The sequence below is a fragment of the Acanthochromis polyacanthus genome, chromosome 6 (assembly GCF_021347895.1).
Source record: "Acanthochromis polyacanthus isolate Apoly-LR-REF ecotype Palm Island chromosome 6, KAUST_Apoly_ChrSc, whole genome shotgun sequence".
Taxonomy (NCBI): domain Eukaryota; kingdom Metazoa; phylum Chordata; class Actinopteri; family Pomacentridae; genus Acanthochromis; species Acanthochromis polyacanthus.
Window position 1 is genome coordinate 32,416,885 of NC_067118.1, and position 252,222 is coordinate 32,669,106.

At 40.4% G+C, this 252,222-nt stretch overlaps 8 protein-coding genes across 19 annotated transcripts in view; 5 read left to right on the top strand and 3 right to left on the bottom strand.

Annotated features, from left to right (window-relative positions):
* Positions 1-11,739, top strand: part of slc6a6a (solute carrier family 6 member 6a) — an 18,073-nt gene extending 6,334 nt beyond the window's left edge. For both annotated transcript variants that reach the window (XM_022201594.2, XM_022201593.2), the window contains exons 4-14: positions 481-715; positions 1,315-1,447; positions 2,127-2,261; positions 3,213-3,316; positions 3,458-3,582; positions 5,102-5,214; positions 6,309-6,446; positions 6,874-6,976; positions 8,131-8,231; positions 8,365-8,535; positions 9,955-11,739. In XM_022201594.2, coding sequence (XP_022057286.1) covers positions 481-715; positions 1,315-1,447; positions 2,127-2,261; positions 3,213-3,316; positions 3,458-3,582; positions 5,102-5,214; positions 6,309-6,446; positions 6,874-6,976; positions 8,131-8,231; positions 8,365-8,535; positions 9,955-10,110 — 1,514 coding nt within the window. In that variant the 3' untranslated portion in view covers positions 10,111-11,739. The remainder of the gene's footprint in view (positions 1-480; positions 716-1,314; positions 1,448-2,126; positions 2,262-3,212; positions 3,317-3,457; positions 3,583-5,101; positions 5,215-6,308; positions 6,447-6,873; positions 6,977-8,130; positions 8,232-8,364; positions 8,536-9,954) is intronic.
* Positions 11,740-19,756: 8,017 nt separating this feature from the next.
* grip2a (glutamate receptor interacting protein 2a) lies at positions 19,757-62,950 on the bottom strand. Of its 6 annotated transcripts, none has more exons than XM_022201596.2 (24): positions 62,479-62,949; positions 56,854-56,934; positions 55,999-56,134; positions 53,809-53,954; positions 52,219-52,302; positions 52,020-52,095; positions 50,346-50,491; positions 44,700-44,847; positions 44,437-44,606; positions 38,528-38,656; positions 38,142-38,303; positions 37,389-37,575; positions 33,126-33,271; positions 32,963-33,043; positions 32,568-32,631; positions 31,982-32,127; positions 28,614-28,758; positions 28,188-28,327; positions 26,985-27,164; positions 26,716-26,875; positions 25,210-25,324; positions 24,664-24,888; positions 22,553-22,699; positions 19,757-21,803 (listed from the first exon to the last, which is right to left on the bottom strand). In XM_022201596.2, exons 1-24 carry the CDS (start codon positions 62,654-62,656, stop codon positions 21,606-21,608), a joined length of 3,390 nt encoding a protein of 1,129 aa, XP_022057288.2. In that variant the 5' UTR covers positions 62,657-62,949; the 3' UTR covers positions 19,757-21,605. The 6 variants fall into 6 exon arrangements, with proteins under 6 accessions (XP_022057288.2, XP_022057289.2, XP_022057287.2 ...); XM_022201597.2 differs by having other exon boundaries at positions 38,142-38,267; positions 55,999-56,137; XM_022201595.2 differs by having other exon boundaries at positions 55,999-56,137.
* Positions 62,951-66,242: 3,292 nt separating this feature from the next.
* Positions 66,243-70,260, bottom strand: rpl32 (ribosomal protein L32). Its single transcript, XM_022201607.2, has 4 exons — positions 70,136-70,260; positions 69,333-69,433; positions 69,057-69,238; positions 66,243-66,406 (listed from the first exon to the last, which is right to left on the bottom strand). The coding sequence occupies exons 2-4, from the start codon at positions 69,426-69,428 to the stop codon at positions 66,277-66,279; spliced, it is 408 nt and encodes a 135-aa protein (XP_022057299.1). The 5' UTR covers positions 69,429-69,433; positions 70,136-70,260; the 3' UTR covers positions 66,243-66,276.
* Positions 70,261-70,394: 134 nt separating this feature from the next.
* Positions 70,395-78,330, top strand: ssuh2rs1 (ssu-2 homolog, related sequence 1). 4 transcript variants are annotated; one of them, XM_022201603.2, is made up of 14 exons: positions 70,395-70,635; positions 70,737-70,779; positions 70,864-70,925; positions 71,465-71,566; positions 71,750-71,825; positions 72,328-72,457; positions 72,635-72,695; positions 73,493-73,614; positions 75,632-75,694; positions 75,780-75,862; positions 75,965-76,057; positions 76,241-76,346; positions 77,335-77,442; positions 77,556-78,330. In XM_022201603.2, the coding sequence occupies exons 2-14, from the start codon at positions 70,757-70,759 to the stop codon at positions 77,697-77,699; spliced, it is 1,173 nt and encodes a 390-aa protein (XP_022057295.1). In that variant the 5' UTR covers positions 70,395-70,635; positions 70,737-70,756; the 3' UTR covers positions 77,700-78,330. The 4 variants fall into 4 exon arrangements, with proteins under 4 accessions (XP_022057295.1, XP_022057294.1, XP_022057296.1 ...); XM_022201602.2 differs by having other exon boundaries at positions 70,397-70,635; positions 70,861-70,925; XM_022201604.2 differs by having other exon boundaries at positions 70,400-70,635; positions 70,861-71,226.
* Positions 78,331-78,379: 49 nt separating this feature from the next.
* On the top strand, positions 78,380-94,556 carry LOC110956253 (DDB1- and CUL4-associated factor 1). Its single transcript, XM_022201601.2, has 25 exons — positions 78,380-78,577; positions 79,326-79,446; positions 79,538-79,614; positions 79,708-79,781; positions 79,879-79,992; positions 80,516-80,653; positions 80,837-81,433; positions 82,061-82,162; positions 82,256-82,414; positions 82,712-82,891; positions 83,057-83,266; positions 83,429-83,598; positions 83,724-83,848; positions 84,214-84,449; positions 85,685-86,760; positions 86,846-87,044; positions 87,554-87,636; positions 88,113-88,197; positions 88,300-88,533; positions 89,169-89,262; positions 89,720-89,824; positions 90,027-90,100; positions 90,189-90,284; positions 90,384-90,672; positions 93,130-94,556. Exons 2-25 carry the CDS (start codon positions 79,334-79,336, stop codon positions 93,183-93,185), a joined length of 4,686 nt encoding a protein of 1,561 aa, XP_022057293.1. The 5' UTR covers positions 78,380-78,577; positions 79,326-79,333; the 3' UTR covers positions 93,186-94,556.
* A 5,189-nt stretch (positions 94,557-99,745) lies between these two features.
* dock3 (dedicator of cytokinesis 3) lies at positions 99,746-153,249 on the top strand. 3 transcript variants are annotated; one of them, XM_051950195.1, is made up of 54 exons: positions 99,746-100,453; positions 107,439-107,522; positions 108,264-108,304; positions 110,243-110,298; positions 113,182-113,278; positions 114,827-114,975; positions 116,820-116,904; positions 118,237-118,278; positions 119,482-119,636; positions 119,820-119,901; positions 119,991-120,051; positions 120,143-120,290; positions 121,355-121,443; positions 122,676-122,801; positions 125,087-125,211; positions 125,309-125,471; positions 125,612-125,718; positions 127,605-127,776; positions 127,859-127,956; positions 128,413-128,496; positions 128,577-128,677; positions 128,785-128,866; positions 129,288-129,458; positions 130,187-130,379; positions 130,551-130,678; positions 130,815-130,961; positions 131,080-131,178; positions 131,278-131,372; positions 131,563-131,638; positions 131,783-131,883; positions 131,982-132,040; positions 134,159-134,307; positions 134,422-134,507; positions 134,614-134,640; positions 134,734-134,829; positions 134,912-134,972; positions 135,082-135,175; positions 140,535-140,683; positions 142,724-142,810; positions 143,077-143,181; positions 144,368-144,509; positions 144,837-145,003; positions 146,482-146,568; positions 146,742-146,921; positions 147,023-147,106; positions 147,201-147,317; positions 147,673-147,815; positions 148,300-148,435; positions 148,677-148,758; positions 148,987-149,102; positions 149,288-149,372; positions 149,453-149,575; positions 149,791-149,873; positions 150,290-153,249. In XM_051950195.1, the coding sequence occupies exons 1-54, from the start codon at positions 100,417-100,419 to the stop codon at positions 150,896-150,898; spliced, it is 6,261 nt and encodes a 2,086-aa protein (XP_051806155.1). In that variant the 5' UTR covers positions 99,746-100,416; the 3' UTR covers positions 150,899-153,249. The 3 variants fall into 3 exon arrangements, with proteins under 3 accessions (XP_051806155.1, XP_051806156.1, XP_022057300.2); XM_051950196.1 differs by having other exon boundaries at positions 147,691-147,815; XM_022201608.2 differs by having other exon boundaries at positions 147,694-147,815.
* Positions 153,250-154,651: 1,402 nt separating this feature from the next.
* On the bottom strand, positions 154,652-195,368 carry LOC110956258 (poly(rC)-binding protein 4-like). Its single transcript, XM_022201609.2, has 14 exons — positions 194,902-195,368; positions 180,810-180,999; positions 180,608-180,631; positions 178,706-178,738; positions 175,862-175,978; positions 172,413-172,544; positions 169,390-169,518; positions 168,114-168,188; positions 164,917-164,988; positions 160,961-161,002; positions 160,790-160,865; positions 160,252-160,301; positions 157,281-157,450; positions 154,652-155,607 (listed from the first exon to the last, which is right to left on the bottom strand). The coding sequence occupies exons 2-14, from the start codon at positions 180,915-180,917 to the stop codon at positions 155,262-155,264; spliced, it is 1,374 nt and encodes a 457-aa protein (XP_022057301.1). The 5' UTR covers positions 180,918-180,999; positions 194,902-195,368; the 3' UTR covers positions 154,652-155,261.
* A 20,976-nt stretch (positions 195,369-216,344) lies between these two features.
* LOC110956259 (dystroglycan 1-like) lies at positions 216,345-228,250 on the top strand. The gene is made up of 3 exons (XM_022201610.2): positions 216,345-216,650; positions 222,470-223,036; positions 224,340-228,250. Exons 2-3 carry the CDS (start codon positions 222,614-222,616, stop codon positions 226,647-226,649), a joined length of 2,733 nt encoding a protein of 910 aa, XP_022057302.1. The 5' UTR covers positions 216,345-216,650; positions 222,470-222,613; the 3' UTR covers positions 226,650-228,250.
* Positions 228,251-252,222: the final 23,972 nt, after the last annotated feature.

The window sequence follows — 252,222 nt, forward strand, 5'->3', positions numbered from 1 at the left end:
TATACAAGGAATGAACTCTGCAGTTCATCTCGGCGGTACACAGCTTTATAGCGACTTTCAACTCACTGGTTCCCTCTCACTGCGCTTGTCAGACGTGTTTTCGGTCACAGCAAACAGCATGAAACAGCTGGAAGACACAATAAGCGACTAGCTGTGGAAGAAAGTGGAGCTTTGAGTAGCAGTAGTTGCTGGTGGAGACCAAAAACAGAGCTAAAAGCAGAGCAAATATTGGACTCCCATTCATCATGTGGCCATAAACATGTTTCTGGCAATCTGCTGGATGTCTAACTGATTAAACTGAAAGTGTAAATAAATTGGCCATATAAACTTAGAGGATGATGGCACTGTATGTTAATGTTGCGTTCGAACCTACCTGTGCTCATAAAATCTGTAATTTCACCAGCAAAAGCTAAATTGTAAAAGAAATGTTAATCAGGGTAATATCTTTAAAATCTCCCATTCCTCTTGTTTTCTCTCCAGGTATTGGTTACGCCTCTATCGTGATCGTATCTCTACTGAACATCTACTACATCGTGATTCTGGCCTGGGGACTCTACTACCTGTTTCAGTGCTTTCAGCCTGAGCTCCCCTGGGCAAAGTGCAAGCAGCCCTGGAACACAGAGCACTGTATAGAGGACACAGTCCGCAAGAACAAAACCCTTTGGCTGGCAGCCAACATTACCAACTTTACCTCCCCTGTCACTGAGTTCTGGGAGTGAGTATTCATTGAAAGCATGTCCACTCACACATGTGAACATGCCAAAGCAACACAATTTTTTTTTTTTATCTTGCTTGCGTAAATGTGTTTGAAGAGGTGCAATCCCTACAAAGATACTGTTTACCTTCACAAAGGCGTTCTCCACTATTTTGTATCAAACGTTATTTGTATTGCAGTTTTGGCATGGTAAATGCAGTTCAAAGTCTGACTTAATTAAACTAGAATACCAACCAACTTGAGATGTTTTTTTTTCTTTTCAACATCCGCTTGCCTTGTGAAATGTTAGGATCAACAAATAGTTTTAAATATATAGTGTTTATGCAGTATTCAAAACACTTAGTGGCTCTAGCTTCAACACATTTTTTAAAGAAATTATCTCATCAGTTTAGTATTCAGATTTTTGGCCGGCGAGAGCAGCTGAACAACACAGAAAGGCCAAGTCACTTGCCGCTTTGGAATCTTTATTGTCCTTTTAATTAGTCTCCAGTGTTCACATTGTGTAGTTGGCACATGACCTACATCCTGTCTTGCTTATGAAAGTGTAAAAGATAACCTCGCCTGTTTCACATGCTGCTTTTAACCTGTTTCTTCTGCAGACGCAACGTCCTGAGCATCTCCACCGGGATCGAGGACATAGGGCCCCTGAAGTGGGACTTAGCCCTGTGTCTCCTGGCCGTGTGGGTTATCTGCTTTTTCTGTATCTGGAAGGGAGTCAAGTCCACTGGGAAAGTGAGTGCTGAGGAGTAGACACATCCTGTACTTATTGTGTTGCCTGGATGCTGTTTGGCCTTTACTTTTTTACCCTGACTGGCCAGTGACAAAACACTGTTGCTCAGAGAAAAGCCGCATGCTTGGAAACACGGTCAATATAGTTGATTTAGAGACACAAGTCTCCAAGTTGTCCTGGAAGTTGCTTCTTGGCCAGACTCACTGTCGGCTGTAAACAGTTGACTGCCGCTCCTTAGCCCTGTCTTTGTTTCTCTTAGCAGGACAGAAATTGGGTCAGAGCCACACGAGCAACCCCGAGAGGAAAATGATTAATTCTATTAAGATCTATATGTGGGTTTATTATTTTGTACTTATTGTACAGGTCATTAATGTGGCCGATGTACGTTAATAATAATAATAATCTAATCTTTAATCAGATAGCAATTCAGGAAGTCAAGTTTGGGTATCGTGTAGCTGTGTCCTGCTCCGTTGGACGTGCATCGCAGAGCATCTGCACTTCACTGGAAACACTTTGTGTGGAGGGAAATAAGAACAATGTTTCTTTTGTCGATCAACTGGAAAAATATGTCAGAAATTTGAACTTAAAAGAAAGAAGTGTTTCTCCCATTATACTTCACCAGTGATGATTAGTCAGCCTGCAACTGTTGGACCGTGATGGTAATTCCCTTGTCCTGTCTAGGTGGTGTACATAACAGCGACTTTCCCATTTGTGATGCTCATCGTACTGCTGGTACGTGGTGTGACCCTGCCAGGGGCATCTGAAGGGATTAAATTTTACCTTTATCCTGACCTGACCCGCCTGAAGGATCCGGAGGTAGGATCAGAACCCCGTTCAACTGTTATAGATCCCAGCAGCAACTCCCAACTTATATCTGTAATATTTCTGTCTAAAGAAAAGAACAGTAGGACATTTTTTTGCTGAGAGTTGAATTCAACTCTGAACTTTATATGAAACCACAAACAAGAGCCTTTTAGCTTAGCTTAGCATAAATGATAGCGAGTTGGATCATTCAAAAGAATTATTATTAATATTATTAATATAAGTATTTCTTACACTTAATGACCTCTCAAGTAATTGCTAAAGCTACAGAGGGGCTGGTAAGTGGATTTTGATGCTTCTTTATGCTAAGCTAACCGGCTAACTCAATGGACTACTTAATTCACTGTATTGTCATTGTGTAGTTTTCACTTGTTAATTTCTGTTGTGGAGTTATAGAGAAACAGTTATTGCACTGTAGCCTCCTTGCGATTTTTTTATACCGTATTTGTAGGCTAATGGTTAGCGTAACTGCTTGTATGTGCAAAAGGCCATTTCAAGAGATTAGTGTGATGCTTTATATAACTTTATAGCTTCTTCCAGTTAATTGATTTGGTTTTATGGTCCGTTACATTTCTGTATTAGTGCATTTTCACCTATCTCCGAGTAAATATTAAACTTGCAATCATCTAATGACCAGTAAGGCGTTTCCTTATGATTGCTAATATTGCTTCACAGTTGCTAGGTGTCCAAATAATCAATTATTTGCAAACAAGTCCGTCATGGCAAAGTACAAGGTCAAGGTCATGATAGTTTTATGTTTATAGCACATTTCTGCATCTTTACAGGACACAAAAATATTTATTACAAGTTTAATAACATTTTTACTAAGAAATAACTTGCTTACAGAAAGCTGCTCATGATGAAATCCCAGCACAAAATTAAAACATTTTGACCTCATCCAATTTGGAAAACACTGAACATCAGTGATCACTTTGGTCTCCTCAGGTGTGGATTGACGCAGGAACGCAGATTTTCTTCTCTTATGCCATCTGCTTGGGTGCCATGACGTCACTGGGGAGCTACAACAAATACAGATACAACTGCTACAGGTGAGTTGCGTTCCCGGCAGGGGGCAGTGGGACTGTAGTAGTGACAGCAACTCGTGTCAGAGACGGTTGCGTGAAAAGAAAATGGGAACTTCGGTTCCACCTGTGTTCATTAACACCCTCCATGACATATGTGTGACATAGGGACTGTTTGCTGCTGGGAGGCCTCAACAGCGGTACCAGTTTTGTGTCTGGCTTCGCAATATTTTCCGTCCTGGGCTTCATGGCACAAGAACAAGGGGTGGACATTGCCGATGTGGCAGAGTCAGGTACGAGGGTCCAAGGTGCTGGCTGCAGTGATGGTGGGCGCTGCTGCCAAAAAAAAAAAAGACAATTGGAATCTTAAAGCCAAATTTAAACAAGAAAAAAGTAATTTATCAAAGTCTCGGAAACTATGGTGCTGAAATGTAGCGGTATCGGCAATTGCACACTCCTTGAGTAAAAGCCTCAAAGAAACAGAATTGTAGCTTTTCAGTGCGAAACATGTTCCCAGTTTTTTGAGGACAGATTACAGTGAATTGTGTTTTTTAATGACACAATGAACTGTGGCGTCAAAGAGCTCCTGTATTGGTCCATCATCATTATTACAGGTGTTCACTGGCACCACGTGTCCCACATTCAACCTGCTCCTGTCATTCAGTAGCTTTACACCTTTCCGACCAGGGGGACATTACTAAGAAGATTGGCACGCCACTGTATGTACTTTACTGTATGTGCACTGGCACCCCGAGGTGATATTTCTGACCAGCAGCACTGCACTGTAAACCCAGTTCTGTAAACAAGCTGCGGATCTCCTGAGGTGGACGCCACCGGTTCTGTTTCTGCCTTCCTTTATCTTCTATGTGGACTTTGAAGGAGATGTGTCTTCTTTCAGCATGCTCTTTTCAGTTAAAATTAAACTATCTTGAATATAATCACATGACATAGAACTACTACAGTCATTCTGTTATGGCATGTTATAGTGTACATGAAAATACAACTACATATCATAAATTAAAGCATATTTTTCTTGATTTTTTTGTTTTTATTTTAGAGAAATGTCCTGCATTTCATTCAGCTGTTCAATTGAGGCAGTACTTGTAATGTGATTGCTATATTTCTGTATGTAATGCTCTTATTATATACAAATATTTACTGTTGGTTCATGGCTTTGTTTAATTCCATGTCTGCTTTGTTTGGATTAGGATAGATTAGATTCAGCTTTATTGTTGTAGCACACAGTAAGTACCAACATGCAGTGTAGCACCTTACAGGCAATAAGTACCTATAGAAATATGAAAAGATGAACTAGTTGAGAGTGAATAACAGGCCAATGGAGTTGTAAAGGAAATACCGGGATGTAACTATGATGCTGCTATGATATGTCAGGATAAACAGAACCGATAAATAAATATGCACAGTAGAGTAGTTTGATTATGATGTAAATTGTGTGTAGTTGTGCAATATTTACAGCTTAAAAGCCACAATATGCCCAGTTGGATATAGTTGTTGAAGTTTGTCCTGCACATAAATACAAACAGGACCTTTAATGAAAAACTCCTCTAAGGAGAATTTGAATAATTATGGCCAACAAAGCATAAATAATTATTACGTCCAGTTCGATTTATTACATATCTGTGTGGTTGGCCACATTAGAATATATTTCCTGTCAGACTTTGTTAACTTTCCTAGCTTAGTATTCGCCTTGTTTTTTCTGATCCCCTGTGTGTTGTCCAAGCTGAAACCAGATAGAAATGTTAACTCTGTCCTCCGTCCCTTCTCCCCGTCCCCACTCTGTTCTCATTCCAGGTCCGGGTTTGGCCTTCATCGCCTACCCTAAAGCTGTGTCCATGATGCCGCTGCCAACCCTGTGGGCCATCCTCTTCTTTATCATGCTGCTGCTTCTGGGCCTCGACAGCCAGGTCAGTGTTTTCAGAAGCGTCAAGCTACGTACAGAATAGTTCTTTGGTGTTTCGCCCATTAATTTCAGACAGGGCCCTCCCAGTTTCTTGGCTCCTGCCAGCCCCAATGTGTAAAACACATTTAGTGTCACTCTGATGCGTATCTCCAGGGTATCAGATAACTGACAGACAAGAAAAGCAACCTGTTCCCACAAAGGGATTTTACTACCACACTTGATTGCGCTGTGTAAGGATTATAGCCCCTTTGATGCCCTTTAACACCACAAATTACATTTTTAGAAATTTGTGGATGTTTGTCAAACATTCACTCAGTAGAAACCATTATAGTATCTTGCATTCAAGCCATCTAGCTTTGATGCGAGGCAGAACTTTGATTAAGACAAGATAATCTAAGTAGACAAAACACAAGTGTATGCCCGAGGGATTCTACAGCTATATCACATTTCCTGCCTCCAAGTGTAATTCTACTCCTGTGCTAACTCAGTCCTACACATGGCCGGCTACTTGTATCAGCCAACTGCGAGATCAGGATGAGGCTCTAAATTTGAGTACATTTAAATACTTCTGCAAGTGCAGCTATTTCCATGGGAGAAATGGTGCCAGTCTATGAGTGTGCGTCCGCGTGTGTGGGTGCATTTTGACCATAAACTTCATGCACATTTGTGGCCCTGAATGCTATATATTGTTAACATCGCTCACACATACATGCCACTGTTATGTAAGGGGTTTTTGTTGTGCAACAAAGAAGCATGTTCTTGGTCCTTGAAGACACTGGATTTGATAAATAGGGGTAAAATTCATAATTTTGTTATGACATTATGGACTTTATGAGGCAAAGGGGAGACGCAAAAGAGCTACACAGACAAGAAAACTGAGACACTGATTCACTGTTGTTTTTTTTCCTGTTCTGTCTTGGTAGCTACAAACCAGTGTTGCAGAGAGGAGCCTTGTTTCAATTCTCATTACAGCCCAACAAAGACAGCTCTCATTCTCTAATCACTGGTTTGTAGAGGCAAAACAAGAGCTGCTTGCACACAGAAAGAGAATTTTTTTTTATTGCTCCGAGAAGTTAAAAGTTGCTTTTGTCTCCACAGTTTGTTGAAGTGGAAGGCCAGATCACCTCCATTGTGGATCTGTATCCAGACCTCCTCAGGAAGGGTTACCGGCGTGAGATCTTCATAGCTGTGATGTGTTTCATAAGCTATCTCCTGGGACTCGCCATGGTAACAAAAGTAAGTTCACTGACAAGTCACTTTATCCACCGAGCCTTTAGCTGCTTATCCTGTTTAGAAAAGGAAAAGAGACCCCGTGCATTCGGATCGACAGCAGAGATAACGCCACAGATTTTCCACATGCCTGTCTGCTGCTGCATTGTCACAACCAAATATGGCTTCCTACCACATTCACCACTCACATCCTGCGTGTCTGAATGGAACAATTTGGAATGCTGTTTTCCGTTTAGCAGTTAGCTGTGCTCCAATGACGTCTCAGCACCTGTTGAACTCTGCCTCTATTGGTTGGCTGCCAGCATTCTTGTGTCTTGCTTTCAACATCTCTGCCCACCCTGCTTCAATGCCCTCTTTTTTCTCTGTGACTTTCTTTCTTGCCACACACATCAGAGAGATAATTAATGCCGCTTTCTGTCTTTTCTTTTTCCAGGGTGGCATGTATGTGTTTCAACTCTTCGACTACTATGCAGCCAGTGGTGTGTGCCTTTTGTGGGTTGCATTCTTTGAATGCATTGCTGTAGCCTGGGTTTATGGTAAGTGGACTCTACATGGACTAGGTTTCTGTAAGCAATGATCCAGAAGAGGTGGGCAAAAAGGCCACAAATGGTTGTTGTAACAAAGGCATCCTTGTGGGTTTTTTTACATGGCAGTTGTATATAAGTTTAATTGCTAGGGTGTGTTGAGGTTGAGGGGTGTTGGGGATGGAGTTGGACCAACGCTAGATTCTGATTGGCTACAGAGTTGCCTCCCACCAAATAACACCCTACCTTTATTAATGAAGGAAGAGCCCTGAGACAAATGCAAATGGAATCGATGTGTCACTGCATCGCCCCTCCTAATGCCACCCAAAAACTCTTCTTTATGGCTTTTGCTTGTTGGTCGATAATGGAGGCTCTGTTTCAAAATCCCATTGTAGTTTTTTTTTTTTTCAGTAAAGAGGATTCTTAATATACATGGTAACGCAGCAAAGAAACCAAAACTCAAATGTAAACTCAAATGTAAAACTTTAACTGTGTTCAAGTTTTGTGCTCCATTTTCAATTGGTTTAACCTTGTCATGTTTTGACGTTCATTTTGGAGTAGTGGACCAAACTAAATACTAAAACACTCATTAACCTTTGGCAGTCGTTGGCATGTAGAAGTGGGCAAACTTTCAATATGAACAATATGAGAAAAGAACTTTACTTTTTTCTTATTTTCAGTTTTACATGTTTACTGGTCATAAACATATCAGCCTCTGACAATGGCTGCAGTAGCTGCAAAAAAACAACTAACCCCCATAAAGTTAGTAGAGTACAGCAGCACACGTCATACACAAGTCATTACACACCCCATCAAACAGCTACTATCAACAGTCAGTCAGGTAAGATGACTGATAACCTACTAAGACAGTTACAACAGCCAAAGTCAGGACTGTTTATACTACACATAAACAACCTATTGGAAATGAATGCTTCAGTTTATACTACACATAAACAACCTATTGGAAATGAATGCTTCAGTTTATGACAAACAGTAAAGATAAGGGCTCATAAACCTACTTATTTCCACAGATAAATGAAGGTCATTCTACCATTTGAAACAATGCCATGTGTGCAGTGAAATGGATAGTGCTTTCAGTGCAATATTCATGAATCGAAAATGACTTTATGTACTCACATGATTCTTTATTTCTTTGTGTTGCACAGGAGTTGATAATTTCTATGATGCAGTTGAAGATATGATTGGCTACAGACCAAACCCATGGATGAAATGGAGCTGGACCATAATCACTCCTGTCCTCTGCATGGTGAGAGATCAGTGTCACTTTATTGTCCTGGAGAGTTTGGAGTTACTGTCATTGCTGACATCTGACAACTGCTGATGAACTTTCAAGGTCACAGGAAGTTCAGAACTAAATGCAGCATGTGTTTGTTTTCTAGGGCTGCTTTGTCTTCTCCCTGGTGAAGTACAAGCCCTTGACCTACAATAAAGTGTATGAGTACCCTGACTGGGCCATTGGTCTGGGCTGGTGTTTGGCCCTGGCCTCCATGATCTGCATCCCAATGGTGATGGTCATCAAGATCTTACAGTCTGAGGGACCTCTAATAGAGGTGAGCTAACATTCTGTTTTTATTTGATGCTTTCTTGCTGAGATTTAGTTGAGAAGATCGATACCCTGTACCCTAAATACGACACAGGAGTCCGGAAGAGGTTAGCATAGTTTCGCATTAATACCAGAAACAAGTGGGAAACAGCTCTCCTGGCTTTATGGGTGAGTTCAGGAGTGTTTATTTCTTCCATTGCATATTCTGTTGGTCCATTTATTACTGAAATATAAATTCCTGCAACACTACTTGAGTATTTATTTCACAGAAATTGGAAAAAAAAAAAAGGAAACAACATGTCCATAATTTCCCACACAGCCTGCAGTTCAGCCAAAAAGTCCCTAAATTTTTGCGGTAGAGTCATTAATGACATCTCAGTTACAAGGAAGAGGGTTAAATTTCTTTGTTTTTTACAGACTCTGGTTACTGTAAAAAGTTTGTTTTCAGTAATAAAAAAAGATGCTTAAAAAGGAGTAAAGAGAATTTGGTTAAATATCACAATTTTAAGCTTGGATTTGGTTAAATTTCTCTAAGGAGCTACACATTAGAGAAGAGTAGTTTAAAACAAATGGTTTCATTTTTTTAAATTTTGGGTGCTTTTTTAAAGATCGCATTTCTTTCAAACCCAGTGGTGGGTCTGGGGGTTCAGAGGGTTAATCTGTACAAAAACCAAAGCATAAAAATTAGTCATTCAGTGACTGAGTGAGACAGCTTATGCTAAATTTTGGTACCTTCCTAACTTCTGAACTTTGGTGGAAAGCAAACAGTATTTATTCATAACATAACCATCCTTCGTCAACCTTCTGTGTTATTGAAGGCATTTTATCTTTTGCAAATCATGATTGAACAATACAAAATTTTACATATGTAAAACTTTGGGGTGTATCCAGCTAACCCTACAACAACTTACGGTTATTCAGACACCTGGTTTTCTGTCAAATCTACCAATGTAGGTCTGTGCGTGACCCATTTAAGGCTTCTGCCAAATCTGTTCACAAGGTAAACACTGCAATCTCCTACAACAGTTACTAGTCACTTATCAATTGCTAGTGTCAGTCAACATTAACCTGTCTTGAAAAGCGGCTACGTATCGGTGAAATCATTAATAAATAGACGACCAACAAATGCACTTCTTCCTACTGGAAAAGGTCTATTCTTTTATTTTTTCGCAAATGCAAACTTGCCAAACCCATTTTGGTCAGCTACATAACACTGTAACAGCTCCATTTTTAACCCACAGAAATGTGAGTAGTGTTGATCAGATATACTGGAGAGTCCCTGATGCATCTATTGAAACGTCTCTCTGAGTGTTACATTAACAAGGCTTGAATTTCTGCACATGCACAACTGCTGATGTCATTTTGAGCCTTGAACCGCCTCAGTTTCTGACCATCATTAATGTAAACTCTCGTCTCCTTCCCTCAGAGGATCAAAGCAGTGGCAGCCCCGGCGAAGACAGGCGTGAGCTCTCGCCCGAAAGAGTACAACTTGAAGGGCAGCGAGCTGACACAGCCCCTGGACCCAAACGGGAACAATGGCTTGATTAAGCCCACCCACACCATTGTAGAAACAATGATGTGAGCGCTCTCTGTGAGAGGAATAAGATTGATGTGCTTTCTGTGTTATTATCATATTTGCTAATTTTGATAATGGTAGGTTTACATTGTCCAATATATTCACGTTAGAGATACTCTGGTTTGATTTCTATGAAGAGAGTTATATATTATTGTTGTAATTTTTTTTCTCTTGTTTTCTTTTTTTTTCTTTTTACTATATTGATATTGTTGATGTTACAATTGTTGTTGCTGTAGTTGGCACTGATATCAGTTTAGGCAGTATTTTAAGATAGAATATTTCAATGTTTACTACCTTTCTGTTGATTCCAGAGGGATAAGGAATTTGCATTTATTGGTGATAATAGAAAAAAAAGAGTAAATTCTCATAAACGTCTCATAAATTCAGTAAACTAAATGGGTAATTAACCATGAAAAAGGTAGAAAACGTCTAAAGACCTTCACATGATTGTGGCAGTGTCGTTGCCCCAGCTAATTTCTAATCTCTTGTTTTTCATCCCACAATGAAAATGAATGTACCTCCGCTAGCAGCGGAAGCAAAACCGCCCACATGTCTCTGAGTACATATTCGTAACATGTTAGGTGGCAATATGCAGTGTACAGAGTTAATCTTGCTTAACATCCTTTACGTTACAAGTTGAACAAGGCCTTGGCCAAATACTGTGAGAAATGCATTCATACAAATATCCATCCTGAAAAAACAGTTGAAACAAAATAATTAAAGAGTAAAAAAAAAAAACAGCTACATAAGAAAAAGTGAGGAGAAAAGGGAAGTGGCATTTTTAAAGTATTTGTACACTGCCTGAGTGACTACTATAGTCAGTCCCAGTGCATTTATTGAAACCTCTCTTTGCACTTTATATGTCGTTTCACCTTTATTGTAGTAATTGTTTTTATTGTTGCAAGGTATTGCAGTTACATTTGCAACACATTCAGGAGGAAATATTTTTTGCTTCTAACTTTTTGATATTGTAAACCTTTGATATACAGTATCTAGTTGTCTCTTTGCTAGAAAAAAATGGCAAAATAGAGTAGAACTCTGAAAATCAAATATTCTGATTTATAATTACTTGTCAGATCTGTGAGAACATCACTTACAAAGTAAAAACATCACTGACAGCTCTCTCCATTGTGCTCATTTCAGTAGCAGGCGTGCTCTGCAGAACTACCACTGGATTCTAGCTTCTAATGTTCGGTTATATTTGTATTGTAGAAATTGAAATGTTTGTAAATCACATATGCCTTTTTGTAACAATTTTATACTGTACATCATCTGAACACCGTCACTGATTCTTTACTTTGCTGAAAGCTCACCGATGTGTTTTCTAAATATCAGTTATTGTGAGCCTGGATAACATCTGTCAGTCTGAAATACTCAGTGAAGCAGTGGCATTCTCTGCTCGTTCAAAATGCATGATAACAATGATAATAATGAAGCAACTTGCACAGCTAAATGGAAAAAATCTGAAAGGAGCACGTACAGGAGCCACCACAGTACCGTGTTGCTTTCTCCATGAAAATCTTGTGCTACTCCGAAATTCAACTGTACCAAAGTATATTTGTCTTACAGTTTTCCCCTTTGAGATGCACATTGCATCATTTCTATATAGCTTAAATAAACATCTTTTTCTTTGGATTTACTTGCGTTGTCTTATAATCTTTAAATGGATGCCTCTGAGAAATTTACACACCATAAACCTACCAAGTGGAGAAACTTCCCTTTGTACATCTGACACTATGAACTGTATATGCTTTATTAGTAACACCTGCACAGTTCAATGCAATCCAGTACATATTTTCTGCCATAAAGTCTACTGTACTTGCTATTCACGAGACCTATAATGTGTAAAGATAGATGTTATGACAGGGCGGCTGTATTGGATAGCATTACATAGCTCATATGCACCCAGTAAAGCAGCCACTGACTGTATTTTTTAGCCCTAATATATGCCTGATTGCCAAATTTATGAGGCTGAAATAATCACACGCTTACACACTATTATATTCCTAACCATAAATGATAATTGATACAAATCAAGTACTTATTAAATATTTTGTCTGGATATTTTAAAGTAGCAAACAGTCGTATTTGGTAAGAAATCGCCTCATATGTTATGCTACATTTAATCTACTAAGTTCCATATATGTTTGATGCTCTACACTTCAAAATGGAATATGACATGTATCATTTGATCCCCTTTTGAGATTTCTACTCCATATATTTCACAGTCATTAAGTCCATTTTTTGCACACTTTCTATCCCTTTACCCATAGATATCCGATACCTAATCAAAACACTTAAAGACTCATTGAAACGTTTTCTTCGAACCCTATGTCACGGCTACATATTAAAATTGTTGTTTGCTAAAGGAAGATCTAGCATGTGTGAGATTGCATAGATAATTCAGAGACTGAAATCCAGTGAAATATCAGGTACAGGACATGCACAAATGACACCGAGCTGGACGTCATCGCAGCTCTCATCAATACTATTTTGGATTCTCAGAGTTTGCCACTTGTCCAAATCACAATACATCTCGATCCACTCTGAAAATAGCCAACTATATTTATTCAAACATCCTCTACTGAAGGCCACCAGTGTCACCCTGACTAACACCTCTCCCTGTTCCCTGTGATGGCTCATTGACATCCGTCCTACATTTCTTGCCCTGTCCCTCCCACCATCAATCACCCCCGCCTCCACCTGCACTGACATTTCGCCTCACAAAGATGAGATTGGCTTATTTGGGCATGTCCCTGCGCTGAACGTACGAACGCATCGAGTCCAAAGATGCACATGGGTGTGTGAGGATCTGAGACCTCCAAATGGTTTGTGGAAATAGAACAGCAGCAGATGTGTTTCTGTGAAAAGCAAGCTAGAGACTCATATTTTGTGTTGCATTTATTACAGTTAAGTGATTACTTGCTTGTGCATTAATTTAGCATGAATGTAATCTGGTAAAAAATAATATATTTCTGTCTTCATTTAACAACTATAACACAAAATTGTGTTCCTCTATTTTTTTTAAGATTTGGGATTTGAACACGATCTAGTGATGTGCAAGAAACTATGAATCCTGAAGAATTTCTTCAATGGAAATCTCCTTTTCCTAAAGGCTCAAAAGACCACCAGAGAGCTGACAACTATTTGCTGATTTAACAGATTTCTTGGACCACGGTCAAACAATCCACTAACTACCAGAATATTGCTATGTTCTAAATCCACAGCTCTGTGTCTTGTAGAGGATTTATTTTCAAAGCTACGGTAATAATCCCTGCCAGAGTAGACCTCATTAGCACTTCCGCTAGGTCAGCTAACTTCCGGTCACTCCATGGATGATGTCAGTAATGTAGCCAGAATATGGATTCATTTTTCATTTGGGATTGACTGCACCGATTGGCCCAGTCTGTCGCTCCCCTGGAGCCTGACTTTCCCCCCCTCCCTGAACTGTGTGAGTGCTGGCCATAAGTTAACATTTTAGTTGGTTGGAAATTAGTTTGTGAATAAAAACCTGTTTTGGTTGTCACCTTGACACATGCCTGCTGTGTTGCACTCATTTTGGCTCCATACAACCCCCTCCAAAACTATGACATCAGTAATTCAGTCCTTTGGCTGATTGGACAAATGATGTTAGAGTTTGCGTTCTTCTAAGTTTATCTCCAAGACTTTAAATACTTTCATTTACTGCAAATGAATATCTCCTCCAAATGTCTCACTAATAATCATTATCAGCCTTAAAAACCCACAAAACACCCCTCTATACTTGACCACACTTAGTACAGTCCAGTTCTCCCTTCTATAAACCTGCTTGGAATCTTCCACTTCCTGTTTGTCAAAGTTGCCTTCTACCTGGACAGGTTTTGTTGGAGCTCATGCAGCAAACATTTTGGGTAACTGCACTTTAATATGAATCGATGACACTGAATTAGAGTCTGTTTTAATGAGACTGAGTTCAGATGTGTAGCTCTGTCATTAAATAGTAAATTATTTATCAGAATTCACAGAGAAAAGTAAGAAATGTTTGCTAGGTTAGCATCCCACATGTTCTTTAGCTCAGCTAAAGCTAACTCTCTCTAACTTATGGATCTCTTGAGTTGCTTGTTGTTCAAATATCTTGCTAGAGATGCTGAAGCTCAGAAAGCCTGAGATGTTTGTTCAAAATAAGCTCATTCTCAAGTCTATCTGAACTGTTCTCTCTTGTTTGAACTTTCCCTAAACTTAGGAGTTAATGACAGAGCAGCACATCCAGACTCAGTCTCATTTATGTAGAGTTTAAACTTCAGTGTCATTCATTGATGTTAAAGTGCAGTTTTTCAGATGTTTGTTGCACATGCTCCCGACCAAACCAGTCCAGGTGGAAGACGATGTGAAGAGAAGCTCCAGAGGATGAATAACACACATTTACATTGGAAATAAATGTCCTTTAATTAGACATTGTCATGCAAAAGTTGGATTTCCCTAGCCTAGCCATGCTACACCCATGTTTCTGACGGCACAAGGGTCTAGGGAAGCTCGACAGGGAGGGAGGTGGGCTAAAAGGTTGTCTATCAAATCCCTCTGCAGCAATTGGGTAGTTATACAACCAATCAACGCAACGAATAGGCTGACGTAGTTCCGAGAGCACCAGCGGATTGTGGCTAAGTCCCATTAGCTTCCTAACCAGCGGAGCCAACTGGTATATTAAGGATTTGCCATATCCCGTCGGCATAAGTCCAAATACGTCTTTCTTCTCAATGAAACACTTAAGTGCCGTCCTTTGTTTATCTTTCAAGGTGAATTTTAGCTTCAAATCTTTAAGAGCTGTGGCCAAAGCCGATACTGTTTATTGTGCGCCGGTTGTTTCTGTCAGAATCGTCACGCCTCTGTCGTCACTTAGTTACACCCGCCTTCTGACTCTACACTCCATGGTGATTGGGCCGGCCAGTTTTAGGAGAATCCAGCCTCGAGCCTTATGGACCTTAAGGACTAGACCCACCCTGGCAGAGAATTAAATTCGTTGCCGTGGGTTGTCTAGCGCGGCTAGGCTAGGATTTCCCTTCAATGATGTTCAAATCTTTGAGTGTTTTGTTGATGTTGTTCTTAATGTTTCTTGACACTCGTCCCCAAAGATTAAAACCTTTTACGGCTCACAAGCTGCAACAATTCACACATTATCAACTATCTATAAAAAGTGAAAAACTGCCTGATTCCTGCATCATGAATGTAAATCTTTTTTTCTGACAGTACACTGAATATATTTGGGTTTGACATTTTATAAACCAAAACAAGAAATGAATTACTGGAGAAAACAATCAACAAATTAATGGACAAAGAAAATGTGTTTTCCAACATATGACTGAATTACTCCAACATTACAAGATACATACAATTTAAAATCAATTTTATTCTTACAGGACCTCAACACATGGGTCAAGAAGGTTTCCTTCTCATTTCAACTCTGAAGCTCACCTTCTCAAACTGCTGACAAATCTTTCTGCTGCTCTAAAATCTGTTCTCCTGCTGCAGGTTGCTTTGTAGAACTATTACAGAAAACCTCACTAAACCTCATTGAGGGGCCTCAAGATAGTCGTCCAAATGAAACCGTAAAAAAAAACCCAAACTAGCACAACCCAAACACTAAAGTCTCCTGTAGCCTACCAGAGAAGCTTTTTAAACAGAGAATCAGGACAAGAACTCTTACCTTCTGGACAACCAACGTTGGTTCACAAACAAGAATACAGAATGTGTCTGACCAAAAACCTCTAAAGACTCACTACAGCCAAGATAAAGACACAACTCAGCTGCACCAAATCCACTAATCACTGCACACTTTAGCACCATGTGCTAACTGTGGCTAAGGAGCCACATTTACCAAGACAACTATCCAGGACAAAGCCCTAAAACACACCAAGAAACATATTAAAGAGGATTTTACTGCTGGAAGCTGAAAGCCAGCACCTAAAGAACAAACTAAAGCAATGCAGCCAAACCCGGTCACTGGTGAAGAGAAGCAGAAGAAATGTTTGACTGCAGACATAAAGCAGGAAGACACTGAGCTGCTCAGGTGTTCCTGATAACACCAAGAAGCCACCTGGACAGCCAATAGGAACACAGCTTACTGGAAGTTCAGAGGGCTGGCTTAGTGAAGTAAATTTAGTTTAAAGTTGAAGCAGAAAGTTAACAGAGAAAGTTGAAAATCACATTCTGATACCTGGAATCTCACGACCTGTCAAAAGACAAAGCATACCAGTGCAGGCTGTGGCACTGCACTCACACACAAACACACATGGGCAGGTAGCATACCATACCAGATACCTGAGTTTCACACAAAGAACGCCTGAACATGTCAAACTGGTCCAATAGTAGAACCTTCATTGTAAAAACGTCATAGTATGGTGTGTTGCTCAAAAAACATTATGACCGCCTGTCTTGGGTCGCCGAGGAGCAACACAAAAACAGGACAAACACTGGTTTCCAGGGGGTTAGGTGGCTATTTATTTGAAAGAGTAAGTTTACAACACAACATGTGGGCAGAAAAATCAAAAAGTCTGTCTTTAGTTCAGCTGAAAATATTAGTTTTTGTCTTTTTTTATTGACCAAACTTTTCAGGAAGTAAATAAAGAATAATTAAAGCTGTCATGTAGAAGTCCAACTTATTTTGGATCCTTGTGGAGAGTTTAATCTTAGAGTTTGTAAAGCTGTTGAGTTTTTAGAGTCACATGGATTGTTTTGACATTTAATAACCAAGTCCTGAAATAAAATTACAGTTGTAGATTTCTGTCATTTAGTCTGGACTAAACAAATAACAGCAGAATAAATCTCAAACATCATTATGAGTCTGAATTGAGGTTTCTCACTTGATAATGATCAAAACATGAAATTTAGGTTGGTTTAAAGGAATATTCCACCTTAAATCTTTGAATGTTGATCTAAAAGTTTGGTTTCATAAAGTATTCCACCTACAAGGTCCTCACACATCAACCTTAAAGAAACATTCCACCAAAAATCCCTGTTTCAGTAGCAGCTCCCTTTCTGCTCTTACCATACTCACTAAACTCAAGTGCCATGGAGGACTCGAGTAGTTGATGTTTCCTGCTGTAACCTTCTCTTTTTCAGCTTTCTTCCACGTTTGATCGCTCCCGACCCGGTTTTTGTTGACGTTTTTGACCCTTTTTCCGAGCTTTGACTGATCCGAGAACATGAAGCACATCATTGGTATCGGCGGCGTAACCAATGGAGGGGAAACCGTCCTCACCAACGGCCTGATCAAGAACCTGCCCAACTGCTGTATGGTCCATCAGGATGACTTCTTCAAGCCCCAAGATCAGACTGAAGTTGGTGAAGATGGCTTTAAGCAGTACGATGTCATCACTGCTCTGGACATGAATGCCATGATGCGTATGATCTACGTGCGGCTGGAGAACCTGGTGAAGTTTGAGAAGTCTCATGGCGTAAATAACACCCTGGACACAGATCGTCCTGAAGTCCGATCACAAAGAGGAGGAGGAGACTCACATCCTCATTGTGGAAGGCTTCCTGCTTCACACCTACAGGCCTTTGATGGACGTGCTAAACCAATGTTACTTTATTTCCATCCCATATGAAGGATGCAAAAAGAGGAGGTGCTCTAGGAAGTACATGGTGCCAGACCCCCCTGGCCTGTTCAATGGACCATGGACCTGCACCACAAGAACATCTGTTCACTGTGAAAGATTACTGAGGAACTTTTTGTGATTTTTATGATGTTTGCCGAGCTGTTCAGTATTAAATGACTTTAGAATATGGAATATTGCTGCTGTTTGTTATTGTTCTCAGGTTTATTGTTTAATGTATAGAGTGTTGCTTACTGCATTTTATTGTATTTGATTTAAAAAATAGAGTATTGTTGCTGTTTATTATTGTTCTCAGGCTTACTATTAAATGTAGAGTGCTACTTACTGTATTTTATTGCATTTTAAAATTTACATTACTGCAAAGAACATTTAAGATTTTACCACAGATCAAGGGTACAGATTGTTGTTGTTCACTGTGTATTGAGTCGTTCTCGTTTTGATTTAGACTGATTAGCATACAGAACCCTATGATGTTTATGGTTTACTGCTGAGAACTAGTTGCTAATAGTACAGAATATTATTTCTTATTTTAGGTGTGATATTTGTCAGTAAACATTGTAAGAAGTGGAAATTGACAGGGTTGTATATAATGCTGTTCTTGCACAATATTTGTCACTTAATCGCCCTCAGGATACAGTCGTTGAGCTTACCAGTTTTACATAACAGGCAGATGTTGCAGCTCATGATGTTGAAATTCATACAAACAATGAAACAAGTCCATCATAATTTGAATGTTAACAGTCCAAAATTAAAAGATCATAGACAGCTTTCCTATTGGGTTAAAGAGCCAAAAAAAATACCCCATGAAAAATACTTTGTAAAAGCGAGAGGTCGGTTGCAGCTTTCATTTTTTCTTACAACTTTTTGGTGGCCCCCCAAAATATCAGTTGTACCCCCATGCGCCCCCCCCCCCCCCCCCAAAAAAAAAAAAAAAAAAAAAATTAATCTGAATCCGCCCCTGCTCACTGTGCTTCCAGGTGAGCCTTTCAAGATGAGCACCTAGCTGGCAGCCCACCATGTTTACTTCACAGAGCTGCTTCTGCAAATGTAAAAACGTCTCGGCCATGAACAAAACATACAAAATGTTCTACTGTTGGCTGTAAGAGTGAACGCAAGTCTTTAAGCACTCGTAGCATTTCAGGAGTTTAAAACCCAGTGGATTGCTTTCATACTGTTGGCAATTTCACTACAACAGTAGGAAAATCCTTGCATCAGAGCAACCTAAACTAAGCCGATGATGCCGTCAGTGGGCTTCTTTGAGCTGTCCTTACGTATGTCTTTTAATGCAGTTGAATACTCATTAAAGCTGTTCTCATTTACATTTTTGTTTGTCTTGTCAGACAATAGAACAAGGATGAAACATAGACCAAAATGCAGCCCATTAAGATTACATGTTCAGCAGCAGCCACTTCAAAGTCATTTCCAAGCTGCTGCTCCACACTGTTAAACTACTGATGTCAACCAACGTTGCCGTGGTGTGAATTCAGCGATATGTCCTTGTAAAGCGATCACGCAAAGACAAAGTTAGATGCAAAGACAGCAAGTCCTAGTCTCACACATTCATTCAAGCCCCAAGAGAGTGCTCTTTCTGAAGATGGTGTGAACAGCAACAGCTCAGCTGCATTTAAAGCTATAGACACTGAAAAACCGTCTTCAGAACAGGGGTGCCATTCTTGGCAAAGTAAACCATCTTTACAGTATTTTGAGCTGGAAAATGGAAATGTTCATTCTGGTGACGTGAGATTTTACATAATTTGCTGAAAATTGCATAGTATAGGACCTTTAAATATCTGATGACAGTTTTAAAGCAGAAGGGATCACTACAGTTTTCATGAGTTCTTGGAACATGTGTGCAAGATTTCATGGCAACCCATTTAATATTGTAAATGTTTTACTAATAACCAAAAATGTGAATCTTGTTTGGCACCAGTGGAGATTTCATTGGATGGACAGTCAGCAGGACTCATCCTCTGGAGATCACCAATGCCTTACTTAAACCACCCAACGCTAAATGATGGGCCAAAGTAAAATTAAACAACATCCACCAGGGCTAAACCAACTACTGTCTCATAACTTTATTTCCATAAAAAGAAATACATTTCTTACTTCATAATAAATTAAATAACAAAAATAAAATAATATCCATTAAATCTTTCAAGTTCTTTAGAACGACTCCTGGCATATTCAGGGAGGAGGTGGTGGAAATAAACTAAAAAAAAATAAAATGCAGTCACATTCAGTATCACAACTTAAATGAAGATACTACACTTCATGTGCATGAACAGTAAATAAAATAAAGCACTGCATACCATGACATATTACAGTAAACTAAAAGTGATATGCAATAAATTAATATAAAACCTTAAAAATAGGCCTCTGTATACAACATGACATTAACAGAAGACATCTGAAATCAGAAAGTTGTTGTCCCAAGGATGAATCAGTCTAAGGCTGCTCTATAAGCAGCTATCTCAATGTGTTCACATCAGCCACCACATGAAATGAAAACTTTTTTTCCAGAGGTTCAGATAGATTAGCATCCCACATTTCCTGCACAAAAGCTTTATAAAAACACCAGTTTGTGATTAAAAAAAAAAAAAAAGGTAGCACTCTCACAAAGATCCTGTTGAAGCAAACAGACGCCAATATTTTCTTTTTTTAAATATACAGAAGAGCTACTCGCTGAGGACAAACCCTATGCATGCTTAACATGCTTATACACATTTTTAGGGGAAACAGCTACTGCAGAGAGGAATTAACCAGTCACCAACTGAGTCAGTTGTGAAGTGAAATCATTCACCACTGAAAACTGAAAGGCCTTTCATGTTGTGCTTCAGAAATCTGTGATTCACTTAAGGGAGCACTAGTGACAGACCACAAGTCAATCTGGTGCAAAGCCACATACAAAGAGGGGCTCATTAGTGTGAAAGTGAAAATGTGAAAGGGAGATGTGCAAAATAAAAGAAAACATGCACCAAATGTGAAACTGAAAATGATCTTTGTAAACGTGTGTCAGAACAAAAAGAAAAAAAAAAGCATCATGAACACTGAAGTCTCTCTGGAACTATTCAAACATTATCATTCCATCAGTGGACACCCACTTTAAAACAGAAAGGGTAGAGTGTCTTCAGAAGCATTCGTGGTATTACGATATAAGAGGCTTTAAAATATAATTAATGACACTTGGCAAGTATCGGAGAGCTTTCTGTCTGTTTGGAGGCGCTGTCCCCTCTCTGGGGCAGGCAGTGTGGAGGAGAGACTGGAAACGAAGGCAGTGAGCCAAGTCGTGTCTGAAATTACTCAAATAGGTGCAACGTGCCTTGAACCGCGAGTCCACTAACACCCGGTGCGTCTGTGTGAGTGTTTTATACGCATGTGGGTCCCCTCTGAGCAAGAAAAAGAAAAGTGGGTTAACGTTCCTTTGGCGAGAACACAAAGCCGATTAAAGCAAAAGATAGTAAATTTATGCGGCGAATGTGAGCAGCATTTGATCCTCTCCGGAGCTGAGGCGTGTGTGTGTTGACATCCTGGCCCCATCAGAAGCTATGACTCCCACCGTTATATAACGCCGCATGTGGCTTTGCCTGTGGAGAGGGAAGGGATTGGGGGGGAGGGGGGAGTAGAGGGAGGTCTGCCCCAAAGCCAGAACCTCCCCTGAACTACATCATGTGAACACAGTGACTAAAACTGGCAATGGCGAACACATGCACTTGTAGCTTTTGTGAGTGCAAGATGCTTTCAGGCGGAGAGAGTGCGGCTGTTTCTGTGGATGCTCTGCGTGCTGAACATGAGTGTGAAGGTCTGTCTGAGAGGTACAATGTGACAAACTTAACCATGTGTGACGTGTGTGTGTGTCAGTGTGAGGTCTTCGCGCTGCAGCTTTTCAACAGTTGGCGTCTCTCTTAGTGGTCACAGGGCGATGCTGTTGGTCCTGTGGTTGGAAAAGCAGAACAGTGAGTTTGAGGGGTCGTCACAGTTGTTGGGCAGCTCCGTATCACCGGCTGCCAGTGGATTCCTGCTAATGACCAAGTCCAGGCTGTCTCCGGCCTCCATAATTAGAGGCACTGTTAGACAACAGTCCAAGTCCCTGGTCCTCATGCGGTTCACCTGGAAGATCACAACTAATTTAATTATCATTCAGTGCACTTTGCTTTATTGTAGAGGAATAGTTTCACATTTTGGGAAATTTGCTTATTGGCAAGAGGCTCATATAATTGTTATTTTTAGCAGGAGCAGAACAATGAACAGCATTAAAAGCTCGTGGCCTCAAACTGTCACAGCAGGTTGTCGGAGAAGTAACTAATAAAAAACTTAAAATCGACCTTTGTCGCCTCGTGACTTGATTCAAATCTGTTATGGCTCTGATTTTGTTAATACATTTATTCAAATTTTATATTCCTGCTTGTAGAATCTTTCCCATTATATTTAGTTTTATTTTATTTGTACTTAATTATTCTGATTGCTTTATTGGTTTAATTTTTGTTTTTGTATGTCCTTGAGTCATTTTAACTGTAAAGGGATTCAAATTGCTATTCTGTAGGATATAGGCTTTGTCACCTTGCCTGCTTCTAATTTTAATGCTAAGCACCTGCTACCTTTAGCCTCTCATTTAATGCATAGACATGTTCATAATTAATTAGTAAGCTTATGAGACACTAGCTGTTGAGTTTTGTTATCTTTGAAAAGAGTCAGGTTAGCCGTATCATCTTGTTTATAGCTTAATGCTAAGCTAACAGTGTTATACTGTCAGAGAGGAATCAGTCTTTTGATCCAACTCCTGGATCAAAAAAAGAACATGCATATTTCCCAAAATGCCAGACTATGTATTTAAAAATGTCTTAAAATTCAAACAGTACCTGAAGAATGCGATCAAAAGGTTTTAACCCCGCCCGATCAGCTGGACTCTCTGGTCGGATCATGTTCACATAGACCCCTTTTTCCAGGAGCCCATCTGATACACTGAAACCAAAGTCACGGCTCTCAAGGTCCTTCCTGATAGTCACCTGCAAACACAGGGAAATTAGAGTTGCATAGATTAAACACATAACATTTGGAGTCTCAGTTGACAGTTAGAGCCTAGTCCAGCAATTTAGTGGATAAAAGAATAACGAAAAAAATATCTCCACATTACTAGTTTGTAACAGGTTCTCTACAAAAGGAACAGTAAAGATAACACTCAAGACGTCATGAGAGGTTATTTTCTCAGACCTGACAAAGCTCCTCTAGAGTGATTTTTCAGAACTAAAATGTATTTACTGGTTTAGTGGTGGCTATTTTACATGTGGATTTTTGGATATTTCTATCTAAAAACCTGTTCATTCCAAGAAGGTGCAAAGTACAACAGTCGAATATTTTGGTTCTTGCGATTAAATCCTTAGAAAAGATCAATATCAGTCTCGTGTCTGTACTTGAACCAGATTTCCATTATCCCGGTGTAGAGGGAGATAAATCTCTAGCCTGGTTCTGCACTGTACAGAGGTCTTCTTACTTTGTCTTTTTATTGTGTCCCCTCTCTGTATAAACACTCAACAGTTGCAGTAATAACAGCCACGTGTCTCAGTGTCACTTCTCTCTCTTTGGATTTGTATGTTCCCCATAAAAAAAAAAAAAAAAGCAGGTTTGACCATAACCAAACAGCTTTAAAGGTGGAAAATAGGGATTACTTTCCATGATATCATCTACGTTGTGTCAAGTCAAAACACTGCAGGGCTGCTCTGTTGTCGTCAGTCAGAACCCAGCTGACACAGCTCAGGGAGTATACAGGTGCGGTGTGGGGTCACGGCAGCTCAGGTACTGTTGTATAATGAGTGCAAATCCACTGCAAGTCCTGACTGGCCAGGTATCCACTGGGTCCAGTTACAGTTTACCGACAGGAGCAGCGAGTCAAGCGAAGGAGGCACGCAGGTACAGCTTCACAGCGGGTACATTCCCACAGGACGCTGCTGCTGTTTGTTCTGTGTTCACTGAGTGCAGCTGATCACATTTCTGCTGAAATGTTTGGGCACAGTCTGAGATTACAGCTTGCAAATTACAAGAGACTTGCATAGTAGCTTACCTATAAAATATTTAGTGGGTACGTATGGTATATATATGAGCACAAGGCACAGAAGTAATGAGATTAAGGGAGTAACACTTTGTGCTTAAGGTGGACTTCAGTTACTTTAATTATTGAACGTTTACTTCTCATTGCTAGCAATGGTGCCTGGTAAGAAGAAAAGAAACATAGGCCAAATGTGGCCAATAAACTTACTTTGTGAAATTCTACGGTTATGTTTTAGAACAGAGTTATTTTACTTTCTGTTTAATCGTTAGTCGTAATCATTTTTAATGGCCAAGTAAGCCACTCTGGTTTTGTGCTTACACAACATGCATTTAAACAAGAAATGAATCTTCCACTATGTACAGCTATAGATAAGTGTGTGAAAAGCATGTTTAAAATGAATCAAAGTCTTGTGCAAATTCCGCTGATTTTAATATAGGAAAAAATGAAGTTTTTAACAATAAATACAACTAGTGTACATGAAGGTGGATAATAGTGTGAGGCAGTTCTTGTATTGTAGGTTTTTCTGGTTTTAAACCGTTACTTTAAACAGCGTCATTCTTGTCATTAAGTTGTGAAAAGGGGTGCATCATTTGAAATATGCTATACCTGCATGTTTTTAAAATGATCGGTGCCGTAACACTTTTTTGGGATCCAATAAGGGAAAAAACAGATGAAAGAGGCCAGAGCTGGACAGGGTGAGCAGAAACATTGCCAAAAATGACTAATTTTATCAAAAAATAAAAGCTGTATTAATGTATTAATGTAACCTGCTGACATGTGGTTGAAAGTTCTGGAAAATGCAGCAAGTCAGGACTTTGGGTCATGGTGTTCATCTTCATGTTTATGTCCCTAAACATCAGGTGTGTTGTAAAGCTTGGATTTTATTTATTGATTTTTAAGAAAAATTACATTTCTTAAAATCACCTTGTGCAGTGCCAGGGCTGTAGGGGACAAGATGTCAGAGGGTTCCCCTTTGACCCTGGACGGTACGTCTCTGGCTCCAGTCGACATGTTCAGGCTGCTTTTGCTTTTAGTCTCACTGCGAATTCCCTCCCTCTTAATGGGACTAATTTCAGAGTGAAACATTGAGTCTTCATTGGTCGTGGTCTCCTCTAGGTACAGACTAAGAGCACTACCTGTCATGGATGCCTGCAAGAGGAAAACAAAAGTAGATTATGATGGCATCATGTAATAAAAAAAAAAAAAAAAAAAAAACACTTCCCTTTTGAACACACTAACATTTTCTCACAGCACACAGATTAGAGGCCAAGGCATTGTGCAAAAGCCTTCCTCAGTCAGTGTGGCAGCAGGTGCTCAGGCTCGTCTTGTCAGATTTAATAACAGATTACACACTGGTGATTATCATAATGCTTCATCTGGCATGTTCATTTAGGCTGACACCAGTTTGAGTTTATGAGTAGGACAAAGCAGGAGGAGAAGGAGGGGGATGGAGATGACAGGCGATCCTACCTCCAGCTCCCTGAGAATCTCTGACTGGCCGCAGGTCTCGAGGTCCTGCAGAGCCTGGGACCAGAAGCTGTCTTCCGGGTTCAGGGTGCCATGGCAACGAGGGGGGCTGACGAATCTATGACAATGCAGGAACCAGAACATGAGAGCAGCCCTGCAGTCTGGAGGCCGGTGCTGCGTACAAAAGCAGCATGGGAAATGCAGTTTTTGGGCCGCAAAAGCTGGAGAGTCCCTTTGAAAATCGCTCAGGACCACAATGAGGGTTTTACCATAAATTTTCAGCTCGAACGCTGCGGAGTCCGCTAGATTAAAGCCTTCTAAGAGTTCAGATGTGCGAAAGTAAAGTCGCCATCCCAAAAAAGAAAAAAAAAAGGCAGGAAAATGAAAGCATGTGACACAAAAGTTCAGGAAAAAAGAAGTCAAGTGTGAAGAAGAGACAGATAAGGCTGATGTATCCTTGGGCCCTTTTTCTGGGGAAATCTTTTTTTTTGTATGTGGAAAAGGGGTGACAGAAAAAGATGTGAAACACCAAAGAGCTCGTGGGCATTTAGTAAAGCAGATGAGAGAGAGAATACCTGAGAAAGAAGAGAAAAGGACAGTTTGGAAAAGCACAAAACGTGAAAACACAACACAAAATGACAAGAAAAATAATTTAAAGAGTGCGAGTTGCTTTTGTCAATGAACACAAAGAAGGGGGAACTAAACAAAAATAAATCACAGAAAAATCTGCTGATACATAGAATACTAAATAAAGAAACAGAAATTTAAACATCTTACAGCTGCACTGACATACAGGATGTTTACAAGAAGAAAACTGCAGAAATCTGTTCCAGAAAGCAGATGAAAGAAGCAAAAACTATGATATCATTTCTACAACAGATTGTCAAGCGATGGGACTACTGTATATTACAGATTTAACTTGCTTTTTTAGTGGTATCCTGACCGGTACAAATTGTAGGCGACAAAATTGACAAAAATGGAGAGGAGTTTCATTGGTTGTCCAAAGAATTTTGGTGATTTGATATTGAAAAGGAACCCGAGCATCAACTTTTAAAGGTTCATTTTACATAGAAATCTTGGTTAAACAGCATATTTCAGCTGTAATAAAACACAAACACATTGGGGGAAAAAATCTATACACTGTATTCAAAACCTCCCTTTCAAAGTACACTCAGTCCAGTTTAAAATCTTCAAGGCTGCACTACAATCACTCCCACTCAAATATTCCCACATTCTGCAGTGTAATACAGTAACTATGATAACATTCTAATCACAACATGAGAAGCATGAAATGATTCTTTATTAAAGCCTCATACTGGTTGGTTTTACATGGAGTATCACAACAATGTGCAGTAAACATTTCAGATAACCGACAGCTTTCTGGATGACAGGAAGCTTCACAGTGAAGGAAAACCTGAACAGTGAGCGGACTTTGTTCCGAGTTATGAATGGTTCCACTAGTTGAATGCTAAAGGCTTTCTGGAATAGAGACCAGGCTGTGGCACTTACCCAGGTATTTTGTCCCACTCATCTTCAGTAAATCTCCCGTCATACAGCGTTGCGTGGTGGACGAGGCCTGCAGAACTGGAACTGGTTTGGCTCCGGTGCTTTGGGCGCCGCCATTCATTTGGATTGAGCAGTATATCGGATGCTTTATGAAGATATGCCCCTAAATAAAGTAGTAAAAAAAAAAAAAAAAAGGAAATCCCATTGATTTTACTAAATGAGAGACCGTAAACAAGTGATTCTGCAGGCAGCATGTAAACAGTGGCCTTCACCTTGGCTACCGTAGCCGGCATCAAACCCTGAGCTGTCCCAGGAGCTCATGGCAGAGTCTACACTGGGAACATTGGCAGAGTAAACCTCAGAGTGTTTACTGGTCTTCTGAGAGTCTGTCAGTTCATCCTCCGTGTCACTTAAAAACCCAACCTCTCTGTCCAGATGCCGACCGTCAGACTCTGGGAACAAAAAAAAGTGAGTCAAATTAGCACTAAAGAAGGAAGAAATTGTATTTTATTTTGAAAATAGCCAACATCGCCACACATTCCTTGCACAGGCACTTGGCTTTATTTATAATCGTGTTTTGTCTCTTTTCCTTCCTATGTTGCCTTCTATGCATGGTGATTCTATCTGAAATTATCAGGGGCCTTCTGCTTAACCGTCTAACTGAAACTTTACAATAAACTATAGGTATTCAAAATGGTATCTGAAAATTTAGATCAATACATCAAGTATGTCGCAAGATAATATTTCCCCCCGTCTCAAGAACTATTAAAGCTAAAAGCATGAATTTGTCAGTTTTTTCTAATCATGCTATTGATTACTTGTCCCATATTGCATTCAGAATAATGGCATGATGAGAAATAACTGAAAATTTCAGGCTTTTATCTTTAATAGTTCTTGAGATACTGTCATTCAAAGAGTGCCTCAAATTTCAATGTGCAAAGAAAATAAAAGAAGCTGAAAATGTGTCATCAAACAAACAAAGTCTTGCAACATACTTTAAATACTCAAGCTAAAATTTCAGAAATATTGTTTAGGATATCCATATTTTATGGTATGAAAGTTTCAGGCAAATCACAGAAAGCTGAAGAGAAATTGCTCTTAAATGTGATTTTTTTTTTTTAGATCCGCCCATCCTGTCTTTTTCTCTTTTTTTAAAATCTCAGAATATAATCAGTAAATCTCTGAGGGAATGTAGAACTGGATGTTTACTCTGCAGGAATGTTCCTCCCACGGAGGTAAGGACAAACAAAATAAGTGAATGGAATTACCTACAGCCTGAAACTCTACACAAAAGCATTTGGGGTGAAAACTGCCCTATTTATCACAAACAGAAAAATAAAGGTTAATGTAACTCTCTTACATTTCTATTTCTCTTCTTGTACCTTTTTTGTTTTCTTTTTGCCTCAGTTTTGCATTTAAAAATCAAACGTGCCACTATGAAAAAGATTGGAAAATAGGAAAAACTAAATATGTACGATCAGCTTGTTTCTTGATCTTGAGGGTGACCGACTCCCCGGCCATCTGCAGGAGATGGATGGCTTCGCTCAGTGGCTTTCCCTTCAGGCTGACCCCGTTGATGGCCAGGACTCGGTCTCCTATGTGGATGGCTCCGGTCCTGCAGGGTTAAGGTCAGGGCAGAGGAGACACAGATATCAGAGTATACCAGACAGTACCACCAAGGCAGGCCAGCAAACCTGTCAGGCTGCCAGTGCTGTGACCGAGACAGACACAAAGAGGATTTTTGTTAGAGAAAAAGACGAGACAGCCATTGTTTACTGTCTCTCTCTCTCTCTCATTTTTATGGTTTCCAAAGGGCCACTAGAGACCGTAACTGGGTTCAGCTTTATATGTTGCCAAATAGCTGCCTTAACCCTCGGCCTGACATTCCTCACTTCTCTTACCTCTCAGCCAGACCTTTCTTTGTGAGGCCAGAAATGACGATGGGGTCAAAGGGCTCCTCTGTGCCTGAAATTGTGATGCCCAGCGGCCCGTTGTACCGCTTCAGCTCAACTGTGTAGATTATGGAGCCAGACATCTCCAACTCATCTGCAGCACACACAGAAACAGTGGAAATCAAGATGAGAACAGTTATTATGAAGTCCGTAAAGATCTAAAATAATCTGATAAAAATGTGTAACATTAGATCATTCATACGGATACAACAGCAGCGTTTCACTGCTGTAGCAGGTCAGGGTTGAGATAGTAGGTTAATTTATACACAGTTAGGTTGAGCTGAAACAGAAGGGTAATTTGGTAATAATAAAAAAGTATGAATAAGCTCATCATTCTGATCACAGACTGCTTAGTCGTTTCTCAAGCAAAAAAAAAAAAAAAAAAGCCAAATTTTCACTTGCCATATGAAATGGGAATTCTTTCTTTACTTTTTCTAATACTAAATTTCAAGTCTTTGGAGGTAAGACTGCTGGGTGGCAAAACAAAATATTAAAATATGTCAATATAGATTCTGCAAACCCGTGACAGACATGAGTCACTATTTTCTGACAAGTATACGAGCAGAATCCCAAACCATAGGGCCCTTTCCAAATGGCTACATGATACATTTGAGGTCTGATGAGATGATTAAAGGCCAACTCCAAGTAGTTTGTGAGCATTTTTGCACTTGTGACATTCTTCCTCACTGTAATATAAAGTCCAGCTCCTCTATGGAAACAGGGAAACTATAGCTAGAAGCAGAGAGGACTGGAAAATGCATTCTGTGCAGTATGTCACAATTATGTTGCCATAAATCATAAAAGAGAAAAACAAGTGAACTTCCTTGCTCATTTCACAATAATTAAAAAAAAAAAAAAAGAAAAGTGGAACACTTACACACGTGGACAAAATTGTTGGTACCCCTCAGTTAAAGAAGGAAAAACCCACAATTCTCACTGAAATCACTTGAAACTCACAAAAGTAACAATAAATAAAAATTTATTGAAAATTAAATAATCAAAATCAGCCATCACTTTTGAATTGTTGATTAACATAATTATTTAAAAAAACAAACTAATGAAACAGGCCTGGACAAAAATGATGGTACCCATAACTTAATATTTTGTTGCACAACCTTTTGAGGCAATCACTGCAATTAAACGATTTCTGTATTTGTCAATGAGCGTTCTGCAGCTGTCAACAGGTATTTTGGCCCACTCCTCATGAGCAAACAGCTCCAGTTGTCTCAGGTTTGATGGGTGTCTTCTCCAAATGGCATGTTTCAGCTCCTTCCACATATGTTCAATGGGATTCAGATCTGGGCTCATAGAAGGCCACTTTAGAATAGTCCGACGCTTTTCTCTCAGCCATTCTTGGGTGTTTTTGGCTGTGTGTTTTGGATCGTTGTCCTGTTGGAAGACCCATGACCTGCGACTGAGACCAAGCTTTCTGACACTAGGCAGCACATTTCTCTCCAGAATGCCTTGATAGTCTTCAGATTTCATCGTACCTTGCACACTTTCAAGACACCCTGTGCCAGATGCAGCAAAGCAGCCCCAAAACATTACTGAGCCTCCTCCATGTTTCACCGTAGGGACAGTGTTCTTTTCTTCGTATGCTTGGTTTTTGAGTCTATGAACATAGAGTTGATGTGCCTTACCATAAAGCTCCAGTTTGGTCTCATCTGTCCAAAGGACATTCTCCCAGAAGCTTTGTGGCTTGTCAACATGCATTTTTGCAAATTCCAGTCTGGCTTTTTTATGAGTTTTTTTCAGCAGTGGTGTCCTCCTTGGTCGTCTCCCATGAAGTCCACTTTGGCTCAAACAACGACGAATGGTGCGATCTGACACTGATGTACCTTGGCCTTGGAGTTCACCTTTAATTTCTTTGGAGGTTGCTCTGGGCTCTTTGGATACAATTCGAACGATCCGTCTCTTCAATTTGTCATCAATTTTCCTCTTGCGGCCACGTCCAGGGAGGTTGGCTACTGTCCCGTGGGTCTTGAACTTCTGAATAATATGAGCCACTGTTGTCACAGGAACTTCAAGCTGTTTAGAGATGGTCTTATAGCCTTTACCTTTAAGATGTTTGTCTATAATTTTTTTTCGGATGTCCTGGGACAATTCTCTCCTTCGCTTTCTGTTGTCCATGTTCAGTGTGGTACACACCTTTTCACCAAACAGCAGGGTGACTACCTGTCTCCCTTTAAATAGGCAGACTGGCTGATTATGAGTTTGGAAACACCTGTGATGTCAAATGACACACCTGAATTAATCATGTCACTCTGGTCAAATAGTTTTCAATCTTTTATAGAGGTACCATCATTTTTGTCCAGGCCTGTTTCATTAGTTTGTTTTTTTTAAATAATTATGTTAATCAACAATTCAAAAGTAATGGCTGTTTTTGATTATTTAATTTTCAATAAATTTTTATTTATTGTTACTTTTGTGAGTTTCAAGTGATTTCAGTGAGAATTGTGGGTTTTTCCTTCTTTAACTGAGGGGTACCAACAATTTTGTCCACGTGTGTATCTTCTCCTCTGCATAAGTACAGCTGATGAAATGTCACTGAATTTTTGTAATGTGATTTTTGGGCTCAGCTGAGTCAGGAATGGTGTTTTAGATGTGCCAAAGAACACCGATTTTTCTCTCATTTTTTGACAGAATCTAGTTGGCTAGTTTAATTTATTTTTGGAAAATGATTTTAAAAACCACCATAATTTTACATTTAGTTTGGTTAATTTTTTCAACAGAACGGCATGCATGCAATAGTTTGGAAAGTTGAAAACTTGATGATTCATCCTGTCTCCAGAGTTTAAAGTTTTGGCAACTTTTTAAAAGAAAACTTGAAAAAAAAAAGTCTTTCCCCTTGGGTTTTGAGGTTTAGAGAGTTAACAGAGTAGAAAAGAGTTTAAAAAATAAAGCTATGTCATGCAAAGTGACAGTTTTTGAATCTTTGCTTTGGTTTTAGTAGACTAAAATGGACACTTACCATGTTTTTCCTCTAACAGTTATTTGAATTAAGCCATCTGAGAAGCATAGAGGGGAAATGATTCCCAACAGACCTCTAAAGTTTGATGTCGGGCCTCACTTAGACAGCATTTTTATAAAAAGGTCACAAGTTAAATACTTTTTGGACCCACTGGTTAAATATTTGACAATCTAGCGTATTGTATTAGTTCATCACATGTATTTTATGCAACTTCTTCATCTCTTGGGTAGTAACTGTAGCTGTCAAAAATGATGATTAAAGCACTTCAGTAAATGTATTAGTTTCTTTCAACCACTATTTGTATACTGGCTGTAAGTACGTTTGGTGATTTAACTGATTCATGTACCTATGTTGTCCTCATCCTTCTGGATTCGCAGTTTGACCATGTCCTCAGCCTGCTGCAGGACGTGCATGGCGTCCTCCATGGTGCAGTTCTCCAGTCGCACCGTGTCGATGGCCAGCAGTCTGTCTCCAGGCTCCAGAGTGCCTGTTCTACCGGACACAAGAGCGAGAGGTTCACAAATATTAACTGGGACCAGAGAGCTCCTGACTCACCCTCAGAATCCTATTATCCTCGTGTCTCAGTGGGATCCTTGGGGGTGACCGTAACCTCACCCTCAACCTAATCAACACTGAGCCCTTCTGAAATGTAGCTGCGCTGCCCTACTGATCCAGTTTTGATAGCTCAATCCAATTAGGCTTGTCACACAGTGGACACATCAAATTTTCTTTTGTTCACGAATATTCCCACATAAGCCAAGAAATCCTTTCCCCCCCCTGAATTGTAAAATGGTGACAAGTGTGTTGCTAATGTGACTTCTTCAACCGAAAGCCACTGTTTTACTCATTTATAAGATTATAAAAGTTTGTGGTTGAGAGGAACAAACTGTTCAGCTGTAATAATATCAGCTCTCCATCATCACAAGACATACCTGTGTGCTATGCTTCCTTTTCTGATGTCAGAGATGATGAGAGGTTTGCCAGGTTTCTTACTTGCTGATAAAACAGAAGACAAATTAGAGGTTTCAGTGTGTTTTAGGCAGCAGGATATGAATATTAAACCACATCAGCTCTAACTAAACATTTTCTTTTTCTTGCTCGGCTCATATTTAGCGTACAGATCGTGTTTTTTCAGAGCTAGTTAGAGCAGAAAGAATAATGATGAATGTTTGTGCAGGCCAGTATTATTCTGAGGTAATGAGGTATGTGCCTTCATGCATCTGCAAGCCAGAGTTTTATGGATCACAGCACATCGATTCAAAGGAGATTTACAGGATTATTGAGCAACACTGCCCCCTGCTGAATGTCTCGCTGCCAACTGACTCACCACTGATGGTAATGCCCAGCTCCACTCCTCTCCGCTTGGGTAGTTTAACGTGGAAGGTGCCGCTGCTGGGAACCACTGACTCTAATATGGGATTTGGAATGGAGAGAAATCAGGAAGATGTCCAAGATACCACAAAAAGAAATCAGTTTTTCCTTTGCATTACCTGCGACATCAAACTCAATCTCCACTGTGACCTTATTAGCCAGAGCAGAGTCTCTGAGCAGCTGATGAGCTTCCTCCAAAGTGCCATCTTCAGTCGGGATCCCATTAATGGACAACAGTCTGTCTCCAACCTGCAGCAGCCCACACCTCCACACAGAAACACACACAAAAACAGATCGAGGCCTCATGAAAGTCAGATTTTTTCCCCAAAACTTATTTCTACACCAGTATATATATATATATATATATATATATATATATATATATATAAATAAAGACACATCTGGTTATATTACATGTAATGATTAAAACATAATATTTTCAAAATAAGGGACTCAGATCACATTTTAAAAATGGATGAAAGACAATTATTCAAAAAAAAAAGATTAAAGTAGTATATCAATGTATTGTGGAAATTTTCATTTTTAATGTATTTCATTATGATATGCACTATTTTACTATCTCAGTATAAGTACTGGTATTACTTCTTAGTTTTCTAGTCAATAACCTTATTTTTGCTTAATTATTTTATTCTCTAATAAACTGCTAGTAGAGACTACATTTCATTATGCCATGTAATTTTGGTTTCGGAGCAATATCTGGCAAATTAATTCCCTCCTGGATTAATAAAAGGTGTATCTTATCTCTTATCCTTATATACATTTTTAGCCAATCAAACCTTCAATTGCTTAGTCTGTCAAAAATGTAAAAAAAAGCCATTACAGAAAATTCTCTGAGACCATGATAATAAGAGAGATCTAAGAAGATATCAAATTTTTAGGCAAAACTAACCATCTCCTGCAATAAATCCTCCTCAGATATTATTTTTTGCAGTTTTACAGATGATTAGAGGTTTGAATTCAACTATATGCTCATTTTAAAGCTGGACAGTAGAAGTAGTCTTTATTGAATTGTATCATTGCATGCAGACAGCGGTTTCTAGTATGCCCCCCATGTTCATATCAGTGAGTGTAGGCTGCATAACAGAAACACCATTATGCATCATGCATAAAGTAACATTACAACAAAAAAACATCACACAGAGCAGTCACACACTAATTTAAACAGCTGCAAATGAGAACTGAGAAGAAAGCAGCTTTTGTTTTTGCAGATTATATCAGTTGCTTGGCACATGCATAACACAAAATACGTATTAAATCTATTTTCCTATATTGCTTGTTTTGTCCAATCAATAGTTCAAAACAAAGCTGCCAATTTAAAAATGATTGAAAATTAAAAAAAACAAAACAAAAACAGACCCTTTTATTTGAGAGACCAGAATCAGAAACAAGATTTGTACTTTTTTCTCCTTCAAAAAAAAGACTAATGAAAAAATAATTTATCAAAGTTCTTGATCCAGTTATCAGTGAACCAATTAATTGTGTCTGCATTCAACATCAGTATATATTCTCCTGCTAAAAATCAGAAAGGAAGGTTTTGGATTCATTAGCTGTAACGTCTCATGGAATCAATGTTTAAAACGCCATCTATAAAATGAAATGCAGCCTCCAGGCTCAACATAAACACAATTGAAAAACTGACCTTACTTGGACTTCAAAATTACTCCAAACAAACACACATGCAGGGGGAAAGGGAAAAAAGAAAAAAAAAAAATCACACATATCACACATTTATCAGGCCCCTAATTGTGAGGGCAAACACTGAAGCACTGTCAACTCGTATTAATTCACTAACCACTGCTGCTCATTAACCTTGTGCTGAGGCTGAAGCACCAACAGTCGGATGCTGTACTTGACTCACTCTTGTCCAACTGCTGCAGGACTAATCACGTTACCGGACCCAGAGGAGACGACCCTGCACTGCCGTCACATACCACCATTAATCTTCCAAGTCAAATACTGAGAAGTGGCTTTGTCTGAGCTGTGTGTTAATTAGACTCCAACATGTGCTGCTGATCAATACTGTGCATGCTACTATTGGGTTCTGCTCATTAAAAATTCAGCAGCTGCATCAACATGTAATGGAAAATGCGTGATGAATGTACCACTATTAGACTATAGAAGCAATATGCAACCATTTGTGTCTACCAAGTGTGGCCACTTCAAGAAATCTTTTCTTGTTTTGTCTGAATCATTTTTACAGAAAAGGAAATTCTGGAGTCATGCCGGCAGCCCTGTGAGCCAACATGCTCACATGCAGCGACGGTGTTAACATGTGATGTGCAGCCGCTATGATGTTTAATCTTAGCTCAGGCTGACAGGATTGCCACCAGTTGGTCATAAACCCAAATATTGAAAGTCTGACTAAATCCGTCCGAATCACAAATGTCAGCCTCATGGTGGCGCTAGAGGAAAACTCAGGGGATCATTTACAATCGGCCAAGAGTATCTGCCCCTAATTTTACGGCGATCCATGCAGCCAGTCGTCAGATATTTCAGTGTGCACCAAAGGGGTGGTCTGACTGACCAACTGACCAACATCAGCGTCCCCGGAGCGTCGCTGCTAGAAGTGTGGCTGTTAAAATTAGATCGAAGTCTGAAAAAAGGAAGCGTAACTCGGCCTAGCAGATGTGCGTTTTTCTGCTTTTAATCATCTCGTGTCACTTCAAATTTGTCTTGTGGACCTCGTGGGTCTGACCCCATTTGGGTACCACGGAGTTAGACAAATACAGCTCTGATGCCGCTGTCTGAGGAAGAAATGCTCACTGGCTGTACCCAAAAATCAGCTCCAGTGTTTGCAGCTTGGGAGGCAACACAGAACAAGTAATAAGACAAGCAATGACACAATACAGATACAAAATCTGAAATTAAATTGCAGTTTATATGAATACGATTAATAAATGCTGTGGATTGAATTCATAGAAGGTCAGTTAGTACAGGTGTGCTATTACTTTGCTGTATAAATGAGTTTAATTGCAGCTGATAAAGCATTACAGCTGTTCAGAGTACAAGAAGAGGAGGCTACTTGTTGTATAAATTGCAAAAGCTCAAGAGCAGCAGTGAAGTAGTTTAGGACCAGAGGACTGGGACATGTGGGTTTTAGCAGATCTATAATGTAGGCCACAGCTACACCATTAAAACCATTTTAAAAGTCTACTCTAAATGTCACTTCTAGTGAAGCTAATGCTGGTGTAGAGGAGATAAATTCAGTGGAATGTGACAACCTGTTATTGATAACCTCCCAGCCAGAATTCATGTGTTCTAAAAGCATTCTGACAATGTTCTGCAAAGGTCAAGTAATATTTTTAGTGGCAGGTTCTTTCATAGTTTACAGGATGTTCTTCTAAAAAAGGCAGGATAACTCTCAAAAGTAAATGTTACACTGAGAGCGTTCTTTTGTTATCATATAACATTGTTGGAATGTTTTGTGGATTCTATACTGTGTTCCCTGGACAACATCCCAAAAACGGAATAGAATGCTCTAGTTTTGTTAACATTTAATGTTACAGGATCAAGCTTACAGAGAATGTTCTGCCATCTGAGGCTTGATAACATCTTGAAAATGTGCTTTTGAATGCTGCACCGAGAACATCCTTACCGAAACATCTAGAACCTTCTAAAATGTGTTCCCTCAACAAAAAGCCAAAATGTCCTCTGAGCTCTGAATCATCTGAGGCCTCGATAACGTCTGGAAAACATTTTTTGAATGTTGGTTTCAGAATGTTCTTCCTTTCCTTCCCATCATAGAACATTGTAAGAATGTTTTATAGAGGATGTGTTCCCTCAAGAACACCCCCTGGGTTCTGGATAATTGTTTCATACATTTAAAATAAAAAGAAAAGAAAAACAAGCATTACAGTGATTCATTTTAAATTTGCTGCATCTTTTGGTTTTTTTTGGTGGGAATATTTTTCTTAAACTTACACCCAGACTGGTAACTTCTGCCTTAGTTTTGTTGGCCAGGTGTCCCATTTTGGAGAGCAAAAACTTACTTTTTCAATGTACTGTCCACTATTTAATATGAGAACTGATTTCTGACGATGCAGATGTATTCAAATTGTCCAATGTATAGAATTCCACAATTGAACAAAAATGGAATGTGCATTGCTGTGCATTTTAAAGACGCATCCGAAATCTGAATTTGCACTTGTGAGTAAACCACATTGTGTTTGTTACAGTGGGAGCACAGTGGGCAAACTTGGATGTGATGTCAGAAGCAGCTAATGAGACATCAGGCTAAAATTAGCCGTTTTCTCACATGTGGCGTTTCATTGCCGGACTCAATGATTAGCACCGGGGCACTACAGTCCAAGGTGACTCCCTATATGATATTTGTTTACTCGTTAGGTGTCTCATTGTGTTACCTCTCAGCCGGGCTGTCGGGCTCAATAAAGCGGATGACTGGGGGAGCAGAGAGGGTCTCTGTGGCAAAGACACCCCCCTGCAGCTGGATCCCAAATCCTGTGAGCGGATCCCCCCTCAGGACGATCTCGCTTGTTTCCACATGATAAACCTGCCCCCCTGGGCCGACAGAACTGGACGCCAGAGATACTGACGGACAGAGAAAGGAGGGCGACGCATCAGTGAGAGATATCGGTGGTGAAGTGGCAGATAAATGGAGCAAGAGAGAGATTGCAGGAGACAAAAAAAAAGAAAAGAAAGGAGGGTAAAGGGAAGAGACGTGCGCCCACAGAGACGACATGAAAATGGAAAGGAAATGAGTCGCTTAACCAGAGTGTACGTCAGTCACGTTTACGTCAGTGATCAGTCAAATTTGTTCACACACTGAGAAGAAGGTGCTTCACAGTTTAAAAGACCAGTTCAGTCAAATGGCAAAAGCAATTTTTACATTCAACTGCGAGCTGTGTCTTCAAAATGACCTTACAATGAAATAAGCAGCTCTTTAAAGCAAGATTTACTGCAGGAATGTCATACTAGACGGCATTAATTTAGCCAGACATACCTAATAAACTGCCACAATGTATATCACACACTTAAACTAGAACTAATTGCACGCCTGGATTCAGACGGGTTTAAATGAAGAAGCACTTTGCTTCATAATTTGACTGAGCTGATCCTTTAATGTGGGGTCAAAAGTGGATGTTGTTTTGTCATACATGAGCTCTTGTGATCCTTCTTCCTGTTCCTCCTCTTGCCGGTGGAGTTGCGAGGGCTGGTGGGAGTGATGGGAGCGATGGGGCAGGGCAGAGTGTTGCTGCCCTGGCTGCTGAAGCCTGAGGTGGCTGTGGAGGAAGGGGAGAAGCCACCACTCACCAGAGCTGAAAGGAGACATAAGCACTACAGGTCTCACAAAGGCCGGCATGAGCAAAACTCATCATCCACAGCGGCAGCGATCACTCACAAGGGGAGCAAGAGAGACAAATATGGAAACCAATGTTGGAGTAAACGTTCACGGAAAACACAGATTTAACAATCACGCTGAAGAAAAGGCTCCTGCTATGGTGTCTCGCCAGCAGCAGTGCTGTCACAAGTGATAACTTACATTTGCAGTGGTCCTGCTGGTTGTGTGGGTGGCTTGGGCTGCTCCATGTCTTGCTGTGGCTGGCATGTGGGGGATGGCAGTAGTTGCTGCTTTGGTCCCAGTGATGATGGTTGCTTTTCTGCACTTTCACTGCAGCAGCACGGAGGAAAACACATCCATTAAATCAACCAGATCCTCTCCTCTGTCGTGCACCTTTTATTTTTTTTTTATTTTTTATTTTTTTTTGCTAAATTCTACCCATGAAATCATGCTTTCAGTCCCATGTCTAAATTTGAACCACACCACACAGTGCCTGGAGGAAAATTCAGAGCAGAGTAATTGATATTTAATGTCTTCGTCATGGTACACCAGATTAAATCCTTTTAATGTAGTCTGATAAGCATCTGAGAATCAGTTAGAAACATGGAGCTGTATGGGAAGTCTAAAAAAAAATAAAATAAAAAAATCTTACGTTTACTGATGAGCTTCCAAAAAGCTGAGCGCAAAGTGAAGATCATTTTTATCATTTCATTTTCAGAATGAATGAATGAATGAAAACAAATGAGCTGGCTGCTGGGCATGATGAGGAAACGATACTGACTGTTTGGAGGCGAACAGCTTGACCTTGATTGGGCACAGCTGAAAGCGTGAACAGAGTTAATGCAGAGTGTCTGTCTGTGATTATATCTGATTGGCAGCGTTAATGTGTTGCACTTTAATCCTTTTTTAGTGTTTTTGTTGACTTTTCTCTTCAGAATGAAATAGTGAGATTCACAGATTGTTGTTTATGCTGAGAGGCATCTTATCCTTCATGTCAAAGCGTGTGTGACAGAGCATTCAGTTAAGCAGCATTCATGAAGCATTCAAAAGGACACAGCTGACCCACTGTATGACACACACCTCGATAATTAACTTCCCTTTACAGAGTCATGCGGCTAAATTTGTCACTGAATGTTACATGTGACAGTAATCCTTGGTGCTTCATTTGCAGGGGTCTAATCTCTGACAACTTGCTCACATTGATAGAGGATTTGCTGCAAACATGGATGACTACAGTGGTGTCTGGGATGTTTGCCACACTCAGGGAACCTGATTAAATCCAACCGTATGTAGTCGGAATATATGAAGGAGAACCTCTGGCCCCTTTTGGAAGAACCAGTTTCTATCTGACTCAATCAAACCTGCAAAGCTCTGGTTCTGCCGGCTTATGTTAAGCTCACCTAGGGGAATCTCTCCAAGAAATGGTGCTTTCAGTTCACACGGCTGCGAATAGACGTTAACTCATAATCTCTCAGTGGCCATATCAGTCTCATTAAATCCCTCGAGCAGATTAGACAAATTGCATCTTATAATCGTGCCTTAAACGGGGAGTAAAAATATCGTCTTATCAGAACTGCACAACACCTTATTCAAGAAGTGACTCGTTATTGAATCGCAATTTCAGTAGAAACGCCTGTGGTTTTATAGTGAAGAATGTGCTTGTGTTTCAAAGATTACACCGGAAAGTATTTATTTGTTTGTCTATAGCAGCAGTGGAATGTGACACTGTAAGTACATTTACTGAAATCAAATTGACTATAAAATGAATTCTATGAACAACAGCTACAGTTCTGTTCTGCATCAACCAACTATAAAATATAATGCAGAACAATCTGAATTGCTTTTACTTTTTACATACATTCGCCTGATTATACTGACCTTTTTTAATTTAAGAAACACTTTTGTATAACTGCATATTTTTAGAGTATAGCATGAGTAAGCAAAAGATCTGAATTGTTCCTGTGCTTTAGAGGATTTAACTTGAAAAAAAAAAGTTAAAACATATTAAAAATAACAATGAAGTGAAGCACTGAAGACCAAATTCCAGCTTTGTCATGTTGTGTGATTCCTTCCAGGCCTACATGCTAAGGAGTCCCTGCAGCTGCTGACCCAGAAAGAAGTCCGCAGAACGTGGTAAGAACATGATCTCTGACAGAGAAAGAGTGTGTGAGCATTTCTCTGTGTGTGTGTGTGTGTGTGCCTTGTTGGTATGCATAAGAGGCTGAGTGTGTACCCAAAGCCAGAGGGATTGTGGCCAGCGGTGCACCGTGCACACACAAACACACAACCATTGGCCTGATTCAGAGCGCGGGGAGGAAGGCAGCTGGGAGGCAGCCAGGCTCTTTACAGCTGTAGGTAAAGCAGCTAAGAGCCAAACAGCCACCATACATGTGGTGAGGAAACACGCTGGAACCAGAGTCTCTCTGTAGCATGTTTCCACAATCTAAACACAATGAAATTAAGCATCTGTGAATTCTCCTCACTGTTCTGCATATTGACACTTTTATATTGTTTTACTTACAGATGCAACACTAAATCTCTGCACCATCCACCGACACACCAGACACGTTTTTAATACTAACATTACATCCAGTGATGAAAGATGTACCCAGATCCTTTAGTCAAAATAGTTCACAACACATTACCAATATGTTGCCTCAGTTTTCTGCCTTGAGGTCACATTTACTCCTCTGAGTGTAAAACCAAAGGCAGCAAGACTTTTTCGGTCGCTGCACCCAATCTTGTGTCCCACTTTTCATATCAAACTTAGAAGCTTAACATTTTTTTCCATTGTTTCTTTTTTCCTTCCTGAAGTTGCCACTGATTTCTAAGTCTGATTTCACTCAAATTTATCTTTTCTGTTATGCTGTTCATATGGTGGCTGCACGGTGGAGTGGTGGGTAGCTCTTTCGCCTTGCAGCTGGAAGATCCCCAGGTCGCGTCCTGGCTTCCCTGGATCTTTCTATATGGATTTTCCATATTCTCCCTGTACATGTGTGGGTTTTTCTCCTGGTACTCCGGCTTCCTCCCACAGTCCAAAGATATGCTGAGGTTAAATGATTATTCCAAATTGTCCGCAAGCCTGACAGTTTGTATATGTAACTTTGAGATAGACTGGTGACCTTATCAAGTCAGCTGGGATAGACTTCAGCAACCCTAATGAGGGTCAAGTGGTGTATAGATAATGGATGGATGGATGTTCATATGGCTATCTACACACATATGCAACCTTCTCACTTCCTCCATGCATTCATATGCACTGCTGCATGTTCTCTCTGTCATAGTTTGTGCTTTAGCCTCTCTGCAGGTATTTCTGGCTCTGCAGCTGCAAGTGTCTGATTTGGCAGCTGTGGATCAGGTGGTAGAGCCAGAGTGGTCCAATGATCAAAAGGTCGGCGGTTTGATTCCCACTCTGACCTAGTCATGTGCTGTTGTGTCCTTGGGCAATACACTTTACCCGCCTTGCCTCCAGTGCTGCTCTCACACTGGTGTGTGAATGTTGGTGGTGGTCGGAGGGGCCATAGGCACGGATTGGCAGCCACGCTTCTGTCAATCTGCCCCAGGGCAGCTGTGGCTACAAATGTAGCTTACCACCACCAGAGTGAGAATGTGTGAGTGAATGAATAATGGATCCATTGTGAAGCGCTTTGAGTGCCCAGAAAAGCGCGATATAAATCTAATCCATTATTATTATTATTATTATTATTATTATTATCTGCAGCTACCGGTTCCACCAATCTAGCCGGTGTTTACGCTCTGTTGTTTGTTTGTTTGTTTCTGTTATCCTTTTTTCTCTTCATTTTTGCCCTCACCCCAACTGGTCGAGGCAGATGGCAATCCTCCCCCCCAACCCTGGTTCTGCTGTTAAACAGCAGTCCTTCCTCTCCACTGTCACAAATATGCTTGCTTGTATGGAATCTTTGGCTTTTACATATAGAGAGTCATGCAAATTTCCATAACTAACAATGTTGCGCTGTCTTAACTTTACTATTTTAGTCAGATAAATTTGTATTTTCTATAATTTTGTGAGGCTTTTACCACAATATTGAAATCACCCAGATAAGTTCCCGTAATAAATAACACTGTTGGATCTTAACTTAATATTTAAACTAGCTTTTGTAAATTCATGTTGGCTGTTGTTTAAAAAAAAGCTAAATAAATACAAGTGACTTGCCTAAACTTACCATTACAGCAGTGCAAATGTACTGCATTACAAACAAACATACATGTCCTCCATTAAAATGTCCCGTGGCACTGATATATCATATAAATGCCATTTTTTATATTTGCAGCTTTAGAGTTGCAGCTGGTTGAAACAGAGCTGGTTTTAACTATTTTAGTTAGGCAGTTTAATCCACTGGTTTCCAACTTGGGGATTGAGCCCCTCTGAAAGAACACAAATATCACAGAGTGTTTGATCCATTCTCACCTGGTCATGTGCTCTCATTTCAGTCCAGCTTCTCCCACCTGCCCCTGCTTTCGCACTTGTTGCATCACCTGACCTTTCCTGGCCTTCTGCTCATTAGTTCCTCGACAATTCCCCAGTTACACCCTGCCAGATTATCACTGTGCTTTTGCCGTTGTTTTCCCACCATGCAGAGTCCTGATTATTTTTTGCTTGTTTTCTCAGTGTTGTTGACCCACATGGAGTTTGTTTTTTGGTTCAGTCTGCCAGACTTGTACATTACTTGTTTGCTCAAAAACTTCAAGCTGACATCGTCTGCCTGTCTCAGAGTCGTGACAAGACAGAAAATAAGAAATAGCATCGAACAAACATTTACATTTACAATTTTTTTCACGTCCTCTAGATGAGTTTAAAGGGGAATACATTGCTGTAGAGTCAAAGACATTACATAAAACTCTTTTCTAGTTATTTTTATACACTCATCTCTTAGAGAAGCTTAAAAGTATGCCATCCTGCCAACACATTCTGTTAGTGTGTTTGACAAACAGGAATTCTGTAAGGCACAGAAAAAAATGAACGTTCAGCAGTTGTGAATTGTTTAAAATGTTAAACATTTTCTTAATTCTAAATTGCTGCTTCTGTGTTTTATATTCTAGTAAATTGAATGGGTCAATATATAATTGAGGGACTTTGAAGTCCATGGGATATATCTTTCGTACATTTTTATTAAAAGTCAAAAAAAATTATGTTCATTATGATCATGTCTTTACAAATTCCAGATTTTTTATTATGGAAACAATCACCTAATAATAAAAAATACTGGATATCACTAAAATGTCAACAAAATAACCCTCTGAATTTAATAAAAGCCACCTTCTAATTAGCTAAACAATAATAAAATGAGCTTATTCAAAAATTGTTTTGATTGTGTTCTTTTTGTTGACTTGAGATAATCATGACAGATGTTTCTTTTTTGGCAATATATCAAATTTGAAGTGGAAAATAACAAATTGTATCTGTGCCCAAGAAATCGCTTTCAACTAAGTTACCCATTACAAAAACATCTCTTAAGGAAGTGTGTTAATTCCAAATCACTTGACCTGCTCCACATGATGTCATTTCCTCCTGAAGAAAAGACTGGCAAGACTCCAAGGCTTTCTTAGTTATTTAATATAAAGTAAGTCTAGTGTGGATTTATCACATGTCAACAGGTTTACTACAAAATCTTTATAAATAACTTTCAATTTCAATTTTACTCAATTGTATACATAATATTTTCAAATAATCTTTCTCTAAAAATGCCATGTGGTGTTTCGTTATAGGCGGCCATGTTGATTTTCGGCCTGAAAACAGTAAAAACATCAACAATGTTACAAAAAGTCCCGCAATTATATATTGACCCTAATATTTCTCTTGGTTTGACAGTGGGTAGGACAAAGACATCATTTGAAGACATTATATTGAACTTTGGAAACTTTTTTCTCACCCTTTTTTTCTCCACATTTTATAGCCTAAACAATTGAGTGATTCCCCAGAAAAAATATAATTAATCATCAATGTAAATAATCATCAGATGCAGTCCAAATATGGAAAGCAATCCAAATTATTTCCCTTTCTCTGCTGATTCTTACAACTCTAATTTCTTCTTTCGTCCACAAGGCAGAGTCTTTTACAGTCCGATTTTTGTGTCAGCTGCACTACGTACCTGTGTCTTGAGGCCTGATTGGAAGTCTGCTCTGACTGGCTGGGAGAATCTCTAGTTTGACAATTTCAGAGGTGCTGGCGAGTAGCTGTGTGGCCTCCATCAGTGAGCAGTGCTCAGTGCTGGTCCCGTCTATGGACAGGAGGATGTCGCCTACATGCAGCGCTCCACACCTGAGACAGGACGACAGAGGTGGGTCGTGTCAGGAAGTTTTCTGTCAGGAAACTGTCTGTGGAGTGGTAACAGTTTCAAAGGTTTTATTTCACCTTTCCACCACGCTGGCAGCCTTTATCTTGTCGATAATAATAACTTGTTTGCTCCTGTATATTGTTGTGGTGAGGCTGATCCCCAGGCTGGCCGAGGGACCTTTCACGATCTCCACCAGCAGAGGGCCTGAGGCTTGTTGCACTGCCGCTGAAACAGATAACATGGACAGATACAGGACGATAGTGATCGACAGGTTTACTGAATGCATCTAACACCAGGAACAAAACGCCGGTGACAATGAAAACACCCCAAGACAGTCATAGATGAGCACACGGTGATCAGATTTACATTGTTTATTGATTTCCAGTTATCAGCTGCTTTGGCACACTTGTTGACCCTCCATTCTATACATTTCTTGAAATTGTACCCAGCAATCCACCAACTTTGTCTCTGGTACCAGATTTTAAAAAGGCAGTTTATTAATCATTTATTAGCTGGAATCCATGACTTCATTAATGGTTAATGAATAATTTATGCTGTGTTGATCAGAATCTAGAAAAGGGGTGCAGGACACCTGGACCAAAATCCATTTAGTCTTTTAGCTGCAGTATTATTATAATTTATTAACAATTTGATTAGTTGTTGATATGCATTGAAGCATGAAGTATTACATGTAAACATAATGAGAACATGACAGGAAACGCAGAATGTTCAATGCTGTGTCCTTTGAAAGTGTTGTGAGCAAAGCTAATAGTTATTTTGCAATAAATAAAGCTTTCAACCCCCAGAAAAATATAACAAGCTAAGCCACACGAACATGGCAAAAGTAGTTTTGTACATCAGAGGCGTGTTTTTGTTAGTTTATTTTACATTTAATTTTATGTATTTGCTGTGTACAGACAGTAATAAAGCACATAGTTAGCTGTTGACAAGCTGTTAATTGTTGTCCGATCTTTTTTCAGACCATTAGACCACTTAAAAGTGCTGCTGTGCTCAGAAATGTTCTTGAATCACTGTGCCTCCTTAAATGAAATGGCTTTGGAAATATCATTGCTTTGTGTATCTTTTCAGTAATAATGCAGTCATGAATGCTTATAAACATATAGAACCACTTAATACTTGCAGTTCAGGCTTAAATGCATTAGAGGAAATTTAATTTTCTATGACTTTGAACGTAGCATGCGCATGCGCACATACAACCTCTCCCTCACCCCCCTCTAACCTCCCCCCTCTTAACGTTTACTAAGAAACGCCCCCCTCCAGAAACTATCGTAGGACTCGTAAAGTTGCCTACAGCCGCAGGGAGACGCCAGTGTTTACAAACAGTGACGTCACGAAGTCACGTGATTACCGCGCTGGTTGGCAAGAGGAACCAGAGGAACAATGGCTGATGCGAACTATCCATCCGTGAAATTGTCCGATTATGCTCAATCCTTATCACCCGAGGCCCGACAAATATACGTGAGTAAGCTGAGATATCAGGGAAACGGTAAAACCTTGCCAGATCCCTACAATTTGAAGACTGGGTGGGTTGACGATCCTTCATTGTGACCGGACATTTCCTTCACCGGCATTTATTTTTAATTGATTGACACCGCTGGGCAGTTACCCACCCAAAAATATATAATTATGAATTACAAATAAAATATCTTCTGTTAATCTTCAACAAGATGTCAAAGAAACATCAAGAAGTTGCTGTATTTTTTGTCTGCAGTATGGCTTCTATGTAACAGTAACAGACCCACAGCATTGGTGATCGAAAATAGGACAATTCTAAAAAACGATCGCTAGACGCATACAGAAACAAATATGGTTACAAATAGGAGGCTGCTGGCTTAAGGAGATGTTACTGAATATACTTCATTCGACTTTAGTATACTTTCATCGCCTAAAAAAGCAATCGGTAACACATGACAACACTGAACCAAACCGAAAGTGTAGAGATCGCTTCACGCGAAGGATGCGACACTAAATCAATATCTTTTGGTAAAGAAGCTCAAAGTTGGACATACTAAACATGCTAAACTGTTGAATAGTTTACCTGAAGAAAAGTGGGAGCCACAAACACGATCTCTGCTGCTTACTGGGGTACAATTTTTCCAGTTGATGGCTGAAGCCACCGCCATCTTCTCTCTCCTGACATCGGTATTCGGTGAAATTTCAAGCCTGATCCCTTCTCAAAACGCTTCATACAACCAACAACTACACACGCTATTACCATTGTGGTAAATCCATGTGCAATTTCATTCACGAAAAGCGATAACTTTACGTATTTGTTTCAAACCCGATACCGTTCTCGTAGCAAGCCGTTATGTTAATGCCAGTTCTTGCCAACCAGTAGCAGTCTTGTACCACGTGACCATAGCAAATGACGACATGCTGGCGTATACAATAATACATTTTACCTGTCCAGAAGGAATTTAGCAACCAAGGCATCTGTCTTTAGGTCCATTTGTTGCTTGAGCTGACGCCATCGCCCAAATGACTCGCCAATAATCACTTTTGTTTTTGCATTCTCGCGATCCAGTTGTCTTTTATTTTCTCTGACCTCAAAAAAAAAAATGCCTTTCTTTTACGGCTGGGTCCCCCTGGATCTTTATCTGCCATTATGTAAAAAAAGATGAGCAAAACAAGTCACCAGCTAACTACGAAGCTATACCAAAGCAACACATACAGAAAACACGTAAGTCCAAGGCGTACGTAATCTACGTAACTAGGCCTGAGCCAGAAGATTTTTGATTGACAGGAAAGGGAGCAAACCAAACGCCTCGGTCCGAGCGCTTTGATTGGCTGATGTTTTTCAGGTCCTGCCATGTCCACAGTTTTTTTTTTTTAAATTCTTTTAGAAACCATACATACAAGTCCACTAAAGGTCAGTATATTCATTTTATGTGAATCAGACAAATTTAACAACAAAAACATCCTCCATAATGCTTTTAAGTGTTAGTACAGCCTTCAGAATGGTTCCTGCGGTTGATTTATATCGAGCCAATAGTGACAGTTTGTCAGTCTGCAAATAAAAATGTTAATAACTGCAGTTGTCTTTGTATATAAGCAGTTAATAAATAGATTTTGATCCAGTTATCCTGCTGCTCCCAAATTAATTGAAGAATTTGCCAAAAAAAGACAAAAATGTCATGATGGGAGAAGGAATTTCAAAAACCTGACAACTTAAAACCTTTCCTTATCAATGGCTTATAAAGCATTAGCAATGATGAAGTATTAACCATTAATACAATCATTAATGAAGCTGTTATAAACCAGATAGGCAGGAATGTTTGAATATCCAGTGAGGAGTTAAAGGTGAGCTCATTTTTTAACTTTGAAAAATCTGCTTGTTTTTAACTTTCATTTGAGTGATTTTGTTTCACATTATGGTTTCACAAAACTGTGAGGATGTCTGTCTTTCTTGCTGAGTAACTGCCTGCACTCTAGGCCCCAGTGAGAAGTGACATGACGAAACACAATTCATTGTCCTCTGTCATTTTGACACAGTTCCTTTTGACATTTAACTGTCTTGACTAACGCAAAGACAAAGGGACATGTCATTTTGGATACATCTATGTAGAAGAAGTTAAGTATCTTGAGTGAATACTGGTCTTTTGCAGGACAAATCAAGTGTTGTTCTGCTCAGCATAAAATCATGCAATGCCGCAGTGTTTCAGAGAAGACGCTTACACGATTAAGAATAACTGCAACCAGCATAAATTTAAAAGTTCTTGTTCTGACTTATCCAGATATTCAGCTCTAAAATATCTTTTCTTAAAACTTTGAACCCTCTGACTGGTTATTCGTTGAGGCAGGAGGTTTAAATCCTGAATTCCCACACACAGAACGATAATGTGTGTCAACTGTCCTCGGTGACCTGCCCTATTTTTGCACAGACCAGTGCAAAGTGTGCAATCTTGAGAATTAGTCACCACGGCCAAATTGAGGTTATAATTAGGCTTTTAGCCATGTACTAAGTGCCTGTGTTTAGTGGCATATTGTACCACTTTTTAACCCAATGCTGAGGATATTTGGATTCGGTCTGTGTCCTCAAACTGACTTGTGTTGGTGTTTTGTCTCTTTTCAACAACATTAGTGCATCAAAATGACTGGAACAAAACTGAAATGAAGAAACTATATAAAAACTAGAAGACTAGAGCTTGAAATAATGCGGATATATGATGGTTGTTGCACTGTGTTCCATCTATCACTTAAAGGTACATTTTGTAGACGTAACACATTAAATAGAACTAATTTAATTAGATAATATGTAGGATGATGTCTTTTGTGGCTGTGGAGGAGTTTATATCTGAAGGTCTGTGGGAAATAACCCTCATGGTGGTTTTCTCAGGTTGAGCATTAACTGAAACTCTGTATTACAAATTAGGGATGTGAAAGATAGGGGAGTTTATCTGTCTTGGACAATAAAGATACTTTGGGAAATATAGGTTTTATTGGTCCAAAGCACAGGCCCAAATCAGTTTTGGAGCTTGACTTATATTCCGCACTAACCATCACAATATCTTGGTCCTCTGCCGATATCAAACCTTTATTTATTTACACAAATAAATAGTATGGGCAGTAAGAACTTGAAAAAAAAATACTATAATGAACATTTCACAGAAGAGATTGGAAGCCAAGAATGGCTTATGAAGATAGTTCCCCTGTAAAAATATCCACAAACAAAAAATAAAAATAAAGATGGAATAATTCCTCAAAGTTTTAAGCCAATGCAGTATTTTTAGAACCCTTTCCAGATGGTTTTTGAATGAAAAGAATGCACTTATTGCTTGTAATGATGGAGGCCATTTGAGAGAGATAATTGAAACAAGAGTGCCTCTTTAACTTCATAACAAACCACTTCAAAAACAAAAATAGACCCAAAGGTACCATTTGATGGCAAGTTCCTAAATAAAGACACACAATCTTGGGTTTGAATTTGACATTTCATAAAATTGCGTATGTTCCTAACGGAGAATTTGGGCTCAAGTGTAATAAAATGACCTTCCATAAATACCTTGTGTCTGAGTAATCATCGTATAGATTTACTTAAAAGCTGGAACAGGCTAATACGAAGAGCGATGTGAGGGCTAAGATGATTTGAAGCTACTTATCGTCAAATAAGGCAGGTTGAAGGGTTAATGCATGGCTATGAAAGTCTGTCATCCTGCCTCGTGAAATACATGTAGCATCATCAGGGCTTCTGGACATGTGATGTTTAAATGTCTGCCTATTGCTCATGTACAGCATTTTTTCACTGAAGGTCAAATTAAAATACAAAATACACTGTTAATACTGCCCCTCAATGTTGTATCCAGTTGTTACATATATTTTTAGATGCCATTAAATTCGAGATTAGACCCACATGTTTTGATAAAGCACCATATATCCCCCGTCTACCCTTTCACTGCTGCTCTTGGGCTCGTGTGACTCCCCCGTTGGTGTCTCCAGCACCGACACTCACTTACATCCACGCTGCCAAACGGCCACATTATTTACCCTCAGAGCAACACTGCCCTACAATGCCTCCACATATTCTGTGTGTGGCTGTGTGCTTGTGTCTGTGTCTGTGTGTGTGTGTGTGTGTGTGTGTGTGTCTGTGTGTGTGTGTGTGTGTGTGTGTGTGTCTGTGTGTGTGTGTGTGTGTGTGTGTGTGTGTGTGTGTGTGTGTGTGTGTGTGTGTGTGTGTGTGTGTGCGCGCGTGCGTGTGTGCTCACCCATGACAGAGACGTCATACTCAATCAGGAACAGAGCTTCCTGGCCGCTCTGCATCAGCATGGTCAAAGCGTCAGCGTGCCTCTCTCTGTTCAAAGGCATCCCGTCTATGCTCAATACTCTGTCTCCGGCCTTCAACGTGCCCTCTCTGGAGAAACACAGAAGGAGAAAGTAGATAAATAAATAAAACACAGGCGACCAGAGCAAGATGCTCATACAAGCGTTTGAACACCAGTCACAGTGCATGATTACACTGTTCCACATGAGCGTTTCCTCCCAGGTGAGATGAAGGATAAACAAGATAAATGGCCGTAAAGTCTTTGATGGTTGAATTATGTTTGCTCCAGCATTTTGGTGCTCTCGCTCGGTTTTTCATGGGGAAAAGTGCAATGTTGCTTTAGCCTCAGGACGAGCAGTGCCCTTTCTGCTTTGGAGATAACATACTCTATATGTGTCACAGCCACACTTTCATGCAGTGGCCTGGGCATACACTGATGCAAAAGAGGAAAGCAATGCGCACACAAAAATACTGTGGTTTTAACCTCACTTAGATGTATTAATATTAAAAATGAAATGCTGCACAGAAAAAAAAATGGAGGTTTTAATGGTGGAGAAAAACAACACAATTAGTAAAAGACATTCATGAGGCTGTACATCTACATATACATAATGCAGAAACACACGTACAGTAATCTGAAAAGACTCATTCATGCAAGGTCAAGACATGCAAAGCATAAAAGCCACATAGATCGCCACAGTTGTATATCAGTGTGCGCCAATGACGTCGGACCATCGGTCAAATTCGATTTGTGTACCAAAAGTCCGGTAAAACTTACTACACTATCGGTCTCATGTCCGGTGTAATTTTTTTTTTTCCTGTAAATCACCCTAAAGTCGCCGAGAATCACCAAGGGATAATGCAACATCGGGGGACAGCAATTTTGTATGATGACGTTATGTCACATGATCACGTCATGATTCCCGGCGCGCACAGAGTGATTTCCGGTTACAAGTACACAGGGATGGGATCAGCAAGTTCTGATTCCAGCGGAAAGTCGTTGACGGGGGGCGGCGGCGGCGGCGGCGCAGCGACTTCCAATTGCTGGGCCGTTTACAATCGAACGACAGCTTGTTAACGTCGTTAGCAAGCTATCGTTAACGTCTTTACCATCTCGCGGGAGTATCAGCGACAATAAAGTGTTCAAACTTAAAATGAAATCCGCGGAAAATTCCCATCCCTGAGTACAAATTCAAGTTTCTGCAGGAGCGTGTGAAAGTAGCGCCAAAACGAAGCTGAGAGCTGTTTTTCTGGTCAAATTGGACAAATTGGTAGTGATGGTGACAGTGCATGTAGATGGTAATTTGCCAGGTGTATAATGAGAGAGGGTGGATGCTGAGTTAGATTTGGCTGTTGCTATGAGAGTACGGTAGGTTATTTCATGGATTATGGTATGTAATACCATAATCATACCATAATCATACATACCATAACCGAATATTATGGTATGCATAAAATATTCGGTCCAGTAAAAACTGTTTCGGTCCAGTAAAAAATTACTGTTTACTGGTCCACGGTCCAGTAATAAATTGTGCCCATTCGCGCAGACTGGTATATACATACACAAACATGACATTCAGCGCACACTTGTCCACGTCTGTTTTGTCCATATTCTTACCTGTCAGCGGGACCACCAGGTCTGACGTAGGTAACCACCAAAGGACGAGACCTGCGCCAGTCTTCATGGAAGCCTCCTGAAAACAAACGCCAAAAAATCAATAAAACAAAAAAAACAAAACCCAAACACAGACACAAATCAGTGCAAAAAGTGAAAACCTGTTATTATATTGGAACCAAAAATCATCCCATCCACTTACCTCTCATGACAAACCCAAAACTGTTTCCCTCCTTGTGTAAACACACCTCGATGGTTTTGGTTAGGACTCCTGAGGGGGTCTGAACTAAGAGCAGAAAGGAAAAGACAGAATCATAAAATTGTTACTATAATCTTATGCAGCCACAGACAAGGAAAACTACTGACAAAGAAAGCTTTCCCAAAAATTAGATTTTAGTGACATCTGAGATGTGCTGAATTAAGAGAATGAAGTAATTGTGCAAATATGATTTATTTAATCTCAGAGTGTAACTTTATACTGTTTGTTGACCTGTTCTAATGATTTACAGCCTCAGTGCAGCAATCAGGGACCAACTGTGTTTCTGAGACCATCCATTGATCAGTTAAACCCAATAATCATTGATTTAGTGATTGCCAGGTTGAAAGACGTCTAGCTGTTGAAATTAAAATTTATTTTGGCCAACATTTTTTTGGTTCTAACTACCCTTTCAACACAGCTGCAATGGATTTGTTTCAAAGTGAAGCAGTTGTGCTTCACAGCTAAATAAACAATAAACTGTAACTTTTTCCTGTTGATTTTACATACTTTTTAAACATTTTTTAGAATATATAACAAGATCGGTAGAATAAAAATGGTCTGTTACTGGTACAGGTTTATTTTAAAAATAACATCTATCTATCTATCTATCTATCTATCTATCTATCTATCTATCTATCTATCTATCTATCTATCTATCTATCTATCTATCTATCTATCTATCTATCTATCATTAAATACACTATATTATGGGCAAGTAAAAAATTTTTAACATGTGAAATTATCCTTTGGGATAATCCTTTGGAAATTCAGAGGTCCCCCTGAAAAGAAAAAATCTCAATTTCAAAAATAAAATACAAAAATTCACGTGAAATGGACTTATTTAAGTTTAATTTTGTTATCTTAGAGGCAAATCAAATTTCCTGGTAATTAAGTTTGGTGGTCAGACTGATTATTCAGCACATGCTAATTGTACCATTCTCAACTAAGGTGTTTCCCTCAGTGCAATTACTGATGTGTGTGTGTGATCTAGCAGCTTTGTTTGTCCTCAACTTTCAGTCTCTGAGCTCTTGTTTTTTAATCAATCTTTTTGGCTGCAGGCCAAACAACAGAGTAATATTCAAGGTGTGACGTGCAGGCTTCCTGTAGGTAGTTCAAAGTAAAACTCAACAGCCTGTTTTCTGTAACTTGTTGCAGGAGGACAGCCTGTAATGACAGCTTTCATGCGTACTATTCCTACATATTATACCTCCACTATGTGATATTTTGAGACCAGAAAGCAGACAGAATATTCATAGATAGCACAACTTGATTCATAGCTGGTTGTTTGAATTTCTGTCACAACAATAAAAATCATTCATTTTAAGTGCCCCTGCAGTAAAATGAGCATATATGTGCCATTGATCAGTGGAGGTTAAATGCTTTACAAGTCATAAGTCAGGGTTCTTCATGGTCTACAGTCTCAGCTAATAAGCTCATCTATCAACCATCTTTGTGTATTATCCTAAAATATATGAGCATTTTTACTACCTGGTGAAACTAAATCAGACTATTCATCTCTCAGGCTTCACCTACCAAATGGAGGCAGCTCGTACTCCACCTCCAGCACGACTCGCTCCCCGATGTTCTTCAGCAGGCTGATAATCTCATCATGCCGAAGCTTTGACAGGTTGATGCCGTTCACTGACTTGATGTAGTCTCCTACATTCAGTTGGTCACTCCTGTGGAAAGTCACGGAAAGACCATTAAGGTCAACATTCAGTTTACTGACTGGGGGAAGCAGGCGGCTGCCCCGAGGCCTCCAGAAGCTCCAGATTTACAGCACATTTGATACCGAAGTTGCAAATTTGCACCACTAATGCACAACAACTCAGCTCTACATCACTGTAGCACCTGATGCTGTGACCACGGCTTAATGAGGGGCCGAGTTTTAACACCTTAAAACTGCAAACATCTGTAATGTGAGAGAGAAATGTGGCTCACAGTGATGGACTATCAACAACTGTGCTGTCTGTGGAGCTTTACAGATATGTTCAGCTTATTGCCGTCAGCAACTCGTAATTAGTGAGTTGATCTGGCAATCAAAATGAGACGCAAACATCTAATCTGACTGCTTGTTCTGATTTTGTTCTGGATTTTAGTGCATCATCTCTGTGTTTGACAGTCAGAAAGGATATTTAACGCAAATCATATGAATGTTTACATAAATATTCATAGCTGGTTGTTTGAATTTCTGTCACAACAATAAAAATCATTCATTTTAAGTGCCCCTGCAGTAAAATGAGCATATATGTGCCAATTGATCAGTTTTTCAAAGGGATTTCCCTTTAGTGCAATCTGATATTTTTGCAAAATATGTATTTCCACAATTACAGCTCCAGTGCAAAATAATGTATCAATCTTACCTTTATCCCTGTGATATATATTGCAATTACAGCTCTGTCTGCATCATTTGGACGTCCAAGTCTAAAGCCACAGTTCACGTCCTTGTTTTTACCATCTGGAGTCTCAGCTAATCATCGCACCTTTGTGGATTTTGAACATTCAAACTGTATTTGCTGTTTATTGTCAAGAGAAACCCAGTTTGATTAATTTGTTTTGGGTCTTGGGAATCATGTTTGACCCTAGCTGATATGCTTTTGGGTAATGTATTTACCAAAGAAGATGGTTTTCGAGAAGAAAAACAGGATACTTAGATAAAGTCAGCCAAGACAATCTGAAATACATTTTAAGAATTCCAGTGTGATCTAGCAGCTTTATTGTTCTCCCTCTCCCAAACTGGGAAGACAGTAAAGATACATTGATTTTAGGTGTCCTTGTAGTACGAAAACGAACATGACGAGCCACCTGTGTAGAAAGTGAATAGGACCCTGGAGCAGGATGGCTTAGAGCCATGATGATTGTACATGGTGTCTCACATTTGACATTTTGAGTCAACACATTGCTCATTGGAGAGCTAATTAATTAAATAGATGTTCTGCCATTGCTTGCCCTTCTAACCTTTGGGCTACTGCCAATCAGCACTGACAGCAGACAGAGAGAGACGGCCTGTCATCGTGGTCCATTCTCATCACACTGTGTCACTGCCAGTCGCTCTCCTGTAAATTAGCTAGCACTTCCATACAAGCATGGACTCAGCTGTGGGAAGACAAGCTGCTTGGAAGAATTAGCACAGTGTCTGTCTTTAAACCTCCTTGGACTTGACAAGCGATGGCATATTTGGCCAAGACATTTTCAGGGGGGCTGTATCATTCTTACAAAACTGTTTGCGTGTGTGTGTGTGTGTGTGTGTGTGTGTGTGTGTGTGTGTGTGTGTGTGTGTGTGTGTGTGTGTGTGTGTGTGTGTTTCATTTCAGTCACGTGCTGCTAAATCATCATGAAATGTGCGTCTCCCACCACATTTTCTTTTCATGTGGTTGATGTTGGGGAAAATTAGTTTCATCTTAATTAAGCAATCTCACGAAACACTCAGATTGAACAATTATCACTGGACAGTAAATTAGTCCTGAATATGACAATAGAAAATGGCCTTGACCTTTCAGTTTATCGACACATCTATGCAGTTTCTTGGGCACTTGCGAAAAAAAGTCCAGGTGACGCTTTACTTTGGTTTGACAGCAAGCTGATTTAACGCCTACAGTCTTTCAGTTAGGGCGAGCTGGTGTAACTTTGCAACACGTGTATGTTTGCGGGGGCAGAATAACAAGTCCGGACAGCTTGGTGTGGTTGCCAGCTTTTAAGTGCATCACAGAGCAGAGATCTCACCTGGCAGCTAGCCCACCTGGCCGTAGGTTTGACACTTTGGGCTTGCCATCCTTATCAGACCCTCCGGAGATTGTGAGGCCAAGGCTGCTGCCTTCCCTTTTCATCAGATCCACAGTGGTCACTCCTCGATACTCCTCTGCTGACAGATACAGACACAGGCACAGATCCACAGTCAGCATTAGCATCTGGTTGACAGAATCACCCTTTCTGAGAGGCAATGTAAGACCCTTTTCCTGAATCTTTCACTAAAAATGCTCTCTGACACGCGACCTCATACTTTATTTTCTCACTTTCCTGTCTTTTTCTACTTCCTCCACATCTTTCAACCTTAGTGAATCTTTGTGGCGAGTTCAGACGGAGGACAATGAAGATGGAATCAATTTTATTAATACCACGCTAAATGCTAATACTGGAAAGAAAGACAATGCATTATTGCAAAAAGACACTTAATGGGGATGATGTTGAACTCAATCAGGCCACAAATTGAAATCCAATTGTATTCATTGTGGGTGACTGAAAATGAGTTTGGCATCAATTGATGAATATGTGGTTCTAAAACATCATCACAGAACTCATTCTGTCTTGTGATCCACATTGTGCTGTGCTGTTAAATTGCTCTATGTGAAGTCTACTAAGTGTGGTTTAGTACCAATGACAGGTTTGCCGTGCAAGCATTATTTTTCACCTTATCTAAGCATTTAAAACAGTGCAACATCAAGGAAAACACAACACACGCATGGCTCACCACGCACACACAGATCTCAGTCAGAGATGGCATGACTCCTCCTCTCTTTGAGGTGAATCAGACAGCAGACAAAACCAAAAGATGTGAAGTCACGTTTGACTGTATTGTACCTGAAAGGCTGCGCCTCCGGGACGAATGGGATTGGTCAGTTGCCCCGGACTCTTTGCTCCCCTTTGAGTATGGCCCTTCATCTGAGGAGACAGCAGCAAGGTAAGATGTGTAGGGAAACTCTGCAGCAGAAGGCTAAATGAACATGACCGCTCATTGCACATCATGACATCAGCTCACACTTTAATGCTTTGAACATCACCCTGGGTAATGTGAGGGCTTCTGGCATGGAAACAGCACTAAGCCAACAGCCACATCCGTCAAGCGTTAACTGAACCACAATGATCAGCCTGAACGCATGACCCTGAAAGGTCACCACACTCTGTTTCCACGACACTCCTATAAAAGGGTCAAGGGTTTCAGAAAGCTCCTCTGTCTGCAGCAAAGACCCTTGAAAACCATTTAACACAAGAATACGTTTGCAGCAGGCGCGACGTGCGCGACTACCAAAGCATGGGAATTTTCTTGAAGGAACAGCATGCGGTTAATGGAGTGTTCTTGCATGGAGAGGAAATCATCATTTTCATGTCATTTGCAGCAGCTGCTACAAAAAGCAGGGAAATGTTCAATCTGTTCTGCAGAAAAACTGATTTTTTTATTTTTTATTTTTATCCACAGTGGGACCCTTTTCTGACACAGCACAGGGCTGTCCTCAGATTAGCCGAGCCACTGCCCAGCCTTCTGAACCTGAATGCAGCCGTACAAACCATGTCAGCAGCCACATTGAAGAGGAAACTGACTTTGCACTTCTCTAATCCTGTCCACTGCAGATTACCTTTTCAGCTGTCTGGTGCAGTGATTGAACATCATATTGCAAACTTGAAAAAGAGCTGTGCCAGGTTCTCCTTTTAGGAGTGGACTGGGGCATGGTACTGCCTTTCAACACGGGCATCAAACTAAAGCCGTTCACAAGCAAAAGTCTCCAACAACTGCTTTATTACAGCACTGTGGAGAAACTGGATTAAAATCTTACTTTTACTATCGGCCCTTATTCATTAACTACATGACATTTGTTGAAACGTTGGACAGGTTGAAGAGGGGACACAATGAGAACAACACAGAGAGGCTGCTGCTTCTAGTGGTGTTCTAAAAACAGCAGTTAACTACTGTAATTTCGTTCAGCACAGAAAACACTGAGGAAATAATTTCCTATCCAATGTGATTTATATTTAGTGATTGTCTTATTACCTCCAATATCCATCTGAATCAGTCTAAAGATCACAGCAAACCACAAACCTTGTAACTCCAGAGATGCCTGAGAATCATCACAATTTAAAGTTTTCTTTAGTAGAAAAATAATGAAGTCACAGCTGTCTTTATATCCATAGACATACTGCAAACAGCTGAACTGCCAATAGCTAATTCAGCATGCTATTAATGGTGCCAATTTATCAAAATGTTAACAAATGCAGGGGATTCAAGATTCTGCATGACTCACAACAAGCACAACTGCAACATTGTACTGTGTGCATCCCCCAAAAACTCAATTAACTACGAAATTGAGGTAAGAAAAAGAAAAAAAGAGACAGTCCTGTTAAACTATATTGTGTATGGAGGTGCAACAAACCAATAGAGGTCAACACATTACCCAGTGCTCCAGAGGTCAGAAATATTAAACCTGTTATCAAGAAGCAGCAACATCTCAGGTCTAGGTAGAGAGAGCTTATCAGATCGACAAAAAAAATGTCAGTTTAGTTAATCTGATATCTTCCTCTGTTGCTCTGTAGAGGCTGAACGGGGGAAAACAAGTGCTCTGCGGACATCAAACCCACTGCTTTATCACTGTCCACATGGAGCCCACACATCTGAAGATGAAGCCTTTAGACAGCTGAAAGGCAAAGATCGTCTGTCATTCCTTCACTGACCTGAAACCTTTAGTGAGCCCCGGGATGCAAGGAGGGAAGCAGAAAATTCAGCCTCCGAGTGCACACAGATGCATGAGTCAGACCCCAACTACAAAAATATCTCTATTGGACTTGCATGTTATGGTGATGTACAGAAAACACACAAGCATAAAATGGTATTTCACACAAATTTACCCACATCCTTGCACAAATACCATGACCAGTGGCTTTGAGGCTACACACACACACACAAATACACAAAATGAGTGACACATCACAAACACATAATAGGCAAAATCCTCGTAGCCATGCGGGCTCCTGGGGGCCCTGACAGTCCAGCAGCTGTCATTGCAGTCAAAAGGCAACATTAGCTCTGGGTTACACAGACCCAAAGAACTGCACGTGACTGAACACTACTGTACCGCCAAGCCTTCCTCCGCTAGCTTAAAATAACCATCACTCGCCCTCAGAGTCAAAATTAAGATCAGGATGAGGCTGACAAAAAATTATATTGCTAAACCAAAAAAATAAAATAGAAACAATAAATAAAATAAATCTGGGCTCTGATTGCTTAGTGGAGGAAGTCCGCTGTTGTCTCATGGATATGATTTGCTTGAGAAGCTGCGGCTGAAGTACCTGGTGAGTGAAAATTAAATTCCTCCCTCCTGCATAAATATGCGGTGAGTTAATTAACTCCTGATTTAATTCAGGGCACTGTACGCCACCCAATCCAAATGTAGGTTAAATATGGGGGCGGCGCTGACAATGACAATGAAATCATAATGCTATTTTCAGATGTAAAACTTTATTTATACACTGTGGCCCACACAGACCCAGTTTATGTTGCTATATCTGCCCCAGTTACACATGGCAGGACGCTAGGCAGAGCGACATCTCTTGCAATCTGTGATTCCACAATCAAAAACATTTGCAAATAAATGGATGTGAGACTACAATCAGGAGCTAGAGGAACAACTCAGCTGCCTTTCACACATGTGAGAAATGAGCAGCTCTTTACAGGTGATCAGTGACCTCCTGCTGTCTCAAATACAAGTTGACTCTAAAGATCAAAGTGTGGTTCTCTTACCAATGCTGTTCTTGGTGTCTCTCCTCAGACCACACAGCATGGTTGTGGTTTATTCAGCGCAGCCACCCTCTGGAAGTAACCTAGCTGATCTTTAGGAGTAGGCTGAGAGCTGAGGTTCCACCTGATGTAAAAGTAGGCGACCCGAGAGTCCAGGTCTCAGCCGCTCACATCAAACAAGAAGAACATCTTCGTTTTGTCATTCCTTCATTCCAAGTCCAACAATTCCTTTAACCATGTCCTTGTTTTGTACGTCTGGAGCTCCAGAGGGCAAATTCTGATCCCTCAGATGCTCTCTCGTCCTCCCCCTGTTTGAACTCAATGGATGGTTCCTCTCAATCCTCACAAATATACTATCAGCTCAGCTCTGTTCTACTATAAAATCCAAAGCAGGGAGAGAGATGGTTCAAGTCCTTTTCTTGCCATGTCGCCGTGGTCCTGTTTTCTGAGCTATTCTAACTAATCATCTGTCTGTTTTCCAGAGGACTTACCATGCCCCGTTCATACACTCACATGAGCTCACACACAGCCCTTCTCTCTCGTATGAGCTGGAGTGTGTTTGCATGCTCTCTCTCACTCTCTCTCTTTCTGCCAGAGGGGCGCAGTGAGGCAGGCACACACGATAGTCACTCCCTCCCCCCTGCGCATGCACCCCCCCACACCCCCACCCCCACACACACTCTTTACACATTCCCCACCAAGTCAAACACATCTTCATACCCACCCACTCACACACATATATACATCCAGTACACACACACACACACACACACACACACACACACACACACACACACACACACACTGTGAGGTTAGGCACGACAAATCCGCACACACCCCACACAGTCAACTCTCAGCACAATTAACACCACCTGCACATTCATTGTCAGCCCTGCACAGTGTCACATTTTTCTCACATAGTCTGCACACGTTTTGCACAGCTTGTATTTGCACTGTGCCTTTCTCTCTCTGTCACACACACACACACACACACACACACACACACACACACACACACACACACACACACACACACACACACACACACACACACACACACACACACACACACACACATACAAACACTCACACAGGCACATTGCAGCAAATCCATATGCAAAATTCCTGTGCAGAACAGCTGCATGCATGTCTAGTCACTAAATCTGATCCCGACACTGTGCGGGTGTCAAGCACAAGTGACACATTCTGATTGTGATTGTGTGAAAATAAATAAATGCTTCACGAATAGATAGAAAACCAGGAACAGTTCGAACCTGAGCAACTTAGCCAAAATCAGATGTGCTTTCTTGGAGGCCCAACTTGTCACATTTCCCCCCTTGGGAGAGTTTAAGGGCCCTTTGATAATCCTCGACCCGTGGCGGTGCCTCCACCCAAACACTGTGGACCCGTGGCTGCACCTGTCTGACCATTTGTCATGCATACAAGCCTCAACGCCGGCCACTTCCTGACCCCCAGAGCCCCCACCACCAACAAACCCCTCCTCCAGCCTCACTGGCAGCTCCTCTGAACCTCATCTGCCCGTTTTTTTGGCTCACTGTGAAAAAACTGTTGTCATCACCAAGACTTTGAGGTGCCAAAGCAACAAAACCACACAGCACGACCAAAACACATTCAATTCTGGCTTCCACAATGAAACTATACCCTCGATTCTACAACGGCCTCATGTACAGATGCGTTAAGTGATTGCAAACAAACATTTCCATGTTTTCACCCGCTGTTGCATGGAGCCTAATTAGTCAGCTGTTCCAGTGGACACAGTACTCTTTGGTGTAGATAATTTCCTCAGAGACTTTTGTCCTTAATACCCCATTTACAATGTGAGCGAGCGTAGTCTTTCAGAGCGAGACTAATTAATTTCCAACAGAATAAAGAGAATTGGGAGATGGAGAAGACTGATAAAAACCTCTGGGAACAAGGCAGGTTTGGTTATAATAAAAAAATGGACTCTTTTGCACTTCTTCGAAACTGGAAATCAACATTATTGATGTCGTGTGAAAGATAAGGCATTGATTAGATTAGGAACACAGAACTGCAGCGGTGACCTTGGCCCACAAACAGATGCTGTGAATGCTCAATTTAAATGAAAACAAAGGAATGTAAATAGAAAAGTGAATTTCAAGAATGGTATGACTGCATTCTCTGTAGAGTACTGATTTTCTAATTTTCCTGTTGTGTCATTGCAAACTAACCCTTAAAATAGCCTACATTTGACTTTATATTGACCGTGTGGTCATTCTAAGCAGGAGGACCTGAAGCTCAACCTCGCCATCGACCAAACTGACCACACTGCCATCTTATGGCGATCGACTCCAGCTGCAAGTGAAAGTCTGAGGAGCAAAATTCATTTGTCACCCAGCACAGATCAGTTAGTGAGAAAAAAACGAATCAGAGGAAACACATGTCTCACATGCTTTCCGGTTCACCACTAAGGTTAAAAAAAACTCACACAGTAAAGCAAATGTTCATTTTAACAGGCCCACCGCGCACATGCAATCAGTTTGACCCCTTTTAAAAATGAGTTTACATAATTTACTTAAGTTGGAGGCTGCTGGGAGATTATTTGACTTACCAAAGTGAAGCAATTTTGAGTACAGCCATAAAACTCGAGACAAACTGTAAAAGTTGTACATGTCTTGAATTTTAATATTAAATAATAAAGGTTCCCTGTGGGTTTTTACCTTTGGTTCTCCCTCTGATGATGCCCAGTCTACATCTGAGAGAAAAAGAGAACATCCTCCTCTTTCCTCCTGCTGACCGGCTGCCTTTCCTCAGGGAATCTGTCTGAGGGAAGGCGAAGGAGAGCTGTTTGGGGGTGAGGCGCCCTTTTCCAAACACTACCCTTGCTGACATGTTCATTTTCTGACCAGTGAAAAGGAAAAAACAGACTCTGTCCTCTTCCTGACGCTCTCACTATCTCTCAGACATTGCAGTCTCTGCCTGCCCTGCTGTTCTCATGTTCTCCTCCCTCTCTGGAGAACATCCAGTCCTTCCAGGTGAGTCTTCCAGGCCGCTCCACAAACAGGTGCAGGGTTTTTTTTCTTAAAAAAACACTCAGATCCAACACTGTGTCTATTTGTTTCCAACCATCATTGGTAAGTTACTTCCACATCCAGGCAGCCACAAGCTGACTGGCTAAATAAATGTTATGTTTTTGCATCTCTGGCAATGTCAGTTTTACAGGAGCAGATGGCAGAGGGCTCAGGGCTGTGGGGCACAGCTTGCCTGCCAGAATGCAATGGAAACTTTCTCTGCAGGGAACCGGCTCTGAACATCGTAAAAACAGTATACAACCTGAGCAGGCCAATTCAGGACAGTGATTTTGATTTTGACAACATTCTCTTTAATCTGTTAATTGTATTTTATGAGCGTGATGGCAGAGGATTTGTATATGTTCATCCATAATTCAGATTTACTAAATGCTCATATTGCAAACCTCCAAACCACAATTAAACACTGTTAATACTGCTCAGTATGCAAAAAACAAAAGATCTATGATGTCCTCTGCTGCGTTGAAGGGAGATTTAAGTTCAGATTAAGCATCTCACTTTAAATCTTCAACAGGAAGCGTTTATTATAACCTGCCGCATTTTTCAAATGAGCATTACTTCTCTTTCCTTAGTAAAAGTAAAAATTCCAATCTGTAAAATCCACTCTGTTACGAAGGAAAAGGTCCCAATGGAATGGGACACAAAATCTCCTTAAATTTTCTTAAACTTCACTGACAGAATGTTGCTCCTTCTACCCAAAATTTCCATTTAATTACACAGAAAATTCAAATGTCCTATTTTCCGCTGCTGCAGTTCGCCTTAAGCACATTTCTCCAGTATTAATGCATGTGTAAGATCACATTTGTGATTTTTAATGCAGTTTATTTGGCCTGGGCTGTTAGAATGATTTTGTTTTTTTAAAAAAGCTTGAATCAAATCCAGAATGTTCTTTGAGAGCAAAAAGGCCTCAAACAGTAGAAGTACTCTATCAAAAGCTTGCCTAGATCACATCTTGGAAGGAGAATAGTGTTTATACAAAATTATGTGGCCTTCTCCATTTATAATATGGGTCAACACTCTTCTTGGGGCATTTTGCCCCTTTTGTTCTGTTCCAGTGTCCAGTCATCTGGAAGGAGGTGAGGAATATTGCCATTAACCCGAGGAAGAATACAACCAGCTCTGAAGCTATTGGTTTGCATGCCAACTCACATGTGAGCGTTTCTTTACTATTTTGGCGCCTATGCAACATACGAAAAAAGGTCCCACCTGTGAAGAATTACTGCCCAAATTACCTAAAAATATCATGTGTCTACTATTTTGTAAATTGATATCCCACTGCCACTGATAGACGTTTACATGAGTTTCAGAAACAAATTTGTTGTAATATTAGAAGTGAACTTGACTAAACAAAAACTGACTATTACTTTTAAAATTAGTCTGGTAAAATTCCATAATTCATTGTCATGTAGTGTGTAAACCTGACTCTTTAATTTAGTGAGGGAAATTTGTATTTAACATTTTTTTGTAGGGTTTAACTTACTACATACATTTCTTGCATAAATTGATTGTACATAATACTGTAGGGTATTAACCCTACTATCTAAACATCCATCTATCTATTATCTATACACTACTTAATCCTCATTAGGGCCGCCGTGGGGCTGCAGTCTTCTCCCAGCTGAGGGCAAAGGCAGGGGACAGTCTGGACAGGTCACCAGTCTATCACAGGACTATACATAGAGACAAACAACCAAGCACACTCACGTTCATACTTACGGACAATTTAGAATCATCACTTAACCTCAGCATGTTTTGGACTGTGGGAGGCCAGGCATATGTGTTCTGTAAAGCGTCTTGAGACAATCCCACTGTAATTGGTGGTATATAAATACAATTGAACTGAATTGAGGAAGCTGGAGTACTTGTTGAAACTCCACACAGAAAAATCCCAGGCCAAGACACGAATCAGAGATCTTCTAGCTATGAGGCGACAGTGCTAACCACTGCTGCACTGTGCAGCCCATATCAAAACATGCTAGATAAATTTGCAATCCCACTTTTATTTCTTCAGTGAAAAGCATCTTGGCTCAACAGATGTTGTTTTAAACATAAGTAACGGTGACTTGATTTGACAAAATGACATTGGAGGTATTATTAATATTGCTGCGGTTGTATTTTGTTGTGTAACCGGTCTGTTGTCTTTCCTCAAAATGGAAAGTATGAATGATGTGTGCCAGGTGTGGTTGCCTGTGTGTATCATAATTTGGGTGTGCAGGGACGAGTCATTGACTGGTGGAACAATGGAAGATGATTGGCTCCTGACTGACAACAGCACAACTCCATTGAGCCAAGAAACTCATCTCATTCCGCTGTTTAAAGCCTCCTTGGTCCTCCTTCCTATGAGTACATGAGTACAGTCCTGCTCCACTGACAAACGAGTACTACGTCACATTGTGAATTGAATAAGCAAATATATACAAATACATGGACATTGTGTCTCAGATAGAGATCAGCAAATGTGGCACAACAGTGGAAACGATAAAACTGCCTTGACATGTCCCTCCTTGTGTCTCTTCCTAGTCTTTTCTACAACAAAGCAGATTTTCATAGCAGATTGGGCTTGTAGATTTAGTTGGGGTGGGCTCCCTTTTTTTTTTTAAGAGAAAGAAGCAAAACATTATATTCTAGTTTGAGCCATTTTCATCATGCTTCTTTAAATGGACCTGGGCTAAAAGCTCTGCTTCCCACCTGAGACTGCATCTACCAACCTGCAACTGCAGGCCTACAGGCAGGCCATCAAGGACCTCTCCAGAGCTGCTGAAAAGGGATGTCAGCAGCTGTGGATAAAGAGAAAGGACTCCATCTGAGCCTTCAAGGGGAGTAGATGGCATCTAGGTGGTGAACCTGGGGTTCACTGCTGAACCCTCTGGAGGTGTCATGGGCCTATCAGAGAAACACCGATGGATGGCGCCCACTTGATAACTCAGAGGATGCCCTCACTCACTGAACCATCCCAGAGTCTTTAGAGTCTCATGCATGTAAGAAGGGATTTCAAAATCTAGTCCTACACAACAGATCAGATTGTTATTTTGACCTGGGTTTACCCTTAAGCTAAATCCAACTCCTCAGATCTATAAATATCTCGAGTTAACATCAAATCTTAATCTGTAACGACTTGTGACCTCGGTAAGATGGGTCACTTCATGTTGTTTCTCAGCCACCCCTCCACATGGCAAAACGCTCCATTATTGGTTCTTGAACAATCAACAAATTTAACTGTGTAGCAAATACAATCAACATCTGAGCCAATAAATTTTACTACGTGGACTTTCTCCTTGATAAAAGCAGTTCAAGGTTCAGATTTGAAACTAGTTTCACACATGTAAGATTTTCCTGACCTGTGCAATAATCATGTCAACAAGCAACACAGTGTAGAAAAATTATCCACCAGCCAGTTTCCTTTTTGAGCATTTATTATTAATAAGCAGTTTATTCGTTCTCCTCACTCCTGAGCCTGGCGTTGGGGTTGGTGACCTTGATTGCCAGCTGAGCTGCCCTCTCCACGATCAGCTTCCTGTTCTTGGAGGAGACGTTGTGGGCGATCTCAGCACAGTGAGTCCTACAAAAGCAAAAAGGTTTAGTTAATGACAAACTGCTTTCACTGAAATGATTTCAATTGGAAATTTCAGGGCAAAAGCATCACCAATAAAACCACACTTGTAATATAGTAAAACCATTGTAAACTAATAATTGTATCCAAGTTATTTAACAAACAAACTACTTGATATGTTGCATCAGATTGGATTTCATGCTTTTGCTGTACTTGTATTTACATACACAGCACATGAAAAACCAGTTCTGAGCTTCCTCATTGAATTCTCAGCATTTCTAAAACATGCCAGCATAAGCAGGTCATAAGACCACATAAAGCTATAAATTATTCATTTGCATTTTATTCATCTCACTGTGCAGACTTCTCATCAAAATGATTAAAAAGGTGGGAAAATGGCACTATGCCATTCATATGAAAGTATTCACTTTGAAGAAAAAAATTAAATGACACAAAGCTGGTTTAACGATGGAGGTTTGTTCACAAAGTGACTAGTGACCTAAATTTCAGCTCAAGCTTGGCTTTGCTTGATTAGATTTAACTCATGTTGAGCTTGTAAAACATATCCTTAATGATCAAAGTAGAATTTCAATGGATTTATGAGCACAATAATATGAACATGCTGCTCAAACTAAGCTGCTGCCTCAGAAAGTGGATGGGAAGAATCACACAACTCATTTAGAAAAGACAAAATTTGCCCTCAAGAGATCAAACACAGTTCATTTCACATTTAAGGAGAATCTTTTTCATTATTGCAAATGGCTTCCTTAAAATATCACAATTCAAAGAAGGTTATCCATCCATAGTCTACTTGATCCTGTGATAACTGACAAAGTAAGAAGTGTGAACAAGGTTTTTTGCAGAAGCAGCTGTGTCAGCTTGGCTGGCCAACCAACACCGCGCAAGTTAAAATTGATGCACTTTTAATCAAACTACCTGCCTTTGCACAAACTGCCAGACATTCAGTATCACTTTCTAATCCACAGTGAAATCTATCAGCATTCAGCAACTAACAAATATCCAACAGATCAATTCAAATCTCTGTCTGAAATTGCCAGGTTGCTGTGTTGTTGGTCAAGTTAAGTCACACTAAATTGCTTCTCACATTAAGAAACTAGTCAAATAGTCTTAAGGATTAATTTTCCTCCCAAAAATACACGTTCATTTCATTTTGACAAATGGTATATCACTGTAAAAATATTAACTACAAACAAATCTTTACATATAAGTTTAAAACTGTAGGGTTAAACTGCAAGATGATCAAAATTCAAAAGGGATGGGCTAATAATTAAGTCAGCAGTGATGTTCCACAACTGTATATTAAACAAACATTTTACAACATGAATTTTTTCCCTTATCGTGCAATTGTTCTCTGAATTTGGTAGTAACACTGAAATCTATGTAAATACAACACAAATTCAGAGCACAGCCAGTATTTTTGTGTGTATGGTGACTTTACCCATCATAAAAATCAGGATTTTAGTTCAGTCACTATTCTACACTATTCCATTGTGAACAGAAAAATATGTAACTGATAGCAGCTTCACTAGGAAGTCAGCTGTATTAGGGGGAAGCTAGTAGAACCTGTATGCTTCCTCAACCTTCAGGTATTCATACATGTGTGCTGCTGTAGCATGCCAACCAAACTGCAGCATACAAACCACCTTTCTGTTTTGAGTGAAGTGCTCCCATACCCTCTAAGCCTCGACTCTTTGGCTTGTACAATGAACCAAAATGATTTTGCTGTAGCAATGGTGCAACTATGTTGTGTTTACTGCTGCTGACTGTAGCCAACAATGACTGATGTGATTAAACAAAGATGACAGTGATAGAGAAAAAAAATATTGGCTACAACAAATTGAAGATTTTAAACAAAGGTCAGTTAAAAATCTGGATAAACACACTAGAGTGAACACTGATTATGTCAACTAATCGTGGCAACTTTACATCAGGCTCACCTGACAGGTGCCAAGAGGCAGATCTGGACTTAAATCTTTTCTTCTCGATATACTGATGCAACAATGCATTACAAAAAGATGCTCCCATCTAGGTGTTTGGCTGTTAAAAACCTTACTCTTAACAGAATGAGATTTCCATAATTAGGTTGTTGCAAAATCAAAGGCTGATGAGATAAAACTAAGATGGACTTACTCACATTAGTTCCTGTTTTATAAGATCCCACTTTATGAATATTCAAATCAAAGTGTCTAGCTATTGCAAAACACTGGTAGAGAAACTACATTTGTAAAAAGGGACGCAGATACGCAAGACTGAGAATGCAAACTTTCCTCAAAATTTTACTGTTAAATTGATTCAAGGCTTATAAAATGTGCAATAAGCTTTTTATGTTAATACTGTAGTTAGAACAGGCTATGGACAATTTCACAATGGCATCAAGCTCAACTAACATTATACAGACTTATCAAATATTAACAAATGAAATGTCAAAACTAAATCAAAAGATTTATTTTTGTGTCAATACGACAGTCTAATCACCTGCAATTCTTATTGCTAAGAATACGAAAATATTGCAACAGAGAAACATAACGAGTCAAAAATGATTTACAATTCTATAATAATGAAAGTAATTAGCCGCATTACTTTTCAACATTTTTTGCTTATCTACATTACTTCCTACGTTTAGGAATTTTCGACTTACTTGTTGCTCATCATCAGGACCTCAAGCTCCTTGACGTTGTGCACCAGGAACTTCTTGAAGCCAGTTGGCAGCATGAATTTGGTCTTCTTGTTGCTACCATAACCAATGTTGGGCATGAGCATCTGACCCTTGAACCTCCTGCGGACCCTGTTGTCAATACCTCTGGGCTTACGCCAGTTTTTCTGTTGGAAGATGAACAGAACATGTTATGGAATTACTCACTTACATACTATCCCTTGCAGGTAAAAGCGGTGGCATCTTTTAATTCACACTTACCGCAATCTTGACATATCGGTCAGATTGATGGCGAATGAACTTCTTGGTTCGCTTTTTGACAATCTTGGGCTTCGTGAGGGGTCTGAGGGCTGCCATGGTGACTGAGGACAAAGAGAAAACAAGATTACCACAAATTCTACATGTGTCAGGCTGAATTTTGCTGCATAACTTCACAACGTGCCCAATTCTGGTAAGACTTGATTAGCTTGAATTGCTAAGAGTACTACCGTATGAAAACAAGTTTAGCATCGGGCTGGGGTAACTACCATTAATTTACTGTCACGTTCATAGACAGTACCTTCCCTCGCTGCTAAAACGAGTCACTGAAATAACAACTAAGCGCAATAAATTGCTCTGGAGTTAGCCTCACGGTAAACGTGTTGGCCAACGTTAACTCGCTAGCTACACACCGTCGGTGTCAGTGTAGCTAGCTTAGTGTTTCGCAAGCTAGCTTGCTACACACGCTACTCTGCTACATGCACTCCGTCGTAGCAATTTGTCTGAAGTATTAATACAAATGTGGGTTTTTAAATGCTGTGTCTTCTTATTATAGTTAATTTACAATTTTAACTGTAAGCCACGCTGTTAAGAATTTTAAGTAGTAGGCCTTCACGGAGTAGCCGGTCAGCCGCTACAGCAGTAGCATTTTGCTCTACAGCTAATCTCTTTAACTGTATACAATAATAAAATGAGTTAATTTTAGTCAGGACATGTAAATTAAATATAAATGATTGATAAACCATATCGGGATTGTGAAATAATGACCTAAATGTCGCGGATGAAGATAGATTCTATCAACTCACCCGCCGATGTAAACCCAAAAGGGACTTCAACGACGGCGGAAAGAAAGAAAAGGACTTCCGGAAGTATGGCGGTGCCTTATGGGTACTGCCGTTTATTAGTACTACAAATCACTAGTTTATGGTGCAAGCGGTCTATGGGAATTTGAGACTTGTGTCTGAGCGATTATTGGGTGAAATGTTTTGAATTTTGTTGAATTTGTCGTTCAAAGACTATTTGATTATATTCTTCATTACATTTTAAGTTTCACACGCACATCTGTACGCCCACCGTTCACATCTGTATATAAAATGGTTGGTGCGCACTTCCTGCTTAGTTTTGCTTTTGGGTGGGCTCTGAACTTCTCTAAACCAAGGCATTGATCAATCACTACATACTCCTTGTCCGCAGCAACGACTAAATGTAACATATGTGAAAGGGGTTTTTGTTACTGTTTAGCTGTCAGGAGCTGAGAGTAGCTGGTTGCAAATCAACTGAAAAGATACGTGTGGTGTGATAACAGGTAAATGATCTGCTTTTTTAGTCACATGATGATTTTATACTGCATGTGCGTGATTTGAGGTCACATATAAAGATTCGCACGGTGTGTGTTTTCTCATTTAGCTGCTGCCAAACGCTTTGAGATGGAGCATCAGCCCATCTATAGGTAATTTTCTGTGTTTTACTGCAAACATCGCGCAGCTCGTGTTGTTTTCCACCTATAATTTCAGTTTTCCGTTACTTACAGCAGCCAGGGTGGACATTACGGGATTTCCAACCCCGGCTATGTCCCAACAGCAGGCGGTGCCCCTGGTAAGACTCACCATTTATTTGTGTAATTCGACTGTCGCAGTGAGTGCTAAGCTATATTTTGTGAAATGTTTAAAGATATTTTTAAAGTTGCGTTAAAACTGGTCCGCTTCCTGGGTGCAGCAGTGACGTCACTGTGGACGTACAGGTTGTCTTTGGTCGCTGAATCCGCGCTGTGTAGAATGGGAGTGTGTGTTTGCTGTGTGACCCACAGTTGTGTTTACTGAGCGGTCATCCACTGCCTTGAACTGCTTAGTGTGGCTGTAAAAACAACTCGGGATGTATCCTAACGCGGAGGCTCAAGGTAAGTGGCTCCCTGCACAGTTTTAGGAGCTTGTCAGGTCGAAACATGTGCTATCAACTTGGGAGTGTTCCAAAAAAAGTCAGCTGAATTTTTCTGATTAGACTGAATGATGCGCAGTTTAGCGTCCATAAGGTTGTAGTTTGTGAAATGCGTGAAAAGTTTATGGATGGGAGAAGATTTATAGGATTTTGAAAGTCTATCTGTATAAGACGAAACTGGTTCTTCTGGTTTGTTTCAGCAATGTTCACCCCACCCGTGGCTGATTCCCAGGGCCCCAGCGCTCCTCCGGCCAGCATGTTTGACAGCATGCCTGGTTATGAAGGAACTGTGGCAGGAGGAGGTACAGTATGCTGCACGTACTCCTTGGTAGTCCTGTTTACCTGGCTGACAGTACCAATGTTTTCAACGCCACCGAAAACTCATATACTAAAGATAAATGAATGTGTCTCAGTTAAAACATTATAATCTTTTGTTTGATAAAGAAAGAAACAGCAACACAGAAATCTTTAAATATCTGTTGTAGGTGGATTTCTGCCACCTCCAATGCCTGCTGTGCCAACCCCCCAGCCTCAACCAGGACCTGAACAACCGCACTGGAAGTAGGGAGATTTCTTTTCCTTTAACATGATTCATAAGGATATTGAGTTCTTTTTGCACGATGTTGTTTAAGAAGTTACACAATTTATTCAAATTTCCTATATAAGGATTACACTGCTATTTCATAGCCCATGTTATTTCATAATGTGAAATATTTGGTCACAAAAATGAGAAGAAAGTTTTTTTTTGTTGTCGAACTTATTCATCAAGTAAGATGTAGGTTCAACAACAAATATATTTAAACCAAAGTAGAACAGACTTGGGGAATTTAAAAATGGTTCTGGAAATTAACCAAAAAATTACATTTACATAATATTTTGCTTTGGATGAGTACTTACTTTTGTATTTGTACTACTTACCTGTTATTAGTTTGATTTTACACTTGAGCGTTATCTTTTTTTTTCAGTCAACACGTAAATATACTTTATGTGTAATATAATACAATACTTTATGATTTTCCAAGTTATTATCTGTAATTTAACAAAGCTTCTTCACTGCTTGTAGTATTCCATCTATATCCGAAGACACTGCCCGGGAAGCCTTTGCCCTGTTTGCATCTAGCAAATGCTGCTACAGTTCTGCACCAGCAAAGGAAGGTGTGATCACTAGCATGGAGGCATTCAATACGTACAGGGTAAGAGAAAGTAGGCGATGTGTTTGTGTGTGTGTGTGTTTGAGAAACCAGCTAGAAATGAGTGACAATCAATAGAAGTGTCATTTTTGTTGTTCAGTGCATGAATAACTATGCAGCTTCCTGTATACAGCAAGGACATTACTGGTGTTTACTTTTTTCACTTTTGCTTTTTTTTAGTACCGCCTGGAAACTTTTACTGAATCAAGATCAACAGAGTGGAGTCACGAGCCATACAGCGGTACATTATTGTTACTTTTCTTTACTTTGTGTTGGGGCTCTGTCTCTGACACTGATTTTACTATAATATATATCAGGAAAAAGTACATTTCAACGACCCCAAAGTGGCATCTTTAAATTGCGTTTTGTGTCAGACCAACAGTCTAAAACACAAAGTCATACATTTGCTTATCAGCATGTTAGTCATTAACCCTATGAACCCCAAAATTTACCAAACACAAGCTTAAAATTGCGATATAGTCATCAAAATGATTTTATTCTACTGGTCTCTTTAAATTTTTGTTGAACAAAATTGTTTCCAGTAAGAATTTCCTGTAAACCCCCAAAATTCTCTATATATCTATAGTATATAGAGCTACATTGCTTTCTTATTTATTTATTTTTACTCGTATTGGTAACACCTGTTGGCCCACAGGAAAAATGTTATTGACATTGATCTAGATTTTTGAGGATTTTTGTAAAATGAATACTCAAAGAATATCAACTTTGATCATTTGGTTTTTTATAATAATTTATGACAAAACTTTGTTACAGTGCACAAAAGACAATTTAGAGTTTTCTGTACTTCTAGTCATGGTTGTGTTATTTCCATAGATGTGTAGGACTTTAAATTGCAGGATAAAATTAGCCCAAAATGTGACAGGGCCAACAAAGGACCAGAATCAGCCTGGGGTTTTTGCAGGGTTAATGCTCTGTTGATATACTGGTCAATGAACTGTTTCAACATGACTTCTGCTTTTAGTCAGCTATTTCAACAGAATCTCCTGTAAGTGCAATATGTTCATTTATTTGCATCAGGCCAGGCAGTGGATGCCTATGCTCAGCCACCTCCGGGGCCGTGGGATATTCCTGCTCAACCCCCCAACTTTTTTCTGAATGGGAAAAAGACTATCAAGGTCCCCTATACATCATCTGTGAAGGTAAATGATATACAAAAAAATGTTAGACCACTCTTGTAAGTAGTACATGCAGTACTTGTTTTCTTCAATTTCTTGTTCATTTGCCTGGTGCCACTAAAGGTACAGTACCTGAAGAACACAATGAACATGACAAAAAAATGCAGCTGATTACATAATAATCTATGTCCCATTTGACATGCTTCAGCGATATTGTATTCCCAGGGTATATAAGAGGCCATTTCATGTCATAAGCAGCTGCACATGCAAAACCCGAGAGTGGTTTCCTGCTTACATTCAGACCGTAGCACAACTCAGAAGCTGTCAGCTCTCACATCATGCCTTAAACAAAAAAATTATGTGAAGCCACAAAGGCAGCTGCTGGAAATTGGCATGGGTAGTGTCTACGGATACGGACCCGTACGGCACTTTCCATTTGCCAGACAGATACGGACCCGTACGCGAGTCTCGCGAGTCAAGAAGCTGTTAACCACTGCAAACTGTTGAAAGGTAAGCAAAGGTTAAGGTTAGGGTTAGTGTTAGGGTCAGGTTTAGGGTCCGTACCTGTCGTACCGATGCTACGGGTCCGTACAGCTAGCGTCTACCGGGAGTCACGTGACCAGATCTCGCGTATCTGATTGGCAAATGGCAAGTGCCGTATCCGTAGTCCACAGGCTACGGGTACGGGTCCGTACCTCTAGCAACAACCATTGGCATGAGTGAGAGACAGGTAGCCAAAAAACTGAAGATCTCGAACACAGCCGTTCATTACACCAAGAAAAAACAAGCCCAATGTGGTACTACCAAATTGCTAGCTTGTTGCAACAGGAAACATCTTTCTACCCCACGAGATGACCGTGCACTCATCCATTCCTGTGTCAGGAATCGTCATCAGGCCTCCATGGACTTTAAAAATGAGTGCACACTGTGGAGAAATGTGACCTGTTTGGCAAGGACTGTTTGAAACCGACTTCTTGAAGCTGGTCTGAAGTCACACGGGGTACAGAAGAAGCCCTTCATCAACGAAAGGCAGAGGAAAGCCCAGTTATTCTTTGCTGGGATCACAAGGATTGGACTGATGATTATTGGATTAAGGTTCTCTTCAGTGATGAATCCAATTTTCAGTTGATGCCCACTCCAGCCAACTTGCTGGTTAGGAGGAAGCCTGGAGAAGCTACAAACCAGATTGTTGGCCTCCATAGTAAAACATGGGGGTGGATCAGTGACGATCTGAGGTTGTTTCAGTATGGGTGGAGCAGGGCAAATGCAACTGTGTGAAGGGTGAATGAAGCAGGTCATGTACAGGGCTACTCTTGAAAACAGTCTTCTTCTATCAGCTGGGAAGCTCTTTCCTGCCTCGAATGACTGGATTTTCCAACAAGACAATGCCCCGTGTCACATGACAAGGTCTGTTAAAGCCTGGATGGAGAACCAGAACATTCAAACCATGCCTTTAACTGCTCAGTCACCAGAAATCCAATTGAAAACCTGTGGAAAATCATCAGATGCAAAATGGAGAACCATAAGCCCAAAGCAAAGCAAATTTGTTTGAATTTCTGTAACAGGAATGGGCTGCTGTGACAGCAGAACAATGTCTGAAGCTGATGCCAAGACACATGGCTGCAGTCATCAAAAACAATCGTTATGCAATCAAGTACTAACTCCTGTGTGCATCATGTGACTAAAACAGACAGAAAAGAAAACATGGAATGCTCAAAAGCACTGTTTTTAGCAGAACAATGCGATAGTTATTGATGAAGAACTAAAATGATTTTGGTTATTATCGAGAAAACCATAGAAAATGTCTTGATATAAGCTGTTAAATTAAACTCTTATGAGCTACTTTTGTTGTTATTACATTTATCCAAACAAATGTACCTTTAGTTGTATCAGGCATTAAAATGAACAGGAAATTGAGGAAAACAAGGGTGTTCTAATATTTTTTTTGCATGACTGCAAAACATGTTTTAAAGAAGTAAAAGAAAAATCTCGGATAATTGTTTTAAGAGATTTTTCCTGATGGGAAATATTTCATCCACAGAGCTGTCACAGCTGTGTGGGAATGGGGCGAAAACCTTGCAAAGACTGTGCCGGCGCTGGTAATGTAAGTATTTTCCACTGAGAAGGCTACTCAAAGGCTTTTAAAAAGATAATCTCATCAAGTAGTTTCTTTTTTCTTATTCTGACAGAAAGTTTGTTGGGTGTGCAATGGATCCGGTTACCGTCATGGAGACGATCGTTGCCACCACTGCAGTGGCAGAGGAAGGGAAAAGTAAGAGATTGGGTTTCTGAAGCAAAAGGATCAGATAAAGCAATTTAGAAACAGTTGAGTGTGTGCTTTTTCTAAAATAAAATACAAATTATTATGTTACAGTTGCAGCCGCTGTCATGGGCAAGGATCAAGGCAATGTGATGTTTGTCATGGAAAACAGCAGCTTCTGGTCTACATCAACCTCACTGTGAAATGGTGCATTTTCTTTCAAAATTGTTTATCTCTGAAGAATTTTCTAACACAATCATCAAATGAATAATCTTTTTTTGATGATCTGAAAGTTAACAACATTTATGATTAGTTTTTATTGTTAAATTCTGCTCAAAGGCTTAAAACGGAACTGGATTTGATTTGCCTTCTCTGTGTGTGTGTTTGCAGGACAAACAACAGTGATGACTATGTTGTGGAGCAGTCGAGTGGACTTCAGGTGGACAACCTGAGCAAGGTGTCTGGCAAAGAGCTTTTCAGAGACTCTCAATACATGGTAAACGACTGTTTCTTTAATATAAAACTGGAGGTTTAGTAATGTTTGACAATATATTGCTTAGGAATTGTTACCTGACTTACTGAACAGCTGGTTCACTGTAGCACATCCACAGATATAATCCTGTGCCTTCAGGAGAGGGTGTGGCTAGGGTCTGCCTACCCTGACTGCATGTCACTGGTGTGCACACAAACTTTTATGGCCATCTATATCTACGGTAGTGCTACCCATACCTTTTCCAGAAGAAGGCTGCTCCATGATCCATACAAACGAAATCCTTTGGCATCCTCCGGCATCCTCCGCACTGCTCACACCAAAAAAACAAAACACCCAAATGAATGGCTCTTTACCTGGCTCCAACCGGTTCTCTCCTCCCCCTTGTACTCTCCGGCAGGTGAGCAAACAACGTGCCGGAGAGTACAGAGAGAGGGCTGTCTGTAAATGGAAAGATAAATTTGGATATATTTGCGATGCTGTGACAGAGGGTAAGACAGCAAAGAACAAAATGTGATTGAATCAAGAAATCTGGTAGACTACAAAAAGTAGAGGTCTGGCAGATGGTTGCAAATAGCAAAAGATAAGAGAATTGTCAATAACGATGTGGAATGAAATGAAGGAGTGACACTAGAAGGCAACTGTAGCAAAAGGTGTGCGATTTTTTTTTTTCTTCATCACTATCAACACAGAATCTATTTAAACCGTGTCCTAAAAAATAGAATGGTCTACACAAATCACACAAGTATCTTAGTGCACTGAGCTCTGACTACTGGAAAAATATTGCTGACCGCAAAGCGTCACTGAGGTTCAACACTGCCTGACCGAAGGTGCCCTGCTGCTTTCACTATGCAGCCAGCGCAAGTGAGGTTACTGTATGTCTTTACATCATTCACAAAAAATGAACACTAAAACCTTTGTTATCCAGCATGAGACATCTGCCTTTAATTGAACACAATATAAACACTGTCTCAACACTGATAATTTTTTGCAGGTATACCCAGTGATGGGCTTCCCAGACCCTTCAGTGGTTAATGCTGCACAGCGCCTTATCAATGACCACCAGGCCAGGTTCTCCCAGACCTCACGCATTCTACAACAGGTGTTTATATTATTTTTATAAATTAATGAAAAAAATGTTAGCTTGAATCAATACTTGATTCATCCATGCCTAATTGTGTGTCTAATGTAACATGTTTACTGTTTCGTCTACAGCGTCAAACAATAGAGCTGATCCCGGTCACCAAGGTTACCTACACATGGAAAGGAAACTCCCACCTCTATTTTGTTTATGGAAATGAGTTCAAAGTTAGTGCAGATAACTATCCTGCCACCTGTTGCTGTTGTACTTTATTGTAATGAAAATTGTCGAGTACGACGTTATTTCCTTTCGAAGCCGGTAAATGTATCAACAAATTGGATTTACTTACTAACAAATCAGTTCTGATGACTGCTCTGGGGCTGACATGGGGTAAATAGGACTTTATTATAGTTTGATGTTCGGAAGTGTTGAATAGAGGCATTTAACTGATGAACACCTCTCAATTAAGGGGAACTGATGAAACCTCTTGAATAAGTGATGTTCAAGGCGAAACAGTTTATCTTTAATTAACCACAAGTACAAATAATTTTGCATGCTATTTGAATGCATACACCACAAGAAAATTATGCTTACTAACACAATATAGACCGTAATCACATTGTTTGCTGAATCTTGAGTTATTTTGCTCTTATATGGCAGCAATATATATATATTTTTATCATCATTAAAACCAACTATTTGATATTGAATATTATATTTTTTGCAGCAGTTCCAATTAAATGTAAGCATTATGTATTTGTACCTAATCTGTTTGCTGTTTTGGCAATATTATTTTATTTTTATGTCAATGTGCATCTCTTTTTCTAATGTGTGTGATTTTGTAAGACAAATGTTAGTATTCTGGCCTTGCAACAATTCGTCCATTTGATTAAATGTTATTTCGCAATGTTTTGCTGTGGAGTTGTCGTCATTAACAGGCGACGGTCGCTCGCGACATGACGTAAGGAACGTGTTCGCCATAATGATAATAAACCGTGAACACAAAGCTAAAAAAAAAGCAAATGAGGCTTTGGCTGTGAAACGGTGGTCGATGTGTTGATACTCGCCCAACGGCAATCAAGTTTGGACTGATATCGGTGGATACAAGCCTTTGTAATTTTGACAAAATCAAGCAAGAACTGAGTGGAGCAACGAGGTAAAGTTAGCATGCTAGCTATCTAGCCAGGTTTACCTGTGATGCTTCGAGCTAGTACCTAGGCGGAATGTTACATGTGCAGACAGGTTCGCGTAGTTCGAGTATGATTAGAATCTGACACAATAAGCTGTACGTGTCTGTACAGCACGGGCATAATGTAAACTTTAGCAGTGGAATTCAAAACTGAAGACTTTAAGAGTGTTGCTAGCAAGCTAAGTCGATTAGCTTCCTCGTTTAGCCCCGGTTTAGCCACAGTCTGACTAGCCAAACACCGCAACAGGCAGTGTGTGAGTTTGCTCCTGCCTAGTGCAGTTATGTACCAGCTATAATAGGAGGTGAATGTATAAAAACACACACAACGTGTTTGAAGTGAGATTGCTTGCCTTGAACAAATCAGAAAGTATGCTTAAATAATTTTTTAACCGACACAACTTTGACAGTTGCAGTCCCTGGAGGACAGCTGCACCTGCGCGCTCAGTCGGCTGTGAAGCGGTGGAGCCAAACCGCTTTTTGGCTCTTTATTCTCCCAACCTCATCCAAACACAACTTATGACAGTTTCAACCGACAGTCATGCTGCTCTGTGATAGTATCTCACTGGTGTTTTTATTACTTTTCATGAGAAGAAGTCACGGCACCTGCACGCGCTGTTCCAGGCCTCTTAAATAGCAGACGAGTGTGGACTGACTTATGAAGAATTTTGCATTAATAGTGAAATAAATGCACATTATGTGCATGTCTTTGTGACAGGCTGCGCTATGGCGTCGGCATCTGCCAGTGTGGACTCGAAGGCAGAGCTGACTGCTCTACTGGAACAGTGGGAGAAGGACCAGCAAGGCAGCACACAGGAGCTGGTTACCCTCCTCACCAAGTAAGTGGTCGAAAAGGTTGAAATGATGTGATCAGGACGAGCCGAGGGTGGCTTCATGAGGTTTAATGTGTTAATGTTCTGTGACTTTTAGAATCTCTGAGCTTGTTGAGAAGGAGACAGAGGAGTATCACAAAGCAGACCCTGATCCTTTTGATGATCGTCATCCAGGTATGAAAGATGGAAAATCAGACCACATAGTTGCAAGTTAACCCCGATTCACATGATTGTGTATATTTTTGACATTTTCCATTTGGCCACTAGGGAGGGCTGATCCAGAGTGTATGTTAGGGCACCTCCTCAAGATCCTGTTCAAGAATGATGACTTCATGAACACAGTAAGAATGGATGGACACATTTGAGTCCGTTTCCTGTTTTTTTAAAAGAGGATTTTTATGATGATTAAAACATTTCATACATTTCTTCCCTCTGCAGCTGGTGAACAGCTATGTGATGACCAGCAGAGAATTTTCCCTTAATGCAGCAGCCTGTCGCCTGCTTCAGAACATCATGCCTGGATTAGAGACAGCTGTGGTCTTTCAAGAAAAGGTGCATTATTTCTAACTTCATTTGAGAGATTGCAATGTTGTTTCTGTGTTTCATATTGTGTGACCTATATCTTAACTACTATGCATGAAGTAATACACGTGCGAACATCCACTGCTGGCAACATACCATGCATTTTTGTTCAGTCTGTTGAGATAAATGATAAAGTCAGGCTTCACACACAACAGAAAGCTGCATAAAAAGAGAAAAGGTCTTAGTTTTCCTTTAGGGAAAGATTTCTGTTGCAATTGGAGCTGGTCCACAGGGCCAAATAGACCTTTTGGGGGTCACTCTGCCCTGGAGTAAGAATGATCAGTCTGTGTTATCTTGTCTGACAGAAATCTGTGTATATACAAAGTATAGATACAGATATTTGACCCATTTTGTTAAAATGCATTGGAAATCATCATTCATTCTTATTTCAATATATTATGTCAGACATGCTCTCCACATTTTTGTCTTCTTTTTCTTCCTTATTAAGAATCTGGTTATAATCTTCATTCGTCTGTGTTTTTCCTCTCCTCAGGAGGGCATAGTTGAAAGGCTTTTTAAGTGGGCTCAGGAGGCTGAGCAGCCCCTCAGAATTTATGCCACTGGCCTGTTGGCAGGTGCAATGGAGAACCAGGACATTGCTGCCAACTATCGAGAGGAGAACTCTGTTTTGGTCAGTCTGGTTTTCTACTGTCTCCCATATCAATAATATTATAAATTATAATCAGAAAGCATATAATGACAGACAGTGTGTAACAAGAATTGATGATAATGTTATCCTACAATTTGGTCTTGAAGTAGGTGGTGTGAAGTAGCAACTGTCTATCAACTTGTCTTTCATGCTTTACTTTGACAGGTGCCTTTGATGCTCCATCGGTTGCGTGAGCTTCAGAATAAGGATGCTGAGAACAAAAGGGAAATCAAACGGCCCAGCCCCAGGAAGACTCTGAGTGAGCCTCTGTTGCCTTTGGACGAGGAGACTGTTGATGGAGGCTTTGAAGAGAAGCCCTTCACGCCGGGTAGAAATGGGGCTGAAAAGGAGGGGATGGGGCCACCGGAAGATGGCGAAATTCCCTTCTCAACCATCGAGCCTGAAAACGAGGTTTCGTTCCGTTTCAACTCTCCTCACAAGACCAGCAGCCGTGCCAACTCAGCTGTTAAAACCAAGATGAAGCCAATGTCTGCCCCAGGTTTGCTGATGCACCCAGGCATGTCTGATGGCAGCATTTACCTAAAAAGGAAAGCAGAGAGGGAGAGTGGCAGGACCTCAAAACAGAAGCTGAATTTCTCTTTGCCAGAGCCAGAGAGAAACTTCAGTGAGCTTTCCAACAGCAGCTGGTCTGAGATGAGCCCCTGGGTGATTGGCAACAATTATCATCTGTACCCTTTGACCCCAGAGATCGAGCAGAGGCTCATCTTGCAGTATCTCACACCTCTGGGGGAGTATCAGGAGGTTGGTCCAGTTTAATTAGCCTATACAGTATGCAGAGGTACAACGATTGGCCAATTATAGATAAACATAAAATGAATGGCTGACTATTTTGATAATCAGTTTATTCGAGCTGGAAGATTTAATGGCTTACGCTTCTCAAATGAAAGGATTTGATGCATTTTTAAAAACATGTGTAATAGTAAACTGAGTCTTGAACTGATGGTCTCCTTGGGCTGTGGGAAATTATACTTGGCCATTTTCAAAGCAATGACAACAGTAATAAAAATAGCCTTTTGTTGCAGCCCTAGTTAGATGGCTTTATACAGCATGTGGCTGAGCAGCATGTGAAGCTGCTTTACTGCTTGAGGCAGTCAGTGTGTGTCCCTTGTCTTGCCACAAATGTGCCAGCAGATGTCAGTCTTCCATAACTGTGATTAAAGAAATTATTTTCTGACTCCATTAAATGTTAGCTTTTAGGTGCGACCTCATGTGTTTTTCATTTGCACATAAAATGCTAAAGATTAGCGGCATTGTTTTGGATCTTGAACGGTAAATTCAAGCAGCTAGTCATTTAGAGCTTTTAATAGTAAATAAGACCTTTGTGATTTATGTATTCTCGGTGTCCATCCCTCCTCCTTCTGTCTACAGCTGCTGGCAGTGTTCATGCAGATGGGAGCTCGTGAGCTACTCATGCATTATATGGATCTGAAGCAGACCAATGATGTGCAGCTGACCTTCGAGGCTCTCAAGGTAAATGCGCTCACCTGTAGTTGACCTTTCAAGACCCTGAAACGCAACAACAGGCTCCTCAGGCTTCTTTTTTTTACTTTTTCATCATTGCAGTATTTGGCTTCGCTGCTGTTGCACAAGAAGTTTGCCGCAGAGTTTGTCGCTCATGGAGGAGTTCAGAAGTTGCTGGAAATCCCCAGACCATCAATGGCTGCTACTGGAGTGTCACTGTGCCTCTACTACCTTGCCTATAACCAGGATGCCATGGAAAGGGTACAAAACAAACACAAAAACATGCAAATACTATTGGCATATTTTTGCTTCCTGCCAGTGTCAACATGAATATGTAACAACAGCATGTAGTAGTTACAGCTTGATGATAAATTTGGATATTTACTGTGTGTATGTAGGTGTTGTGGAAAACCAAATAACATAATAATGTATATTTATTCACCTATTCATCTTATTAATATTGAGGCTTATAAGAAAATTGTACTTATTTTTAACAGTGTTACCCACCTCTTCTACCAGTGCTCATTTGCATTCATGGCTGTATCTTTTCCTCTCAAGGTGTGCATGTTGCCCCACTCGATCCTGTCAGATGTGGTTGGCTACACGCTGTGGCTGTTGGAATGCTCACATGCATCCGGCTGCTGCCACGCCACCATGTTCTTCTCCATCTCCTTTTCTTTCCGTGCTGTCCTGGAGCTTTTTGACAGGCAGGATGGGCTCCGACGCCTCGTCAATCTGGTAAGACAAACCAGCAGTCCTCCCTGTAACCATGTAAGCTTAACCATGTGTGTCACTCGAAGGAAATCTGCTTTTTGGAAACTGGTCACCTGAGCAGTCAGAACAGTATCAAATTGTAATATCAGACGCTGGCTCTGTAGTAATATATGATATGCCTGCTTTCAGATTAGCACACTGGAGATCCTGAACCCTGAGGACCAGGGAGCGCTTCTGAGTGATGATGAGATTTTCTCCAGCAGGCAGACAGCCAAGCACACCTGCATGGCCCTTCGCAGGTACTTTGAGGCCCATCTGGCAATCAAGGTGGAGCAGGTGAAGCAATCGCTGCAGCGCACGGAGGGGGGTGCCCCCATTCACTCGCAGCCGCACTACAAGGTAATGCATATTACTGGAGGATTTATTTATTAAAATAAAGGCAACAGCACAAATGTACGATGCAAATATTTTCCGTAGTTTCTCTGTTTGTGCTTCGGTTGTTGTAAATGAAATGCATGTGGGTCTTCCTGTTGTGATCTTTTATATCATCTCATTCGGCAGGCGGTCAGCTATAGCCGCGAGCAAGTGGTGGAAATGATGGAGTTTCTGATAGAGTACGGGCCACTCCGGCTATACTGGGAACCAGCGGAGGTCTTTCACAAGCTGTCATGTGTCCAGCTCCTCCTGCAGCTCATTTCTATTGCCTGTGATTGGAGGACCTACTATGGCAGGTATTCACAAAGCAGTTATTCTTTTAATTGTCTAATGCCTTTTCCATTTTCCGTATTTTATCTGTTTTCATCTCTAGCTGTTGAGTATTTAGTAGTATGGTGATATTATTTTTCCTTCTCTGTAGGAGTGATACCGTGCGCTATGCCCTTGACATCCTGAGTATCCTCACAGTTGTTCCAAAGACCCAGCTGTTGCTGTCTGAGGCTGTTGCTGTGCTTGACGAGGGAGGATCAACTGTGTCCACTGTTGGTAGGTTTTATCACACTGTGACAACATTTCATTTCATCTTTTAAAATTGTACTTTAAGTTATGAATTGGATAGTATTAGTCTTTTTTTAAAGTAAATTTTAACTGTCATTCATACATTCAAAGCAGCTTTTATTGTAAATGTGCATTTAATCACTGTATTTTCAGCAAATTTCTTGCATAATGTGAGCATTGAGCAAATCAAATGATTATCACTCTCCACAGGACGTGAAACGTGCAGTAACTCTGTATTTTATTTTTCTGTTTATTTCATTAAGACTGTGTCCACTTCTGCTGAGAGATGGCACGTCGCCAAAGTATTTTCTTCTTCAAGGTTTTTCATTTAACTGTTGGATTTTTCTTTGCAGGAATGAGTATTGTCCTGGCAGTAGCAGAGGGAGAGGTGTTTGTGAATGATGCAGACATTCAGAAGTCGGCTCTGCAGGTTGTCATCAACTGCGTCTGTGCTCCAGACAAGCGCATGTCCAGCATTGGCAAGTTCATTGCAGGCACCCCCCGTCGCCGCCTGCCACAGCAGACCAAAGCCAGCGAGAGTGTGCTCACTAAGATGTGGAATGTGGTGCAGTCCAACAATGGCATCAAGGTAGAGTCAGCATATACCATCAATTTAGACCTGTGTGATTTTCATATGTTTTAAAATGTTTTTTGACATTTTGACTCATTGACAAAAAGAGGCCTTGTTGTGTTTCTGATCATTTTACAACCAATGGTGTGCAAAGCTGTGTGAGTGGGCCATATTTTGTGACCATGTGAGGCAGCTAGCATCCTGTGTGGTTGTGAGAATCCATCTCTGTCTGCCTGACCAATCAGTGCACTGTGAGGAAACTTACTCACAGCTACAGGCATGTTTTAGGTGTGAGTTAGCCTTTGTTAGATGTGATAGATGTTCTATCCAATTACCTGCTTGCCTTTTTCAAAACAGTTTTCAAGGGCAACTTATAAGATGGTTCTGCATAACAAACTATCTGGTGCATCAGGTTGCATAGTTTTGGTATATTTGTGCACAGTGACTGGTGCTGTGGTGGTAAATAGACTGGTTTTATATGTTGCTGTTATCATGGGGAACAGTGCACACCTTTAAAATGCCTTAAAGTCTCATGTTGGTCCATAAACGCACATGTGTGTGGCAGAGCTGCCCTCCAAGCTACTAAACTGCACTTCAGGAGATTTGGGATATAGTGTAGTGTCTGTCCACTTACCCATGCAGTTTTGACATGGCAGAAGGAAAACTGAACAGGCTCCAAATATTATGACAGCTGATAAACAGGGAGCTAGAAAAATAAGTGGTCAGGGCCTAAACTTACTTTGACTTACCAATCACTTATTTGAGATGTATTAAATTTGTTTATGTGCATGTCGTGTATGACAGTGTGTTAAATAGGCAATGTAAACATGCCAAGTGAGACCAGCAAAATCAAATTGTAAAGAATTAAATTTGCACAGACATGTTTTATTATCGGAGTCAAATGACCAAAATTTGATTTTACAGATTTGTGACACAATTTAAAAGTTTTGAAATTTCAGCAGGGCCAGGTGTTCCCAAGTAAGAAGCAAAGAATAGTTGGACAGAAGCTTCTTTCTTGTTCCTCTTCAAAGTTGACCTTGTCTTACTTATGGTGAAGGATAGATCAAAGGAAGCACTGAAGCATCTACCTTAGCATTCACTGAATTAGTAAACCTTTTATCATGGCTGCTTTTTGGACACCACTCGTTCAGTTCAGTCAGGGACGAGCTTCTAATCAAAACTCACTTTTCACACAGTTGCCCAGAGTTCTGACAACCTTTGTTTATAACTTACATTCTGTGTCTGTCCTGTAGGTGCTGCTGTCCCTGCTGATGGTAAAGATGCCCATTACAGATGCAGATCAGATCCGAGCTCTGGCATGTAAAGCTCTGGTGGGTCTGTGTCGCTCCAGCTCTGTCAGGCAGATCATCAGCAAACTCCCTTTGTTCAGCAGCGGACACATCCAACAGCTCATGAAGGAGCCTGTGCTCCAGGACAAACGCAGCGAACATGTCAAGTTCTGTAAGTTTGCGGCAGAGCTGATCGAAAGGATTTCTGGGAAACCTTTGCTGATCGGCACCGATGTGTCTCTGGCATGGCTGCAGAGGGCCAGTGTGGTCGCTCAGTCCAGGATCACCTTCCCTGAGAAAGAGCTGCTGCTGCTTATTAGGAACCACCTTGTAGCCAAAGGCCTTCATGACACAGCCACCGCACTCACCAAGGAGGCAGATCTCCCGATGGCATGTCTGTCTCACTCTTCACATTCATCGTCTGCTTTCCCTCCTGTCGCTCCTCCCCCACCTGCCTCCCCTGTTGCTACTCTGCCCCGCACCCCACGGCTGGCCAATGGGGTCGGATCGAGACTCGGAAACCATCCCTCTCATTCATCCACCCCAGGATCCAGCCATATGCAAACTCGTCCCTCTACATCACAACCCGCTGGCTGCTGTTCTACGTCTTTCCCGTCAACATCTATCCCTCACTGTAACAACGGCTCTCCGCTGATTGGCCGAATCGTTTTCTCTCGTGAACGGCAAACAGGATGCAGCACAGTTAGCTGTAAGAAACCTCGGGTGCTGAGGCAGAAGTCTGACCATGGGGCTTTCAGCCAGAGTCCGGCCATGAAGAAGCAGCTTGACAGGCACCTGCCCTCCCCCCCCGCATTAGATAGCATTATCACGGAGTACCTGAGGGAACAGCACGCACGTTGTAAAAACCCTGTCGCGACTTGCCCTCCTTTCTCCCTCTTCACCCCTCATCAATGTCCCGAACCCAAACAGAGACGCCAAGCACCCATCAACTTTACATCCCGACACACAAGGAGGGTCATATATCCGAAATATGGAGGTGTAGATGGGGGATGCTTTGACAGACATCTCATCTTCAGCCGGTAGGTTGCTTTGTAACATTCATGTCTCCTTGCTCCTCAGCATCTACAACCATCAGTCTACATTATTTATGTCCTTTTTGTCCAGGTTCCGTCCTATCTCTGTGTTCAGGGAGGCAGACGAGGATGAGAGTGGATTCATGTGTTGTGCCTTCTCAGCTCGTGAGCGATTCCTGATGCTCGGGACGTGTACAGGGCAGCTGAAACTCTACAATGTGTTTACAGGCCAGGAAGAAGCCAGTTACAGCTGTCACAGTTCAGCCATCACGCATCTGGAGCCGTCACGGGTCAGTAGAGCAAGCCGCTAATATATCAACAGCAGTAGATTGTTGGGCTTTTTTTGGTTTCATTTTGCATGTTTGTCTGTCACTGTGCAGAATGACTTTGACACTCGAAAGTTGTTTTCACATTCGTCTGGTTAATGAGGAAAGTTTGTCTGCGCCCACCCTTAATCTGAGTTTAACACGTTTACCGAACAGCTTCATTTTGTTGCATCACAATTAGTACGGTTGGTTCAATGTGCATCTTAAACAAGTGTTATGAAGAAACTTAAAGCCTCCAGCACACAAACCCTGAAAGAGGATTTTTCAGAAGTCATCGTACATCTAGCAGCTAATCTTTTGAAATGAAACACATTTGCATATTCATAAATTCTGGATTTTTGGAGGAAAAAAGTGGATGCAAAAGAAAAAAACATCAGTCTCAAATTGTTATTCCAAGAAGAGTGATTTAGTTCCTTAACACTCACTTGAAAGGGTATTTTTAATCATCATGTTTTCATATTTTACATTTTTAGGATGGTTCTCTTCTCTTAACGTCAGCCTCTTGGAGTTACCCTCTGTCTGCGCTGTGGGGCATGAAATCCGTGTTTATCATGAAGTAAGTGACGTTTTCGCAAAACGCTGAACTTGTATTTTTACCAGCTCCGTTATTAATGATTTAAACTGTATTCCTGTAACTGAAAATCCTAAATATTGAAAAATTTGGAGTCTCAAATAATAAGTTTGAAACTACCATCACATGACTGTCTGACCATACCCTGTCAATCAGCAAAGTTGACTTCAGGTCTTAGCTTGTATGTGATTCTACTGCATCTTTGAATGTGATTTTCTTGGCCCAATGGTATAACAACTTTATTCTGTTAAAGAGATGACATATGTGATTATACACACTAACAGACTGCTGCCCTGCAATCTTCAGTAAATGGAACAGAATGACCTGACTTGAATTATCTGCACAGTTTAACCAAGGCAATACTTGGACCCTGATGATTGATTCAGAACATCTTTATGTCGCGTAATCGATGGCTTTGTGTTTTTAATCAAATGTTACATTGTTGCTCTCATTGTCTTCAGGCATTCTTTCCTGGGCGACCATTATGTGGAATTCAGTAAGCTTTCACAGGATCGCGTCATAGGGACAAAGGAACACATAGCACGTGTACGTAAGCCAGCGTTTTCTGAATTTCACAGTCTTAGTTAATGCAGACAAATTAATGAAGAAAAATGGTGAATGCTCACTGTCATTGTTCCTGGTCCTCAGATTTATGACATCCAGACGGGTCAGGTTACTCTGACTCTGAACAATCCAGACCTGGCTAACAACTACAAGAGGAACTGTGCCACCTTCAACCCAACAGACGATCTGGTTCTGAATGACGGCGTGCTGTGGGATGTGCGTACTGCTCAGGCCATTCACAAGTTTGACAAGTTCAACATGAACATCAGTGGTGTGTTTCATCCCAATGGCCTGGAAGTCATCATAAACACAGAAATTGTATCCTTTTATCGCTGGCATGGTGTAGAGGAAAGTTTTGTAACTTTTGAGTGAATTTCTGTGTGTGTCTATAAATACACCTAAAAATGGATGTATGAATCCCTACTGAGTGGGAATACACACAAAACATGTATATTATTAAAATGAAAACAGTAAGGCTGAGGCTTAAGTAGTTTTTTAAAACAATGAAACGGGCTATATGGATTATAGATGTGTGTGCATCACTGCCACAAAAAATGTTCAAGAAGCCTTGATTAATTAAAACTTGTAGCAGAATTTGTTGGAGCAAATGAAAAAGAAGGTCGTGATCGTTAGCTGGAGTCTTTTAAATTAACTGCTAAAACTGACAGATGAAAATGATTGCATTATATACACTCAAGTGTAGCCTGTTTAGCACTGAACAGGCACTGCACATTTCATATATGTGGCCAGGACAAAAAAATGATTATATAATTCACTGAATTAGATGGTGATGGGATGACTATTGAGGTTCCATTGCACCGCTAAACATTAAATATTTATTCCACTAAAAATCGATCTTACTGCATGAGGTATGGTTTTAATTGTCATTTCGTGTAATTAAGATTTCGTTGAAGCAAATGAAAAAGAATGTCGTGGTCCTTAGCTGGAGTCAGTGGGACCTGCGGACCTTCCACCTCCTTCACACGGTTCCCGCTCTGGACCAGTGCAGAATAGTTTTCAACAACAACGGCACCGTCATCTATGGAGGTAAATATAGAAGCCCCCTGCGTGATGGGAAATGTCGCGTATTTGGCATCAAGCCTACAACTCGCTTCACAGTCAGTGCAAGTGTGTGAAAGGTGTGCCTGAATGGTGAGGCTGGTAATTATGAAGCAAAGTGAACATGTGTGTATTTGGAGGGAGGTGTGAATAGAGGCTGTAGAAGTAGGTGTGTTTGTGATTATGTGTGTGTGTGTGTGCGCACACGCTTGATACCACAGAGTCAGTCAGTGCCATATGAGCAGAAGGCTCGATGTTGAATTGGCAACAGAAAGATCCAGCTGGTTCACGCCACCTCACAGGAAGAGCCATCGGCGTGCCGTAATGGCTCGGCCCGTACAACAACCGTTTGCACCACTCTGGAGCCAGAACCACAGCTAACCAGCTCGCTGGGCTCGGTTTTTGTTTACTCTCCCTGTCCCTCTGTGACTGTTTGTTTTTGTAGCAATGCTGCAAGCCGATGATGAAGATGACATGATGGAAATGCAAATGAAGAGTCCGTTTGGTTCATCGTTCAGGACCTTCAATGCCACGGACTATAAACCAATAGGTAATGTGTCGCGCCTTCAGATATTTCCCCAGAGTTTTCATTATAATTAAATGTTTAGCTTGGGGACATACTTTTGTCTATACTATACACTGACAATCATTTTTAACTACTGTTCAATTTTTTTCAGATTATGTCTTATTAATCTTAATTAATCCTTGTATTATTTTTACAAATTGACTCCTGTTCTTTCCTCTTTTCTCAGCCACTATCGATGTCAAAAGGAACATATTTGACCTTTGCACGGATACTAAAGACTGCTACCTTGCAGTGATTGAGGTAAATTGTTGTTGTTCATGTTTGGAACTTTACTGAAGCTTGTATGATTTGTCTTAAATGACATGAGAGTGCTGTGTCTGTCCCATAGAACCAAGATTCCGTCAACACTGACACAGTGTGCCGGCTGTATGAAGTTGGGCGGCAGAGACTTGCAGAGGAAGAGGAGGAAGATGAGGAGGATCAGGTTCTAACTTTTGACTTGAATAAAGAAGCTTCTGTTTGGTTCCTTCAGGCAGAACTATAAATTCCTTTTAACTGACTTTTTGTCTTGTTTGAACTCCAGGAGGACGACGATCAGGAGGAAGATGATGATGATGACGAGGACTCCGATGACGACGTTGATACGGATCCCCTTATTGCCGAGCTGGAGAACGAGAACGGAGGCGAAGACGAAGATGACGAAGAGGACGATGGGAACGATGAATTCTCTCCGTCTGATGATGAGGTAGCACGACTTCTTGAAGATGATGTCGACGTCGGGGATGATGACGATGATGATGAGGAGGAAGATGATGATGACAACGATGAAGATGACTCAGATAATGACGATATTGATCTGGACGGTGACAATGGTGAGTAGCGCTTTGATTGTATGGTGTTCGATTATAAGATTCTTACAAATATTGCTGCGTTTTTTTAATCAGTTGTTTTCTGTATGGTTTATTTTCTTAATTTTTAATTGTTTTGTGTAGTTTAGTTGTACATGAAATCTGGTTATTGAATTTCTTTAACTGTTTGCTTGAAATGTATCCACAGAGCGAAAACATCTTCAGCCCAAATCTGCGAAAATACAGTTAGTGGGCTCATAACCAGCTAACTGTTTAGCTAGGTTTTTCACATGTAATAGCCCAATATGATGCAAAAACACACTTAAAATGAGGGCATAAATGTGTTGTCCGAATGCATGCTGTGCAGCATCCCAACACAACAGCTTCAATCAGGTGCAACCACATGATTGACACTCTCTAGATTATGGTTTCAACTGTTGCTTTTATTTTGAAATGCGACTGACGACTGTTAGTGAAGAGAACTTTGTTCAAGAAAAATGAATGAAACAACCCACTTACACACGTGGACAAAATTGTTGGTACCCCTCAGTTAAAGAAGGAAAAACCCACAATTCTCACTGAAATCACTTGAAACTCACAAAAGTAACAATAAATAAAAATTTATTGAAAATTAAATAATCAAAATCAGCCATCACTTTTGAATTGTTGATTAACATAATTATTTAAAAAAAACAAACTAATGAAACAGGCCTGGACAAAAATGATGGTACCTCTATAAAAGATTGAAAATTATTTGACCAGAGTGACATGATTAACTCAGGTGTGTCATTTAATTGACATCACAGGTGTTTCCAAACTCATAATCAATCAGTCTGCCTATTTAAAGGGAGACAAGTAGTCACCCTGCTGTTTGGTGAAAAGGTGTGTACCACACTGAACATGGACAACAGAAAGCGAAGGAGAGAATTGTCCCAGGACATCCGAAAAAAAATTATAGACAAACATCTTAAAGGTAAAGGCTATAAGACCATCTCTAAACAGCTTGAAGTTCCTGTGACAACAGTGGCTCATATTATTCAGAAGTTCAAGACCCACGGGACAGTAGCCAACCTCCCTGGACGTGGCCGCAAGAGGAAAATTGATGACAAATTGAAGAGACGGATCGTTGGAATTGTATCCAAAGAGCCCAGAGCAACCTCCAAAGAAATTAAAGGTGAACTCCAAGGCCAAGGTACATCAGTGTCAGATCGCACCATTCGTCGTTGTTTGAGCCAAAGTGGACTTCATGGGAGACGACCAAGGAGGACACCACTGCTGAAAAAAACTCATAAAAAAGCCAGACTGGAATTTGCAAAAATGCATGTTGACAAGCCACAAAGCTTCTGGGAGAATGTCCTTTGGACAGATGAGACCAAACTGGAGCTTTTTGGTAAGGCACATCAACTCTATGTTCATAGACTCAAAAACCAAGCATACGAAGAAAAGAACACTGTCCCTACGGTGAAACATGGAGGAGGCTCAGTAATGTTTTGGGGCTGCTTTGCTGCATCTGGCACAGAGTGTCTTGAAAGTGTGCAAGGTACGATGAAATCTGAAGACTATCAAGGCATTCTGGAGAGAAATGTGCTGCCTAGTGTCAGAAAGCTTGGTCTCAGTCGCAGGTCATGGGTCTTCCAACAGGACAACGATCCAAAACACACAGCCAAAAACACCCAAGAATGGCTGAGAGAAAAGCGTTGGACTATTCTAAAGTGGCCTTCTATGAGCCCAGATCTGAATCCCATTGAACATATGTGGAAGGAGCTGAAACATGCCATTTGGAGAAGACACCCATCAAACCTGAGACAACTGGAGCTGTTTGCTCATGAGGAGTGGGCCAAAATACCTGTTGACAGCTGCAGAACGCTCATTGACAAATACAGAAATCGTTTAATTGCAGTGATTGCCTCAAAAGGTTGTGCAACAAAATATTAAGTTATGGGTACCATCATTTTTGTCCAGCCCTATTTCATTAGTTTGTTTTTTAAATAATTATGTTGATCAACAATTCAAAAGTGATGGCTGATTTTGATTATTTAATTTTCAATAAATTTTTATTTATTGTTACTTTTGTGAGTTTCAAGTGATTTCAGTGAGAATTGTGGGTTTTTCCTTCTTTAACTGAGGGGTACCAACAATTTTGTCCACGTGTGTAGCTAGATAAGAATTGCAGGATTATTTGAACAGGATTATTTTAGCCCGTGTAGTTCAGCTGTATTTGAAGAAGGAGGTTCTGATCTCATGTAAATAGTGCAGCAACATTCATGTTTGGTCCAGTTTCTATGTTTTCAGGCCTTCTTTCCCAGTGGAATTTTAAAACTGCTGTCTTCAGGCATTTTAGAAGAAATTTGTGAGGGGGGGGGAAAGAGTGGATGTTGAGGTACTTCGACTGTGCCAAAGCTGCGTTGTTTTTGCAATTTTAGCAGTATTCAGCATAAAATCTCTGTATACTAAATCTGTATTTGTCTATCGCGCAAACAGACAGCTCCGACAACTCTGACCTTGAGGATGACATCATCTTGTCCCTGAATGAGTGAGGAACCGTCGGCATCTAAGGTTGAGGAATCAGTCGACATGTCAAGACTTCTGCCTCAGACATTTGAGCTACAGAACAACAAGCACGAAAAGAGGAGGATATCAGCAGATGATGTGTGAGATAACTTGGAGCACTGCCAGTTTGAAACAGTAGGTGTCTGCACACTTAGAGTGACAAGACTAAGGAAGAACAAGCTCACAGAGATCGCAGGGGGAAAACAAATGCACACAAATTGACTTGGTGTTTGGCAAAAATGATTGTATATGATATAGTTTTCTAAAACAAAAGTGAGCTTGATGAAGAGTGAAGCAGCGAGTGTGTAGATGCAGTGAAAGCAAAGTTTTATATTTTATCACATTAGTGGGACTTTAAATGAGCCTCTTCATTTGATATTGATTCACTCACTTTGTAAGCCTCTGTTTGGCCACAGATTAGTCTTTGTAGGAGAAACGGCTTACATTACAGGGCTGTATGTCTGCAGTTGTGTGGCTGAGGATACAATACTCCCTCAAGCTTGCACTTTGCCAGACTGCCTGGAGTAATCACCCAAACGTACCGTAGTATTGAATCTGGCAGCTAATTTCATGCACAAACATGTTGCCGAAGGTTCATCAAGCATCAAAATCCACCTTCAGGTTTGACTCTCACCTTAAATTGATGACCAAAACGCCACAAACAGCAGTGCCATTCGTGAACCCCGCCTGTTGATTTCATTATGTAAATAGAGAAATTAAATCAGCTTGGTGCTTTAACTCGTGTGGACACCGTAACAAAACCATTGTAACACCTGCTCGCTGTCAGCACGAGAGACATAGAGACGCCTCTACAGCTCTCTACCGATACACCCCCTCACTATTCCACAAGGATTTGAGTTCAGTGGATGCTTCTCAAAATTTTGTAGGGCTTAGAGCTGTTTACAGCAGCACAGATGCCACCGTCTAATGAAAATTTAGCATTAATTTATTTTACAAAATGGACCGTTTGTCCAAATGAATTTGGTTTTGTTAGAAGGCTGATGTGGCGGAGAAGTAAAATTCATTTGTTGGAATTAAATCAGTCTTGCTAATTCTTTAAATAGTAAAATTATAAAACAGTGCTGAAACTCAGCTAACTATTTCAAATACGTGTTTCTTCTGAAACGACGACAGGAAGCTTCAGACTGTCAACATTGTGAAAACAGATGCCTAGCACATGCACATTTTGAACGCAGTGCAAACATTTCATAATTTTTTCCTCATGATTTGCCTTGTATCTATTCATTTTACTTGTTTTTTTTTTCCATGAGAAAACTTTGATGTTGAGTTTTCTTGAGACAGTTTATGTACAGCTTGTATGTATCTAAAGTATTTTTACTATAAATGAAGCAACAGAATTTCTTTTGTGTGCCTAATTAATGAAGTGTGAATGAGGTGTCTCAAACAAGAATGAAAAAGACGTGATGCTGGAAAAGGAAGGATGCAGGATTGAGTGGGGACATCATTATTGAAGCATAGTCAACACAGGACTGTGAAAAGAGCCTTTGAGTAAATCTTTTGAACTGTATGAAACTTGCCTTTGGTTTGTGAGAACACGGGTGATCTGATCTCACTTTGAAGCCGGTATGGCTAGGTTCTGTGCTCACTTTATTATTATTTACAGCCAATAGACAACATATCAGTTTTCCAGCATACAGGAATAAAACTCAGTTGTTAACATTTCTTTAATGTTTTTAGATCTTCAAAACATGAAACATCAACTGAATATAAAATTGTTCAATCTTATCTAACTATCTGAGAGTTATCTTAGACAGTAGTCGTACAGTTACGCTACATGTGGAACAACTGTGTTAAAGTCTAAAGGGGGAAAAAGTGGATTTCTTTTATCAGAATATTTTTATGGCGCAACTGAGCATCAGGTCTTCTTGATTATGGAGATATTGTGTACCCTCATGTTGCTCGTTCCACCTCACCAGCAACAAGAGAACTGCACACTACCGCTATTGTTGATACATGTCTTCTACTAAATCTGACTCAATCTCTTCTCAAATTCAAAATTATGCCGCGCCTGAGCGGATACCAAACAGTCCTGGCCAGCCAGTAATACCACATGAGTACGTACTGAACTGGAACTGCCTTTCAGTACTTGGCGCCACATAAACGGAATAAATCAGGACTTTAACTTTGAAAGTTTCACACCACAGGATTAATTTAAGCATTTAATTATGTCTGTAATTGTTTCTGACACTATCGATCGGCGTGCGACTGACCGTGTTTCATTGCACGTCTTCTCCTTGTTTTATTTATATTCCTCCTGCTGCACCCAGGTTTATTTTGTGAAAGCGATCTTAATCTCAGTGAGATGATCAAATCAGGGTTATAATGATGTGTTCATTTCAGCAACAGTCTGCCTCAGCAGTGAGTTTTGGTAATTTGATTTCCAGTGAGAGGAGGCTTTCAATACTGCTTTCGTGGGGGAATAACAATGACGGCAAGCCATATTTATTTGCAATAAATATAGAAAATTAGCTGAGTTTATTAGCGGTATTAGTTACGTTGCACATTAGTTGCATGTGAATAATCACATCTTTATAACCGTCGTATTCCTTGAAGTGTTTTCCCGTAAAGCGACTTTCCTCAACACTCTTGTGCATGCTGGAATTTGCCACTAAATTTCCCCGTGGCCTCCCCCGCAGTTAATAATAGCACACATTAAAATAGTAAGCAGAAACACATTAAGACTGAACAAATGGGTCTTCTAAACTGTGTGTGCGCACGCCTATGAAGGCACGTGTGTGTCCATGTGTACAAGAACGGATTATTTATACAGAGAGCATGGAGTGTGTGAAATGTGAGATCCCGAAGAGTGATGGATGAGACGGTGGGATGTGCTTCTTATTACCTCCTGTGCTGCCTCTTATTGTCCACTGGCTTTGGGAGTGTTGAAACGGATAGCAGCTCTCACTGTATCAGGCAGCCAGTGTCTCATCCTCACAGTGCTGCTGCTGCATCAGAGAAGGAGCTAAATGTAGCCACGGCACTTAAAAAGTAAGATGTTGCCAGAGGAATGATAAGTATCTGGAGCGTTTCTCAAATCTGTCTTGCTTTGTGCCACGTTTTTTTTTTTTTACCATTTGAACACACTGGTTGTGAAGCTGTGATGGAAGCTTGTAATTTGTCATGTTTAATTCTTTCTTAAATGTTTATTAGCTGGGATGCATATTTAGCCGATAAAACGCCCCACACTCCTCGGGCTTTATGTATGTGATTGGAACACCGCCCACAGTGTTCCACTTGAAGTAATAGACAGATGGGAGTCAGTCACAGCGTCGCTATGATGGAGAGAAATTACCCTGCTCAATACTGCCCTCCCTCCCACACTACATCAAACTCACTGGACGCTCAATATTCACCAAATCACCATTTCTCCAGTCATGACTGCCTTGTCTATAGGACAAGACAGCTTAATGCACTGAAATGACCAGGCGTGCGTTAAGCAGTGGGTGAGATACTGTTTGACAGATTTTTGGGCTGGATCTGGTTGAAAACGTCAACTCTTTCAAATGTTTTGTCCTCCCACACACGCTCGTGCTTGGCGAAGGAACTCTTTCAAAGCAAAACATAGTTCATAGTGTTCCTCAAATATTTATTTACAAGTATTAGTCTGTGCTTATGGATTTTGTTCTGTGTCACAATGCGATTTAAATGCTTCTTACCTTCATCCCTTTTGAAATATTTAACAGGTCAGTCATCTAATTCTGACTCCACAAGGTTGAAGTTTCACAAAAAGCCGGTGGTGGAAAGTACATTTACTCAGGTACTTGAGTATTTTCATTTTATTCTACTTTATACTTCTACTCTTTGACATTTCCAAGGGCAACACTGGAACTTCTGCTCCACTACATTTATTTGAGATTTAGCTACTACTAGGAGGAAGATTTTATGACGACAAGCTTTAAAAATAAAGCACCTTGTTAAAGAGTAAGAGTTTTCCAACCTTTTGGGCTTCTGATGTCTTACAAAAAGCAGTTTGTCGTCTGCGTCAAACTAGCGATTTTTTTCCCCCCTCCAAACTCCAAAATAACCTTTCAAATGATCAAATATCTCACCAGCGATGAGAGAAATAGTCAAAAATCTGAATATTTCTGGATCTGAACTTTGTTTTTCTTCTTTTCTCCCCCTTTAATCATATTTATCTGATGTCTGAATATAAAACTGTATACAAAAACTAGCTCCACTACAACAGTAGCATGGTGCTGACACATTGATGCCTAAATATTATTAATTTATTGATGTCATACGTGATATATCAGCCAGAGGGACGAAACCAGTGCTTTTACTTTATTCTGTTCGCTACATTTTGTTGCTAATACCCATGTACTTTTACTTAAGAAGCATTTTTCAGCTCATCTTTACTGTGTTGGTGTTTTAACTTAAAAAAACCCCATCTGAAATCTTCTCTTCCCCCACTGACGAAAGCTGATGTTTATAGTGTTAGTCATTACCCCACACTATTTTATTAGCAGTGACTCACTTTATGGCACCATGTTATCAGTCACCACGGTGATATTTAGTGCACAAGTCTCAGCTACAACTCACTGCATCACGAAGACGTCATTGCAGTCCAGAACAATCAGCTTACAGTCGAACTGTTTGCTCTAAAAGAAGGTAAAAATCTGCAGTCTGGGCACGTTTATTGAAACTTCCACTGGGAACATTGATGTCACGTCTTTATTTTTCTCCCAATTACTGTTTTAGGGCAATTTACTCTCTTTATATATCAGAAATTACTACATGTAGGTGTTTGATTTTTACCTTATATTGGTTTATTTGAATAAATTGGCTTATATTTTCAGGTCGTGAGAACATTAAAAAGTAAATAGTTGTGTTCCCAGTAGAGTGGAGGATTTGAAACGGTATCTAAACCTTCATATCTGGACATTAATTGCACGTGTTGCAGTGCTGTTTACGGGACAGTTCCATGGCCTCATTTCACTGTTTATTTTTTACTGTAGCATATACAGTGGGGCAAAAAAGTATTTAGTCAGCCACCAGTTGTGCAAGTTTTCTCACTTAAAATGATGACAGAGGTCTGTAATTTTCATCATAGGTACACTTCAACTGTGAGACAGAATATGGAGGGGAAAAAATCCAGGGAATCCCATTGTAGGATTTTTAAAGAATTTATTTGTAAATTATGGTGGAAAATAAGTATTTGGTGACCTACAAACAAGCAAGATCTCTGGCTCTCACAGACCTGTAACTTCTTTAAGAAGCTCTTCTGTTCTCCACTCGTTAGCTGTATTGATGGCACCTGTTTGAACTCGTTATCTGTATAACAGACACCTGTCCATAGCCTCTAACAGTCAGACACCAAACTCCACCATGACCAAGACCAAGGAGCTGTAGAAGGACACCAGGAACAAAATTGTAGACCTGCACCAGGCTGGGAAGAGTGAATCTACAATAGACAAGCAGCTTGGGGTGAATAAATCAGCTGTGGGAGCAATTATTAGAAAATGAAAGACGTACAAAACCACTGATAATCTCCCTCGATCTGGGGCTCCACACACGATCTCATCCCGTGGGGTCAAAATGATCATGAAAACGGTGAGCGAAAATCCCAGAACTACACGGGGGGACCTGGTGAATGACCTGCAGAGAGCTGGGACCAAAGTACCAAAAGCTACCATCAGTAACTCTACGCTGACAGGGAATCACATCCTGCAGTGCCAGATGTGTCCCCCCTGCTTAAGCCAGTACATGTTCGTTTACAGGGTTAGCAATTCATTTTTCACTTTAGTACTGATTTTTCACTCATTTTATAGTTTGTGCTTTCCTTTTCACTTTAGTATATTTTTCTTACCGGATATTTCTGCTCATTTATTGAAATTTGTGGTTTTGATCACTTTGCTTCCTAGTGTAACAGAATTCTTTGAGAATCAAAAAGTATATGTATTCTAGTCTATTCTGTCTGTATAGAAAAACTTAAAGGCTGCACCGAACAATTTCTACAAGCCTGAAGTCAAGTCCAAAGTGTCCAGCTCCTAATCTCCAACTTGAAGCTGCTGTTCACAATAAACAACCAGTGAACACGTAACTACAACTTAAAGAAGAATTCTGATTCCATCATTTGTTTTCTGTGAGTGCGTCTATAAATGAAGCAGCGGTGGTGTGATGGAGGTCCAACGGGAAATCCAGTTTGCCAAAGCTATATCCATCAAAGTGAAAAGGTGGGGAAATTGGCCGTTAGAAATTAGTTGCATCTCATCTGTGTGTGTGCGTGCGTGGGAGCATGACTGCACTATGACAAAGCACTGCTGGTGGAGGGTCCGTTTCTTTGAAATGACTCAAACCGGGGGAGAGGTGCTTCCCCACATGGTTCTGGCCCGATGTTGAGCTACTTTATGGCCCGGCATCTTCCCTCAATCATGAAAAAGATAAATAAATAAATAAAAATAGCGAGGAGGCAGGCAGGATGCTAGCAGGAGAAGATGCAGTTTGTGTTTGTGTTGATGGATGAAAGTGCCTTGGAGAGAGAGAGAGAGAGAGCGCGCACATATTTGCTTGACACATCAATGTTGACAAAACAAGTCATGTGACGACCGCGAAGATGGCGCAGCTTATGGTATATTGCAGTTTTGTCCCCCTTCTCTCTTCCCTTCAGCATTTTATTTATTTCTTCTTGCGCCAGCTCGACACTTGGGACCGGTAAACAATATTGCGACCCCACTAATGAACCGAGTGCGTCCAGCCTTTTGTGGATGATTTGCGCGCAATTGGATAAAGGGAAGAAAGAAATAAGCTTCGAGGAATTTTTTTTTTTTTAAATAAGCATATAAAAGAAACGTCTTCCTCATGAAATGCGGCTGTAATGACAATACCTTTTGTGAAGAGAGCAAAGAAGAAGAAAAAAGCGTGCGTGCGTGCTGCCGTGCGTGCGTCCCTGCGTGTGCGTTACATTAGGTTGGACACGGAGACTGCATCAGACTGGAGACACACGCGGGGACATAATAGAGCAGAGATATCGAGGCTTTTGGTGTTCCTTCCTCCCCTCTTCTCTTCTTCTACACACAGCACTACGTCAGGACACCGATTCCGGTCGAGACATGTAGTCCCAGTGTAGGAGCAGCCAGGAGAAATTTGTAGCCTTCAGCTCCCATTTTTCTTTTTTTCCCCCCAGCAGCAGCAGCAGCAGCATCATCTCACGATATCGACATAATGTGGCTCGCTCTCTCGGAGGGAAAATAACCAAATATGTGGATACCTACAGAAGAGGAGAAAATCGGAGTTGGTGAGTCCAATTCACCTTTGTTTTTATTGCTAATTTACGCTTTTGATTGTATGTATTTTGAAACTGTGATCGCACGACAAACACCCAGTTTGATCCATTCCGCATTGCCTCCTTAAAAAAAACTATTATTAAACCTATTACACCCCAACTGAAAACACATACACTTCTAATGGCTGATATCCACGGCCAGTGACTGCATAGAAAGGGAAATTGCGTGGGATGCTACAGCTCCACAAACCCCTCCACCTTAAAGATGCCATCGCAGTTTATCCACAACCGCAGGCGGAGCGTGGACATGGCGCTCTTTTGCGCTTAGTTTTGTGATTTTGTAAGACAGAAATAGCAACAACAACAACAAAAAAGAATGCGTCAGTGTTGGATTTTTATTTTTTAGATTTTTTCTTTCTTAGGAGCGTATGGGGGGGGGGGGGGGGGGGGTTGGCGATTCGTGTTGAATCCACAAGGGGGCATCGTGACTGCGTCCCTCCAACAGGTGTAGGCTGGAGTGAAGCTGGAGTCTACCTGTAGACAGAAAAAAAACTGCTGCAACGAACAGGAGCTGCACTGTACCAACCACACTGTCCTCCTCATGCATGCGTGTGACGTGCATGTGACCCCCGTAGAGAAAGAGGAAGGGTGCCAGATCAGCTTTTTTACGAGCGATCTGTCGAACAGCCCCAAGAGGAGCAATTTGGAAAAGGGTGATTTATAAATCCACTGCTGAGTCCCACAGTCACGGCAAAAGTGTCTATAGCGTATGATTACATTATAGTGGGTGTTCATTAGGGGGAATGAGTCATGTCCAGATGCTCTACAGCTTGTTATACTTGCAGGGCTACTCATGCTGGCTCGCACATGATACCCCCCCCCCCCCCCCCCCCCCCATCCTCCTCCTCCTCCTCCTCCTCCTGACTACATGCACACTCCCACACATATACACTTTGTTTGGAGGTATTACATTCGTCATTATTGTTTCATAAAGACTGCAGGCTGCAGAGAGGAGAGAGCTCCCCTCCCCACCGCCTCCTAATGATGGCAGTCCACCTTAATATCGCCACTTCATGTGTAGTAATCCCCATCGCCTCTTGTGTTCATCTCATCGTAGAATCACTGCAGTTCTCTCCCCCCCACCCCCACCCCCTACTATAAAGCGCAGATCCATGGAGAGAGAGGGGAGGCAGCAGTCAGGAAGGCAAGAGGAGGGAGGGTTTTTTTTGGTTGTTTTTTTTTTTTTGCGGGGAAGCAACAGTTCAGCCTCCGCATCAGTCGGAGTGACCTGGCGCTGTCCGCGGTGCTGAAATGTGGAGAATGACGCTGTCCGCGGTGCTGAAATCTTTTTTTAATATTTTTTTTTTCCGGGGAAATGAGCAGAGAAGCCTCCGTCCACAGAACATACTGTACCTTGTACAAAGCGGCTCAAATCACTTGTTCTTTGCCTTGATCTGCAGCGTTTCGTTGTAGATGAAGCCCACGCTGCTGTGTTAACCGGTGGTTCAGACCCACAGATTCTGTTCTCAGCCCCTCCTCCCGCCTCATCCCTGCTATTAATGTCTCCATTTTGTATGTTTTTTCTATCTTCCTTGATTAATTTCTCATCCATTTATCATCCAGTGTGAAACAGAGCTGTGGTGTGTCAGCAAGCAGCCAGGCCTTTCTTTTTCCTCACCTGTTTTATCTGATCAGGCTCTAACAGCTGAAGACCACCTGCTAATGGCTTTCTTAGAATCACTACCTGGTCATTATTTTGTTCTTATTTTTGTTTGAGCAGAAAATATTAGTTTGCAAATAACTTGTAGAGTTGCAACAAAAAACCTGGATTGAATGCTGGCCAGCTCCACTCTACAAAGAAGAATATCACCAGTTAATCTAGTAATCACTTCATAGTTAATAATTAGTCTGTAAAATGGAAAAAAACAACAAAATATGAGCGAACTGTGACACTTTAGCTTGAAATATTAGATTAAAAATGATCAAAATGATAACTAGCTCACTCTTCAATCCTCAGTAATGTGCTGTTAAAATGGTTGTTATCCTACAAGTTTAACTTTTTTTCATTGACTTATTTGCTAATGAATCACTGATGCTTTTTCTCATCTAAGCAGCAACATTTTTTACACTTTCATTGGAAAGAGTGCTGACTGTAAGTCAGTACCTGCCCACATGAGACCGAGAGTGAAATGAATCACAAGGCTTCATCTGTGGCCACATGGACGCGACTCAGACACAAACTGCAGCAGCAGATGAAATAATCAAGCAGACTGGGGCCCCATTATCTGGAATAGACAGTCCTTGGATCAAATGTGTTCACAACGGAACAAATGATATGTTCAACTGATAGTGGGATTAGAGAGATTTGCCCCAAAGCAGCATTTCTCTGCAGTTTTAGCCATGATTTTAACCCATCTGCACCAGGGAGTTTAATGTTAAGTGTTCATTACTGCTATAGTTTGTTGTGCCTAAATGAACTTTTAAACCATTACAATAATAATAAGTAGTGTTATATGTATGACAGTTGTGTGCTCGATCATTTAAAAGACCTTTCTGATAAGGTCATCATTTACTTGCACACACACACCCCTGCAGTTGAGTGGTAGCTCAGATTTCTGGGTAACTGATTTGGAATCAAACATGCTCCTCTGCCTCTGTGGAAGAAATCCCCTGGTGAGCAAGCCTTCGTGCAGTAATGTGTCTCAGTAAGCGAGTCGTGCTGAACTATATGACTCAGTGGGCGAAGTCCAAAGACCATTGTGTAAGTTTCAACTCCGCTCGATCTGGGATGGGGCTGCTCAGGACCTTCATGGTCGGAATACTCACATTGCATTACTGGAATGGTTTTAAAGATGCCCTCACTAAGCAATTCTGCTTCAGTTGTAGGAGTTATAATTGAGAGTGAAACTAAAAGGAAACCCAAGAAAATAAGCTCATCTTAGGAGTTGCAGTTTAGAAGAGCACAGTGTCCTCTTTGATAAAAGGTTTCTCGATACAGTGCTGCCATTAGCACTCAGTTGTTTTAAAAATATAGCAAGCAATTTATAAGCCGTAATAGTGTTTACTGTTGTGCTGGCAGGTTTTTGATGATGGCATCTCCCTCACCTCCACTGAATATTTCTCCCCTGTGAGCTGTTGTACTGTTAGGTATTCTATGCGTCTATCATTAATTTTCAAGCAAGGTCATCAGGCCATACATGCTCTGTTTTAAGCTTCACCATAAAACATATAGCTGTAAAACATTTCTCAAGACATGACAGTATGTGATAGTGAGGATTTACACTGGGAGGCACTACAAATTTTTCCTCCTATTGTACACAAGAAAAAAGATTTTATTACAGCAATAGAACATAGACACGTCTGTCTTGACAATTCTCATTTCACCTGAGCAGGTGAACAGAGTGACAGTAAAGTGAGAGGTAGATAAGGGAAGCAGGTCAAAAGTTAGACTCAAACAAAAGTAGACTGACGTTCTAAAGAAAACAAAGTAAAATATTTCTCCCTGCACTGCATATGTTGTCAATGGTTACAATTTTAGTTCATGCAGTTTTGACAATAACAAATGCACAGTAAATGTGACTTGAACACTTTCAAAACTCTCCTTAGCATCGCTGTTTGCTAATTTGATGAGAGTGTGTTGTTGCAATACACGACCATGATCTTGACACAGACACGATGTTTGTGCCGCTACCATTCTCTCCTTTAACACTGTGGAGGGCTCTGGATTGCCACATTTATCTGCAATCATCACATAAAAGCCTCTTGTAAACTGTATCACTGCAGGATTCAACCAACAAGGATTTTAGTGTTCACTCATAGGCTCCCTATTTCATAAAACCTGCACTGAGTCTGTTCCCACATGACATGACCGCTCTGGTTAGGCTATATTAGGCTTTTTTTTCCTACACACCATGGGTGGCAGCACTGCTGGTGAGGAGCAGTGAGTTAGAAAATAAAGGCACAACAGAGGAAGAGCGTTATTGATTCTCACGCAGGCTGACTAAATGATTTTAAGTCTTATTTTACATTTCAGCACCACTTTATCTATCTCTGTCCAGTGCTTATTTTGAACTGTCATGGCTAGTACTTACGGACATTCTCTGTAATGGACGACCAGTGTGATGCCTTAGATGGAGTTAACTAATATCGGTACTTTTTGTATAACATAACTGAAGAATAATGCTACTTTTTTCCCCCCACACACGAGCAACCCCAGCTTGTGTTCTCACTTCACGCCAACACAAAAAACTGGATGCTTAAACAATTGTTGTCATGCTGTTGATACTTTTGGTAGATTTGAAGAACAAATTAGTGCAGCCACTAGAGGATGTGGTGTGCTTTGAGTTTATAATGCACAGTAAATATCTAGTTTGTCTAATAGTACTGCTTGGTTGTCTGTCTAAAACTCAATTACTTGGATTATTTTTTTGCATCTTTACTTTGCTTTACCTGCAACTGAACATCACCTAAATTTTTGTCCTTTACATCACATTGCTGTAAGTTGGGCTCTTCATATCAGTCTGGGATTTCACCGTTTAAGAATATAAGTTCTGACAATCCAGGACCCCAAATTGAATGAGTCTCTGAAGGAGTCTGGACTGAAGTGTGTTTTGTGATCTTCATATTGAGTTTTCACTTGAGCTTCATGCTAAATGTTTTGAAACAGGGGCTGGATTGAACTTACAAACCCCCAAACAGCTCTTAAAATAGTATACTTCACCAGTTTACCTGTGTGAGACCAGCCAGAAGAGTAAAACATGCCAATTTGCAGATGAAAACTTAATTGCCCTAAAAAATCCTAATTGCTAAGGGGAAAAATAGATATAGATCAGTCAGACACCACATTAAAACCACCTTCCTAATAGTGCAAAGGTCCATTTTTTTGCTGCCAAAATGATTTTGACCCTTCATGCCACGGACACTGCATCTCAGCAGGTGTCTTCCTGTGTCTGGCACTAGGACCTTGGCCTTTGGGTCCTGTGGCTTGTGGCGGGAAACCTCCGTGGATCAGGCTTGTCCCGGTGCACCTCACAGATGCTTGATCAGATTGGGGATACGTGGAATTTGGATGTTGGGTAAAATCGAGAGGTTTTTGTCATGTTCCTCAAGACCACAAGCCATTTTTTGCAGTGTGTCAGGGTATATTGTCCTGCTGAGGAAAGCCTCTGCTGTTGAGGAATACCATTGCCATGTGGTGTACTTTGGAACAAAGTAAAGGTGGGTGGTACATGTCAAAGTAACAGGTTTCTCAGCAGCACATTGAATTGTAACACGGTTGTTGTTATGCACTTAACCCGTCACTGGTTTTAATGTTGTGGCTGATCGGTGTACATGTGTGTGTCATACATGGAAGAATAGAAGTAAGAGAAAAGTGGAGGACAGCAGGAGTCTCCTCCTGTGCTCAATCCCCATAATTCCTCCCAGCGAGGTACTGGTTGCACAATAGCAAACCTTCCGATGCCATGTGGATCATGAATTCAACTGAATAGAGGGACAGTCTGGACTGATATATTGTTGCTGAGTAGAAATGTTTGCTTTTGCCAACATTTTCCACTCCCTGTCCCGTCAGTCCTTCCAACATCCTACGTTCAACATGTTGAAGTCTAAAGATGATTTTTGCTGGTTATGTTTTGAGGATATGCTAATGCGGTGCAGCTTTTAGGCACAATGAAACGAGTGTGTGACTGCGTGTTTACACAGCTTGGAGGTTTTTTTGTGAGGGAGGACTATGAAAATATGAGCCTGTGCGGTGTGCCCAGCTCTCTCAAACATGACAGCCTCATCTTGTTCTGACGTGGCCTCTGCTGAAGAGTTTTCAAATGGTGTGAGTGCAGGTTTTGCAATTCAAATGAAATAGAGGCCATTAAAGAATAGGACTTTCAAATAGGAAATACTTAGCCCTGGCTGGAAAAGGGCCCGAGGCAGACTGAAAAAGGTGACAAGGAGGCTCTTTAAGTCCATCCATCTCTCTTCTTTTAATATATGCCCAGTGCGCTTGATTTGAACTCCGGTGCAATGCAGCATCCAAAAGCTTGCCATTTTAAAATGCCCAGATCCCCGCAGCAGTTACAGTGAAGAAAGCCCTCCAGTTTGTGGATGATCTGTTGCCATAGTTACCCGAGCACAGGAACTGAGCACTCGTTACCCTCAAACAGGCAGCAGAGCCGAGCCGAAGCCCCTCCTTCTCTTCCTCCCCCTCACTGGGTCCCCTGGCTAGTTCATTAGCATAATGATTCACACCAAAACTCTCCTTGAAGGGCCAACATTTGTAGGTTTTTAAAATCGTCAGTGGAGCGCCGTCGTTATTAAACAAGTTTGTCTTCACTGAGGCCTGTGTCCTGTTTGGCTCATGTTGTCAAGCTGCAGCGCTGCACAGATAAAAACAGGCTCCGGAGGCGATGCAATTGTTAAGGCCTTTACTGTGGCGTCCATCCCCTAAAGAATAATCATGTCATCGGCGTTTGAGTCACAGGATGTTACTGTGTGTGGTCAAAGACTGAATGTTGCTGCAAGAGCAGGTGGCACAAAAGATTTACACTAAGACCGACTTATGATAAATCAGCGTTTAGCCACATTACTTAGCAGTTTATGTGGGCTCTATTTTGGGAGATAGTTCAATTAACTTAACATTGTACAAAATCAGGTCGCTTAAGAATTAATTGCTTATTAAAATGACTACCCACTTCAGGGTGGGAGCTTGTTTACAGTTGGCTAAGCAGTGGTTCCTGTGTGACATTGTGTTTAGATGTTTGCATTAAATAGCTTATGAAAAACTGCTGTAGCTGCCCTGCTACGACCCTGAAACACGTGGTGCATGGAGACACAACAGTGACAGGGGAGGCACCTTGTTTAATCAGAGGGCACAAAGATGAGGCAAAGCACTGATCTTAATCGGCCATAATTTCTGTTGCAAGTTCAGACTCTCATAACATTGCTGTATAGTCAAATATTTTTTCATCACTTTTGTACTTTGTTTTTTCTTTTTCTTACATCACAGTGATCTGCAACTTCCGATCATCAATATGCCAGGCGCTGGTGCTGGAGATTGGGGAAACTGTGCAGATTCTGGAGAAGAGTGAAGGTAAAAGCAGTGAGAGCTTTTATTCTGTGGCAATGCAGACTTTAAAATGGAAGTCATTTTTAACTCAGAGCCTCAGTGTCCTGCTCAGTATGCTGTCTGTGAATTTTGGGATTTTAGCCACTTGGGTTGAGTTGAATTCTATGTTTTTAGACTCAGTATTTGCATTTGACTTCTTTTTGACCGTTTGAATAAAGAATTTCTTATTTCACTATCAGAACTTTCTTCCGAACAACATTTATACCTTTATTCTGTGAAACAAAACATTAATACCTAATTGTCCAGGCCCATCATTTACTAATATATTCTTAAGAAGATTACTAATGAGATTTGTGTCTTGGTGCCAATTGAATTCAGAAGGAATATTTTGAAACACATTTTACTTTATATTGGGCCTTTTTAAGAGCAGTTGCTTATTTTTGGAGCAATTTAAAATGACATAGTTTGCATTTAATGGTCAACAGAGCAAGCAAACATATACTAATCATTTCATGTCGGCTGTTATGTGAAAATTATACTGGTGTTCTTATGTGAAAGACCTGCTGAAACACAGCTTACTTACGCTAGACAAAATTTGTATTTACATGTGAAAACGGCATGATTTGCTCTTAGAAGTAAAAATGACTGAAGTGTGGTCTGCATCTCAAACTAACACATGGCCTTCAAACTGTTTAGACCAAGTTGCCAAGTACTACAATAAAATAGTGTAATGACTCCATCTCGTGTACTTTGCTCTTTCTTTAGGTTGGTATAGAGGCTTTTCCACCAAGAAGCCTTCCATCAAGGTAATTATACCAGAATACATGAGTGACTGGTTTGATATTGTGTGGATTTCTATAGAGTGTTCTGTCTTCAAATGAGGGAATAACAATGACAATCTCTGAAACACACAAAGGACAATTTTTAATAACCACTGATGTGACTCTTGTGTACTTTAACAAGGCAGCATTTGTCAAAGACTGTTAGCGAAACAAATTATCAGCCAACCAGTCAGGTTAACTAAGATTTCACAGACAAATGAAGTGTCACCAGCTGTCTGTAAAACTGGCAGCCCTGCAATGCGATGTGATCCCTGCATGAAGCTTTTATCAAAGACCAGTGCATTTTTGTGAATGATAATGCGATGTGAGAGATGTGCATCCCAGAAATAACTTTGTCTAGACAACAAAGACCTTAATGGCTGATTAACGTATTGAACAGAGCTTTGATTTCGGCAAAAATAGAAATTTCCTGACCTGCATTTCTAGAGGTGCTTTCATAAAGGCATCATTTGAACCGAGTTGTTCTGACTTTGGAGCTCAGAAGCGTGAAAAGTGGTGCCATCTTCAAGATGTTATTCACAAATAGTGAATTAAAAACATGGCATATACAATGACAAAGAAAGAATAGTGACATTCTGCGTGTGCATCACATGCCACCGCTGTTTGCGTTTAAACATGGCACTTGCTGCACTGCTGCTGTTCTGTTTTTCTTCTTGACCAGAAATCTTTCAGCCAGCAGATGGTGCAATTATTAATGTGAAAACTAGTCAATATACCAAAACAAGCTGTTTTTGAAAACATAAAATGGCATTTTAAGAATTGACTTTCTTCTGTGAATGCTGCAGGACAGATTCCATTACACTTGCGTTGTTTTGAGTTTGATCAAGTAGAAAGAAAGTTCAGATATAAGACAGGGTGGAGGTATCGCATCTAAATCCTCTTAATTTGGAAACTCTCCAGGCGTGATTAATCCTATGCACAATGCTTATCAAAAAAAAGACTATAGGTACAACACCATCACAGCTGACAGAGATCATTAAATGGTTGTTATATATTTACCTCCCGTAAAACTGATTGTGCACTAAATCATGTTTATCACAGATAAACTGCTGCAAAGCAGTTTGGAAAGTCATCGCACAAAGTTGGAGAAAAAAATATGTAAAGTTGGTACACCCATAATACAAAGAATAGCTTAATCAGAGACACAATTGCCCGATCCACCATTAAGATATGATAGCAGCAGTCAGTTTTTGTTATTTTGTGCGTCCACTCTGCTTCAAACTGAAATGTCAGGAGCTGAAGTGTTATGCGATGCTGCTGAAATGTTTCAAAGAAAAGCACAAAAGCTGTCCAGTCCTGGTAAATGTAGGTGTTAGTGGCTACATGCTGTCCTTCTCTACTCTCATCAGCTATTTACAGTTCCTACTAACACCCCTCCATTTTGTTATGTACTCTGCTGCCCACATTCATTCGCCCCCATACTCTCTCTGCACTGAGAGAATTAGTTGTGCTCACTGTGGCCAATTCTTCACATCTGGCAGATTAGAATAAGAAAGATGAACTGCAAGGGGGGCAGCTGGCACCGCTCAGTCTCTCATGCCCTTCCCATGCTAAGCTGAGCCACAATGGGGATCCTGCGCATTGCTCTGCCTCCCGTCTCTGCAGTGTGTGAAAACAGTGCACGCTTCACATTTGCACAGTGAATGTTTGCACACAGTGGAAAACATCCCAACATATATAAAGGAAGTGTGATCTTGCATTTACTTTAGCTTATAATGTGTCGCCAGCAGAATTATGAAATCTCCTTTTTTACCTCTGCAGCACTCTGCGTGGTTTAGGTTAGACTGCCTAATAACACAAGCGGTATACAGTACTCTACATTTTGGTCATGTGGTGTAGGAGAATTAGAAAATGTAATCCTGTCACACCCAGTAACATCTCTCCTCCTTCCTCCATCCACAGGGTATTTTCCCAGTCAGCTATGTCCACTTGAAGAAATCCACAGTGACAAACAGAGGGTAAGTTGTATGATGCAGTGTTTTTGCTTGAACATGTGCAGCATTATAAGTAGGAATGCACAGAAATGTGTTTTTCTGTCCTGATACTGAAACTTCATTTCATTGTATTTTCTCTATCAGATATCTTTCTTGTTCCAAAAATGTAAAATCTGTGCACCCCATTGTGTGGATCTGGAAAGCTTTGCTGTGCAGCTGAAACTGAGCATATTTAAAGGCTGTGAAAACCTATTTTCTCAATCGCATTCCTGCTTTAGATGATGAGGTTCTACTTGAACTGACTGTTTTCTGCCAAAGTCAGAAGCAATCGGGTTATATCACTTAAGAGATTTCCGCGTTTATGTTTGCGTTTAGCAACAATTGCCTCAAAGTGTGTCGACAGTTGTGGGGTGTTTTGCATCTGTTGCCTGTCCTGTTAAACAAATCTGATCAAACTGCTCTCACACAGTCCTCATGAAGCACATTAGCAAAGCTAAATTATACATCGTTTGAAAGCACAAAGCCTCCCGACTCAAATTGGGTGAACCATTTTAGGATCCTGATACAGTTGTACATTAGCAGCAGCAGCAGCAGTGGCAACAATGGAGTGCAAACAGAGCAAGCTGGTAGTTTCTTCGATAGACAAACTTCCTTGTGCCAGACACTATTTTCATTGAAAGAGTCCAATCAACAAAATGCTTCCACAGTTCTAGTGTTTAAGTATAAGAGGCAACAACCAAGTATGTTTATTTCCCGCAAACTTTAACTATAATATTGCTTTTTGAGACAAGAATTTTTAATGTAAAAGAGAAATACCTAAGATTTAGCTTCAACATGCATTGTTTTTACCTCGATCACTGATTCAGTGTCAGGCTTTGTGCTGACTTCTCCTGTGGATTAATTTGCGAAGTGCGCATTCTGCATTCAGCTCATTTTACCAATACTTAAATTCAAAAATTTTACGCATCATTTTTGTAACGATGCATGTCATATGGAACAAAAAGCGTCTCTTCGACACAATTTTAAGCAGCTTAGTTTGTTCAAAAATGATTTTATCGTGATCCCTTTTAATATCGCTGCTTGTATTCGAGGCCTCCGGGCGGTGAGTTAAACGTCTTGTGTGATAATTGGATTGGAATTGGAAAAGATTTTTACTACCTAATGTACAACATTTCTATATACTTTAATATTGCAGTATAAAAATACTCATAACGTTATTAAAGATAGATGGATCCAGTGTCAGGCAAACCCAACAGCCTCACTAAAGTGAAGGAACACCTCACACATATAAACCTTATCTGTGCCACTAACTCTAAATTTGTTTATTATTAATCAGACGGTTAAAAAGGCATTTGGAGTCATTGCAGTACAGAGTATTTTATGTGGTCGTAGTGGAGTGCAGCTCAAAATACCGGCAGCCTGCTTTATATGACATCAGCAGCAGATCCATCACTATCAGAGCTTTATTGAGACGTACTGGAAGATGATGGGAGGATGATATGTGTGTTCTTTACTGGTCAGACTTACAAGCGTCGGTGGAGTTGATGGAGCTTTCCTTCTCTCATTGCACAGGCGTTGTGATACAGATTCATCAACTGATCAATGTCAGAGGATGTGTGTCCCTCCCTCCTTTGCCATCTAATTTCGCCTCACCACTGATTAGTGACAATCCAATCTCCAAGAGAATTACCACCTGACAGCTGCCGACACACGTATACACACAAACATGCTTGTGCACACAGCGGTCATCTACATCCATCTCGTCACAATAGCCGGCCATGGCTGCACAGGCCAGAATAAAGACGAAGACAAAAACAGGCGGCAGGGCTCTTCATCAGCCTGATGTAATGCTCTGTCTGCAGGCTGGGATCTGCGGCTCGCTGTGGACCAGGACTTTGCTGTTATATCACATACTCAAGTTGAGTTACCACATAACAGGAGGACTCTCATTTGCACTCAAACAATTAAAAGTGCAGACTCGGAAATTGACATTATTACAGTTTCTCGCTCCAGGAGTTGCACTTTGGGAAATCTGCTTTGCTGTCTCATGGAGTTAATGAGGTGACACACCTACTGCGTCTGTGTAGTTCTCCCAAAGCATCCCCGCCACACACAATCACCCCCGACTCTTTTTGGAATGGATGGAGATGCTTGGATCGTTCCAAAAACATTTTACAGTATCAGAGTTGATGCTTTGCAGTGAAGGCCAAAAGCCAAAGTGCCTCGAGAGATCTCAGTTTGGCCTTTGTGTTTCCTTACGAATGTCGTCACATGAAAAGGACGTGTTGTGGTTTTAGTTCGTCATGTATAGAAATTTAAAAAATGAGATATTGTGCTTTTACAAGCAGGTCGCTAGAGAATGGGAGGTATTTTCTGACCAGCTTAGCATAGCATAGGACCCAGTAACTGTAAGAAGACCCACTTCAACTGTGAACTAAACCAGATTCAACCACAAATTCTGGTCTTAATTAAATAGCAAATAATATCAGGATCTCCAATATCAATACTGATTGTGCTGCTTTTTATGTTTGATGATTTTAATGTATTAATAGGAGCTGACTTGCAAATATGTTTTAATTAACACTAAATAATTTGCCGTGAGACAAATTATTTGCTGTTAGTAAGGCATTTCTTCTTATAATTCTCTGTTAATTATTTAATCACATGCATGTTTAGAACACAAGAGAGTTTATAATGATAAAATACATTGTATCATTGTTTGAATTCTTTTAACTAAAAAAGGCAATCACAGCAGCACTAGGAAGATTCTTCACGTTACCAGGATGGGACATACTGGATGTGATATGGATTCGTTGTTTTTTGGCATTCATCATATTGACAATAATGTTGATGCTTGGAAGATTGAGCTCACATTTGTGTATCATTTTTAAATTTTTTCCCCCTTAGGCTCTGTGAGACGGTGGTGCCCCTGGAGGACCCCATTATCACCGAGACCACCTCCACACTGCAGGAATGGGGCGTCCTGTGGAAGCAGCTCTATGTGGTCAGTATCAGTATATTAAAGTACATCGCGCTCATATGAAAACAAAACACTAAGCAATAAATGCAAGAGCGCATTTAAAATTACCAAGACTTCCAAGGGAGTTGAAAGATCAACAATTTTTGCAAAGACACTGCATCCGTTGTCGTTTCATTTGCCTTCCTCTAAGGAATATGATGGAAAACACACGCTTCCCATTTGCTTTTCTTCTCTGAACTTAATTCTGCTCCTGATATGACCAGGTTTGCCAGAAAGACTAGTGATTTGCCTGAAATATAGTCTGAACATACAGTGACAGCTCGTTTAGATATTTTCCCCCATAGCATGTCGTTCTGACTGTCAGCCTGTATTTTCATATACTATCTGTGTAGGAACAGAAATGGTGGTTGGACACAGATAATGGCCTACAGACCTGTCATATACGATTTCATGCTGTGTCATTCAGCCATTGATTGATCTTGGCCTGACTCTAGTAGTTTCTGCATCATCTTAAGATCCACCACCTTCAGTCAGCTTTTACTTGCCGGGCAAAAGTGATTACTGGAAACCCAAAGCGTCCTTAATCCTGCTAAGTGTCGAGGGGGCAGGCAGAAGTGGTTGGTAGGGTTTTGAGTTAGAAGCTGAGTGGCTATGTTGCAGAGCTGGCAGCGAGTTTTTACATAACCTCTCACTGAGGACTGCTCATGCTCTGAGCAACTAAGCAGCCCGAGGCATTGGTGTGGTGATGTAACTTCCTCTGAAGCTCGACTAATATGAAGCGCTGATTTAACAGCGCTGGTTTTGGTGCTCACCCCCTCTGTGATATGGGCCATGTTGCCACAGTTGTATCCATAATAATAGGACGTAGCATTGGCTTGATGTTGATGCATTTCACCTTATTGTTGCCAATTAGAATTCATGGTGTTACTTCAGGGAGCAATGGCCTAAGCATAACTGTGTATCTGTTATAATGCACGTAATTAGCCCTGCAGAATAGAGGTCCGAAAGGGCTCATCAACCCTGACAAAAATCTTTGTTTTCAGCAGCTACCAGGCTTTGAGAACATGCAGCGTTTATCCTCATTAAATTTACATGCGCGTTGTGGTGCCGCTTAATCTTTGCATTTATGCAAACAAACCTGGGTGGTAATGTGGGCTTGTCATACCATTAGGGAGAACAGAGGATGCCTGAATTACAAGTGCTGTCCTTGGTCTACAAGAAATGGTGATGAAATTCATTAATGTGATGAAGTCAAAGCAGATTTATAAGGGAAATCTATTTTTCTTTTGGTTTATTAATGAAACCGGTGGGAAATCTCAGTTGCAACATGTATTGTTGGGCTACTCCTGCAGGTTCACAGGGGGTTGGATTAGAGACAGGACTCTAACTGAATGTAAAATATATCACAATGCTCTGATACAAGAGATTAGAGCCATCTAGATATAGGATCTTATTATACTCAGTGTCAAGCTTTGTGCATGCATTTACAGATGATTAATGTCACAGATAATGAGGGATGACTTTCTTTAATATTGTGCATAAATGCTGAGTGTGTCTTTGCTACTTGAACAGAAACACAAAGTGGATCTGTTCCATAAGCTGCGCCATGTGATGAATGAGCTCATCGACTTGCGTCGGCAGCTGATCCAGGGCCACCTTGCCCAGGACCAGACTCGCGAGATCAAGCGACATATCACCGTACGGCTTGACTGGGGCAATGAGTGAGTAGCTCTTGTTCTGAGTGCATGAACTGAAAGCGCTCTCTAAAACAAACCTTTGTTTCTAAGCGCGGCCACCATGGAACATAATATTTCTCTGGAAGTGGTGCGTGTGTAACAGCATTACTGTGATGTAATTTTATGGTCATTTAGCAGATGAGTGAATCTGAAGCAGCTTAAAGTCAATGCAAATCCCCCTGGAGGAACTGCAAAGCCATATTCTTACTGTTGCCAGTTTCAAACTCCATCCAACTAAGCTGTGACAGGCATCCATATCAGAGATAAAGAAGTGAGGGCTCCGGTTCAGCTGAGGAAGAGCTTTATGTGGAAGGACCATCTGTTCGTTTAATATAAGATTCCATGCACAATTGCACATAAAAGTGCACACACATTCAGTTTGAGCTACATCACTCAGTTGTTTGACATTAGTGTGTATCACACATAAACGAAATATATAAACACTCAGTAGTGAATCCGAAACACAGCATGGTATTCTCACCATGCTTGTGGTGGATGCTGACCTGAGAGCTGTAGTGATCTAATTTCATGGTCAGAAGATCATAGCAGCACAGACACTGCTCCGTGATCTGAGGCTGCACAATTTAGCTAAAGTGAAGAGTTACAGTTTGATATACGAGCACATGAGCCAATGGTACATGGCAACTGAGGACATTCTCTCAGTGCTGTGCTTAACCTCCTCATTCCCATAGACTTTAATGGTTCTCTATAATACAAACTCATGTTGAGTGGTTAAGTACCATTCAAACCCACAAATTCCCATTTCACTACAAGATCCCAGGGTTTCCACACATGCCAAAAATTTCTTACACAGTTATTAGAATAAAATGATCCACAGTGCTAATCTGAATGTGTGTGGATGTGTTGGTGCTGCCATGAAAAACTGACCGTCTGTTTGAATATTAAATTCTGTGCTTTTAGTTATGAACTGATACAGAATACAGTTCATACAGAGTGTCAAACAAATGAAGTACAGGCACTTTCCTTGTGTATTTCAATTTGTATTACATTAAAATTTTACTCTGCAACATTTCTTAGGGATGTATTCTACTTAGTTTGCGAATCTCATTACATTTACCTAGCAGTTAGTTGTTTGATGGAGATTCATGTAAGAAAAATAAGCTACAAAATCTGCAGCAATCTATGATTTTTGTCAAAGGGATCCTTTATATGTAAAATCTTAAAGCAACCACTATTTCAAGACAATGAGTGGTTGCCAGGCAACCAGAGGAGAATCCAGGAAGTTACTGCAGCACAAAACCTGCAGTGTTGTTTTTACATTTTGGCTTTTCTGTTTGGGTTTAGACATGATGGTACATAGATTTTGATACTGTTGGACACAGCCAGGCTAGCTGTTTTCAGTATTTAAACTGATCTAATTCTTTGCTTGCTGGCTGTTACAGTCAGAAAAGAGGTGTCAGATTTTTCATCTACCTCCCCACCAAAAAGCAAATAAATGTATTAATTCATCTCTTAATATAATGAAAGCAATAAGCAAATGTCAGATAAATATATTGGAGTTAAAATTTTAAAAAATATTTCCCTTTAATGCAGCATATAAAGTACAAACAACTAACTCAAAATTATACTTCAGGGCAGTACTTGAGTAAATGTACTAAGGCATATTTATAAAGGATTTTGCAAGATTTTATTCTGGACATATTACAAAGAGACAGATTTGTGGAATCCTTTTTTATCTGGGCTTTAAAAACTAACTTTACGTGAGAAAGACTTCATGTGTGGAGCAAATCATTTGATTCACTTTCACTAAAACTTGTCTTTTTTTCCCCCTCTTCCTTTTTTCACACCACTAATCCCTGTTTCACCAGGCACCTTGGCTTAGACCTTGTTCCCAGAAAGGAGTTTGAAATGGTGGATCCAGATCAGATCAGCATATCAGAGCTCTACAAACTGGTACGTTGGCTGAGATTATTCTGAACCAATTCATGCTGTACAAATGCATCTCTTGAATTATTAAGTAGAATAAATTAATTAAATGAATGTGTATTCTTTGGATGATAAAATGCAATTAAACATGTCCCTGCAGCATGCATAAACTATATCTGTAGCCGTGACTCACTGACTCACACACTGAGCTTTTTTACCTACTGTGTGCCTTTTTCTCGCTGCACAGCCTGGTTTTTTTGCTTATAGGAATGTGTTGTTGGATGTGTACGGATGTGTGAATGTACCGATTATCAAATCATCCATAAGAAGGTGACTCACAAGAGACAACACGATTCAGCTGTTGGAGCTGCCTCATGTGACTTCATCCTTTATGCTTATCCTGCCGCCATATTGAGTGTGTCCCTTTTCCTGCATGCACATGGCTCTAGCGAGTGTGATTGCTAGCTAGCAATGCAGACGTAATGCACAGTGACAGGCCCAGGTGAAGCTATGGGAAAGTACATGCAAATTAAATTTTGATTGCTATTTTCTTTTGAAATAAATGACATATTTTAGTCTTGCTTGCTTTAAACTGCGAACCAGACTGGAAAACACATTTCCATAAATAAATAATGTCTCAAATGTGTTTTAGTTGTAGTGATGTGGGGACTTTCCAAGCCTATACACAGAGAGAGAGAGGAGAGACTTAGTGAGGAAGATCCAATTTTAGAAATGTGCAATTACAGCACAGATGTTATGAAATCTAATGTAATGCTGCTGGAGACTGTTATCTGGGAGGGAGATCCTTTCTGGTCAGTAGTTGAAGCTCCATATGCTGATGAAAACACTCTCCAACTGCCCTGCAGCCTCCCATTATCCCATTGCCATGTTTCTCAGCTTTGCACGCAGAATGTTTGTGCACTAAATGCTCTGTCCAGAAACAACAGCGTAGACCTTCCTTGCCAAAAAGCCTCCTGACTCTGTCGATGAAAGTGAGCTCGTCTTTGGCAGGGCACAAGGCCTTGGCACCTCTTCAGGTACAGGAGCAGAAGAGTTCTTTTAGGCTGCTGAACAGAGAGTGGTATGTGTGGGCGATGCAGGCTTTGTCCTCTTGCCTCCCACATGCTCACGTTTTGCCTCATGTGGGCTTGTTTTAGTGCTGCGGGAACAGTAGTGTAGCCGCTCTGCAGCGTACGTAGGTGAGATTTTTGTCAGATTTGAAGCATCGACCCAGGCATCTCTCAGGTAGTGTGTGTCTGAAGCTGCTATAAGGTAAATAAGTTCAATGCTGTGTGGGAAGAGTAAAGAATGAACCGACTGATCTAACATCTTTTCCTTTTGAACTGCACTCTTTTTTAGCATGTATCCAGCAGACACTGTGGTCAGCAAAGCACAAACCAGGTAGAGTCATTTCAAAGCTGTTTGTTTATGAAATAATCACCCCTTTCATACTGCCTCTCACTTCAACCCTCATTTCTCATCTCCTTTCCAAACATTTTGTACCAAATGAGTGTCCTGAAGTCGGGTTACTGCCGTGGCACCAAGGCTATCACACTCACGCTCTTTACTACTTGGTTGCCTTTCATTCGGGGGATCTTGGTGTCACTTTTATGCTCCATAAGAGCCTCTCACCAGTTGTGCCAGGGTGTGAGGATTGATTCCCACTGGGATCACATATGCCACGATGCATGCACAAATGGCACTTGTTGGCCACTTTTATTAGTTTGTCCTCTGAATTTCATTTGTGGGGGAAAGCCAGTTGAAAGAGCTCATGTATAATAAGAGAGCAGTTAGACCTTTTGAGAAAAATGCTTGATCTTGAGGCTACTCTCATGTTTGTACAGTAAATAAACCTGCAGCCAGTTGGCTTAGCTTAGCATTAGCTGGCAACAGGGGGAAACGTATAGCTTCGCTCTGCCTATACGTACGGAAGCTCTGTAGAGCCACAGTGTTTTGGTTGCACACTTTCACTTTTGTTCATATTAAACAAACAAACATAAGACAAGATAAGATAGACTTTATTGATCCCTCACTGTGGAAATTGACATATTACAGAAGCTAGATGCAAAACTACAAGTAGATTAAAATAAAAGATTAAAAAATAAAGATATAATAAAAGTACAATGAATACATTTTACATGGCATTTTGAATTTTTATATGGATATGTATAGATCTAACATGATTCGTCAGATATGAGCGAAATAACAAGCAAATTCCCAAAATATCTAACTTTTCCTATGAGATGGAAATGATCACTGAAAATTTTTGTTTTTTGTAGTTATAATTTTATATATTATGTAAATATAGTAGCGCTCCTTATATCGATGCACCATTCCTGCAGCTCTTAATACCAAAACCACCAGTTTTATATCACATCATCTCTTTATTTGGATTACATTTTGTGTCTACTGGGTCTACTGTCAATATCCTTGCTACAGGATGAAACACGCTGTAAAGTCTGTGTCAATGAATTATTCACCTGTTACAGTCCCGCCATTGATCTGTTAAATAAATGTGTCTGTATAGAGAATGGCAGGTATTTGGCCTCGCTCGCAGTACACCCTCGTCTTGTTAGCGGTCACTCTCTTCCTCCTCGTTCCCAGGGTGATAGCATGAGACAGCGCCATGGCGACGGTTGCCGTGTCCCCGTGTCGCACCACCTCTTCATCAATCTGAAGAGCTTTACTTACAACAGCATCAGCGAGGATGCAGACGTCTTCTTTTCTCTGTACGACACTCGCGAGGCCAAACAAATCAGGTATGTTGAGGAATCTCGGCGCGCACAGAACGGCCTTGAATGGTCCTGTAGTACATAGTGTATGTGCGCGAGGACAAACAGACAGACAGACACTCGCATCCACACGACCTCCGCTCAGCAGATTGACGGAGGCATTCTGTGATTGACAGACGCTCTGAAACTGTGAACTGGCTTCTTTTGCAGTGAGAAGTTCATGGTGAAACTGAACAAAAATGGAGGACCAAAGAACCCAGAGAAGGTTGATCGTCTGTGTGCTCTCTTCACGGTGAGATTTTTTTTCTTCTTGACATAAGTGCAAACGTTCTGTATTTCAACTCTTATTCCAATCCAATAACATTTTCCATTCCTCTGCAGGACCTAAGCAGTAAAGACTTGAAGAGGGACCTGTACATTGTTGCACATGTTATAAGAACTGGTAAATAAAGTGCAATGTATAAAAACATGTTGGTTATGATTATGACTTATCTGCATTATTTTTCACACAGTTTCTCTCTTTTTGTTTCCAGGTCGTATGCTGCTCAATGACTCAAAGAAAGGCCCGCCTCATGTGCAGTACAGGCGACCTTATGGCTGTGCTGTACTTGCCATGAGTGATGTTTTCCACACCATCACAGACCTCAAAGAGGAGAAAGACTTTGTGCTTAAAGTTTATACGTGAGTATACCAATGGAGCTGTTCTTGTTCTTCTTTTTAAAAAAATCTGTCTGATTGAAAATTTTGCCTCTTTGGATTTGAAATTGCTGTTTCCTCGGCTTACCTAATTGCTTTGTAGTTGCACAACTTCTGTAATCTCAGAGTTAAAGCGTCTACGCAGCGATACGGCAAAGTGTGAATGTTCTGAAAATGTTGTGCATGACAACCTAGTGCTTCGCTGTTGATGCTCGGTGTGTTTTGACCAGAATGATAATGAAGTGTCCTCTGGAAAATCAATAGCTGCTCACCCCGAGCCTGTGATAGGGAACTTGGCGTGTTGTGAATCTGGCTGCTTCTGTTAGGCTTTGCCACAGAGAGACACTCCTGTACACCGGCCAACACAGCAAAGGAGAAAGGCACAGAGAAGGAGAGGGTAAGAGGCTGAGGGAGATGACACGGAGATAATTGAGCAAAGTTAGAGGACAAAGAAAAATAACACAGAGCTCAGCATATTTTCTTGTCAGTCGGCAGCGAGATTGTCTCCTTGTATCTCCTCTGTCCTTCTCAGCGTCCACTCTGGGTCAGAGGTCATCTGTGCACTTTGGCATCCCATTACATGATATTTTCCCTGCGCTGTACTTTTAAGGTTAACTGTACAGCTCTGTGTGAAATGAAGATTTTGAGAATAGAAAGCTGTCGTTTTTAGTGGATTTCTCCGCTGACGTGAAAGGCCCTTCCCCTTAAAAAGCAAGCAGTGATTCAGTGCTGAGCTGCCTCCAAACTGTCGGCTCCTATAACGCTCCAGTCTGTGCATTTCCCCATGCCTTTCCCAGGGGCCTTCGGGCCCACAGTAATGAAAAAGGCTGGTAGAGAGCTGGCTGTCAGGTTTGCTTAGTGTGCTGTGCATTTGGGCTAATGTGCTGCTTGATAGCACCTCCCCCTGCTGCTACCTTTTCTCCAAGAGGAAATCGGCTCTGGGACACATGCTGTTCGTGTAGTCCCCATGCGCACAGTCCTGAACCCTCCATCTGGACCCACTAATGGGTGCGTTGTTAACAGCCCAACCCAACTGTCTTTCTCTGCAGATGTAACAATGAGAACGAGTGGTACCAGGTACACGAGAACATCATCCGCAAGTCCAACACCAAGTACTCAGCCCCCAGCACCAACTATGGTAAATATGTTGTCTCGGCAGATCTGTGAATTTTTAGATTTTCACCCCTTTTTCACCCCCGTGCTGTTTTATCACAGCTCACAGTGAGTAAACAGGAAAGAGGATACTGTTTATCCGCTCAATAGCAGAACATACGATCATCATCTTTTTGTGTTTAGCCGTACAGTTATTTTTGGTTGTATTTTGCTCCTTATTTCAGTTTATCCATGCACACCATTGCTATGGAGATGAACAGAATTGTGTTTTCATTGATCAAAGGTTTGAAAAATTACGCTGAAAAAAAAATTAACAGCAAAATCTCTGGTGACATGTTAAACATGCTGTCAACTGTTTTTATGAGAGCTATTTTTAGTGGAACAACAGCTACTCAATTGAAATAAATCAATAACCCAAATATATTTAATCCTGTAATAGACAACTATAATACAATCAGACACATAGTCACATTGACAAAGCTGATAAAAAACAACAAAAATGTAAACAATTAGTTGATTTTGAGGACAGCTGCTGACTTTTTTCTGTTGTCTTACTGATGAATAATTTCTGTTGTAAAAGCAATGAGTGTATTCACCAAAAAAATTGAGAGCTTATACTGTAATTCACTGGATTATCCTGAAACAAACATTGTTCTATCTATTATGATTTTCCAATTGTCATCAGAGAAAAAACCCTATATTATGAAATGGATCAAAGCCAATTAAAATTCCTTTACATCACAGAAAATTGCTAATCGCCCACCTCAAACTGTCTCTTTGATAATAAAGACGTGAAGCAGGAAGCATATTGTAGCTGAACACGAAGCTAAAGCAGCTCAGCCGACATGTGAGCTCCTCTGAAAAGATCACTTTGTGTCTTTGGTGTTAAATTGTGACTCATGCCTATGTTACTAGATTTGTACAGAACCCATATTTTCCCTTGTATCTTTGTGTAATTCCACAACACCATTTTTGTCCATCCCTCCCTCTGTTCTGGCTCTGATCACGTCTCTCCATCCACTTTCTCCTGTCTGTCTTCACCTCCCCCACATTCTGACTAATGTCCTTTAAATACCCCTCTGTCCCTCCCTTCTCCCATCTCCCTTCGTCTTTGTCCCTGTGCTTTTTCTTTCCTTCAATTCCACTTTCCTCCCACAACTCCACACCTCTTCATTTGCCCCCCCCCCCCCCCCCCATGTACAACCTTTCACATATGCATCCCCCCCACCACCACCACCACCGCCCTCCCCCCCAAAGGCCTCATCATTTCCCTGCAGCTGCTGCGAGGTGAGCTGGAGCAGATCAGACGGGAGAACCAGGCTGTGTTCAACAGGGCCTTGGCACTCACACGCAAACTGGGTTTCCCAGATGTCATCCTGCCAGGTAAGGAGAGCAGAGAGCAGTAGGCGGTAATGGGGACAGAGAGGTTCAGGGAGGAGGTGGAGACCAGAGGCCAGATGGCTTGGAGGAAGGAAAAGAGGGGAAGGTCACAGATCAGGGCAAAGAGGAAGCAGATGAAGGAGGAGAGGGACTGGGCAAGAAGGTTGTAAGAAAAGATTAAATTGGAGGAAAACAGCAGAGAGAAGTAGGAGAGAGCAGAGTGGGCTATACACTGCAAAAAATCTGAATCTTACCAAGTCTATTTGTCTTATTCGCTGTATTTTGATTGATCTTTTTTGTGAATGTTCTTAAAGAAAATATTAGAAGTTTTATGGATACATATGTAATCACTTCAGTTATTTTTACTCATTTTTTTGGAAGATTTTTACTCATTTTTTGAAAATATTTGCAAAATTTTTCTTGCCTTTTTTTTTGTTAAAATAAAACTTTTAAGGGAAACTTTTAAGGAATTATTGGAATTTTCTTCCTGAAGGTTTTGTGGATTTTTTTCTGACGAGGAAACAATATTTTTTGTTGCTTGTAAATGAGGACAACAGGAGGGCTAATATATCTCAAATTAGGAGGTTTCATGAAAACAAAAATCTATTTTTGAGTGAAAAACTGTTATTTTTAAGCATGTCTGGCTTATTTTAAGACACCTAAGCTTGACATTCCTGGTAAAATATAGTTTAAAATACGTTTCCCTAGCTACTTTTGAGATCTCAATATTCCAAATATCATATCTTATTTCAAGAAATCTTACCAAGCCATTTTTCACTTGTTCTAATGGCAGATTTTTTTTCACTTATTTCAAGGTAAAAGTTCCTTGAAAATGTTTTTTTTTTCTTGTTTTGAGAGGGGCGTTTTTTCCAGTGTGGTCGGTTGTATATGAGTTGGATTCACAGCATGTGCTTGATCTCATAGAACGTAACTAAATACTCAATTACTGCACCAAATAAGCATCTATGATACTTGTGCTTGAGTATTTCCGCTTGATACTTTATCCTTCTACACATCGTTGTGCTTTTTACACTGTCATTCATCTGGCAGCTTTTCAGATCTGAGTATTTACATTAAAACTGCTGTAGAAGCATCTAATATATAGTACAAAATGTGAACAGTTTGTGTTTTTTTTTTTTTTTTCACAAAATAATTGTTTAGGCCCCAATAAAGCAACATGCCTCCACTACACTTGTCACATGGTTTCATTTTGAGGCTGAAATTGGTGCATCAGTCTCAAAAATCTAAGAATGCCATGTATAACAACTCACAGGGGCTGTTTTTTGTTGATTGAGTACTTTTTACACATGGTAGACTGGGCTCATAATATCTTTGTTCTTTTTCTTAAGCAACACTTGCACTTGCACCTTCACATGGAGTATTACTGAGTTGTAGGACTTGAGTACTTGTTCCGATGCTGGTGTTTTGTAGCCTCTCAGTTCTCTACTCCCTGTTTGAGTGAGATCGGCATGTAGGTCAGGTGCTGAGCAAATTGTGAAGAGCAGAGGTCTTCAAAGATAACTCAAAGACAGAGAAAGGAAGGGAGAGGTGTGTGTTTATTTCGGAATATTTCATCAGCTGACATTGCAGTGCTTTGTGTCTACTGAGAATGTATAATCCTCCACCTCCTCTCCTCTCCTCTCCCATCTCCATTTCCAGCTCCTTTCCAGTTAGCCTGAAATACCTCCCAATATCGCTCCTTGTGAGTCATCTGTCCCCAAGGAGACGACTTGGATATAAATAACTATAATCTGATTTTATAAATAACCGCAATATCTTCCTCCACTGTTGCCACTGATATTTATTCCATTAAACATTGACCTCATGAAAGGTGCTGAGGCAGTCATGAGCTACATTGTATTAGAACTCAGCGGGGTCATTTTTATCGAAAGGAGCAGTGACATGCAGTCCGCATCTTAGTCCACATGGAAGCTTAATTAATGTTGACCACTTCCAGTTCATCTGTGGAGCAGCGGCTGACATGGACATTATAGCGTACGAACATCATCAGGGCATAGAGATGTTTTTGTCTTACGAATGTACCTTACCTCTTTTCTAACTACACTTTTCTAGGTATTTTTTTTTCATTTTCAAACTCTTAGTTTTAATTCCCAGCTGATGTTGAAGTAATATCACTTGAGGCAATTAAATTTTGTGCAGCTCCCTGCAGTGCAACAGAAGGCTTTTTATTACAATGTTGCTTTTTCATCTAAGTATTCTCCGAGACAAATGTGAAAAATCAGTGGAGCTCCCCTTTAAGTAAAGTTTCTCCTCTTTAATGGTCTTAGGTGACACACGCAATGACCTGTATCTGACTCTGGAGCGAGGGGAATTTGAGAGGGGTGGCAAGAGCGTCCAGAAGAACATCGAAGTCACTCTCTATGTGCTGTACGCCGATGGGGACACACTCAAAGTATGACACACGTGCACATGAGTTATAATGCAGCATATCATCAGTGAATGAATGATGACGAGCGTAACCTTCCTCCCGTGCATCCTCGTCTTTGCAGGACTGCATCAGTTTGGGCAGCGGGGAGCCCAACAACTGTGAATATCGCTCTTTTGTCCTGTACCACAACAACAGCCCCCGCTGGAGCGAGATGATCAAGCTGCCCATCCCCATAGATCGCTTCAGAGGGTCCCACCTCCGCTTCGAGTTCAGACACTGCTCCAGTGAGTCAGCCCAGCGGCGGTCAAACCCTCAGTGCACAAGTTCATTAAGACTGATTGGATCATGCTCAGAGCGAGACTAGTTAGTGTGATTTGTGCAGATGAGTATATGACGGCTGATATTATGATGTCCTTCCTTTCAGCTAAAGACAAAGGAGAGAAAAAGCTCTTTGGTTTTGCCTTCACTCCTCTGATGAGAGAAGATGGGACCACACTGTCAGATGAGAGCCACGAGCTGTATGTCTACAAGGTAGGATCAGATCAAACATACACACAGTGTATATGTACGTTAATGGTGTTTTGTTTTCCAACTAGTAATCAGTTTTATGAAATGAAAATCTACATGGTTGTAATGACAGTAAATATTGTGACACATGTTGTGTGTCTTTTACTTTGAAAACACTGAACCCAAAAAACCCACCTGTGAAAGGAATGTTATCCTTAAAAAACAAAAACCCAAATGACACCATTAATCAAAGTGAGAAACTGTAAAAATTGAAAAAAATCTTTCTTTTTTTTTTATAAAAAACTTTGACATCCCTTGGATTACTTATCTGTGACATTCTATTCCACCTATAAACAAATCAAACTTAAAATCATGATATTTCATAAAATCGTTATATTCTATATGTCTCATTTAACAATTCATAAAAAAACACACATTTAACATCAACCACATTAAGTTAAAAAAATAAATATATAAATGTTGCACTCCTTGGTGCAACCAAGAAGTCATCACATGACAATAATTCTGGGACTTTTAGGGTAAACTGCAGGCTGTGTTTACACAGAATAGATATGAGACAAGTATGGAAAAACATTAAGAAAGCAACTTGTAAAATATCTGTAGCATGTTGAGCCAGCCTTTTTTTCAGCATTGGTGACATATGAGGAAACTTTGAAAATTGCTGTACAGATTGATTACACTTTCTTCCATTTGTGTAAGAAATATATAATCAAATAAATTCAACTTTTGGTTTTTCTGTTTTATTATTCATGGCATCATACATTTCACATTTTGAGCTCTCTCTACTTGTGGCTGTGACATGCTGCAGTGAAAAATGAGCCAACGGTGAGTAAAACATGTGACAGTAGCAAAAATAAACTGCTTAGGGTCCAAAGAGTTAAACTTTCAAATTCAAAGTTATTTGCTATTACATGCCATGCTGGGGTGTTTATGTGTTGGAAGAGCATCACATCGCGGGAATCACATGCTGGCAGCTCTCTGAATGTCTTTATTGCATTTTCTCAGCAGTGGACACAATAACATTTAATGAAATGCACCATGAGGATTTTTCTCTGCTCTCCATTGCCAACATTTATAACCACTGTGTCATAGCTGAGCAGCTCTGGATGACTGATCCAACAGCACCATACAAGGTGTTTTTGTCCTCGGGATATTGTCTGTCTTTTGTGTGCGTTTCAATCCTTTGCTGTCCCAAACCACTATGTTCTGTACTAAGAACACTCTGAAACATGGAGAAGGTTCTTACAGGACACAGTATACTTGTTAGTTGCATATCTGTGTTTCTGAAGCCTCGGTGTCCATAATATCCTGGTTTCTGAAATGAGTATATTATGTTTTTGTATACAGCACATAACTGGAATACTACAGTTTATATACTACAACCAGTTTACAACCAGTGCCCTAATGCCTTTGTTTACTATGAAAAGTCTTCTGTAACCAAATCTGCCATAAAAGCAACTCCACATTCCTATTTATATACAATATTATATGCCTGTTTATGTTTTGTCCAACATGCCAGCATTTTTTCTAGTTTGCTATCAAAATGTATTCTAATGTTAAATACCATTATTATTATTTTTATATTAAATGGTACTTTAGTTCCTCAGAGTAATTTCTGTGGTGTATGATAATGGTGTGAACATCCAGTTTGTCCTTGGCAGCCCAGTAACACTTTGTAGCAATTGGCTCAGTCCTTTACAGAGAGACAGAAGATCTAATAAAATGTTTTTGAGCTCCAGTTACCGAGATGAAAACACCTCAGTGCCGTTTAATCAGATCAGTTATTGACCAGAAATCTGCTCTTTAGTTCCATGGTGTTGGTGGAGCAGCATTCTTTCGTTCAAATGTGTTTCCAAACCTTCTTGTATTACTCTGTGTCCGCCCTCCAGTGCGATGAAAACGCCACCTTCAGCAACCAGGGTCTGTACTTGAGCTTACCCTGCTGTAAGGAGGACTTCAACAGCTGCCCCAACCTGCCGACCAATCTGCCCTTCCAGAGAAGCCCCAAAGAAACCTTCTGGGTCTCCACAATACTCTGTTCCACCAAACTCACGCAAAATGGTAATCCAGCACCTCACACACTAATCTTTTTTAAAAGAGTGTGACTGGATTCAACTCAGTTTGATTTTATTTCTGTTTTCAGTGGATCTTCTGGCTCTTCTGAACTGGAAGGCCCATCCAGACAGAGTGTTGGACATCCTCGGTCGTCTACGTCAGATCAACGGAGAGGAAATTGTCAAGGTCGCCATCATCACAGTATACACAATTATAATATTGATATGGTGATAACTGTGTTAATGCATGACATAGAAAGCTTCAATGGGTACATCCTATACAAATATTTTTCGTCAAATACATAAAAATTTCGACTAAAATATAACAAGACATTGTTGACTATTGGTTTTTATTGTCATATTCTGATTTTATTTAGCTTAGTTTGCCTTTATAAGTATGGATAATCTGATTAAATAGTAAGCTTTTGCATTTATGCTACATGTTGTCTTTTTGTGATATTTAGTCAAATTGTCTTTAGCAGTCACATTCTCATCTCAGTATAATAATAAAAAAGGTTTTATTGTCATGTTTTGGATGAAGGGGCTATCCTTTTTTCTATTTCCCTTGTTTCTATTTTAGTCAGCAGAAAGGCCTTTAATGTGATGGTTGTGTTGAGCTTTGTTCTTTTTTTCTTCCTCACAGTTCTTGCGAGATGTCCTGGATACGCTTTTCTGTCTTTTAGATGACAACACTGATAAATACGGACCACTTGTATTCCAGTCTCTGGTAGGAAAATTAAAGAATGTAAAGCAACATAGTGTACTTAAATAAAAATAGATGTAACCCTGATATGTTTGTGTGCTCAGGTGTTCATCATTAACCTGCTCAGGGACAGTCGTTTCTACCACTTCAGACCTGTCATGGACTCCTACATCCAAAACCACTTTGCTGGCGCTTTGGCATACAAGTATAACAATATTAACCCATTTTTTTTTAAAGTTAGCTTGTTGGAAACAAACATAAAAGTCTTATTTTTGATGTCTGCAAAATGCCTTAACTTCCATTTGTCTGCAGAGAGCTGATTCGGTGTCTGAAGTGGTACATGGACCGCTCAGCTGAAGTCGTCCGACAGGACCACATACAGGAAGCCATGAGGGTAAAGTATCCCGTTCACTTCCTCCTGCTTCTGTCCTGGCTCCTTCAGCAGGGATTAATTAACATGGCACAAGGAAATGGTCAAACAGAAGTGCTGATAAGGAGTAATGCGACACCACATGAGGCCTCAGGAAGTGAATTCCGTGCTGAGAGAAAAGCTAATAAAAGGAAGTTATCAAAATCCTCTGCAGATATTGACGTATAGAGTGCAGCTTTTCTATGTGTTCTTTGAACTTCCTTTGTGATTAGATCATGTGAGGAGATATTCTGTTACAAGGCCTGATTGGAAACATTTCTTTCATGTATTGATTTTTAACCTTAAACCGTTTTAGTACTCAGTTTGTGTTCTTTGATGGTACAGAATGACGTGAGCATTAACTGACTGTATGTCTCTGTCTGTGTGTTTCTAAAAACCACCTCAGGCTTTGGAGTATCTGTTTAAGTTCATCGTCCAGTCTCGTATCCTGTACTCGAGAGCCACCTGTGGGATGGAGGAGGAGCAGTTCAGAGCGAGCATCCAGGAGCTCTTCCAGTCGATCCGTTTTGTCCTGAGTCTAGACAGTCGCAGCTCAGAGAACCTGGTGTTCACACAGGTCAGACAGTTAAACCTGATGACAATCACTTTCACTGCTGAAAACTCTCAGTATGTCACCAGCTCGGCAGTCCCGGTTATCTTCTGTTATAAATGTTTTGATTTTCTCTTTTATCCATCTTCTTAGTTTGTGTTCATGTTTTGTTGATTGATTTTGTTTGTGTTTCTTATTTCGTTGTTATTTGACTTTTCATTTTGTGCATTCTGCGATTGATGCTTCCATCCCTCGCCTCTCTGTTGACCCATTCTTGGCTTGATCTTGGACAGTTTAGGGGTGTGATCAGCTGCATGCCTTTCTGTTGTCATGCTCCTGGGCTCTCGTCCTTCTCAGTAAGTCACAGCGCCCCCCTGTGTTGGTTCCACAGTGCAGCAGATGCTGTGCAACCACCAGCCTGCTTGAACAGGATTATGTATTCTTAAGTAAATGATATGCAGTGAGTCCTTCAGATTTTACAGCTTATTTGAGACTTAATATGTAGAAAGTAAGATTATGGCAGTATGAAGATAAACTGTGCTGCTACACTAGATTTTGGTTGTGTTCATTTTGGAATATTAATATCTGGCTTAATTTGTTTTTCCTGTTTTGTGTCTTTGTCATTTAGAAAAGGGAATTTAACAGATTTGTAACTGGTGCTCTTTGTGATGGTTTTGTACATGCATGGTAAGCTGCTTTGTGACACATGTAGGCATGTAAACTTGCTCTTCTGTGTTCTTTGTTTCCCCCTTAAGGCAGCGCTGTTGAACAGCTTCCCTGATATCTTTGATGAGCTGCTGCAGATGTTCACTGTTCAGGAGGTGGCAGAATATGTCAGAGGAACCTTAGGGAGCATGCCCAGCACAGTGGACATTGGACAGTCTATGGATGTGGTCAAACTGCAGTCCATAGCTCGAACAGTTGAGAGTCGCCTCTTCTTCTTTCCTGGTGAGACAAATGTGAAGGTTCTACGAAATGTTTTATTTCTCTGAAGATACTGAAACAACAGAGTCAAACATTCTATAGTACCATTTCAATCCATATATGTAAACCCAATGAGCAGATAGTGCTTTTTAGTTTCATTGTCATTTATTGTTGTATTGCTCTCTCTTGCCTCAGAGTCTCGTAGTATTTTGCTGCCAGTTGTTCTGCATCACATCCACCTGCATCTACGCCAGCAGAGGGAGCTGCTCATTTGTTCTGGGATCCTGGGCAGCATTTTCTCCATAATCAAGACAAGCTCCATGGTACGGTACACTGTTCTACATAGAAATGCAACACAAAAATCAGATGCAATATCAAATTTCCTTTTTAATGAAGGTATTTCTTCCTAGCACTAAATCACTCCCTTTCTGCTACCTTCAACTTACTCTTTCTTCTCAGGAGTCGTCTGTTCAGGATGAGGTGGAGATGATGGTGGAGAGCTTACTGGATGTGCTGCTGCAGACTCTGCTATCCATCATGAGCAAATCTCACTCTGTGGAGACATCCAGAGGACAGCGCTGTCCCCAGTGCACGGCTGAGATAACGGTAAGCTTCCACTTCAAGTACCTCTTTGATGGACAATAAAAAACGTGAAATTTCTGTAAAGTTTTGAGTTGATTAAACTTTCTGAACATGTGTGTCAATGTCTGTGGTTTTCTTCCAGGGGGAGTACGTTTCCTGTCTTCTTTCTCTGCTCCGACAGATGACAGAGATCCACTTTCACCATCTACTCAATAACTTCCATAGCAAGGAGGAGCTGAAGGTGAGCGGCTCTCTGAGACTCAGAGCTGAGCATGATTAGAGCATTTAACTGTGGCCTGCTTTCTCCATACCAAGGCTCCTTTAATATATTCCTCTGCAGGAGTTCCTGTTGAAGATCTTCTGCGTGTTTCGCAATCTGATGAAACTGACTATCTTCCCCCGAGACTGGAGTGTCATGCGGCTTCTAACTAGTCAGTGAGTGCGCTTTTCCTTTTGTCGTGCAGTCTTTGTCCCGGAGATGGTAAGGGAATACAGCCAACCATTAGATCAGGCTCCCTTCAGATAATCCTGCTCTGAAGGTGATGCTTGTGTTGCAAATTTTTTCATCTATTTTTGGCACCTAGCTCATTTTGTAAGCTGACAGTGTAATGTTTGCTTTCTGCAGTATCATCGTGGTGACAACACAGTTTCTGTCTCCGGCGCTGCACAAGAACTTCTCGGAGGCCGATTTTGACTTCAAGGTGTGTGACTGGACGGCGGCTAGCATTCAGCAAAGCCACATAAAATTTTTGTGCTTTTATTTTGTAATTACATTCGTGAAAGGAGCATCATTTTTAATGCCATTCAGTGCAGCATTCATTTACTTTTGTTTCTTTGTGCGGCAGGTGTGGAACTCCTTTTTCAGCCTCACTGTGCTGTACATCAACCAGCCCAGTCTGCAGCTGGAGGCTCTTGGTCCTGCTAAGAGAAAGAAAGTCCTTGACAAGTAAGAACCTGCTGTATGCTCATTATGTGCATTCCCTTGTGGTACTTTGTTGCTTTGTTTAAATCACATTTTTAACTCTGTTCACTACTTTTTTGTAGATGCGGGGATATGAGAGTTATGATGGCGTATGAGCTCTTCAGCATGTGGCAAAAATTAGGTTTGTCATTCTCACAGATATGTGTTATATTGAAGCACCAGAACTTAGAGTTGTATAGACAATGTATATCTTAACAGTAATGAATTTTGGTTGGCTTTATTACAGGTCTTCTGGAAATATGACAAAATCTGCTTGGTAAAAAAACCTACATACAGCAATGCTAATATTTGGTTAAATGTCTTCTGGGCACTTTCACTTCAACGAGGCACTTTTGGTAGCTTTGCACAAGCTTCTGGTCGTATCTTTGGCTACTCCTTTTGACAACAATAGTACAGGTAAATGTGTTGGCTTTCTGACAGACTTGTTTCTTCATCACAGTCCACGGATTCTCGATGGGGTTTATAAGTCAGGACCTTGGGGAGGCCAGTCTTAAGCCTGAATTTTACCCTGATTTAGTCCATTTCTTTACCACTTTTGATGTGTGTTTGGATCGTTCTCTTGTTGGAACCTCCAACTGCATCCAAGACCCAACCTTCTGCCTGATGATTTTAGGTTTTCTGAAGAATTTGTAGGTAGTCTTTCTTCATTATTTCGTTTACTTTGTATGAAGCACCAGTTCCACTAGGGAAAAAACAGACCTGAAACGTAATGCTGCCACCACCATGCTTGATGGTACACTGGAAAAATACCGCCCTCAAAACAAAACAAAAAAAACTTATTTCAAGGAGTTTGCACCTTAATAAATGAAAAGAAAAATCTGCAAATAGAACAAGTGAAAAATGGATTGGTAAGATTTCATGAAATAAGATTTTAGATATAGATATTTTTTTTAGATAAGATATTTAGAATATTGAGATCTTAAAATTAGCTGGGAAAACTTATTTTAAGCTATATTTTACTAGGATTGCCAAGCTTAAGTGTCTTAAAATGAGCCAGATATACTTTAAAAAAATACTAATTTTTCACTCACAAATAGATTTTTGCTTTCTTGTAACCTGCTAATTTGAGATGTATGAAACTTATTTTGAGTTTTCTTGTAAAATAAAACTCAAAACAAGATAATTTCAAGATTGTTTGACTTTTCAAGATATTCAAGATGCATTGTCTTAAAACAAGTCCCTCCATCTGCTGAAATGTCACTTAAGTGAATTTATCTTAAATCAAGTGGGATGATAGCCTAGCCGCACTAGACCCATGTTCTGAAGGCACAAGGGTCTAGGAACGCTCGACAGGGAGGGAGGCGGGCTAAAAGGTTGTCTTTCAAATCACTCTGCAGCAATTGGGTAGGTATACAACCAATCAGCGCAACGAATAGGCTGACGTAGTTCCTAGAGCGCCGGCGGATTGTGGCTAAGTCCCATTAGCTTCCCAACCAGCGGAGCTGCGGAGCCAACTGGTATATTAAGGATTTGCCATATCCTGTCGGCATAAGTCCAAATACGTCTTTCTTCTCAATGAAACACTTCAGTGCCGTCCTTTGTTTATCTTTCAAGTTGAATTTTAGCTTCAAATCTTTAAGGGCTGTGGCCAAAGTCGAGTCGAAAGATAACCATTTATTGTACGCCGGTTGTTTCTGTCAGAATCGTCACGCCTCTGTCGTCACTTAGTTACGCCCGCCTTCTGACTCTACACTTCATGGTGATTGGTCCGGCCAGTTTTAGGAGCATCCAGCCTCGAGCCTTATGGAGGGTAACTAGACCCACCCTGGCAGAGAATTAAATTTGTTGCTGTGGGTTGTCTAGCGTGGCTAGGCTAGTGGAATGAGACATTCTGACAAAAATTAAGACAAACAGACTTGGTAAGGTTTTGAGTTTTTGCAGTGTAGGTAGGTGTGTTTTCTTCCTGAACGTGGCAGTGATGCAGCTACAGGTTATTTTAGCTTCTGTCGCTGCTTAGAAATCCAAGTGACTTTCTTAAATTGTGGTTGAGTCTATCAAGTGTGTCAAATGTGCCCTTTATAAATTGGCTTAGAAAAGTCAGCAACTGTAGTCAATTGTCACTCAGGAGAGGTTGAAAGGCCATGCTACTAAGAATAACTGATCATTTAGGTTGTTGTATGTATATTTTTGACCCTGTAGATTTTGTCATATTTCCAGAAGACCTGTAATAAATCCATGTATGTTTTCATGAAATCAGTGCAAACAGAGGTGACCGTCTGTGTCAATTTATTTACTTTAGGTGACAACAAGCCCCACTTCATCCCAGGGATGATGGGTCCTTTCCTCGGTGTCACACTGGTGCCTCAGACCGAGGTCCGAAATATTATGATCCCAATTTTTCATGACATGATGGACTGGGAGCAGAGGAAAAACGGCAACTTCAAGCAGGTCATTATGACATTATTATGCTCTGAAGTACAGATTGTGTGCTTCAGTGACGGGCGGCTCTTTGTCACATAACATACCCACGTCTTTTGGCTGAATGTGCTTTGGAATGTGTAGGTGGAAGCAGAGCTGATGGATAAGCTGGACAGCATGGTGTCGGATGGGAAAGGCGATGATAATCACAGAGAGCTCTTCAGTCTGTTGTAAGCATCAAACTGGTGTTTAGTGAGCCTGTGAATGATACTCAGAATGATGCCGCTCTTTCAGTAGTTCCTTCTAAAATGCTGTTGTTTGGCTCTCATGTTGCAGGACCCAGCTGTTTGGTCCTTATCCAAGGTGAGGTGTACATTTATTCATTCACATTCATGCCTGCTGACTTCCTGTGCTGATCGCCTTTGGTAAGAATATCCTGCTGTGTTTTCTGCGCAGCTTGCTGGAGAAGATTGAGCAGGAGACATGGAGAGAAACGGGAATCTCGTTCGTCACATCAGTCACAAGGCTTGTTGAGCGATTACTGGATTACAGGTAAGATTAAGATGCACATCTTAATACTGATGATTCATGTCAACAAACTGCAGAACAGTGAGAAATGTGCTTTCATCCATAGGGACTGCATGAAAGGAGATGAGATGGAGAACAAGAAAATTGGTGGTTCCGTCAACCTTATGGTGAGACTTTAATGACATGTTTATGTTTTTAGTGTGAACATATTTAGGATCATTTTAATGCATGGATTAAGATTTTAACGATTTGTCTTCTCCTCTCTTTCAACACCAGAACTTCTACAAATCAGAGGTCAACAAGGAGGACATGTATATCCGTTACATTCACAAACTGTGTGATCTCCATCTCCAAGCGGAGGACTTCACAGGTAATTGAGATACAGTCATTTTTTTGTTGTTGTTATGGTGGATGGTCTCAGATTTTCTACGGAAGTGTTATTTTTCCTGGGTTTTGCTAACAAAGGGACACAAGAAGAAAATAGATGCATCAGAAAAGAGTGATGTGATTCTTGTGGTAAAATGACCCTTTGCTCTGTGCAGAATTTACAGACAGTTATAATGCCATAACGAATGAAAAACAAAGTTTATTTGGTTAATTTTCTTTGATTATTTATATTAGTAAAATTGAAAAGTCTGAAATCACCAAGTACAACCTTTTACAAGTATCCACAGTTGTTTCCAGTACCGGAGAAACAAAAAAAAAAAAAAAGACTACACATACTATAGATATTTTACTACTTACATTTTTAATTTGTTTCCACATTTGTCTTCTATATGCTCTGTATGCACATCCTGCAGTTCAGCCTAATTCAGCCAAAAAATCCCAGAATTTTTTTTTCAGATGAGTGGTGGTATGGGCTTTTGTTTTTTAAAGAATCTGGTTAAAACAGAACGTTTATGAAGATGATTTCTTGTAAATGAGACATCTGGAATGAAAAGATTGTGATTAAATATATCAGTTTTAATCTCAGACTGGGTTAAGTTTTTCAGCAGATTGTCATGTCACACATACAGCACTGTTCAAAAGTTTGGGGTCACTTAAAGTATAGTTTTTGAAAGAAAAGCAGTTTCTTAATGAAGATAACATTAAAGTAATCAGAATTACAGTCTTGTCATTGTTAATGTGGTAAATGATTATTCTAGCAGGAAACAGCTGATTTTTAATGGAATATCTCCATAGAGGTACAGAGGAACATTTCCAGCAACCATCACTCCTGTGTTGTAATGCTACATTGGGTTAGCTAATGGTGCTGAAAGGCTAATTGATGATTAGAAAACCCTTTTGCAATTATGTTAGCTCATGGATAAAAGTGTGTTTTCATGGACAACATGAAACTGCCTGGGTGACCTCAAACTTTTGACCAGCAGTGTGAGTAACTGAAGAGCAATTAGAAAGCTAAAAAAATCAACAATTCCTTCTGCTTTTAGTTTCAAGTTGTGATAAATTGTGTCATTTTGGCATTTATTTATTAATAAAAGATGGCATACGTTCCAATCTGCAGACAGGTTTTGTAGTTCAGAGGAGAAATTTGACAGTTCTCGACTTAACTGCCTCATTCTCAGCAAGCGATTGTAGCAGCTCGACCTTAAGCAGTCCAGAGATCTTCTGAAAACCGGTCAAATTTCATGTAAAGTGGACTTGATTCTTTGTTCAGCAGAGCAGAGATAAGGAAGATAATACAGAAGAGAATGGTGTGCAGGAAACAGAGACTTGCAAGTTTAAAATCACAGTGGAGTGAAGAGACAGTCTAAATGTCAGGTGGAGATAATTATGGGCTGCCAGTTTAAGACATAAGGCTTCTGCTCAACAGTCGCTCACTGACACCAAAGCTTTTCAGGTGTGTTGGATTTCTGGAATTTGTATCGCATTTTTTCTTACAGGGAGGTAACAGTACATTTTGTGGTTCAGTAACTTTCCGTTATATAAACACGAAACCAGTGGAAGTTGCTTATCTAGCAGTGTAAATGGCTAAAGTGTTCTTGCTTTACTCACATTATTGGCAGTGGCAGCTTTATTATGGGCACGTAAATGTAGCCAAATATGACTAATTGAATCCGACCTCATTCATCACTTACGTAAAACAAACAACAGGCAGCTGGGAGGATAATTAAAACACATTTTAGTGTACTGCAGTGTTGAATGTGATTGCACGTGGGGTTATTGTGTGAACAATTGCCCACCTAAAAAAAAAGGCATAATTCAAAGATGCGATTCAACTTGAAAACTCAATCAGTGGCTGCAATTGACTCATAAAACAAGAATCTATTTCATGAATCATAAACAGTTTATGTAGGATTGCATCTAATTATTTTCTGTCACTGATTCATCTACAATTTTTGGGGTGATTAATCATGTTTAAAATGTTCTATAAAATAAAATGAAAATAGATAAAAATTAACATCAAGGTCTTCTAAAAGAAATTAGATTTGGAAGTGTCTTGTTTTGTCCAACTATGTACAGTAACATTCAGAAATTCAAATTTAATTTATCCTCTCATAGGACAAAAAAGGAGCAAATTTGTCTGTCAAATGAGTCATTTTTCTGTAACCCCATAATGTCAGATCTAGTTTATACATTAGATGATACATCGCAACTAAATCCACAGCTCTTTCTCTGTAATCAACAGTCAGTAGTGGGTCATGCTCCAGTACAGTTTTGATTTTTGTTTGTTTTTGTAAAGCCAGTAAAAGGAAAAGGAGATACCTAAAGGCCCTTTCCAACAAAAATCTAAATTTTCTGCATTGTTAACATATCCTTCTGTTTTTTTTATATGCAAGAAGACACATAATGGGTAAAATAAGCAGTCAGTGGCATGGATGACTACGTCTACCCAGTGTACCGATGACCGTCTCTAAAGCACAGCTTCCTGAGACTTTCCATGTGAAATATTCTTGTTCAGAATTGGTTTCCAGCTCAAACAAGTATGGCTGAATTACTCCAATATTACAATTTGCCATTTCGTAGCATAGAATAGTTTTGCAGTGAGCAGAGAATTGGTGAGCCGGTGTGCTCCAGTGAAAGGTGGAGAGGCAAGGACTTCAGCGATCTGTACATCCTAGAGACGACAAACATGTGGAGTCACATCCAGGCCGTTTTAAGGCAGGATGAGATCATTTGCAATTTTGAAGCACAGAGATGAGTTTTTAAAGGTTTAATCAATAACCAAAGGGGGACTTGGGACTTTTTCCTAACATGTTTTTTATTAATTGAGAGTTTGATAAAGTAACTCAACAAAATAAAGTCCTTAAAACCTGCAGAATGTAACAACTTGGTGAAATAAGAAATGTAAAATATCACAAATATTGTAAAACATGTCTTAATTCAGGTAAATTAAATTACTGAACGAACAAAACCTTCTGGCAGGTTTGAGAGGCGTGTGATCTACAAAAGTCACCATAATGACACCATTTCTACAAGCTGGAAAAATAGAAACTGAATTTTCAATATCCTGAAGGTCACTGATGTAATCAGGTTTGACGTGCAGTGTCATCAGGAAAGTCAACCAAATCTAAGCTTCAAATAGTGGTGCTTCATCAGAAACACTTTATGCCACATGTGTCATTCAGCTATCCACAAAAATGCTATGTGACAAAAATTCTGTAACTTTTCAGCTGAACTGCAGGCTTTGTTTCCACAAGGCAAATAGGAGACAAGTATGGGAACAAATCTAAAATGTAATTCGTCAAATAGGAAATTTGTCAAATAAATAATCAAAGCATTTTAACTTTTTCTATTTTTATGATTTATGAATGGATTATTCATTAGAACTTTGTTATACTGCACAAAACACATTATTTGAGTTCTTTCTACTTCTATTCACGATATGTGCCGTTTCCAGATTCTCAGGACTTTATACTGCATTGAGGAAAAATGTGACAGGAGCAAAGAAAAGAAAAAAATCCCCAGAAACTGCTTGGAGTTCAAAAAATTCATCCATCTATCCTTGCTAGCCTCCCTCCTCCTCCTTTGTGTCTACCTGTAACTCTGACTGAGCTCATGAACACATTTTCTGCCACCAGCAGAAACTTTCTGTTGCTAGTAGCAACCACTGCTGACGGTTCCATAGCAGCTTAACTGACATTATTATGCCACCATTTTAACAGATCTGTGACCAAGCAAATATTTATGGACATCTGTAGGCGTCATCTGTAGGTCCTCTTTTTTTTTTTTTTTTTTTTTTTATTTGTTGCCACAGTGGCCCTGAGAGCTCATTAAAATACGCAGAGCACAAGCAAAATATCAAATAGAAGTCTGACAGCACATTTGCAGCATATCTGATTCGTGTGATTACGCTGTTTAAACAACTTTTAAGCTCATTTTCCTACACCACTGTCAGATTGTCAACTGCAGTGACTTCTTGAGTCACCATGGCAACAACAATCAGGTCTCAGCAGTGTTCATGATTTTTCATTGTCCCTTAGAAACATTTGCAGTATTTGTTTTTTTTTCTAAATGCGACATGTCAGATTTGTTAAGATGCTTTTTAGTTTGCCGTGCTTTGTCTTTTGTGTGTGTTTTCTTTAGTGCGGCACGGAACATTTAACTCTCAGGGCCACCACATATTCAAACAGTTTTATGATTGCTGATTTGTAATTTACTACTAACCAATCTCAAAAAAAAAACAAAAAAAAAAACCCTAGCTGTTTCTTAGTGTGTTGCTCCAACAACAGCACAAATACAGAAGCATTAACTTAACCGTTAAATTAAGCTGCTCTTGCGTTTTGTGTTTTTGCTTTTGCGGTTTTTACGTGTCTGTTTATTAGCTTAATTTTGCACATCCTTTGAAAACTTAAAAGGGCCCTGTGGTGCTTTCTTGTGAACAAACAAAAGCTATGCTGAAATTCGTGGTTATACTCACCAAACTGCACTGTGTGTCCTTGAGGTCAACAAGTGTCTCAAATACAGTTCCTTCCACATAAAACAGCAGCAAAGCCAATTATTTAAAGCACTACAGTATTGTTTATATCCCTGTTTACAGGTGTGTACCTGACACTTTTACCACGTTCATGTGGTGCCTTCGTGGTCATGTTTAAGATACACAAACAGGGTGCCACGTGTAGAGGATCAGCTCTGTAGTGCTACTAGAGGTCTAAAACTCTACAGGGGACCTTCACGGCTGAGCTTTGCTTCTTCCTGATGTGAAGTGCAGTGGAACTAACTTGACAGCTAGTCTGTACTTTTGTGAATCCACTTTTCTTGTTACCGCAGACTCTTGTTTACAACACCTTTGGTCAAACTCTTGCTTACGGAGCCTCGTCCCTGATCTGTATCATTGAATTTGTTGTCCGGTGCTGAATAGCTGTGCAACTGCATGCCCAGTGAGGGCTGGAGATGCATGCACGTTTCTCTCTGTATGAGCAGCCTCTTGTTCCTTTTTGTAACTGTGGCATGTTTGTAAAAATCCCACAATTTCACAGTGTTCATCGAGATTATTTTCATCATTAGAATTTCAGCTGTGCAGGTGCTCTTTGCACTTCTGGCCACCATGACACCGAAAAACACAGTCACCACGCTCTGGGCAACTTGTGCTTTGTGCCACAGACTGTGTTTGGTGTCGTACGCCATCTGTTCACGAAAACTGGACCCAAAATGTCTGGGAGCTACCAGTTCATCACAGAGGCCAGACTGTGCAAACTGTTCAACATCTGTAGCTTTGTTACATAGGAGTAAATCATGCTGGCTTTTTTTTTTTTTTTTTTAACCCCCTCGTTTCCCCTCAACAACAGAGGCAGCGTTCACCTTGCTGCTGTACTGGGAGCTGCTGCAGTGGGAGGACCGGCCCCTGAGGGATTTTCTCCACTACCCCTGTCAGAGCGAATGGCAGCGCAAGGAGAACCTGAGTCGTAAAATCCTCCACTACTTCAACAAGGGCAAGGCAAGTGAATTTTTTATAGCTTTGTCTCTGTTTTCACTGACTTCAAGCCAGTATTTCATGGGAATGTTAAAAGGCCCATCATTTCTGACCTGTGCCAACCTTCCACTGCGCTGCAGCTGAGCCCCCAACAGTGACTAAAAATGAAGAAATGAGCAGTATTAGTAGGTCGAGCTGGACAGGGCACACAGGGAACTAAACCAACTCAGATAAATGAAAGTGACATTAAATTTTTATCGCTTTTTTACAGTGTTCAAGGGACTGTTTGTTCTCATCTGCAGTGCAGCTGTTCCCCAAGCATAATTAAATTTTGCCCTCATTAACTTTGGGAGTGAGGCAGAATCTTGTCGTCTTTGTCTTTAATCTTTCTCAAAGTTTTCTGCTTGTTTTACATCTTTTGCCTTTGCTGCCCTTTGCTCTTTTTTCATTCTACTGACAAATATATTTTTTTCAAAAAATGACCCTCGCTTTCCTATTGAGTCAGCAATAGAAGTACTGAGATTCTTTCCTAAAGTACAAGTATTGGTTCCAAAATGTAATAAAGATACTACAGTATGACTTGCTTACTACTTCTGCTTTCTGTACCGATGTTAAAAATGTAATTATTTAATTACTAATGATATAGATTTTCGAGATTTTACATCAGTGTGCTTATAGTACTATTTTATATACTATTTAGTACTTAAATCTTTATCAGTGCATCCAGTTTTACAGCCGATCACATATGTGTTTCTATAGCCAGCTAAATTTAATCGAGAGTTTTCTGCACAAAAGCGAAAGCCGAGTATCATACTTTGCACACACCATAATAAGTGAGGGTCAGATGTCTACTGAAATGTGATTTGCTTCCCCGAATCACTCCTCCCTGGCTGGTATTCATCCACAAAATTCAATTAGTCGACTGGTCTCTGTGCTTTGGAGAGGACAATGCCCTCTGGACTGTGGGAGCAGCTGAGAAGGAAATAAAAGTGGCCTCCCTCATTAACTCGTTGTCATTTCTTGTTTTTATTGCTGCTCTCCTATAAAAAAAATAGCCGTTATGTACCTGTAGCGTTCCTTGTTGCTACTATACATCCATTAAAGTTCATCCAGGACACACAGAAATCTGTAATGTTTAAAGAGCAAGTTGTAGATTGGTGACCTCAATGGATTAATGGTGTGGAAAGTGGCGTGCACAAATCCAAAATAAGATACCTTAGGTCAAGTACAGGATGTATGCAGTAACTGGTGTTTTTTCTTGACTTTTATATAGCGTTAAATGTCACATTATTGGCCATGTTATAAATATAAATGCCACTACCAGTTTCATTATTTACAATAAACAGAGAACTGGACAGGTGTCTCTTAACAGCCTGACACTATTTGATGTTGACTAATTAGAGAAAAAAAACCCACTAGAAATCCTAAACGGCACACAGTTCCCGTTTTCATCAAGCAATCTCAGAACCAGAAACTGCTGCTGATGGTAATGAAGCAGCTGTGTGACAGGATTATATGTTGTGTAACTGGAATAAGCACAGTGATTTACCATTTTGAAATGAAACTAGTGACGAAAGACAAAATAAAAACCAATCAGTCAATACAGCTTTCATCTACACAGTTGTATACCAGAGAAAATTATACTTTAAATTTTTGAATATCAACAAAATAGAAATTCAGTAAGACATACATTTATCTTTTAAAGTAAGCCAACATACAAAAATAGATGGCAACAATCAAGAGAGCCTGTCATTATACTGGCATCTTTGCAGAGATCAGACACATTTTGAAGCTGTGTTAAATTCTACGTAAGACATTCTCCTTCTTAGCTTTGCCCTTTGAAATATGAATGTAACTCAGGTGGAGAACAAGACTCTTAAAGAGTCCGATGATGTTTTTTTTTCATTGTTTGAATGCTGGTATATGATTTTAACACCTCTCTCTGTTGTTCATCCTACAGTAAATGTGTGAGACTGTAGTAGCCGGTGTCTGATTTCTGCTGATTGTAAAGAATAAATGGTTTCTTCCATTCATCCTTTATCTCGTTTCTATGTGACTTTGCAGTGCTGGGAATATGGGATCTCTCTCTGCCGGGAGCTGGCTTTCCAGTATGAGACTTTATATGATTATCAGAGTCTCAGCTGGATACGGGTAAGTGAACCCTCACATGCTCCCTGCTTTTGCTGTTATTATCAAACAAGCTTCCTCTGTGATGCTGGAAGGTGAGATTTTCACCTCCCTCTGTCATCGTCATTGTCTGTTTTGTGGTGTGAAGTGCATGAAGCGTCAAACACAATGTCCTAATTATCTACCTAATGCACGCCTACACTCATCAGGAAATGCAGAGGATTCAGCAGTGTGTGTGATTAAATCATTATTCATCATGACTCCTCTGAATGTTTATCATTGTGTCACAGAAAATGGAGGCAGCGTACTATGACAACATCATTGAACAGCAGAGGATTGAACCGGAGTTCTTTCGAATGGGCTTCTATGGCAGGAAGTTTCCTTTCTTCCTCAGGGTAAGACTTTACAACTCGAGTCTCATCTCACACGGTTAGGATTCTGCTGATGGGATCGGATGTAAAACTCCAACAGAATGTTAGCTACAGCAAGGCAGAAGTCTGAGATGAGAAACTGAAGCTTCGACTACCAGCATAAGGCAGTTCTTAATTAAACAAATGTGATGTACAATTGGTCAAGTTGAACAAGTTTAGGGCACTGGGGTGTTTCTAGTTTGTGAGCAGAATATTTGGTTTGTGCCAGCAGAGAAAAATCTACAGGGGCCATCCTCGTAGATGAATTCATGAATCTTTGACAGAAATACTTGTTGCATCTTTCCAACATATAAGGAAATGTGTCCACGGAACTATTAGATTAACACACCTCATTTAAGCTATTTCTGTGTGTGTATAAAACAAATAGCAAATGTAATATTCCTTTTTGATTATTTCTAATTTGTTTCATTGAAGCAGCTTTATAAATAATGCTTTCATATTAGCAGTGTGAGAAGGATTGCTAGCAGTGATAAACCTACAGAGAATTATCGCCTAAATCTGCTGCTCCTCTTGGCTTCACAGAGCCCTTCAGTGAGTTTTCAGTTCATCGTTTTGCCGTCTGGCTCCCGACTTTGGCTGTTTTTGGTTCTTTCTCACAGCTCTCATGTAGTCAGCCTGTGACGACAGATAGTGCTAGATTTCAGATGCAGCAGGCAGCTGTTGTCAGCCCAAATGCTCTAATATCTACTGTATGTTCCCTACTCAACAGTAAATAACAGAGACACATGTGGAGACCGAAAATAGTACTAAAGAGGTCTTGCGTTTGGTGGCTACAAACAGGACTTCATAGAATAACTATATTACTTTGTAACTCCTGGATATGTATGGAAATAGCACATTCAAAACTCAACTTCCTAAAACGATAGTCTCGGAGGTTATTCAGCATTATATCCAATCATACAGCTTCTTTTTGCTCTGAGTTTAATCAACTCATACTAAAACAACTAAATTAGTCATACTATTACTGAAACAGTTAGTACTACTGGTGCAAAAACTATTTAAAAAGTTAATATATATTGGTTATCTTGAAGCTTCAGAGTACTGTAGAACAGATTCTCATCAGCATGATCTCCTCAAAAATGTGAGCTGCCAGTTTTGCATGCCGCTGTCAGCGTTGAAGAGCTCCAGCTGTTGCCTTCTCTCTCTGCAGAACAAGGAGTTTGTCTGTCGTGGTTATGACTATGAGCGGCTTGAGGATTTCCAGCAACGGATGCTGGGGGAATTTCCACAAGCCATCGCCATGCAGCATCCCAACCAACCGGACGACACCATCCTGCAGAGTGACGCTCAATGTATCCTGATATATTTACTGTGCATCAGTGTTTTTGTGAGACTCCGTTAGATGACAATTCCAGAGAAATTCAAATTCAAGTGATGCATTTGACAAGCTCAAACCAGGTCTTGTTTTGGTTAATTATGCAACTGATCATTAGATGTTTTTATTAAAGGTTAATACGGATCAAACAAACACTGAATTTGAGATTGACACCCAGAGTCAGACGGTAAAAACAAACGCGCTCTGTAAGCATTTCCTTTGACTATCCGTCCTGCTCTTCCTCCTCTGTGAATATGCATGTACGTCTGTCTTGTCTGTCACTTCCTTGACACTTGGCTTCTAGACTTGCAGATCTATGCGGTGACTCCAGTGTCAGACATCTCTGATGTGCCTCAGCTGGAGCGTGTGCCTGAGAGGATCAAGAGTTTCTACCGCATAAACAATGTCAGCCGCTTCCACTATGACAGGCCTTTCCACAAGGGGCCCAAGGACCGCGAGAATGAGTTCAGGGTATGGTGACCTAGCACTACCACTTTGAGCCCATTTCTGCCTCACAGTTTAATGCTCTTCCCGAAAATACAGAATTCCAATGTAGCACTATTTAAAAACATGAAATGGATCCAGCTCTATGGAAGCTGCTGTTGATTCATGCAGTTTTTTTTTTTTTTTTTTTTTTTTTTATAGCTGTGACAAGCTTCTCAGGTGATGTAAGCGGGCGCAACACCCCCTGGTGGCCACCGCAGAGGGCCTAAAGCTTTTGGGCAGTAATGCCTTAAAAAGCCCCTAAAAGCTCAGACTGATTAAACCTTGAATATTTATCTGCTTCATAACCAAGAACTGAAGATGAATGCTGTCAAGAAACATGATTAGTCAAAAACTGCTTCGTCAGAAATGTGTGGGTTTGGTTTGATTAGATTTGACTGACAGCTGCCTGGCAACAAAAGAAAAAGAAATAATGGATGAATCAGATTTTGATGAGGGTGTTCATAATGTTAGTATCACATCCTGTCAGCTAAACGTCACTCTGATGTCAGGAGGGGATCAAAATAACACATGTGCTGCCATGATTTTTTGAGACATTTTGTCAGGTTTATTTGCTTTGCTGCAGGTAGTAAATTATGATCAGGAATTTATTCAGCTATGACTTGTTTGTGTAGCAGCCTTTGCAGCTGTACTTTGCAGGATTCCCTGACTGAGAGGTGGGTGCATTAGTCATAATAGCTGCAAAATGATGTAATGCGTCAAGTGGAAAAGTTTCAAATATCAAGACAACTTACAGCAGAGACGGATAACTGCGCTACCATAATGGAATAGTGGGAACATGTAGCTTCTCACAAAATTATTCCTAAAATGCAACTAACTTAAAATACTCATTAAATAAAAATCTCAATCACAGACAGAAAATGATCAGAAAAGCATCTAGATTGCTTATCATTTGTGCACAGTTATTCTTGATTCCTCATTATCTCAGCCACTTTTGTCTGCACTGACAAGGAATTATCAGAAATGTTATAAGACATACAGGATTCTATATCCAGGTTTCTCAAAACTGGAATGCCAGTTTGTGAAACTAAGGATTCTGCAGGTGCCACATTTTGAGAAGCTATTGTCCTTTAGTCATAAATTAAACAGTTTATAAATTATCATAACATTTCAGCATTAAGTCTTCTTCTCATTACTGTACTCACACTCGGTATCTTATGCAGTTAACAGTGCTAAAAAATCTACAACCTTTAGAGACTTTGACCAGGCATGATTCTGTAGTTTCCTCCGACACAGTAACCCAGATTTGGAACCAGACCACACATACTCACTTCTCTGATATGACCTACATGCTTCTCTACACTACACTGTTCTGAGCTATCACAGCTTCTGCCAGCCTGGTTATTTGTCCGTTACACACAGTCCACTGAGCTTTCTTTATATTACCACGTGTGGCTGACAGGAGACAACGCCAGCTCAGTTTTTCTTGTCTGTGTGTTTAACAGAGTCTGTGGATTGAGAGAACAACCCTGATCCTCTCCCGCCCTCTCCCTGGGATCTCCCGCTGGGCAGAGGTGGAAAGGCGAGAAGTGGTGAGGAGCTCAAACCTTCACTCACTCATTCTGCGTTGCACATACTGTCTGAATAGGGACGTTTGCTGGTTTTCTCAAGCACTTTTACTCCAGATCAGCATTAGAGCGTTGTTGCTCACATACACATGCTTCCTCAACCTGCCAACATAGCTCATACCAATGTTTATTTCAAGATGGAGGTGAGCCCCCTGGAGAACGCCATCTATGTGGTGGAGAATAAGACCCAGGAGCTGCGGACTTTGATAAGCCAGTACCAACACAGACAGCATCACGGCAACATCAACCCGCTCAGCATGTGCCTCAACGGCGTCATAGATGCGGCTGTGAATGGAGGCATCGCCCGCTATCAGGAGGTACAGTTGTAGGGCAGGAGGAGGGAGGGCAGCGGATGTGATGAATGATGAATTGTTGTTGTGTGAGAGATCCTCATCTTTTGACTCATCTTCCCCAACAGGCTTTCTTTGACAAGGAGTACATCAGCAGCCACGCAGAAGACACAGAGAGGATCACACACCTGAAGGATCTCATGCAGGAGCAGGTCAGCTTCAGAAGTTCAGCACATGTGGAATTACTTTGTCGACATTCTGAACTGTGTTGACTTCACGGCATTTTCTTCTGATTGAATTCAACAGGTGCACATTCTGGGAGTGGGTCTGGCGGTTCATGAGAAGCTGGTGCATCCAGAGATGCGTCCTCTGCACAAGAAGCTTGTAGACCAGTTCCACATGATGAGGACAGGTTTACACCATGTGAGTAGATCCACACGTGACTCAGTTTTTACGTTTCTGTCTGAACTGGGCTCGAGCCAAAATATCTTAGAAATTGGAGCTGCCATTTTCACTGGTGATGTAATTTGCTACCAGAATCTCTGCAGTAGTGACTGGTAAGTGGAGAGGCATAATCAGTGTCCTGCTCCTATTACTGCTGAGCAGAGTCTGGTCCCAATTATTTCACCAGTGCAACATGGCACCCCTCATTCTGCTTTCACTATCAGGGGCATCTGTCTTCATATAGTGTATGTTTTTTTTTTGCTGACTGATGGTTGGAATGTGTCCTTTGTGAGTGTTTTAATGCATGCGTGAGCAGTGTAAATATTCAGAGCAGTATATGGTTGGGTCCCAGCAGGGTGTGCCTGGCGTGGATCGATTCGGCCCAGCAGGCTGCCAAGTGGTCAATTCTCCTCGAGGCGTCCTCTCCTCCCACAGCCACATGAGCCCCGAGAGTGTGCGGCTCATGCACAGACACAGGTCAGTCACACACACACTGTGGCTGAAGTGTTCTGCATATTTAATCTTAATACAGGATTGCCGGTGGAAAGTGTTAGGCTTTACAGAATTTTCACATCTAAAATTCAGTGCATCCATTTTTTAAATTGCTCATCAGAGAATTTCCAGTTCCCACCTGGTAATTTAGGCTCATTAGATGGATGTATTATACGTACAAAAAACATCTCCTCAAGCAATTTCATTGCCTTAGCCGTTATATATTTTAGAAAGTAAACCTCTGTTAGGCCAGTTAATTCGATCTAAAATACACTTTAAGCTAAACCTCTTTAACTCAAAATCAAGAGTTCCTGCCGTAATGAAACGCCACTAGTCAAAATGTATCTCGTTCACAAAATGTTTCAAACTGCTGTGTGAAATAAAGTTGCACAGAGACACGCAAACACACACATGCATGAAGAGAGATATTAATGTTCTTACCGTCTCCAACACTATCTCTGTCCTGCAGCCCTCTGAACCTGCAGGGTTCAATCCGTCACTCATCCTCCTCCCTGTCCTCTCACACATCGAGCGAGGCAGGAAACCTCGTCATAATGACCGACGGCCTGATGGGGGAGCACCCTGAGGAGGCGTTACACATGCAGGTAGGACAAAAAAAACACACAAATAGACACTGGCACACATGTAGTCAAGATTGCATGCAGTTTGTATTCTACATTATTAGTGTGACTCACATAGAAACTGTTGTTTTTGGCATGTAAAGTCAAAAAATTGTTCTTGTTGCAGTAATAATGCATGTACAATTTTAGTATTAATCCATCCCCTGCTGAAAAGATAGTATTTGTTTTTATTTTCCATTAGTTTTTGAATATGCTCTGTTTGCAGCCGAGCCCCTCGTCCTCCAGCCTGAGCTCAATTCGCTCCAACTCCTCCCAGATTATCAACTCTGCTCCATCAAGTGCCAGAGGTAAACAATGCAGCAGCAGAAAGCTACACCACACTAAATACATATAGATATTTGTGAATATATTATAATTGTTCAAAGCTTTACCAATCACAGGTGCGAAAGAGGAGTGAAAGTTTGATTTGTCAGACATACCTTATAAATTGTGATCACTAGATCCACAATACCTGCATTTGTAGGACAAAAAGACATGTTTGGTAAATATGTAATAGTATTTTTCCGTGTCTCCAGGCTCTCCGTCTCTGCCCGATAAGGCCAAACACAACCGCGAAGTGATGATACTGTTGCCGTCTCATCGCGAGAGGGCCAACAACTCCATGTACTACAACATGGCAGAGAATGGACAGGTGGGACAGACCATAATGTATGAAAATGCAAAACATGACAGATATGTTGGTGATAGTTTAAATTAATGGGCATTGCATGTTTATTTTCAGAAAAATACCAATACATTATAACACTGATCTGCAATTTCAGTGGAGTTTGTCATAAAACCAAGAAACTTAGCATTTATTTCTTTTCTTTTTATTAGAACAACCACATGCAGCGTGCCTTACTTCAGCAAGTTAGCCCCTGTAAGCCTTGTGCTGATCCTCACATGACTCTACCAGAGAAAGGTAACCCACAAACAAACTGAAAAGTTTTATGCACGAGTCATGTTTGCAGGATTTTGACGCGTTTTTCTGTCCCGCTCCAGTCTTTCCCAATGTGCCCACCAGCTGGAGTCTGGATGGAGAGAACAGGGAGCAGGTGTCCTACATGCCAGGTTCTACTGGAGCCGTAATCATGCCCCCTGTCCCGCCCAGGTCCTTCCCACCCGGTACTTCCTCATTTTACTGCAAAGTTCTTGGTGTTGAGATTTACTTTATTCATTTATTGAGCATTGCAGTGATCTGGCGCTTACTGCAGTTGCTGGTTCAGACTGAGGTCAGGATGCGAAGGTGGAGCTTCTGAAGTTTAAATGGGCTTTAAAAAGGAATGTATTTCCACAGGATGCTGTCTCCTCATTCAGATGATTTTAACTTCTCCTTGCAGGACATTTCCTGATGCACTGTGATGCGTTTCACCACCAGAACAGTGACCCTCCTCCTGCCCTGCCTGTCCGTTCTCTCCGAAAGGTACAGCCTTTAAGATAGCATTTGTTGTAGTCAGCTCCCAGGACTTTCACCTTATAATAGACAATATAAAATATCAGACAGATTTGTAATTGCTTTTAAATTAGGTATAACATGCATATTTGTCAGTTTTGCAGAGGACACAGTTAGAACACAGTACACATTTTTGGATGACACTGTGACTGTTTTTGTATTCAGTTGCCCAGACCGTATTTCTTGTAGTCCTCCTCCCTCTTTTCTTTATACTTATCCTCCTGATCTTTCCTTCTCCTTGATCCTCTTTATTTAAATTAACATTAAGACCTTGTTTTGATATGATGCTGAAATACAAACTTAGCTCTGGAAAATGTTTTGAGATGTAAATTGACTCTGAAGAGAATCACCTCCATTACACCCAGTGTCTTTCTCTCCCCCTGTAGTCTCCCCTCCACCCAATCCCTGGCTCCCCCACCAGCCCTCAGTCAGCTTTAGGGGGCAGTAACTCCACTCTGTCGGGCAGCGCCAGCAGCGGCGTTTCCTCTCTGAGTGAGAGTAACTTTGGAGGTCAGTATCCAGATCCTGGCCCCATCAGGAACGACGCCTTGGAGCCTCTTCCCAGCCACCTGTGGTCCCCCCCTGATGAATACCTGGCTTCTCCCTACCTACACATCCACTACGGCGGGCCAGAAATCGACTCCATGGACCCAGTCCGTCCTTTCCACTACCGCAGCCCTGCCTCACACCCCCACACCCACCCACACCCTCACGCTCACGCCCACCCCGGGCTGGACAGCCACCCTCACGGCCCACCCCCTCACCACCACCCTCCTACTCACGGCCCTCATCACATTCCCTACCGCAGGCCTCAGCCTCCAGCCGTGCCCCCCAAACCCTACCTGAGAGAGGGCTGCATCCCTGAGGAGGACCTGCCACCCCAGCCCATTCCGCTGCCTCGCAGGATCTTCCACTCCCCTCACGGCCACAGGGAGGACCAGGGGAAACACGCCTGGGAGCAGTGCATCAGTGAGGAGCACGAGGAGGCGCAGTGATGCAGAGGCTCCAGCTAAATTTCAGTCAGAGCTTTCTTCTCCTTGTCTTCTTCCCCTCATTTGCACTGAGTTAAAGGAGCCATAACAGAAAGAGTCTCATGTGAAGCAGTGAAGTGTCTTTAGTTGACCCTCTATGCTCTGTGTTTTAATTTCAGTGCACGTGAGGGAAAGAAAAGAAGGAGTGAACCTTGATGAAGCTACAGTTTGAGGCACAACTGCCGTCGCTGCTCCATGTGGCCTCTTAGATATAACTAAAAGAAAAATATCCGTTGAACAATGAGACAGAATAACTTTGTTCAAAAATTGATATTGATTGTACACAAATTGTACAACTCGTCTGTGAGCATGTTTTTTCATTTGAGAATAATATGACAACAGTTTTGTGAAATATGACAAACACGATCATAACAAACATGATCCCAGGTGCAGTTTAAGCTCTGAGCTCCCTTAATTTTTGCTTTTCATGTCATTTTCACAACAACACGAGGAAACTATAGAGGGTTATTATTCACAGTGAAGTGACTTCTCTGCTTTAAATGCTTCATATATATGAATTCTTATTTTGATAAATTTGCTACATTATAGTGTTTTCAAAAGCTTATGTCCATTATGTTTTTCAAAACACTGTTAAGTGCTCCTTAATAGTGAATCATATCAAATGGCGCACTCTATCACGTGTCGCTGCCGGGCTGTCATAAATCGCAGGTCTCTAAGGTTGAACTTGCAGCTCTTCTCTTGGACCGGCATCTCAAGGGACATGAACTTCGGTCACTGACAATTTTCCGCATCCGTACCCTGCGTATGGAAACCTATGTGAATGTATTCAGATGAGATGTTCTACTTGTATTGCACAAGCTGCAAACCTGTTTTTTTTTTTTTTGTTCAAGTGCTTTAAGTTCAGTCTATGTTGAAGAAGTCTCTATTTGTCTCTTTTGTGTGACAAAAGATATCTCGAGAGGAACGAGAGCATTCGGCAGACTGAGGGGAAACTGAGGGACAATGACGGACAGGGTCCCACACCTGTCAGCTTTCATGTTCACGGTGAAGGACTCTCCACTTCACACCTCAACTACTTGCTGGACACTCTAACAACAACAACACCACTCTCTATCGCTCTCTTTTTTCCCTTCATCTTCTTCCTTCTCTGTATGGTTGTCAGACCATGTTAAGCAGTGAGGGCTGAACCTGGACAGCTGCAGTGGCTTTGTGTTCCGTCCGGCCACACTGTCAGGCCCCCTGCCCGCTGAGTGGCCGGTCGAGGAGCCCACACAGACAGCAGATCGCCTACCTGCCTTAAGTGCACTCAAATGCAGTTTGACCTCTCATCCGGACTGCGAGAAGCTCATTTAGCCACAGCCATTCTCCTTTTCATTCTGTTCACTCTACATTCCCTGAAAGGAAAAAAAGATATCTTACCTAGTGATGATTTTGTATGGTTTCGTCCCGCTTTGGTTTCAGATTGTTGTTTGGTTTGTAGCGCTAATATTTCTTATTCTGCCTGCGACTCTTTCTCGATCACCTTCTGTTGTTTGAAATAACTGATGATGTGTTGCAGAAGACCGAACCGCTGAAGCCCGGACTGACAAAGAGGTTTACTTTTTTTCGTGGAGCAGCAGAAAAGCGCTGTTTATTGTCATGTTGTGGGTTTGGAAGGATATAGCTAATATTTTAACAAAAATAATTGTTTTCCTGGTTGTTTTTTGCAGGTGGATGCTTTGTGTTACTGTACATCAAGTTGTCAGCTGACTAGACAACATCTATTTTTGTATGTGAGATCATCAGTTGTGTGAACATATTTCAGAAATCGTACCGAGACAGAAGGCCCGGGTACCGCATAGGCTGCTGTACTTTGTATGAAGACGAACCTGAGGTTGTTAGACATAAACAGTATGTGAGTATCTCTTGTGAGCATGATGGCATTGAGGATAACTGGCGACTGAAGTGATACTCAAAGTATAGGTACAATAGAATTTTTCAATGTAAATTCTGTTATTGTACATACAGCAGTATTGTGAAATATTTTTGAGAATTATTGCAGAAGCCCCAAAAAGGTTTATTGTTGTTTTGTGTATATACATGTACTCCAGAGATCAATGTAATTGATAAATATCTGTAATCAGTGTTTGGAAAAGGACAAATCCATTAGACTGTGGCTGTCTCCACCATTCTTGACTTTGAGTCTTCTCATATAAATACTTTATACACTTTTCAATGTGCTTTCCTGTACATATGGTGTTAGCATGATCAAACAGTGTTTGGTTGTAAAAGTGGTTTTCCTACTCCCATAACTGCTGTGGTATGGAATTCATTAACAATGCCAAACATTAAAGACAATCTTTTATCAGCTCTAACTCTTCCTCATTACCTCTTCTGTGTTGTGATTGGTAGTTGGTAGTTTATGAAAACAACAGTAGAGGGCACTGTGTGTCACAGAATAAGACTGGAATCCTGAAGTAGTGAGGATGCAGTGCTATTTTCATTGTTTTCAGTATGTCTGTGTGTGTTTGAAGTGTATATACGTGTGTGTGCATAGATAACAGCATGTCACACAACCCTTGGGTCTGCCTCAGATGAAAAAAAAGTGACAGCTAAAGTCCCTGTTCTCCCCAGCTCAAACTTCATTCTGTCACCAGCATCCTACTTTGATATTCAAATGCAGCGCATCTTTTTTGATGTGTGGAAATGCAGCGAGTGAGGTTTTATTTGTACATTTAAAGAAAAAACACACCTCGCCTTGGTATGATATAAATAAAAACAAAATGATAAAACTTTAAATATCATGAACATGGATCTGCTTCAAAGTGAGTTTACATTGTTTCAGTGAGTGGTGATATGTTACTTACAGATGGAACAAATGACTGAGACCTTGAGTATAATGCTAGTCTTTTCATGAGTCCCATAGGGTAAAACAGCATTTATTGAAAAATCAGAATTAAAATAGGTAGGTAGGTAGATAGGTGGACAGATGGATAGACAGATGAACGGATGGATAGATAGACAGGTAGATGGATTCTCATGGGTTGTGTGTTTGCCTCTAAAAGTGAATGTCTTTGGGAACAATGAGGACTCTCCTCTCTTAGTGTCTCGCATATCCATGATGCAGTCACAGGAACAAAAAAAAAAGAGCAGATAGGATGAAAGGATCCTCGCTGCCTCTCCTGAGGATGATGATGCTGCAGTGCATGCTGATGCAGACTGAATTTCGTTTTTACAGCATCACGGTGAATCCTCGCCTTTCCCTTTCTCTTTCTCTCAGTGCCCCCCTTTTCTTTCTCTTCCACACAAACCCCTCTGCCTTACATTCTCACTGTACTTTGTCTTCAGGGACTTACAGATACTCTACTCCCCACACACAACAGCTAAGGGATTCTGTATCTGTTTTTGTTACGTGCACACTGACATGCATGTCAGCGTGTTGGCTCGGCATGCAGGCGGGGCTCTTTACTCTTCTGGGGTTGCTCTGTCTCATTCTGCCGTTATTGTTTGGGGCACAAGAGCACATTGATGTGAAAAGCATCTCTTATGAAGTCTAGCAGCCAGAAAGACAAGCTGCCATCCAGTCAGTGTTTGGGAGAAAACAAAAATAACGTAACTCTACACCCTGTCTCCTTCGGCACACTTTTACCTCCTGAATACGTGTTCCTGTGCTGCTGCATTGATTTGACACTGATTTGATTGAAATGGTGGATATACTCTCTGAATGTAAGTGAAGGAATTGGAAAAAAAAAAACTGAGACGGACACATCTGCCATATCAGGAACCAAAGACTTTTAATAAATGAAACAATACTAATAAATAAAGATTAACCAAGTTGCACATTCAAAATAAAATCCAACAAAACAGACATAACACTGAACGAAGTAAAGTACAGTACCATAGCACAGATTATTTTAAAAAAAAAAAAAAAACACCCCCCAGACATTTACAAATTTTCTTAAAAACTTCAAGAGGCAAACATAGACATTGTATAAAAGCATCATACAGTAGAGCATCTGTCATCTGAGTATAATTTACAAATTTATTGAAGGATAAATACGTAGCTGATCTCTAACTTGAGGTACACATGTAAAATCTGTTAAACATGTGTCTCTCAGGTGAGGTTCCAGCCCTTTTTTTAGTGATCAATAACAGTGATGAGGTGATGATGAAAGCAGTCCATCAATTCATGGGAAACTCACAAATTATCTAGAATCATATGTAACTTTTAATAGCTTTGTCCACATCTCCATTGGTCTCGTCTCTGTTGGTGCATCAAAGAATATAAAGTCAAGAGCATCTCTGCCAGCGGATATGGCTACATCAGGCGTTTGTGAAAGAGCACTGCAGCTGTCCTTCATCTGACTCTCCACGCTCGGAGGCTGCCTCAGTAGGGAGCGAACTTCTGTCTCTCTGGCTTTTTGATGCAGTTGGCTGAGGAGATTTTGGCGGTGTAGGCAGCCAGACTGGTGTGGGAGGGCGCTGCGGTGACGGCCACGGTGGGGGCAGGGCTGGACAGAGTCAGGAAGGGGACGGACTTCACTCCCAGCAGCCCGGAGAGGGGCATGGCTCCGTAAGGGGTGCCCAGCACATGAGCCGGGGTCAGGGTGCCCACGGCGGCCAGGGTGGGTGCAGGGGAGGCAGCCGGGGAGGCCGGCTGGGTGAAGGCCATGTTGAGGTCAACTGGCGTTGCCATGGTGGCTGCCTGGGCCGTGGATTTGGCTGTCTCTAAACTATGAGGGCAATGATAGGAGGAGGGAGGACAGGGAGACATGGAAACAGCACAGGGAATGAAGATTAGGGGATTATTCTGTTGCTGAAACACTGAGGGGAAGTTGCTGGAAAATTATTAAAGGGGAACTCCACCAACGTTACATATCAAAGACTGTTAACAGGTTCTGGGGAGTTTTACTGCATGCATAAAAACAGCCTGTTTGGCTCCAGAGGGAACTGTGTGAAGCCATATAAACTGCTTGAAGTGATGTCACTTGAGTAAGCATCTGTTGGGGCTACAAATCTGAAAATGAAAAAAAAATCTTGAAATGTGGATTGATCAGCTTATAAGACCTCTGCCGTGCTCCTCTTTCCTGCTAGAGGCAGGCACTTTTCTCATTTGACCCTAATGTTCTGTTTGGGAGACCCAGGGCCCTCTTTAAAAGCTCATATGCATGATACTTCATGTCTTTATCTAATACTATGGGTATTGCTTAGAAGCATTATTTTGAATTAATGACATGTTTCAGAAGTTTGCAGCCAAAAAAATGCATTCAATGTGCACTGTAAAACATTGCTCAATGCAAAGGTGGATTTTTCTTTTTTAATTTGTTTTAAGCAGCACTGCTCGTCACACATAATAAATGAGTCTATTTGGATTTTCTCTTATTGGAGTTTTACAACAGCTGCTATCCTACAAATGATCTTGTGGTTGTGTAGTCTGGGAATTACTACTTGGCCTGAAAAAGTAAGTGAAATATTTACATATTTGGTTAACAGCAGTGCTTCTAGAACAAATCCATATTTTATCAATCGAGGAAAAATCTCCCCACTTTGGTACTTTTCTGCATATTGGGTTTGAATAAAATCAGGGGATAAAAGCATTTTAAGTGACACAATTTTCAAATTTGCTGTTGCTACATTTATTTATTTCACATGCGGTAGTGAGATCTGAAGGATACCTAACAATGATAAGTTAAAGCCAATTCCAGCATGTGCCAGGAGTTACTGTGGGAATGTTCTTTTGTTGTTGTTTTTCTTTTTAGGAACAGATAAAAATTACTAGCAAGCAGCTGCATAAATTGTAGCTCCAACAGTCCCAGCTGACACATATCCAACCAACAGTTACTGTTTTGAGATAAATCCTTGTATTTTGCTGGAAAGTTCAAAGCCAGTGCCTTTTTTGAATTTCTAAAAGCAAGGACTGAGAAAGAAGGAAATAGGGAGTAAATAGTTTTAATCATTTTGTTGTATTAATGCTTTGAATGCTGTGCCTTTCTTAGTTTACTAGTTTATTTTGTTTGCATTTTTTCCTGACTGGAATTACTTTTAGTTTAATTTGTATTAATCACTTTTATGCATCTAGTTCTGCTGCATGTTTTCAAACGATTTACTCAATGATTTTGTCTTGTGTTGCAATATGTCCTAATTCATCATGAAAGAATAGAAAAAATAACATTGATTTGCAAAAGAAAAAAAATGTTAGCGCTACACAGGAATAACTGAATTACACAAGACACTGCTATACAATGACAAAGTGCAACACGACTCTGCTTTTACTCATTCCCTCGAGCACAATTACCAGCAGCACAAGAACAGATGACATCATCACCTAAAGTCTAACCTTTGACCCTTTCAAACCAATTCCTTGCAGCGATTCCTCAGATTGCTTGTACGTGTCGGTGGGTCTTACCAGGAGGTAATGAGGTACTGGGCCAAGTTGATGCTGACTGGTGTTCCTGTGATAGTGACATGGCGGTCGCTTGTTCCATCCAGCTGGCTGCCGATCTTGATCTGAGCTCCTGACACCTGCCTGATCTCGTTGATCTTAGTGCCCTGACGGCCGATGATCGAGCCAATCAGCTGCAGAAGAGCAGAGGTGAGGCAGATCAGTTGCTTTGATTGGAAAAATGAAGAACAGTGTAGAAGACACGTTCAATAAATCTTTTGACCGAACGCAGCTTTTTCTCTTTGTTGGATCTGTTGTGCTGATGGAAGGGATTCTGTCGAAAAGGGCAAAGGCCGAAGAAGCACTAGAAAAAAACACTGGGCACTGCTGTTGAGCAGACTTAATGCAGACCACTTCAAATATTGCAATTACATTGTTTGTCTTCCATGGATCGGTCATCCATCATGCATGTCAAATGCACTTTTTTTTCTCCCCGAGTCTCCCTTAATTGCTACTATGTGCGGACCGGTAAAAGAGACGAGAGAAGGCGCATTTGCTTCTCATTAATCTGAGTGGCTAAAAGGTTATTGATTCCTCGGAGTGGTGATGACTTCCCAAACAAATCACTTCCCAAACACATGCCAGCCAGATGCATCTCCGCACTAATGGAAAACATAATGGGAAAATAACTCAAATATATAATATACAGTCCCATCGGCTTGAGTGTTCTCTCTGCTGAGAGCGGATTAGACAATGACACAAGTTTTATTGCATTCCAAAATACATTATCACTTTTGTTCTGCTTTCATTATCTAACCTGGACCCCTGCCTATTAGTGGCAATAGATATTAAGCAGAAACAGACCTCAGGGCTGCATATCAGCTCAAGCACAGGGGTGTCAAGGCTCAGGCGACAGGGTTATGCAGCCAAATATATAGTGAGTGGGCCAGACAGTGATGAAGTGCTTGTAGTATGTGAGTGGCTGACGTATAGGCTGAAATACACAAAACACACACACACATAATTGCAGTGTTCACGTTGCACTTGTCCTCTCCGCATTTCACATTCCTTTCCTGAGAAGTAAGCAGCCTGTTCCACAATGTCTGATCTGTCACACAACGACCTGGTTGGTCTCCCTGGCTATTATTGGCTCAGCAGTTTATTTGGTGGGGTGGGGGCGGGAGACACACACAGAGCAGCCAGCCTAAAGAGCAACTCCAGAGACAATGGTCACTACAGACCTCAAATCACAGATAACGTCTCTCCCCCGCTGAGACTAAAAATCTCCGCTGGCCTTTTACATCAGCTGTCAATAGACGCCAGCTGTCAACGGTTCATCCACTTTAGTGTGTGTGACCTCAGCCGGCAGCGTTTTCTTTGTATGAACAACCTCGAAAACATCTAAATACAGAAACAAAAGAAAAGGCAACTAAGCTAAATAAACAACACAGAAGACATTCCACATGTGCTTTTCTTAGTGATTATTTTTTAGCATTCCGGTAATGCTGCACCGTGCTCCTGATCCTCAACTGTAAGTGGCCTATATATTGTCGAGTTCCTGCTGAGGTAGTCATTTGAAAGGACACAGGAAGAGGGATGGGATGGTGTAGGTGCAGCCATTTTTCTTCCGGCTAAATCTTCCCTCTTCCGCAGAAGTACAGTACACTGCTGACTGGGTGTAAGCACTTTCTGAATGCGTCTGTGTGTGCGCACAAGTCTCCTTCACTGCGTTCCAGTGTGTGCGAGCACAGAGCAGGACTGTGTGGTTGGAGTGTGGCCGGCCTGAGGGGGGGAACGGAGGGCTGAGGAGGGCTCAGTCATGGCTGTAAGTCCTCTCTTCTGGAACAATGGCTGGAGCTTACAGCTGTCCCTGTCACGTATAGCACTGGGCTGCCTCATTCCTCTGATGCATTGTGCCGTTCGCCATGTGGGGGTTTACTTAGGGGGGAAGAAAAGGCCATCAGGCATTTTAGAAATGTTGTTTAAGGGACATGGCTGTATACGGCACAGCACAGTGAAACCCTGAGTAATATATCCAGTTGTTGGGGTTTTTTTTTTCTATTTTTCTCTTCTCTCTCTCTTGTGCAGCAAAAACAGCAAAATAAAAATTATTTTCTGTGCTGGAATTCGTAGCTGAAGGAGTGTTGTGACCCACCTGCTCCGTGTTCAAAAATAGTCCTCGTTCTATTTGATCCTATTTGACTGAAGTATTTTAAACACTACAATGCCCAGCTGCAGAAAGCATTTCAACACCAGCCTTATCCTTTAACGTCCTGAGCGGCATTTCATTCTTCTAAATGATTGTGGTTCTGGACATATGAGTTAAAAATGAAATGCTAAATTATAAATGGCTTCATTACAATTTTTACTTCCTCACTTATTTTTCTAAATGAAACCCAAGAAGAGGTAAATTACAACAATGAACGGCCAGAGCCGACTTCATTCTTCAACCCAACTGACCAATCCTTACACTGGACTGATCCTCGGAGGGGAAATGTAGTCTGGCTTTATTCTGAAGTGAATCTACAGCATGCGTTGTGATTTCTGCTCTCAGATTGGAGAGACATTTCATCAAGCCCTAGCGGAGGCTAAGTGAAGAAGGAAAGGATCTTTGTCTGTTTTCTTATTGGCTGTTTTGACAGCAGACAGCTTCTAAGTAGGTCAGGGAACATGAGAGGATTTACTGAACACTCATGGGAGTCACTCTAAGACATTGCAACTGCAGCCCAGACAATAATGCGAAAGGATCCATATCAGCACAAAATCCTTTTAACCTTGGGTTAGTCTGAGGTTAGAATAATGAGGATAATTAGTGAGTTGCCAACATGTCTCTCGTCTCTTTTGAAGTCACGCCAGACGTCTTTGCAGTTGCCGCTCGTCACCTGCTCCTGTGTTGTGTGCATGTGAGATGAACGCCGACTTCCTGTTTTATGTTCTTGGTGCTCAGATGGGAGAAAACATAAAGAATAAGAAACTGAAAGTTGCTCTTCCTTACATCATTGGGAATAAGCAGCTCCTGAGATGTCTGAGAGTTTGAGTCCATCCCTGATGAGAGAAAATACAAGCATCAACTGAGCAAAATTGACATATCCGACATTTTAAACGTTCATTCAGCTCCCTCGGTTAGCGAAGCCGTACCAACCAGCACTGACATGCTCGAAAAAGCCTTTCAGCAGAAAACTGCCAGATATAGTAAAGCAGTTAATTTCCATTTTAATGGGCTGATGTTTAACACGGTGCTCATTCTTTTCTTTCTCCCAGTTTTCTGACTCTGCAGAACATATCATTTCACATAATAGTTTCTCGCTCAGACTAGGAGATATAAGAAAGCTATAAAGCCTCTTCTCCTCCCTCCTCAGTGACACAAGCTCATAATCAGTACAGCTAATGAAAGCGAGCATTTATTTCTCACGTCTCCAGGCAGGCTAGAAATCCACAGTAAGTTATAGATGGAGGAAAAGTGCAGTGATTGATAGACAGGAGAGCTGAGTGCAATCAAAAAAAACATCAACCAATACTGCTGCTTTACATACCAGGTATGATAGTCGAAGCAGGCTGGGCTATGGGACTCAGGCCTTGCTGCATTGACAGCTGATGCAGCTTAGCCAGCTGTGAAACAAAGAGGAAGAACTTGATTCAGCGTACACTAAACCATAAACTACTCATGCTATATCATACCATAATACTTCCACAGATGGTCGTACCTCTGAGTGTGGAATGCCATATTGGTTTTGCAAAGTGTAGGCCTGGAAGAGAGTATCCTGCATTAGGTAAATTACAGCAATAAAAACATCACACGAAGGCAATAAATCTGCAGCCTCTTAATGGAAGTGCTTCACTGTCAATACCTGCCTGCTTTTCTGATCACAGAAATGAGATTAAATAAAAGTAAGAGGACCAAGTGATTATGTTTTTACCCAAACAGGAAAAAAAGCACATTATTTCACTTGTTCTTAGTGGTTGAAGCAATGCAGATACCATAGCTTGGCCTTTGTTTGTCCACAGTATGAAAAATGTGTTCCTCTCATTTTTACCTGCAACCCCATACAGTGGAGGTCAATGGAATTTTGTGTGTGGTGCTTACAGCATTAAAAACAACAAATATTCAACATCTCTGTCCTGACATGGTGTCCCTGATATTCCATGTGGAGAGTTTTATACGAACTATTTCATCAGAACAATCCTGAGAAAATTTGTGGAATAAAATAACAAAAACGGCAACATGAACCAATTTTCTTTCCTTTCATTGTGGCTGCATTCAAATCCAAAATGAATAAAAAAAATATGAAGTGGAAAATCTCACAAACTTGACATGCACATTTTGTGATGGTAAAGAAATACAAAAACAAACATTAAGATTATTTTACTTAAAATAAGGAAGTATTTCATGTTTTCCATGCCATGTGAAAAATGCATGAACAACTACATCTGAAACAAAGAAAAATATCATTTGTTATCACACAAAGTAACAGATTCCACAGAATTCCTTGAAAAAATATATCTATCTATCCATCTATCTATCTATCTATCTATCTATCTATCTATCTATCTATCTATCTATCTATCTATCTATCTATCTATCTATCTATCTATCTATCTATCTATCTATCTATCTATCTATCTATCTATCTATCTATCTATCCATCTATCTATCTATCTACAATGGTATGCAAAAGTTTGGGCACCCCTGATAATTTTCAAGAGTTTCCTTTATAAATCACTGGTTGTTCGGATGAGCAATTTCAGTTAAATATATCAAATAGCAGACGAACACAGTGATGTCTGAGAAGTGAAATGAAGTTAATAGGATTTACAGAAAGTGTGCAATAATTATTTAAACAAAAGTAGGCAGGTGCATAAATTTGGGCACCCTTGTTGTTTTATTGATTTGAATACCTTTAGCACTAATTACTGGAACACAAAATTTGTTTGGTAAGCTCACTGACCTTTGACCTACATACACAGATGAAGCCAATCACGAGAAAGGGTATTTAAGGTGGCCAAATGCAAATTGTTCTCCTCTTTGCATCTTCTCTGAAGAGTGGCAACATGGGAGCCTGTCAGATGACCTGAAAGCAAATATTGCTCAACATCATGGTTTAGGGGAAGGACACAAAAAGCTAGCCCAGAGATTTCAGCTGTCAGTTTCCACTGTGAGGAACATAGTGAGGAAATGGAAGACCACAGGCACAGTTCTAGTTAAGGCCCGGAGTGGCAGGCCAAGGAAGATCTCAGAAAAGCCGAGGCGAAGGATGGTGAGAACAGTCAAACTCAACCCACAGACCAGCTCCAGAGGCCTACATGATCTTGCTGCAGATGGTGTCACTGTGCATTGTTCAACGATTCAGCGCACTTTGCACAAGGGGATGCTGTATGGGAGAGTAATGCGGAAGAAGCCTTTTCTGCACACATGCCACAAACAGGGTCGCTTGAGGTATGCTGAAGCACATTTGGACAAGCCAGCTTCAATTTGGAATAAGGTGCTGTAGACTGATGAACCTAAAATTGAGTTATTTGGACATAACAAGGGGCGGTATGCATGGTGGATGAAGAACACAGCATTCCAAGACAAACACTTGCTACCCACAGTAAAATTTGGTGGTGGTTCCATCATGCTGTGGGGCTGTGTGGCCAGTGCAGGTACTGGCAATATTGTTAAAGTTGAAGGTCGCATGGATTCCAGTCAGTATCAGCAGATTCTTGCCAACAATGTTCCAGAATCAGTAACAAAGTTGAAGTTGCGCCGGGCCTGGATACTTCAACAAGACAACGACTGTAAACACTGCTCAAATTCTACTCCGGCATTCATGCAGAGGATCAAGTACAACGTTCTGGAACGGCCATCTCAGTCCCCAGACCTGAATATTATTGAAAAGCTGTGGTGTGATTTAAATGCTCGGAAACCATCAAACTTAACTGAATTGGAGATGTTTTGTAAAGAAGAACGGTCAAAAACACCTTCAAACAGAAATCCAAACCCTCATTGGAAGCTATAGGAAGCATTTAGAGGCAGTTATTTCTGCAAAAGGAGGATCTACTAAATATTGATGTCATTTTTCTGTTGGGGTGCCCAAATTTATGCACCTGCCTACTTTTGTTTAAATAATTATTGCACACTTTCTGTAAATCCTATAAACTTCATTTCACTTCTCAAATATCACTGTGTTCGTCTGCTATATGATAGATTTAACTGAAATTGCTAATCCGAAAAACCAGTGATTTATAAAGGAAACTCTTGAAAATTATCAGGGGTGTCAAAACTTTTGCATACTACTGTATCTATCTATCTGAAAGTTTAAGTAGTTCAAGCAGACTAGTTTGAAATTTTGAGGGGCATTGATTTGTACACAGTGCTGCCAACACCAATACAGAGAGACAGACAAAGAGAATTCATTTATAGCTGGGCTCTCTGAGGTCTCACACAGAAGAATTGCATCATTTCTTGTGGCAGCACTATTGATGCATGTCAAATGAGTAGTTCTCACAAAATTAAGAAAGGTATTGAACTAGGAAGGTGAAAACACGCTGTTATCGGTGTTCTTGAGCTGTTAAAAAAGGGCCATTTCTTAATGCTGTGAGCTGCACAAACAAAATCCTCTCTACCTCCACTGTATTAGGATGGAACCACATGCATAGAAGCTCAAATTTCTCAAAAACCAGGACAAATAAAGGCAAAACTGCCACAAGGGCTACATACCACTACAGGTAAGTGAAAAATGCATTTTCTTCAACTGAACTGACCCTGTTTAACTATTTGTTAAAACCACTTATAATTTGTAAACAGATTTTGTTAATTTCAAAATGAACATGGTGTATTAATAATCTCTTAAATACTCCCATACAACCTTTAATTTTTCCTTTTGTTTAATCACTGTCATTATCTATCGATCTATCGATCGATCGATCGTACTCAGTCAGGGTGGTGTCTGTGCAGTGCTCCCTTGTTACAGTTATGACCCAACCAGACAGCACTTAGCTTAACTCAATTCTGCCTGACGCCAGCAGTCTGGCTACTATTACCAGCCCATCCTATATGGTCATAAACCACAGTGGAGAGCTCATCCTTACAATACATCGATACACTACAGCTGTGTTTATATAGGGAAGCACACAGCCCTACAAATTCATTGCAATAATCCCACCATTTACAGCATGAGTGATCTCATGAACTCTTTATATTTCATTACCCGCAATTAGATTATTTTTTTCTTGTCTAGGGCTTTTTGGTAGGAGGCTGTTGCTCCCATTCTGTTCTTATGACAGTGCTCGCTATTGCTGTCATGGGAGGAATATTCCTAAAGCCCAAATGTTTCTGGTGCAGAGCTGACCAGGACTAAAACAGAGACACTGTGGTGGTGGTGTGTCATGGCATCGTGTTTCAGGAGGGGTTATAGCTCTTATGACAGGCCAGAACAATAGCTGCAGCTTACGCTCAGCTGTTGTTTTTAATGCCTCATGCCATATGATGGGACTGTGTAACTTTGGACACACCACACAACCCCCTCTGCTCTCACTCAACACTCAGATCCTCACAATTCCTGGAACTCGAGTTTAAGACCAGGGTTTGAAAATAATAAAAAAAGCTTATTCCGAGAGAGATTTTCATATTCACAAGAACAAAGATCATTAACACATTTTACATGAATGATTGTCCATTTACCTGCTGGAGGTCCAGGCCACCCTGGGTGACTGAGTACAGAGGGTGGGGTGCAAATTCTGATGCCTCGAACACCTATGAAACACACAGCAACACGTAAGAGGACATTAAGTGAAAATATACAGCTCATTACTAAAATATCTCCATGTTTCTTGCAGTACGAGTGATGATTAGTGGGAGTAACTATGTGCTCACCCGCTGAAAACCTTCAGTTGGTGTGAAAAAACTGAATTAAAAACTTCCAATTTCATTTTTTTTCTGGGCTTTTGCCGCCGAAAAAAAAAATCTGGTCTGAGATGAGCTCTTGAGGCGGCTTTTCTGACACCTTAACACACCTAACAGGCTTATAGGCTATGACTCATCCACAGACCCTTTCCCATTCCACTTCATTTCCTCCTCTGACAAATTACACAAACATTCCTTATCACTGCACAGCCTTCATTAAAACCATCTCCCAGTGACCAGGATCGTGCCCCGGGTTTAATTTGATAGCCTATTATGAGGAATATCAAAAACACAAAGCCATTCCATAAATTGACCAGAGTATGAGGCAGCATAAACAGTGTCAGAACTGCTGACAGCTATGCAGAATATCTGGCTGCTGCTGTAGCCAGAGGAGACGGCCGGTCTCCAGTCCCACTTGCTAATCTTGTGACTCGCTCCATGGGAGGGTGGATATCTGTCCCTTCTCAAACAGCATCTACGCCACTCAATCCCACCCTCCCGCACACACAGAAACCACCCGATCCTCCACTGAGGACCTTCTGATTGAGTCTTGTTTCAACACAGAAGTTAGAAAAGACTCAAACGAAGGACGCGAACGCTGACAGCACCTCCTCCAAACATTCTCCAATAACCATTTGTACTTTTGCGCAAGTCAGATCCGAATTATAACCCGGCGCTTCTGACACTTTTAAAAATATCTGTCTGCCTGCCAGCCTGACACTTCGGTCCAGGAATATGGAGGATCAACCAGATGTTCACCTCCACAGGGGATAAGTCCGACTGACTTTGATGATTATCTGATTTTTTTCTAGCGCCACCACGATGTTGACATTTAGTTTTTCAGCTAATTAACAAAACAATTGGATGGATTAGCAAGAAATGCAGCAAAAGGTGATTGCTTTATAATAACTTGAACAGTTCCCAGAGTTTTTGCACTATTAGGTCTGTTTTAATTCAGCAAAATACTTTGGATTATAACTGAAAACTTGTAGCATTTACTTCAGCTTCAGGTGTGTGTGTGTGGCCTGTCTTGTGTTAAACAGCAAATGATCGCATGCTAACCCACACAAAACATTATCATACATGCTAAGCATCAGCATACTTGTACTGGCATTGTGCTATTTTGGTAATCATTGAAGCTCGGAGAGGAGAGATGTTTTTTCATTGCTTTTTTTAAATTTTATTTTCCAGAATATTGTAATTCAAATGGTCCAAGAGGAAACTATACTTCGGTACCTCATCTTGGCTCAGTTTTTAGCCTGTAGAAAATGGCGCCCATGACTAGACTCTTTATTTGCTTTGCTTATGTTTTGCTAGATTCCTTCATGTGTGCTTTTCTTCTGTCTCTATTGAATCTCTTTTTGTGTCTCTCTATTTGTTTTTGTGTCCCATTTCTGTTGCTTCCTGTTTTCTTTTGAAATCACATTCCATTGCGAGTTGTTTGAGTCTGTCTTTCGCTTCTTTTCTGATTGGCCTCATTAGTTTTACCTCTGTCTTCTGAGTCACCTGTGCCTTGTCTACCTAATTAGTTCTCTGTGTGTATATATAGTCCCGCATTGTATCCAATCCAATCCAATCCAGCTTTATTTATATAGCACTTTTACCAACCACCGATTGGCCCAAAGTGCTTTTGTCAGTTTGTCTTGTTACTTCCTTTGTGTTCACCTAATTATTATCTTCCTTGTTTTCCTCATTGGATTCTGATTTTTATACCTAATTTATTTTAAAAAAAAATTCTTTTCATCTACTCTGTCAATGTTCCTGCCAGCCGATGTATTTTCTCCCCCTGTGTATTGTTGGATTTTGATTCTTTGGATTACCCTTTTATGTGGGTTTATTTCCCTTTGGATAACCAATTGCCTTTTTTGAAATAAAAAAGAAATATCTTATTTTTTCCCAATAATCTTCCAGTAAGTTTTTTTAATTGAAGTTTGTATTTTTGACACAACCTGCCTACCATGTTGTCTTTACCTGCTCATCCCCTGACACTCTAGTCAGTCACAGGTCTTGTGCAAACAGACGGTAAATGGTAAAATATTCTCCATTTACAGAGAACCTTTTTAACCTTAGCTAGGCTCTACAAACTGTGTTTCTTATTCACACACACACACACACACGAATGGAAGCCGAGCTGCCATGCAAAGTTCTCGCCTGCCACTGGGAGCAACTTGGGTTTCAGTGTCTTGCCCAAGGACACTTTGGCATGTGGAGGGGCCAGGAATCAACCTTGAAATTACTGAACAGCCCACTCTGTTGGAGATTAGGTGACATACTATAAAGAGCAACAAAGGCTGCACTGGGGGTAGGGGGCGGTGGACTAAACAGAGGCCTCTTACTCTGGAAACAGGGGTTTAAATCCTGTATGAAAGCAATAATGCATGATATGTTTTGGCTCGACCATCTTTGCATATTCGAAGCCTGTGCTCACTGAGTTGGAGAGGCTTGGAATCGAGGGGGAGAAGGGAGGGCTGCAGGAGGAGGGCTGGATTATCAGTTTCCTTTTTGTGTGTGTGTGCCTTTTCCATATATCTGCAGCTTTAATTGTTGGTGAAACTAGCAACAAAACAAGTTGAATGCCATTCCTCTGGGAAAACATTATCAAGAACATGGAGTACGTGTGTTCTTTCACCCTTACGCAATCTACTGCTGTGCAAATGAAATATGTCGGGTTATCTTTACTCAAAGTGTTACAAAGACGTAATTCCCCGGCAATTTTGGCACTGAACACCAGACAAGATTATCACATTTTTTTACTGCTCACCACCTATTTTTCTACCCTACCTTGTCATAAATCTGTTCATCCAAGACTTTGCATTTAGCGCCGCTACAATAAATTTTACTATCCGAACTGTGGTAGCCCTGAGAGCTCAACTGTGCTTCTGCTGTTCCCACATGAAACAGATTCATTTAACTCTTGCTCATTGAAGACCCATCGATCATAGGCAATGCGTGTGGTAACATCTCTTTTTCCTCACCTGGTTCCCTGCGATGAGGAGAGCAGCTGGGGAGGGACTCGGTCGATACGGGATGGTGGCACCCTTTGGTGGAGACTAAGGAGTCAAAAACAGGGCAAAGGGTCAGAGGTTGTAAGATAAGCCTTAAGCCATAAATGAACCTTTTAGAAGAGAATAATCTCTGCATAGCTACTTTGTAAATGAGGTCAGTGGGGGTTAAACGCATCGGTACATTAAGATACAGTAACAATTAATGATGAACTAAACTCCTAATGACACTGACATTATTTCCCGCCTTATTTTTCTTTTGATAATATTAGTCATTCATTGAATAATTGAAGCAGCGTAGCGATCGCTCTTTGTGGATAAAAGCTTTGAGCTTTAGAATGTACCAGGCCTCTGGGCGCTGCAGAGGTTCGCCCTCTGGATAAATCAAGCATCCACTGACAAGGAGACATTTGAAGATAAAATTCTTCAAACACCAATAAAAAAGGGGGGAGATTATACAATGAACATGACACTGTATATCTTATCAAGTTACTGCCGCATTGGTGATACTGTTTTTGGGTTGAAAATGTAGAGCAGTCACAGCAAATTCTTTGTATAACTTTGCATAATTTAAATCTTGGAGCCAAAAGCAAGACGCCGCTAGTACAGAATCCTAATGAAACTTGCAAGCCTTTGAAGAAAGCCCCGAAAAACTGGATCAAACTAGCAATTAGTCAGTCAGGTCCAGCTGCAATGCTAAAACAAAAAGGACTTGTGCACTTCCATGAACACACAGGGAGAAACTGTGCTTGGGGTTGTTTTTTTCTCATCTCTTCCTCAATTTTCTCAAGAGAGCTGTTGTCTAAAGGTGGACAGATTTTGCTGCAGGCCAGTTTGTTTTCTGTGAGCGCCTTAGTGTCCTCTCTAAGAAAACTGAGCTCTGACCTGAGAGCGGCACCTTTCGACTCTATGCGATGTCTTGTGTGGAAGATTACAGCACAGAAGGTCCAAGGAATAAAGAGGCTGGGTGCTTTCTTAGTATTTTCTGTGAAGATTCACTGGGAATCTAGTCAACTTCTGTGCAACACTGTCATAAGTACCATTACATAACAAGGAAGACTCAAGCGCCCTACTAAGAAAGCATTAACTTCTGCTGCAGTGGAATAGACAATAACAGTATGACGGTGAAATCAAAATATGCACGTCAACCGCAATTATTTCCTTCACAAAGCTGCTGCAGCAGAGCTCTGACAAAATGTCAGCAAGGTGGGGGTGATGGCATAAAAGAGAGGAACGGTACGCTTCCTACCTCCAGGATTACTGCGCAGATGAGCTTGACACACTGGATTACAGAGTCCTGATTTCCAGATATCGTCACCCCTCGCTCTGTAGAGTTGGGCAGCAAATCCCCTGCCACCTGTATCTGAGCTCCGGTGCTCTGAAAATGATAGGGGTTTAAAATAAAAGATTAGCTTGATTCTGGAGACAAGGAAAGTTGTGAATACACGACTGTGGCTTCTTTCTGCACCTCTCTGCTGACCTTTATTTTTCCACCCATACTGAAGAAAACCAACGGCTCTGTAGTGCGCTTAACGTCAAGTCAGATTAGACATAAATGAAATATCATCTCCAGTCAGAAGTTGCCATTTTTTGCAGTGGACTATTATAGCATGTCTGCAGGCAAAGAGTGCCAGTTGAGTTCAAACTTTTCAAGCTTTATCTACACTTCCTGATATCGGCATTTCTCCTGGAAGCCACGGTTGAATCACACAAATTGCAAATGCGACTGAACATGTGTCCTGTGGCAACCAAACAAACAAAACTGATCTACAACTGGAACGACTTTGGGGACATGGACAAGACGGGAAAATCTATCTAACCGCAGAAAATCAACTGGATGCCATTACTCAGGAAGGTAAAGGCTAAAATGAGAGAGATTCTATTTGTAGATTGGCACAGAGCTAAAGTTACACAGTCAGATGTCTCTGGCAACAGATCTGATAGTTTTAATCCTAATGTTTCAACTGGGCCTAAATGTAGTCAGGAGTTTTTCCCCTTTCCTTTATACACTGCTGTGTCACTGTGTATGTCGTGGTAAATGACAGATCTGGGCTGAACTGTCTTCTTAATTTCATAATGGTCCAGCCAAAAAAAGTACAGCTGATACACATTGTTAATATTTGTGTGTGTGTTTGTTGTATAACTAAATGGCAGTTCTGTGAATTGCTAGACTGACACTAGCTCTAAGGAGTATTCGTGTGTGGTATTGAATGAAATGTTTCAGCAACTATTAGATGGATTGCAATGAAGTATAATACAATAATAACATTAGCGTCCCCTGAGAATGAACTTCACTCTGGGAAAATCCTGTATTTCTTATAGGGCTGGGCGATAAATCGATTTTGTCGAATAATTCGACTTTGTACTTAATGTCGATTTGTTTTACTGAAAATCGATTTTCTCATCAACATCCGCCACCAACGCCTGCCTGCTGGGCTTCCGTAGTTCAGAGGTGTCGCTCCCTACAAAAGGATGAAGACAGCGGCGGACCAAACACTGCCACCAAAAAAACAAGCTACCGTCTTGGAAACATTGACAAACTGTATCCCGTATGATAAGAAAAGAGCCCGGTGGAAAGCTGTCACGGATACAGTCGCGATGTATATTGCAAGAGATCTGGTGCCCATATACAGCGGGGAAAAGCCGGGGTTTATTCACCTGCTGAAAGTTTTGTACCCCAGGTAAGAGCTACCAGGCTACAAACATTTTTTTCTGAAGTTGCCTTGCCTCATCTGTATAACAGTACATGCCAAAGGATCGCTACTGAGCTGGAAGGAGTGTCATTCTACTCCACGACAACCGATGAGTGGTCCAGCAGAGTGATGCAGCCCTACTTAAGTTTAACGGTGCACTTCAGAAGCGACTACTGGACTCTGCGAAGCATCTGCCTCCAAACGGCTTACTTTCATGATGATCACAAAGGGGAAATAATTGCCCAGCGGCTAAAAGATGCTTTGAGCTCGTGGAATCTTGCTGAGGACTGACTCACCTGTGTGACCACTGACAGGTACCAACATGATCAAAGCTGTGAAAGACAATGAGTGGACCAGCCTTCAGTGCTCTGGACACAGATTGACCTGTGCTACAGGTAAGAATCAAGTGATATCTATTTCCCCATTTGAAAAAGACATGGAAAGCCTAATTAATGCATCAATTCGTGACGCATTATATCAAACCAACATATACTTCCACAAAATCTGCATGATGAAATATAATGGTATACACAGTACATGCTACTGTGTGTGTGTGTGTGTGTGTGTGTGTGTGTGTGTTGTGTGTGTGTGTGTGTGTGTGTGTGTGTGTGTGTGTGTGTGTGTGTGTGTGTGTGTGTGTGTGTGTGTGTGTGTGTGTGTGTAATAAAAACACTGAAACTACTAAATACTTTTAAACAATAAAAGCTAAACTGAAACAAGGGAACAGATCCTGGAAACTAACTGAAATTAAGCTAAACTTAACAAAATAAAATTGAAACTTGTTTTGAAAAATTTCTTTGTCATCTGCAAATTGATTTTAGGTAGCGGGTAAAAAAAATCGGGTGAATCGGGATTTTTTGTGAAAAAAAATCTGAGATTTTTTTAGGCCATATCGCCCAGCCCTTATTTCTTAGAACAAACACAAAAATTTCAGGTAATATTTAGAAAATTTTGTTTTTTGACAAAATGCTTGTAAAACTAATGAGACTCCCATCAGCCTCAGGTGTTAGCAGATGTTTGCATGCTAACCCACTAAACCAGGATGGTGAACATGATCAGCATTAAACATGCTTCTGCATGATAGCGTTGTCATTATGAACGCATTAGCACGAGGATGTTAGTGCTCAGCTCAATGCACTGCTATACTTTGTGCAGCATCAAAGAGCTGATAGCGTGTCATTTTACTTAACCTACTTTCATGGCAGAGCAACTTTTTCTCTTTTTCTTCATATGCCACCAGACCATAGTTGTTGCATTATATGACAAATTATTCATGCTTTCATTTTTATACCATTTCACTGCTTTAGATGAACATAATCACCACTTTTCCAGTCGTATTACAGTAATATACTTTAACTGTAATTGCAGCGATTCTGGATTAGAGCGTCTAGTACCTCAAATGTATTAGTGCAATTATGCAGCACATCAAAAACCAGCAGAACTGTAGAAAATGAATATCACTCCCTCCCAGCTGCAGCTTCTATTCACATTTCCAGGAGTAGATTTGCTCTTTTCATATTTCATCCTTGGACCTGCCCGTGCAGAGAGGATGGAGTGGATTTGTGTTCTGGCTGCTCACCTCCCTGATCTCCTTTATCTTGGCCCCTCCCTTCCCGATGAGCGAGCCACACTGGCTGGCAGGGATGACCAGCCGCAGGGTGACTGGTGGCTTGGAGCTGATGGTGCCGTTGGCCACCAGCGTAGTCAAGTCCTGGAGGGAGACATGGAGAAAGAAAAACATGGTGAGGGAGAGAGGAGGAGTCCCAAAAGGGGTCAAGGTGGAAAAGGAGGAAGAAATAAGTCACTGGAGGGTATTAACTCGAACAGTTAGGACTGAACAGACACTGAGTTTGAACACAGCTCATACTAATGGTCCATTTAGAAGTCACATTCAGTTATTTTAAATTTCTGTTTGATGGAGCAATTTCTCACTAAGCAGCTTGGCTAAAAACAGAAAGAAGTCAATGAATTTAAAATCTCCCCACATTATACCACATCATGACGATCCAAGTCAATATTTCACTGCTTATTAGCATCACCAAATCCAAAACTATAACCACCAAAGCAGACTCTGCACTCAGGATTTAGGTTGAACCAGTTACAGTGCAGCCAAAGCAGATTTCTTCTTCATAAAAATGAATTTTAAAAAAGGCAATGGAGCATAAATAGTATTGCTCTTTTTAACAGTAGAGAAGCAGCCTGGTGTGCAAGGTATGTTCTCTATTTCTGTATGTTGTCTTGAAAGGTTGCTTAATCATTTATACAGCCTCAGTTTTCTGTATGAAAGGGGAAATGGTAATAGCAGCACCATTGTCAGAAAACTGTGTTTTCAGCTTTTAAGTCAGAGGCATAAAGCTGAGTAAGAGTACAATGTCCACATGTCCTTCCTACCTTCACCACATTGAAGCTGTTCTTGTTATTCTTCTAAAGATCCTTTAAGAAGAGCTGAATGAGTGGATTTTATATGAATATGAGGAGATGTACGCCACGATTTCTTTCATTTGTTCAGTTATTTTTTTATTGTAGCTCAATACTGAATTCAAAATAATAGTTCAACATTGTTTCTTGCTGAGAGCTAGACAAGAAGATCAATGCCAAAAGCTGCCAGAGGCTGGTTAACTTAGCTTAAAAACTGGAAAAGAGGCAAATCCACCTACCAGCACCTTTAAATCTCACTAATCAGCATGCTATGTCGACTAGCTGTTTCCACTTGCTTTCATTTTTTTTCATTTTTCAATTGTCACTGAGCACCAGCATTATATTTCCATGTATTTTATGGACAGATGAGAGAGAGGTTTCACTCTTCTCGTCTACATTTTGACAAGAAAGTGAAGAAACATACTTTGCAAAATATCAAACTTTTCCTTTAAGCTGTCAGTAATCTCTTGACACATTCAGAAAAAACCCCTTTAAGAAATGTAAAGCCCTTTAAGTGACGTCAATATGACTGCATTTCAATTATGCATTATTTTAAAGCCTTAAGAAAGACTTAAAGTTAAAATGTGTATCAGCATATACAACTGGCAGTTTTAGAGTACACTGACAGCCCAAGAAGGACAGAATGTGTCTGTACATGTGCTGTGTTTGAAACTGTAAGTATCTGGAGCAGGACCTTTCAGATTAGACGAGTGTTTTTACAGTGCAGGTAGCAAACATCCATCTGCTCGGCTGTGGGTGGAGATTGAGTTTTTAATTAATGAACAGTGTCTCTCTGTGCACCTTTGAAATGTAAATACGCCGCGCTGTCTCTCTTCACATTAGAGTTCAATCCACAACAAATCTGTGACAGAATGCAGAGCACACTGCCTGCTCTTGAACGGATTGTGTTGGGGGCCAGTTTGCAATAAAATTAGTAGAGTTCGACTTAAGAGAGGACGGCATGGATGTGTCGCCTCAAGGGATTTTTTACTTATGAAGGCAGCCACATAATGTTTCCAATAACTGTGAACTTTAAATTTCAAAAGCATATTCTGATGTGCCTCTTGTGCCTCTCTGCTCCGTGTCTATATTTAGTGAGGCTCTCTGACGTCTCGTCTCATTAGAAGAGGAGCACACAGATCATCTGTACAATCACAAGACTCCGGGCATCTTTTTCTTGATTTGATCTAAAAATATGAGCCACGTTTCAACAACCCTGAACGTTCCCATACTTTCCTGTTCTGCAGCAAAAAGAGGCTCTCAAAGCGAATTGGTGGAAATAAGACAGCGGGTTACACAAGCGCTGCTCACACAAAGAGTTCCCGAGCTTAAATCCCCAAAGCATATTGTGTTGCTGGAGAGCTACGGACTCCAATACAGGAAGATTAATGTGGCTTTCATGCATGCTGTGCTTTGACACTTGAGAAGAAAATACATGTATGACAGTGAAGTGCATGCCTTGAATTACCGGAACATTGCTTCAGATTATTAGACATTTGCATAAATGTGGCAGCAGGAAAACGTCATCCATACAACGCTACATATGAACAGCTTGCACAATTAATGAGCTGCCAAATGACAGAAATGAGTGAGCCGGTGCCACTGTGTAATCATAAGCTACTCAGACTGAGAGAAAATCTATTACTCAGTCGTCAAAAATCTGATTATTGCTTTGTTTTTAATTAAAGGTGTCCGACATACAATAACTCAACTATGGTTGAAGCCTTGCACGGTGGGTCAGCCAACATGTTGCCATGGAAACTCAGGAGTTTCAGGGTTGAAAAGAGGTGAATGTGAAAGATCTTTAATGAATACTGCACTGTGCTCCCAGCCAGCGTATGTTTACTGAAGGCTGTCGACCTGAGCGGGGAGCACCTGTTTCCCTGCCAGTAACTGCTGTGATGCTAAATCAGAGCAACGACGGCTCTCATTCCACCATATTAATTAGTGTCGTGGTGGACAATCACCATGCAATTAATAGCACGAGGAACCTGTCATCTATAGCTCATTAGTAGATGATGAGGACCTACAAATCTCTCTCATTATCAGGTACAAATTAGTAACTTTTGCACCTGTATTATCTGGACTGCACATGTCGCCCAAGAAAGAGAATAAAAAAAAAATGTTTGATGGAATCCAACAACTCGCTGCACAGCATAAATCATCTCATTCTTTCAAAAGTCAGAATGGTTTTGCAATAGCAGCTACATTCAATTATCCCAAATGTTCATCTGCAGAGCGGTCTAATCTGAAAGCACATCAAGTGATATGGAATACAGCCGAAATTTTCTTTCCACCACTCCAGTTTAGAGTATAATCGATAGCGATAAAAGCACATTAGTGGTGAAGCTGAGATGAATTTCAGGAAAGGATGTGGTGAAATGGCTTCTTGCACTTTTTCCAGATTTCACAAACAAGTTGTTTTGGCTCCAACTTCCCAAAGCTTGATTCATACATTTTTTCGACTGTATCCCCGACTGGTTTCCTCTTCAAGAAACCTTCACAGACACACAGTTATGGGTGATGTCCAACTTTGGCTCACTGTGAAATGACATAATGAGCAGACTTCACTTGTATGTTCTGGCAGTGAGATGCATGCATGAGAGTCACCTCCTCCAGTTTGTACGTGATCATGGTGAAAGCTCTGAAGACGCTGTCTGTGGAGCCGGTGATGGTGATGATCCTCTCTGGACAGGAGCCTTCTGAGATGTTGACCCGTGCACTGCTCTGTAGAAACAAAGGCCACAAGGTCATTTAAATACCAACAATAAAGGTGCAGTAATTGGGTAAAACAACGTGTGCTTCTTGTTGAGAGTTAGATAAGTGTTGCCAAGGGATAAATATGAAGCAAAAGCCGGCAGTTGGTGAGCTTTGTAGACTAAAGTTTGGAGACAGGAGGGAAAACCTGGCCTTGCTCTTTCCAGAAGTAATAAAATTCACCTTCCAGCCCCTCTTGTATAACCGCAACCTGTTTGTTGAACAGCTGAAACAAACAAGATGTAGAGACTGAGCCTAAGAGAAGCTTTACAAGAACCGTTGGAAAAAAACAACTGTTAAAAAAATATGGTAATATTCTGGCGTCTGGGGTGTTAACAAATATTGTAAATTAATGGAAAATAACCATCAAATGAAAACTAGAGTAATTTTGAATAATTAAAATAAATTTGCTATCATGAATTTATAACGAGATGTTTGTTTTTGCCTTGACAATGCTTAAAAACAATAAAACAAGTGATATGTAGTAATTTACATGTAATGACAGAAAGATAATGTAATGTACATAAATTCTATAATGATAAAATTGTATTTTGAGTGAATACCAATGCTTACAGATGAAAAAACGAAACAAAAGAAACTAACAAATCTATACAAAAATATATGTTTTCTGTTAATTGTCACTAGTTGTATTTAATTTTTAAAACACACTCACAGTAGTTTTAACTGCCAAATACAAATTAAATACTTGTGAAATTCTTAATTTTTAACAAAATGGATTGTTTGTGGTAATTTAAAGTTACATGTCTTGAATGCTATTTTACATTACACATGCAAACTCATAGCCTGGTTTTGTAAAGTTTCAAATATTTTTGTGTATTTCAAAAATATGAACATTTATTTTCACTCAAATTCACTAGAAGCAGTGAAGGAAAAGCTAGATTGGCTGACATCTCTTGGACACTGTACCTCATTTGTTTAATACAAAGAAAATTGAAATGTAATAATGACAACTTGTGCTTCCTCTCGGATGTTTCCTGTGTTTATGCTAAGCTAGGCTAATAATACGCTGACTGTGTACTTATAATTAGCATACAGACATGAGACAGGTATCCATCCACTTATCTCACTCTTGGCAAGAAAGCAAATGTGAGTATTTCTCAAAATCTCAAGCTGATTCGTGTTGAGTTTCAAACTGAGAAAAATGGTTTCAAGTAATACAGCACGGTGATGTGAGCATGCCATTGGTATCAACTGATAAAAACTTTAAAACAAAATATCTGCACTGACCCAAAATTTACATCGACAGACAGATGAGATGATACTGATTAGTGCTGTGTAGGACTAAGTTTACAGTTTTGTCTGGAAATGCTATAGAAAACAAACATGGCACATTTTACATTTTAGTTGAGGTAGAATTCTTAATTTGCTCAGCGAATGAGCACATTTGAAAAATATTGTACTTGACACCTGCTTAATATTTTAATTTCCCTGTAGGACAGACGTGATGCAATTAGGTGGAAGAAATACGTGCATATGTAGTCGTCAGCAATCAGCCAAAGTGGGGTGGAAAGTATCAGCAAAAATCCAGTATTGTGTATTGGTGGTTTAAAGTGACCGAAGACACTCTGTGGAGCGCAACACATCCATGAGTGACATGAAGTAAAGGAGGGGAGACTGAAGCCTACACAGCACATGTCTGTATCCAAGATCGATAATCTAGTTTCTCCTAAGCTATCCCCCTCAGACAACAAATCTGCAGCCCTTCCACTTTGTGTCCTCGTATTCCTAGTTACAGTCACATGAGCATAGCCAGGACAGCACTCTGACCTCTGGGGCATTTTCTCCAGTCAGTGCACTGAGTCATTCTCCCACTGTGGCTGCAAGGCGTGATGACACACTGACAGGATGAGGTTCTTGCAGTGGGGAAGTAACAAAGGCCATAACTGGCCCGGCTGGATGGATGGATGATTGGATGAATGGATGGCTGGATGACTACCATGGGTGAGTGGTTTATCCAGCAGCTCTGCAAAGCTACATTGTCCCATGACCCGACTATTCCTCTGTTTATCCTTCTGCCTCATAGAGTACAATGTAAAACCACAGCAGCCAGAGATGGAATCAAATGTGTCGCCGTGGTGTCAGCCTAATTACTTTGTAACACTAAGAATAAACCAAGTGGCATTAGTTCAGCTGCACTCTCAATATTTATTAAAAAAGGGGCAGATGGACAAAAAGGAAGTTGTTCTAAGCAGGGAAAAGGAAGAGAAAAGGGATTTGGTGAGAGAGCCGCTCCAGGAGGTGCACTCAGTGGCAGGGAGAGAGGATTTAAACTGAAAAGGTGCCGTTATTGCCCAAAAGGCTATTTCGGACAATATACCTGCTCTGTATGCTTTTCAGACTCAAAGCTCGCAAACAGGCAGAGAGAACAGAGCTTTATTATTAATGCATACAACTGCCAGAGAGCCTGGCCCAGTATTAGAGGACCTCCTGAGATCAAATTATGTTTTCTCCTGACATGAACCTACTGAATACAGAAAATAAAACGGATGTAGTCGCTTCACGTCTTGATATGCTTTATGTTATGAGAAGCCGACCCACCACGGTAGCATCTACACACTCAAAAGCACAGTGCAATCTCACCGGACACAAAAACATCAAATACTGTTATTTACTAAGCAGGATGTAAACACATGCTGGTAAATCATGAGAAGTAGTGTTTTAAAGCAAACACTGTACCTCTTCTCGTATTCGTTTCACAGTCTCTCCTTTCTGCAAAAGACAAGATGAAGGACATGTTTAAGCAGAACCACAGGCGCTTCAATTCAAAATACAGTGTCCCAAAAAATTTGACGTCATTTCGCAGGCCAATCATTTTCGCAATTCTTGTTGAAATCACCTCAAATTTTCACAGAATGTATAGAAACGGATCAAAATTTTATATTTAATGTTTTATTGTTGTTGGGTTTTCAGGTTGAGCCATGCCGTTCACTCCCAAAGAGAAGTCATTTTTCGTCTTGGAATATGCTCGCACGCAGTCACCCAAGACTTCAGCGTGCCTTCAATGCAAAATGTGGAAAAACTTCATCAACTGGCAAACAAATTTGGACTTGGTACCAAAAATGTGAAGAGGAAGGCTGCTTATGCAGGGCTAAAGGATCTGGTAGACCATCATCAACATCAGCATATTCCAAGACACAAAATGACTTCTCTTTGGGAGTGAACGGCATGACTCCACCTGAGAACCGAACAAAAATAAAACATTAAATATAAAATCTTGATCCGGTTCTATACATTCAGTGGAAATTTGAGGTTATTTCAACAAGAAATGCCAAAATTATTGGCCTCCGAAATGATGTCAAATTTTTGGGACACCCTCTATAGTTACACTGTAATGCCCTCGACTTCTACGGGAAACCTGGCATTTTAAACTACATCTATATTGAAAATTAGCAGAAAAAATGTCACCAAAAGTTTCAATCTGCAACGTATCACGGTGGTGTCCTCTGCAAACGCATATCAGATATGTCTGAGCACCTGAAGGGCACCTGCTCTAATGGTTGGATTGTGTGTGATGACTCCTGCCAGGGACAAGAACATTTAGTCAGACTTGTCTCACACTGCAGCACATCCTCCGCTTTTCTGTTTTATTTATTTTTTGGATTGCTTCTTCTCTTCTCCCCCATCTTTTTGGCGAAAATCCATCCGAGCTGTCACCCCTCCGCTCGCACCTTCATGCACCGACTGGCGACCGCTTCCTTACAAGTGCATCAGCAGCGGTGTCAACTCGCACCTGGACTATACTGCCATTTACGTTGTTGGGAAACGTATTATTTGGGGCCTATTGTGTTTCTCGTGCTGGTCTTCTATTGATGGGGAAGTGATGACAGGTTTGCCAAAGAGATGGGAAGGGGAGGAAAGGCTTAGAGGGTGGAGTGGTAAGTTATTAGTACCGCAGATCAAGTGTCTCTGTCTGTCGAGCAGCACAGTACGAACTAAATTCACCACTTTTGCTCCCTGATACGTACAGATTCCGACAGCACAGTGCACAGCCACCTTTCTGTCGAACTTTCTGCTGTCATGTATTTTTCTCCTTTTCTTGTATTAAAGTCTTTAGCAAGTCTCGATGGCAGGGGGTACTGAAGCAGCACAGTCCCAACAGGTCCCTCCTAGCAGACACTGAAAGTGCCCACAAGGGGCCCACAGTAATATGTCTTTGGAGCTCAGTTTCAACAGGAGGCTTGCAGTCAGTGCACTAATGTTTTTGTTTGATGGATTACCGCGGTGCTTTATGGGAGGTGGGGGTGGCGGTGAGGTCTTAAGAGGGTTAGTTTAAGGCAATTCTATTTAGGATGGAGGATATTCAGAACAGCAACTGCTTGTTAGAGGGCTTTGTGTTCTGATGATTTCAAAATGGAATCAAGACGGAGGGGAAAATGGCTCCACAAAAGGCTTATTATGAATCCACATAAAAGTCATCAAAAAGGTATTTGGCTTAGAACAACGGGAAATAGATTTACATTAGAGCCAGGCATAGCGTTTTAAAACATAATCTGATCGAGAATATCATTCTGTTCTTCTATGATTAATGCCTCTGTATATGCAGTGTTTTCTAAAGTAGAAGAAAATGTCAGTGCTCACCTTTCCTATGATGCTGCCGACCTCCTGGATGCAAAGAGATAAAGATAATTACATTAATAAAAGCAAAACACAGATAATCCTCACAGTAACCTTTCATTATTCATCAGATCTGCGAATCAGATACAGAATTTATGAGGCTATGACGAATTTTTGTGCTTGGAAGCGCCCTGAGCGCCGCAGCACGCATTCACTCATAAACAACCTTTCCATGCATGAGCAGTCGTAGTGTGAGGGTCACTCCCAAGCCCCCGTCGCCAAAGTCCTGCTCACAGTTCATGGTGATGTGGGAGTGGCGCTCAGGGAGACGCATGAACAAGGCTCATTCGCTGGTCACACAGTCAAGCGAAGGCCAGCACTCGTTCTCTGGCTCTCCGAGGTCCTTCAGTGCCACTCTGTGAGAGGAACACAAGTCAAAATAATCAGATTGTTAAATATTTCATTTATATGCAAGACTTCTTATCGCAAATTTCTTTCATACGCTCGCAGACACACGGCGTGGTTTGCGCCCGTGGATGCGCACACACACACACGCAAAAGATTATAAATTCTTGACAAGTAACATTAATTCAGTGTCTTCATTCAGTGAACATTATGTGGCACTATTAAAACTAATGGCCGTGTTCTAGTTCATTTCTCAGAAATTGCATGCTTTTACTGTATCTAACTGCATTGTTGACTGAATGATAATTCTGGGAGATCAAAGGCATCCAGAGGAACAGAGGACAAATCAAAGCTGAAATCAAATGCATTTATAACATCGTTGGGCTTTCGGGCCTCGCGCTGTAATTGTAAGTATCTCTGCGTGGAACTTCTTCATTAGTTGAAGTCGATGTAATTTTGATGGTGATATTAATAACAAAGACATAATGAAGACTATTGTGTGTGCAGGATATTGACCAGGAGCACCAGCAGTGTCAGCGATGTTGCATTTCATCAGAGCTTTGGGATCCTAACAGACTGTGGGTGGCCATCGATGACTAACGCGCTATCTGTGGCTTCATTACCTGACAAGCAGTTTTCTCTCAGTGAGAGCCGAGTGATTTTTGAAATTGGTTGCAAAAAAAAAAGGGAAAAAAAATGCTCCTCTCAGGACGAGTGTGGCAAGAGATTCATGCAAAAGTTAATCAAATTCAATTCGTAACACTTTCCATAAAATTGAAAATGTTTGGAGGTTCTCTGGGGATCTGGTTTTATCTTCTCCATCATAGTCAGCGTGGAGGAGAAAAAAAAAGACACCATAATGGGGAGGCTGAGCAGAATTTACACACAGACAGCAAACGGGAAGCATCTGCGCTGATCCCAGAATGACAGTGTGGCAGCAGCTTCGTGCATGTCAGGTATGTGACAAACAGAGCCATGATTAATGTGTGAGTCACCTGGGTGCTCGCAGTCTCAGCATGATGTGTATAATTAGTTCATGGAATCCTTCATGCTTCCTCTTTATTTATATTTGCTTACATTTGTCAGCACGGACAAAGGGAAGTGCATGCAGAAGGATAAATAAGTGGTGGCAGAATGCGGCGTGATTAGCAGAAGCTAAAGGCAAGGACAGTTTCCTAACACTCTCCAGAATTAAACAGCAAATGCTTATTATGCTGCCAATTAAAGCTGCGAATAACAACTATGCTCATTCACAGTTAATATGCAGATTATTTTATCAGTTATGCAATTCACAATATCCCAGAAAATACTCACATTTATTGTTTTTTCCAAGCAACCGAACAAACTGGTGATAAGTCGTCATTTCATTGTTATCGCAATATGAACATGTGCAATAAACACACCATCATTTTATCTACATGCGCCAGTCAGTCCATTTGATTAGCCAATCAGAGAGAGCAGTGGTTACATCCCTTCATACATTTTGGCCGATCAGATGAAGCCTCAGCAAGCTGCCAGATCAACTGTGACAGTTTGGTTTTGACCGCAAGACAAACCAGAAGAGGAAGGAACAAAAGAGATGTTTGTGTTGCGTTTATAAGGAAATATTTTACACAGAGCAGGAGAAATTACATTTTAATTCCTAATTAGTATAATGTCTGAAATTAAATTTGTGTTCTGTTAAATGGTTGGGAGTTCGTGTGTAATTTACTCAGTAGAAGTATCCATCCATTCTCTATACACCGCTTTATCCTCACTAGGGTCACGGGGGGTGCTGGAGTCTATCCCAGCTGACTCGGGCGAAGGCAGAGGACACCCTGGACAGGTCGCCAGTCTGTCTCAGGGCTACATATATAGATGAACAATCACACTCAAGGGCAATTTAGAGTATCCAATTAACCTCAGCATATTTTTGGACTGTGGGAGGAAGCCGGAGTACCCAGAGAAAACCCACTCATGCACAGGGAGAACATGCAAACTCCATGCAGAAAGATCCCAGGCCCACCCCAGGAATCAAACCGGGGATCTTCTTGCTGCTTGGCTAACCACTACTCCACTGTGCAGCCCCCAGTAGAAATAAAATAAATAAATAAAATAATTGATTTCATTTCTATATTCAGCGTTCTGTCTAATGTTTAGCGCCTGTTTTAGCTGTTAAATCAGACAGACATGGAAACTGTATGGTGATTACACTTTAGTATTTGACAGATTTTCACAAGTCATATTGTCACTGCGCAACATTATCGCACATCACAGATTTTTCTCAGTAGAAGCCCGGAAAGATTCAGTTTAAAACACACAAAAACAGGAATTCCTCACAGTGGAGAAGCCGGATGAAAAGACTGTCTGTATCTCAGGCATAGTGCTGCTTTGGTTAAATGTCAACATTAGCAACTTTAATGTTAATGATGTTTACCGTCTAAATCTAATGCATACTAACAAGTCCTAATTAGCATTAATTGTGAGTTACAGCAGAGAGTGATGGGAATGTTGCTATTTTAAATTAGTATTAGTAATGTTAAGTACAGGGTTTGGTGATCATTTAAGTCAATCACATGCTTCAACTCTGACCTGCTATTGTTGCTGTCACATTATTACCAAAGTCATTAGGATTCAACCTCTGGGGACTACAGTATGTACCCAATTTCATGCCGTGGCATTGATCAAATTGTTGCTGAAATAGTTCAGAAAAGAGCAAAATGTGAACCCACTGGTAGCACTTGAGGAAAGAATGGATCGCTGAAGTCGGTGTTCTTTATCCTGAGGAGAACACACAAAATTTCCAAGCAATCTCTCCTACAATCGTGCAGATATTTTAGTCTGGACTAGCTGACTGTGTGACATTAGAGCTATGCCGCTAGCGTAGCTGAAAATGACTTTTTCAGTTCAGTGACTATTTGATTAATGTAGTTGTAACGTCACCTCTTTTGGCAATACTATTTTAAAATGCATCTAATTTTATAGATGCTTTTCAGATAGAGAAAGTCCACACCTGGCAGTGGAATCCTCATGAATCATGCTAACCATTTGTATTCAGTAACAACACAGTAACAAATTACTGTCTCCAGTTTGACTCATCAAGGCCACTTGTTTGTCTGCCAAACGCATTCCAAGCAGCCCACAGTACAGCTGTATACCAGCCTACTGCTGCAGTCCTACAGACACCGCATGACATATGTGTGTTTTTTTATAAATCTGCATGCGGCCTTAAGATTTGGTGAGCTATGAGAGCAGATCATGTTTAATAAATGGGTGTTATTTTAGATGAGATCCAGTGCCTGGGAGACTTGTTATAGGCAGGTTTATTGCTTTTACTTAGTGTGCAAGGCCATCGCTGCTTGGCTGATTTATTTATGCTCTGGATGCTTGCAAAGACACATTCAAATGCTCACACACATCTTTCTTAAGATGTCACAGTGCTTGAATGTCTCTTTGGGTTATATATTCCCACCATGGTCATGGCTCACTTTGACATGCCAGCCCGTCAAAATGTGATAGTAAGTGGAGCAGAGTGTCATTTTGCTGGATAAGATTGTATCAAATCAACCTTTCTCTGCTTTTTCTGGATGTGATATTCATTGGATTGACTTACAAAACTATCAGTTAGAAGCTCATTTGCATACAATTCCCGTAAATATCAAGCGAAGCCCAGCGGACCAACTGAAGATAAACAAAAACTAGAGCATTTTACTCGCTGTTAGCTAAAGATTTAAAGCAAAGTAATCATGACTTCAAGCTTGATCAATCCATCCTGAACACATGTGTTACCACAGAGCACATTTGTTCAACCCGTGGGCTAACTTCATTATGTTTAGGCACTGAAGGGCATGGCTAAAATGTTAGCACTTTATTGCATTAGCAGTTAATGGTTGGAAGAATCATTATGTGCATCTCTGTGGGTTGATAACAAGGCATGTGCTCTGTGTCTGTGTGAGGGCGGTGAGCTTCTGAACTCCTCATTTCCAGAATCCTAAGCAGCAGAGTTCCAGGATGAACAGAGCCCCTCTGTTCTAAATTAGACCTGGTAACTCAGAACAGGGAATTAGCGAAGTGCAGACTGCAGCGCCAGGCTGCCAAAATGCAGTCAGACCAGGAGAGAGAGGCGGAGAGCCGATCCACTGTCCTCCTCTGTCACTGACTTTGTAACCTTGGTCCTCCCTGCCTGACTGAATACAGCATGCGAGAGCTTCAGTTACGAGTCACTGCTTGTATTCATCTTTATATACACTGAATTAAGCATGACTTTGGGAACCAGAATGACTGACACAAAAACAAATGGCCATGGGAGGAAAGCCTTGTGTCTGGTCTTAAAATTAAATGAATAAATGATAATGTAGTGAGGTTTTAACAGTACCAAAGGCGAATACTGATTTACAGCCATGGCCATAAGTTTGGACACAAGTACCATGACGCTTGTGAATCTTAGAAAATACCACAAAATTGTCACTTACAATACAGTACACAACTCCTGAGAACTATACTAAGTTTCATATTTAAAAAAAACATCAAAAGAGTTTGGTGTCATTTTGTTATTCTTACCAAATTCGGTTGTGAAAGTACTGCATTTTTTTTGTTATTTTCTTCTAATATTATGTTTTGGGAACAAAGTTGTTCCAATTGTTGGAATTTATTGATAATATTGTATCCCTTGTTGATTTGTTGACTAATTAAACTGGTGCTGTCAAAAAATATTAGTTATGTTCTGTCATAGACATCAAAACAGACATAGTAAGTCATGCTATGTCCAAACTTATGGCCATGGCTGTAGTTAGAGCTTACATTTGTATTTTGCACATTATTTGAACCGGGGTAAATACAAAATGCATTTACTGAGGTTGACACCATAAGTGACTGTTTAGAAAATGTTCATAAATAGTTACCATGCGACTATGATGGGACAAAGTTGAACAACAAAGATTGTATTCAATGGGCAGCTTGTGTAACCATTGTGATTTTTTTTCTGACAGATATTGCAATTTGATTTGAGATGTAATTTTTTTCAGTCAATCTGCAGTTCAGTATTCACTGTGTGATATATTTAAAACATGTGAACAAGCCTTAGCACACGAGACACTATTTAAAATGTGACTGTCACACAAGGAGAAGAGCATGACTTTGTGAAAACCATCGACACAACAGTTTAAACCATGTTTCAGCTGTGCCGCAAAATCTGTGAGGTGTGGCTTATAAATAAGGAGACTGAGCTTATGTTAGGCGAACCGCAAAAAGCATGAATAAACTGCATGGTATAAATTAATCAGCAAGTGACCATGAGCATCTTCAGAAAGCTTAAATCCATTCAAATTAAATACAGTTTAAATACAGAATGTATCTGATGTTTAAAAGCCACACCTCATATAACCTAAATTAGAGCTTGTGCAGTTTGCTAATTGCTTGTTTTAAATGGTGATTTTGATTTCAAATCAATTTATTTTAAGTAAAATACAACAGTAACTCAATTTACACAGAAATGAAATGCTGTCTAGACAACATGATCCCCAGAAGATGAACCTTGGTGATATCAACTTTTCCTTCAACTTCATCACTTTTACTGAAATATGTCAGAAACCTTTGGATTGTTGCGATCAACAACAATCGCGATCCCCACAAGATGAGTCCCACTGACTTCAGTGATCCTCTGACTTTTCAGTGTGTTGTCTATTGGATGGATTGCAATGAAATGCTGTGCAGCCAATATTGGTTTAATTGTTTCATGTACTCTGTACTTTATTAACCAAATAACTTCAAAACTAATCACAATCTCATCCTACTTTAATAATAAATATTGTATGTTGTCATGCCATCACATTAAACTACGTTGGTATGCTAAGTAAATATTACATCTGCTTCACATCAGTTACGATTATCATTGTGAGATTTCCAGCATGGTGATGTCTCAAGGTACCACTATTGGTTTTGTATTCTTCTAAATAAGTTGCACTGTCTTCTAAATACTTGTTTAACCTTTTCCCAGAGCACAGAAATTAGATGTGTGGGTTGTAGTGACTGTTTAGCTTTATCCAAGTCCAAGACTGCCTAGTCATCTATAATACATGGCCTTTAAGTCACGTTACCCATGACAGACATGTTGTAAACCAAATTTGCAGACTTCTTTCATCCTTAATAGCACAATTTTTTCTCCCTTTAACTCTCAACTCTTCACCAAAAAGTGTTAACATTTTATTAATCAACCAATATAAAATAAAATCTAAGCTTTAGAATAAAACAAAAACTAACTGAAAGGATGTTGTGTACTTTCTAAATTACCTGTTCTAAATTCAGATATGCAGGAAATGTCTTTAGTCTTTTCTAACTGGGTCAAATTTGGCAACACAACAGAATGAGGAGGCGCCGGTGCATTCTGTTTACTTAGACAGGAATGTCTACATTAATCAAAGTCAACTGCTTTCACAAAGTGTTGTGTTTGCTTTCTAATACCTAATATGATCCTCTTAAATCTTGCCCTGGACAAATACTCCCAGATTATAACACAAAAAATTAAAACTAGCACTGATAATATTAAAGATTATAATTAAACAACATGTTTAAATAAAAAAACTAAACCGAAATTAGTAAACCAACTGAGAAAACTAACTGAAACCCAACTCAGTTGAAAACAAAATAGACATATGGCATTATAGAAGTGCAATGACTCTTTATACGTTTACCTGCAATCTCAGTACTCAAAGAAATAGCTAGAGTTGGAACAATCAATCAATTCATCAATCAAAAGTAAATGAATCTGCAGCTGTACTGATAATCAATTGACAATTTTTTAAAGAAAAATATGAATAATTTGCTTCCTGGTTCCCTCTTCTTTCTTACATATGACAGTAAATAAAATATCAGTTGATAAAAGATTTTTTTCTACTACATTTTGACATTTTAAACGTAAACTTAACAATAAATTAAGAAAAAAAATGGGCAGATTGATCTCAAAATTAAAAATGATTGTTAATTAAAGCCCTCATCAGAATATGTTAATGATAATCATGATTAAGCACAATCAACAACACACTATTGATGCTATACACAAAACAACATAAAAAAGGTACAGAAAAATGCTTAACTGACTGGTACAAACCCATAATTACAGATTAGAATCATTACAATTACAAAAATACCACCAAATGTATTACTAAAAGATATAATGGATCCAAAACGATGCTTTAAGATAAAGATAGCAAGAATCGAGAGGCGTTTTTTTTCCCCGTCTAACTTCCATAAAGCATACATCAAAGACGTCTGGGATAAAAGCAACCAGCATACATCCCTTGACAGCCACCAGCAATAGCTTTTTTTCCTTGCCATATTTTCAGAAGCTTCCACTCCAGAGACTCTGTCAAGATGAAAAGGATGTTGTATCCACTTGTCTAGAGGACTGGACACCTGTTCTGAGACAACCGTGTCCCTCACACAAGCGACACGCTGAGGGCTCTGGGCCGGCTTATAGGAAATGAAGATGGAATGAAGACACGCCTGGTCTCCATGGTGAACGACAGAAACAGGGTCCCCCCCTCTGCATACAGTACATACAGGGGATCGGAGGTATTGTGTGTCTGCTTGATAAACACACAGAGGCGGAGAGGATAGGGTGTCCCCCGGGTGGGCACATATAGAGCAGTAAGTGAGAGGGTGTCAATGTGAGTACACGTGCTCGGTGAGGGCAAGAGGTGATGGACCATTCACACACAAGCCCCACACACACACATACACAGACAGACAGTGACATTCATAGGACTGTGTGCACCAAAACAAAACTAAAACAAACCCACATACAGCTGCTGGGATGAAAGGAGCCAACAATTCACACACTTAGAAAGAAGTGTTCAGTTGAAGCACATGAGCGGACAAGCTTTGATCTGCTGCAAAGTTCCACAGCACGACTTTGTGCATCCATCTGTCATGAACGCACTCAAACTACTGCCATGATCGAGTACATGGGATGACACAATGAGAGCGTCATCGCCTCATGCAGTGATGAAAAAATACAAGGAGGGAAAGAAACGGTCCTCCAGGCTCCTCTACACTTGTGGTTAGTCACCGTCTCTTCCAAACTTAAATGAGATGCTCAGGGAATAAATATGTGTGCACACATCCGCACAAGGGTACTCATGTGTAAACAAAATGTGCTGCCATTTGGAGTTTCTGTCCAAATGTGACTGCATACTATAGAGGAGAGAGTGTGCACAAGCTCTGAAGAGTGGAAGGAGGTGGACCAACACACACACTGTCTGTTCACACGCCACCCTTAGTTTTTAGAAGCTTGAAGCTTCTTGATAAAAAGGAACCCAAGTCCTGCTGAATGAAATATTCAAAAAGGCACTGTATGTTTGGATTAGCTTCAACCACATCACAGCCAGGGGTCATACTGGGATACATCACTAATATTGCTTTATGAGCTGTGCAGTAGAGTAATATTAACGAAATGGAAAGAAGTTTAGCTCAAAAAGAGCATATTTTAAACCACTCATAAGAAAAAAAAGCTACATCTTATGATATACTGGATGTAGCTCTAAGCAAAAACATCTTTGGTGTTTAAAACTTATTTTTCATCAGAACAGGGTTTAGTGTGATTTGATCAGATTCGACTTACAGAGCTGGCACCTCAAGAAAACCCCTCAACTTTCCTCTGATTTTCATTCAAATGTTGCTAAATCCTGTCTGCTGTGAGGAGACGCGTGAGGAAACGTGTGACGTCGCTAACTTTCATCGAGCAAGAAAAGCAGAGGAGAAAAAAACAAATCTCACACAAGGGAAATAACCAAAATGTGTCTAACTCTGGCAGAACATTACATGTTCATGAAGGACCCCTTTGCTAATAATAAGACTGATATATAGCTGAAATTCAAAGATATGGCAACTTTAAGACTTACAAACACTTGATTTGTGTATGAAAAGGTTCCGCAATCTCCCCGCCGAGACATGAAAAAAGAAGGGGGCTTCAGCTGTGAAACGAGAGAGGCTTGAAATTAAAGAGCAGCGTTTCATCTCTCGCCGTGTCTGTCTCGGCTCTGTCACATATTATGGGAGGGGTCAGGCCTCGGCACAGAGGGGACGGACCTCTCCTATCAGCCCCCCCAGTCTTCATCTGGTGTTGAAGCATAACCGTAGCAGCCTGCAGTGCGAGTCGCCTGTCAACCACAAGGCCCAAGAGAGGGTCATCAGACCCCTGAGCCGCCTGCTGCTCCTGGAGCCGCTTCCCTGCAACGGAGGGGAGGCCAACAGTCGCATTCGCTGCAGCCACTGCAAATAAAAATTGGCCAGCATTGATGAACTACAAGATTTCCTGCGGATTTTATAAACAAATCTTCTGGGAAGTTTTCATCACAATGAAAGCCTCTAAATCCAAGACCTTATAAAACCATGTGTGTTTTCTGGCTGGTGTGACAAATCTGAAGCTATGTCAGACTAGTTATTAGATGAGGATCTGATGTGTAAAAGTCCCCAATTCATTCTCCCCCAAACATATTTTTTGATTACATCAGGCCTAAGCGTCTTTTATCTACAAGCATTTCTTTTTCCCACCATTACAGCACCCTTCATTCCACTAAGCAATACGTTGGCACTTCAGGAGCGCTGGTTTGAATGAATTATTGACATTACAAACGGGCACATTTGCAAAGTCTGTCATATCTCAAAGTGGCGTGAATCAATGCTGTCAAGGCTTCTTCTCATCACAGCAACTTACAATCACGTCAATTTGTCTATACAGCTTAGACACGGATCACGTTCTGTGGCAGAATCTGCATATTTATGAGCGATTTCAGCGGCTAATTCATAGCAGCGCAATTGACACAGCATTATGGAAGTCTATACCAAGTGACTGACAGGATGGGGGAGTATTTAGTTAGCTTTGGTTCTATACAAGTACACTGTACACCCTTGAAAGAACATGGCCACTCTGCACGAAACGTGCATTGATCAAGTCCTGATGAGGTTGTTTTCGCAAAGGATCCCGTCTCCTCATTAGGTAAACCCGAGTCCCTTCCTTCTTGTGATTATTGCCAGCAAGGATAAAACAACACAAACGTACAGATAATGAACCGTACAGGGCCGCGTTTCTGGCCTGTCAATTGTTATCTCCCAAGCGGCTGTTGGTTCCAGACACACAGTGACACCGTCTGAGCCTGTATTTATGCTGGCTTTAGTTAGCGTGGGGACAGTGTGGCAGGCTCATACGCAGTACAAATGCCATTTAGCTTTCAGTTACAAACTAATCTGCGCATAGAAAAGCAGTTTCACATGAAAATCTTTCAATTGATTTTCAGTGTCCCACGCTGCAGTGCTGTTTTCATTTGATTATACATTTTTGACTTCTCCAGAGTGTTTATCCCTCTGGATACAACTCTGGAATTTTCTGATCATTTGCCTTGCCTTACAGTGGCGTGTCTCTTATTATCAGAGAGCCTCTATTAGGACCATATATCATTTTGAATGGTTTTTTTTGGCATGGTGGAGAATACACTTTGGCAGGGTATTAACTCCAGCTTTTATCCCATCCCTCTTACTGGATGAAGGTCACTCTCTCTATCTGCAAAATGACTTTTCTCTCTCTTCTCTTTCATCCCTGCTTTCCTCCCATCCTCCACACCAGGGCATGAGTCAGAGAATCTGACACCTCAGAGGAGAGGAGAGGGAAGGAAAGGGAGGAGAACAGTGGAGAGAGATGGGAGGCAAACTGAGAGGGAATGAAGGAAAGATGGAGGCAGTTGGAGAGAAGAGAGATGAGTTGATCAATATCTGGGAGAAACCTGAGACGATGTGGCCTGGCGCTGCTTCCTTGACGCACAAGACGCCGTATTAAAACATGGCAATTAGATTCATCAGTGCACAGATGGCGCAGGAGTCCTTGCTCCAGTTTCGTCACAAATCTCAACTGTACAACGTCCTTTATGGTGGTTTTGCAGTTTTGGCTGCAAGATCGTAGCGTTTGTTACATCCCTACGCTTAAGTTAGCCGAGGCGATGGTGTGCTATTTGGCATAAAACATCACGGTGCATGCTGAGCTGAGACTACATATTACATAAGCTCCACAACAAACTGAGCACAAACCCAAAAATAGTGCAGTCCCTGTTAAATATTTCAGGCACTCGGCAGCTGAAGGGGGATAAAAAGCTTCTCTCCTTCTCGGTTGCAATACAAAAAACACACACACACACACACAACATGCAGATGGCCAATTGAAAGAAAAACCTCCATTTAGTGTACTGTAGAGCAAAGCGGATTACTGTCACGAAGGCAGTCTTTTAGCTCATTCGCTTGATATACAGGACTTACTCAGTGGAGTGGCGTACTTAGCAGACACCTATCGTTGTTTCTGGAGTCCCTCTCTGTGTAGCACAGGCAGCATGAAAGCTGCTCTTTGAGGGGGAAACTTCTGAACAAAATAAATCATGCTCATGAGATTCTTTTGCGAGACACAACCCGGCGAGTCACAAGGCCCGCTTGGTCAATCTTCGGTGCTCGCCACAATGCTATCTTTTCATAGCAGGGACAGCCTGAAGCTCTATCAGCCACCAGGCCTGTCTTAAGAACAGCGGCGAGGGTCACATTGTGCTTCAGAAGAAGTGGCCTCTTCATAGCAGAACGTGAAGGTCCAAAACAAAAAGAAACTGCACTGTTTATCTACAAGAAGCTGCAGTCTTACCAGTCAGCAAGTACTCATGTGATTTAATTCTGTGCTTTTATTTTATACAACGTTGCACAGCATAAGGATAACAAAGTAAAAACCAACCCAGAGTTGGAGCAGGCTGTAAGTTAATCACTGAAATGCAGGTTAATTGCTACGGGGGATTTATCTCATATGTTGGAGAGGAAGTTAATTTGTACAACAACAATACTCCAGCGACAACACCATCTAAATTAATGCCGGAGTCAAGGTGATGATACTTGTTTGCCTCATAAAATGTAGAGACCTGAAGCACTACAAGTTCTTAGAGGAGAAATGAAGCACAGAAATAATCCAGGGCTGATTTTATATTGACACAGTAAATCAAAGGAATGAAAAAAGCAATCTAATTCAAGGTGTTTTGGTAGTGGAAGCAACAGAGGCCCCCTGCGTTGTTAATGGAGAAATTATACAAGAAAGCTCTTCTTGTATCCGCCTCATCACTGAAAGGTGATTGAATGGCCGTGATCTCTCTCTGCAGAACTGTTTAATAGAGTAAAGCTGCTGCACTGGGCTGCATTTACTTGATGACTGCGAACTAAAACCCAGCATTGTGTTTGTTCCCCCCTCCACACTCTGCAAGAGCAGCATCTTTCTAGATGAGAGGGATTATTGGCAGTTCCCAGACGTTGGAGCAGCACGTGTCAGGTCTGGCTTTTGTTATTTATGAAGCCTCTCGGCCCCAGCCCTCACTCTGCAGCAGAGATGCAGGTGGGGTTTCATTATTGAAGATGTTCTTCCACTTCTTATTAGATCTCCGACTCTCTGAGTGCATTAAGGAATTGCATCTGGACAGAGAATCAGCAATACATGATGGCCTGACTCTGTGCCCCCTGGAGTCCCTCTGAAAGATATGTGTGCCTCTGACATCAGCCAAATTGTGAGTCCTGCTCCCTTTCCAGGAATAAATACTGGATTTGCACTCAAGCAGACACCCCCTTCACCATACACACAAAGGAAATTTCTATTCCTTATTGATCTCTGCTATGTGCTCAGAAAGACAGATCTGAATCATCTTCTCCTGCCTCTTTGGTAGAAACGTGCACACGGTGCATTACATCCTAATGAATTCTCCCATAAACTGCAAACAACCTAAGTGATGCGCACTTCTATAATTGTGTCCTATTTCTCTCCACGTTTGTTTGAACAGATGCACACTGGAGGTGCGCATGCAAGATTCATGAGCATCTCCAGGCAGCAAGAACCATGATTTCCTGAATCAATCAGCAGGTCCACACTCAGATGTTGTTTATTGATTCTAGTGTACCGAGGAGTCTAAAGATGATCAGAAGCTTCAGTTTCATTCTGGCCTGATGAAAAGGGCAGATTTAGGTCAAAACATGCCAAATGTAAATAAAACTTTATGTGGAGACAGAAATAAAAGTAGCGAGGTTAATTAAGATGCTTGTGCTGAGTGAAAGTAAGAATAATGATAATACAGAGTTGTGTTTATTGACTGTAAACTGTGTCCAGAGAACAAACAAACTGTATGATCAGGAGCAGAAATAAAGGCTCTATTGTAGTATTGTTCTACAACTGAACTGCTCTCACAGTGGACCAAATGTGACCAGAGATTCAGGAATTTAACAGCAAAATGAAGGAGCCAAATTGGCACCAGCGCTGAATTTTGGCTTTAATTTAGCTCAGCTCATCAAGACAATCATTTTTTTCCCCTTATCCAATGTAGTGCAATTAGGCATCTTGGTGAATAATGGTGCCGTCACACACACTAGCTGCCTCAGCACATAGGCGCCCACAGTACGGGACTTGTTGAGAATGATCTTTGTGTTTGGGGCTGGCCTGGCCAACCGGGGTCCACTTTCATTATCATAAAACACACAAGAGAGCGATTGTCTCCTCGGTCCTACCGCTGTGCCCCTGTTCATCTGGCCACTTTGTGCCATATGCTGAATTTAACAGCCCCAGTCAGTTTAGGGCTCCATTAATTCAGCTCCGCAAACAGATGATTCCACCCCGCTGTTCTCATATGAGTGCGTCCAAGTATAAACATCGGGGAGTGGACGCGTTTGGAGCAGCAAGTTAAAAGGTCGAATTCTGGGTTTAATTCACCGATCGCGCGTTAACACGAGTTAGTAGGAGACATGCAAGGCTCTCCAATGAATCGAGCACTTTAAATCTGAAAGCAATCAAGAATGTCGCCTTTTAAATAAGAGCTCTTTCAAGTTGTAGAATTGGGAACATGCTGTCCAAAAATGTGCCTTTTCCCAAATAAGCCACTTACCTGTTCTCATGTACAAGAATAGAAGGTCGCAGGCTGCAGTTCCAACTAAACTATCCCCATGGATCTGCGCTGCTGGCCGGGGCTTTGTATCCACATAGAGTCCAATGACACGGAGGTGTAGTGCGGACTGTCCTCCCGGTGTGTCAGCAGACTGGACTGCAGGGCGCCTGTGCGCTGAGGAGGGGAGAGGAGACGCACACAGAGATGCAGACGGCGACCACCCTGCTCACCCTAATCACCATTAACGGTGGCAGCCCGTGGGAGAGAGCCGAGAGCTCTCAGGGTGAAGAGGGGGAAAAAATCCTCTCTGGCTCTACTGCCTTCAAGTCTCCAATATGTTTGTTGCATCCCCGCCTCGGGCCGGTGTGGCGCGGTGCGATCCTTCCTGTCCCCACAGGACCTCTGCTGGGAGCGCAGCGCGTCCTCGTTCCTGTGCGTCGCACCGCAGATTGACACATTCAGGGATCACTGACCCTGTGTGAAATTCTACATTTGCTGAATCAGTCTCACTGCTCAGATTTTTTTATTACTATTTTTTTTTTTTTTATAGGCATTACGTTGCCTCGGTCTTTGTGAGAATTTACATGAAGACGTGAATGCAAAGTGTTCCGAAGTTTTGGCCAACTATGCCTGAACAGTGCGTCAACTTACATTCTTTTTTTTGTTCTCTAAAACGGCAGTTTATTTTCATTTACTCCCATAATCTCACATAAGGTGCATGTAATTTCCCACACATCTGAGAAATCACAAGAGCATTAAAGCTACTGTCTGTATTATAAGTGATACTAGAGTAAATCTTCATCCAAATTTAGAATAATAGTCTAAATGTGCAAAAATTGGTGGTTCCAATGCAAAATCCAAGCCTTTTATGTTATCTTCTGAAGTTTTTGGGATTTGTTGGTGGAGCAACTTTTTCTCACATGGCTCCATCTAGTGTATAGATCCTGATGTTGCAATTGTTCCATCATAACAGGTCTACTTGGTTTTAGTAATCCCAGACATCTTCTGTCCTGTAGAAGCCTCTTTGATGAGAGGTGAGACATCTTTAAGAGTCTGAAATCCAGTTATTTTTTTACTGCAGCTCCTTGAGTTACGCCTTTCATTTCTAGAAAGGGGCATGTAGTCATCTATTTATGTAATGTCTTATTGTTTATTCCCACTTCATCCATTTTCTGTAGGCTCTTATCCTGTGCAGGGATGGGATTGTAATAGGTCTCAGGTGTATAACTTTAAATTGTGCTTCTCAGTAACATTATAAAGTATCCTTAGTGGTCGATTTTTTTCTTTTTCCTTTGATACACGTGAAGCAAACAACATTAACAAAGCAACACGAATTTCACACCAAGTAAAATTCGCCTGCAATGAATTTTGACTGGATAAAACAGCTCATTCATTTCAAAACAATGAAGCAAGACATTTAAACAGCTCCCACTCCTCCCGTGTGAAGGAGGAACCGTCTGGGTAATTTGAGCATGACATCTCCATCTATTTCACAAATAATCTCAGGTGCCGCTCATTCACACAACAGAATGAGAGGAGGATGATGGGAACGCGTGTTTATTTCTCTAAATGACAAACCTTTATTCATCACGGCAGGACATTTTTACTGGAGACTTTGTAAGCTCCTGCAGTTTGCTGCTTTGTTCGTTTGATGAAGACATTTTGTCCTGGCTGGGAATCAAAAAGCAACAGAGAGGCTAAAAAAGTTGCTAAATAAGATGAATGTGGAAAAGATGTCGATATTTACTGCAGATTGTTTAACGTTTTTCGTTATTTACCAAATGTATTGTGGCAGTGTTGATTTGGGGAGATGCTGGATTTCAGCACATACAACAGAAGTGAGAACACCCCAGTGCAATATCACTTATATTTAAAATGATTCAAAATTGTAACACCCCATAATAATTGCATCACTTTCAAATTGAGCAGCAGAATGTTAGTTCTTATGTTAAATTCAAAAGTAGCACTTTAGTTACTTTATTAAAAAATAAAGGCACCACAGTAGGAATTGAGTGCAGCAAAATGAATACACTTTCCATTACTGGGATTCAAATCTTTATCTTTGTTCAGTACTTTCCACATTTATTTTTTAATACCAGATTCTATCTTTCTCGACATGGAGGACGCCATACTTCTGGAGAGAGATTCAGACAGTTTTTAGAGTCTTTCAGTTGCTCTTTGCTAGAGAGGTTGTGTTGTCCTGTTTTTCCCTTGAAATATCCCAAAGGTTTTCTATCTACATTCACGTCAGGCACATACTTGGATGAGATCAGAGTTTTCACTTTACAAACTCCTGTGTGATTCTGGCAGTGTGCTTTGGATCGTGATCATGCTGAAATATTCCTCTTCTGCCAATCTTGACAGGCACTATTTTGGAATATCCACAGAGATTCATGATGCCATCAACAAATGTAATTTCTCTAATACTTTTTGCACACATGCAGCAGCGTATCACCCGCCTACCGCCTCTGTGCTTCACTGTCAGGACTATGCATTCACTGTTTAAATCTTGCAAAACAGGCCTGATCCCTTCTTAGCAGGACAAATTTATCACGTCACCTTTGATCAAAGAACATTCTCACAGTCTTCATCAGGCGTCTTTCCATATCTGTTGAAGTTTAACCTGCAGTTTTGTACTGAACATCGTGATAGGTAATTTTTCTTGGAGACTGTCCAGAGAGGGTGACACTATGTACTGTCGTTGAGACTGTCTGAGTTCTCACTGAGACTGAAATTACATCTTGATAACCTCTGTGCCCAGTCTGAAGCACTTGCCAATCTGTTTTTCAGAACTAGATAGTACAAGTAGTGCTATGTCTGCAGCATCATTTTAGGAGAACAGTCCCTGCAGCTTTTATTTGTGGTGCTCTGGCTCATTCTCAATCTCCTGATTACTGCTGCAACAGATTTGTAGTTGTTCACAGATCTTCCTGTACCCTTGGCCATCTTTGTGAATTCTCACAATCAGATTTTTCAGCTCTGGCAGTTCTTTTCTTTGTGTAGCCATGATGCAGAGGTGTAGACAGAGGCAGCCCTCAAAACTGAGAATGTTCTGCTGTTCATGGGTCATGTTATTTTACTGTGAATGCAGATAGGTTCATTGTAAATCACAGGTGTTCTCAGGTTTGTTTCAGTGATCACAGGATTTCCAACTTGTGTGTCAGTCATTACAAGTGTATTTATTTTTGTTACACAGACTTTCTACTTCTGCTTCTACTTTTCTTGACAAACGTGAGAGTGAAATACAATTATCTATCATGTTTTTGCAGACACCCTCCAATGAGGAAGGCACATCATGTTCGTAACAAGTGTCCTCACCACGATTGAGCTTTTCTATCTTGAAGCTGGAGTGTACCAATGACCAACACAGACTTTTGCACTTTTCTATGCGACAAACATGAAACCAGTCCTGTCAACTTGCAGGATGGGGATTTCTGCATCGAAATTCTTCCTCAGAAGTGGCTTCCAATTCAAAAGTGTCAAGCTGAATTAATCCAATATTACAATTTGCCATTGGGAAGTATAGTTTTACACTATTTGAACAGACCTGTAGGTGTTGTTGGTTGATACTCGAGCAGCAGCAAGCAGTAAGGAGTGGGCGAAGAGAGAGGCAGGGACTTCATAGATCTGTACATTCTAGTGCAGAATTACATCCATGACATTTTCAGGCATGAAGAGATTATTTCCATGCAAAAAAACCTTCCAAATACATAAGTTTTATGCACAGAAAATAGTTTTTAGAAGTTTAGAGGGATTTTCAACAACAAATGTTCATAAACTGCAGCTAGGAAAAGACAACTTCACCATGTGTTCATACACACGTGGACAAAATTGTTGGTACCCCTCAGTTAAAGAAGGAAAAACCCACAATTCTCACTGAAATCACTTGAAACTCACAAAAGTAACAATAAATAAAAATTTATTGAAAATTAAATAATCAAAAACAGCCATTACTTTTGAATTGTTGATTAACATAATTATTTTAAAAAACAAACTAATGAAACAGGCCTGGACAAAAATGATGGTACCTCTATAAAAGATTGAAAACTATTTGACCAGAGTGACATGATTAACTCAGGTGTGTCATTTAATTGACATCACAGGTGTTTCCAAACTCATAATCAGTCAGTCTGCCTATTTAAAGGGAGACAAGTAGTCACCCTGCTGTTTGGTGAAAAGGTGTGTACCACACTGAACATGGACAACAGAAAGCGAAGGAGAGAATTGTCCCAGGACATCCGAAAAAAAATGATAGACAAACATCTTAAAGGTAAAGGCTATAAGACCATCTCTAAACAGCTTGAAGTTCCTGTGACAACAGTGGCTCATATTATTCAGAAGTTCAAGACCCACGGGACAGTAGCCAACCTCCCTGGACGTGGCCGCAAGAGGAAAATTGATGACAAATTGAAGAGACGGATCGTTGGAATTGTATCCAAAGAGCCCAGAGCAACCTCCAAAGAAATTAAAGGTGAACTCCAAGGCCAAGGTACATCAGTGTCAGATCGCACCATTCGTCGTTGTTTGAGCCAAAGTGGACTTCATGGGAGACGACCAAGGAGGACACCACTGCTGAAAAAAACTCATAAAAAAGCCAGACTGGAATTTGCAAAAATGCATGTTGACAAGCCACAAAGCTTCTGGGAGAATGTCCTTTGGACAGATGAGACCAAACTGGAGCTTTTTGGTAAGGCACATCAACTCTATGTTCATAGACTCAAAAACCAAGCATACGAAGAAAAGAACACTGTCCCTACGGTGAAACATGGAGGAGGCTCAGTAATGTTTTGGGGCTGCTTTGCTGCATCTGGCACAGGGTGTCTTGAAAGTGTGCAAGGTACGATGAAATCTGAAGACTATCAAGGCATTCTGGAGAGAAATGTGCTGCCTAGTGTCAGAAAGCTTGGTCTCAGTCGCAGGTCATGGGTCTTCCAACAGGACAACGATCCAAAACACACAGCCAAAAACACCCAAGAATGGCTGAGAGAAAAGCGTTGGACTATTCTAAAGTGGCCTTCTATGAGCCCAGATCTGAATCCCATTGAACATATGTGGAAGGAGCTGAAACATGCCATTTGGAGAAGACACCCATCAAACCTGAGACAACTGGAGCTGTTTGCTCATGAGGAGTGGGCCAAAATACCTGTTGACAGCTGCAGAACGCTCATTGACAAATACAGAAATCGTTTAATTGCAGTGATTGCCTCAAAAGGTTGTGCAACAAAATATTAAGTTATGGGTACCATCATTTTTGTCCAGCCCTGTTTCATTAGTTTGTTTTTTTAAATAATTATGTTAATCAACAATTCAAAAGTGATGGCTGATTTTGATTATTTAATTTTCAATAAATTTTTATTTATTGTTACTTTTGTGAGTTTCAAGTGATTTCAGTGAGAATTGTGGGTTTTTCCTTCTTTAACTGAGGGGTACCAACAATTTTGTCCACGTGTGTATGTGCATTAATGCAAAATGAAACTCTCTTTACAGCAGCAAAATCTGCACAGATCTGTTCAGACAATATGTGGGCATGATGGTGCTCCTTACAGGTGCTTCTAATTTTAAAACAAGACAAACGTACAGTTTCATTTTGATATTTTAAGACATATAGCTGCAGCTACAGCGCCCTCCATAATTATTGGTACCCCTGGTTAAGATGTGTTCTTTAGCTTCTAATAAATTCATTTTATTTCTAAATAATATAGGACCCCAATGGAAAAAAGAGGAAAATCCAACCTTTAATTCAAGTGCATTTATTCAGTGGGGGAAAAAAATCACACATTAAGAAATAATTGTTTTACATCAAATCATGTGTGCCACAATTATTAGCACCCCTGATGTTAATACTTTGTACAACCCCCTTTTGCCAACAAAACAGCACCTAATCTTCTCCAATAATACATTTTTCTACAATTTTCAGTGTGAGAGTATGCTTCTGCAATAAAAATTGCATATAGGCTTTCAACACATCTTAACCAGGGGTGCCAATGATTCTGGACGGCGCTGTATATCTTAGGCGTAAGTTTTCACTGTGTAACCAAGTTAACTGTAGGCTCAGTAGGCTGTAGACTAAATACCAGTCAGCAGAACCAAGTGTTCAGTGTTGTATTTGATCGTTTTCTACGTCTTATATTTTTGATAGTTTTATTTTTTTGGTTAATATTCCTTTATCTCTCTGTAAAACAGGACCAGCTCTAGAGATAAGGATGAAATGATAACAATAAAAAAGGCCAAGACAGGATTTATGACATTTATCAGGTGCGGTTTCTACAGCTATAACACAGTGCTGTGCTACTGAATGAATCACATGAGACCACAGCCTTGGAGAAAGACTCATTACTGCATGTCTTCGAACTGTATACCGAGAAGCATTACTTTGAAGTGACGTGCCTCCGATTGTTGGTTCTGTCAACCTTGCACAGGCAACTCTATAAACGTTTCTGCACCATGTGAATCAAGCACATAACCGTTTCAAAGCTTCACTCTATTACCATCTGGACCGGTGACACAGCCAGGTGCTGTTTCTCAAACAGTAGGAGGTGCTGTGCGATCTTAAATCCATCTTGCAGCGAGACGGGTGCTTTGTTCAAAACACGCAAACCGCCACTAGGGGTGTGTGGGTCAGAGCACTGCCAGCCTTCAGTCACGGTGATGTAGCTGTTGGTTATGACACAGCCATTAACCGGGTGAAGGAACCGTGATTTCATTAATACATGTCACATACAATAATGAACAGTCAGCTGCACTAGGTGTGGGATTTATTTGAGATTAATTCCTCCCTGCTTTGTGTGTAAATGTTGTGTTTCTGCCAGAGTGTACAATGTGGAAGGAAATAGAGAGGGAATTAGATGTTCATTTTTGTTTAATTTTCTGAATTAATTTATCAGCTACACACATGAGGGATATGCATGCATGTAAATGTATAATTTCTAATTTAATATATTTAAGCCTGACCCGCTTGCTTGTGTTTTCTTTGTCATAATTTCTATAATCAAATAGAGCTGGAAATTAGGTGGTGATCAAAATTCACAAAAGCACCGCTTGCACTGTAATCAGCCGTGGTATACAGACCCCCATTTGCTTTGGTAAACACAATGTATATCATCCCCACTTGTCTGGGAGCATCCAAGCTTAACAAATATCTCTCCGACTGAATGCCACTGAAGCAACAAGAGATGACACCCGGGCAACAACTACAATTACTCAGTTGCTGAACATCTCTCTTCTGCTTTCTACTCCTCTCGGGTGCAAACAAATATTGCTTAATATTTTCTGCATTCAATTTCAGGGCATTTCTTGACTTTGTCCTGACTAATGGTGAGTGAAGACATACGGGAGGCAGGGCTGAACGTATTCTGCTTTTGTCTGCTTCCACATGCCACAGCTCACAGTGGGCTCGCCTTTCATTAAAGTAACTTCTGCTTGATCTTCTTGAAAGCTGAAATCATCTTTGATTCTCTCTCAAGCAAGGAGCAATGGTTTGACATTTTGTTTTTGATGTTTACTTATGAAACATGAAACAGATTCCTTGTACAAACTTTAAAAAAAAAACAACTTGCTTTATAATTCACATGATAAGAGAAGCTACAGGTGAGCCAGTGTCCACTACAAGTGCGTATTTTAAAGTATAAAGAGCCACAAATAAAATGCATACACATGCACTGTGAAATCCCGTATGTGTTTACTACTGTGACAAGGATTTGCATTTAAATGCATAATGATGTATATTAGAAAGCACATTACCATATATGTTCCTTTGAAGATACATGACTTTGCTTTGAACAAGGAGAAACAGAACAGACTGGAGCCGGAATACTAATAGGAGACTTAGTATTAAATTACTTAGAGAATTATGTTTGCCATTTATATGGTTTCTGTTTAGTATGCATCAATGACAGGTAACAAAAATAACGGGAAAAAAACAGAGATAGAAGATGATAAGCCCCCATATGTCTGCATGTTTCCATTTATTTTGTATGAATTTCATGTGGTATAACATAATCTGTTTGATTCATCGATTCTATTTCATCAGTCAGTTGGTTTCAATCATGTAGTTCATACAAATACATTTTCAGCATAAGTAACATGTAAAAAAGATGCACAAAAAGTAACTAATATTGTGCAAAGACAAATAGTGATTTAAAAAAGAGATCAAATGAAGCAAGAGATGTTAAATGGCGACTTTACAATCAAACAAGGTCAATTCAGGAGCATTTTAGACCAGCTTTTAAAGAAATCCACTGGATGGGCTTCCCTCAGATCCACAGGAGAGCTGATTAAAGGCACTTTAACTAGTGTTTTGATTTTGATATCAAAGCTAAGATTGAAGAAAAACATCTAATAATATTCCTCACAGCGCTCGCAGTGTTTTCAGTCTGTCATTTGTGTGATGGAATTCTCTGCTTGGCCAGTTATGGTTGTAATTAATGTTTGTATCGAATGATGATGTGAAAACAATGTGACAACAAGAAAGGGGTTGCTGGCAATAATGAACCTACAGAGAATGATCACTCAGCGGAGGCTTTAATGATCAGATACAGTCGGGTGACAAATTAAAAGAAAATACGAATGCCTTTGTTAGATGTTGGGCCATTATGTGCTGCTTGAACAGTTTAAATACACCTTGATACTGATGCTCTGTGTCTCTACAACTCTACTGGAGGGATGAAACGCCATTCTTCCAAAAGATACTTTCTAATTTGCTGTTTTAATGATGGTGGTGATGATCACTGTCTTGTTGTGCCCCGTGGATGGAGGCACTGTAATCCTGGCATAAATCACTCCCATCAGGGTACAAATGTTTCATGATAGGCTAAAGGCAAACACTCAGGACAACTTGGTATTGATTTGCAGTAAGTAAGTGGATCCAAACCATCCAGTAAAATGTTCCCCACACCATAACAAAGCCATCTGATTATGTCACCGTGCCAAGAGTTGAAGTTTTTCCTTTAAGTTGTCACCAGACTATGTGAGAATGGTTTGAATGGACAGAATGAAAAAAGTGAACAGGAATAATATATACGCCCTTAGATCTTTCTTTGAATAGGGACTCTAAAGCTGTCCTGTGATTAAGAGACATGTTTATAAACCCTGGCTGCTTTTGTCCAATGACCTCTTACTGGGTCATTCTTTTAAACATTTGACAGTTTTGCCAACAAGTGAGGAGTTTACGGCAGACTGCTATAAACCTCCTCAGCATTTTCTACCTAACCTACGAAAATGTAGTAACAATTTTCAGAACAGGATCTTAAGTAGGAATGTAGAAATGAGGTGTATATATGGAAATGTCTATGTGGCTTGGCATGTACAGGTAAAACTAAATCCAAGTTAGAAAATCTGCTTTTCCTAACATAAAAGTAACACAAGGAATAAAGATATTTTAAAAATCCCTGATGAACAGACACTTCATCGCAGCTGTCCATGACATATGTTCCCTTACATTTCAAGGTACAGAAATGGCATTTATTCTTTACAGCGTTGGACATAAAGATAGATTTCTATTACAGAGGGAAGTATATTGGATTCATACATTATAAACTGAGAGCCCAAAAGATCTGAATGAAGAAATACTGCTGAGTTGTTCATAATCTATTCTTATGATGTACTGGGATTACAGTATATTAGCGTTTTATATTCAACATCTGCTGCTGCATTGGTGGACAAAGTTATACAATGTTTAATTAAGCTGCTGATATGTTACATTTTGTCCTTTCAGTACTTTGTAGCTGTATTTTGGCTCACATGTTTCATTGACACTTCTACGTATTTATTTTTTCATCCATTTTTATTTACATGTCCCCCCTTTTTAATATATATTCAACGTTTAAATGATAAAACGGTGTACAACTCCTAATTATAAGAGTGCTATTTTTGTGTTCTTGAAAAGTATTTTGGGGCTGCAGCTGTACTTTTTAAATCATTTTTTCTTGAAAAATTCTAACTATCTGGGCTAATAACATTGTATAACTCTTAATGCTTTGTAGTTGTACATACTTTGAGCCCTCATTTTAAACAAACCCTATTTCGGAAATGTGGGAATAATTTGCACTTACTCTTTGGGGCATTTTAAATATAGAATGATTTTAGAACAAAATTTTGAACATAGAAGTCAATTATGTATATTCTGAATGTTTTTTTCTGTTTTTTTTAACCTTGCTAACATATGTAATAGTATATTTATTGTGTGTTAAGACACATCATGAATGAAAAAAGAAGTCAACACTATGACCATGAGTATTTCTGAGTTAATGCTGCATTGTACTGAAGGACGGTCTAAAAAACAAAGAATCAGACTTCCAGACTATCAAACTAAGAATCACTTTCTGATTAGAACATGTCGGTCTGAATTACCCCAATATTACAACACTGATGCCATTGTGCGTTGTGCAGAGTTGTAGATGAGCTGGTTACCTTGAGCTGTAACTGGAAACTTGGTGGAGACAAAAGCCATAGACTTCATGGATCTATGCATTCTAAAGGAGAGAACTGTGCAGTGTTATTTTAAGGTATGGAGGGATCATTATCTTGGAATTGGATGGGTTTTTAGGGGTTTTAATCCATGAGCAGACTGGGACTTACATTTTAGATGCATCTTCATTGATTTACTGTTGCAGATCTTTTCTTGCTACTCTACCAAGGAGGTGGAGCTTCGGCAGAATTATGTGACGATCGGTGTTGATTTCTCTGTCTCTCTGTTAGCAACATTACTCAAAAACAGACAAACGGATTTGGATTAAATTTTCAGGGAAGGTCAGAATTGACACGAGGACCAAGTGATTAGATATTGGCAGTGATGTGGCTTATAGTCTGGATCCACTGATTTGTTAAAGATTTCTGTGTCATTGTGAGATAACGGCATGGCATCACTGAAAAATCTGTTGTTGCAGGTTTATTTTCTCCACTTAGGGAGATACTTAGACCCAATAAACATGATTTCAGTGGTCCTACCAATGCCAATTCATTGATCTTTTGACTGATGCATTATTGATCTGATGTTGTCTGAGTGATCATAGCTATCGTCTGCTGAAATCTATTTACCTCTGCTCTGTTTTTATCCTATGTTCTTCTGCCCACAGAACAAGTCAAAACGAGTCAAGTAATTTAACAGTACTGGACATGGACAAAATTGAAAGATTAAACATATCACCATGTCAATTTAAGTCCTTACATTATCTGATTTCTAAGCAACATTGATGCTGCAGTGGTTACAGAGGCAGCGAGGTCAAAGGTAAGGTCTCAGGAAATGTCTGCACAATATGGGTTGGAGAGTGAATTATGAATGCTCTCTCCTCTCAGCTCATCATTGATGTGTCCTTGAAAAAAGCTTGCTTTCTCTACACTGTATGAGCTCAGCTTAAAGGTACATCTACAATGCTCAGCACTTTGAAACCACATCAAGCATATTATTTACTTAAATTACAAGGCAACCGGCAACCAGAGAGGTGTGACCTGACGAACCAAATAAACACTGAAAATGTCACATTTACTAAGGTGAACATGCAGAAAGTTAGAAGTTCACCCAACAGTGGTAGATGTGGCATTTTAAATGTGCTATGTCTCTGTCAGATACAAGTGAATTACAGTTGATTGATACTGATTAAATACAGTTTACAGATCAGAGATGGCATTGTTTTAACTGAAAAGGCAAAGACATCCCTTGGCCTTAGATTTAAAAATGAGCATAACACTATGACACCACTTAGTACTAAAACATCTTTCATTTAAATCCAAAGACATGACTTTTAAAGCACTATTTTAGTGCTTTGTGGAGGCAAGACTATTTGTAACACCCTCCGCAGTTTTATAGAAGCGACAGATCATTACCACATTTCTCTTTCATTTAATAATAATGAGTCTCCTCCTGCACTGAGATAAATGAAGCTTTGTCCAGAACCGTGTTCCAGTTATAATAAAACCACTTGAAAAAGGGAGATCTCCTGCAGGTCCTCTCCTTCATTTTTAATGTTTCAGTAACAAGACCACAGGGTCACAGGTCTCTTAATTCAGAGTCTGTTAAAAAAAAAAAAAACTGAGAATGACATCATGGCAGATGTGAGAGGAAGTGTTCCTCCAGGCTATGTCTTGAACAGGCCAAAGGATACTATGTCATCTGCAGGTGCACAAATGTGCAATGCAGGCAACATTATGCCGGTATGGTTTCTAGTGTTGTGGTTGGAAACAGCCTGTAGGCAGGAACTCAATCTGATAAGTATGGTGAAAAGTGTGGGAGGTTCTGGCATTCATTTCAAAGAGGTGCAAGAAATAATGAAAACTTGAAACTGCAAAAGTAGAAGATGGAATAAGTTAACAAATTATTATTATGTGAATTCTGCATAATTAAAGTTCCTGAAAATCTGTAATTAATGTTAAATATCGAGCAGATTGTGTTTAGCAGATCTCAAAATTTGACTTTGCAGCTTGTTAAACACAATTAAATAATAATTTCCTCTTGAGGACCCCAGTAAGGCTCTTGACTGTTACCTCAGAGAGAGAGAGAGAGCGAGAGAGAGCTATCTGCTGAGTTTTGTGTGTCAGGTATGAAGATCACCTTCAAAAAGCTTTTGATCTTGGAAGTGCACTGAGGTATGGAAATAGGTAATGAAATCTGTGCTGGGACACAATACTTTACTAGGATCCAATACCACAACAGTCTGACAACACTAACTATTCTAAAGTTTTTGGGTTGTTTTTTGTAACTTTGGCAAGTACTGAAAGTACATAAAGGATAAAGGCCGAAATGTTTTTTTTAACAATACAGCCAACAGAAGGACAAAAATAATATGCAAGAAACAGCCAGTTATGAGCTGGTTAGCGTGCCAGTTTGTGCCTGTTTCTGTGCCCCTGGGCTTTAATTATTGAAACCATTGTTTATTCATGAGTTTTAACCCTCTGCTGGCCCCTTTTGCTGGGCACACATTTACTTGAATGCGTTTACAGTGGAGCAGCTAACTAGCTTAGCAACAATGTTCTGTCACTGGCAACTGAAAGGCTTAAGCAGATATTCAGCCTTGGTTTAAAACATTAACTGTTTGAAAACAACTGAAATTTCTTGGCACTGAGTATCAAGACCTGTCAAGTACAGCTGAGTTGAGTACATAAGAGCTTTTTAACCCCTTATGAGCCTGAACTTCACTTTGCTGTGTGGATGGGGCTCTTCTGGTTTTCCCAGGACTCTGCTAGCATCCAAAGGTGACTGGGCCTTTGCTGTTAGAACCTCCAGACTGTGAAACAATCTGCCTTTTGAGACTGAACTGTCAACAATTTTCATGTCTTTTAACTATCTTCTTAAACCATCTTTTTATTGGAAAGTTTTTGTTAAATGTTTGATATGTGGCTGAGTTATTTCCTGTTTGACAGCTTCTACTTTTTGTATAACTTTATTGTATTACCCGCTGTCTTGTGATGTTCTTTTCTTCATTAATTCTTGCTAATTGCTTTGTAACTTTGTTGAAACAAGTGCCGTACAATTAAGGTTAATTATTATTACTTATTCTATTATCTGATTTTAAACAATTTTATTGAGGAAGCGTGCTCGAACAAATGTTTTAGATTTTTATTTTCATTTGAATGTATTTGTTATCAATGTAATAAAAGGACTTTCTCAAAATAAGGTGTCAAAACTTTCATTATGATGTTGATAGTGAAAATACATTTGTCTCGGCAAAGCATAAAATATCTTTCTTTGAAAACGCAGCCCTGGTTAGGATTCAAAAACCTTGCTCAACTGCAAACTGCTTGTGTTGAAGAAAGACTGATAGCTGCCTTTTCAAAAATCCCCTGAGTGGCTGCATAAATTATCAACTGTGCAGTTCAGAAGTCTTTACACATATTTAGGTCATAGCAAGTTTAATCTTTGCTGAAGTGCTTGAAACTCTTATTCTTTGCAAGGTATACAAAGAAGAAAAGCAATGACAGCTGTTATTTGCATCTGAAAGAATAAAAACAATTCTGGCAGATGAATAAGAACAAATGCATTGTGATTTACTTTCAATAATGGCACGTCTGAGCCGAAGGGGATAAAGGAAAAAAGATCCTCAAGGTTTTGTTTGTCTGCACATGCCTACACACATTCCAGGAATGTGCAGAATGGTGAGCAAGTGACAAGAGGGGCCTTGTATTTCTAGGTCTATCTCCTGCCCACCCTGTAGATTAGCCTCTTATCTGTTAAATGAGACAGTGCCGACGGATTTGGATAACAGGACTTTGGCATCAGCACCATGCTCCCTGCACTGAGAGCTCTGCTGTATCACAGAGAGTCCCTGTGCAAGAGCTAAGCAGCACAGACAGCCTTGGACCACGTAGTGGGTGGATATGGGGAGACACATAATAGGCAGCTTCAGATGCTGCCATTCCTTCTTCTTGAACACTGCTGTTTTCTTTCTCCTAGTTGTCTCTTATCACTTATACAGTTGCAAAACAAATTTTGGCCACCCCTGGGCAAATTGCATTTTTTTTTGTTGCTCCTTAAATGAAAAGAAGTAGAAACACAAACATTGCTGTGGACATTAAAAACAGTCATAAAAATGAACCCTTTCTGAAAATGTTAATTCATTGTTACCTATTATTCCATGAACACTGAATACACACCATTCTGGTTGTCAAGTCTCAAATCTCTTTTCACCTTAATTGACTCAGTAAGACTCATTAGAAATGACTGTCATTAGAAATTGTGAGCTGATTGCGGTTGTGGAGATTTATGGACTCTTCAAAACACACTCTGACTCTTTAAACTTTGTGGTAACATTCAACAACCATGAGATCCTCAGAGCAACCTACTGTGGATCTGAAAATGAATGTCTACAGAGTATATGAAGGCTCTAAAACAGATATCAAGATGCGTGCAGCTAGTAATTTCCACTGTCCAAAATGCCATGTCGAGACAAGACCAGAAAAGCTTCAAATAAAGTGCACATCTGCTGAGCAGAGAGGCAAAACTAAACCCCCACATGACTTCAAAACATGCATTAAGGTTTTACTGATAAAGGAGTGGTGGTGCAATGTTCCACTAGACTGCAAGGCTTGCACAAATAAGATCCTCAGAAGGATTATTAGAAGTTTGCCTTACCTGTGTACACATCACTACAGCAAGAAGTACGCGAAGCAACATTTATTTAACAAATGAGGTGGAAAGGTGGAGTTAAAGTTATGCTCTTTGTACACAATCACCAAACAAATCGTTGTGAGCAAAATGGCAAAAAAAAAAACTGATATAAAGAAACTCTTGTTAATTGTTAAGTATGGCCTTGAAAATATTCAGTTTTCTTCAGGAAATGCTGCACAAATGGTTTTAAGAGTAAATTTCCCTAAAAATCAACAGATTCTGTGCACAAATGTCATACAGACTGGCTTCTGTAACAGAGGAATGAACTTCAGGAAACAATAGCTGAAGCTTTTGGAATGAGCCCCCACTGTCACCTGATCTGATCTTCCCAGAAAATCTGTGGGCAGATCTTAAACATGCTGTGCCTGCGAGACAGCCTAAAAATATCTGGTGAAGTGATTTACATGTAAGCGTGGGTGAAAATTCATAAATCAACAACAGAGCATCTAAGTTCTCCTAAGGTAATAAGGTACAATTATTACTTAATTCACTGTTTTTCTGTTTATTAAGTTCATAAAGTAAAAACATAAAAGTACAGTGACATTAAGAAAAAAAGAGTAGTTTAACATGTGTTTGCTGCAAGGGTTTTATTTACCTCTTTTCACACAAAAAATCAACAAATATGTCATTTGCTCAGGGTTGCCCAAACTGTTGCATATAACTGTACGACTGCAACATGGGATTATGAGTGATTCCCCAGAGTCTAGCTTCATTTCACACACCCCCACATATCACCTGGACGGATGTGTGGCTGTGATTCCCGTAGCAGTTGACTCATTCCATCACAGTCTGAACTATTACCATGTGACTAGCCAGGCAATAAGGCAGGCTGAAATGCATCCTCCAGCTCTGACTCATGATTTGATCTGGCTTGTAGTCTCCCTCACCCCGGGCCGGAATTGATAGGTAGCGTTAAGTGCACACCTGGGACCCAGTGTTGGATCTCCTCGCTTTGTCCCCATTTCCATCCCCCTCCTCCTAAGCCCAGGGCCTCAGACAGATATTAAGCAGGAGTGCTGCACCACACACTTGGCAGCCCACGTAGACTTACTGAGACGGAGCTGCCTGCCACGTTAGGCGTGAGTGCCAGTCACCGTCAGGTCCAATGGACAAAACTGGAGCACATTCCAGAGACCTTACATGTTCTTGTTAGTTGATAAATCTCTTAGCCTGCCGAGGACGGAAAACACAGGAAAGGTGATGATTATCTAGACCAGAGAGGTAACAGGAGAGGACACGGAGTCAGGTTACACTGAACATGCTTGTCACTCTCACAGGGATTGGACTCTCCCAGATATAGGCCTCAAACTGTAGGTAAGTCTGACATCTAAGGTTACCTGGAAGGACTATATGAAATACCAAGACTAAGACTATGCTAGCAGTTCTGTGAGGGTATTTAGAAACAGCAGTGCAATGAGCAATAGTGGCTTACTGATGTTAAGCAGATGCAGTGTTAAATACCACCTTCACTGTCTGTGGTGACAGTGAATTTGCACAAAACACCAAGTTCTACTGTGGCTGATGGGATTGTCATCATTTTGGCAAGAGTTTAGTCATAAGGCACAATCCTGAACAAGTTAAAATTTGATCTGATTGTAGTGTGAGATAGAAAATTAAGCAAGCCATTGTCAAAATCCTGGCGCCACATCCAAAAGAGGAAGTTTCAGGTCAATCCATCAAGCAGCTGTTTAGAGATTTCCCCCAGAATAACAAATTTTAACCTTCAAGTCATTGTAGAGGAAAAACCAAGGCATCACCAGAAAACCATCAAGATTTGTCCTCTATACCAAAATGAATGGTAATCCACACCAATAGTTGTTGTGATTTTTCAGTCTGATAGACCAGCTAATTGGCAGACATTTGCATGATTAGAAAATAAGACTTCAATAAACTAAAGTAAAGTAAAATGTTTCTAGGGATGGAGCTGTTAGACTGACAACTTTAGTTATTAAACCAGCAAATAAGGATTTGATGAGAACTGGTCGGTGACTGTTCCGTTATAATTGTAATGTGCGAAAGGTTAATTGGGACTCGTGTTTAGGACTGTGTAATCGTGTTACTGCACTGTTGGACTGTGTTAAGGGTATTTCAGGTAGCTGCTAAAGTTGCAGTCCACGTTTAGTGGCCATTGAGAGAATGTTCACTCACTGGATTTGGATTTGATTACTGCTCTTTATTGGGGTCATTCCGCGGCCATTCCGTTTGATGATTTCTGTATTTGCTGATGTCCTCTCGATGCATTTCAGAGTCATTAGGCCTATTTGTCTCTGATAACAAAACTATTACCGCAGTCACAATGGTCATTAGGGGCTTCTCCTCAGACTTCTGTTTGGCACGAGGCCTCCTCAAGAGCAACGTGTTTACCCTGTAATGGAGTAGACTGATGTGCCACTGGTCGAATGCACAGAACTGCCCAATACCCTGTAATTGCCTTCGGGTCTCTGATGGTGAATTAATTCTGCAGTGTAATTTGCGAATTATCAGCTAACTTGCCCCAGCAAGACTGGGATGGGATCAATTTACATTGAGACACATGTAAATATGACAAGCCTAAACTCCAGGTCCCAATTTGCTTTTCAATAGGACAATTTCTTTTACATCAAGAGGATGTTTTCACAGAGCAGTGGTCCGCTAACAATCTGTCTCAGTGTCAATATCCACAAGTGATGATGGTGCCTCTTGAAAAACCTTATTTGTGCTGAGCAGTGAGAACAGTTAACCAGGGGGGAAGGCACGCACAGGAACAGTACGCTGGTTGAGGCGCCGTACTGAAAGGAAATCCTCTTTCTTCCTGTTCTATTATCAGCTCAACAAAACAAGTGACGGAAAAGGCAGACATTCACTGTAGACCACAGATTAAAACTTCTAACAGGTAAATGATGTACTCCTAAACCAACACTGATCTTAAAGAAATGGCCCTGCAAATTACCACAGCCCTGTGCCTTGTCATGTGAAAAGCAAGAAACTATTACAGGTTCTTTGAGTTATGCTTGTGACCGAAACTGTGAGTGGTAAAAGAGAGAAGTGTGAGCAAAAACGAGAAACGGTCCTTCCGTTTGTTACTGAGTAAAGCCGAAAAGGGTTGTCTAAAGTAATCTACTATTGTGAGAGAGATTGGCTCCATTGAGGGTCTCACTACTCAGCCAACCCCCTCAGCGGTCCAGCAGACCGCTCAGAATAACCCTTCTAATAAGTCACTTGGAAGAAAATGTGGGGAGTCAGCTGATTCCTAATCCTCTCTCTTTCACTGTGCTCACACATCAAGAGTCTGTCTGATATGTGCAATCACATGAAAGCCCCTCTGTGGTGGGGCTATCATGGTCTAGTAGACCTACAAGTGTTGTTGTCATTTGTGCGCTGTAGAAAAATGAGAACTGGGTGATGTATTTGCAGTGAAAATCCCTCATCTGTCTTGAGCGTAAACAACAGGATGAGAGGGCATGCTAGTAAATGCATGTATTCTTCTCAGCGGGCATTGATACAATTTACATATTATGTCTGTGCAGATGGTGTGTTTATTTGATTTGGCAACAATTAGGTATAACATGATTAGAAAAAGAGATTCTCATTACTCTGAATGTCTTATGTAATGTGTAAATGCAACCTTTGATTTAAAAAAAGATTATTCCCTGGAACGCATGTGGTGAGAGATTCACAGCACACATTTGGAAGCCAATTCTCAAGGAATTTCTTCACTAGTGCACATTCACTTGGATAAAATATTAATTTGGATACCCAACACCCAATCCATCCTCCGGAGTCTACATGCAGATACTACATGCATGCTCCTTTTTTCATACTGTTGCCTTGCAGGGGTGAACAAACAGTCAGAGGGATTCAGATGATTGACAGCTCTGTGAACTATTACAGACAGCCTCAGTTTCTCTGTCTTAAAACCCTACTCATGCCTGCCAAGGGTTTTATTAGTATTTGAAGGCCGTTTCTTTGTTTCCATCAACATCAAGTCAATTTTGGCTCCAAGATATTTGCACAGTTTATTGTTTGATTATGTATGATGACGACATCATGTAAATGGAACCACATATTTCACGCAAATATCTTCTGTGCAGTAAAAGGCATCCAGTCATTTTGCTGGCAAAGCAAGCGATAAGAATGCCCCCTTTCCACTGTTTTATTTGGCAGTTTTATTTGGCAGTATAATGACATCTGTGATTGTTGTTTCATTTTAAGATTTTTTACTGTGCTGCTTGCGTCTTCTTCAACGCTGGCTGTCAGTCTGGGAGATGTTCCTTTTTCTTTAAACTTTCCCTTCCTCTTTCAAGTATTTTTCCCAACAGAGCTCATGCCCTATTTAAAACCACAATAATGCGGGCTAATGTAACCAGTCATTCGCATAGGCTCAAAGAAATCTCCACAAAGAAACGTCACCTTCTTTAACAGTTCCAGCTCTGAAGGGGAAGGTAGGAAGTTGTCAAGGTGAAGTGAAGTGATCTCAGGGAATCTTATGCAATTGCAGAGTGCAGGAAATGGCTGTAATTGCAGCTCCATAAACCAGTACTCATGATTTTTTCTATAATTGCTTAACTGAAGTAACAACATTTAATTTTATTTAATTTCTTGTCTTTGCAGAAGGCTCTTATGTATTAGCACATGGACTGAAGGTTGACTAAGTGTGCTTTATCTATAAAAATGTCCCACTTCACCCTTGAACGTTTGAACCCTTAAACAATCACATGCCTGCATCTTGTGACTAATATCACAGTTGCCTTCACTCAGCAGTCAAGTGTGTATCTGAGGACGAACGCATTGATGCAAATGCACATTGCTGCAGCACACACCTCGTCAATACAGCTGCACAATATCTCCCATCTGGGGTTAGTTTCCTTTGATATTTGATTTTCACCCATGACATGTGGTAAATCCATAGTACGTCTGTATTGACCAAAATACTTTTTTTTTTTTTTTGATGCAGAAGTGTTTTAATGCAAAGGCCGTGCAAATACTGACATCATTTTTCACCTGTGCAAACAGAAAATCAGCCACTTGATTTGTTAATCAGTTCAGCAGCCTCCTTTTGAGCAAATATAACCTTTAGTCCATGAGTGATCCTTAACTCATCTGACTGGAGTTTCTGCTTTAGAAAACAAGCAGCAGTCTTCTAGTCTGTTGCAGTGAACCCTGTGGAAGGTGTTATGAAGCAGAGACAGATTATCAGTTAGATTATTGCAGGATTTGATGTATTAAGGGTGCGTCCACAACACAGTAAAAGTGTAAATCTGTATTTGGTGTTTCAAAATAGTCATCAAAGTCTTTTCTTAAAAGCAAACCAAGCTCAGCAGAGAAATACCCACTGGTGGTTTATATATGTACTGCAAAGAAAACAGTGAGGTCAGATGGCTTTCGGCCATTTATTTATTTTTATAAACCCATGCAGAATATGCTTTTTTAAATTCCCTTTGTTGCATACCATCCTGCGTCATTTTATTCTGTTCGGATCAAAGTAGTCTTATTCTCTGTTAAGTCAGCTGCACTTGTGATGAAGGACTCAATTACACAAAACCGACTTCCAAATCAGATGCAGCAGGTTTAATTACAACATCCTTTGAGGACGACAGGTGGTTAAGAATCATCTAGCAGCTTTAAATCGTTAAATGCGATAAGTGAGGAATTTCAAAGTGAGACTTTGAATTACAGGCCTGAAACAGAAAACAAAGGATTGCATTTTACATTTCCTGTAATGTGTATTGTAAAAATACAAAAACAGATAATCCGAGTCAAATCTGCTACGCAAAGTCACAGAAGGAGGAAGAAAAGATATTATTACTGAGTGTTGTCCTGTCTATTGTGGGTATTGTGTTTTTATTGCATCCTTAACAATGCATGAAATCTGAAGCAACATTGTGCTGATCATAAAACTAAGACAGACATGGAAGAACAGAAGAAAAAGAATCAGCACTGCCGTTTTTTAATTTTTTATTACTATTGTGTTACATTTTTTAAATTGTGATTAATTAGTAAAATGATTTGGATGCATGAAATATAAGCCTACAGTCTCTACATACTATAATTAACGTCTCTGATCGTTCTCTGAAATGTGATGAAGCGTTTACAGTGCTAGAAAACTACTCCTAGGAGTAGTTTTGCAAACAAAAGGTCCTCCAGCCTTTGACTTTCAGGTCATGTTATCCTGCTTGCCTTCCTATCAGTCAGTTCAAGACTAAATAACTGCCTCACTCAAGGTTGGAATATTAAATGTGCTGTGATGCGTGCTCATCATCATTAAGCATGCTGCTGTATAACTCAAAGCAACTATCAGTATGATGCGTCTAAAAACCTAATTTTCGTTTCTGTATTCACCTGCATGTCTCAAAATAAAAGGGAGGCGGAGTCACACTGGTACACACGATCGGCCTCAACCTGTGGACCTGTGTGAGGAGGACAGAGCGAGGCAGCCAGGGAGGGGTAGCCACCAACAGAATTATAACACCGCAGCTGTGAACTATCCGTAGCCTACCCGAACCGGAGACACATCTGTCCCCTTGTCCGTGTTCTCAGGTGTCCTGCTCGCCACACGCCGCGCCGCTGAGGGAGAAGCGCATGTTTAATGGCATTTGGGAAGTCTTCGCGGCGCTCTCCGGCTGCAAGAAGAGACATTACGGCGCGAGTTAGCTAACGTTAGCTCGCTAACAAGGTCAGTTTGAATTTTGGGTTGTGTCGCTCCTTCGGCAAAAGCGCCATTAAAAATGCCACCCCCGTCATGTTTGCTGGCTGGACTCGTTTATAGAGTAAGCACAGACTCCCCGTTCGCTGACAGGACAGGTAAATGAGCTGTATTTGTCACCAGCTCACAGTCTTGGCGCTAGCTTGTTAGTTAGCCCCCCCTCAACGGCTATCACTGCTCCTCATTCGACTTTGGTGTTAAGAAAGTGAGCTGATTCACGTTAAGAAGGCGGCTGCAGTGAAGCAAGTTTCTTGTCGGTAACGGCATCATTAGTGCAGGCTGACTGGAATATGGTTAGCTGTGTTATTTTTGTGGGAGCTGGGCATTTGTGTGCTGGATGCCCCAGCAGCGGCAGCAGCTCGCTGCTCGTTTCAGCCTAGAATAAAACAGGTGCACCTCTGCGTTAGCGATAGATGGATGCGGGATAGTACTCAGCCCAGACAGTTACTGCGTTCACTGTTTTTGCGCAGTTTTAGGTAGTAATATTCCCGTTAAGGTGGCGTTTACCTAGTGTGGGCTGTTAAATGATTTATCAAGGTTGAACGTCGTAGGCGGCGTTGTCATTTACAAAGGCCTCGTCTACTGAGTCCAGCTGAAACGGGCCCGGCAGCTAACGTTTAGTTAGTTGGCTAAAGCTAGCTGTTAGACGGTAACTGGCTACTGGATCTCAAAATCCTGCTAATACTGAAACATTTGATCAAGACGGCGGATTTGGGGTTTATTTAAGCGTACGTCAAAAATCACAGTTGTTGTCATCAACCACAGGATATGTATGGCTGCTGATCTTACTTTGAGAAGGGACAGTTTAGCCTGATTTACTATTAACGCTCTACACATATTGAATATTCCAACACATTTTAACGTTATAGAATCACGGCAGCTTTGCATCAACCTTGATTTATCATGTAACGCGTTAAAACATTTGTCTTGTACCCTTGCAGTCAGAAGCAGTTGTAACTAAATCAGTTCACACGAATGAGGAAAATCCACCAATCACAGTGAAACTGGCTAATTTTCAGATTGAAATATAATTAATCAGCGCTGTGATTGTTTTACACTTGAAACTGTACTCTTGCATCGCTTTTTCGACAGTCCTGAATTCATGAAAAACACAAAATGATGTGTTGACTGCATGCACAGTGTTTTGACAGCATACAGTAGTTTTCCTGTAGCGTTAAACGAGTTGCTCTCAGGTCACCATGCCAGGTTAGACTTTCACTCAGCCAAGGCCGATTTAGTGTTTTCACTCTGCATATTTCATTACTTTGTTGAACAGAGTGGAAGGCAACACAAGGGAAACATCCAACTGCAAAGCAAGCTTGTCTTGTGGATATGTTTGTTATTCAGCTCATGCACTATCTAGAGGCTGCTGGATGTGGTATGTCAATTCAATTGGCCCTGAGTGCCACTGTGCATCGGAGCCCTAATTATTTTTGATGTTTTTCAAGTTTTAACTACTGTTGAACTGCAGACTGCGTGGATACCATGGTTGTAAAACGGTTTCATCCCCCCGGTAGAACAGGCCTCGGTGTGAAATGGGCAGAAATCACCCACACTCAAGCTTGTGTCACCGCACTGTTTACCATACATCAAGAGAAAAGAGGGCTTGTCATAGAAACAGCTAGACTTTGATAAAAGTTCAGTATATATGCAGTTGTAAAATGAATGACTTGTATTCTTATTTCCTCGAGCTATGTCAGAATGCTTTTAGAAAGAAATTATCATGATGATCACTATGCTGCATAATTATCCGTTCTATGCGTAATTTGAAAAGTCACCAAGACGGGTTCTATTTTTCAAGAAATGCGCTTAGTATGCTTGTGCTATAGAACATATAAAGTAATTTATTTTAAGCTTTGACCAAAGATTTTAAGGACGATCCTCTCAAGAACAGACAGCGCGGCTTTATCTGCTCTCTTTTGTTGAAGCCAGGTTTTGATTGTCAGGCATTTCCTCAAATGACACATCCTCATTACTGTAGAGGTTTACTCATCTTAACCACAGACTATTATGCACATGTTTGATCTTGATTTTGTTTTGTTCTCCATTTAAGCAGCATTTTAGAACACTACAAATCAACATATTAAAACACTTCATATTTCTTAATGAGACGTTGTTTGACTTGAATTTTGAATTACACACACTGTGAAATGAGAACGTGATAAAATCTAGGCCACATTGTGGAGAGCTTACTTTGATGCTCAGATGTTATTTTTTTTTCTTGAGTGTGGCAACAGCCTGGGGTGAGGTGTAGTATTCGTTCTGAATTAAATTAAGCTTATGGGTAAAACCTATTTTCATGTTAATTTTTGTGTTTTACATTTAAACACAAACGGATACACGAATCAAGAAACATAGTTTGCAGCTTTGCGCTCGGCTTGCATATTGTATGCTATTGAAGGTGCAGTCATTGAGTATTCTTGCATGAACATGTGTCTTAAAGAGACTGCTTTGTGCTTTGTTTTCTTTTTTGGTCCAGGAGTCAGACAAGGGCTGGGGGAGAGAGATATGGAGTATAAATCCCACAGCACTGACTCAGTAGATAAACATCCCAGATAAGGTGCATGTGTCAACCTTGTTAATGGGTTAGGTGAGATGTGTCTCAGTGCACTCTGTATATTTGTGAGTAGGTGGCAAATGTCAAATTAGACAAACGGATATCCACTGTGTGTAATGTTTCAGAGTGACTTTTTTTTTTCTTGTGTATGTTGTGTCTGAGATGTTCTTTCTCTAACATGTGTCTCCAGTGTTTCAAACTACATGCATGATGACTGAAGGTACAGGAACCGTGTGGATTTGATTATCTTATCGTTCTCCTAGCAGGTTTTGTACTCCTAACATTCGAGTACTGGGCCAGAAATGGCACATAATATTTCTGCAGTGGACATTAATCATTGGAATAGAATACAAAGATTACACAGTATAGTTTGTTTTGTCTTGCACACATTTGCCCACATGTTTTGTTAGTCACTAACAGTACATGTTCCTCTGACACAATAGATTTTTTCACCAAACTGCAGAAACCAACTGTAACTGCCTTTTAGTATGTACGGTTATAGGCAGTGATGAATCATTTTTTTTAAAAGGAAAACAGTGGGTTGGCCTGTCTCGATGGCATTGGCTGAGCTGAACTACTATAGAGATGCTGACGTCTTACAATTATATGATCTGGATAATGTGCCGTTATTGTTTAAGGGATTGAAGAAGAGGGACTGTACTTGAAAGTGACAGAAGTAGACGTTTGTGATAAAACTTCACAGCTTATCAGAAGACTGAATGTCATATGTCAAAGCTGATTCAAACTACACAATTCACAGCAATGCAAAATATAGTTTTTTTTATTGGCTTTTCTAAAGATTGGGTTATTTTTGCTATAAATAATAATAAAGTTACTAAGCATTCAATATGTGTCGGCATAACTTGAAATACAAAGGCAAAGCACGTTTTATTCAAGCCCTGTTGTGTCAATCTCATAAAATTTAAGCTTTCCAGACCAACGTTTTGAGTGACATTCCAAAATATATTGAACTTATTCTTGTCTTTTGCAACGTGATCTGAGCACAAATGCTTCATTATTACAAATGGAGGTTATGGAAACCCCAGAAGAAGGTGCAGGTTAAGGGATGTTCTGACAAATCTTCTTAAACTTTAACACCAATTTGAACTACTGCACAGAGGTCTGCACATAATATGCAGGATCTACAGTTTTACTTCATAGATAATTTTATCACTTCAGACTGCAACAATGTTTTCTATTGAAAATCTTTCAACAGTGGAAACCCAGTCCAGTTTAATAAGCTGTGTTAGCATACGCAAATTACAGAGAAGCCTTTCTAATAGGCTCTGGGGGTAAAAAAAACAAACCGCTTGATGCTGTAAGAACTAAAAGTGAATAAAGATGTTGCTGTGTCTTTGTTTTTTAGATACTGATGCAATTTCACATTAGATCAAAGATAAACCAGATATTTCAATGTCAGATGTAAGAGCAGTGGTGTTAGCGTTAGTACTTGGATTGGAATTGTCATTTCTCTTAATGTTATTCAGGTTCCAACAAAATCTATGTAATTGATTGTCTGAGTGATGTTGAAGGAGCAAGAGAGAAAGCGAGTAAGTGAGTGCAAACCAAACTAATCTGTAGCTTTGATTTATTAGCTATAGCATTTGGATGCATACAGTTTACTGGTAGATCATACAGATTCATGCAAGGCTGATTTCAGTAATGACTTTCCTTGATTACATTCATTAATGTAATGGCGTATTCCAGAATTAAACTGAGCCTCTCTTTCCACCTGTGTAAGGTAAATACATGTGTATTTTGTGGATGATTTGTGTTGTTCCAGTATTATAAGACTTAATTGAAATGGCATAAATCATTCTCGGTGGTACTGTTTCTGCGTAATTGACGGATTTTAATGGCGTAGAATAATGCAAAAATTTAGCTGGTTTAATTTTATGTATTTTGGGATGTAAAGCAGGCAGTGTTTTTGAGTACATCGGTTGACGTCACAGTTTTGTGCCAGTCAGGCATTAGGATTCCAGGCAAATGGCTGACCCTCCTCTGCCCGTTTGAGAGCTACAGGATTGGGGTTGGCCAGGTCAGCACAATGGAGACTCTAATACCAACCCCCAGGGCACCTAATTAAAACTTACAACCAAGACAAACAACCTTTGACTCTGATTTATCTCCTGAGAATTGCTATTACTCAAAATGCCATGACAGAGAAGCGAAGATCAGTTGGTTATCAGTGTGGCTTTTTGCCCAAAAAAAACATGGATATTACTTTGAAAGTAAAAGTGCCTTCAGAATCCTTCATGAAAATGTATTTTATACTATTTACACAAATAACCCCATTATTTGATTACATTTCAATTTAATAGGAGCATATAACATACTATAGTTTACATTGATTTTGTCCTTGCCGTATAATGCCGCAGCTCCCAGTTGTAGTAGAAAGACAAATACTGTCTGAAATCCTTTTGGCATCCACTACTCCTTGTACGCTGTATGACCATCAATGGTTTCCTGTTGTGAGCTATAAATTTAGAAGTCAGTAAATGCATCAAAAAGATGATTTATATCAGTTATAAATCATTTATAGTTTTTGTCATTACTGACAGGTTTAGTGCTGCTTTAGAACCGTTTTATTATATATGAAATCATATGAATTACATTGTGAGAATGTTAGAAAACGTGGATTGATTAGTTGATGTACACTGAATTATTTAATGTGCATTAATCATACTGCTCCACCATGTATTTTATGAGTCATTCTAGTTTTAGGTTGCATGCTAAGGACGTCACACAGGGAATCATTTAGACTTTTTTTTTCTGTGGATCAGAGAGCATCGGTTTTGCAAAAATAATGGAAATTTGAAAATGACACGTTAAAGACTATACTAGTAGCACTATAGTATGTAGTGCATAGATATATTCACTCAGAATGAACATTCCAACAGAATGGTAGATAACATTGACAATGTTGCACTGTATAGTTGATGTAGGAATGATTTTTTTTTTTTTGTTGTTCACAGGATGGTGTGTTGCCGCAACATTGTGCCCTCTAGCGACATAAACTACTTTCAAACTGTGACATAATTTGCATAATGCAGTTCTCTGTTTTAGCATGTAATATTTTAACTGTGTTGGTAGAATTTATAGCCTGTGTGTTGAAATCACAGAAAATGACTGGGTATCTGCAGCAATACTGCTTGAATGTTTGCACTGAAGTTTTGATATGTGTTTGCCACTGTGTCACACTCATGTTTGCTCTTTTTGGTTTCTCATTTAGCGGGCTGACATGGCTGTCTAACAGACTGCCAGAGATCTCTTCATGGATCACAGAGGACAACACACAGAAATCGCTGCATTTGTGAGCATAGCCAATCACTAGAGAATCTGACCCACAAGCATATTATCAGACTGACTTCAGTGCATGTGGCCTCTTCAGTTGTTCATAGACATCTGTTGGGCAGCCCAAAGGCCTTTTGCTATGCACTATAAACGGAGAGACATGAGCTGTGGGGATGCTGCGATGAGCAGGCTTCTTTCGTGCAGGACTATCCCTCTGGTAATGGGGCTTCTGGCGACCCTGGCCCAAGGCACTGTGCCAGAACAGCAAGGGACAGTGGTGGAGATGATATCTGTGGAACTAGAGGCTTCCATGCAGTCGTCTGTTCTCTCAGAGCTCCAGGCTGCAGCATCTTCAGTTGGTGAAGGGCCGCCTACAGCTGTCCCAGATTTCTCGGCAAAGAATGGGGGCGTACACACCGGCATCCCTGACTCCTCAGCAATCGTGGGCCAGGTGTTTCAGTTGAAAGTTCCACCAGGACCCACCCATGCAGGCTGCAGTGTCCATGTAAGTACAGGGAAGCTTTCACATGATGAAAACCATTCAATATTTAAATAAATTAGTGCTGATTTTATGTGCTGTCTTATCTACATTTCTCATGTCGTAAAATGAGTGTCTTTGCTATTTTGCTGATGGAAAATTACTCAGAAGGTGTGGATTTTGTTATATTTATCATGTAAGCATTTACCAATTTTTCTTTTTACTAGGGAGGTATCTTTTCTTGTTGACACACCCGCGCCTCAGATATTATTTGAGTTCTAGCTTAGCAGTTTTCATTAGACTGTTATTAGAAGGAAAAAAATCCTTCTTAATTTGGATTTGTGGACTAAAAATCTAAAAGCTGAGCTTAATGGACCACATTTTTTGAATGTTTAAAATGTCTATTGCATCATAGTGTATTTTGATCTTTCTCTATAATAAAGGTGTAGGTGAATTTAACTGTTGTGAAATTTGAAGAATGAGTGTCACTGAAGGCATGTGCAGGACATTGTCCAAATACAAAAGCTTTAATAGAGGTTTTAGTGTTCTCAAGCCTAAATAGCCACATTTTTCTGTCACTGTAGAAATACATAATATATAATATTTATGACCTCAGTTTTGATCCCTGTATCACTGCTGATTGAAGCCGACTGTGTTGCAATTTGTACCAGTCAGACTTATGAATGAGATGAGATTATTATTGGCTCAATTGGTGATGCAGAATGATATCCTGTCATACAGTAATAACTCAAAATGATGAGTGATGACTCACACAGTTGTTATTATGAATAGAAGCACACTCTGCTTCCTGTTCATGTTTGGCAAGATTTGATAAACTGAATGGAATAGAGGGAGTAAGGGTTGGGGGGGGCGGGGTGGTGGTGGTGGTGGTGGTGGTGGTGGTGGAAGCATTTCTGCTTTTACTCAAGACAGTTCAGTTTTGCATTAGTTTTTATTCATTATCTTGGTCCCGTTTCACTGGCAGCTTGTTCCATATGAAACGATTAAATACAGGCTTATATGTATAATAAATGATTCACAATTTTTTTTCAAAGTAGATCGATTGTCTCCTTGTTACTACATCAAGGCATTTGTGTTTTTCTGTTATATAGAATAAATTTTAAGCTGCTTCTCTGACTAGGTAATTAATTTAAATCACTGAGGTCCCAGTAGCTTTTCATAGCCATTTGTGCCATTTGTAACTACTTTCGATATGGATCGATCACTTAATGAGAGCTGGTAATGACTTTTGGATTTTTATACTTGACTTTTATCTCATAATTATCCCTGTAGTATAAAACAGTAATGGTTTCTCTTTTCCCTCCTGTAGCTCACTGAGATGGGAAAGGAGACTTTACCCTCCTGGCTATACTGGGACAAAGAAAGCTGCGTTTTAAAAGGTTTGGCTCTGGAGCAAGATAAAGGTGTGTATCATATCCTGGTGTCAGGCAAGGAGATAACTGAGAAGACCAGCAGCCAAGTGTTCCCCAGTACAGTCTTCTCTATTGAAGTATACCCAGAAGAGCGGGCAGATACTGAGCCAGCCCTGCTCACTCTCCAGTCTGATGTCAGTGGCCTGCAGCCTTTCACCTGTGGTTCTGAGGAACCTGTCACCGTCCTCACTGTCATCTTGGATGCTGACCTGACAAAGATGGTTGCTGAACAAAGAGTGAATTTACTGACCATTATGGGAAAATTCTCGCATGTGCCTGTGGAGCACATGAGGGTGGTTCCTGTTGTCAACAATCGCTTATTTGACATGTCTGCTTTCATGGCTGGACCAGGAAATGCTAAGAAGGTCGTGGAGAATGGGGCCCTGCTGTCATGGAAAGTTGGATGTGCCCTTGACCAGGGCAGTATCCCTGACATTAGCAGTGTTCAATCCTCAGCAAAAGATGGGACCATGTCAGCCAGACTTGGATACCCAGTTGTTGGCTGGCACATTGTCAACAAAAAACCCCATGGAGTGAAACGTGTCAGGCGGCAGTTGTACAATACTCCTACTCCAGTGCCCTCCCTGCTTCCTCCCACCATCCACCAAGAGCCCTATTCACGTGTGATTCCCACGCCAACTTCACCCTCTATTGCTCCAGCAACAGACAACTCTGCTCCCCCAGTCCGAGGCCCTTTGCCTCTTCCAGTGAAACCTACGATGAAAGTCAGAGATCCGATAGCCCACACACCTGTCTATGGACCTCCTCAGCCCACCAAAGTTCTAGGAACTACAAGCACCATCCCTATTCAGCCTACAATGACTCGGCCTACGTTTGTTGAGGCCACTGCTTTACCGACGCCTCCAAGCACCACCAAAAAACCTAAACCTTCTGCCACAAAGAAACCCAGGAAACCCAAAACCTCTACTCCATCTCCCCGGGAACCGAAGTCCACCACTGCTAAACCACCCAGGCGCACAACTCCTCTTTCTTTGGCTCCAGACTTAAATCAGAACCCAGAGATCCGCAACCCCATTGATCAGGTGACTGCATGGGTTGGCACATACTTCGAGGTTAAGATTGCATCTGATGCATTCTATGACCGAGAGGACGGTACGACTGACAAGCTGCGTTTGACTTTAAAGAGAACCCCCAAAGAACCAGTGAGCGAAACGTCGTGGATCCAGTTCAACAGCACTATTCAGCTCCTGTATGGCCTTCCAGAGGAACAGCATGAGGGGAATCATGAGTACTTCATGTTGGCTACTGATAAGGGTGGGAAGAGCATCATGGATGCTTTCGAGGTTCGAGTCAACCGTTGGTCTTCTAATGACAAGCCATCAGCTGTGTTTGCTGCTCGTTTTCATGGTGACCCCAAAACTTTAAGCAATGATGTCCATAAGAAGATTCTTTTGACTAAAAAATTGGCTTATGCCCTTGGTGATCGGAACAGCAGCTCAGTGACCCTTAGAAACATCACTAAGGGCTCCATTGTTGTGGAATGGACCAATAACAGTCTCCAACAGAACCCTTGTCCAAAGGACCAGATCACAATTCTCAGCAACAGGATCTCTGATCCCCAAGGTACACCAAAACTGGCTTTCATCAAAGCCATGGAGCCTGAATTCAAACCCTTCAACATCTCCGTTCGTGGTACCAATAAATGCCAGAGCTACACTTTTATCCCACCAGGAGAGGTGCCTATGCCTGTTCTTCCAACAGCTACACCATCACCTGGAACAGGTCGAAGGAGCAGCGATGATGTTTACCTGCACACTGTCATTCCTGCTGTAGTGGTAGCAGCACTGCTGCTCATAGCTGGGATCATTGCTATGGTCTGCTACCGCAAGAAACGCAAAGGGAAGATGACAATAGAGGAGCAGGCCACTTTCATCAAAAAGGGAGTACCCATAATTTTTGCAGATGAGTTGGATGATTCCAAGTCACCCCCATCCTCCAGCATCCCTCTTATCCTTCAGGAGGAAAAGCCCCCACTTCCTCCTCCAGAGTATCCCAACATGGCTGGTCCCCACAGTACCCTGCTTAACCAGGATCTGCTGGAGGAGTATTCAGTTTATCAAGATGATGATCCTAATGCTCCACCTTACCAGCCTCCACCACCATTTACTGTTCCCATTGAGGGCAAAGGCTCTCGCCCCAAGAACATGACCGCATACAGGTCACCACCTCCCTATGTGCCTCCCTAACGTACACTGGAGCTTTCAGTTTGGAAAGCAGGTGCAATGTAGGGATGCTTGTTGAAAACTACTACAGGAGTAATTTTACATGTGTTCAATGAAATGGCTTTGACTTTGTAGAGGAGCAGGCAACCACACCCATATATTTGACCATCATGGATAAGACACTGTATTGTACAATTCTACTGCTGACACAGGGCAAATGGATGGAGAACAGTTTGTAATTCCAGCACTTTTTTTTGTTTTTGTCCTTCAGATCTGCTTTTGACTTCTTGCATATTCTTTTTTTTGTCTGTTTTTGCCAAGAGGAGTCAATTTTATCTTCAATGATGTACTATTTCTATTGTATAGAAAATAATAAAGAAGCAGGAAAGACTGAAGCCCACAGGGCCTTTGAGCAGATGTCACCATGACAACAGACTTGAGGCGCTCCCTCACAATGTTAATCTTTATGAGTTCTATATCACTCTTATCTGTCCTTCGGCTAGGTTTACTAAGATTTTGCACCTGTTATTTCTAGAGGGGAATGAAATACAAACACTAAACAGAAAGCATGAAACATTTTATTTACATAAAAATCAGTTTGTTTCTTCGACATTGACCTTTCTCTGTTCTCGTCTATGCTTTGCTCCCTCTCGACAATAACATGCAAACCTTGCACTTATGCAAACTCTTGTTAAACCTTGCACTATGTGTCTTGCGCAGAATTGAAAGCATTAAGCGGTAGTCCAATAAAGAGGGGAAAACAATTATTTTGTATCCTTGATCTCATCACGACAGAGATTCCTCTGGTACTTGATCACATTACACTGATCACGCCTGTTGTAGATGTAGCCTAATTAAGTTACAAAACAAGTGGTGATGATGATGTTTTTTTTAAATTATTATTTTGTTAATGTGTGCCACTGAACCTGCCTGTGAGATGACTGGTTTTGCTGTTGCCAAGGTGATGTCTGTGGTCACAAGGCAGACCTTGTGGGGTTGCTGCAGCGATAACGAAGGGGCCATCGGAATGCTGTGGTTCACAGCAGGGTGAGAATTGGCAACTGAGCCAATGAGGTGGATCCACTGTCTTATATTCAGTTGGTTTTATTGGTGTGAGGGGTGGGTGGGCTTAGAGTACTGCATTATCACTGCTCTGCCTCTAGGTGTTGCACTGTTATGTTAAGTGCACTGCCTGTTGTCAGGTCAGATGAGGCATGGGGGCAAGGGGATGTACATAATTGTGTGCCTGTGAAATTAAACAACTCCATAATGTTAGTGTTTTATCAGTAAACCTAGTTGGGGAAAGGGAGGGCCAGAGTGGGAAATGATTTTATTTTTTAATTGTATGTCTAGATTTATGATCACAATCATAAAAAAAAATACGACTTTATAGTTTGTGAGGGTATAAAGAACGTTTACTTACCCATCACAAAAAAGCATTATCTCAATATGATGGGGAACAAAGAAACCACAACAATATGTGAATTATGTACATTTCATATCTGATATCACCATGAGAAAAATGGTTAAAAATCTAATGTTTTTACTGAGTTTTTGATACAGTCTTAAACTTGTTTTATGAAAATATATTAATAAAATGTAATACTATTTGTAAAGCCTCAAAATGGTGTATAGTCTTTTTTTTTTTTTTTTTGAAAATGGAAGTGGATAAAACATGTTTTAGTGGGGAGGTGTTTGTGTATAGGTTAAAGGGCTAGTAAACAAAAGTTGCCTGAGAAATTGACATGCAAAATACAGTATATTCAGTGTGTTAATACAGTATACTATATTTACATGTTTGAAAGCAGTGACGGCATTGTTATAAGTCAGAATGAAATGTACAAACTTTGAAATGAAATAATTAAGTTTGAAATATCTCAGTCCTCCGAAGGCTTTCCAAATTTATTTTGCCGTCAAAAGTAAGAATTACAGTAGAATGCAATGTAGTGGAGACTTGCAGTGCATTGTCACATTCTTGACAGAGTTTACACAAGCAGGCTACATTTTGCCCTAATGGTTGGCTGGGTTTGGCCATAACATGAGCTATGTTCTCTTTGTTGTAATAAAGCAAACACACAGCAGGCAGCCCCTGTGAGACGCTGTGATATTTTAAGAGAAGTGCTCCCTTTCTTCGGCATTTAGGTGGGCAGTTTTTCTTTTTCTTTTTTTTTTTCTTTTTTGGCTCTGTGCTCCTACATCTCTTTGAGAAATATCAATAACAATGACTAATATCTGCTCTCAGATTCTTTTAGTATAGAGCTTCTGTTTTGATGGCTTATTCAGGAAAGGTCAACAACAGTTTCATTAGTTGGTGAAATGTTGCAGACCCATACTGGTCTGACAAGGGTATATTTTCAAATTACAAAAGATATTTTGATTTGTTCTTGCGTAGTCGTAAAACAGAAAGAACTCTTGTAACTGCTGTGAAGTCTTTTGGATATGCTCTTCATTTTGTAGCTTCAAAGGGCAGTCAAAACAAAACATGTGCTATTGTTATTTAATAAGTCCATTCAAAAGCACAGTTACTCTGTAGGCTCATCTGCCAGACTACAGCTTAATGCCAAGAGAGAGGTCTTTCTTATTTTTAGCACTGACATATACCCGTACCATCATATACAGTAGTCATGTGTCTGCAGTAGCTGTACGTTTTTGTAAAATACTTGTAAATCTGAAGAACCGCTTTTTATGTTTCTTTATTGTCGGTGCTGTAATTATGTTATCTACCCTGCTCTCATTTGCTCAGTGTTTGTGATTATAAAACATAATTGATTATTATGAGGTGGGTTATATTGCAAATTGAAGGTAATAATCATTTATCAGGTAGCCAACAACCATCTCACTGTGGGCGACTGATTCATTTACGGGAGGTATTAGTGAGGCTGCTCTTAAAATCCGTTTTCCACAAACACTGACTGTGTGATTAAATACAGCATATATTGTTTGTATATATACAAACTGAAGTGCTGGCATTTCGCCTCTTGTATAAATATAAGACATGACTTTGGATTTTAATTGGCACGGAGCACAAACAACACAGACAATGACAGATAATGGCATCTGGCAGGAACGAAGCATAACGGGAAGTACTTTAACAGCATTATTTGAGGAGAAGGAATCTAATTTACATATATTAAATTTGCTCTTATCTGATTGTAATACCAAAATTAATTTTAACACAGAAGATAGTACTCTGTGGAGAACTTTCTGCTGTTTGTAACGATGTTATCTCCCAGGCAGTTGTCATTCACAAAGGCTGCAGATCCTTCTGAGTCCTGTCAAAGCTGTTAAATTCTTAGTGACTTGTCTGTTCAACGATGTCAGAGAGCCTCTTGTTAGGACATGACTGAGCTGCTGACCATGGGCTGATGGGAATCAAGTCTTTTATTGCTGTAATTTAGGCAACTGACAGCAGGTCTGTGGAATTAAGGTCATTGAGAAGCCACAATAACAAACACTGGTGTTCCCAAATCCAGTTGTGGTGTGCTGCCTTCTTGCCGTGACCTCCTGTTATTTTGTAAAATTACACTAAATGATTAAATAAAGCTGTGGTCTTAAGTTCAGTGGGACGTAAAACAAAATGACAGCGTTTTCTGAAAAGTTCACAGCCTACTTTAGCACAACTATTGTGTGCTGGGAGCTTGTTTCTATTAATATATGTGAAGGATCCTTTAGCTGCTACAAGAGCAGTTGAGTAGTTTGAATCTACTAATGGAGATGACTTGATCGATAGTAGCAGCCAGTAGTATAAGAGGGCATCAAAATGTGGAGCTGAAGCTATTTTATACCATGCCAATCTCACTTTATCACCCTCCTCCCCCCCTGTGCTAATTAATAATATATAAAGAATGAAAGTTAATGTATGTGATGAAAAATGTATACCCTGGTGAAAACCTGTGAGCAGCACTGACCTTCTAGCTGATGTGTCTGACGCACAAACCTGCTGTTGTGGCTTCTTTGCAGCGCTGCACACACAACCACAAGTCTCATCCGTTTTGCTACTTTCCATTTCTGAAATACTTCACAAAATGCTAGACAACATGCAGATTAATACAAATGCTTAGCTTTGTGATTGCATGACACTGCTTCACAGATGTCTACATGTCCAGATTTACTGTTCATGAAATAGTCGCTGTATCTTTATTTAAAACGCCGCTGAAACACTAATCTAAGTTAGTGTTTTGTAAGTGCCTTTATAATTACTGGGGTCACAGGAAATTGTAATTCAAACTGTAGCCATGCCAGGCCGGGCTCTCATTGTGAACAGGAGGGTAATTATGTATTATCGCTGCACAGTATCATTGACGCAAACTTTTCTCTTGATTAAAAAGAAAAACTAATCAGTCATTGTATGTACGCTGGTGCTTAAGGAGGCAGTAAGATGATCTGCTGCTTAGCAGGAAAATAGCAGAGATGGTATGTTAGTGGGCAGCACCATATGATACGGACAACTCACTAATAGGCCTCATTAGATGCCCAAAGCCCAAGAAATGCGGCACTCTTTCCCAACAGGCTGAAAGCACAATAAAAAAAAAGAGGAAGAAAATTAATGATGATGTGGGATAATTGGCAGGAAAACAAGGGGTACATATTTCAGATTTTATTATAGCCAATCTGAAAATGCTTTGCATAATGCCATATTAGATCATACAGAATGTGCTGAGACAGTACAGTAGAGCTACACAGAGACAAGGGTTTAATCTGTACATTAAGGAAATACTCTGATAGTTGAAAAAAATGAATGAAAGGCAAACAGTAATATACAAAATTTCAGTATAGTCCTACAGGTGCAGTTTACTTCCTGCATGGAAAAATATCACAGAACTAATCGCAGTGCTAAAATGTCTGTTAATTTGACATAATTTAGGCAAAAATGTCTCTAAATTTGTTCTCATGAGCTAAAGGGGGAAGAAAAAGAGTGGTAGGGGAAAAATACTCTATAATAACAAAATTATATCCACGCTTTAATGATGCTAGCACAACACTGGCTAGCTTAGCATTAGTCACATTAGCACTGCCATAGAAACCTGGAAAGAGGCAATAATTGACAAGAAATCAACAGTGTGTTTCAAGAAAATTTCTGATAAAACAATATCACCTCTAGAAGACGGAGTTGACATAGTTCCAGCGGGGAAAAGCCGATTTACACATAGAAACTTTGCTCAGGAAGATTTCTCAGTAGCTCAGAGGACAGGCTGCTTTTTACACAACCTTGTAAGAGAATGTCTGTCAATGCTTTCAGCAGAATTTAGAAACACAACACTTCCTAAGCAGATGTTTTGAGGCTGTGAGGTTGTACCTTTGAGAGTCTATCAGTGTGTTTGTTGTCTTTCTGTTTTTTGTTTTTTTTTTAGTTACCTCTGCCAAGGAGGTTATGTGACACCCGGCGTTTGTGTGTCTGTCTGTCTGTTAGCAAGATAACTCAAAAACGCCTGGGCAGATTCACATGAAATTTTGAGGGGATGTAGACTATGGTAAGAGGAAAAGCCGATTTAATTTTGGTGGCAATCCGGAAAGGATCCTGGATTCTGGATCACTTTGAATTTTTTAGTATGTTTTAGTATGTGGTCCAAAATATGACAAAAACATGATAGCATCCAACAAATCGAAGCAAGGTGTCCAGATAGCTCAACTGGTTAAGAAGGTGATTCGTAAACAGAACTGTGTCAGAGACGCAGGTTCGATACCAGCTCATGATCCTTTACTGCATGGGTTTCTTGTTTTCCTCTATCCTTGGCATAGGTCTGCACTCTGAGGGCTTTTCTAGTTTTGTTTTTGCCATTGTCAGCTTTATTTTGATAGTTACAATGAAGGCAGACAGGAAACAGGGGAGTAGAGTAAGGGGAAGACATGCAGCAAAGTGCCACAAGCAGGAATCGAACCCGGCCCGCTAGGTTGGAGACTAGCCCCTATACATGGGTTGCCTGCTTAACCTGTTGAGCTATACAGGCGCCCGGTCTTTCTGTTTCTAGGTGGAAGCTGAATTAGTGCTCCTGTCATCTCTAAACTCCTCACACATCTTTACCTACACATGAGGAAAATCACTCCTGCAGAATGCAGGTATGTTTGTCATTATTATAAAAAGATGTTGCCTGGTGACCTGTCAGAAACCCATCATACAGAGTCAGCCAAAATAATGTTGACACACATCAGGAAAAGAAAAACTAGCCTAAATATTTCAATACCAAGTGTATTCAGACATCCCCAGATTCATAAAAGTTATCTTTGGCCTCTACAATTGCAAGAGATGCTCAAAGTGGAGGCGACTGGCTTCCAGACATTTCTGTTGTGTTGTGATGTCACCTGTTGATGCTCCATTCATGAGGGTAGCGCCATCTGTTGGGAAAACGTCGTACAAAAGGACACAGAGTTATTGTGATTTGATCAAACTTTGAAAGAGGTTTCTATATGTATAGAAGTACTGATACAAATGAAATATTTATAAAAGTTTTTCTTTTCCTGATGTGTGTCTACATTGTTTTGGCTGACTGACTGTGTGAACTTAATGAGAACAAAACTGTCATTTAATTGTTGCTCTTAAAGATTGTTTAGTGAAAACCGGCTTGTGTTCTGCTTTGAAACAAACTGCTGTTGAGGTCTGTGTTTTTAGGTTTAACCCCAGAGTTTCTGAATAAACTGATAGTTTTATTTTTTCCTGATCAATGTGGATGTTTTAATCGATGGTAGCATTTACTGATCATATAATCAGCATGACAACATAACAATAATATAACTGTGTTGGTCCCTTTATGCTGCTAAAACTCCTCTGACCCAGCGGTTCATCTGGACCTCTGGGGATGTCCTGTGGATCCTGTGGGTTGCAGGGTGGGTCCTACCTAGACCGGGCTGATCCTGGATCATCACACAGATGCTCAGTCAGATCTGAATGTGAGGAGTGTGGAGCCCAGGTGAACAGCTGAGCTAGTCGTGTTACTCGGACCACTCCTGAGCAGTTGTAGTTTGTACTGCTGAGAGTGGCATCTGGCATCAAGGACTGCTGTTGCCATGGAGACTTGGTGGTTGTTTGTCCTGCAGTGTTTAGGTGGTGGTACATGTCAAACATCCACATGAACGTCAAGGTTTCCCAGCAGAACGTTGCATTAGAACAAGATGATGGATGTTGTTCTCTTCAGCTGTCAGTGGTCAGAATGTTGTGGCTGATCAGTGGATCTGTCTGCCTTTACTCTGACATCCAGAGTTATACAAAAGTGTAGATTTACTTTATTGTATGCAGTTTTAGTGGTCCCATCAGAGAAAACCATATCCATATACAGATTTTTATTCATTCCAGGGCTGATTCAGTAAAGATTATAATAACTACATCAGATAATTCTTTATCGCAGCTGGAATTTTGCAGACTGAGAGAGATGGTTGAGAAGGTTTGCAGTTCTTGTTTTAGCAAAATATGTTATAATAGAAGATCTTTATTGTCATTGTACATGAAATTATCTGCAAACCAGCAAAGTGCATCAGTCTTCATCTATCTACAAATAAGTAAAGAAAAATGCTTCTAAAGCCAATAATAAACAGAATATTTTGAGGGAATATTCTAAAAAGGAAAGAAAAGCTCCATTCTCACTCCTCTCAGGATAAACTGTCATTAAAATTGACTTTAAATTTAGCTTCAACACGAGATAAAAACATTTACTTTCATTACTGATGTGGTCAAGTTTTAATAACGTTCATGCTGCTTTTATAAAATGATGAAAGTGAATAACGTATATTACTCTGATCTGTGTTTGATTTCTGTCTTTTCTCCTGTCATCCAGATGTTCAGAGGGAGCTGATGCCACATCCGGTCCAGCCAATGGAAGGTCTTGAAGCTCTCTGACTGAAGATGATCCTCTGACTGGATTTAAGGCTCAGATGCTCAGTAACAAACGCCACTAATGAGCCAAGATGGAAGCTTTAGGTTTATTAAATGTTGCTATGAAGGTATCGCTGTTTTTCTTTGTTAATGTAATGTGCTCCAACTGAAACTTAAATTAGAAATTGGAAGTAAATCTTTCCATCTGAAAGGATTTAGTTGCATTCATAACCTCATAACATTCTAATTTTTTTCCAGTCTTGGTTGGAAATAGAATCTCTGTATTGATTCAGGTAAAAACTGAACTTCACAGCATGTTGGAGCAAAACAAGCAGATGAAAAGTGTGATGGTGTTGGATTGTCAGACTGTAATGTTGCAGCTCAAAGCAGCTTTTCTATCTCAGTTCATTCTGACATTCAGCTCTGAATCAACAGCAGATCCAGTTGATGGTGATCCATGCTGTGGAAGTCTCACATCTCTTCATTTAATGGAGCTGCTTTGCACTTTTTACAGTTTATTCACCAACACTTTATTTAATAAAAGTCCCATCTAGTTTTTATGAGGAATGTGATGTTTTAATTTCTCTGTGAATCACTGCAGTCTAATGGAACAGCTGGAGTTGTAACATCTGTCCTGATATTGATCATGAAGTATTGATCAGAATACTTCTGGTCAGCAGTCATCGCTAAAGTTTTACATTAAAATCTTCTTTAGTTGTGAACCTTGGTAAGAAGCAGAAACTTTAGCGTTGTCATGGATACATGAGTGTTAAATTCTGTCCATGTTTCATTATGGGATGCAGTCCAGCAGATGAGCTTGTTTTTACTGACAGCTACCATTCAGTCTGAGATATTAAGAATAAATAAATGTGCATAATGTGGAAATGAACAGGTTCTATTTTTTATTTATTCCTATAGCTGCTGCAGGTAAAGTTCCAGAATGTGGAAGAAATTAGTCTATGACGTTTTGGTCATATTTTGGATGACATACTAAACTATGATGTTTGTGGTCATATTTTGGACGACATACTAAACTATGACGTTTTTGGGCACATTTTGGATGACATACTAAACTATGACGTTTTTGGGCACATTTTGGATGACATACTAAATATGACATTTGTGGTCATATTTTGGACGACATACTAAATATGACGTTTTGGTCATATTTCGGACGGCATACTAAACTATGACGTTTTGGTCATATTTTGGATAGCATACTAAACTATGACATTTTTTGTGACATTTTGGATGATGTATGACTTTTTTGGTAATATTTTGGCGGGGGTTTTTTGGACAAAATTCATGATGATTTTTTTTTTCAATGATAACTGCTCTATAGGGCTTTTCACGACCTACGTTACATTATTTCATCATATGGCATGTTTTAGGACATGTTGAAAAAATGTCATTTTTTTTCGACAGAGTATAGTATGGCGTGTTTTTTTTTTGGACAAAATTCATGATGATTTTTTTTCAAAGAAAACTGCTCTATAGTGTTTTTCACGACCTTCTTTACATTATTTCATCATATGGCATGTTTTTAGGACATGTTGAAAAAATGTCATTTTTTTTCGACATAGTATAGTATGGCGGTTTTTTTGGACAAAATTCATGATGATTTTTAATGACATTTTTGGTCATACTTTGGACGACAAACTAAACTATAACATTTTTGGTCATATTTTGGACGACATACTAAACTATGGCGTTTCGGTCATATTTTAGACAGCATACTAAACATTGATTTTGTGGTCATATTTTGGACGACATATGACGTTTTTGGTCATATTTGACTTCCACATTGACTTCCAGTAAGCTGTGTTCCTACTGGCTGTCCAGGTGGCTGCTTAGTGTTATCAGGAACACCTGAGCAGCTCAGTGTCTTCCTGCTTTATGTGTGCTGTCAAACATTTCCTCTGATTCTCCTCACCACTGACCGGGTTTGGCTCTGTTGCTTTAGTTTGTTCTTTAGGCGTTGGCTTGCAGCTTCCAGCAGTAAAATCTTCTTTAATGTGTTTCTTGGTGTGTTCTAGGGCTTTGTCCTGGATAGCTGTCTTGGTAAATGTGGTTCTTTAGCCACAGTTAGCACATGGTGCTAAAGTGTGCAGTGATTAGTGGATTTGGTGCAGCTGAGTTGTGTCTTTATCTTGGCTGTAGTGAGTCTTTAGAGGTTTTTGGTCAGACACATTCTGTATTCTTGTTTGTGAACCAACATGGGTTGTCAAGAAGGTAAGAGTTCCTGTCCTGATTCTCTGTTTAAAGAGATTCTCTGGTAGGCTGCAGGAGACTTTAGCATTTGGGTTGTGCTAGTTTTTTTTTTTTTTTTAATGGTTTTATTTGGACGGCTATCTTGAAGACCCTCCATGTGGTTTAGTGAGGTTTTCTGTAACAGTTCTACAAAGCAACCTGCAGCAGAAGAGACTTTGAGAGTTTTTAGGAAGTTCTGGAGACCAGACTTTGGAGCAGCAGAAACACTTGTCAGCAGTTTGAGCAGGAGAAGGTGAGCTTCAGAGTAGAAATGAGAAGGAAACCTCCTTGACCCGTGTGGTGAGGTCCTGTATGAAGACTTTGAGCAGGTTGTGAAGAGTCTGTAGTTCTTTTGTCTGAAAGCACAAGAAAAGTCGACTAATTAGAGGAGAAAACGGGAGATATTGTTGGTTCTTCTGCAGTTTCCAGTTTCCTTAGACTGAATATCAAGTTTCTATTTTAAATGATTTATCATGTGAGCCCAAGAAGACTTCAATAAACTCTCTCCATCGCCTGAACACAACATATTTTATTACCATGTTAAATCTTTTTTTTTTTTTTTAATGTTTTTGAGTTTTAATCATAGTTTTGGATTTTTTTTTTGTCTTTGCATGTTTAGTGTTATCTGTGAAAGGTGCTAAAACAAATAAAATTGAATTGATAAACTGAATAATTGACTAACTTATGACTGTGACAACAGAAGCATTTTTATTGTGATTTAAGGTTTGTTTCATTTCTAAGGTTGGGGTTAAAATCTTGACAGAAAAAAGATTAAAGAAATAAACTACATTAAAAAAATCAATTAAATCAAAGGAAAAAACATTTCATACAATAAAGCTTTAAAAAAGAAAATTAAACATTAAATACAATTAAATTATATTAACCAGAGAAAATATTTAATTAGATAATTAAACTGAAGATAAAAAAACATGTAATTATGAAATTAAATGTTTTTTTCAACAAAAATATTAAACATTAAAGATGAAATATTTTCAATAAACATTTCAAAATACAATTACACAAGAAGAATATTAAACATTTTAAAAAAGTACAAAACATTTAATTAGATTATTAAACCTTTAGAAAGACAAAACATTTAATTAAAAAATAAATGTTTAATCAAAAAATTAAATCTGAAAGACAAACCTTTAAATAGGAAATAAACAGAAAATACAATAAAGCATTTAAAAAGAAACTTAAACATTAAAAAGTGGTAAAAGATTTAAAAAGAAAAACCTTAAAGATTTAATCTAAAAATTAAACATTGGGAAAGAAAAGGAAATTTTCAAACAAGCCGATAAAACATTTGAAAAAACAACAAACATTCAAAAGACAAAACATTTCAAAATCAAACCGACATTAGAAAAGAATAAAAGGTGAGATAAAAGGAAAACTAAACATTTAAGAAGAATCAAACTAATGTTACATTCTGATCTCCACAAACTTTACTGTTCAGTGAAGAGAATCAAAGTTTGTTCAGGATTTCTAAAGAACCCCACAGGTGAAAGTCTGAGAAGAACTCAGGTCGATGGTCTGAATATGAAATCAAGACTCATGGTCACAAGTTTTAAGGCTTCTGTTAACCAGAAAATTCAAACTAACAGAAAAGTACAGAGAAACTTTTAAATCTTCAGTCCTCAGACTGTCTAAAGGTTCAAACTAACAGTCATCTACTCAGGAACTTCTTAAATTTCAGCCCTCGGACTGTCTGAAGGTTAAAACTAACAGTGAACTACTCAGGAACTTCAAAGATATCAGTCCTTGGACTGTCTTAAAGGTAAATCTAACAATGATCTACTGTGGGACTTAGAAAATTTCATCCCTCAGACTGTGTGAAAGCTCAGGTCCTGAGAACTTGGGAGGGCTGGAGGCTTTGGAAAGTCTTGGAACTGAGAATTCAACCCTCCAGCACAAAGGCTGAAGTCCAACCCCTTGGGGAAAATGGTCGAGTAGAGACTTGAGTTAAAAATAAACTTGAAAATGGAAAAAATAGATGATAAATGCACAAAAAAAGAAGAATTAGTATCTGAGCAAGTAGCTTAGGGGGTAAGAAGAGAGACCATCAAGCAGAAGGTAGTAGGTTCAAGACCCACCACTGGTGTTATTCTTTCTTTGTCTTTGTCAGGATTTTCCAAAAATTTAAGAAGAGTTGGGTCTTGAACCAGTAACCTGCAGCTCCACACAAAAACCCCTAAATCACTGAGCTACAGATCAGACAAAAAAACATTATTTCGTCGTCCCTTTGTCATCGTAGTTTCCAAGTGACCACATGGGTGGAGTCAGGGTGGAGAGTAGGCGGGGAGGTGGGTGGTGGCCTCTCCCCTCTACCCCCACCTCCCCCCACTGCCAGATATCTCTGCAAGTGCTGAAGTCAGGATAATCAAACCTGGCACTGAAGATCGGTCTAAGGTCTCCTGCTCAGTTGTGGAGTTAGAGGTCTGGGCGTGGTTCTGCCATCTACTGAGGGCTGGTCTAGTTCATTTCTCGCTTTGGTTGATAAAATGTCAAACCCAAATATACTCAGTTTACTGTCATAACATTTTACATTCATGATGCAGAAATCAGGCAGTTTTTCACTTTTTATCTTAGTTTAGTCAGAAAGATAGTTGATAATGTGTGAACTGTTGCAGCTTGTGAGATGTAAAAGGTTTTAATCTTTGGGGACGAGTGTCAGAAAACATTTAGAAACCAGCATCAACAAAACACTCAACAAAGAACATCATTGAAGGGAAATCAAACTTTTGCATGACAATGTCTAATTAAAGGACATTTATTTCCAACGTAAATGTGTGATATTCATCCTCTGGAGCTTCTCTTCACCTCGTCTTCCACCTGGACTGGTTTGGTTGGGAGCATGTGCAACAAACATCTGAAAAACTTCACTTTAACATCAATGAATGACACTGAAGTTTAAACTCTACATAAATGAGACTGAGTCTGGATGTGCTGCTCTGTCATTAACTCCTAAGTTTAAGGAAAATTCAAACAAAAGAGGACAGTTCAGATAAGACTTGAGAATGAGCTTATTTTGAACAAACATCTCAGACTTTCTGAGCTTCAGCACCTCTAGCAAGATATTTGAACAACAAGCAACTCAAGAGATCCAGAAGTTGGAGAGAGTTAGCTTTAGCTGAGCCAAAGAACATGTGGGATGCTAACCCAGCAAACATTTCAGACTTTTCTCTGGAAATTCTGAGAAATAATTTACTATTTAATGACAGAGCTACACATCTGAACTCAGTCTCATTAAAACAGGCTCTAATTCAGTGTCATCCATCCATATTAAAGTGCAGTTACCCAAAATGTTTGCGGCATGAGCTCCAACAAAGCCTGTCCAGGTAGAAGGCCACTTTGACAAACAGGAAGTGGAAGATTCCAAGCAGGTTTATAGAAGGGGGAACCGGACTGTACTAAGTGTGGTCAAGTATAGAGGGGTGTTTTGTGGGTTTTTAAGGCTGATAATGATCATTAGTGAGATTAGTGAGACATCTGGAGTAGATATTCATTTGCAGTAAATGAAAGTATTTAAAATCTTGGAGTTTAACTTAGAAGAACACAAACTCTAACATAAAACTTTGTTGATACGTTTTGTTTTGTTTACAGATGTTAAGTTAAAGGAGTTTTATTTGTGAAGTATAACCAATCAAATCACTCCAGAATACAGAGCGTCCACAGCTAGATAAAGGTTCAGGGCCAAAGCAGTGCCATTTTTAAATGTATTTATTACCGTAAATCAGTAAAAAAATATAATACTGATAATCAGTCAGCCCACAATTACTACAATTCTACAATGTATGTCTCTTTCCTTTGACTTGTTATTTCTACAATATACGATGTATATGATGGCGTTTTTTCATCCCAAAGGCTATACTATGATGTTTTCTCAGAGACATACTATGCTACTCTGTTTATTCTGACCCTGGGCCGCTGCACTCCTCCTCTGTTGTTTTCCGGATTGTACTCAGCTGCATGTCTTCGTCCACCTGGCCTCCGTTGACTCGTCCCGCCTGCCATCTCTGGAGCTGAAGCTGGATTGGAACAGATCAAAGTACAGTCCAATCATGATGCCAGCTGCCTCTCAAAAGGCTCCTTCATCTGACGGCACTTCTTCTGAGGGGAAGCTGAGCTTCAGCAGAACTTTGGAGATGTGTTCCAGTGGTTGGTGGATGTGTGGGGAGATAGAGAGGGACCTTTGAATTGTTCAGAAAGGAAAACAGGGAACCATTGATAGTTTTAGTTTTAGTTTATTGCACTACTGTGGTGTGTTTTTGGGTTTTAAGAGGTGAACAGGAAGAGTTTTTTGTAATGATGATTTTTTACTTTGTTCGTGGTTGGAATGCCCATCAATGTCAACGTCACTTTCAGTTCTATTTATTTTCATTTTACTAACACTCATTTGTTTTTAACCCCCTCACATGTTGTGTTGATGTAAACTTACTCTTTCAAATAAAGACTCGTCTAACCCTCTGGAAACCAGTGGTTGGACTGTTTTTGTGTTGCTCCTCATCTACTTCAGACAGCCGGGACATAACGTTTTGTCGAATAAAAGGCTATACTATGACGTTTTTAGAGCGACATGCGATACTATAACGTTTCTAGAGCGACATGCTATACTATGACGTTTTTGGAGCGACATGCTATACTGTGACGTTTTTGGAGCGACATGCTATACTATGACATTTTTAGAGCGACATGCTATACTATGACGTTTTTGGAGCGACATGCTATACTATGACGTTTCTGGAGCGAAATGTTGTACTATGACGTTTTTGGAGCAACATGCTGTACTATGACGTTTTTGGAGCGACATGCCATACTATGATGTTTTTGGAGCGACATGCTATATTATGACGTTTTTAGAGCGACATGCTATACTATGACGTTTTTGGAGCGACATGCTATACTATGACGTTTCTGGAGCGAAATGTTGTACTATGACGTTTCTGGAGCGAAATGTTGTACTATGACGTTTTTAGATTGACATGCTATACTATGACGTTTTAAGAGCGACATGCTATACTATGACGTTTTAAGAGCAACATGCTATACTATGACGTTTTAAGAGCGACATGCTATACTATGACGTTTCGAGAGCAACATGCTGTACTATGACGTTTTTGGAGCGACATGCTATACTATGACGTTTCTGGAGCGAAATGTTGTACTATGACGTTTTTAGAGCGACATGCTATACTATGACGTTTCTGGAGCGAAATGTTGTACTATGACGTTTTTAGAGCGACATGCTATACTATGACGTTTCTGGAGCGAAATGTTGTACTATGACGTTTTTGGAGCGACATGCTGTACTATGACGTTTTTAGAGCGACATGCTATACTATGACGTTTCTGGAGCAAAATGTTGTACTATGACGTTTTTGGAGCGACATGCTATACTATGACGTTTTTGGAGCGACATGCTATACTGTGATGTTTTTGGAGCGACATGCTATATTATGACGTTTTTAGAGCGACATGCTATACTATGACGTTTTTGGAGCGACATGCTATACTATGACGTTTCTGGAGCGAAATGTTGTACTATAACGTTTTTAGAGCGACATGCTATACTATGACGTTTTTAGAGCGACATGCTATACTATGACGTTTTTGGAGCGACATGCTATACTATGACGTTTCTGGAGCGAAATGTTGTACTATGACGTTTCTGGAGCGAAATGTTGTACTATGACGTTTTTAGATTGACATGCTATACTATGACGTTTTAAGAGCAACATGCTATACTATGACGTTTTAAGAGCGACATGCTATACTATGACGTTTTAAGAGCAACATGCTGTACTATGACGTTTTTAGATTGACATGCTATACTATGACGTTTTTAGAACGACATGCTGTACTACGACATTTCCAGAGCGACATGCTGTACTTTGACGTTTTTAGAGCGATATGCTGTGCAAGATGTTTTTAAAGCGACATGCTATACTATGACGTTTTTAGAGCGACATGCTGTACTTTGACGTTTTTAGAGCGATATGCTGTGCAAGATGTTCTTAAAGCGACATGCTATACTATGACGTTTTTGGAGCGACATGCTGTACTATGACGTTTTAAGAGCAACATGCTGTACTACGACGTTTTTAGATTGACATGCTATACTATGACGTTTTTAGAGCGACATGCTTTACTATGACGTTTTTAGAGCGACATGCTATACTATGACGTTTTTGGAGCGACATGCTATACTATGACGTTTTTAGAGCGACATGCTATATTATGACGTTTCTGGAGCGACATGCTTTACTATGACGTTTTTGGAGCGACATGCGATACTATGATGTTTTTAGATTGACATGCTATACTTTGACGTTTTTAGAACGACATGCTATACTACGACATTTCCAGAGCGACATGCTGTACTTTGACGTTTCTAGAGCAGCATGCTGTACTAAGATGTTTTTAGAGTGACATGCTATATTATGACGTTTCTGGAGCGACATGCTGTACTATGACGTTTTTAGATTGACATGCCATACTATGTTTTTAGAGCGACATGCTGTACTTTGACGTTTTTAGAGTGATATGCTGTGCAAGATGTTTTTAGCGCGACATGCTATATTATGATGTTTTTAGAGTGACATGCTACACTCTGACGTTTCTAGAGCGACATGCTATACTATGACGTTTTTGGAGCGACATGCTATACTATGACGTTTCTGGAGCGAAATGTTGTACTATGACGTTTTTAGAGCGACATGCTATACTATGACGTTTTTGGAGCGACATGCTATATTATGACGTTTTTGGAGCGACATGCTATATTATGACGTTTTTGGAGCGACATGCTATACTATGACGTTTTTAGAGCGACATGCTATACTATGACGTTTTTGGAGCGACATGCTATACTATGACGTTTCTGGAGCGAAATGTTGTACTATGACGTTTCTGGAGCGACATGCTTTACTATGACGTTTTTAGAGCGACATGCTATACTATGACGTTTTTGGAGCGACATGCTATACTATGACGTTTTTGGAGCGACATGCTATACTATGACGTTTTTAGAGCGACATGCTATATTATGACGTTTCTGGAGCGACATGCTTTACTATGACGTTTTTGGAGCGACATGCTATACTTTGACGTTTTTAGAACGACATGCTATACTACGACATTTCCAGAGCGACATGCTGTACTTTGACGTTTCTAGAGCAGCATGCTGTACTAAGATGTTTTTAGAGTGACATGCTATATTATGACGTTTCTGGAGCGACATGCTGTACTATGACGTTTTTAGATTGACATGCCATACTATGTTTTTAGAGCGACATGCTGTACTTTGACGTTTTTAGAGTGATATGCTGTGCAAGATGTTTTTAGCGCGACATGCTATATTATGATGTTTCTAGAGCGACATGCTATACTATGACGTTTTTAGATTGACATGTTGTACTATGACGTTTCGAGAGCGACATGCTATACTATGACGTTTTTAGAGTGACACGCTATACTATGACGTTTTTGGAGCGACACGCTATACTATGACGTTTCCAGAGCAACATGCTGTACTAAGATGTTTTTAGATCGACATGCTATACTATGATGTTTTTAGATCGACATGCTGTACTAAGATGTTTTTAGAGTGACATGCTATACTATGACGTTTTTAGAGAGACATGCTGTACTGTGACGTTTTTAGAGAGACATGCTGTACTATGACGTTTCGAGAGTGATATGCTGTGCAAGATGTTTTTAGTGCGACATGCTATATTATGATGTTTTTAGAGTGACATGCTACACTCTGACGTTTCTAGAGCGACATGCTATACTATGACGTTTTTAGAGAGACATGCTGTACTGTGACGTTTTTAGAGAGACATGCTGTACTATGACGTTTCGAGAGCAACATGCTGTACTGTGACGTTTTTAGAGAGACATGCTGTACTATGACGTTTCGAGAGCGACATGCTGTACTATGATGTTTTTAGAGTGACATGCTACACTCTGACGTTTCTAGAGCGACATGCTATACTATGACGTTTTTAGAGTGACATGCTATACTATGACGTTTTTAGAGAGACATGCTGTACTGTGACGTTTTTAGAGAGACATGCTGTACTGTGACGTTTTTAGAGAGACATGCTGTACTATGACGTTTCGAGAGCGACATGCTGTACTATGATGTTTTTAGAGAGACATGCTATACTATGACATTTTTGGAACGACATGCTGTACTACGTCATTTCTAGAGCGACATGCTGTACTTTGACGTTTTTGGAGCGACATCCTGTACTTTGACGTTTCTAGAGCGACATGCTATACTATGGCGTTTGAGAGCGACACGCTTTACTATGATGTTTTTAGAGAAACATGCTATACTATGATGTTTTTAGAACGACAAGCTGTACTAAGTTATTTCTGGAGCGACATGCTGTACTTTGACATTTATCGAGCGACACGCTATACTATGATGTTTTTAGAGCGACACGCTATGACGTTTTTAGAGCAACATGCTATACTGTGACGTTTTTCGAATGATATGCTATACTATGACATTTGTTGGGCGATACGCTATACTATTATTTTTATATTGACATATTACTATGACTTTTTTGTTTCAGTTTTTTTTGTTTTTAGCAACATATAAGAATTTGAACAGTTTTAAAAATTACTATACTTTTACTTGTGCAATGAAATGTTATTCTATGTTATTCTTAGACAACATATTATACACTGATGTTTTCTTGAATGACATACTATTTTGACAATATACTGCACTATGACATTTTTGAACCACATATCATACATGACAATTTTAGGCAACATCCTATCATTTTGTGCTTTTTGAACCACATAATAATCTATGGAGTTTTTTTGCCGACATGCTATGAACTACAGGCTGTACTTTGTTATTCTTGAAAAGTGTACTATACTTTGACATTTTCTGAACTACATCTCATACTATGGCGTTATACACAGAGTGCTTTGGTTACACGCTGATTTATAATCTGGATTTCTTTTCTGCTTTGTTTTTTGACAGGATTACCACAGACCTGACCGTGAACACCGTTGACACCCACTTGAAGGAGACGCTGCCTAAGACCTCAAGGCTGCTTGGTTGTGGTCTTCCTGGTCCTGCTCCAGAACATTTTCATCAACTACATCTTCTTTGGAAGAGGCCCTCAGATGCTGCAATCTCTGACCTTAAGGAGGAACTGCTACTTTCACTCTGTAACCAGACGGCGGTTATTTTAAAGACCCAGCTCCTGGCGGCTTTGAGTGAAAATTTAACATCGATCAAAACGGAACTACAGACAGTTAAATCTGAGCCGTCGGTCAGTCTTTCAAACATCAAGTCCGACCCAAGTGCCCTAAAGCAGTGGGTGACACGGAAACTTCAGTCTCTACATCACCGACGACATCGTCACACTCCAAAGCAGAGCACCTGTCTGTTGAACAGAGAATAATAAACTGCTGAAACAGTTGGTCTGTCCTGTACGTGAAAGCTAAACAGGAAGTGGTTCACTGAGGATGTTGTCCATTCAGTCTCCTTCTTCACTAGTGACCCTGGAGAGATTTCCTCTGTCATATGTATTTTCCAAGCACTGAAAGACAGAAAGCCCTGTAGTCAGTTTAGGTTTTGGAGAGAGGATTTTATTATCCAGCTTATCAGTGGTGCAATTTAAATGTAATAACTGTAGTGGTTATCATTACTTTGGACATATTCTGGGAGATTATTTTTCCAATCTACACTGCAGGAATACATACTACAACATGTGAATCAGTCAATAAAACTATGTTAACGACTAGAGAGTAGATTTATTGTTTTCTCCAGTTTAACTTCAGAGACTCAGCAGATATTCAGGACTACTGACAGCACAGAACCTTAACCTTACTGTTTTAATCACATTTAGATTTTCTAAACCTTACAATAATGTGAACCAGCATCTCCATGAACAGTTTTATTAACTAAATGCACAACATCACAGTAGCAGAACACACTTCAGCTGTTTACATGAAACACAACATAAACATCGTTAGCTTAATGCTACGTTAGCTTTAATCAGGCTACGACTGAGAAGCTCGCTCGGTTAGGATCGCGAACATTAAAACTAATATTTAGGCCTACTGGATGATAACCTTCTTCTCTGGTCAACACACACTGAAATAAACTCCACCAACATCTGGAGTGCATGGCACACATTATATTTGACACTAAAGCTGCATATAAAGTGCAGTAAAAGCGACACCGATACAAAAATAAACACTACGTTATATTGCATGTGTGAATTGATGCCATACACTGTTAAAAAAGGTTTTTACATTTTATTTTTATTACAGTTTTATTTTTTCAGACAGTGTGACTGTTACATTTGCATGTTCATACAGTTTGGCTGTTGTACCTTTCTCAAAACAAGTTGTATTTTTAACAGTCCATCAGAAGCAGTGGAGAATAACAAAACTGTATAGAGGTTATGGTGATATTTATTATTAGAATGCAAATGTGTTGTCTTCCTAAAGGAGTGTATGTGTGTGTATTCAGAGCTGCAAATCAAGATGATGAAGTCATGTCTTTATCTCGGGTTGTATCTCGTCCCCCAATCAGAAATGACTGCAGCGCCATCTTGTGAAGGAATGAAGTAAGTCCATTTAGATGCCTTTCAGACACTGACATCATTGAGCTTGTTCGCCCTGAGCACTGAGCAGGAAGCCTGCTCAGAACTACATTTTGTCATCTGTTGGTACTGGTTGTACAGAGCTTACATTATGAGACAGGCTAGTGAGATTCCAAGCGTTCGAGGCACGAACCCCCCCCCCGAAAAGACAGATACGGCTGCAGTATCAATAGATGGCAGTAGCATCACACCAAGGCAAAGGGACTGAATGATGTCCTTTGCATGAGATCATCATAGCTTTAACAGACAAATAACAAGTAGCCTTTAGCTGCTGAAAACCAAACACAAAGCTGCAATTATCATTTATCAAATTCTGCATGCATAGACAACAAGATCCTATTAGAAGATGTTTGTGTTTATTTCAGTCCATTACCTTCTAGGGAGAGTTACCATTACACAACATGTGAATCAGAGAAGGTGTCACTGATGCATGTGCTGTTTATTAAGCAGCGCATCAGCAAAGAAGTGATCCTCACTTAATTCCCCTGATAATAAAAAATGTGTCGACTCTCTCTTAAGTCACACTCATAATTAGAAAGTGAGATAAGTTAGAACAACTGTGAGACTCCATCATTCAGTCACAGATTTAGAAAGTGTAGAGTAATTGCATTTTGCTTCTTATCTCATAAATTGGATCCATTCCAGAGCTGGGGTGGAAATCCTCGTCTTCAGTCATGGAAGGAGCTCATCTGCGTTGGAAGCTGTGGATTTTCAGAGGCATGACAAAGCTAAGAAGTTGGGAGAGTTTCTCAACTAACTAGGGTAAAAAAAAAAGAAAACATGACAGATTTTGCCTTGCACTAACGTTAATGGAGTGAACAGCGTTTTAAGCCGGGGCTTACTGCAGGGGCTGAGGGCAGAAGCAGACACTTATGTCATATGAGAGGTCATTAGAAACGTTCACATGGCTGTGCATTTGAGAGTACAGAAGAAACAGCGGCACCGATGTCAGGTTAGCCCACCCCCCACACTCTCGCTCTGTAATGTCATGTTGAACCAACCTCCGCCTCAGTTGCAAAGATCACAGCTGAAACAACACGTTGTTTTTGCTCTAAATTATACACAATGCAGCAGCAGGATCACTTTCTTTATGCACCATGCAGTACATTCCTCTCTGCGGAAACTCTCTGCCCTCTGTCATTATATGCAGCCCAGACAACACACAACATCTCAAAATAAAACATGAGGTTTGCTCAGTGTGCGGTTGCTGTACACCATTTCTACCTTTTACAGACACTATGTGATCTGCCAGGCTCATGTTAGCACAGGATGTTTGTGCAGAGCTTTGGTCTCTACATCATGTGGGCTCCCTGCTTGCCCGATGGCCAGATGGGTCAGTGACTGTGTAGTTGGGGCTTGTAGGGCCCCTTCTGTTCTCTGTAAGGGTCCACTCGAGGGACTGAAGCCCAAGAGAATAGAATTACAGAAGCCTGATCACAAGGTAGATGCATTGCAAGCTGAGCAGAGAGATTCTCCCACATATGTATTCAATGTGCACATGAACCCTGCACAGGTACATTTAAGAATATGCACTGTCTCACGGATTGCAGAGCGAGTATATGTGTATGCACATGTGCTGGCATGTGTGTTGTATTAGACTCTCCTGGAGCAGACAGATCTGTCAGAGAGTGTAATATTTTACCGATTAACAGAAAAATTAACAAACGAAAACGGGGATTTTTATTTAATAAGCTAGAAGCAAACCTGATCTTTTATCATTCCAGAGAAGCTGTTCAAGAGGGTAACATTACTGAAGTGATATTTTTCTTGCCACGTCATGTGGAAATTTAGTCAAGTCATCTTCAACTGCTATTGCAGTCCATTAACTCCATTGTGAAGATACATAATTGATGCAGCCGTTGGGTAGAGTTTAATCAAATGGAGAGTTCTCCACACTCCACCGCCAACTGAAAAATGAGACACACAATCTTCAGCGATGTAGTTTGCAAGGTAAGACTATAATTCACACTTTGAATTGATTTATAATCATTTGACTGTGCACCTCCCTCACAATGCCCAAAGCAATACTTGTAGTTTTTAAGCTTTTAAAGGTGGATTGGTGTGAAGGATTTATGAGCCTGAATTAGGATCCGTTTTAAGAAGAAAGACTAAATAAAAGCATGACACCAGACAGATGTTTTTACTAATCTACTCCCAAACAAAAAGTGTAGTAGGTGATTTATTATCTGTACCTATTGGGTTTTCAATTTCATTTCATCCTTGTTTGATGTGGAGTCTATCACTCTTCTCCAACTATTCATTTGCATTTCAATATTTTTTTCCTCTTTAGGCATTTATTTTCTTTGAAATAACAGTGATCTGTGTGGGATGTGGAAATTCACTGTTTATGCCATGCTCCTTGAAAGCAAGGGCTTAGCTCTCTAGTTAAATTTCACAGCCAGCCAGCACTTATCTCTGTCAACTCCTGTTTAAGCCATAGATGATCTTCCCTGGTTTAAATGCTGTTGGCTTTTTGTTTGTCCCTGAACCTGAGCTGTGATTCAATAGTTAAAAAAAAAAATGTGCTACTTTATTTTCAACAAGTACAAGCTTCCAAAAGTGAGTTGAATCTTTCATGCAGTCGAGGCAGAACAAATATGCAACATATTCACAAGATGTATGCCAGCTCTTGTATATATTTTATCCATGAATGCATTTTTATGACAGGGGAAATTGGGGAAAAGCGGCAGATTAGTGCACCTACTCAGCTGCGAATTCTGAAGTGCATTCGTCTCACTCAGCCATCTTAATAACACAGCAGTCAATTAAATCCATGAAGTCAGATATGTAATTTTCAAATAATCATTAACTGGAATTAGAAGTTTGGATATCGAAGTGATGCGAGGGGAAGACAGAGAGGGAGGCGGCGAGAGAGGTATAACAGTCATTACGATCAAGGCAACACGTACTAAATCCCACAGCCAAAGATGAGTGAAGATAAAGGAGGTGACTGAGCTAATTGTGTACTGTCAGAATCCATATCTCTAACGACTGTCAAATGAGCAAATTTCAAATGCATTCTCTCCACCCACTCAACTCCCCCCCAAGGGGTGAAAGTGGTGAGAGAGCGAGAGAGAGGAATAAATACCAGGAGACACTAATGTGATGAGAATGATGCCTGGTCTCTTCTGCTGATTAAAAATGCAATAATGCTGTGACAAACACACACACACAACCGCACACACTGTGCAGTCTAAGCGGGCTAATGGGTAGCTCTGTGGACCCACAGATAAGAAATGGCAACCAGTGACCCCAGACTAATTTATTCACTGTATCTCTCCCTGCATCACTCTAGCAAAAAAACAACAACACACAAACAGTGCTTCAGCTGTGGAGTCACGAAATTTACTCATGAACTTCCTTCAGATGATAATTAGTAGCTATGAGAAGAAGTGGATGTTATGATTCATGTCTAACCAGTGGCTATCTTACTGTACCACTAATTAAAAAATCTTAGTGTCACTATGTGCTGGTAACAGGAACCAGCCTGGTTTCTTGAGAACAGAAGAAAAACTTGGGAAGGAAAACGTGCCGGCAAACAAAGAGCTTTATAAGGAGGTCTGGAGCGCAAGACGCATCAGGGGAAAAAATAAGAAGAGTGAAGAGTGTCTTTATCCACCGTATGTTATATCAGGCTTCAGTTGGTCACTGACAGGAAGCAGATAAGGTTTCACTCAGGCTGGAGTTGGATAATTGGACATTTATGGAGAGATAGGAGAGCCCAGGGCCTAGGAGCCATGAAACAGAGCTAATCTAGACTCAGCATCAGTAAATTGTCTGTGAAAGAGCGCATCAGGAGTTCTGACAAGATAAAGGCGGCTTTCCTCAAAGGCGGAGCTGGACCAAAGTGACATGAAAACTGAGAAGAACGCCTGAGCCTTTGGTGCCTGGATTTTACATGTCACATGAGGCAGCGCACTGAAATGCACATCTCACAGAGCAGCTGTGTCACCTTGTCATCCAAATTGGGTCATGTAGCCTTGTAATTCTTCGACAGTGAGGACAGTTTTGACAACTTTGTAACTAGAAAAGCTCTTAAGAGCCCAAGCTGTTGGCAAGCCTGTGTACATTTTGATAGAGCCTGTAAAATCTATTGTTCCACGCCTAGTAATTTGCGATTGACACGCCTTAAAGTTTGCAACATTTAAGTCCCCCAGTTGGAGTGTGTCTTGCTCTGAGTCCAGCATGATTAGTTTCGTTCCTTTGATGTTTTTCCCATTTGATTCTCCCAGGAAACTGCTGCCTTCAGAACAGGTGCATACTGAGCAGGTGGGCCCTTACGTAGGAGCCTTGAGAGTTTGGTGCTGGAGTAATCCATGCCTCATTCTATTTTCGGCAGGTGAAAACCAGTCCTGGACATGTCTTGTTTCTTAAAAAAATGTTTTCTGTGTTTCAAGGATCTCAAAGTTTTTGCTTCATATCACGATCAGAAAGGCTATTGCTTAAGCTGTTTGGTATTTCTGTTCTTTTTGCTGAGCTACAAATCTAAACTCTGTTCAGCCCCCACTGATTACTTGCACACAGACACTGACACAGGCAATTAATTTGGTGGGGGAGAGGCTAGTCTTAATTGGGTATAAGTGGGATTTTTCTTGGCTGTATGCAACAGAAAATGACAGACTGTGCGTATGAGAAGTAAAGACCATCTGGTCCCACAGGAGCTGAGAGAGATGCCAGACAAATGGAAAGAGAAACAACAGAAAACCAGTGTGGGTAAGGATATCATTCCCTCTCTTTCTTGCTCTCTCTCACACACACAAACACAAAAGAGGAATCGTTGTCTCGTGGTCACATATCATTTGTCCACGTAACAGCCTAGAGGGAGACGCTTACTGGCTGAAGAAACAGGAGTCTCTCATGCGTGGCCTATTCATGTTTTTATATAATAATCAATATTGAAAAT

What these genes read in the sequence shown, in the direction of transcription:
- grip2a (XM_022201595.2), bottom strand. Translation starts at nt 62,656, where the DNA reads ATGAACATGTCAGCAAGGGTAGTGTTTGGAAAAGGGCGCCTCACCCCC. An exon ending in TTTTGGGTTTGTCATGAGAG is followed by an intron (nt 52,096 to 52,218) that starts GTAAGTGGATGG and finishes GTTTGTTTTCAG; the next exon opens with GAGGCTTCCATGAAGACTGG. An exon ending in CCCGACAGCCCGGCTGAGAG is followed by an intron (nt 33,272 to 37,388) that starts GTAACACAATGA and finishes TTCTGTGTGGAG; the next exon opens with GTGTGGGCTGCTGCAGGTTG.
- rpl32 (XM_022201607.2), bottom strand. Translation starts at nt 69,428, where the DNA reads ATGGCAGCCCTCAGACCCCTCACGAAGCCCAAGATTGTCAAAAAGCGA. An exon ending in ACCGATATGTCAAGATTGCG is followed by an intron (nt 69,239 to 69,332) that starts GTAAGTGTGAAT and finishes ATCTTCCAACAG; the next exon opens with AAAAACTGGCGTAAGCCCAG. An exon ending in GTCCTGATGATGAGCAACAA is followed by an intron (nt 66,407 to 69,056) that starts GTAAGTCGAAAA and finishes TTGCTTTTGTAG; the next exon opens with GACTCACTGTGCTGAGATCG.
- ssuh2rs1 (XM_022201602.2), top strand. Translation starts at nt 70,757, where the DNA reads ATGGAGCATCAGCCCATCTATAG. An exon ending in AACAGCAGGCGGTGCCCCTG is followed by an intron (nt 70,926 to 71,464) that starts GTAAGACTCACC and finishes GGTTTGTTTCAG; the next exon opens with CAATGTTCACCCCACCCGTG. An exon ending in CCTATACATCATCTGTGAAG is followed by an intron (nt 73,615 to 75,631) that starts GTAAATGATATA and finishes TTTCATCCACAG; the next exon opens with AGCTGTCACAGCTGTGTGGG.
- LOC110956253 (XM_022201601.2), top strand. Translation starts at nt 79,334, where the DNA reads ATGGCGTCGGCATCTGCCAGTGTGGACTCGAAGGCAGAGCTGACTGCT. An exon ending in CTGTGGTCTTTCAAGAAAAG is followed by an intron (nt 79,993 to 80,515) that starts GTGCATTATTTC and finishes TCCTCTCCTCAG; the next exon opens with GAGGGCATAGTTGAAAGGCT. An exon ending in ATCAACTGTGTCCACTGTTG is followed by an intron (nt 83,849 to 84,213) that starts GTAGGTTTTATC and finishes TTTTCTTTGCAG; the next exon opens with GAATGAGTATTGTCCTGGCA.
- dock3 (XM_051950195.1), top strand. Translation starts at nt 100,417, where the DNA reads ATGTGGATACCTACAGAAGAGGAGAAAATCGGAGTTG. An exon ending in CGGCTCATGCACAGACACAG is followed by an intron (nt 147,816 to 148,299) that starts GTCAGTCACACA and finishes TCTGTCCTGCAG; the next exon opens with CCCTCTGAACCTGCAGGGTT. An exon ending in ACATGGCAGAGAATGGACAG is followed by an intron (nt 149,103 to 149,287) that starts GTGGGACAGACC and finishes TCTTTTTATTAG; the next exon opens with AACAACCACATGCAGCGTGC.
- LOC110956258 (XM_022201609.2), bottom strand. Translation starts at nt 180,917, where the DNA reads ATGCGTCTCCCTGAGCGCCACTCCCACATCACCATGAACTGTGAGCAG. An exon ending in TGAAACGAATACGAGAAGAG is followed by an intron (nt 175,979 to 178,705) that starts GTACAGTGTTTG and finishes TTGTTTCTACAG; the next exon opens with AGCAGTGCACGGGTCAACAT. An exon ending in ATGGCATTCCACACTCAGAG is followed by an intron (nt 160,866 to 160,960) that starts GTACGACCATCT and finishes TTTGTTTCACAG; the next exon opens with CTGGCTAAGCTGCATCAGCT.
- LOC110956259 (XM_022201610.2), top strand. Translation starts at nt 222,614, where the DNA reads ATGTGGCCTCTTCAGTTGTTCATAGACATCTGTTGGGCAGCCCAAAGG. An exon ending in ATGCAGGCTGCAGTGTCCAT is followed by an intron (nt 223,037 to 224,339) that starts GTAAGTACAGGG and finishes TCCCTCCTGTAG; the next exon opens with CTCACTGAGATGGGAAAGGA.